We start from the raw sequence: 245,012 nt of genomic DNA on the forward strand, positions 1-245,012 counted from the left end.
CTCCAGTGTTCTTGCCTGGAGAATCCTAGGGACGGGGGAGCCTGGTGGGCTGCCGTCTATGGGGTCACACAGAGTTGGACACGACTGAAGTGACAGCAGCAGTAGCAGCAGCCTGCAACTGTGCATAAATGTTGCATATTTTACAAACCCTCAATGGCATAGTGCAACTTACGCATGTGCATTCCTGCCCCTCATTATTTCAGGACCAGAGGAAAAGATAAAATGCATCAAGTAAGATAGTTATTTTGGAAAACAAAAGGATGCACATGACTAACAGGACTGTAAGCTGGAAATTATGGGGTAAAGTAACCCATGAAAAATAATGACTTAATTTTTTTAAAAGCCAATTCAGTTCAGTTCAGTCGCTCAGTCGTGTCCAACCCTTTGCGACCCCGTGAATCGCAGCACGCCAGGTCTCCCTGTCCATCACCAACTCCCGGAGTTCACTCAGACTCACAGTCCATCAAGTCAGTGATGCCATCCAGCCATCTCATACTCTGTCGCCCCCTTCTCCTCCAATTAAAGGCCAGCAAAACCTGGGAGTAAATTCACAAAACTCTGAGAGTAAATGGGCAGCAGCATAGCGCCACCTGTCAGCTGCCTTAGTCACGGCGCTTCCGCTGGCTTAAGATACTGGGGATACTGACTCACCACAGCCATTTAAATTCATTCTTTTGATTTCACTCTGGAAGGATTAAAACTAGTCCTTTCTTGAACAATTTGCCATTTTCTCTAATAAGTGAAGGCTACAACATAGGTTTTACAATTCAGTCACAAATGTGTGTTTGTATAATCATGCATTAAACAAAGTCAGGTTTAACAGAATGATTCATGCAATGTATAGTTTAAAAAGATCAATCTTACAAAAGAAATTCAATGAAAACTTAGAGAACCTAATCCTAGTTTGATAAGCACTATTTCTAAATCACTGGGAAGCCTTTCGGAAAAAGAAAAAAAAAAAGAAACCCAAATAGTTTAATCTTAGCTCCCATGACATTTTTTCCATCTTTCCCCCAAAAGAATATTTCTAGAGCACAAAACAGATTCATAATTGTTTAATCAGATACAGTTTATATATCCTGAACATAATGGCTGCCATAGAAATAAATATTTTGTACACAAGCTTTATTTACTGTGCCACAGTCATAATGTATCAACTTGAGTCAAGTGCAAACATTTATTACACCCCCTGGTGTGTGAGGAGCTCTGCTCCCACAAATACTTCATTATCTGGATGACAGAGTACTAGATGAGACAAGATGGATAATTAAAACCCAAGGTACTAACAAAATGTACATTCAATCATGATTATAAACTCTTCTCCAGCCAGAGCCATAATCAGAACTAAGCAAAACAGTTGGATCAGCTTCCTCTTTAACTCTGTACCCCCCTAGTGCTCCTTGGGGCAGGACCTAATATAATGCTTAATTAGTGGAATCACTGGAAGTCCTAGGGGCCAGATTAATGAAGAGGAGCACAAGGTTTAGAAAATCGACAACCTGGCATCCTTTGTATGAGAAACTCCTTGATTTCTCTTACCAAAGTACATCTGGTAGTTTTCATGATATGTAATATTAAAATATCTCAAATGAGGTTTGTTTTTACAATTGTCTGGAATTTAAAGTAACCTGTGAAAAGTAATAACTTAATTAAAAAACCCAATAAAATAACAGCAAAATCTCAAAGTAAATTTGCACCCTTGGTAGCAGCATATGGAAGCAAAATAACTGGTTCCTGGTTGGCCTCTGCACATGCTGGTGTGTGCCATTGCTCTTTTCTGTCTAGCCACATCCACAGGACCATCATTAATTATTACTGCTTTCCTTAAAGACCGGCTCAAAAATATGCAGGAGCTTAAATAAATCACAGGGGAGGTATAAAGATATATTAAGTCCTCCTCTATTCTAGACTGTTTTAGGGGGGAAAAGTGCCCCTGAAATGTAAAGGTTTATATCAAATTCTAACAAATAAGTCACGTTTTTATCAAGAATGATCTACTATCTAGTCTATCCTTTTGGTGTTGAAACTAGTCTCAAAAGCCCTCAAATTATGCAGATGAATACAGAGTCTCACAATTCTGCAATTATCAAATAAATAAAAAGTGAGAAAGAAATGGGGATGGGGCCATTACACTGGTGTGAATGTTTGAAGGGAACTGTTGTGAATCAGGTACTACAGAAGCATTATCTAAAACTTGATCACTTGAACTGGAATTCTACTCAGTATATCTGAATCTCAAAAGAGTTACAAAGAATGTGGTGATTTTAATTAATTTGACACTCTTCTCATTCTCATCTTGAAATCCTAGGAAGAGTTTCCGGTTAGGTCTGACCAACATTCACCTATCTGATTTGTACCTTTAACTTATTAGGTAGTAAAGGTCCATCCTCAGAGAAGGCAATGGCACCCCACTCCAGTACTCTTGCCTAGAAAATCCCATGGACGGAGGAGCCTGGTAGGCTGCAGTCCATGGGGTCACTTAGAGTCAGACATGACTGAGCGACTTCACTTTCACTTTTCACTTTCATGCATTGGAGAGGGAAATGGCAACCCACTCCAGTGTTCTTGCCTGGAGAATCCCAGGGATGGGAAGCCTGGTGGGCTGCCGTTGATGGGGTCGCACAGAGTCGGACACGACTGAAGTGATGCAGCAGCAGCAGCTGCAAAGGTCCATCCTACTAGTTATCCTCTTTTTCAAAGCCCATTGCGAGGTACAGCAGTTGCCTTCCTCTTGGGTCATGGGTCCTCATCCAGTCGACTGATTGATATGATCGTTGGTCACCTTGGGTCTTACCTTCCTACTTGTAGTATCTTATTTACAGTACCTTTATTTTGCAGAATTTATCTTTAGGCTAAAATTCGGAGACTCTTCAGGGACATGCTAGTAAATACAGACAAAAACCACTGTAAATAGTATCTAAAATTTTACCAATTAAGGGAGAACAGACTTCTTTGAGGAAGCCCACAAAATTCTAATTAAAATTTAATCAAAGGCATGTATCTCAGGACGCATATAAAAGGATGTCAAGATGAATGGGCAGAAAAAGAATCAATAATAAGGAACATGTTACTGCCATGGGGGAAGCCACCAAAGACTTAAAATAGGAATTAAAGGCATTGAGAAACTGAGGAAGGGTTCTGCTTACATGCTCAGAGCTGGGAGTGTGCTTGATAATGAAACTGCATTCTGAACCAGTGCATGCTGTACATATAAGGTATGAAAGGGAAAGTGAAGTTGCTCAGTCGTGTCTGACTCTTTGCGACCCCGTGGACTATAGCCCACCAGGCTCCTCCGTCCATGGGATTCTCCAGGCAAGAATACTGGAGTGGGTTGCCATTTCCTTCTCCAGGGCATCTTCCTGACCCAGGGATCGAACCCAGGTCTCTCGCATTGCAGGCAGACGCTTTAACCTCTGAGTCACCAGGGTATAGACTCAGATAAAAGGAGGAATGAGTTTCAGATAATTAAAACCTGCTCCACCTAGTGGAGACTTCGGAGTTTTCCCATATGCTCTCAGCAGTCTTGGTTTGATGTAAAATAGCCATAATTAGGAATTCTTAGAGGAAAAGAAACAAAACTAAAATCAACACCTCATAATAAAAAAATCAGTAACCTTTTCACTGCTTAAAATGACACATAAAATCTGATAATAAGAGTCTAAGAATAAAAATTTAACAGAATAAAATACATGTGATTTTATAATTCTCTAGGAAAATCTCTAAAGAGATTTTTAAAAAATATATAAGCATTTATATAATTATCTATATGCAGAAACTCAGAAATACTGATGCAAATTCCTACAAAACTTCTATATATCAGTGGAGGAAAAAAAACAAATTCTGAAATATGCAAAACACATTTCTGCCCCTCATCTCCCTCCTTTTTTGTTGGGATAGATAAATTCCTTAGCTTCAATTTTATATTTTTGCCAATAGCAAGGTAAATGTTTAATCTGTGGCTATGTATCATACAGAAACACTTGATGAAAATATGATATGTGATTTTGCATAGAACTCATTTAAACAATGCAAATAAGCTTCTAGTGTTCTCGCATCCTTTCCCAGTGGAATTCCAACAGTGCCGATGGGTCAGACACAGGATACACGTGGGCTGCCCTGTGCTTCACTCAAAAACAGTTAGACTTAACAGTACTCCGAAGCCCACAGAGAAATTCGATACGCTTTCTGCTATTTCCTTCCAAAGTTTTAACACCAGTGACAAGTGTTCAAATCAAATACGGATGTTGCCAAATAACAGGGCACACTGGGAGCTGAGGTGGAGGAGGGATGGTTTATTAACTGTATGCAGGACAGGAGATGGACGAGCAACGTGAATACAGAGATCTACTTAGCACACCTTTTCCTTCTTGCCCTACAGACATACGATATAGTGACCAATATAGCAAAGTAAAGCACGTGTTGTTTACCTTTTTCAAGCTATTTGAGTTAGTCTCATAATTCTTTTGATCCCATAAAGTGAATCATGCCATGATTCAAAAGATCTGTCCTTCACATAAACCTAGGAACGCACATTTAAAAAAAGGATTTATTGTACATCTTTGCATTTCTTAAGGCATGAACAATGGCGTACAGATGGAACAGGTTCTGAGAAGCATCACATCTCTTTTAAAAAGGCCAGCACAGGTACACCACATCAAATGGACAAGCTCCAAGTCTGAGCTGACCAACTGCCATGGCCCTGGAGCTCCTGCAAGGAGGGGATGGCGCTTATGGTTCGTGTGTCATGTTGCTTTAAACTCTCTGGATCAGCTTTTTAAGCACCAGTTACAGTTTGTTTCTCTTTACAGACTCTTCAGACTTTGGATTTTATATTCTGCTCCTTTTATTCTGCTTTTTGAGGAGGGTGTGGATGTTTTTTAAGGAATATGGTTGCAGCAAAACAGAAAGGATCCGAAAGTGGTTAGAGGCCTTGTCTAATGCACTTCTGAAAGTTCATTATAAAGATGAATAGAAAAGCAAATGGTCGGTTTTCAATAGACCCAGAAACCACGCGGAGCTCTAAGAAACATAATTGTGCATAGTTATTTATTCATTCAGAGCGTGATATGTCGGCTAGCTCTACGTTTCCCGTTTACCAGAGAACAGGGCTATCTACTTTGCTAAAACCAGGGTCCTTTCGCAGCTCCCAGTAGGTGTCGTTAGAAACCCAGGCTTCTCTTTGATTGGCATCAATCACTTTTCTGTGAAAATATACAAATCAACATTAGACGTAAGTCTCATTCACGTGATCTGATAATTGGACCCCCTCCTGTAGATAAGGTGTGTATTAGAATCAGTACTTTGTAAGCCAGTGAACATTCTATCTGCTGGCTGATGATTTGACTATTTTTGACCAGAAATAAACTCATTTTTGTTGTGAAATGGAAGTGGGCAGGGTTCTAGGGAGAGGGGCTAAGAGCGGGGATAAGTCACCTCAAGGCAGGACTAGAAAGTGAAGGGGCCCAAAGCACGTACAAACACCGTAACTAGACCCCAGACCCACAAGAATTTTCTCTGCTTCACTGACGGGGAAGGTACACAGCCTCAGTAGCTGTAATAGCCTCTGCAGGATCCAGGCCCAGTGAAGACACTTTCAACATCTAAAGAGCAGGACTGCAGTTCCGGTCCAGGACAGCCAGGAGAGGGCAGCTAAAAGGGGTAAGAGGTTATTCTGAGCTGATGTGTCCTGATTCTAAAGGGTGGCAGATGGATCTGAAAACCACAGCTTAGTCTGTGTGATGTATTCATAATCCCTCAAATAATCCTGTAATAATCACCATGATCATACCACAGAAGGGTCAAATCTGAATGGACACAAAGCTCTATATGATAGAGGGTGTTAGTGTCAGCCACTCAGCCATGTCCAACTCTTTGCGACCCCATGGACTGTAGCCCGCCAGGCTCCTCTGTCCATGGGATTCTCCAGGCAAGAATACTGGAGTGGGTTGCCATTTCCTTCTCCAGGGGATCTTCCCAAGCCAGGGATCAAACCGGGTCTCTGACATTGCAGGCAGATTGTTTACTGTCTGAGCCACCAGGGAAGCCCCTCCATATGAAAGAAGTAAAATTAAATACTAATGAAGCCAGAATGACCCTGTGGGCAACAGGGTCCCAGCTTATCTCTGGGTGAGGGAGTGGGAACAAGTTTCTACCATTCAAAAGGATATAGCTGGAGGATAAGGAGCCTTTTGGGCAGGACCCTCACTCTTTACTGCTGCCCATGAAAAGAAAAGAGCTGTCCAGCAGAATTTATTTCTGTGGCTACAAACTTCACGAGACCAAAAAATCTGATTCAGTATTTTCACTGCCAAGTACCAGTGACCAAAATCAGTTTAATTTTCTACCTCAAAGTGCCCTGGACATGAAACTATCCCTCATTTTCTTCTTACCCTAAGTTTTTCATTGCTTGTGGCAACCATTTGCAAAACATGAACTTGTTGCGGGAATAAACTGACTTACTTAAAAAATTTTGGTATATGTTCAAGGTTGTTTTCTTCCATGTATCGTCTTCGAGATCTCTGGAGTTCCTCTACTCTTTGCTTCTCTGCTGCTGCAGCTTCTAAGTTTCCTTCTTCCAAAAATCTAAGCAGAAAGCAGTTTATCTTTTAATATATTATCTTCTTTACTGAGGAAAAAATCATCCTATTTGCATAAACTTAAATTCTGGCTACTATGAATATAACACAATGAACAGTAACACTCTGATAACGTCCCCTTGCTTGTGCCACAGTTTCTGTCTGCCATCAGCTAAGATAGTTTCTGTGTGTGTGAAAGACACTCAGTTGTGTCAGACTCTTTGTGACCCCATGGACTGAAGCCTACCAGGCTCCTCAGTCCATGGAATTCTCCAGGCAAGAATACTGGATGGGCTGCCATTCCCTTCTCCCAGGGATCTTCCCAACCCAGGTATATTGAACCTGGGTCTTCTGCATTGCAGGCAGAAGTGAAAGGGAAGTGGTCAGCTTCTCTGTGCTGTCTAGGGTTCCAAAACTTGAGATTTTTCGGGATGACTGGAGAGTCTGAGGTTAGAACATCATCAAGTCCCGGGCTCTGCTCCTTTTCCATGTTATAATGAAGTACTTGTGAAGGGCTCCTGCGTGGAGGATGTGACCTGGCTGCTCTCCAGCTACGTTTAGAACAGATTGAGAGGGAGGAGCTCTCATCTTTTATTGGAAAGAGTAAAACTGATAAAAAAAGAAAAGGTAACAGTTGGGGGAAATTACAAAAGGCCACAGAAAGGAAATAAGTAGTAAATGAAATTCAGAAATGCAATATTGAAATAGAATCGAGAAAGCAGACCCAATGGTGGTTTGCAAATATTTAAATTTCAAAATGAGAGCAAAGAACAGGGATACAATATGATACACAGTGTACAGGAAGCTTATTGATAAGTTTGAATGTCAAACAGTGATACTGCATGTTCTAGAGGAAGAGGGGGGAACATAAGAAAACTGAATACTAGAAAACCCAATACTGGGGACACTTTGGCAGAAGACAGACAAAGCCACAAAGACAGTGGGAACAGAGAATCTTGGATGGAATTTGTATGACATAGAATTTCTGTAAAGAGTAAAATTAATTCTGTAGGAATAGACAACATGAGTATAGGAATATGTAAGAATAATTTTTTAAAAATCAGAAGGTATTAAAGATACTGTATATTGAGTATATCTCACACTCTAGGGGATCGAAAACATGCTGGGAAAACTCCAATTCTTGACTCAAAATATTTCTAGGTATGGGCTTCCCTGGTGGCTCAGTGATAAAGAATCCACTTGCCAATGCAAGAGACATGGGTTTGATCCTTGGGTCAGGAAGATCCCCTGGAGAAGGAAATGGCCACACACTCCAGTATTCTTGCCTAGGAAATCCCATGGACAGAGGAGCCTGGAGGGCTACAGCTCCTGGGGTTGCAAAAGAGTCAGATACAACTTAGCTACTAAACGACAACAATAATGATTTCTAGGTATCCCTGTATCTTCTCCTCTTATTCTTCACTGAAATGGATAAAGGAGATCAACTGTATGATGATGGATAGAAACTAAATTTTTGGTATACGTAAATACACAGATGTAGAAATATAATTTGTACCCATGAAGATTACATATTACTACTATATATGCATGCGTGCTAAGAGGTTTCAGTCATGTCCAACTCTTAGAGACACTATGGCTGGTAGCCCACCAGGCTCCTCTGTCCATGGGACTCTCCAGGCAAGAATGCTGCAGTGGGTTGCTATGCCCTCCTCCAGGGGATCTTCCCAACCCAGAGACTGAGCCCACATCTCTTATGACTCCTACACTGGCAGGCAGGTTCTTTACCACTAGCGCCATCTGGGAAGCCCATTAGTACATACATAATGTTATAATTATATAATGTAACACCAATGTTACTTGAATAAAAAAAGATGCTCCGTGTTAAAAAGTAATAGAAGTACAGAAGTACAAACACTGAGGTGAGGAGTGATTGTGTATTTAGTGGAGAGTTCAATAATTTGCAGACTTTTGGTAAATTGGGGGGCTGCACTTTTTGTTAAAAAACATATATGTTATCTTCTGTGGGGCACTTTTGTTGAGTTAATCTTCTATTATGATCATACTCTGAATACTCTTTTTCTAGGGTTAGAAGGCTCAACTGTTGCTGAGTGAATAAGGGAATGAATGATTCAGTGAATAAGCAAAGGATGGTGATCAAAGTACTGATGACTTCTGCAAGCACAATGCCATGACCTGGTGTTCCTTTTAAACACCACCGCTCTGCTCACCTCTGATCTGGCCGGAACCGGGCATCTGTTGGAGGAAGGAGGTCTTTTAGTACAGGATCTAACTCGTTGAGCTCAATAGCAAACCTTGTGAAGCCATAGTAGAGCTCATAGTTGGTGGGCATGGAACCTGGAATGAAGCCAAGAAACCACTGTGAGAGGCAAAGAAGTGTAGAGAGCATGCAGAGGCTGACTTAACCCGGACGTTTAATTAACACTCACATTAGCATTAAATCTGTAGTCATAAACATTAGATTACAAATTTTAAACAATTTTATTTATGCATTTGGCTGTGCTGGGTCTTAGTTCCAGCATGTGACATCTTCAGTCTTCATTGCGGCATTAGAACACTTAATTGCAGCATGTGGGACTGAGTTCCCTGACTACGATTGAGCCTGGGCCCCCTGTATTGGAAGCACAGTCTTAGCTACTGGATCACAGGGAAGTCCCTAGATTACAAATTTTTAAAGAAATTAAATTGGTTTTATTTTGTAAGATGAAAAACTTTTATGTTGACTATTAGAACTGATAGATTCATATATTTAGTAAAATCTAGCCTTTAAAATACAACTTTGCACATAGAGTAGTCTTCACTGGCTAAACTACACCGTAATTTTTCTCTCAAATATCCAACTGGGTAATTAAATGTTTGAGTGATTAACTATGAGCAGCATTAAGTTATCACCAGAAATAATTTATTTCCATTTAGAAAAGAAAAAGATTCATATTTAATGTTTACTGGCACTTTTAAACTAAATTAGAAGGTAGAGCTGTTGCAGGCTCCGCACATTAATGCACTTCCAAGCTTCCAGAACAGAGCCTGAAGCTTAGTCACTACTCAGTACCTAACTGACAAATAAATGAACTAACCACTCTACTAGCAGGGAATTTATATATTCAATTGAGGTCTCTAAGGAAACTAACAACTAATTTTAAAGTTAGGAATTAACTGACAAAATTCCAATGAAAATAAATATCATGTGGATACTTGCTCCATTTGTACTTGATAGTTATATGCTAGTGTATTACCAGAGCTCTCTTGATGTCTTTTATTAAATGTCAACATATTGTAGCTCTTTGCTGCTCAAGTAAAAAGATCACTTATTCTGGTTAAATAATTAAATTTCTGGATTATGGGTGTTTGCAGGCTTTCCTTTGTTTTACTAAAACAGAGAATAAATAAAAAACATGACTAAGTTTGCATATTTCAATTATTTAAATGCTTTAATAAGTAAACCTAGCTTTGGAAATGTGGGCATTACATTTAGAGAGATTTTACATGAAGCCCAATCTGACTACACATCAGATTTGGTCTCAATTCGACAACTCCTTATTATCAAATATTGTACTTATTAATGGAGAAGGCAATGACAACCCACTCCAGTACTCTTGTCTGGAAAATCCCATGGACGGAGGAGCCTGGTAGGCCGCAGTCCATGGGGTCGCTAAGAGTCAGACACGACTGAGCGACTTTACTTTTACTTTTCACTTTCATGCATTGGAGAAGGAAATGGCGAAATCCCAGGGATGGGGGAGCCTGGTGGGCTGCCGTCTATGGGGTTACACAGAGTCGGACACGACTGAAGTGACTTAGTAGCAGTACTTATTAAGCTTATAGGTTAAGTATAAATGTAACTGTAATTGCCTTAAGCATTTACGTTTATAATCTCACTATTAAAGAAAACATAAGGTGTATCTCAGATGATGGGACCTTCCCAACCTTCAGCCACTCACGGCGCCCCCTAGAGGCAGGACACTCAAGCCAGTCTCACCTGGTCTCCAGATGCACTTAGCAGAAGGGGCCACACCACAGTACAGCCCTTCATGCCATTTCCCAAACAGCCGGTGCACCACCTTCCCCTCCTGATCCATCACAACCCCCTGGACTTCATTCACATTAGAATTCCAGTAATTCACCTGGAAAAACCAAACTCCTGTTAAAACACCACATCTGTTTAATAACACCAATCCCTATAATTTTCATATGGAATATTTCCTTAACCTTGATGTTTCTCAGGCAAGCCATTTCCAGACATCTATCTCAAAATGTTTTGCAAGGAAGGGTGGCTTTCTAAGCATTAGTTGGCTTAACTTTTAAGAAAGGGATGATCCTACTCCCTGCTAGAGTATGACAGCACAGCCCAGAGAAGGCCGAGTTTCTATCTTAACTGAGTATTAATCTATAGATGAGTAATTCTTCCCATCGTCCTATCTTGAATTTTCCTTGGCTCCTGGATTTTAATGATTTTCAATTGGCAACGCTGGAGAAAACTGTAAAATAATTTTCATAGTAGCTGTAAATAGCTGAATTTAACCAGGAAGACCTTGTTCTAGCTCTCTTCCAGCCATACTCCTTCTCAAGGGGTCAGAAGCCTGTGAGAAGTGACCCATTTGGATCCCATGGCCTCATTCTAGATGAGGTCCCAATTTCTATCCAAATGCCCCTAAGCTTATTCCATGGCCTGCACAGGCCTTTCCTTGATTCATCTACTCATAGGCAGATGAAAATGTGAATCATTAGGCCTGAGGGCTGGCCAAGAGTGGCGGTTTGAAGGCGTGTGAACAGAGTCTGGAAGTGTGGGCTGGACTGTCTATATAAATATGTGCGGCTTCTCGCAGTGCGGGGCAGAGATGGGGGTGGGGAGTAAGTGGTGAAGGCTGCGGGCCAGACTGGCTCTCCTGAGCTGCCGGGTTTCCAGCTCAGTGTTCCCAAGGGTCCAACCTAGACTTGCAGATTTTATTTTTACAAAAGTACTTTTGTCAGTATAAACATATTTTAGTTGACAGCTTGTGGGCTTGGTTTACATATTTTAAATATTTACACATACAGAATGTGGACGACCATTTGTACTCTCACCCTGAGCCCTGCAAATATTAGAGGCAGTTTAAACTGAAGTTTAAACTGAAGTTTCTCCTAGACTAGAAACCTAAATACACACAGTTACTGTCATGACCCAGTCAGAGCAAATACTGATTCAGGCTCTTCAGTTCTGAGCCACATAATCAATCTATAAGAAAAAAAGGAAAAAAGAAAAATATCTGACATCTTCTCTTGTTAGGAAAGGTACTGCTTTTTGTTGAACTTATGTAAGATTATATATAATAGTGGCAGAGTTGGATAAGTTTATAGGGACTAGAAGCAGTCATCTCTAAGTATCCGCAGAAAACACAACTGTGATATATTTAGTTCCCTAAAATAGGATCACTTGAATATGTTGTAATCGAGCAGGAATATAAATAGAATATAAACCAGGAGACTTGTTACAGGCAAGAAGTACTCTCTGGAATTTTACTTAATGAACTGACTTGGTGCTTAAAAAGAACATTCTTTAAAAAGAACTCTTTTTTCTGTTTCAAGATGGTGTCCTTTTTGACTTCTACATGGTCAGATGTCCGCATGCCTGGGGCAACTCCACCATCTTGTTCTGCTTTCTTAACTAAATGTCCATAAGGATTAATATTAATTAATCCATAAGGACTGATTCACTTGCTGTTGTTTAAGGTAATTGCTCTATTTCTTTCCTAGGAAGCATTTTATATACCCTTCCTTTGCTATTGTATGGAATTATTTACCTTGACAAATGTGAGTTTGCAAATGCAAACGCTGCTTTTGGTGTTTCTAACGGTCACTTCTCCGTAATGCTCTATCCATCTCCTCCCACTCAGGATGTTGTGTATGCACGTGGTGACCTTGTTCCACACGTAGCAATCTCCATACCTAGTGAGGAATACAATACTGAGTAAAAACAGTGAAGGTCACAAATATATATTAGTGTTTCTACCAATGAGAATATTTTTCACCAAAGCCTCCTTTTCGAACTTCACCTTCCTCTCCTTTCTTTGTTGGAAGTTTCTATGTGGTCAAGGACATTTACCACATGATTCATTCATTTAAGGAATATGTCCGTGCTTTCTATGGGCCAGGTGCTAAAGCTACCAAGTTGAGTAGGGCCTGTCTCTGCTCTCCTGGGTCCAACAGTAAGGCAGGGGTAGATGGACGCTTCTGAGAGAAGGAGGGTCCTTAGATCTGCCTGGCATGTGGGGTGAGCGTCAAGGAAGATTTGCTAGAGGAGGTTGGTTTGGTCTAAGCTAGGAGCAAGGACAGGAAGGTACTACAGGCTGGGAAAGCAGAGACAAAGCCACAGAAGTCAAAAGAGCACAATGCATCTGGGAACCTGTGTGTAGCATGCTATAGGTGAGGGGGTGAGGAGGGGGTAAGGCTGGAAGGTGGGAGGGGGCAGAGCATGGAAGGCCCTGAAAGACACACCAATGAGTCTGGATTTACCCTGCAGGCAATGTGCCATCAAGGGAGGGGTTCAGGGTGGGGAGGGCGAGAGGCACAGCATGGCATGCACTTAAGAAAGGCTACTCTGAGGATAGGGCTTTATGCTCTGAGTTAAGCCAAAATATGTGAATAATTCCTTGGGAAAAGACAGATGAGGATAGATAACAAAAATCTAATGTAATTTCTGGGGAGTAAGGTTATAGAAAGACTGAAGATGAGTTAAAGCAGAAACGATGCCCAATTGTGGTTGTATTTGGTGGTGAAAGTAAAGTCCGATGCTTTAAAGAACAATATTGCATAGGAACATGGAATACTAGGTCCACGAATCAAGGTAAATTGGATGTGCTCAAACAGGAGACGGCAAGAGTGAATAATGATATTTTAGGAATCAGTGAACTAAATGGATGGGAATGGGTGAATTTAATTCAACTCAGTTCAGTTCAGTCGCTCAGTCATGTCCGACTCTTTGTGACCCCATGGACTGCAGCACGCTAGGCCTCCCTGTCCATCACTAACTCCTGGAATTTACTCAAACTCATGTCCACTGAGTTGGTGATCCCATCCAGCCATCTCATCCTCTGTTGTCCCCTTCTCCTCCTGCCTTCAATCTTTCCCAGCATCAGGGTCTTTTCCAATGAGTAAGTTTTTTGCATCAGGTGGCCAAAGTATTGGAACTTCAGTTTCAGCATCAGTTCTTCCAATGAATATTCAGGACTGATTTCCTTTAGGATTGACTGGTTGGATATCCTTGCAGTCCAAGGGACTCTCAAGAGTCTTCTCCAACACCACAGTTCAAAAGCATCAATTCTTTGGTGCTCAGCTTTCTTTATAGTCCAACTCTCATATCCATCCATCAGATGACCCTTATATCTACTGTTGTGAGGAAGAATCTCTTAGAAGGAATGGAATAGCCCTCATAGTCAACAAAAGAGTCCAAAATGCAGTACTTGGGTGCAATCTCAAAAATGACAGGATGAGCTCAGTTCATTTCCAAGGCAAACCATTCAACATCACAGTAATCCAAGTCTATGCCCCAGCCACTAATGTCAAAGATGAAGTTGAACAAATGATTCTGTGAAGATCTACAAGACCTTCTAGAACTAACACCAAAAAAAGATGTCCTTTTCATCATAAGGGACTGGAATGGAAAAGTAGGAAATCAAGAGATACCTGGAGTAACAGGCAAGTTTGGTCTTGGAGTTCAACATGAAGCAGGGCAAAGGCTAACAGAGTTTTGCCAAGAGAATGCACTGGTCATAGCAAACACCCTCTTCCAACAACACAAGAGACGACTCTACACATGGACATCACCAGATGGTCAATACTGAAATCAGATTGATTATGTTCTTTGCAGCCACAGACGGAGAAGCTCTATGCAGTTAGAAAAAAACAAAACCTGGAGCTGACTGTGGCTCAGATCATCAGCTCTTTATTGCAAAATTGAGGCTGAAATTGAAGAAAGTAGGGAAAACAACTAGGCCATCCAGGTATGACCTAAATCAAATCCCTTATGATTATACAGTGGAGGTGATGAATAGATTCAAGGTACTAGATCTTGTAGACAGAATGCTTAACGAACTATGTGCAGGGGTTCATAACACTGTACAGGAGGTGGTGACCAAAACCGTCCCCAAGCAAAAGAAATGCAAGAAGGCAAAATGGTTGTTTGAATAGGCCTTACAAATAGCTGTGAAAAGAGAAGAAGCGAAAGGCAAAGGAGAAAGGGAAAGATATACCCAACTGAATGCAGAGTTCCAGAGAAGAGCAAGGAAAGCCTTCTTAAGTGAACAATGCAAAGAAATAGAGGAAAACAATAGAATTGGAAAGACTAAAGATCTCTTTAAGAAAACCGAAGATACCAAGGGAACATTTCACGCAAAGACAGACACAGTAAGGAACAAAATGGCAACGGCCTAACAGAAGCAGAAGAACTTACATGCAGAGTACGTCATATGACACGCTGGGCTGGTTGACTCACAAGCTGGAATCAAGATGGCCAGGAGAAACATCAGCAACTTCAGATATGCAGATGATATCACTTTAATGGCAGAAAGTGAAGAGGAACTAAAGAATCTCTTGATGAAAGTGAAAGAAGAGAGTGAAAATGCTGGCTTAAAACTCAACATTCAAAAAGCAAAGATCATGGCATCTGGTTCTATCACTTCATGGAAAACAGATAGGAAAAAGTGAAAACAATGTCAGATTTCATATTCTTGGGCTCCAAAATCAATGCAGACTGTGACTGCAGTCACAAAATTAAAAGATGCTTGCTCCTTGGATGGAAAGCTATGATAAACCTAGACAGCATATTAAAAAGCAAAGATATCACTTGGCTGACAAAGGTCCATACAGTCAGTCAAAGGTGTGGTTTTTCCAGTGGTCATGTAGGAATGTGAAAGTTGGACCATAAAAGAAGGCTGAGAGCTGAAGAATTGATACTTTTGAACTGTGTTCCTGGCAAAGACTCTTGAGAGTCCCTTAGAGAGCAAGGAGATCAAACTAGTCAGTCGTAAAGGAAATCAGTCCTAAATATTCACTGGAAGGACTGATGCTGAAGCTGAAGTTCCAATACTTTGGCCACCTGATGCAAAAAACTGACTCATTGGAAAAGACCAGATGCTGGGAAAGATTGAAGGCAAGAGGAGAAGGGGACAACAGAGGATGAGATGGTTGGATGGTATCACCGACTCGATGGACATGAGTTTGAGCAAGCTTCGGGAGTTGGTGATGGACAGGGAAGCCTGAAGTGCTGCAGTCCATGGGGTCACAAAGAGTCAGACACGACTGAACAATTGAACTGAACTTGAAAATGCACATTATTATATATTCAAATAAAATGCTATTTCAATCTAAAATGCTTCTGGATTTCTAGAAAATTTATGAATTGGTATGATGTAGGCACTATGTATACCTGGGAAAACTCTCTTCCTCGTGAGTTTGTAAATACTGAACATTTATTTTGTGGTCCTGAGAACTGCTCCCTTTCCCAACCATCCTCCATATTCAATACACGAGAAAACTCTGTCATTCATATAGACAAAAACAAAACAAAAACAAAATCAATTGAATGAAGAAAGAAAGAAAAACAATCAAACCTTTGGCCTCAATGTAAACTCAATTGAACTTTAAGATGCATAGGCTATATTCAGGCGTTCCCTGGTGGTTCAATGGTAAAGAATTCGCCTGCCAATGCAGGAGATGCAGGTTTGATCCCTGGGGAAGGAAATGGCAACTCACTCCAGTAGTCCTGCCTAGGAAATCCCTAAAGGGCTACAGTCCATGGGGTCGCAAAAGAGTCATGACTTAGTGACTAAACAACAATTAACAACAACAAGGCTATAATTCTCCAGAAAACAACTGTATAAGGATCCCTTCCTTAATAAAGGATCCTTAATAAATATTAAGGATCACTTCCTTAATAAAATAACTTAAACATTAAAAATAGTGCCTGGGGCTAAGATGAACTCAGAAGTGAAAGTATAAATTATATAGAAAATAAATGGCTAAAAAGAGAAACTTTCATATATAATGCAAACAGAGACACAGAGAATAGACCGGTGGTTGCCAAGGGGAGGGAGATGGAAAGGATATGAATAGGAGTTTGGGATTATCAGATGCAAACTAGTATATATAGACTAAATAAACAACAGGGTCATACTGTATAGCCTAGAGAACTATATTCAATATCCTGTGATAAATCATAATGGAAAAGAATATGAAAAAGAATGTATATATATATACATATATATATAAAATGAAGTTACTTTACTGCATAGTAGTAATTAACAAAATATTATAATTCAACTATATGTCAATACAAATAAAATAAAAATAAAATGCAAGTTAACATGGTGATTGGGACAGGGAGGTGCTGATGGTTGAATGGAGGGTATGTAGAGATAAAAAGGAAGCTTTGACACATATGCCAAAATTCTCATTTGCTTTTGAGGGGGTCCAGTCTCAAAACTGGAGAAGGCAATGGCACCCCACTCCAGTACTCTTGCCTGGAAACTCCCATGGACGGAGGAGCCTGGTAGGCTGCAGTCCATGGGGTCGCTAAGAGTCAGACATGACTGAGCAACTTCACTTTCACTTTTCACTTTCCTGCATTGGAGAAGGAAATGGCAACCCACTCCAGTGTTCTTGCCTGGAGAATCCCAGGGACAGTGGAGCTTGGAGGGCTGCCATCTATGGGGTTGCACAGAGTCGGACACGACTGAAGCAACTTAGCAGCAGCAGTATCAAAACTTTGGTGAAAACCAATGCAACATTGTAAAGCAATTACACTCCAATTAAATAAAAAAAAAAAACAACCTTTGATGAAGTTGACAGAAGCCTTAGCCATAAAGGGCAACAGCTCCTTGGCACTATCTAGAGTTTCAAAGAGCTGACTCATTTGAAGAGACCCTGATGCTGGGAAAGATAGAAGGCAGGAGGAGAAGGGGGCGACAGAGGATGAGATGGTTGGATGGCATCACCGACTCAATGGACATGAGTTTGAGCAAGCTGCGGAAGATAGTGAAAGGACAGGGAAGCCTGGTGTGCTGCAATCCATGGGGTCGCAAAGAGGCACGACTGAGCGACTGAACAGTAATAAACAACAAGAGTTTCAAATGCCCATTTATGATTTAGAAACGCAGATAAGAGACCAAAAGGAAGATGAGAGCAACCTACTTTGGAAGCATGACATTCAGGGTTCCCACGGGCAGGATTTCCATTGACTTGCCCCAGAACTTGTTTTTCCATCTGATATCTAAATGACATAAGGCAGAGGACAAAAAGAATTACACTCTATATCTAATCATTTACTCTAGAGAAGTGAACTTTTATAATATACTTTACATTTTACAAAGGACTTTTGTAATCACAATCAATTCTATACTGTTAGTTCTAACACAAGTGCCTGAGGATGGCCCACGGTGAGAAGATTAACTGGGAACCCCCCAAAATATCTGTTTTTCCATAATATATTCTCTATATGTGCTTTCAACAAATAAAACTGAGAAAGACTTGGAATAACCTGTGTGTGCATGTGTGCATATTCATATACACATATACACAGACTCTACTCTGCTTCAATGTCTCCACAAATACGGTTAGAAGATTTAGCTAAATGGTGGAAATATTTTATACATGTGTGTGTATATATATGGTATATAGTAAAAGTAATTGTAGATTGTAGTATGGCACTAACATTGATTTATATACACATATGAAAAGTTACATGACTTGGGAGAACCTGTATAAAAAAAATAAAGCCTCTAACAACAGATGGGTAAGATTTATGAGAAAGTGAGATTAACTTAATGAACGTGTTCCTGTGCTGGTTGTTAAGATACTACTCAGGGCCCAGAATTTTATCTCACATGATGGATTTTTGTTTCGCTTGTGGACACTCGGGTATATCTATGCTTGTGTATTATTGACTGGTCTCGTTTTTGATGAGTTAAGGAAGCTTAGTGTTCTCTCCACAAAATTTCTGACTCTTTGTTATGAACAAGAAATGCCTTACTTTCTTAATCTGCACTAAAGTACAGTCACGGTGCTGCTCTATCATTTCATATCATTTTTAGGTTGAGGAAGTGCATGTGAGAAGAGTCATACAGTGATCATTGAAGTGCCTTTTCCAATGTGAGGGAATTATTCACACTTAATGGTAAACGCACACATTACACATATATGATGGCTCAGATGGTAAATAACTCGCCTGCAATGCAGGAGACCTTGGTTCCATCCTGAGTCAGGAAGATCACCTGGAGAAGGGAATGGCTACCCACTCCAGTATTCCTGCCTGGGAAATCCCATGGACAGAGGAGTCTGGCAGGCTACAATCCACAGGGTCACGAAGAGTCGGCCACAGCTGAATGACTAACACTTTCACTTACATATATATATACTTTTCTTTCTAGAAGGGTTTTGAAACTTTTTATCCTAGGTGAGTTTGCAACATTCTAACTTAACAATGGATATTAATTTAATAGAGACTTCAATTCAAACCCCCAAGCCTCAATGAGTTAAAAAACAGAAATTACTGCTATGTATGTATCTCTCAATAGACTGTGAGCACAGATAATGTATAGCAGAGCTTTCTTTCAGGATTAAGATCTATTTGTACACCTTTAAGAAGCAAGAAGACAGCAGATACACTCTTCATGCTACCGATGCAGACCATGAGGCACAATGAGGTGAAGAGATTGCCCTGACCTGGCACTGTCAGCATAGAGCCCTGCTGTCTCCTAGGGCTGTGCTTCCTGAATAAATAATCCCATCTCCCAGGTGACATGGTTTCATATCTAAATCAAGAAACCTAATCTCTCAAACTGAACTCCATGCCAATTACCAACATTTTCTGAGTTCTAAAAGAAATCTAAACTGAGTACTTTGGAAACTAGAAACTTTCTTATAGGCTTATCAACTGGATTTTGAAGTTATAATTGAAATACAAACCTTGCCAAAACACAAAATTCTTGGATTCACAGTGACAGGCAGAAATGGGTGGGTGATGGCTAACCTGAAAGTTAAAAACAAAAAAAGGGCAATGACATCAGTGTTAAAACTTCCACAAATGATCATTTTTCGCAACATGTATTTGGCTAAATAAAAGTTACTCAACTTATCCATCTCTGTTATTGCATTATTCTCAAGATGTGTAAGTAAATTACCAAATCTTACAACTTCATGCTTAAAAACATTTAGAGGATATAATTACATAGATAAGCTAAGTGAATTTTCTGTTAACTAGTATTGTAACCCATCTCAACCAGATGTTTACAAAAACAAGCTATTTTCATCATCAAACAGCCCTCCTACAGTTTCTACACAGAAACCTGAGTCCAGTGGCACTTACTTGTTCTGAGAAAAATCGGAATCCTTTGTCCTCTCTAATGCATTCATAAGTCTCCCCAAGGACAGGGTTGAATGGCTTACTTCCTGCTCTGAAATAGGTGGAGCAATATCCTGAAACTGCAAATGCAGCAATAAGAACCTGTTAAAACATTTAAGAAAGGAAAATAATATAGGAGAGACTACTTCCAGGCCTGTTTGTCCCTTATTCCTCTAGATTTTATATACCCACATCAGTGGGTGCCGATTTGATGACATCTGCATTTTCTATTACTTGCACAGACTCTTCATATACTCATGGGGAAAAAAAAATAAATGAAAATGCAGTTAAACTCTTTGCATGGGAACCAGCAGGCAACTGAGGCCAAATATTCTTCATTCATCTGTCCATCCAATTTCTTGAGTATTACAGAGTTCAAAGGTTCTGAAAGCCAGGTTATGCCATTTACACAATCTTAGCAGAAAATCCCATGGACAGAGGAGCCTGATAGGCTGCAGTCCATGGGGTTGCTAAGAGTCAGACACGACTGAGCGACTTCACTTTCACGCATTGGAGAAGGAAATGGCAACCCGCTCCAGTGTTCTTGCCTGGAGAATCCCAGGGACGGTGGAGCCTGGTGGGCTGCCGTCTATGGGGTCGCACAGAGTCGGACACGACTGAAGCGACGCAGCAAACAGCAGCAGCAGCAGGGAAGTTGTGACTGCTGGTGCTTTTCAGAGGGCAGGTCAAGTTTTCCAGAGTCACATGGAGTAAAGGCCAGGGCAGGGAACAAACAGGAAGTTACCTTCTCAGACCCAAGGTCCTAAACAAATGGGCTTCCCTGGCATTCAGAAAAAGCTGATAAAAGCAAGGCCAGGCATGTCTTAAACCTATTAAGAAGTGTGATGCCTTTAGATCCTGACTTCAGAACTACTCGTCACAAAGAAGTCACAAAGAGTGTATCTTTCAATAGAGCTATCTAGAGCTTTTTTGTCCCTGCCTGGTTTATGCAAATGGATTTCTCTTACCTATGCAGTTAGAGTATTAGGCAACAAGCAAATACACTACCCTAATGAATCTTCCCTAGCCCAGGTCTAGGGTTGGCAAATCCACAGGGATTTGCTCTGCCATTTATTACCATGCGCTCATAGGGACTGTCAGTTTCCGAAGCCTTGTCCAGGAGCTCACTGTATTCCATTTCCTCGCAGAGATGCTGCAGAGTATTGAGTGGCTCGTTTAGCTCCACAGGCATGGAGACTTTAGACAGGTCTTTACCAATGTTGTTCCTCAATATATTCCACAGGTTAATGTTACTGGTGTCGGGACAGGGAGCTGGCAGGCATGTTCGACGTCCGTTTCGGAAGGCTCCTCCCGTAAGTTCCCCGTTCAAGACTAGAAGAAGGAGAAAGATGAGAATCACAGTGAAAGATATTTTGCTTTTCTGATTTCCCAAAACCTGGGAGGGAAAGAACCCTTTCAAATAATTCTGACTGTGATACATTTCTTAAGCCTTCCTTACACTCTCCCAAGAGTGAACAGAATTATTTCAATACAAGGTTGCTGATAAATGCACAAAACATCAATGTATAGTTCTTTCTGGTGTTGCTTCATGACTCGTGGGATCTTAGTTCCCCAACCAGGGATTGAACTCACACCCCCTGCTTTGGGAGCTCAAAGTCTTAACCACCAGACTGCCAAGGAAATCCTAAACAAGTAAAAATTTTAAAAACTAAATATAAATACATTTAATTACAAAGGACTCAAAATTTTGGTTTGGGCAAGAACTAAACTTTTTATCTTAATCCTCTCCCTAACAAATTTTTCAACCATTTTCACCAGATTATACAAATATAAAATTTATTGAACAATAAGCTACAAAAGGAACAATTAGCCAGGGGGCCAAAATGATTGTTCATTGAATCATTAGCGTTGTATTTGGCATGTAGACAGGACAACCTCGAAACTCAAAGGATGCATACTTTGCCGAGAGATGTTGTCTGCAACACTGGTGTTGTCTTCAGATATATTATCACTCACATCACTGATGTAAGACTCATCATCTGAAGCCTAAGGAAGAGAAGAACAGAGAAAGGATCAGAATTTTCATTTAGTCTTGACATTTCAGAAAAATTAAAGAATTAAAAACAACAGGATATTGCTCAAATGGAAAGCAGAGGTCATCGTGGGAAATATATGTGGTACATGGGCAATGAACACCTTAGAGTGTCCCATGAGCCAGAACATAGGACTGCCGGGAAGCAGCTCTTATCTTTAAGTAGCTTTCTATCTTAAGTTGGGCTGAGAAGTTGGGAGAGGCTAGTACTTAACCAGAAATGTTTCAGTACAACACAGTAAGAATGTGCAAAAAAGGAGACTCTACAAATCCCCATAGAGGAGTCAGGAAAGGTTGCTGGAAGAAATAATATTTTAACTGGGTGTTGGAGGATGCAGAGTTGCCCAGTTGTTAGAAGCAGGGAAAAAGCACAAGAAGGGATGGTGTACAAAAGCCAGGACCGTGAGAAAAACATTTCTTCTAGGAATGTTAAGAAGTCAAGTGGCTGTAACAGAAGATGGGCAAAGATGAAGAGGTCTGACTGCGAAGGGCTTTTCATGTCAAAATAAAGGTTTTCATATAATTGTGCATGTGTGTGTGCTAAGTCACTTCAGTTGTATCTGACTCCCTGTGACCCAATGACTGCAGCCCACGAGGCTCCTCTGTCCATGGGATTCCTCCAAGCAAGAATGCTGGAGTGGGTTGCCATTTCCTTCTTCAGGGGATCTTCCCAAGGGACTGAACCAGTGTTTCTTATGTCTCCTGCATTGGCAGGCAGGTTCTTTACCACTAGCACCATCTGGGAAGCCCTCACATATAATCGAATGAATTATTAAATGCAAGGAAATGAGTCATATTTGGTTCTCAGGAAGACACTCTGCAACTTGTCCTAGGGAGCGCAGATAACAGGATCCTATGTAGATCTGGATAAGAAACACTGGCTGATTTCACTAAGATGCCCACAGTAAGGTTCATTTTGGGCAGTACAGCTGCATTTGGGAACCACATTTAAAGTGTAAGAGACAAAATCTGGCAGATAATTTGGGGGCAGGGAAGAAAGATTTAGGGGTACAGAGAAATTGAGAATTAAGCCATTCTCTACATGAGAAAAATACGGAACTAAAATGAAATCAAGATTCACATAAGAATAAAATTAAGGGCAACATATGTATTAAGGGGATTTAGAGACAGAGCAGATAAGAAAACAGAGTACTGTATAGCCATTCAGAGGAATGGGAAAACCAATGTTTTTACTATAGGCAAGGAAGCTGTTGATACCTATTCACTGTCTTCAAAATGGAAATACGTTATATTTTTTCTGAACACAAAAACAGAACACTCTTATTGTAAAAAATCAGAAATTACATGAAGGTAAACAGATGATATGGAAATCACCCATCCTGTGACCTAAAAGAAATCACTTTCAACATTTTGTAGGTTTTACTCCCAATTTCAAAATGCCTATATAAACACACAGATACATCTATCTTTAGATACTGAAAAAGCAGATGGGTTTACATGCTATTTTATAGTGTTCTGAATATACTCCCATTCTCACGAGAACAGCTCTCCATCTTTACTTAATGGCAGATACTTACATAACACAAAAAATTTAACCAACATTCATGTGGCATCCAATTTTTTATTATTTATAGACAATACTTGGATGAACAACCTTGGAAACATATTTCTGTGAATGTGCCTGGCAATTTCATTAAGATTTATTCCCAGAAGTGAAATTGCTGGGGCAAATGAGTCACTCTTAGGCTTCAGCCCTACGTTGCCAAATTGCTCTCCTGGAAGACTGTACTATATTAGTTTATTCTCAACATCAGCATATGAGAGCACCCATCTCTCCCCCACTTAAACACCACACATTATCAATCTACATTAGGATCTATCTACCTAACACACATAAAAGATCTCTTTCTATGAAGTCTGAACTTCATCTTTAGTGAAACTCTCTTTCACACATTTTTCAGTTCTTCATATAAACTGCATTTTTTTTTCTAGTTTGCAATTTCTTTTCAAATGTTGCTTATGCCATTTTATGGTCAGGTAAAGGTTCTAAAATTTGTATATAATAAAAACAATCAGCCTTTGCCTTTACAATTTCTGAATTTACTGCTGATATTTTTAATAGAATTGGGAAGAGTTGATACACTTAAGGAGATAGAATTATAGGCAGAATGGTTTTATGCATAAATGAATAACTGTAGTTTTGCTTTTGTACTCTGAGAAAGGCCATAAAGATGGCAAATTAAGAATAAAGTCTTTTTCTGACTTGTATTTCCCCACTGCAGCAGGCTTCCATTTTCCCATGACTGCAACAAAATGGAAGGTTAAACCTTCAGGCCCATGAAAGCCACTCTCTGAACCCTGATAGAAATAAAAAGTAAATCAAACTCTTCTATGTGATTACTCTGAAAAAAGCTCATCACATCCAGTGATGTTAGCAGAAATAAATGCCTACCCCAACCTAATTCATATTGCATGTATGTTTACTACATGAACATTTAGAAGCTATTAACAGTCTATCCTCTTCAATGTCTAATGTCACTCAAACTAATACATGACAGAAATGGTCCAATATCCATGTCCACATAGAAAGATCTGTGTAGAATATAAAATAATTCTACAATTACAGTGGGTCTTTAATAAGATCTATATTATCGCATGTGTGAGCAGCAGCTAAGGCTGGGCAGGCTGGCTGTCGTCCACTCATGTTATCCCGTATATAAGGATACAGGATAATACTCTGCAGTATTATAATAAAATGATTAATATAGATTTACTTTCTCTCCCATGGTCAAGAAGTCTTGGAGCCAAATATTTCTATTTAAGGGGTTTGGGATTCAAAAGAATTTAGGAAATTTTTTTTCTAAATGTGACTAGAAAAATGCAACCATTCAGCATTGCAGAAACACATTTAACAGCAGAGACAAAGAAGGAGATCATTCTGGAAATAAGAAAGAGCATTTTTTTAAAAAGAGGTTGTACATTCATTAAATGAAACACATAAAGAATTTTCTCTCAGTCCCAGAAAATGTTAATATAAGACAGCTAAGGCCCAGGTTTCTCAGATTAATCATGTGTGAGGTGTTACGCATTCCTTCCTTCATTCAGTTAGCAAATATTTTCTGAGTTCTGGGCTCACAAGAATGTTCTAGTGCTGAGGACAGAGTGCTGAAATCTCTTCCCTCACTTCAGTGGGAGAGACACAAAATAAACATGAAATATAAATTCTGTTAGATAGTGATAAACACTATGGAAAAAAATCAGAAGGGACCAGGCAAGTGAAAGGTCAGGGGCAAGGAGGAAATGGCAGCTCTGCGGTGTAGCCAGGGCACCCAGGGCAGGCTTCTCGGAAGGGGACTCTTGAGTAGACTGAAGCGAGTGAGCAATCTGACCGCATGGCCCTGGAAGTGTTCCAACCAGGGTGGGTGGCAACACAGAGGCCCAACAGCCTTTGCCAGCTGTCATGTAGAATGTGCAGTTGAGCCCATCCTGCAGCTGCTACTAGATTCTCACGCAAAAAGTGAACCAACCAGGTGGGCTAGCCAAGTCTGTGGTATGGAGACTCGAGGAGCCTTCCGGGGGCATCTCATCACAAGGGAACTCAGAAACCTGGACAGACGGAGTTGCCTCAGGAACAAGTCTCAGCCAAAGGGGAAGAACAACCTTCAGACCACTGAGGTGCCTGTCACTTGGGCTTATCTCCTGGTCCAGCCTCTTCAAATACTTAAGACTGAGTGCTGTGATAAAGGGAAGAGATCTGAGTAAAAAAAACAGGCATTTTATGAAAACCTGTAAGATACAGTTGCAAGGAACACACATATAGTTCAGTTCTTTCCCACGTGGGTTGTAGGAGAGATTTACTCCTCTTGTATCAGCCAGGGACAGGGGGTGTCTGCGGTAAACTGACAACTCCAAGAAGTGCTCCGTTGGCCTCTGGATGGCTCTGAAAGAACAGAGGTTCCAAGCGGCTGCAGCTGAGAACAGATTATGAGTCTCTGTATGGTAGCTAAGGAGTTTAGCGTCATCCTAGGAACACTGGGGAATAGAGACACCATCAGATTTGCATTTTGGAAAGGTTAACCAGGCTGCCCAGTGGAAATGGATTCAAGGCGGAAAGAAAGCGGGCAGCAAAGCTAGTTATGGAGATAGACAGGGTAATATAGGTGGGAGCCAATGCAGGATTGAATGGGAGGAGTGGCAGTGAAACTCTTCTTAGGAAAACATATGTATCTGAGATTATTTAGGTGACAGAATACAGAACCTGATGAGTAAATCAGTGTGGGTGCTGGGTGGTAGGAAGGCAGAGGAGTGAAGGGAAATCCTGAGGAAATTCAGGTATTTGATGTGAACACTTGGGTAGAAAAGTACTTAGAAAGGCAATATGAGAAGCAGAGGTAGGCTTGTGTTTTTTCCCTTGGTGTGTGTGTGTGTGCGTGCGTGTGCACGCACGTGTAAGGGGGTTGTTAATTACTTCATTTGGACATGCTGAATTAGAGATTCTGTGGAGCACCCAGATGGCAATGTCTCACAGGTTAGGTGGATCCCAAGCCAAAGCCTGCTTTCTCTTCAGACCTGCTTTCTTCCTGAGCTGTAGACTTGAATATCCAAAAGGCTGCCGGGTACCTCCGCTGAGAGGTCTGCTAAGTTCACAGTGCCTTAACACGAGTGGATCATCTCCACGCGCCTCTGTCCTCTGCTACCTTGCCCCTCTGTTGGCCAATGGGCTCACTCTTTCCCTGTGGTGGCACCACCACCCTGCTTGGACCCATACAATAACCCACCTCACATCTTCATTTCTGTCTTGCCAGTGGCTGGTGCAAGTGACAACTGGGCACCCAGGCAGATGTGCCCCCAAGAACTTAGACATAGGGCAATTAGGTTGCTCTCAGAAAGGTATGAGGTCATCAGATGGTGGGTCAACGCCTAGATAATGTACAGTCAAGTTTGCTTGAATAAGGACAAGTAATGGGATCCCAGAAAAGGGAGAATCAGAGAAGAAAGAAATACTGGGAACACGTCTCCAGCACTGTGGTCCCTAGGGTGGAGACTGACCCACAGACACTAATTCCCCACCACATGGGACAGCATCCCTGAAATGGAGATGAGAGTTTGGAGCAATTACATCCTGGCCCTCGCAGCCTTCAGCTCACTTCTCCTGCTCCCATTCCTTCCTTGCTCACCAACCTCCTAACCATAATTACGCTTCCTGGGCAGATTTGCCTCCAGGGAAAGAGACATGATTAGCAAACAGGATTATTTTGTCTATTTGATAACATCAATTGTCTATGAATAATTAAACTAGTTTCTGCCTTGTGAATGGGAATATCTGTGAATCTGTTAATCTATGACTTGGAATTGGAGAGGCAGGTGCTTAGTCTGATGTGGTAACAAATTTAGTACCTGATATAACAATTCTATTTTAATTTTTCTCCATATCAAAGTGATATGTGTTCATTATTTCTATTTTCTAAAATCACTCGTAATACCAAATGTCCAAAAGGAACTACTACTGTCAGGATGCTTCCTTCCAATCTATTTTTGATGCATATGGAAATAACATCTATCAGTGATTTCATCTGCTTTTGGACTTTCCTGGTGGCTCAGATGGTAAAGAATCTGCCTGCAATGCAGGGGACCCAGGTTCTATTCCTGGGTCGGGAAGACCCCTTGGAAAAAGGAAAAGCTACCCACTCCAGTATTCTTGCCGGGAAAATTCCATGAACAGAGGAGCCTGGTGGGCTATAGTCCATGAGGTCACAAAGACTCAGACATGACTGAGCAACTAACACTTACTTAATTACTTCATTCCCTTTTTGTAAAAATGCATTACAGATTTCAATCTCAAATGACAAAATTAAAACAATTGCGTAGGAAAGAGTTTTGGCTGCTTCTCTCACGCCAAAAAAGAAAAAATTCAAAGTGTACTTGACTAAATTTCAGTAAAAGAATTTCTGCAACCTGACCAAGACCATGCCAAGATTCATGAGCATGACAAGCAATCCAATAAATCTTTAATGGTAGCCAGTGGCAGTGGTTTAGTCGCTGGGTCGTGTCTGATTCTTGTGACCCCATGGGCTGGAAGCCCACCAGGCTCCTCTATCCATGGGATTTCCCAGGCAACAATACTGGAATGAGTTGCCATTTCTTTCTCCAGGGTATCTTTCCAACCTAGGGATTGAACCCGGGTCTTCTGCATTGCAGGCAGATTCTTTACCAACTAAGCCACCAGGGAAGCCTCATGGTAGCCGTTGGTAACCTCTAGGAGCCATAAGTATTCAACTAGATATATGCTAGATGTTATGCTAGCTAAATTCAAATTCAGTCTCTAGCAAAGATGTGTGTTTGTATGTACAAATAAGAATGGTATTTTTCTTATGCTCTCATTCTTTTTACATTTATTAGCTAGTCTCCTTCTATAAAGAGCTGTTATCACCTATCTGTTTACCCTGAAAAATGAACTGTACAGGTATATCAGAATAAGTCTTGATTCTTTCTTTTTATTCATCAAATTTAAGAGTATTGAGTTGGTGTCCAGAAGGCTAAGGGCTCAGTAAATGGAATCCATACAGTTTGCATGCTTTGGCTTTGCTACTATTTGGACATCTTATTATGATGTTAAAACGAAGTTCTAAAGTCTGACTTTCTTTAACCTAACTCATGGTCAGAAGCAGTCGGGGTTGACGCATCCAGGAACCTTACCTCATTCTCTGATGAGCTTGCAGAGAGGAGCACTTCTTGGGCATCGAAGAACTCAGAGACAGATTCTGACATGGAGAGGCGGCTCTCATTGGCTACTTGCTGTGACAGGGGGAGACTGACGTGGATTTGCTCACCAGCCTACAGGAGAGAAAAGTAGATAGTCTGATCACTTTCTTCCTGCGTATGAATGGCTATTTGTTCAAATTAGGCAATGAAGTACTAGCCAGATCTCTAGAAAAATTCACAGCATATGCTAAAGGACTGGTGAGCACAAGCAATTTTCACTTGCAACTGAGTAATGACCACTGCATAAGTTTCCTTCCAATATGCCTGAAGAATCCAAAAGTGCAGACAAAAGGTGAGCAGATTTTAAATCTATGCTTAATTGACATTTACTGGATTGAATAACAGGTTGAGCCCCCAAAATACCCTGAATTGACTGTGGCGACAAGTTCTTTGCCATATGCTTTGGCCTGTCATTACTAGCCATATTCTAACCAGTATGCTACAACTCAAAAAGTATTTGTAGAAACCACTAGCGATATGCTAAGAAAACATTCTATAAGACTAATTTTTGAGACAGAATATATTGATATAAAAAGTCACTTTCCAATTTGATCATGAATTTTAGCCAATGAAACATATGACTAGAGTAGTGAACCTTATTTCAAACTGTATTTTTATTCATACAGTGATAGCAAATGATATTGCTTTCAAGAAAGCAATTTAAGTTGCAACCAGAAAAATAGGTAAGAGAACTATACATTTTAAACATCTAGTACATTTAGTACACATTTTAAATTGAAAAGAAGATTCAAACTGAGACTGTCAACTAATTTTTAATTGATAAAATTTTAGAAATATTCTAGATTCTGGGCAGTTGAGGGGGCATAAGTGTTATCAGAGATCACAGGACCCATGGAGGTGGATGGACACAGGTTCAGTAACTTACATCCAAGAGAAGCTGTCTGGGGATGGTATTTCTTAAGCAGTTAGATAGCAGAACCCTTACACTTATAGATTTCTAGAAAAATTTATGTTTGGTGCAAATATGGCCTTACCATTAGTTAAAACTCTCACCTGTTACATGTATTACTGTTCAAAGTACAAATTCTCCTGGCTAAAAATAATAATTTTATGAACGTGTTAGTTGCTCAGTCGTGTCTGACTCTTTGAGACTCTTGGACTCTAGCCCACCAGGTTCCTCTGTCCCTGGAATTCTCCAAGCAAGAATATGAGTGGGTTGCCATTCCCTTCCCAGGAGATCTTCCTGATTCAGGTATTAAACCTGGGTCTCCTGCATTGCAGACAGATTCTTTACCGTCTGAGCCACTGGAACTACACACTCACAGTAAGTCCAAATACTGAATGTTCTCCTATCCTCTTACTGTTTTTTCAAAAATTCTTCTGAAAAATGGAATAATAACAGCACCTACATCAGAGAGTTGTTGGGGGTATCAAAAGAGATAACACATGTAAAGTGGGTTAGCAATACCAAGCACATGGTAAGCATTCACTTGACACGTGTTAACCATTCATTATTAGCATCATCACCAGGAGCTGTAGCAGCACTAATAATATTTTCTTAGCAAGGTCAGGTGACTTCTCTCCTTAGACAGAACTTTTAAAACAAACCTTTAGAAAACTTTAATTTAGCACCTTCTCTGCTAAAAGTGTTTGTTTCAACATTTCATGGACCATTAATGATAATGAATATTTCAAATGAAGAGTGACATAAAAGTCACAAGCTGGAGTATACATAAATTAAATAATCAGTAGCATGAGATGAACACAGGAATAAATAAAAATAGACAACCGATCACCAACAATAAATGATGTCAAGCTCATGTATATCCTTCACTCCAAAGAACACTGAACTGTCAGCAACACAAGATTTATGCCGGGAATTGTATTAGTAGTGAAAGAACCTTATGAAAATAAATAAAAATATGCAGTAGGTGTAGATGCTACAAAGTAAGTATTCTATATCTTTTAAAAATGAATCTTACCTCATCAGGGCTAGGAATAATATTTACACTAACAACCTGATCACAAATAATAGATTCTGAATGTATTCTGTTCAACCGGCTCCTTAGTTCAGCATTCTGGTTGAGTGCCTTAAAATAACAAAAACCGCACATGTAATTGCAAGTTATTGAGCAAACATAAAGCAGAACCAGCACACAGGCACACTTTAGACAACAAAGTCTAGGATGCTTTTAGCTGTAACTTTTGGAGCCACCACAGGCCAGATCCCACCAGTAAGAAGGAAAGAAATGGCTCAGAGTTAAGGCATTCATTTTTTGCAATATAAGACTACTACTTAGTAGATTAGTGGGTTGAAAAGAGTTTAAGGATTTCATAAAATTGATTCGTGGAATTTTCTCTCCTTTATAGTCAGGCCCACTATATCCAAGCCCAGTCTACCACCACATACATATAACATTTTATACCCTAGGATAAAAACTATTGATTCTTTTTTTTCCCTTTTTGGTTCCAGTTTCTAAAGTTTGGGCGTTGTTTCAAAGCCAGATGTCTTATAAATTATTTGTAAATGGAATGAACAATGAACTGGCTTTATATTTCATAGAGCTGTATTTTGACCTGGTGAAAGAAAACAGTTGTTGTGTTTCCATTTTCTAGGAGCACATAATTAATACTTGTGACAGTACAGCAGAACTAATTCAAGTGTAGACCAAAGCTGCCTTCCCTGGACAGTGTAGACACTGACAAGCATAATAAAGAGCATACCACAGAAAGGAAACTAAGCTGTCTGCATCTCATGATTCTTAACACACCCTAAATCAGCAGTGAAACACCATCTGCTGTACCCCAGTTTAGCGTGTGTGGTGGAAAGGGAACATATTTACATGAACATGGGCTCCCTATAGGGGCCCTGGGGACAGAGGCTCGTGGATCACATCAGTGCATGGAAATCTGTTCCATATACAGAAGACACATGTAGCTGAATAGATTACACCAAGTAAGAGACCTTTGTGAGGACAAAGCCCAGTGAAAAGCTGGACTGCTCCTTTCCTTCCCATTAAATCTAGCAATGAGAAGATGGAAGTGAATATTTCAGAAAGGAAGATAAATGTCAGGACTTACTGAAGAGTGAAGCTGCCCCAGGGAGTGAGGATTCTGCTTTTCTTCATAAGGAGTCAATGAATACACTAAACTGATACACACACAGATACAACAGCCTAACTCTAAATTTGTACCTATTCAATCACCTGGGATAAATGACAAACTGGCTAAACTTCACACTCGTATTGAGCGGTGCAGAGTTCTTGAGCATGGAGCATAGAACAGTCTCCCCTCTTTCCTTTCTGCTCAGCTGTTTTTTTTTTGGCTACTCTGTCCAGCTTATGGGATTTTAGTTCCCTGCTTAAGGATCAAACCCAGGGCCTTGGGAGTCAGAGTGCTGAGTCCTAACCACTAGACCACCAGGGAATTCCCTTGATTTTCTCTTTTCAAGGAGAAAATTCTTCACTCACAGCTTTCGGCTTTCATTTAAAGTCTTTAGAACCAGTCTGTAAAATACGTGTAAAACAGAATACATTTGGTCTTGTGAGCTGTCAGGTATTGATGGATTAAAGGTGGACACAGATCCTACCGTCATTACATTGCAGACAGGCAATATGTGTCCAGTTCGCTGAGCAAACAGGGATGTGTCAGTGAGAAAAAAGGTGATTACATTTTTAGTAAATAAATCATGTACTTCCCAGTACCTTTACATTCTGCAAAAGTGCTCAGGATCTTTTTCCTGGAACAAAATCTCAAACAGTTGAAATTTGAAAAAAAAGTACTGCCTCACTCCTATTCTTTGCAACTATATATGCTTATTTGTTCTTTCATTGTTTTTCTGTCCACAAGTGTACTGAAAGTCATCTTAGTTACTGATATAATTGGACCCAGATATATTTTGCTGTCTTGGAAGTAGGAGGCCTTGTACATTGTTTGATGGTTTTAATGGCAGAATCACATTCATGACTTCAGAGTTTCACACAAACCTCACCTAAGGGTTCCTCCAAAGTGACAACACCTTCTGCTGCCCTGGAATAAAGTTAACAAAACAACCCCACAAAAACTCATGCGCAAGGACGAGTAATTTTTTTAATTTTTTCCCCCCAGCAGGTGGGAGTTTAAAACACAAGTTTTCCATTTATAAGGACACTTGCAGAATTGCTTGCTCTGGATATTTAAGAAAGTTAAACTCCCATGTAATCTCTCATCTCATCTAGTATTTATGAAATGTGATCCTGCCTACAGGTGTGTGTGAAGGCACCACAAGGTAGCCTCTAGCTGCAAATATCAATAGGACATGAATGTGTTCATCATATATATGCAGTGGTAGAAAAATGCTGTTACACAGCACAAAAAAGCCTGGAAATAAGTATTATTCCAACTCTGGCAACCCCGAGGGTGGAAAGTGTAAGCAGACGCAGAGCATGCAGCAGCCCGTTTGTGTGTGCCTTGCCAGGGCGGCTCCGCCTTTTGCCTCGGTCACACAGACTGCAGTGGGAGGTGGCTACAACCGGGCACCATGAGGACTCAGGACCACTTTGTGACTTCCCCCATTGAAGCTCACTACTGGTGATCGTTAACACAGAGGAGTCCAGGTGATGGCAGGAAGAATACACAGAAAGCAGCCAAGGAGCCTGTACGGTGGGAAGGCGAGGGAAAAGGAGGCAGGTCGCCAGCCACTGGTGCCAGCCCGTGAGCAAGAAAGCCATGGAAACCTGCGAGGAGTGACGCTGCTCTAGGAGGGGCAGATGCGGCCGAGGCCCAGTGGCGGGAAGCAGCCTCGGCTCAGGAACCATGCCTGGATTCCTTAGTAAGTCTCACACCTGCTTTCATGAGCGAGCTCAGGCCGCAGCACAAACTCTCCACAAGGCACGCTCACTTTCCCTAACCTCATACACACTCAAGTGCCATATACCCACGAAACACAGCATTCCTGACCAAGCTATGAAGGAAGTACCATCCTGAAGCTCTGAGGCAGAATGAATTGCCCAAATCCTCACTTCCTTGGCTGTTAACTACCATTTTCCCACCCCGGCAGACAATGGGTGAGAATTTACCTTAGAGTCGGGAGAGTCTGGTGTAGCAAATGCATTCTACTGAACGGAACTGCGGGTTCTGGGAAGATTTACTCTTCAGATAAAAGCAAAACTGGTTCAAAAGGAGTGAGGATGTGAGTATGCCAACTGTCAAAGCTAGAGCTATCAAGAATCAAATCATGGCTAGCTCTCAAAAATCACCTTGTTTTCTATTTTAAAATAAACAAATACTAAGATAGTGTATTTAGAAAATGCAAAAAAGGAGAAAAATATTTCTAAAAATTCATATCTTACTACTCAATCAACTGACTTTTGGTAGCTTGGTATATTTCTTTCTAGTTTTTTTCTTATGTATTTCTCACATTAAAAAATGGGAACCCCAAAAATGGGAACATACTCTACATCCTTCGCTATGTATTCTTGGTATATAGATATTTATTTTATGTTGCAAACTCTTCACAAATGTGACTTTAGTTAGCTGTGGAATAAGTGGTTATTTTCCTACTATCGGGCACTTATGATGTTGTTACTGATTTTTATTAGAACAAATAAAGCTGCCATGAATGTTTATGTGCATAGGTTTTCTACAGTCAGTATTACTCCCTTAGATTACGCATATCAGCCATGAACCAAAGGACCAAAGCATAAAACACTCTGAAGGTTTTAAATAAACATCATCAAATTATGCCCAAAATGACACTGATTTAAAGTTACTGGATAGCTAAAAAAAAAATGTAAAGGATTCTATGAAGAATATCTTCATAAACAAATTTGGCCAACTCTCAGGGAACTGTGAAATTTAGGAACAAATATATTTAAAACATTTACTCTAACATAGAATACTTATTTTGGATGTATAAAATTTTGTAGACAGGAAGGATGGTAAATACTATGCCTTGGATTTTAATTATGCTGCCATGTGCCGTAAGCCAATTTTTTGCTTACATTCCCATACATACTGCATTTCACTGATTCTAAGATGCACAGTTCTCAAAACTAACACCTCTGAAGCACTGGCCACTTTCACTGAAAGTGGTGTTTTCTTTCTTAGTAGTGCACAGAATGATGGCATATTGAATAATGAATGCCATACTGATTTAATGAAATATAACACTTGTAGATGGAGTACAAGAATCATTGTACTGTTCACACTTGTATGAACCCAACACCCAAAGCATTTAGCACAAGTTGTGCACAAACTCTGGGGTCAGAAATCAAACTAGTAACAGTGACAAGTGTAATGCACTGAAGACAGACTCAAGTCACGCTGAGTCTTTTACTACAGTAATCTAGGGTGCTGAGTTTACATAGTCCTATTACGTATTATTTGATTTTGGTGTTTAGTACACAAAATTATAGCTGAAGTGAAATCAAGTCATTTACAAAAGGAGAGATGCCACATAAAATACCGTGTCCTACAGATGTAAATCCAACATCTGTGCTGCCTTTCAGGTGTAAAAGTTTGCTTTTAAAGCTTCATGGGAGTAAAATATCAGAATTATGCATGTCTCTGTATACCTATAGATCAGGGATGAAATATTACTATATAAGAGAAATTCATTACACTGTTCAGCCTTGCAAATCATTACACACTCAAGGCAGGTAACAATTTATGCTGAGCATGTAGTGAAAAATGCTAATTTTATATATTTTATTATGCTATGTGCCTTCTAAAAGGATGATGGAATTTGCCAAGTTGTTATATTTAAAAGCTTTATTGAAAAGCAGCATTTTAACCATTAGACATATATCAAATAGGACTTACGTCAAATAAAAAATAAGTTCCAAAATGTTAGACTAATCTAAGAAGTTATTTAAACAGTCTCTCTCCTTCCCTTTCTAGGAGGAGATTTGGCTTGGAAATCATTCATTTAAAAAAACCTGGGTTCTAACTGATGACATTTGAAAAAGGATCAACGATGTGTCTTTAGGCTACCTGAAATCACACTGTAATGTGAAATTATATTAATATAAAAACATACTCAAAACAGCTGTCTCAATATACTCAAGCTGTTTCAAATCTTGTTCAATCCTAAATCTTATATTTGAAGAGGCACAATGAGAATAATAGAGCTAGCCAACCAGGATGGCTACATCAGTTAATTGTTTCCTATCTTTAATGTCTCCCTATCTGTTAGTTCTTCCCCTTTATGATACAAACAAACTGAGGTGACTGTGAAATTTCAAGGCTGACTTTCAGTCCATATATCATTTACTGCTAAATCAGATCCTGTTAACCTTTTCGTTCTCAAAATTATCAAAACTCTTTCTTCTTGATCTCAGTGGTCATTGCTATGTAAATTAGTCAGTGGTTTCCCCTGGCTTTCCATCAAAGGATTCTCTTTTCTTTTTTCAGCTTGTCCTTTAAATACTAATGTTTACTATGGCAGCACCCCCAACCTCTTTTCTTCTGACTGAAAACACAATTTATCAACAGCTATAAATTCACCAAGATGCTGGGATATCCACATCTTTCTCTCCAGCTTGGGCTTCTCTCCTGAGCCCTAGAGCTCAGGAGAAAATGACCCCACCCAATGGGAAGGTATATACAGACACAAGGATGTAAACACAGCCAAAATGCTGTGCAACACAGAACTGGAAAAATGGAATTCTCTAGTGGATAGGGTATAACTCTCTTTATGCTGCTACTGCTGCTCAGTCGCTTCAGTCATGTCCGACTCTTCATGACCCCATGGACTGTAGCCCACCAGGCTCCTCCGTCCATGGGATTCTCCAGGCCAGAACACTGGAGTGGGTAGCCATTCCTTTCTCCAGGGGATCTTCCTGACCCAGGGATAGAACCCAGGTCTCCCGCACTGCAAGTGGATTCTTAACCAGCTGAGCCACCAGGGAAGCCCATTCTCTGCCTTACCAAGAAGCAAATAAAAAGCAAGCAAGCAAGAAACAAGCACATTTTCTTATTTTTCTTCGTACAAGCTTATTTCATACCACTAAGCCTTCAATCGTTAGTACATCTGAATAAAACACTGCAACATGTAGGGGAACAAAAGTGTATTTGACACGTTTGCAAGATGACATACAAGATGCTTACTAGCCACTATTTTGATCTTTCTGACTTATGATCCTTTTTAGGGTCATGATTCAGTAGATCCATTAAGATGGACAAGGTGTTCAACAGATATATGACAGGAGATCAGGCCAGGGCAGACCATTAAAGTGTGCTTGTGAAGGAAGCCCTCTGCAAACTGGCACCCAGCTGCCGCTTTGAATGCGCAGGCTCTTGAGTTTCCAAGCAGCATATGTGCCTCAACTGACAGTGTTCAATGGCAAACAGCAGAAAGTGTGGCCCAGACAACAGCATTCAGTAACATGAAACTCAACACCGAAAAGAGGCTGACAGTTCAGGTACATAAAACACGGTGAGACGGTTTAGGTCTAATTTGCAGGAACGGAGGGAAACTGTTCAAGCAGGAGCTGACCCACATGGAAAACCACTTACCCAGGATTTGCTCGCTCCTTCGCTCTGATCCAAGGCACCAGGAAGTGAACAACATTTTATGTAATCACTGAGTTCTCACACAAAATCAGTGACAACATTGAAGTCTTAAAGGAAATTCTAAAGGTGCATTTATAGACACAGTGAAGAAAATATTTCAGAGGAAGTGGTCAGTTTTAAGAAAGCAGAAGTGTAGTTTTAAAGGATTTTTAACAGAAATTACAACCTTGAAATAGATAGGGATTTGATTAGTATTAATAAGATCAATATAATATATATTAAGTAATACATATTATAGTGTAAAATATATACTGAAATTTTAGAGTCTAGAACATATTATAGTGTAAAATATATACTGAAATCTTAGAGTCTGGATTCAGGGAACATAGACAGGAAGAAAATCCTAAGAGTGCAAATCAAAAAAGAAAAAAAAAAAGTAATGAGTAGTTTTCAACAGGTTAAAATGCATCATAAGTAGGAAAAATACTAAGTGTGGACGATCTGGTAGATTTTGTCTGACGCTGGATTGGACATAATCTGGAACACAGTTTACATGTGTAGGTAAATCATGTATAAACGCATTAGTTTTTTAAACCAGGGATGGCCTTATAAGACCACAGAGGGGCATTAAAATCAGCCAAAAAAGAATTTATGTTTGCAAGCAAGTTTGGTTGATTGTCACGCTTACCTTGATATCTTTTGGAAGAAAAGTGATATAGTTTAATACTGACACTGCGATGGCTGGGGGGATTTCAGACAGATGTGCCATTCCCATGATGGACTGTCTCCACCCCCATCGCTGGCTTGCAGGGTTAGAAATACGTCCTGAGAATAATACAAACACTCTCATTTACCTGCGACAGTGACTGTCGGAGTCGCGCCATCTGCGTGCTGTGGCCTTTATTGTGATCCTGCTCAGAAACCATCTGCTTCAGCTTCTCCTTCTCTATAGCTATGCTATTAAATGCAGACTTCAAAAGAGAATGCACTGTGTGGGGAGAAAAGTAAGAGACAAGGATCAAATGGATCCAGAAAAATAACAGAATTATAAACTTCTCAGCACTTGTAACTCATTCGTGGATATTTTCTGGAAAGGTTATGTTACAGTCTAATTGAAAGTCAGCCTTAAAATGGAATCTACCAGAATAGCTAAATACAAAACAAATATGGGAATGGTAATTAATCAGGATGAAAGTTTTAGCATTTCGTACCAGATAAGTCAACGAAGACTTGGAAGCAGCATATAAAATACCAATTTTTAAATTTTAATACTTAGAAAGTAACCTATAATTCTTAGAAGGAAAAGGGAACAAGTTTTACTCTGCCACAGTTGATGATAATATTTGAACAATTATGTGTACAATGATGTCTCATGCAAATAATTTAGAACTATCAAATTATCATCCCAAAGTGTGCATCCAAAAAAGGGCATTTTATGAGTCTTGCAAATATAAATCAAACAGCTGTTTTAGAAGTTGGAGCTAGTTCTCTTTGTGGTAGGAAATGATTTGGTCTTTTTTTTTTTAATATTTATCAGAGTATCATTGATTTAAAATGTTGTGTTAGTTTCTGCTGTATAGCGAAGTAAATCAGTTATATAAATAGACATATATCTGCTATTTTTTAGATTCTTTTCCCATATAGGTCAATACTGAGTACTGAGTGGCACCCCTTGTGCTATACAATGTGTCCTGACTAGTTACCTATTTTATATACAATAATGTGGATATGTCAATCTCAATCTCCCAATTTATCCCTTCCCTCTTCCCCCGCTGGTAACCATATCTTTGTTTTCTACATCTGTGACTCTATTTCTGTTTTGTTGAAATGATTTGGTCTTAAGAATAACACTTGCATTACCTTCTCAGCCAAAACCATCATGATGTCAAAAGTGCTTTCAAAGAGTACAAACTACCAGTTATAACATGAATACGTTCTGGGAATCTAATCTGCAGGATGGTTATAGTTAACCGTACCATATTATTTACCTGAATTTGTTAAGAGAGTAGATCTCAAATGTTCTCACCACAAAAACGAAATGGTAATTATGTGACATGTTGGAGATATTAGCTATCCTATGGTAGTAATTATTTTGTAATATATAAGTATGTCAAATCAACATACATACCTTGAACTTATACAATGTTACATGTTCATTTTATCTCAATAAAGCTGGAAATAAAGTAAAACAAAATAAACGCAACTGAAAACAACCTCCACCCTCATTTCTGCATACCTAACAACAGACATTTGTATGTCTGGCAGTCTTTAATTTTGAAACACAAAAATGTTGAATTTCCAACTCTTATCTTTATAGTAACAGCTTCTGCAAAATGTAAAGTCTTCTGAAATAGGGATTTCCTTGTAAGAGAAAGGTTATTTTCAAAAGAAGTGGAAAAATGTAGCAGAAAATAGTGACCAGAATTACACGGGAAAAATAATGGGATCATACAGAATGTACAATTAATTCACTGATTTATGTGCTACGTTCTAGTTGTCATCAATTTTAAGGTAATAACTTGATAGCTGAAATACATTAACCCAACTAGCAGCTCTAAAAGTGGATTCATTCATTTCAAAATCCATAACTTCTCCTAAAGAATTCACTCAATAGTCATCTAAAAGCCACCTTTTCCCCCAAGCACAGCTGAAAAGAAAATACGCTGTTTCAACAAAAGCTTTACAAGTCTGTTGAAACTTGGATTACCTAAAAGCCTCAGGAGTGCAACCAAATACATAAAGCTTTCCTGGGGCTACCTTCAAACTTATCCATCTTCCTTTAGAAGCTGTGCTATATTTAATTCACACATTTGTTGCCTCATTTTACCTGTTCCTACAATCTCGCATTAAAAGCAAAAGTTACTGGCTTCCTGATCATAAATCTACGCTGTTACATAAATAATTTAGCATTGTTCTAGTCTAATGACATGATTAGCATCCGGCTAAGACATGATAAAAATGCTCAAGGAGTAAAACAGGTGAAAGAGAGCTGGCCTTACAGAATCTCAGCTGAAAAATCAGTTGAAAAAAAAGGTGGGTAGGGGGAGAAGATTTACTTTAGCTGCTTCAGGATGGTGGAATTAAAGAACTCTCTGGTAGCACATCCTTGCTGATGGTTTCAGAGTATGCATTTTTGTTGACTTCAGCTTTCTCAGAAACATCCTCAGGGTGCACCTCTACCTTTCCCGAGTCACTGGGCTTTTGAATATTAAGGGGGGTGGTACTTGAGATGTTCCACTTAACACACATTTTCAAGAATATTTTATAACCTATTGCCAGCAGCCCCAGAGGAATAAATGTGAAAAATTCATAATAAGGTGTTAGTGACTGAAAACAACACAATGTCTTTCTCCTAAAGATTACAATTTCAAAAGACAATGACTGGGGAGGCACTATTATAAGGTAGAAAATGAATTTCAGTGGCTGAAATTTAGATACTTTAGCATTAAGGGGAGGGAATTAATTTAGGAGCTGTGGCTCTTCCTAGTGAACACGGTCAAGACTGTCCAGTCCACTTGCTCTCCACTCTCCTGCTCTCTGTGCCTGATGACAGCATTTGAGCTTCTGTAACAGACTTACTGAACATTTAACATCAAAAAAGAGACTCCAAGGTGGGCTGGATGTCCACTCCCCTCTAATCTGGACTAGCAGTGAAGGGATAATGTTCCAGACCCAGAGCTGGCCACTTCCATTGCAATCCACTCCACTTGGAGCCCTGAGCTGCCCTGGAAGGGGAGGGGAGAGGGACAGAGTTGTGTGCAGCCTTCCAGCTGTCCAACCAAAGTGCCAGTGAAGCCCCCTTGAACCATTCAGCCAGGCTTCCAGCTGAATACCACAGATGGAGTCCAGCTGATGCCACGGAGGACAGAGGAACTGCTTAGCTGAGCCCTCTTGATTCCTTACCAACAAACTGTAAAGTAAAATCAGTGAGTGCCATTTAATTAAAAAAAAAAAAAAGGTTTCAAACAGAATCTGCTAACTCACAAGTATGTATGACATGATAAAAAAAGATGCTGAATAGTATTGTGGGCTTGTCTGCCTACCATATCTTATTTTTCTCCCTAAGTGTTTGACTCTGCAAATTCAGAGAATAAGTAGACAATCCCGTTACCCTAATATTCTCTGAGTGAAGAAAAAGCAAATTTTATTTTATGATGACCTAAAACCCTAATGTCAGGCCTGAAGGCAATAGGAGGAACATCATCAAAGATAACACCTTTTTAGTCTTTCTGCCTTTACTCACCCTCAATAATGCTTTCTTTCCTCAGTCAAAACTGAAACCCTATGATGTGCATTTTCCCAGGAAGCAGTCATCATATCCCACTGTGTTTTATCTATAGAACTGCAATAAGTATATGAACCATTTGACCTTGCCACCATGACCACCTAGACAAGGGTAAGAGAATGAATGGCAACTTCCCATCAAGGAAGAGAGCCACTATAAAGGGCACATTACACTTATTGTTACCTTTCTGTGCAATTAGACAAAATTCTTCTTGAAGCTTTGTATAATCCGTTGAACTTTCCAGAGGGTCTGTGAGGTGGCTAGGGGGGGTCTGAAATTCAATATCTGCACAAAGGTTGGGGTTGGAGGAATGCAAGCGAACTGGGGACATGGTGGCACTGAAAGGAACCTGGAAAGGGAGGACACAAATAATTAAAGAGCAGCAGCACACTGTCCCACAATCTCTTACACAGAAAAGATGTATCCTGTTCTCCAAAACAACAGATTCCTCTCTGATGACACACTTGGAGACAGTACTCATCTATTCTGCAGGTGGTTCGGGTGGGAGGGAATCCCAGTTTCCCGTAGTTGATTTAGTACTGCTACTGACTCACTGGCTGTTCACTGTCACGGGGAGAGACGATGACAAAATGACAGGAAGAAGAGGCATAATCCCAGACCAGCTTCAGCTCTGAACCCACTGAAACAATACTGGCAGAAAGCAATCTGAACTGTGACCTTCTCTCACAAAGGCTGGGTATTCAAGTCAGAGGGCTCTTTATGCTGACTTCTTTCTGAGCCTGGAGCAAGAATTCACTGAACAGGTAAGAATTCAAGAGGTGCATATACAGAAAGATTCACTTGCTCCACTGTCATTAGATAAAACATAAGTTTAATACTACATATAATAATGGCTTAAAGAGACCTGCAATTAAACTTGAAATTGATTTATCAAAATACATCTGTAAATGAAATATTATATAAATTACTATAGTTACTTTTGTATATGACACACAACTCTGTTACATACATGAACGTGGCTTATCAACTGGCCAAAAAGCATTAAGTAAAATAAAGTCATACTACTATAGATTTTCCCAAACGGCTAGAGGCTCTCTTGCCCTCGGATTTGGGCTAGGCTTCTGATGGGTGGGGGCAAAATACTCCTCTCTCCTTCTAGAAGCTTCTACCTGACCATTATAAAATGCTGTCAGCCAACCGTTCTTGGAGAATGAGAACGCCAATTCCTTTTGTAAATCAGACCTCCCCTAATTCTTACTACACAGATATGCATTCAATAACCTTCAAGAACCAGACTTAGATGCCTCCATAAGCTGAATTTTGTATAAATTAAAAGCTAATTCACATCCTCTATCTAACAGAAAATACGCTGTAGGAGGAAGGAACCAATATTTCATCTGATGTATAGATATGCTAGAACCTCTTCCTTTCCTCATTTTTTGACTTAGCTGTAAATCTCATGATAGAAAAAGGGAGGCGAAGGGGCAAGAGGGAGCAAGCAAGCATGTGCACAGAAGACATAGAGGATGGAGGGGAGGGAGAGACCCCCAAAAATCTAGCCTGAGCTGCAGTTTGTGGGTCTGGGTGATGGCAGTTGAGACTTAAGAGGGTCCTTAGGATGCAGCTTGGTCCTGGCAAGGAGTTATTTATCTCAAAAGATATTCAGGCTTCCCAGGAAAGAAAGAGGGAATGAAGCTTTTCCTCAGATTCAGCTAAGCTAAGCCTGGTAATCTAGGATATCTGAAGCACTTGTTACCTGGAGACATCAGAGTAACTCTTTCTCATCCTCCATGGGGGTCTTGGCTACACTGGGCTGGGAGGTGTCAACAGCTTGTTTATCTCATTAGGAACTGAATTTCTGACTCTTCCAGAGAATAGATACTAAAGTGCAGATAACCCATTTGAGAAAATGGAGTCCTTGGGTTCAATAATTTGCTGGAATCCTATCCTGGCAACTTTGTGACAATAACGATTGAGGTTTTCTAGGACATCTATAAAGGAATGGGATGATTTATGTAGAAGAATGTTTGAAGATAGATAAAGAAAATTGCTGACCATGACTGTGGTGATGTTAAATCTATTAATAGAAAGAGCAGACAGCCTAGGGCCCTCTAGGAGGGACAGAGAGAGTCCATGGAAATACTGGTGATGAGGAGGTCACGGGTGGAGACTCTGACTTGAGGAAACAGACAAACCAAGGAGTTTGCAGATTTAAGGATGTGGTTTCAGGATACAAGGAACCAGGAGAGCATTTGAGAAAAAGGAATGTAGGTGTTTGATGGTGGAAAATGAAATGTGTTGAGGATCATGTAAAAGGGTTTTATCTGCACTCAGGAACCCTAACACTCCAGGGACTAACACTGTGTAGGAGAGTGCTCTCCTCCCTTGAGTACATAGGGAGAGGCCCGGGTGCAGCGGAGGCCTAGGGAGTCCAGTGAGGACACAGACTTGCTCCTAAGATAAAGGCCTCTCTATTAAAAGTTCAATCAGACGCTGAGAAGAAAAACATGGCAAACAAGGGCGAGAAAGAGAACAGCAGGTATAAGGAAGACACTGAGCATACACAACTCACAGGGCCCACGCAGACAGTCTTCTGCTGCGGTTACTCCGCATCATGTGCACAGGGGTGCCTGTGGGGAGCACCGAGTGCACTGGGACTCCCAGGGTTCCCCCGTGGGGAGGTGCTAGTGTTTCTCTTTTCCATCCCCCTATTCTGATGGGTCTGGCTGATGGCATAAGTGGGCCATCATGGACATGCGTGCTAAGAATCAACAAGAACAAATCTCAGAAACATCTTGGGTGTACTTATCTTTGGGAGCAATCTCAGCTGCCCTAACACATCTGAGTTGGGCAAGGAGAACAAGTGACTGGAGCCTCCTGGGAGAATTCCAGATAAAAAGCACCAGCAGGATAGGATAGACTCAAAACATGTGGGCTAACTTCCAGATGTTCAAGCTGGTTTTAGAAAAGGCAGAGGACCAGAGATCAAATTGCCAACATCCACTGGATCATGGAAAAAGCAAGAGAGTTCCAGAAAAACATCTATTTCTGTTTTACTGACTATGCCAAAGCCTTTGACTGTGTGGATCACAATAAACTGTGGAAAATTCTGAAAGAGATGGGAATACCAGATCACCTGACCTGCCTCTTGAGAAACCTACATGCAGGTCAGGAAGCAACAGTTAGAACTAGACATGGAACAACAGACTGGTTCCAAATAGGAAAAGGAGGACGTCAAGGCTATATATTGTCACCCTGCTTATTTAACTTATATGCAGAGTACATCATGAGAAACGCTGGGCTGGAAGAAGCACAAGCTGGAATCAAGATTGCCAGGAGAAATATCAATAACCTCAGATATGCAGATGACACCACCCTTATGGCAGAAAGTGAAGAAGAACTCAAAAGTCTCTTGATGAAAGTGAAAGAGGAGAGTGAAAAGGTTGGCCTAAAGCTCAACATTCAGAAAACAAAGATCATGGCATCTGGTCCCATCACTTCATGGGAAACAGATGGGGAAGCAGTGGCAACAGTGTCAGACTTTATTTTTTTGGGCTCCAAAATCACTGCAGATGGTGACTGCAGCCATGAAATTAAAAGACGCTTACTCCTTGGAAATAAAGTTATGACCAACCTAGATAGCATATTCAAAAGCAGAGACATTACTTTGCCAACAAAGGTCTGTCTAGTCAAGGCTACGGTTTTTCCCGTGGTCATGTATGGATGTGAGAGTGGACTGTGAAGAAAGCAGAGTGCTGAAGAATTGATGCTTTTGAACTGTGGTGTTGGAGAAGACTCTTGAGAGTCCCTTGGACTGCAAGGAGATCCAACCAGTCCATTCTGAAGGAGATCAGCCCTGGGATTTCTTTGGAAGGAATGATGCTGATGCTGAAACTCCAATCTTTGGCCACCTCACGTGAAGAGCTGACTCACTGGAAAAGATCCTGATGCTGGGAGGGATTGGGGGCAGGAGGAGAAGGGGATGACAGAGGATGAGATGGCTGGATGGCATCACCAACTCGATGGACATGAGTTTGAGTGAACTCCGGGAGTTGGTGATGGACAGGGAGGCCTGGCGTGCTGCAATTCAGGGGGTCTCAAAGGGTCGAACACGATTGAGTGACTGAACTGAACTGAACTGAATTTTAGTTGTGGGAGGAGGAATGACAGGGAGTTAAGGGGAACCACTGCAGTCAAAGGAACAGGAGGGCTGAGTCGCCAATGACAAGTCGCTGAGATGTGGGTCAGGAGGCCGAGGGAGGCAGAAATGATTTTGTTAGATCCTGCTAGATGTTGTTCTGCTCCGGTATGGAATTAAAAGTACAGATCCTAGAAGGTTTACGAGTCCCCATTTTCTCTAATTATTCCTGCATACATGACTAAACGTGCCAGCATTGCTCATTAGTTGCTTTAAGTTATTCTTCACCTCTGTCGTCACCATTTCCCTGGGGGGAAGGTGAGCATTAATTCTTCCATCTTTCAAAATCTTTTTCTCTTGCACTTCCAAATAAAAAAATATAAACCTATTCTAGTCAAATAGGTTCCAATTTCAGTTTTATTATATTCATTATATATTTATCTGCAATTAAAAAATGAACATAGTAGACATACAATCACTTCCCTCATGCCATCTTAGAAATATATTATTTAAGGAAACATTTGTATTTTCATAAAATGACTGACCTTTCCTTTCCATACTGAGATACTGTTCTCTAATAATCAGTTGGATTTCTGAATTTTTAAATAAAAGGTTACATTTAAGAATTTTTAAATTGATTTTACATGTATTTATTGTCAGAATCTGCTACCGTGTCAGTATTAGATACTTTATTCATCTTATTTGAATACATGTGTAAGATAGCCACTAACTGTGAAATCAATTTAAAATATTTCTTTGTTCAAATGTTCACAGAACTGTTTCAGTCACTTCGCTAATAAATTCCAAGTCACTAGTTCATTTCATAATCAAAATCATTTCTGTCTCTCAAACAATCCAGCTAAGTACCCACATATAAATCAAGAGTCAGTCACTAGTTACGAAGCATAAAACCAACAATCCATACACCAATATCCATTCTTCTTGAATGCAACCAAAATCTTTTCATATTTTTCAGCAATTTTAGTCTTAAAATACACCAGCAGCAAGAGCAAGACTATAAATCAAGAAATATTATATAATAGCCAAAAAACTAATGTTTGCTATGAACTCAGAACTCTGTATTTACACAGTTGATAGGATATTATGATTATGATTAAGCACATATTAAGATGTATTTTTATCCAGCATATGGTTCTTGTGTTTACATATTCTATTTCATATTCCATGTGGATAGTTCACTATTCTAAGCAAGCTTTGATTATCTGCCTTATATATCTCAATACTTCATCTATCCGCCTAATATCCATACTATTCTCTCTTAAAAAAAAAAAAAAACAAACAAACCAACATCTAGATGTGAATTAAACACCATTTAACTTTGTGGTTTTCTCCTTTCCACACTATATTTTCTGATTTTCAGCTCAATATTCTTTCCAGGAAACAATTTTCCTTTGCTAAGTGTAAGTTTGCATAGCCACTGAGAGAGAGCATCAAAATTCACCTTTTTGTACCCTCTCATTTCTTTATCCTCACATCCTTTTCAAACAGTCACATTGTGACCAAAACAGCACAACTTATGTCTGTAGTAACTGACTTTTCTTAGAAAAACCGAAATCAGTTAGCAAAGGTTCTAAGATCAGGATGGCAAACAACCACACCAAACAAAAACCAACCCCTCCCAAAACCCACACCATGTAAGAAAATCCCACATACATCCTTGAATTTAAACTGTTTCTAACACTGAGAGTAGGAGTAGAGATCTGGATTACATGATAGTTTTCCATTGCAAACCCAAACGCCTGTGTGCGTGAGAGGCCTGCCACGCAGACAGTCAGAGAACATGTGCGAGCTCTGCCAACCCAGGAGGGCTGTGCTGGATGGTCCCTCGAGCAGCACCGTTAGCGCAGGGGATGGCACCAGTACAGTTTCTCATTCTCTTTAAGCACCCACTGGAGGTTGAAATCCACTCACTGTTGTAGCCACTGCTGCTGCTAGCCTCTGCCGGCGCCGAGTTGTGCTGAACTGGCCCTTCGCAGATGGCCCTTCCTGACAGTGAATGAGAGGAGAGGAGGGAGGAGAAAACACGGGACGGGGGAGGGGGGGATATGGGAGGATGAAAGATAATCAGACAAGGGAGAGGGAGAATTTTTAACTGCAGTTGACTTTTGCTAAATCTTAGCATTGAAAAGAGCTTGAAGGAGCAGTCACGCCATGAGAAAAGTTTATCATGGCAGACCACCCAAACACTTATATCTATTTGCTGAACATAACCCCTACCCCAAAAGGAGATGGAAAGTTATGAAGAGATGAAGAGCTTATGATTTCAAGGTAAAATCAATGTACCTTTTGTTTTATTCATGCAATGCCATGTTATATGAAGCCAAAAGGCATTCAGTAAATGGAAGCAAAGGAAAAAATAAGTTCAGGGGAAGGTGACTAAATAAATAATATACAAAGGCTAAAACAAACAGGTTGTCATGAGAGCCTTCTGTTGGCCAGGAAGAATTGTTTGTTTCTTGCTGGGAGGAAAAAGTAAGGGGAAGGATACTAGGAATATTCAACTCCCCACTTTCTCTCCTCCTATAAAGGTCTCTGGGATTCAGTATTAAGAATGGTATTGGGATTTTCTGACTGAAGAATTTTCCAAGGAGGAAGCCAGTCCCCATAGAATAGGAAGGTAAACCTCAATGTCCTCAGAGTGTTGGGACAACACCTATAAAAATCAGCTATGAAAACCTGAAGGCATATGTTTCATTTAGTGATGCGCCAGTAGAAGACTCTTAGAGCTTTTCTTTCTTTCTTCTCTTTTTGGTGGACAGGATTAAGGGATAATAATATTTCCTTCTAATCAACTCAACTGTGCCTGCATTTGACAGACCCTGACTCTTCAAGGTTGTGAGAATTAATTTCAGTTCCAATTAGCTGAAATGTTTTCAGAGTCACATAACAGTCAGACTGAGGGAAAAAAAAAAAAAAAACCCAGCATGGCTGTGTTAGTCTTTTTGGACAACAGAAAAATATTTTAAATTCTTATATCTCCAATTCTCTTCAAATTTTCCAAATTACATTCACATTTCTCTTCCATCTTCACAAATCCTTTATGTACATATATGTATATGATTATTGAACACAAACACACATACATAATCTGTGTCAGACAAAACATTTCTATACAAAATTTCTTTATGCCTACTGTGGTTAAAAAAAAAATGAGAAAGAATGTAGTTTTACTCTTCAGTGTAATTTGAGCATCTGTGATATCCAGGATGAATGAATGACAACAGATATTTATCTGCTACCCCATACCTCATTCTCTCCAATATCTAGGGACCTAGTATTTAATTCATGCTATTAGCAACACGGGAATCTAGTAGTAATCTCTTCTCCAGCAACCCTTATAAAATAATTCTCTTCTTGCCATCCTCCACTCATTTAAAACACAACCAAACTGTTTTATTGCATAATGATGATACCGAGATTTTTATTAGAACCAGAAATTTGAACTTTGGGACACAGGGAATATTTTTCCTAATAGGTAATTCCACAGAGACTTCTAGGACACCTATTGCCTCCAATGAATTACTCAATGGATTCTTGAGCTAGCTTGCCAGTAGCTTCATGTAGAAATGTGGTCCAAATTTTAACATTCACATTCAAATCAATAGTTTACTTATGTAAGAATAAGCAGTCAGACATCTCGTTTAACATGTTCTTCAGTTTTTACTTTTTTGAGGTCAATTTTTTAAATGATCTATTTTATAATTATCTCTGTGTATTAAAAATTACAACTACAGAATGCTAAAGACCAAGTTCCATAAAACAAGATCCATAACAACAACAGAAATAACAATGACCACCGCCACCAGCACCACAAGATAGTTTAAATTTCCTCCATAAATGGCTGGTGGACTAAACGTTCCAAATGATGGAGAAGATAAAAATCAGCCATTTACAACAAATAGCCTCGCATTCAGAGAAAGTGATGCAAGTAGTGAGACAATTATGAACTAAAAACAAATACTTGGAACCATGAGATGCAGTTCTAATGGTCAAAAAACATTTAAAACAGGAGGAGGAAATATGCATATTAGGGTGGGAGAAAGTGGTGGGTATATTTAATCCATCACAGCAAAAATAAATGCTATGCTGTTCTGTAGGTAAAAAACTGATGAGTAATGACATTCATATCAGTCATAGTCATCGCTGGCTGATTTTTATGGTTCCCCAGTAAGGTATGATGGTGAAGAAACTTCTGGTAACTTCGCAGTGATAGAGAATGAGCATTCTAAGGGGTCTTGGAAGGTCGCTGGTTTGAGTGAGCAGAAAAAGTCTAGGAGTTGTACTAAATTCTGTAGCATTCACCCTACGATCCTTTGTTTTACCAATTCAAGTGGAAGTGAGGTTTTTCTGGGAACAGTTAACAGCTTACCACCACCCCTTCATCTATTTATTTCCACTGGAGTTGGAACTAAATTTCCTACTTTTGAAAGTTTAACACTTTCTTTGAGTATGGGGATGAAATGATTTCAATTCTCCCCCAAATGACTGAACTAGAATCACAAGGGCCATTTTGCCACTCTCTGGCAAAATAGAAACAAGGCAACAGAACATAAATGAAACTTTAAGAACAAACAATCAACCCCAAAATGTGATATAAATATGAAAGAAGAATATTGTCCTGCTTTTTGAACAACTGCTTTTGATGATTAAAAAAAAAAGAAAAACCTTCATCAAACTCTCCACACAGTGAAAAGCACAGCCTGTGAATGGGAGGGTTATTCAGAGTGGCATTCTGTTTCCTTCAGGAAAAAAGACTCAGTGACTGTGGTGGTCCTCGAAACTGTAAGAAGACAGCCAGTGTTACTGTGCTCACTCACTGAGAACCAACCTACTCCAGACCGTACTTGTGAATGGCAAATGTTCAATGGGCTATCTTATAAAACACAGATTGAAATGGTATCTACCCACAACTGTGCATGTTCCTATGATGCTGGCCTTCTCCAGTTTTTCTATTTACAATTAAGGTTCTCTTTCCCTGCCTATGATAACCATAGATACTATGTTTTAAAAATACACACACAAAACTAGACAATCACTTGCTCAAAAATATGGTACTCTGGAAAGCAATTTTAGGCAATTTCCTTGTGAAATCATTTGGCACATTTGTCTCTACAGTATTAATTTTTTGAATAGAAGGGAAAAAACAGAAAAACATACTGAACAAAAGACCACAAAAAATTGTGTTCACACAATGTGGACATTCTAACTAAAAAAAAAAAAAAAAAAAAAACTTTATTGCTTGCAAAAATCTATTTTCAAATTAATCAGATTAGTAAGCAAAGTAACAAAGAATTGGTTATTTACACATTTAGAATTAAAAGAATGTTATCAATAAAGTCAGAATTAAGGAAGAATTATTGTTCTTATTTAAAAGACACTGAAATATTCTAAAAAGCAGTCCTTCTTTGTGTTACAGATTGATTTACAGCATAATAAAAAGAAAAGCAAGATAAGAAGTCTAATTCTGATTGTGCAGGGCAAGAGTCCTTTATAATATTAATATATAGTTAGGACTGGAGTGGTAAAATTTCAAGCTTAAAGATTTCAAAGTAACATGAATTTTGACATGAGAGGTTGTAGGCTTTTACCATATTTTATTATTTACCATATTTATTTATGTCATTGCAATGCAATGACATAAGAGGATCTTACTTTAAAATTTTTCAACTATTCATATAACTTATTTTAAATGAATTTCAAGGAAATTTATTATGAACCATGAAGACGTTAGTTCAAATTTTAAAATTGACTGTTGATGGCCAATAATATCTGTTTTTGTAGAATCACAGAATTTTAGAGTTGAAAGGTAATTCAGAGACGATTAATGCAACTCTATCACTTTACCCAGAAGTTCATGGAAGCCCAGACAATTTAACAGAAATAAATGAGATTATACTGCCAGGAAGTCACAGTGATTAGACTAGAACCCAAGTTTGTTCATTTCTAACCTATTGCAGTCTTCATCTCATGTATTGATAGATAAAACATTGGACAAAGGTCATGTATTGATAGATATAACATTGGACAACACTAACACATACAAGGCTCCTTTAAGATTTAGTATATATAAATGTTCATTACAACCCATTTGATTTGTAGTCTAGATTTTTAAGGTGACTTTTTGTTAAAATATGTTTTAATGGTTCAAAGGCCATAATTGAGAATGAAAATGCCACTTGAAAGCCGTATTACATAATTTTAAGCTTTCTTTTAAATTCTTTTTACTTATGTCAAAATAAGAATAGATTTCTCACTATTTTAGATAATATAACTCAGTTTGAGAAGCACTAGCTTTAAAGCAGTTAAGAGTTGCTTAAACTTTTAAAGTTCTAAGAACTGATATGTAAATACTAATATTTTAAAAAATATCTATAAATATGAATGAAGGAAAAGTAAGGTCTGTACCTGCAGTTGTATTTTTGTATCTTTGCTGACACTTTTTGTTCTCCATCGTCTTGTGACCCGCTTGTCTTTCTTTGAAATATCTACACAGTTAGCCTACATTGCATAAATAGTTAAAAGCAACAAAGCATTATTAAGTTAACACAGATAATACAGGCATAGACAAAGAGAGCACAGCAAGTTAGTAAAGAATCATTGTTAGATACCTAAAGCAAACCAGCCAGGAGATGAAGGTGCATCTGATGCATAAAGGGTATTAAAAGCAGAGACAAAAACAAAACATCTTTTTCTGCTATACAAAATGAAAATAGGATTAGAGATCTTTGGTGTTTTTCTGCTATAATTGGGTACTTACAGTACCCAAATTATACCTTCATAATTATCATTTCTAATGCAACATAAATGTGGAAGAATGATTCAGATATTCACTTCTAGTTAGTCTGTATTCAAATGTACAACATTTTAAAAAAGACATCTTAACACAATGACACCAAGATTCAAAAAGTTATTAAGAATAGCTCCAGAATATAAGCTAATCTGTATTACAGTTACATCCCTTTAAATATTGCCTTATATATTCATATAACAATTCAGTAAAAATTCTGAGTGAATATTTTAAGTTCCTTTGACCAGCAGCTATAATATGTTTACCTGCATGTCAGTAAAGTTAGGTGCTGACTGAGTTCTCTGAAGTATTTCCAAATTTTGCAGGAGTTTGCTAAGTTCCACAAGGTTCGACTGGCAGTGTGCAAGGTCTAAAACAGATCAGAAATAAAAATATGTTACAACTGGGCAGGAAGTGGTGGTGATGATAATAACAGGCAGTCTATCCAAATTATGGCAAATATGATCAGGTAGATTTATGTTTAAGGACGATGATACTGGCAAATGAAAGAAAACAGACCCTTCTCTGGTTTAGAACCATAAAACCACTGATAATTTATTGGATGAGTTCAAAACCCACTCTTACAGATGAACAATTAGTGTAGAAAGCTATTAAAAATCTCAGTGAAATTGGGAGATTCTGCTGAGATGGCCTTTGTCACATTAGAAGCACACTCCAGGGAACTTCAGTGGTGGTTCAGTTTTGCTGTTAGGAACGTGTCTACCTGCTGTGAAGGTCTTCGTGTGTAGGACTCAGAACCCCTGCACACCCTACAGAGAGCAGGGCAGCAGCAATACAATAGGGGCCAGGCCCCACCCAGGCGCCACCTCTCAGCAGCATCTGCCCTAGGCTGGAGTCTGGGTGAGCTGTTCAAGTGCTGCTGTGGCTCTTCCAGGGAACTCTTGGCCATCAGTGGCCTTTAAATTCCTCAAGAGAGGAAATGACCTAACAGAGGCGGCAGAAGAGAGTACCGAGGAGGCCAGGACCCTTCCATCACTCCCTCCTCATTTCAGGGGAGGCAGCACCATTATACTCCTCCCATTTCCCCCATGAAGAAAATAAAACAAGTGGCTTGGATGGGTAGGAAATACAAAAGATAAAGGGAAGGGATGAGAGAGAAAAGCAGTACAAAGAAAGAAGGAAGGGGTTGGAGGGAAGAGGAGAAAGAAGATGGTGAAAAGAGACCTCATTTTAACTTGCCTTAAAACTGCATCCATGAGCATGCTGACAGGGACATAGCCTAATACTACCTATCCAGTAAGCATTCTATTTGCTATTTTACATTCATTCTTCTTTAATAACTGTGATTATTCTATACAAATGGTGTATGTAGGTAGTATAGAGATCTAAAAATGGGGCTTAAAATCCTTTCTAACAGAATGGAAAGAGAATGGATTTGATTGAAGGCAAAAGGATTCAAAACTAAGGGTTGGGAAACATTGATTTATTTTAATTTCTCAGCTGTAGTTTTCTTACCTGTTGAGTGGTAACAGTTAATATTTACTCTCTTACCTTCTTAATGAAAGTAGCAACTGAGAAAATTCTATGAAAACCAGAAACTGTCTTTATGGAATATTAATTGCACTATGTCTAATCATTCTTCTAGAGCCTTAACTTGGAACAAGCCTCACCATTTCTTGACACTTCTATCAGGATGGGGAACACATGTATACCTGTGGTGGATTCATTTTGATATTTGGCAAAACTAATACAATTTGTAAAGTTTAAAAATAAAATAAAATTTAAAAAAAATATGGAAGAAATGAAATCCCTGGCAGAATTTTACTCCTTGCCTAGGTGTCTGATTGTACATAAGGATTATAAAAATTTACCCAAGACAATAAAAATACCTTTTTAAAAAATCTCTGGAATTTCATTAAATCAAGATTAAATCTATTTTTAGAATCTGGGAAAAAGGCAAAATTATGCCAATAAAGGACTGTTGAGATAGTTTATAATAGTAAAAAATTGAAAATTTAAGTATATACCGGTTTACTTATTTTCTCATCATCCCTACTTTGTCCTAAAAAGAACTCTATCCAATATTCTGTAATAACCTATATGGGGAAAAAATCTGAAAGAGTGAATATATGTATATGTATAACTGAATTGCCTTGCTGAAATGAATATAACATTGTAAGTCAACTATACTCCAACATAAAATAAAAAGTTAAATTAAAAAAATAAAAGAAATATGTTATCCAATTGTGCAATAACTAAATTAATTAAGGTTCCCCGATGGCTCAGTAGGTAAAGAATCTGCCTGCAACGCAGGAGAAACGGATTTGATTCCCGGGTCAGGAAGATCCCCTAAGAAGGAAATGGCAGCTCACTCCAATATTCTTGCTGGAAAATCCCACACAAAGAGGAGCCTTGTGGACCACAATCCAAAGGGTGGCAAACAGTCAGACACAACTGATGACTACACACTCAGAGCACATCCAAAGTTATCCATTTACTATTTCATTTGGGTACCGCTGGTTAGGAAGACAGTAGGCAACCAGCACAGGGCTAAGCATAGGGAATATAGCGATAAAGTAAGATTTATGGAATTTACATTCTGGTTTAAAGAAAATATATACAATAAATAATCTGTACCTTAAACTATTATGTACCCATTTTAGTGATGGATATACTGGTACACAAGGAAGGCATATAAAATACTAATTTAACATTTTGCATCTGTGAGAAAAAATGCTCTCCAAGAGCTAAGAAACTCCCTTACATACTTGAGATATGGATTGACAGACATCCAGACCCATGAATAGCTAACCTCTTTAAGTACTGGAACTATAAATGTTATGGGTTCAAGAAGATGTTACATGATGAACTTCTGAACTGCAACCAACCTCAATGATGGGACTCTCTAAAATGATCAGAATAGACCAAAAACAAAGTGCTGTGGTAGTTCAAGAAAGGGATAGTTACTGTGGTTTGAGGTTGTCAGAGTAGATAACACAGTGGAAACTTTTGTGGGTCTGGAGGACTGAGAGAGGATTCAGAAAAACAGGAAGATGGAGAAGGGCAGAGCAGTCACAGCAGGTTGAGAAGAACAGCCTGTGCAAAGGCATGGAGGCAGGAACGTGCAAGGACACTCTGGAGATAGCAAGTTCAATTTGGCCTCTGGAAGGCAAGGTTGAAAGGGTAGGCAGGGCAAGAAAGCTTAAAATTGGATGTGAAATGCTGGGCTAAGTAGTTTGGACTACAGCCCGAGTCCACAGAAAACCACTTGAAGAGATTTTTGCAAAAAGTTATTTTAAGAAATAGAGGTCTTGAGGGACTATATATTTTATGTAGTGAACAAAGATTTGTCTTTGGGATCAGTAAATGTGGGTTGGCTGGAGGCTGTGGGTTGGCTGGAGCCCCAGCCTCTCCATCAGGGCAGTGCATAACTGGGAAGATTCCTTAACCTCCACGCATTTCACTTTCCTCATCTGCAAAGTGGGGGCAGCAGTAATACATATATCTCATAGCCAAGGGCAATGGAATGATGCCCGCTAAGTGCTGGCACCATCTGTGAACACATCCAAGAGCAGCAGCTCCCCAGGAGCCTCTGAGAGCCACGGAGTCACAGAGCAAGAGAGTGAGGTGCGGTACCAGTCAGAGGCCAGTGAGCAAAGACAGAGCATGAGTTAGCTTGGCAGAAATGGAATTCCAGAGGAAGGCAGATGAGGAGGAGAGGTGGGGGCGGGGTGGGTTTCAAAGGAATAACGACCTCAGCCTCCGCGGGATGAACAGGCTGGGAGGGGCAGAGATGACAGAGTTTTCAGGAGTGGTTATGACAGCAGCACTGACAAACACAGGGGAATCCAGGAACTGGGGCGGTTTCCACAGAGGAGACAGAATTGGTTTTTGACAGGCTGAGAAGAGAGTGTGACCAAGTGCATTAATAAAAGTGTCAACAGTGCAGGAAGTGGCTGGGAATGCAGCACAGGCTGCGTACAGAGGTCTGAGATACAGACAGTGTTCAGCCTTTTTGAGGGAAATACGGTACAGTGATGAAGAGCATACGCTCCGGAGTCAGACCATGAGTCTGAATCCCAGCTCCACCGTCACTAGCTGTGTCAACTTGGTTAAAGTGACCTGACTTCTCTGAGCCTATGTTTTCTCACCTGTAAAGCAGCACTGAGAGGATTAAATGAGTCAATGCATATAAAACCCCTAGAACAGCATCTGCTGCACAAGACGTGACCCATCCTATCTACTGCCACCACGACCACTACCATCTTATCATCACTATCGTCATAATAATAGAGACTGCGGCTGGAAGCGTGCCTGTTGTTTCAGAAGCGCTGAGCATAGTCACTGGAATCAAGCTGATCTGGGTTAGCCCTGCACTCTGCCAAGTACTTGCTGTGTAACATGGACAAGTTACTCGACCTCTCTGAGCTGTGGTTTTCCTATTTAGAAAAATGTGGCTCGTAATTCCTGCTTGGTACTATTGTGAAAACGTATAAAAGACCACATATGTAAAGTACTTAACTCCGTGCCCGACCCACATGAGCACTCAATAAACTGTGCTTATTATTACTGAAGCTAAAAGCAGAATACTCAATCTTGACCATCCCTACAACCAAGGCTGACCAGAGTAGAATCCCAGTGAAACAGAGGAGGAACAACTGGAAAAAAAGGGAAAACTTCACAGGACCTAAAAGCGGAGGCCCATTAGACAAGGTCTTGCAGGGCGGGTCAGAGGACGAGGCTTGAAAACACAGCAGAAATCAGATGGCCTCTTGTTGCCAAGAACACTTTTGCCATAGAGTCATAAGGGCCAAGTCAACTTAGGGGAGAGAAGCTGGAGTCTACAAGCAGGAACAAGGGAAGTGGGAAAGACTTAGGTTGTTCCCAAGAGAAGAGATCATTCCTCCGCTAAATCCTGAAGAAGACAATGGCAGGACGAGGACACAGGTGGAGAGGTCAGGATGGGGAGAAAGGAGGGTCACCCCCAAGGCTGGCGAAAGGGCACAGGGATGGACCACAGAGTATTTAGAAGCATGCAGAGAGACAGAGACATCCCCCACCAGTCACGGGCTTCTTGGCATCAAGGCCAATATCTATTTTGGCCACATGAATGCACTTTTGTCCTGGTGGACAGTCTCCATCTTTTCAACAACGCTGGTGGCCAGGTTGAATGCCACAAGCATGTACAAGGAGGCAAAAAGTAGAGGAGAGGCTGACTGTCTGGCACAGCCAAAGAGGCGAGCGAGTCTTCAGTATGTAGGACAGTGAGTTCAGCTTCTTCCCCAACCTGAAGTTCATAAAGGCAAAGTAATATTTGTGTGTTTTGTGTATACAATCAAATAAAACCATTTCAATGGAATGTTAGTTTGACACACTTAATGAATATAACATCCCCCTCAAAGTCATATTTTTCACATAAATATTGAGCTTGGGATGTGGAGAGAACTAATAAAAATGCCGCAGACTTTGACTTCACGCATGTGTAGAGCAAAAAAAAATTTGTTTTGGTCAGGGCATGAACACAGATCACCAAATTTCAATTTTTCTAAGTGAGGTCATAAAATAATGTAACATTTCACCATAACTTTATAAAGGAAAAAATTTAATATTAAAAAAAGAGGCTGAATATCGCCTAAAAATAATTTAAAAATTAAATCAATTTAGATTTATTAAATACCTGTTATTCTTTTTTCTTTTCGTTTTTGAATGTCAAATGAAAGCCGTCTCACAGACTGGAAATGGTCTGCGGATCCAGTTTGAACCAACATGCTCAAGTTCATGACATGGAAGGAAAAAGCTTCTGCAGGTCAAGAGGCTGAGAGATGGTATAGTGAAGGAATTGTGTACTAGTTCAGAGCATTCAGTAACTGATCCAGAGTGGGACACCACCACCAGGTAATGGTGGCTATAAGATGCGGTATAACATGGCTATTTATTGCCGGTAGTTGGGGAACACACACTGTTCTGCAGGCCAGATAGAGCACCAGAGAAGCAGCCGTGTAAGTGACCTAGGGGACTGTCAGGAGAGAGGGCGGGGGGTGCTCCCAAGGCAGCACTCAGCTGGGTGATTGCCCCCAGGTGCAGGGTGTGGGAGGCTAAGGAAGCCAGAGGAAACTGCTAAGGAAAGGAGCTGAGAGGGCTGCAGTGGGTGGGAGTCAGCGTAAGGGTGAAACCAGATTCAGTAGTTCTGAGGGTGCAGGAGAATGGACAGGAGAGAAACCTGAAAGGTGAGGGACCCACGCAATTTGCCCCTTTTGTGTCCGTCTTGTTGGCTCACCCTGAGAGCCCACACCGGGCATGAACTGACCTTCTGCACACCTGTCCATCTCTTCCGAGTCCTGTAGCCAGGCTGCCACCTTGCTCTGGCCGGTTGTGCAGGTTGCAGGGAGGCTGCTGCTACAGGGCAGAGGGGACTGCCATGGAAAGCTGTTTGGCTGCACCTACAGCGAACAGCAAAATGTGTAGGGTTAGGCAGGAATAGTACATGTAAGTGACTAAAAAGAACACTAGCGTCCTCAAAGCGACATTAAACAAGGGGGGAAAAGGGCAAGCTCAAAATATGTAAGAAGCCTCTTGGCTAAATGTGGTACAAGCTCAGGGGAGTCAAAATTCATAGGTGATAACAACACTCGTTAAGCTGCCGTCTCCACCGTACAATGAAGCGGACAGTGCTTAAGAATGTTATACTTGCAAGGACCTGCCAACTCAAATTTTCAATGGTTTTTAATTACCCACTAAGTTATGGTTGATAGTGTCCTTCTTGTAGTCCTCAACTCACGACTGAAGGCCTTTACTTTTTGAAAGCTCTCTGTACCCTTATGACTAACTCATGGTGTTATCAGCCACTTGTGATTCTTAAATACATTATGCACCAGCAAGCATCCTTTCCATCAAAATATTGAAAACTGCATATTCAGCATGACATTGCATACTGAAAACTGTAACATATAAAATGGCAGTCTTGGGAATTCCCTGGCACTCCAGTGGCGAGGACTTGGTGCTTTCACTGACGGGAGCCTGGGTTCTATCCCTGGCCAGCAAAGTAAGATTCTATAAGCCACACAGCATGGTAAAAAAAAGAGGCAGCCTTGGCAAGTTATAGCTGACAGACTTTCTATTAAAGAGATTCTATGTGAAATAAAGTTGTATGAAGTATGTAGATATTAAAGTGAGTGTGAGAAATACTCCAAGAAAAAAGCAGAAACTTATTCCCCTAAACCTCAAAAAATTTTAAAACTCCATACTTGACTTTAATATTCAATTACAACTGATTGTGTCTCTTGTAAATCATTATGAAGTGAAGGATGCGCATGCTTAGCAAACCCAGATTTATTTATCACCCGCACAGGGCCACAAAGCAATTAACATTCTGGAATCTCATTATTTGATGCCTAGAAAGCAAGCAAAGTGATAAAAAGCTCTTTTCACTCTTTATTGCATTTTGATAAATGCAATGGAAATCTTTCACTGAGTTAGATCTTAGAGGTATGTCGTTTGTAATGAGAGCAATACATCTATGAAAACCAGAGCTGAAGCCCTTTCTTATTCCAAGGCAAACAATGGGGAGGATTTGGTTTCAGTTCTCCAGTCTCAGATGTCACCCAAGTTATTTAATACATAACACAAGAGATGAAAATAATGCATCTTTTGTCAACACTCTGTGCCAAAGACACAGGCAGAATCTGGAAGAACCAAATGATTAAATATGTATATATATTTAATATCCATCTAGAATACATTTCTTGTTTAACTTGGACTAACTCTGGGATTCATTCCACTTTGTGATGAGAACACAGGAAGCCCAGAGAATCTTGGGGACTATCTTGAACATCTTGTGTGTGTTACTCAGTAAGTGCCCTGTTCCCTAATAACCCCGATTTACTGATTCATTAGTCCTCTGGAGAAGGAAATGGCAACCCACTCCAGTATTCTTGCCTGAAAAATCCCACAGAGGAGCCTGGCAGGCTACATAGTCCATGGGGTCACAAAAGAGTTGGACATGACTTAGTGACTAACAACAATTGATTCATTTCCTTATATTTCAGAAGTAGTTAGTATTAGGGTTAATCCAACACCCTGTTTCTAGGAGAGGGATTTTCCAGAATGAAATATGTCTGAGAGCCTTGTGAAATACTGGGTTAGTCAAAAAGTTCTTTTGGGTGTTTCTGTAGGATGTTATGGAAAAACCTGAATGAATTGTTGGGTCAACCAAATATGATTAACAGGATTTAACAAAAATTACTTAAGTAATTTCCATCAAAACAGCAATAGCTAAATACAGCTGTATTTAATTTAATCTGATTTGATGAGTCTTCCAGTTACCCCATGAGGTTTTTCAATGCTTTGTAAGGAAACTTGGATATATGTTAGTCCATACATCCCTATGTAGGAAAACAGAGAAAAGCAGAACCTTCACTGAAACGCACTTAAACTCAGTTCCCTGTGGCAGCCAGTTGTTCACAGATGTCTCTATTCTCAATATCAGGTGCCAAGTAAGAAACTGGAAGAATCCTGGGTAGTGCAATGTGGCTATGGTTCAGAAAACCTAATTATTGCAGCAAAGGCAAAAACAGCTCTCTCCCTGTTCCACTGACTTAACCTTGGTTTTTAACAGGCAACACCTCTAGTGTTTCAACACAGAAAAAAACAGCCCAAAGAATAGCTTCAGCCTCCCTTAATCTGGTACAATGGAAAATACACTGATTTTGGAAACAAAGATGAAGAGTCAGATGGAGCTGAGATGAAGACTCAGCTGATAATATCTTCTGGAAAAATTCTTAACTGTCTCTGAGCTTTGGCTATATTAAAGACTAGAGATGAATGAATGTCCAACGCTTAACACAGTGCCTAGTCTCAAATAGGCCACTACTTATATTACTGTCGCAATCTCTAGCCCACTTGCCTTATCATGGGAAAATTCACTGGTCTCTTTCGTGGTCATGTATATATTACAGCTCAAGGCAAAAAAGCAAGTTTCATTCTGAAAACACTGTGGTCTTCTTATTACCACCCAGGAAGACATTGATTTCTAGGTGTTGATTAACCAAATGTTCACTCTACTCTCTAATATGCTTATAAAGCCATGTAAAATTAAGATGTAGTCCATTCATAGGAAAAGTAACTGTTAATTCTCTTGGTGATCCACATTTCCATCTAATCTATTCTATACTTGTAATTAACTTTGATGCTAAATGGCATCAAAGTTGTCTTCTGAGAGTTAGTTTACAAAGCCAACCTTCTCCTCCTGGTTTGTCAAATGAGACTCCGTAAATATGTCTGCATAATCTTCCAAGCAATTTCTGGGCTGACTTTTACATAACGAAGTCATACCTTTCCATCCACAACTGAAACATTAGCAGCTGGTGAGGATTCAGCTGTGGAGGTTGAAGGAAATATGTGAAAACTAGCATCTCGTGGTGATCTCACAATTTCATTCTGCCGATACAATCGATGATGGCGCAGTTTGGAGACCCATGCATCAAACCAGTCCTGGGATTTCACCTACAACAATTGAAAAAGAGGAACAGGTAATGGTGAAGCCAATCTCCTGTCTATCCACTAGTCTAGGCAAATGATTTCCCCAGATATTGGCAGAGAAACCTCGAAAGGCATCTTTACCTTCAAATGATAGATGTGTTCTTCTGTGTCAAGGTCTATTCTCCGAGCTTTCTTTTTAATTGACATGACAGAGAGTCCCACATCGATGCTTCCATGGACCTTCCCTTTTTGGATCTGAAATCAAAAGACTGGTTAAAAGGCTGGAAGGGTATGTGATCTGATGTGTTTCTGTACTGAAGTGAGCTTAATGTAAACTCTCATTTACCTACAGGAGATGGAAGATCACACCTCCTGAACAGAGAGGAAATGGATAAGGTTCTGAAGTTAAGGTCCTCAATTTGAGGACAGCTGAAGTTGCAGTGACTTCATGCCAATTTCAATAAGTAAGACTATTCATCTCATTCTTGTTTTGGTGTAACTATAATGTCAATTCTTTGTAATTCTAGATTACACAGTTTATATCCTAAGATACTTTTTCTGATTCCTAAAATAACTATGGTCCATCTTTGACCTACAACCCCAAACATACCCAAGTAATCAGCTAGCAGACAGCCGCAGGGTAGAAATGGGCAGTTGGGATTGAGTGCACAGAGCAGTCAGCTCATCTTCTGGTTGCCCTCATCTGATCAAGGACACATAGCTGACTCATGAAGGAGCTAGGGTCAGAACTGAAATCTAAGCCCTCTGTTATTTCTCCCACACACAATGATAAGAAGGAGAGCGTTTTCCAGTTTTGCATGCAAACAATAACTTTTGGTATTAAAGAAAAGTAATTTGGAATAATTTTAGAGCTGGGATGCTCAAGATAAAGGAATGTATGAAACAGAAATGAAGTCCATAGATAAATCTTAAAAAAACATCAGTAAGAACACATGCTAAATCTCAGAAAAAGCACATAAAGCATAGTTTATTGAGAAATGCAGGGAAAAAAGTCTACTTGAGTTTTCTAAGACAGAAAGGGTGATTTTTGTTAGTTGGTGACTTTTAGGTTTAAGCTTCTGTTTTTAACAGCATACATTACAACAGTTAAATTTTCATGCGGCAGTTTGAGATTTTATGCTAGTTTGAACATAAGCATAAAACACACCTTCCATGCAACATGGAAGTTTGGTAGGTTGTTAAGTCTTACAGGCACAGAAACACATAGAAAACTATGGCACAATACTTGTACACTGCGGTGCTGACTCACTTCAAGCAGAATTCGAAACAAATCTTTTTGTCTACTTACATCAAGTGGTGCCTTTGAATACTTTAACATTCCATTATCCAGGACAAAAAAACGCTGCAACAACCAAACAGTCCCCAGTTACTATCAGTATTTTTAATTACATAAAACATTCACAAGTGTGGGTCTAATATTGCTTGGTACTTAGTAATCAATACGTTTGACCATTTCCATGTATTTGAATTTAGTGCACCTGGCCACAGCCAGTCACATGAAATGGTAAGGAAATCTGAGCTCGTAGGGTTCTTTTACACATAATCCAATGGGGATGAACTCTTTCACCGCAGTTTTTCTTGTCTTTTCTTTTTGGCTGTACCGCACAGCTTGTGGGGTCTCAGTTCCCTGACCAGGGACTGAACCTGGGCCACAGCACTGAAAGTGCTGAATTCTAACCAGTGGACCACAGGGATCTCCCCCATCACCACGGTTTTTCTTAATGGGGGTGACATCAGAGCCTATATCTAGGACTTTCTGAATAAACTACACTTGGGTGTTTTTCAAAGTAAGAAATGAGAATAAACTGAGTTAGGTCACTGTGATTCCGTGAGGAACTTGACTAACTGTTTACTTTTCCACCTTGGAGGTCAATTCTTGACTTTCCCTAGCTACCACCGATAATTCTGAAAATACCCAGGTCTGTAAATAGAAGCCAGTGGACTGGAGCTATGAATAATGAATTATCTGGAAAGTTTAAAAAGTAGCCTTATCAATATGCTTGCATCTCCACTTAGAAAAGTACTTCCATTTCACTATTAGTAAAGCAGATTAAAAATTATTTCTAAACTCTCTTAAGGGGGAATAAATATATATACGTGGAGTGGTTTCTGTCTCTTCCAAGATACTCCTGGTCCAGTCCAAATGAATCTAGCTATTTTTGATCCACAAACCTCAGGAGCTCTTTGTGGTTTATTTCCTTTCCATGGACAATTGACAGGAGCACAAACAGCTCCCATGACCCAGTCACACAACGGGTCCAGGGTCCGCTAGTCTCCACAGATGCAGGTAAATTACTGTGGCTGGTAAACTACTCGGCTGGGAAGTTTTTATGTGACTTAGGAACTCTAGGCTGCTGAGGTGACAGGCAGTCGGGCCTGCAGACACCCTATACACAACTCACAGAAGGCCAGTGTAACCCCTTTGTTACAGATCTAGGGGGCAACAAGTAAGCACCGCAAGAAAGGATCTCTACAGCTGAAAACTACTTGATTTTTTGATGGCCTATGACTTGGGCAATCAAATGGACTGATGCTTGAATAAATACAGGATCACAGACCAGGAGCAAAGGAGACGCAAGGGAGGACGTACTTCTGCTCATGTAGTAAAATTTTCTAAGGGAAGATCCAGAGACAGCTGCTGCTGAACCACAGCCAATTTTGCTGAAACATGCACTGAGAGTGCTAAATTAAAGTCAGCAATTCAGATAAATGTGTTTCTTTGACCCCTTTCTTCTATTTTTCCATTTCTATCTATCAAAGAATTCTAGCAGAGATAACCTATAGGATGGTCATGGGGAGGAGATAAGCAAGGCCATTGATTTGAGGAACTGCAAAGGGGGAAGGTCGGAATGAAAGGCAAAGGTACTTCCAGGAAGGTGTAAGGCCAGTTGGCCAAAATCCAAGAGAGATCAAGGGTGGAGAGAGCTTCCTGGTACTGGTATAATATTATGGGTTCGAGGAGACTGCCAAGGTTTCTGACAAGTGAGAAAGAAGAAGACTCTTTGATTTGCTTTTATCCCATCCTCAGAGATGGGGAGTTGAGGCAACATTTCCCATCTGTTAATTTTTAAGTCCTTTCCTTAATTTGCAAAAAATACATTTCCTTAAGGACGTTATAATCCATAACCTCCATTTTTGAGCCAATGGGCAGCAACCACCACTCCATTTGCACCCCCAAATCCATCTGCCTTGAGATGAAATCCATCAGCACATGTAGCAAGTAATGAACCTGTTCTTCCAGTGATTCTAGATAGATCCTGGTGGTCTATCCAAAGGCTTGTCTTGAAAACAGAGTACAGCTTGCTTCTCCTAAGTGTCCAGAATTCTTGCTACTCAGGTCATTGCAACAATACAGTGCAAAATATTTTCTTCATAATTAAAACTGGAAGATGGAAAAATTATGTGGAGTTGGGGAGAGAGGAATACACCATATATATTAAAGGGCAGTAGACAAACTTCCAAGACAAGTGATTTTCCATCTTTAGTTTTGCACTGGCAAACAATAATTCTAGGAATTTACTCCAAGAACTTAAATGGAAATTAATGTATAAGAATCTTCATCACAACATCATACAGTAAAAAATCAGACACATGTATACACATGAAAATAGAAATTGGCTCAGTAGTGGTGGGATATATAGCATAAATCCATCTGATGAAATACATGCATGAATTTGAAGCAGCTTAGAATTATAAGAATATTTAATAAGAACATATTTATCCTAATTTAAGTTTAAAAAGCAGAGTACACAACAGTATGTCTAAACTGGATTTTAAATATGTAAAATATTTTTTCTCTGCTTACAGACATTACAGAACTCTGACTTAAATAGATACGATAGGTTGCAGCTTTATGGTTAAAATAAGGCTGTGAAGTGAAGTCACTCAGTTGTGTCCGACTCTTTGCTACCCTATGGACACCAGGCTCCTCTGTCCATGGGATTTTCTAGGCAAGGGTACTGGAATGGGTTGCCATTTCCTTCTCCAGGGAATCTTCCCGACCCAGGGATCGAACCCAGGCCTCCCTCATTGTAGACAGACGCTTTACCATCTGAGCCACCAGGGAAGTAAATAAAGCTGTATAACCACTTAGTGACACCAAGTAAGAGCCTCTCTAATTATGAAGATGATATGAAGATGAAATGAAGATGAATGTGATGAAAATGTTACCTTGTGCCAGCCTTTTAAAGGCCATTTTCTCTTCTTTAGCATAAAACCTTCATGTTTGTCTGGTCTCTGGACATTGGTTTGGCCTATTTTCAGTCCTTCTATAATTTCCCAGCTGTCAGCTTCCTAAGAGAAAAGAAGAAAAACAAATCACATATTTCTCAGTGTTTGACGACACACTTAAAGCAAATTCCTAGGTAGAAGTTGCTTTTGAAACAGCACTCAACCCATCAGAAGTATGAACATCATTCTGGAGCGTTCTGTAACATCACACACAGCTATGCACTTATAACTGAAGTGAGAGCAAGTTCCTGGGTATACCTGGAAGAATGCAGGCCATCAGAAATGAGCTGGACAGAGGTGAAGTCTGGGGTAGAATGGTTTTGATTGCCTGCACTCACAAGATTTAAAATGCACTTTTCCAGGCAGTTCATCTCTGGGGACAGAGGCACATTAAAGTTTTAAAATAAGATCATTTTGATGAAACATGTTCAATTAGCGTGTGGGCCTGGCTTTCTGTAGAAATGAAAAGGCTGCAGCAGCCTAAGTGGCCCACAACCTGTTAGGCTGAAGAGCAGCGCTGTGGGCATCTGTTTCCTCTTGGTGAGGCTGCTGACATTTCCGAGTGAGCATAAAATGCCCCGCTTGCCAAATACCCACCCAGAAGTAAGTGCTTTTGAAGACACACGTTGTGAGAAACACACACCTTTGGGAGCCCGTGGAAAGAACGCCCGACTGCACAGCCAAAAATCTGAGCTTCTAGAGTCCATATTATCACCCTCCTCTGTTAAAAACAGACTCAATCATGGTTTCCTCTTCCATAAGATATGTTCTGTTCATCTATGTTGTTTTTTAAAAAAGCTTTTAAAATGAGTTGTCAGTATTTAAAAATCAGAGGATTTCAGACTTTAAAAATCCAGATTTCTAGTGTTTGTGGAAGCCTAAGATCTGGCAACATTGGTCCTGCCCTGGGGGATGGCAGCCTGCCTTCAGTCTGCCACAGTTCCCCTGGGTCTGCTTCCATGTTGGACAGCTGCTGTGTAGCAACATCTTGGGCTTTAAAATCCCCAGACCAGGTAATTTCCAAGGACCCAGGCAGCTCTATAGTAATTGCTGACCTGGCAAACACTCGTGTTCTAGATCTCAGGCTTGGGGCTCACTCAAGCAGAAGTAGAGGCAGGAACAATGAGGTCACATCGCATGCATGACTGCTGCAATCCTGCCCATGGAGCAGGGAAGCAAAATCTCTCAGCACAACCTGCTTGGCCACCTCAGCTCTGGAAAGCTGGATGCAGCTTCACGGATCAGGGCAGGCCTCTCTGCAGAACAAACTAACCAAAACTGACTCAGGAAGCTGCCTTCTGAGGGGTGTCCTATCAGCAATCTTCTTTAGACTACAGCACAGAGGCTTCAGCAGGAATGGCAAGGGGTTCTATCTTACGGCAGATGGACTTGCCAGCCCAGGGTCTGGGTGGTGGCTGTCCAGAGTCTGCTGAAGGACTGTGAGGCTCTGACAGGACCCAGGGGCCAAGGGCCATAGTCAGTTCCTGACATCAGCCACGGAGATGGGAGGGGAGAGGGCTGCCTATTTACCATCCATGCCTCTTTCTTCTGTCTTCTCCTTTCATCTCAGAAGCTGCTTGCCCTCTGCTGTGTGCTTAGTAGCTCAGTTGTGTCCGACTCTTTGAGACCCTGTGGACTGTAGCCTGCCAGGCTCCTCTGTCTATGCGGATTCTCCAGGCAAGAAAACTGGAGTGGGTTGCCATGCTCTCCTCCAGGGGATCTTTCCACCCCAGGCATCAAATCTAGGTCTCTCATATTGCAGGCAGATTCTGTACCATCTGAGCCACCAGGGAAGCCCACTTGCTCTATGGCTGAGTCAAATCTATGTTTAAGTCCAAATACGTGTAAATGGAGTGGGATTTTCACAGAAAATTGTTTCCAGGAGATGTGGCTGAACATTGCTTCATGCTAACATCATTAAGCCTAGGAGATACTCCTGGCTTCTGAAGCCAGCACCATGCTTCAGCATCTGACTGAAGCCCAAGCCCACAACCACCACCACCCCTGAGAACTAATCCAAGATCACTGCCATTTCTCCATCTTCTTGGTCATCTCTGAGGGCACCTAGTGAATGAACTATTAATACATCCCTCACAGAAATGCAGCTACCGGTCTTTATCTGGTGACATTAAGAACCTTTTAAAGGAGCTGTAAACTTCCCTGTACACAAGAAAACAACCTACAAAGTGATTCTCTACCTAAGTACTGTCAGAAACTGCGATTGATTTGGTCAGAACCGTTAATTAGATATGGTAATTAAAAAAAATATTTCTTTCTAAATAAATCCACTGCCTACCTAAAAAAAAAAAACAAAAAACTTCTGATGAGACAATTTGGCTCTGTATCCTATTTTTAGGACAATAAAAGGCACTGTCATCAGGAGTGCAAAGCACAGTTCTTTGGTATATTCATTTTTAAATACTGAACTGCAATTCAATCCAGGTGAGCACTGCTTATAAATAATGAGAGAATAATAGAAGAAAATAGAAGGTTCTTGTACAAAGTCCAGTTATCTTTGCTTTTCACTCCCATCAGCGAAGCAGATAAAAATGATTGCTTTTTATTCCATAAAATTAATAGATTTCTATACATTTCTTTTAGAAAGCCTTAATGTAATCAAGAAATTAAAAGAATAACTCTCTACATATGTGTACCTATATTCATGAACACTATCTCTGGTCTTAGAGAGATATCAGCTGTATTTAATGATATTTCTATTTTTAGTAGCCCCATCCATGGATAGCATCTCCAGAAGAAGAGCATTTTCATTTTTGGCTAGATTTTATCTTATTTGAAGGCTAGTGTTCATCTTTGTTTATTCTCTCTCCATTTGTGACAAATACTCTGCATTACTTATGAAAATGGAAATCTTTAATAATAAGTACAAATGGTATTTGAATTTTTTCCTAATTAAATTCAGAATGTAGTAATAGCTTATCCCTATGGCACTATGACTACTGATCTCTATCACAGCAGTTTTTTTCTTCTTTGGGAATTTAACTACAGAGGGAAAAAAGGGGTGGGCCTATGTGGATAAGATAGAAAAAGCAAAAAGTTAAAAATGTATTTTGTAAACATACATGCAGCAGTTCTGAGCAGGTAACTGCACTCACTCTGATTCAGCATTACTAAACCCAGCAAAAGAAATTAGGAAGAATCCTAATATAGTTCTTATAGTTAATAAATAAACTGTCAAACAGACAAAAAAGCAAGGGATAATGCCACAGCAAACAACTCTATTTCAATTATAAATACTGATGATAATGTTACAAATAAGGTGTGTAAGAAATGAAAATCCTCTCAGGACTTAGTACAATTCATCTCTATACTCAGTAGACCAGGTCTGTTTTGAGAAAGCTAAAATTGCTTTCTGAAAATTGAATAACTATTCCTAATTTCAATTAATATCAATTTTCTTCTTAAAGTCACCAACTTTCATAGGTTTATGTATATTAGAAACAGAGTCAAAAACCCTAACATAATCAGTACTTGAAACAGATATACAAACACTTTTGCTATTACAGAAGTTTTAAACATCTTTGATCTAGTAACAATACCCCAAAACAGAAAGTAACCTGATAACAGGTTTCCTAGGCTGCTCATTTGGAAACAAAAAAAAAGACATTTCCTTTCTCAAGAGTCTATTCTACAGGCGCACATGTGTAGGTGGTGGATACGTGAAATGCTTTAGGAGGTGAAAGTATCAAACAAAGCATTTGAACAAATCCTGAGACAAGACTATGTGTACTTAAACAGTGTTCTTCCACCAGCAAGCAGTACCCAGACAGCCCATCTTCTCTCAAAGGGGCTGAGGGACGGTGAGATGCTATGGTGTCTGGATTGAACAGGACTCTCTGATTTCATGGGGTCCCAAGAGAGCTGTTACGTATTTGTACAAAAACACAACAAGAATATGAGTCACACGGCAAGATCTAAGTAGGCAGATGCATGGAGACGGAATGAGAAGTGGATGTTGCCAGGGTCCTACCCAGATCCCAAAGTGGGTGCTCAATCAGGGTGGGCCACCTTCTCCATCTCCCCTACATGGAGTTATTCTCTCTGTCCTTTAGCTGTGTCTTAAGAGAGAACTGAGGTTTCAAAGAGATTTCTGGTCATATTGACCAAGTAGACACCCTCTGTTTGCCATTCAAATAGAAATAAGATTGTTTTCATTTCTAAGTTGTTTTTTTTTTAAACAATTTAATAACTCCCTTATTTTAGTTTGGCAACCTGCTCTTATCTGACAGAATAAAGTCTATGGCTTGTAACACCTTCAAAGTATAAAGAGGTACGATATTCTATAATTCAATAGCATAATAGAGCATTCTTTTCACAAAGGATTGTATTTAATGTAGGAAAAGCAACATGGATGAATCAGTTATACATACTTAGTTAACCTTTTGGGAAAATAAAGTGCTATTTTTGTATTTGGATTCAAATTCCCCATGCATTCTATTTTCTGAGTTTCTCAATAGGGGGATCTGAAAATCTCAGGGAATTGAGCAGGGGATGAGAGTAAGTAGGATGGTGTCTCCTTGACTTTTCTTTGTGATTTTTGCATTTTAGGCATAAATTAATTGAGATGTTCCCATAGTCTGAGGAAAACGAAGCCCAAGGAGAGGGAACACCGGCTTCCACGATTCAGAAAAGGTCTGCATCAGTAGTCTTTGTGTTGTCCTCTGAGCTCACTGCTAGGAAGACCAGCTGTAAGGGTGCTGAACTCTGAACATACAGCAGCCCCTCTGGGTAGGGACTCTTTTACCCTGCAGGTGGGGCAGAGTTTAAACGAGTCTAAGTTTGAATCCCTGCCCTGCTACTCAGCAGCTTTTTTGACTCTGGGCAAGTTACTAACTCTTGGTTCCTGTATTTGTAAAATGTTATAAATATCCACACTACATGGAACTGCTCATAAGGATTACAGTAAATGGAATCAAGTCTTAGTATAATACCTGGTACCCAGTGCATGGTACCTGCAGTTGCTGTTGTTGTTACACCTGGGCCCAGTGACTTTTTAAAATTACCTTGATATAGAAATATTAGTTCATCTCTCCAACAGAGAGGGACAATAATTTCTCTTGCCTTTCCCTTAGAACAAAGAGAAAGTGAAAAGAAATGAAAGTGTTAGTCACTCAGTTGTGTCCAACGCTTTGCAACCCCGTGGACTGTAGACCACCAGGCTCCTCTGCCTGTGGAATTCTCCAGGCAAGAATACTGGATTGGAGTATTTCAATTTCAATAGTGGACTGGCGTATTTCAATTTATTTCCTCCTCCAGGGGATCTTCCGCACCCAGCGATCCAACCTGAGTCTCCTGCATTGCAGGCAGATTCTTTACTTTCTCAGCCACCAGGGAAGCCCCAAACAAAGAGAATTCTGGCCATCTGTATGTAACCCTGCAAATCTCAGCAAATACACTTTCATCTCTTCCCTTCTCAGGGCAAGATACCCTACATACTGGGGGTGGAAAGAAGAGATAGAGCAGTTCTACAATGGGCATCATAACTAGTTTAGGGAAGTCAGGCGAAAGAGGTGTCGTTCCACTGGCCCCAGGCCAGGCATCCTGCCACCTGGAGAGCAGCACACTGTCACTGACCTTAGAGAGGGGCACCGGCTCTGGTTCCAGCAGTTGCCGACTTACAGAGGGTTCGGTGCTCGTGGAAGAAGTCCTCTCCAGTATGTGGATGCTCTGAAAATACACGGAAATACAGCTGAGGGTTAGAGAATCCATTCCTCATGTGGATGGACAGGAGGGTGAGATCACACACATCACAGGAGGAGCAGTGGGCTAGGTTAAAGATGACAAGTTCCAGAGGGGAGACCAACAGCAGCAACAACGCTAAGAAAAGTGTCAGGACAGTGTCTTCTTCTCTTATGGATTTGATGGTGAATTTCTGCTACAATACTGATTTTAGTCTTAGAGAAACAGTCAGGGAGCACACAAATTAAAAACAAACAAACAAACATGGAATAAGTCCCAACATTTTAATAACTTTATAAGAACGGTGGTACACCTACTACTTAGATTTGCTCATCTTTCAAATGGCAGGAAACAGAGAAAGATCTACATCAAAAATCCCAGAGCCATAATACTGTTTAGTCTCTAGAGTTTCTTATAATCCTTATAATTAGATATTGTAATAGTATAATTATTATATAGTTACAATACTATAATTCTTAAATGCAGAGAAGAAAACAATTCAACAAGCAGTAGATATCTTTTACAAAGATTATAAAGAGCATTCACAGGTCAGTAAGATGACATTCCAACAGGAAAATAGGCAAAGTTATATGGGCAGGCAACTTGTGCAGAATAATGGAAAAGATGTTCAACTTCAACCACAGAGGTATTTAAAGAAATGAAAACCAAAATAATAATGATTTTTTAAAACCCATTACATTCAAGAATAGATCATGGTTGGGGGAAAAGGAGTATACAATCGGTATACTTTTTAAAGAGGAATTTTGCAATTTTATTAAAAAGCCTTTGGAGAAAAAAGTACTGCCTCATCGGCCCAGCAATCTTATAGCTAAGTCTTTAAGGAAGTAATCAGACTAGTATGGAAAGATATAGGAACAGATACACTTACTAAAGCATTATCTTATTAGAGTAAAAAAATCTAATATATATGAGAATGATACAGATTATTAAGGAAGTATTAATACCATGCAATGATTAAAAATGATAACATGAACTTTGGTCTACTGATATGGAAAAGATTGTCATGGTGTTTGGTTAACTAAATAATCAGGCTATAAAGAATATGTAGAATATGATGCTGCTAAGCTTATAATCAAAATATATTCCAGAATGTTACAGTAGCTGTACAGAGGTGGTAGAATTACAGATGATTTTTAATTTTTTTCCTAACTTTTTTTAGTGCAAAAATATACATTACTTTATATTTGGAAGAAATTAAGCACTTTATACAAAGGGATAAATCTGAAAGACATTAAAGAAATAATCCAACGGAATTAATATTTAAATACAGGCTGAAAATGTAACATTTTTACTCTAGTTCTAACATTTCATTGTTTCAATACACAAAGTTGGATTTTATTTACCTATTAAGGTCTCTATTTTTCCTATCTCATTGGAAAACTGTCAGATTAATGCTTGCTTCTTCATAAAGCAAGTTACACTTTGACCTGAGCCAAATTATTCTAACTTCTATTCAGACTTTTGATTATTTCTGTTATCTTGAAAATTAGAAGCCTGACTGTAAATTTTTAAAATCGTATCTGATTGCTTTTTTAAGTCACTTATTAGAAAGAGAATAACTGAGGTGGAAGATTTATTTTTCCAATTTGTGAGGAAGTAGAAGAAATCAGAACAGATATTTGGTGACCAAACACCTCTGTGGGCAGTGGGCAGCAAGAACTTCTAATCTGGCAGCCAGTGTGCCCACAGGCAATTGAAGCAGTAAATGGGACTCTGCTCTTTCCATTCGTAGGTTCACTGCAATTAGCGGCGAAAAATGATAAACGGGACTGGTATCCACATCTGTGCCTGCGCCTTTTGTGGGCGTCAGAAACAAAGGCAGACCATGAAGAGAAAACAGGCGGTGTGTGTTCAGATCTTTATCAACAATGGGAATAAATGACCTGGGACTTGTATTACTGTCCATGTTAGTACTCTGGATGGGATCCTACTTAAAACATATCAGCTAAATATGAAATTGAAATTTATTCTGAGATCATGCATGTCACAGGAACTAAAATGAGAATTATTGCTGTGGTTGAAGCAAAAATCATATTACCTTCTAGGACGCCCTCACAGCCTTTCATTTTTTGCGTGTGTGTTTAAAAATAATAAAACTAAGATGTGCTCATCATAAAAAATTCAAATACAGAATAGAAATATATAAAAGAAGTCAAAGTTCCCACCCCACTGTTATTCACCCTCCTCATACCTTTAGCTTATGCAGCAGTGGTTGTCAAAAAGTTGTCCATGAACCTTAGAGGTTCCCATGGCCCTTTCAGGGCATATGCAAGTTGAAAACTTCTTATAACCATACCAAAATGTTATTTATCTTTTTTACTCTCATTCTCTCTCTAATGTATAGGGAAGTTTGTCAGAGGTTATATAACATAAGGACGCCTCTCTATTTTCATACATGCAGGTGTCTGAGCAATAAAACACACATACATTGCCTTCGGGTCCCCGTTCCCTACCCCACATAACAAATACACACAGTGAGAAATGCAAAACTTGGAAAGGAACTTGACCTTAACAGCAACGTAGGCAAGACCTAAAGGACTAACTCAGGAACTTAGCCAGGTGAAAGAAACTAAATCACCTAATATTCAATTCAAGCTACAGACACGGAAATCAATTTAGGATATTCAAAGCGTGAAAAAAATGAATTTTGTCTCTATAGAGACCTGGGGATACTTAAAAGGGCAGCTGGGATTCTGTGGGTCAGAAAAGTTAGTGACGAAACAAACCAGAACGGAATCTGTAAAATACCTACCGCAGTACCTGTCACGGAGAACACATTAGTTGTTTTCTCCACTCAATTTTACAAAAGTTTGCATTAGGGAAGAAAAGTAAGAAGTTCATTCATTTCAAACTTGTTATAACAACGAGTCGGACACGACTTAGCGGCTGAACAACACATTCCAACTTAGTGGATAATCCAAACCCAAATTTTGTTGATTTTCCAAGGTACAGAAAATCATAAAAATGTTTACTAAGATAACTCTATCTTAGTAATAAGTGGATATTTTTATTACCACTGTGAGGAAATTGAGGCTTTAAGAGATTAAATTGTGCTATGCTGCTGCTAAGTCACTTCAGTCGTGTCCGACCCTGTGTGACCCCATAGACGGCAGCCCACCAGGCACCCCCGTCCCTGGGATTCTCCAGGCAAGAACACTGGAGTGGGTTGCCATTTCCTTCTCCAATGCATGAAAGTGAAAAGTGAAAGTGAAGATGCTCAGTTGTATCCGACTCAGCGACCCCATGGACTGTAGCCTTCCAGGCTCCTCCATTCATGGGATTTTCCAGGCAAGAGTACTGGAGTGGGGTGCCACTGCCTTCTCCGAGTATACTGTATACTTGTATATTATTCAAACCTATCATCTATCTGATAATAAAAAATTAATCAACTACCTTAAGAATTGGCTTCAAACTCGTGGTTTTTAAATAAAAGTCAAAAATATATCCCTGAAGTTACGTAAGGACACACAATCACTCATTATTTTAATGAGATACCTAAGTAGGTGAATGCTATGTTCTTAATATGGGCAGATATGATGAAGACAGTTTTCAAATCTGTCATACTCAGTCTTGGGCTCGAGTTCAACTGTGTGCTCCATGAAAGTAGGAACAAACTTATCTTCATCTTGGTTTCCCACTTCCTTGACCTCTAGCACAAGGCCCTGCATACTGTAGGCAGGTAATCTCTAGAATTTTTTAGATCTCTTTTATTAAGTTGTAGAGAATGGCCTCTCAGCAATCATTAACACAAGATCAGGTATAAAACTCCCTTCTAGTTTCATCTTGGAATTATAAAAATCACAGCTCCAATAAGACAGAACTTTTGAAAACATTTTAAAATAAGGACTTAACTTTTAAAACGAAAACATCTGGTGAGTTAACATCTGGTGAATTAAGCTCTTGTTTATTAGATTTAAAGCTGTGACTGGTCAATGGAGAACACAAAAAAATGTATTAATAATGTGGCAACATCTTCAGTAACAAAAATTAAATCTTCACGTTTCCTTTAAGATCATAACTTGTGCTATACTTGGTTTTCTTCACAAGCTGCCTATTTTCATATTCTTTCACGGTGACTTGGAAATACATGCCACCTACCCTCAAGGTGTTATACATATTATATAAGAAGGTTAAATAAAGGATTACATATATTTGTTCATTGTTCTTTTAAAATCAAGTTTCCTTTCAAATACTAAAATTACAACTTAATTTCCAGGTCACTGTATTTTTTTAAAGACTTTTTTTTTTTTTTTTTCCCCTAGAACAGTTTTAGCTCCACAACAAAACTGAGAGGAAGGTACAGAGATTTCCATGTGCCCTTGCCCCCACACATGCATTGCTCTCCCCCATTATCAATCCCTCTGAATGGTGTGGTGACATTTGTGACAAAGGATGAACTTAGGTTCTTTCCAGGTCAGCATTTTAAGGAACTTGGAACACACAGAGAAGGTGAAAGTACTCACCCATCCTTTGTTCGCCCAGCTCAGAGAAAACCGATGCACACTTAGCTTAAAACCTGGAGTTGAGTGCATATTTCACTGCCGCTCTTTCAATTGGTAAAACTTAGTCCCCTGGGTAATACCCACTAACCTTAATACCTCCTAGGCAGCAAGCAGAAATCTGTTGACGTGACTACAGTCTGGTTTATGTGGTATCAAAGATGTGGGTAAACAGACATACAAAGAGACATTCAATAACGGCCGAATGGTTTAGTCGCAACTCCTGCAGAGAGAAACACAACTCTCAAAATGAAAGTCCACAGAACTGCTGAATGGGTCTCTTGGCTTGTCTGGCCTGTTGTGTAATTTCATTTTAGAGATGTAAAAGAGCTGCTGGAAAAATGGTAGGTTGTGGCTACCAATTTCTGAATAGACTCACTTTCCATGCAAATTTAAAACAGTATTAAAGAGACCATTGCTCTCTGAATGTTAACTCCACTGAAATTGCTCATCCGATGAGTTTATCTAAGCTATAATATTTTTCTGTTCATGAACTGTATAAACTATTTTCAAAGAAAGATATCCAAAATGATTCATAAACTTCGAAAGTATTTTCTTGTTCAAGCTTCTGATGATTAGGCTTGTCTCTCTTCTAGTTTTTCTAATTTTGACAGAGCAACACTATTCCAGTGAGACCAGTAGCCTTTACAGTGCTGCTGCTGATGACAATCGTGATAGTTCACATTCAGTGCTTTCTATATCCCTGTCTCTTACACGGATTATTTCATCCCATCTTCATCAAAAGCCTTTAAATAATGGCTATTCAATTTATTTTATGGCTGATTGAGCAGACAGAGCCTCAGTGAGGTTAATGACACAGAGTAAGTATTAGAGTTGGAATGGAAATCAAGATTCTCCTCTGGACTCCAAGCTTTTAAATAGTGACCTCTACTAAAATCAAAGCTAGTATTAGATGCCAAGAGTGCTGGGAGAAAGTGGAAGCAATGACAGATTTTATTTTCTTGGGCTCCAAAATCACTGTGGATGGTGGCTGTAGCCATGAAATCAAGACACTTATTCCTTAGAAGGGAAGCTATGACAAACCTAGACAACATATTAAAAAGCTGAGACAACAGGGCTTCCCTGGTGGTCCAGGGGTTAAGAGTCCGCCGTGCAATGCAGGGGACACCAGTTCAATCCATGGTCCCGGAAGACCCCATATGCCGTGGGGCAGCTAAGCCCATGTGCCACAACTACTGAGCCCGAGCTCCGGAAGCCGTGAGCCCCAACTACTGAGCCCGCATGCCATAACAACCACAGCCTGCGCACCCTGGAGCTTGTACTGCTCAACAAGAGAAGCCATGACAGTGAGACGTCCTTGCACCTCAACTACAGGGTGGCCCCCACTCACAAGCAGAGAAGGCCAGCATGCAGCAACGAAGATCCAGCACAGCCAAAAATTTAAACAAACAAACATACAAAAATAGATAATTAAAAAGCAAAACAAAACAGAGACATCACTTGGCAGACAAAGGTTCTACAGTCCAAACTATGGTTTTTACAGTAGTCAGGTATGGATATGAGAGTTGGATCATAAAGAAGGCTCAGCACCGAATACTTGATGCCTTCGAACTGTGGTGCTGGAGAAGACTCTTGAGAGTCCCTTGAACTGCAAGGAGATCAAACCAGTCAATCCTAAAGGAAATTAACCTTGCCTATTCATTGGAAGGACTGAATGTGAAGCTGAAGCTCCAATACTTAGGCCACCTGATGTAAAGAACTGACTCATTGGAAAAGACCCCAATGCTGGGAAAGATGGAAGGCAAAAGGAGAAGCGGGTGATAGAGAATGACATGATTAGATAGCATCACCGACTCAATGGACATGAATTTGAGCAAACTCAGGGAGATGGTGGAGGACAGAGGCATCTGGCATGCTGCAGTCCATGAGGTCGCAAAGAATCGGACATGACTTAGCAACTGAACAACAGCAACAATACAATATTAGCAACAATACAATGACAAAAAACTACAGCAATTTCAAGTAGTCTTTAACCTTAAGACTAACTGAACACATCTACCACAACCTTCCATGGAAACAGAGGGGCAGAAATGAATAAAACAAAAATAAGTTTACAGCATTCTTAAATAGGGTGCAACCATGAGGTTTGCTTCCAAGTTTCCAGAACTAAGCGCAAGTCAGCTAGCTCTACTTCAGGAATGCAGTGTCTGATGAAGAGAAAAGAATGTAGTTTTGCAGTCACATAGACAAGCATACAAACCCCCATGCTGCTATTTATTACGTAAATAAAGAGGGCAAGTCATGAACCTCTCTCAGCCTCAGTGTTTTCTATCTCCAAAATGGAGATGTTAAAGTCTACCTTAGAAGACACTGCAAGTCACTGAGCTGGCATCCAGTGTATGGACGATCCTACCATACACTGGCACACAGCAGGCACTCCATAAATGGCGGCTAACAGCTCAGTTACAAACGATGTAAGAAAAAATGTTTAGGAATCTTGCGCATTCTTATTTCCACAGAAAGATGTGTCCAAATACTCTACAGGTGTACGACACCTGGGTGCCCTTTGGAAGCTGAGAGGCCATATCTGACAAGGCCATCATGTTACCTGGTCAATCTAGCAACTGTATTCAGCACCATCTCATGACTAGAGCACCGGAGCTTACTGAGAAAGCTGACAGAGTGAGTGGAGACAGGTGCCCTTGGATACTTGCAAGTGGGAAAGCAACAGCAGTGGATAGCGATGCACACTGCACATCTTGTGAATGCCTACAGCAAAAGAGGCTCACGGTCTTGCCTGCTGTCTTCTTAATCATGTTCTTAAAGGGACTATTTTTATTATTTTGAAAATAGCATAAAGTACCAAAATCACCAAAGCCAGAAGGCCATGACTGAAGAAGTAGTTAATTCTACTACTTTCTCTATAGTAATGATTATCTTGCTCTCACTGAAAGATGGCAGAATTACATTAATAATAAATCTCCATATAAGCACCACTAAGATGAATGAAAGTAGAAAACTTTAGGCATAGTGGCTGGGAAAATTCCACACGGCACACCTGGGAAACCCTGAGGGAAGAACCAACAGTCATCACATTCTTGACTCTTACTGCATAGAAACACAAGCTTGTTAAGAGCCAACAGCTATGGCCCCACAATGCAGTCGTCTGTTGTTGGAAACCCTGCATTGTAAGAAATACAATCAGGGACCATGGAGTGGTCCATTTATAGCCAAGAGGAGTTCAGCAATCTTGACTATGAAGTGGTAAAAGGCATATGAATAAACAATTCTTTCATTCCCATGGTTGCCTTTCAGTAACACTAGAACCAGAACTTACCTGTGGGCTTGCTCCCTACCTGTACTCACAAACATGCAGCAAAACTACTGAAAACCCAGCAACTACGATCATACCTCATTACGGCACTTACAACCGAACGGCAAATAAAAGGACAAATACGAAGCCCATTTCAAGAGCAAAGGCTCTGGAATGTGCAGAGTTAATAAGAGGCAGGAGAACAGTTCTGGATGACTAGAAAAGGACACTGAGGTCAAGCTAATTTGTACTTTTCTATAAGGCTATTACAATGACCCAGAACAGACAAAGGTTTTCCGTATGATCATCACTCAAGATTTTGTAACAAGCAAAAAAAATCGTATAAACATTTTTATATGTATATTTAAGGCAGAGTTGGTTTGTTTTGATTAACCTTGTAAACTCAGAGCAGATATATCTATGCTTTGCCTATATGTACTCATAAATATTTGCTGAAAGAAGGAACAAATGTTTGCTATAATAATATACAGTGTCCAAGTTCCCACTTTCTGGAAAACATGCTTAAATTTCTATGAGATAAATATAGATAGTTAGAGGGCAAAGAGGGGCACAGGTTTTGCTCATAGCATCTCAAAAATGGTTTTAAAAACTTGCTTTAAGTGTCCCATCTGGTATATACTTCATATTCATTTAATTTTAAATCTTATGGAGTTAAGGCTTACAATTTGATAATTAAAATAGATGACATTTATATTGTATTTACTATATTCCATATACTGTTTTAAACATATATATGTTTTACATACATATGCACATTAACCCATAAAATATAACCTTTAAAAATAAACGTTTTTGACGATAGAAGCTATACACGTCCATTGCAGAAATTTGAGGGGAGGAGAAAAAAAGAAACCACCTACAACCAGCAATAAACTCTTCCAATATCCTGGTATATTTGCTTTCAGCTTTTTAAATGAACATATACTCCTGATTCTTAAAAAAAAATTGGAAATACACTATATTTTCAATGTAATACCTGGGTCTTTTTCATTTAACAATATATAATTTTCTCAGAGCTTTAAACATTTTAAAAACATTTTTAACAGCTGTGCAATATTCCACTGTATGGCTATGAGTCAGGTTATTAAATGAATTCCTTGTTGAATATTAGATTACTTCTAATTTTTTAATACCATAAACATACTTTGAGAAACATCTCTGCACAGAAATCTTTACATGTATCTTTGGTTGTTTCCCTAGAATGCATTTCTTAGAAGCTGAGCTACCAGGTCCTATGGTTTGATTTTTTAAAAGACTTTAGATACATACTGCAAAATTTCCCTCCAGAAAAGCAGAATTAATTAACATGCCCAGCAGTAGTACATGACAGCATCCATTTCCCTGAAACCTCATCAACCTGGCTATTCCCTTTACTACAAAATCTGCTCTTTAACTAGTATTTGAGGTCAAGAAGCCTGACACAACATGCATGGGGCTTTCCTTTACTTTTGTGAAGGTATTTTAATTATAATTGTTAGGTAGTTAGAATAGAAAAACGGAGTCCAGAATGGCAGTGGCTAAAAGACAAGGAAGGGAAAAGCCCACGAAAATAGAACAGAGGAAGGCCCAAGGACTGGAGTGAGGACCTCAGGTAGAACAAACAGGTCTCCTGGCTAGCCCAATTTACATAGGGCAGGCCCAGGGGGAGGAGAAAAAACATATAAAAAGAGGAGCCAAAGGGCCGGGGGTCTCTCTCTCTCTCTCTCTCTCTCTTTCTCTCTCTCTCTCTCGGGTGCATGCTCTCTCTCTCTTCTCCCTCTCTCTCTCTCTTCTCTTCACGTCTTTTGGGACGGCATGCCCTCACACCTCGAGGATGTATTTTCCTTTATTTTCTAAATAAAACTGAGCTGTAACACAGAGCTGTAACACTGATCTGTCCGAGAGCTGTGTGACACACCGAGAGCTTTAACGTCCGTCACTTCAAATTTTTGTTGTGATGAGACAGAACCGAGGAAATTACACACTCCCCTGACACAACCTAGGAGAATTACTAAGACAGAAGGATGGTAATTTTTTCTATGTGTCCAAGTTGAAAGTCAAATAGAGCAGTTTTGTTGATGCTTTGGGATGATGTTTTTATAGTCCTAGTGAAATACCTGAAATGTGTTGTATAGAAGTGATTGTGTCCAGCCTCGGTGAACAACAACCTCCCGAGGAAGCTTCTGCAAACAACAGATTCCCAGACCTCATCAATGACCTACGAATGAGACTCTCCGGGGTTCGTAACTGATTATACTGTGCTTCTCTCCATTTAGTGTTATGCCTAAGAACCCAGCAGGCAGTATTCATCTTGGCTCTGAAGGATGGACAGACTTGCTTCTATAAACAGGCTACCCCAAACCAGACAGAAGGTAATAAAATAATTCCTTAAGTGAGAAATCAAGGCAGGCGGAGAGAACCAAAGTGCTTTGGCAAACACATCAGGGCAAGCAGCAAACAGATTCTTTCTGAGATAACATTGAGTTCTCAATCACTTGTGGGTAATGAGTATCTACGTGCCAGGTGGCAAATTTCCTTCCAGTGGTCTCAGTTTCAGCACATTTGACACGGACTGAACACACGCCGTAAACATCAAGCAGCACTGACAGCAATCTCCAAATGGTGGGGACAGCAAGAAATCTGTGGGGCCGCTCATTTCGTTTCATAGAAAAGGCTAACTGTAGTTTTCGGCAAACAAATAAATGATCGGAACTTCTCACTCCAAAAGCAATACATGTAGTGTAAGTTCAGAAAATTTAACATTCAGGAAAGCACGAACTACAAAAATTCACCTTTAATACCAGGACTTCACAATCATTATTAATATTTTCATCTGTGTACTTTCTGGTCTACTGTTTCCCAGGCCAACGAGGACGTGAAAAATTACTGCTATTGTTGAGGGAAAAAATGAGGAGGTGATATATAACTCAAGGGTAACTGACAAATGCCGTGTTACAAAGTTCACTTAGACAAGTACAGAAGGCCCTTTCCCCAGACATTCCTGCTCATCCAGCCCTACTACGGAGCATACAAGTGGAGTGGTCAAGAACAGGAACTCCAGAATCAGGCTTCCAGGGAGCAAATCCTGACTTAGCTGCTCATTAGTGTGGCCAGAATATTTCACCACTTTATACCAAAGTTTAGTTCTCTGAAATAGTGATATTTCAGCCTTCCATAGTGAGAACTCATGAGAAAGCAGCTGTTGCTGGTATTGTTCTATTATTCATGAACTGTGCCTAATATTTAGACTTCTCAAAATACCCGATTTTAAAAATGCACCTAAATCACAAAAGTTGGTCATAACATGACTTTCTGCAAGCAGATACTATTTTTCCCCATCAACATTGGTCCTAAGTCTTAAAAGCTAGGTTCCTTGGGATGACTGGAATCACCAAAAGACTAACTTGGAAGCAAGTCAGGAATTTAAACTAACCTGGCACCCAGGACTTTATATATCAGTCTCGCTATGGTTAAGACACTGCTTCCCTGATAGCTCAGTTGGTAAAGAATCTGCCTGCAATGCAGGAGACCCAGGTTTGATCCCTGGGTCAGGAAGATCCTCCGAAGAAGGGAAAGGCCATCCACTCCAGCATTCTAGCCTGAAGAATTCCATGGACCATACAGTCCATGGGATCACAGAGTCAGACACGACTGAGTGACTTTCACTTATCACTTTAGTATTTCTCTCTGAACTGAGAGCTGGGTTCCAGGGTTATCTGGCAAATCCCTGGATCCACTGAATTCTAAAATTTTTCCATTTAGATATTGGCAGATTTCAAATTATTCTCCTCCTCACTGATAAGACTGAAGACAATTTAAACTGGAAGTTAGATATAAATCAAGAATGCTTGAATTTTTCTCTCCAGAACTGAGAATATTTTTGTTTGGGGAACATTATATTTTTCACAATCCAAAGATGGAAATAGGTTTCATATTCAGAAAATAAAGATGCTATATTTCAAAGCAGTAACTTGGTTTAGCAAAGCTATTTGAAAAAGATACTTCAGAGATTCAACTGGAAGAAAAATATTCCAAGTCAGTTTCTGTATATGCTGGGGGATATTTTTATCAATCTGTTTGTCCAAGAATAAAACTTGTTATGAAAACCCTGTACACAAAGTATAGTTGTTAATGAAGAACATTTTTACTTTCTGGTTTTCTAGACATCTTCTTCACTAGTAATGAAAGTTGCAAATAGAGCAGACGCTGCTGATATCTGAACTGGGTGGCTATGTGGTGGTAAACCAGACCATGGTTACCTGAGTCCCACTGAATCACTGTTGGGGCAGCCTCCCATGCTACAAGAGGACATTAACTGCATGGGTCATGGTTTGTTAACTGTTATAAATAATGTATAGGAAACTTTTTTTTCTTAGTATTAATACTTTATTCTTTTCTTTTCTGGCTGTGCCGCATGGCATGTGGGATCTTAGTTCCCCAACCAGGGATTGAACCCATGCTCCTGCAATGGAAATGCAGCGTCTTTACCAATGGACCACCAGGGAAGTCCCAGGAAACATTTTTAGATATCCATGTAATTGAAATCTTCTATTAGTTGTAATCACTGACCATAATATTGAATATATATTTTATTAAACACTGGCAAGAAGATTAACTATCAGCCTCTATATGATTTATTAGGAATATCATTTTTTTCCTTAAAAAGTTCTTTATTTTATGATCTCTAAGCTTCTGTAAACTTTAAATCATTATAAGGATAGCTGTTTGTTTTTCTTTGATTTTTCATTAAACAAACAGATTGACTCATATGTGCCTTTCACATCTAACTTGGTAGAGCTATAACAATTCACTCTAGTAATAGACACTGTCACCTGGTAATTGGGCTTTCTTGGTGGCTCAGATGGCAAAGAATCTGCCTGCGATGTGGGATACCCGGGTTCTGTCCTTAGGTTGGGAAGATCCCCTAGAGAAGGGAATGGCTACCCACTCCAGCATTCTTGCCTGGAAAATCCCATGGAGAGAGGAGCCTGACAGACTACAGTCCATGGGATGCAAAGATTTGGACACGACTGAGCAACTAACACTATCTGATAATTATTCATTCCAAATTCCAAGTTCCTGGAGCAACAGTATCTGATCTTCTGAAATGGTTTGATAACAACACAAGTAAAAATAAGCATTGGCTCCAGAGGCTTCACTTTAAAAAATGTAGATGTGGGTTTCCCTGGTTGGCTCAGTGGTAAAGAATCTGCTTGCCAATGCAGGGGACATTCGGTCCCTGATCTGGGAGGATCCCACATGCCTCAGAGAACTAAGCCCATGTGCCACGACTACTGAGCCTTGCTCTAGAGCCTGGGAGCCGTACGTACTGAGCCCATGCGCCACAACTACTGAAGTTCGTGGCCTTTAGTGCCTGTGCTCCATAACAAGAGAAGCCATGGCAATCAGAAGCCTGCACACCGCAACTAGAGAGCAGCCTCCGCTCACCCCAACTAGAGAAAAGCCTCCACAGCAATGAAGACCCAGAACATCCAAAAATAAATACACAAAATTATTTTTTTAAATGGTCCACATTAAAAAAAAAAACTTTTTTAAAATGTAGATCCTTGGCCTGATCCCAAACTACTGAAACTGTCTCAACAGGGTGGTCTCAGTTTTGTATACTGCAAAAAATTCTCTAAAAAATGTAATCATAAGGGTAATTATCAAAACAAACAAACAGAACCCAATTGGCTTGCTATAAGCCAATTACATAGTATTACTGAAAAATAAGTACGATGAGAGACTGGGAAACAACAACTCTTATTTTAGAGTTATCTCCCACCCCACCAATAGTTTTAACATCTGTGCAGAATGCTCCCATTGCTTTGCTTTTGTTTGATATCTCTGCCTACATAAGCCCCAAGTCATTTATTCTACTGTACAGTTGCCATGAGCAGCAAGCAGGAGGCTCTGTGCTCTCCTGGTATCTTCTGCCACTTCTGGACCATCCCTCCTCTACTTTCAAAGCCCACTGTTTTTGGGAGACTCAACTCCTGACTGTACTACTTTCTCTCCTTGCTGTCATCTCCTAATTGCATGATCATTCCCTCACAGCTACCAAGGCCTCTGGAGCCTGGTTCACAATCTTCCTATCCATGCCAATATCTCATTCACTTGCTTATTCAAATATATTCTGAGCCAAATTATATGCCAGGACTGTAGAAGGTGCTGCTGCTGCTAAGTCGCTTCAGTTGTGTCCGACTCTGTGCGACCCCAGAGACGGCAGCCCACCAGGCTCCCCCATCCCTGGGATTCTCCAGGCAAGAATACTGGAATGGGTTGCCACTTCCTTCTCCAATGCATGAAAGTGATAAGTGAAAGAGAAGTCACTCAGTCGAGTCCGACTCTTAGCGACCTCGTGGACTATAGCCTACCAGGCTCCTCCGTCCATGGGATTTTCCAGGCAAGAGTACTGGAGTGGGGTGCTAATGGTACTAGGGAGACATTATTAGACAAAATAAAACTTCTGTTTCCAGGGTGCCTGCACTGCAGTGATAAGGAGCAGAGGAAGGGATACAAATGTAAACAGGTGAATATGTAACATGTCAGATAGTGGTTAATGCTCTGAAGACAAAAGCAGGTAAGTGGACAGTGAGTGATGAGGATACACAGGGGAGGGTGGGGGAAGGCTGCCCAAAGAGGGTACGTTTAGAGAATGAGTCAAGAGTGTGAGCATATCTGGGGATACTCGGAGGAAAAGCAAGCTGGTCAGAGGGGGCCCAGAATGCAAAGTCCCTGAGGTTGGGAGCATGCTTGGCACATCTAAGGAAGATGCTGGGGAGCACTATGTGGAATGTGGTAGGAGATGAGACCAGAAAGGTATATGCAGATCCAGGTTATGAATGACCTTGTAGACAATGGTCAGCAGCTCAAATATTTGGAGAGCGATGGGAAACCATTGGAGGCCTGGGCACAGGTGAGAGGCTTGATTTGACTTAGCTTTAAAGGGACCACTTTGACTACTTTGTGAAAAATGACCTGAAGGTTAGTCAAAGGTAGAAGTAGGGAGACGAGTTAGAAGGATATGGCCATAGTCTGGGTGAGGAATGATGGTGGCTCAGACCAGGGCAGAGGGAGAGGAGGAGGGAAGTAGTGGTCAGATTCAGGACATCCTGAAGGCAGAACCAATGGGATTCACTGAGGGTCTGGACGCGTGGTGTGAAGAAAAGAGAGGAGTCGAGGATGGCTCCTGCAAGATTTTTGGCCTTACCAGTGGAAGGACAGAGTTGCTGTTTACTGAGATAAGGGGGACTGGGAAGGAGTAGATTTGAGAGAGAAATTAAGAGTTCAGTTTTAGACATGTTAAGTTTGAGATGCCTTCTGAGTATCCAAGTGGAGCTCTCCCTTGGTCACTTAAATATTACTGTTGTCAACTAATTGACATCCCGAATCAGGGTTCGTGAATTCAAATGCTTTCAGGGGCCAGGCAGGAAACACAAAATATTGCAATACAATAAGGAGAGGAAGAGACTGTGGCTGATGAGAGAGCAAATGCCTCATCTAAAGGGGAAGCCAACCCTGAGCCCAGTCTAGTGCTGCCATTTGGGATCCGGGCCCAGTGTTCCTTTACCTTCCCATTTCGAAACAGAAAGAAGAATCTGGACTTTCAACAACCGAACATTAGGGAAATAAAAAAGCTCCACAATCTATCACATTCGAGAAGTGCTCAGTTAAATCAAGTTCTGGCTGCAGGATTTATTGGTGTCTTTATTAATTGCAAAAAATGACTGGGTTTAGCATTTCTCTAATCTACCTGACAGCAGAACCCTCTTTTCATGCAACATTTCAAGGGACAAGCATTCCTTGGACCATACTTTGGGAAATGCTGGTTATGCAAAAGTCCTAGACATCTAATCAACCTATTTCCTCTCCTAAAAATTTAGGGAGTGTATTTCTGGCATTTTCAGAACCATAGTTGAACACACAAACACACATATACACAGATACAGCCAATTCTGTTAGCTGTTCTAACATCTGATATCAGTCTTGAACAAAGTGTAAATGGAGCAGTTACTAAAGTCTTCCAAATTGTTAAATACTAAGTGGGACCCTGACCTTTTCATTGGTGAAGAAACATTAGTGAAACCACAGGGGCACCAAATCACTTCATTTCCCATCTCCTCTCCCTCCTTCACTGGTTGGGCTACATAATTCAGTGGCAGGAAGGGCAGCCAATTACTACTATGCAGTTGACAGATGTTCTTTGTTTATACTCATCTATGAGGATAAATAAATCTGGATTGGAAAATCTGTAATAAAAAGACAAGACTAATATTGTTGCAGATCTTTAAAAATATCCTCTAGGATACATTAAAATACTTGAGGTGCAAGGCTTGTCTCTGAAGAATCAGACTGTGAAGTCTGTTTAAAAGAGCTCGCAATATAGTTGAGGAGATCAGTACATAAAAAGATAACAAGGAAGTGTCAAATGTTGTCAAAAAGTTCTATAAAGCTCAGAGAAAGGAAAGGTCAGCATGGGTTAGTGGCCAGTGAGAGTGTCACTTAACTAGTCCTTGAAGCACAAAGGTATTGAGTTGAGAGGAGGGTGGTGGGAATCCATGCAGGAAAGTCAGGAGCAGGGATGGAGATAAGGAAGTTTCGGGAGCCATGAGCAGACAAGACTGTACAGGTTGGGAGGAAAATAAGAGACTGCAGCTGGATCCAATCATGGTGGTCTCTTGATATAAAGTAATCATATATCATGCAGGGAACTGAAAGTCTTTGAAATAATTTGAGCATGAATCTTCCAGATTCAGGAAATTTGAGCTCAGGAGGCCACAAGGAATCAGTGAAGCATGAGTACTCTGCAGGACCCCAGGGTGACGTGATGAGAATCTAGGTTAGGAAATGAGCAGTGAGACTAGAAAGAAAGAATGATATTATGAAGGAGGAAATAATCAGTGGGACTTGTTAACCTACTGAATGTGGGAGAAACAAAGAAGAAAGAAATGACTTTGGCCTTGGGTCTACACGAGAATGATTATCCTGATAGTAAACTGGTTTATACACACTGATTTAGGGTGATAATGACACAATTAAGTAGAAATGCCCAATCAAGTAATTCACGACCTGGAACTAGAAGTTGGGAAGGGCAGGCAAATAATGTGCAGAAAGTCACCACTGTATGGCATGTACTATGTGCTAGAGCCTTTGTGTGTATGATCAGTTTAGGAGAGAAACAGGGATGGACTTTGCAATTTGGCACCATCTACATAGACGTCGAAGAATTGATGCTTTTGAACTGTGGTGTTGGAGAAGACTCTTGAGAGTCCCTTGGACTGCAAGGAGATCCAACCAGTCCATCCTAAAGGAGATCAGTCCTGGGTGTTCATTGGAAGGACTGATGCTGAAGCTGAAACTCCAATACTTTGGCCACCTCATGCGAAGAGTTGACTCATTGGAAAAGACCCTGATGCTGGGAGGGATTGGGGGCAGGAGGAGAAAGGGACGACAGAGGATAAGATGGCTGGATGGCATCACTGACTTGATGGACGTGAGTTTGAGTGAACTCCGGGAGTTGGTGATGGACAGGGAGGCCTGGCGTGCTGCGATGGGGTCGCAAACAGTTGGACACGACTGAGCAACTGAACTGAACTGAACATAGATGTCAGTCAATCAGGAGAATGGTAACATTCAATGAAGACCAATTCATCATTTTCTCTACGTCCTTCACCATGAAAACAGCCATCACAAAAAAAAATAGATGCATTAAAAACTACTACATCATAGTCTGTCACAAGATCACTCACATTTTCTGATTTCCTTAAGCTAATACAAGATTTTAACAAGTGATGAGACATGGAGGGAAAAGAACTGGAATGGTTCTTTATTCCCCTCTCCCTTGAGGCAGATAAACAGATACAAAACAGGAGGCAGGAAGGAACCAGAGGAGAAAGTACTTGGGAGAGTTTCCCCTGCTGAGATAAACAGGAATGAAAGTAAACTCTTTCCTTGAAGAAGAATAACCATTTGAATGTTTCTTATTTTTCTAGAATGCATTATCAGGCATGCTATTTTATTCCCATCATAAAACCTTCTATCCACAAGCCAGCCAGGAGTCACACATTCCACCTCCAAACCTCCTCTGGTGGATCAGAGTCTCAGTTCCGCCCTGTTTTTTTTGCATGCTCACCCCAGAGCTCAGGTAAAACAGGCAGTTCAACTAAGCCTGACAGATGTTTCTGCAACAGTCAGCAGTCTCTTCCATTTGCTATAGTTCTCCAGGGTGAGCAGGGTTGATCCCTTCCTTCCCTCAGCAGCCAGGAGGCCACACTGCTTAAAATTCCTCTCAATTTAAATGCTCAGGGCAAGGGGAAAATAGAGAAGCCATGACAAGAGAGGCCAGAGGCAGGTGAAGGGTAGCATGAAATTGCAAACTTAGAAAGCATCTCCGTGTGCAGTAGTAATTTAATTTAAATGTGTTTTCATTCATAGTACTCTTACTTTTTTTAAACTCTAAAGATGTAATGAACATTATAACTTTGTGTAATCACAGATTCAGCTAATGACATAACTGCTTCTAATGAACAGAACATAGATGTCCTCTTTGAATTCCCCTGCAATTTCTTGCTAGAAATAGGAAAGGGAGTTCGGAGTGGGAATCTGTAGACTGAGGGCTCTCTAAGGAACATCTCCAGAAGTGCATTCCTACCATCTAGAAGAAGGAATTCTCATGTGGAACTGGCATCTCAAGGCCCAAGTCTGTACTACAGAATATCAGATAACTGAGGTATGCACTTCTAGCAAACTAGAAAAATAGCAAACTAAGCAAAATACTCTGAACATATAAAATAGGAGAGAAAAAACTGCACAATAATGTTCGCTAACTGGATGTCCCCCAAAAGGAAAGCTTTTAGAAAAAGTTAACATCTGCTTATTGTGAAAGTCTATCACAAGATAACATTATAATGGCAAATAATATTCAGTTAAGTGCTGGGCAAAAAAATTCACCTGTCTTGACAAAGAAGCGTATTCATATGACTAACCTCCATACAACCTTGTCTGTATAATAGCCACTAAAGTAGTAATAAAGTAAAAACGGCTCAGTAGTGTCTGATTCTTTGCAACCCCATGGACTATGAATTCTCCAGGTCAGAATACTAGAGTGGGTAGCCGTTCCCTTCTCCAGGGGATCTGCCCAACCCAGGGATTGAATCCAGGTCCCCTGCATTGCAGGTGGATTCTTTACCAGCTGAGCCACCAGGGAAGTCCAAAGTAGTAATAAAGTATCCTGTAAACAAAAATAATTTACAGAATGAGCTACATGGAATAATTAAGCAATAATAATTTAATTTCTCTATTGACTTCAATTTCTTGATTCTATAATTATATTTGTAACCTCATTCCTGAATCTGTTACCAGATTCCATGAAACTCCAAACAGAAGTTCATGCACAGCAGACCAATGAGAGACCTGTCGGAAGATGCCAAGTCCCTTTCAACCTCCGCAAGTGAAGAAGAAATAGCAGAACATTCATGTTCCAGAAGCCACCTTCTGCCTCCAGGTACAGACATGGGGAGAACACTGAGGGCTTCACTTAGCCACTCTTCCTGTGGCTTGTACTCTGAAAAAGGATTCTCAATTATAGAAAATCAAGAGCAAGATCTTCATGACATCATCAGGCAGATCTACAGAACACAGTGAGTTTTCCTGGGGAATAAAAATCTTCACAACAAAAGTTTCAGAGTTAATTAGCAATCCCATCATATCCTGATGTTACTACAGTTGCTCCAAAATAACAAAACATACTTTATACTCTTCTCTTACCTGCCTACTGTCCCTCTGGGAGGACGTCGAAGAGGAGGCACTTCTATGGGTGGGGGTGGATGTTTTGTGAGCAGGGGATATGCCCTTCTCGTCTGAACTCATAGCTGCAGTTACAGTCTAGTTGAACGCACTGAAGACCATGCCAATTGTGTTTCAAATTCGCAGACAAAGAAGCAGGTGATTTTTTTCAGCTTTAGTCCATTTCATGAATCAGGTTTCATTAGAAAAGAGGAGACAAATATTGAGGGTGTCCCAAACACCTAAAAATAAAATGAACAAACAAAAAAAACCTCATGTAAATGTTTTAAAAAACATTACATTAAAATCATTTTATTTAGGAAACAAATATGAGAGGAAGAACTCTGACATATTACTAAATATTATTTCTTCTAGATTTTAAGGTAGAGGATAAAAGTGTTAATATGTAACAAACATCTGTTAACATGGAAAACAGGAAGAGACCATATGTTAAAGTGATATTCTTCCACTGTATTCTCATTGTTTTAAAGCAAATTACAATGTTATGTTCTGGATCTTCATGCCAAAGTTCATCAGTTGGTTCCCCTGAAATGCAATTTCCCCTGCTCAAGGGATTATAATGGGAGCACCGTCCATATCTGTTACCAGTTTAGTTCAGTCATTTTATACATGTGACAGTTAAATCCAACACAAAGAAGTCTGTGACAAAAGTGAAAAGAGTTGATGCATTTCGTGCATCATATGATCCAATGTTTGGGAAGGATCAAGGGATACACCAGTCCATCCTAAAGGAAATCAGTCCTGAATGTTCACTGGAAGGACTGATGTTGAAGCTGAAACTCCAATACCTTGACCACCTGATGCAAAGAGCTGACTCATTTGAAAAGACCCTGATGCTGGCAAAGATTGAAGGCAGGAGGAGAAGGGGATGACAGAGGATGAGATGGTTGGATGGCATCACCGACTCAATGGACATGAGTCTGAGTGAACTCCGGGAGTTGGTGATGGACAGGGAGGCCTGGCGTGCTGCAGTCCATGGGGTCACAAAGAGTCAGACACGACTGAGTGACTGCACTGAACTGAACGTAAGGGATACACATGTGCACCATTATCTGTACTTCAAGACCATAGCACACCTACGCATGATTCTCAACACCAACAGGCTCACAAGCATCTGCAGGCTGACAGGCATGTCCTGGGACTGGGGAAATGATGGAGTTGCTCCAGTTATCCACAGCCGAGAACCACGTCATTTTTCATTTGTATTCATATAAGGAAAAGTCTGCACTGTAACTACTATGGCTAAACACTTGTCCCTGTTGTTCAACTGGCAACACGGGTTGCTGGGGAAAAAAGTTTTTTAAGGTAAGCATGATAGTGTAAGATGAAAAGCTTATACAACAATCTGTGTCCCCAAAGACTGACAACTAAAGTGAACTTTGTCCTCTTCTAATCAAGTGGAAGGCCAAGTTCCAGGCCCAATCTAAATACCTTGAAGGAAGCATAGACCCTTGGGTAAGTACTTTAGCACAAATCAGAAACAAACAAACAAAAAAACCTGCTAATGATGAAGAGATATCAATCTTTAGGCTGAAGAAAAGTGAGACCTGAACTTTTCAGTCCAGGGGCAGAGACGGTCAATGCGAAAAATCAAAAAAAGGATGAAGATACATAGGGTATTAGGAGGACACACGGCAAGGGGAACTCACTGGGTCAGGAGGTCAGAGGTATCCCTGTGCAGGGGGGTTTGACCTGAGATCTGAAAGATGACAAGGAGTTAGCCAGGTGTCTGGGTGTCCAACTGGGTGTGATCTAGGAATTCATGCTGGTCAAATACAATCAGAACACATGGAGACAGTGACATGAGGGTCAAAGAAGAGCAGAGTTCAATTCCTGTAGGGCACATTCAGCACTCAGATTTTTATCCTAAGTCTGCTACTGCTACTGCTAAGTCACTGCAGTCGTGTCCGACTCTGTGTGACCTCATAGACGGCAGCCCACCAGGCTCCCCTATCCCTGGGATTCTCCAGGCAAGAACACTGGAGTGGGTTGCCATTTCCTTCTCCAATGCATGAAACCGAAAAGTAAAAGTGAAGTCGCTCAGTCATGTCTGACTCTTAGTGACCCCATGGACTGCAGCCTACCAGGCTCCTCCATCCATGGGATTTTCCAGGCAAGAGTACTGGAGTGGGGTGCCATTGCCTTCTCCATATCCTAAGTCTAAGAGACCATAAAGAGGTGAGGTATAACCAGATTTGTATGCTAAAAAGATCACTTTGGCAGCCATGAGCAGAACCAGAATGGGGAAGTAAAGAAGATAAGGGAAGCCCAATTGGAAAATTTGTATGCAGGTCAGGAAGCAACAGTTAGAACTGGACATGGAACAACAGACTGGCTCCAAATAGGAAAAGGAGGACGTCAAGGCTGTATATTGTCACCCTGTTTATTTAACTTATATGCAGAGTAAATCATGAGAAACGCTGGGCTGGAAGAAACACAAGCTGGAATCAAGATTGCCGGGAGAAACAGCAATAACCTCAGATATGCACATGACACCACCCTTATGGCAGAAAGTGAAGAGGAACTAAAGAGCCTCTTGATGAAAGTGAAAGAGGAGAGTGAAAAAGTTGGCTTAAAGCTCAACATTCAGAAAACGAAGATCATGGCATCCGGTCCCATCACTTCATGGGAAATAGATGAGGAAACAGTGGAAACAGTGTCAGACTTTATTTTTCTGGGCTCCAAAATCACTACAGATGGTGACTGCAGCCATGAAATTAAAAGACGCTTACTCTTTGGAAGGAAAGTTATGACCAACCTAGATAGCATATTCAAAAGCAGAAACATTACTTTGCCAACAAAGGTTCGTCTAGTCAAGGCTATGGTTTTTCCTGTGGTCATGTATGGATGTGAGAGTTGGACTGTGAAGAAGGCTGAGCGCCGAAGAATTGATGCTTTTGAACTGTGGTGTTGGAGAAGACTCTTGAGAGTCCCTTGGACTGAAAGGAGATCCAACCAGTCCATTCTGAAGGAGACTGGCTCTGGGATTTCTTTGGAAGGAATGATGCTAAAGCTGAAACTCCAGTACTTTGGCCACCTCATGCAAAGAGTTGACTCACTGGAAAAGACTCTGATGCTGGGAGGGATTGGGGCCAAGAGGAGAAGGGGACGACAGAGGATGAGATGGCTGGATGGCATCACTGACTCGATGGACGTGAGTCTGAGTGAACTCTGGGAGTTGGTGATGGACAGGGAGGCCTGGTGTGCTGCGATTCATGGGGTCGCAAAGAGTCGGACACAACTGAGCGACTGATCTGATCTAGATGATGAACCAGAGAGGTGGCAGGACCACTCTGCACCTGGTCCTGGCAGTTGTGTCTCGATAAGGGGCAGGAAGGGCTTCCCTGGGACCTCAAACAGTAAAGAATCTACCTGCAGCATGAGACACCTGGGTTCAATCCCTGGGTTGGGAAGATCCCCTGAAGGAGAAAGTGGCAAGCCACTCCAGTATTCTTGCCTGGAGAATTCCATGGACAAAGGAGCCTGGTGGGCTTAATTCATGGGGTCGCAAAAGAGTCAGACACTACTGAGTGACTAACACACACACACACAAGGAGGGGGAAACAGCAGGTCTCAGGATGATTCCCAGGTCTCTGGTATTCCAAGCGAGAGCTGGCCAAAGGCAATCAGGATCGACAGCAGGTCATGAGTATAGTTTCAGGTGCATTAGCAGAGAGGCCCAACAGAGACATTAAATGGAGGCAAACACATGCGTCTGGAGTTCAGAGAAATTCAGGCTGGAGAAGAATGTTTAATAGATTATGTTAACAATAACAAATATATCAAGCAACTTACATATAGATCATGTAAACTCTGCAAGCGCAAATAAATTAAATTTCATAAAGCCTATCATTATATGGTTAAAACCTGCAACATTATGTTAACTGATCATGTGATCTCAAATGTAATCAGGATTTTAATGGTCAGCTGGCTATAGAGAATATTTGAAAGAACAATCCCAATAAGTAAAAGGCAAGTGACTATACACTCGGAAAATCGGACTTGACTTGTGGTCCTTTCACAAGATTTCAATGCCATTCTCACCACAGGAAAAACAAAATCTACTTATCCCCCAAATTGGAAGACTTTCTCTTGAAACAAAACTAGTGTTTGGACTAAGAGACATGTAAAGAGCTGTAGAGCTCGCTCTTTGGCATGAGATCACATTTTGTTCAGTACTGGCAAGAGGCAGTAATAAGTCAACACTTACAAGACAATCAGCTAATCCTTCTCTTTTATGAGGTAGTCTAATAAATGTTCTCAAGCCAAGATCTGGTGCCAGCAAACAGAAAGCAAGAACACTGCTCAAATTCTTGATATGAAGTACTTTGCTTACTGGCCCAAGAAGCTTTACAAGTAGATGCTGATACCCGAGCAAAAAGCATGGAGGCTCTGTGATGTTCTCAAGTGCCCCAAGGGATGATGCTGAGACAACCTAACTCGTTAAACTCTTATCCATTTGGAAGTAAATTTAACCCAACCTACATCAAGGGCCAACATTTCCTCTGATGTACTTTTCTTTTTCCCCTAATAGCATCCAACTGCACTTTCCTCATTAACATCAATGCTAATACTTTGGTTTTTGTTTTAATTTAAAATGATATTTTCAGAGTAACTTGTCTTTGAAGAAAGGGCAGCATTTTTGGTTGAATTATAATTATGAATATATCAAATAATGTCAAGAATGAAGAAAAAGTAAGTAAGAGAATTTAATTCATTCCATGAATTGTTTTTGAGGTTACTGTTGTTTCTGGGCTTCCCTGAGAGTTCAGCCAGTAAAGAATTTGCCTGCAATGCAGGAAACACAGGAGATGGCTGGTTGGATCCCTGGGTTGGGGAGATCCCCTGGAGGAGGAAAATGGCAACCCACCCCAGTACTCTTGCCTGAAAAATCCCATGGACAGAGGATTCTGGTGGACAACAGTTCAAAGGGTCGCAAAGAGTCAGACACAACTGACCAACTAAGCATGCGTGCATTGCTGTTTCTATTATTTTTAAAAATCTTCTTTAAAAAATAGTTTCAAGTACCTAATATAAGGTTGAATGAGATGACCTTTAATGATCATTCCAATTTGATTATAAATCAAGTGTCTGATTAATGCTCAATTTCAAAATGCACTGACAAAAGTAAATGTAAACTCTTTGGTAGGTTGCATCTATTTATTCTTTATTCCTAGAATGTAAGAAATGTTGTGACATTAATACTTATTTCATCTCTGTCAAAGCACATATTTAGAAATCACCTAGACAAAATTCTAGCCCTATTTTAGATCACAGATTTTAAAGTCAACACCAACATAATTCCTATACTCAATGAGAAAAGTATTGTGGCTGAAAATAACAGCAATTCAAGAACCTAACATCTAATTTTCCTGTCTTATTCCTCCCTCACATATCAGTGGGATCACTACAATTGTTTCTAAGTGCTATAACACTTGCATTTACAGTGAGTGACATAAAAAGCAGATTTATGACCTATGGATCTAATGACAGCAAAAGGTGGCAGGGAAGACTTTTAGGACTTGCTGTTTACAGGTATCATACATCATGCGTGTTCAGAAAAACATTTGAAACTGGGGACAACTTACCCCAGGCTAAGTTGTGATGCGGTAACAGAGAACTCCAAAATCTCAAGGGCTTACAAGAAAGGTTTATAAGGTTTATTTCTCACCCATTTACATGTCCATTAGAGGTTGGCTACTCTACATTCTCTTCATCCCAGGCCTAACAACCCCATATGAAGGAGGAAAAGAGCCATGGCAAAACCATTAGACCGAAAGTTCTTAGAGCTTTTGCTTGTAGGCAGGACATGCTACTTAAACTCACAATTTTTTTTGGCCAGAGCAAGTCATATGGACAAACTGAAGTCTATGAGGCATGGAAGTATAATTCTCTCAGTGATTACTTGGACACAGTAATATGATGTATTGTATTTACCATAGGGCTTCCCTGATAGCTCAGTGGTAAAGAACTTGCTTGCCTATGCAGGAGATGTGGGTTCAATCCCTGGATCAGGAAGATCCCCTGGAGAAGAAAATGACAACCCACTCCAGTATTCTTGCCAGGAAAACCCCATGGACAGAGGAGCCTGGCAGGCTGCAGTCCATGAGGTGCAAAGAATCAGATATAACAACTGAGAATGAATGCATAAGGCCACCACACAGATTTAACACAATACAGTCCACCATCCTTCTAGTGGGACATTTAGACTGTATTCAGTCTATTCTGAAACAATGAGATTTATTATAGAAGAGTTCATGATAAGTATATATTTCCACCTTTGATTATTACAAAATCACCCTCTTTGTTTTACTTTATTTGATACCATTTGCTTTTTTTTTTTTTCTGTTTGTAATTAATGAGATTTGTCCATGATTTTAAACTTTCTACACTTTTGTATTATGTGTTCCTGTTAAAAATAATCATGTTGGGTTGTTTAAAAAAAAACAAATTTCAGCTTTCCCCATTTCTATTTACTGTTTCACTAATAGCTCACCTTACCCCTGCCATACCATTTTACGCTAAATTTTTTGGTTTGTCTTTGTTTCCTTTAATGCTTGACAACTTTTCCTATGTAATCTGCCTTTCTTTATACTACTGACTTTTCCATGGTTTTAATTGACTTTTATATTTGTCCTTAATTTGGAAGATTTAATTCTCCCTTTAAAATTCTATTTATTCTATTCTGTTTAAAATTCTATATAAATAGAATTAACTCCTTTAAGTTTTTCTCTCTGTTTTTTTTTTTTTTTTTTTGGCTGCACCATGCAGCTTCCAGGATCTTAGTTCCTTGACCAGGAATCAAACCTATGCCTCTTTCAGTGGAAGTACGGAATCCTAACCACTGGCCCACGAGGGAATCCCCCCTTTCTCCTTTGTACTGTGTACTTAGTCACTCAGTTGTGTCTGACTCCTTGTGACCCCATGGACTGTATAGGCTGCCAGCCTCTGTCCATGGAATTTCTCGGGTAAGAATACTGGAGTGGGTAGCCATTCTCTTCTCCAGGGAATCTTCCCAAACCAGGGATTGAACTTGGGTCTCCTGCATTGCAGGTAGATTCTTTACTGTCCAAGCCACCAGGGAAGCCTCATCCCCGCTTTAAGTCTAAATTATAGTGGAACCTGGGGTCTGTAAGTGACGGAGTCAAGAGTAAAACAGTATCTTTCAAGTCTTCCCTTGCAATATAAGCCTCTCCTCCTGCCGCTACCTTCCCCCCACCCCCCACCCAAAATAAAAAAATTCTCCTCTGAATCCTCATTTCAACTTGGTGATTTAATCTGGAGTGTTGCAGAACTGTATTTAGGATTCTAGAGCAATAGGGAAGAGCTGACAGGACTTTTTCTCTCTGGGGCCAACTGGGAGCTCTAAGTGCGAGGACAGACTGAGTAAAGCAAAGATTTTTCTTCCCTTTGCAAGTCGTCTCCTTCTCCTCAAGACCAGCTGAGGTTCGTCATAATCAGGCCCTGGCTAGACTTTCCTCAATGTCAGATCCCCTAGAACTGGGGTCTAGTCCTCAACATTTTGACATTAGACTCTGTTTTATGTTAGTGTTTGCAATACGGATAGCTTGTCTTTCTGGATTTGCATGACTGTTTATAGAGAATTAGGAGGAGCCTCATTAGGTAATTCTAGACACCAGCCACCTGGGGTAGGACATTCTTATCAACTGACCTTATCAAGGTAAATATCATTGTACTGCTGGGTGGAATAAATTATTTTCTATCAGGATCATCACCATTGCAATGAATGCCCATTGCCATTATATACTGTACTCATTACAATATCATTATATATTACAGCTTTTTTTTTCCTTAAAGAGAAAGGGTAGGAAAGCTTTATTTCTAAGGTCATTAATCTACAGATGAGGAAAAGAAAATCGAGGACTGATTTCAAGAGGGCAAGCTGCAGACTTCCAGGAAAGATGGCAGTGTGAGATCTGATAAGGGTTTTCCTAGAAAATGACTAAAAGGATTAAAGAAGAAAAAGACCATTATTACTCATTCTAGGGAATAGTGGCCACCACATGTGATAAAATCTAAGGAATCATTTAACTCAGGACAAAACCAGAATAGATGAAAACCAACATGTGACTGCCCTTCTCAAGACAGTCAAGTGGTGTCACAGGAAGGAAGTCTGGGAAGCTCCACCAGTTTCCTCCAAGCTGGAGAGGAAGGGGGCAAGAGGCCTAGGGAAAAGGCTGGTCACAGATTACGAGCTTTCGGAGACCATGGAGGCACAGCTCTCCCAGCACAGCAAGGCCATAGGTACTTTGCCCTCTGCTGCCTCCCTTAACCTTGCCTTCTGAGAAGCATCATGGACACGTCCCAGTGCACCCTCAAAATACAGCTTCCAATCCCCAAGCTGGCCTCTCGTGCAGGCATTTACAAAACTAAAAGGAATGAGTACAGAAACAAACTCTCTACTTGTGACCATACAAGACTCTCATCCCTCCCCACACTCTAAAGGCTCTTTACATAATAAATGAATAAGACAAACCTATGTTCTTCCCTGGTGGTTCAGTGGGGACCACCTGCCTGCAATGCAGGAGGTGCAGGAACCACAGGTTCAATCCCTGGGTTGGGAAGATCTCCACGAGAAGAAACTGACAACCCACTCCAGTATACTTGCCTGAGAAATCCCATGGACAGAAGAGCCTGGTGGGCTACAGTCTGTGGGGTCACAAAAGAGCTGGACACGATTTAGCAACCAAACAACAACAGTGTTCTGTGTCACCCAGCCCTTCAAGATAAATATAGGGAAAGTAACTATAATTACTCTTGGATTTATCAGTTTAACCATTTTATTTATTTATATTTCACTTTTAAATAAAGAAAACAGGAACCATAAATATAGAAACAAGGCTATAAAAAGTATATAGCCAAGGGACGGAAGACACTAAATTATGAGATAATTGTTGCAATCTATAATAAACAACTAAAATAATAAGTCAAAGTTATAATATTCTACAATCATCTTGACTTAAAAGGTACGCCATCTACTTAATATATATTTCCAAATATTATGAACTCCTAACAAATACTGGAACACCTGCTTTTATATGTTTGTGTTCTTCTGTACACACACACACACACACACACACAGACTCCAACCCAGTATCAAGCTTAATGGTAAAAGATGATTACCATTTCCATTGATGTCAGCAACAAAATAATGATGCTGGCTATTGTCCTATTGACACTGTGTTTTCAGAGTACTAACTTGTGAAAAATAAAAACATCCAAGTAAAATGAATGAGAGAATCAAATGAAAATCAACCAGGAAAAAAAAAGGTTACAAAATACACATACACACACACACACATATGCATCTTCATTTTTAAGTTAAATAAGCCAATCTGAAAAGAATACATACTGTATAATTTCATTTACATGACATTTTGGAAAAGGCAAAACTATGGAGACAGAAAAAAAGATCACTGGCTGCATGAAGTGGAACACGGAGGATTTTTAGGGCAGTTAAACTCTTCTGTATGACGCTATAATGGTCAACATAAAGCATGTTTGTCAAAACTCATAGACTGCCAAGACCAAGAGCGACCCTACAGTAAACTCTGGACTCGTCAGTATAGGTCCCCTGATTAAACTACTCTAGGGTGGGACACTGATAATGGGCGAGGCTATGTGTTTGTAGGGGTTGGGGGAACTCTGTGCTTTCTGCTCAATTTTGCTGTGAACCTAACCGATATTAAAGAACAGCTTTCAATTTTAAAATTTATTTTAAAAATTTAAAATATATTTTATTTTATATTTTTTATGCCTATAAAGTTGTGGCGCATGAGCTCAGTTGCTCTGAGGCAGGTGGGATCTTCCCAGATCAGGAATGGAACCCATGTCTCCTTCACTGGCAGACAGATTCTTTACCACTGAGCTACCAGGGAAGCCCATGATCTCTATTAAGCTCTAATATAATAATGTCTTTATTTGAGAAATGTAACTTGGGCTGAGGTATTCTCTACTTGGGATACATGTCCCTAGATTTAATAATTATATATTCTTTCTAATCTAGTTTTAATTTTGTACTTGGCACGAAATTTATATTCTAGGAACATGGAAAGTTCTTTCCTCCTATTTTAGGTTTTGTTGAGCTTGGGGCATGATGCATTGAATTGTTCTCAGAACTTCCAAAAATCGTTAATCATAAAGAGATTAGGGAATACTTCCTTATTCTGAAGAACCAAACTACCTTTTATACTCTTTCCCCAAGCAATCCTTCTTCTTTGAACATCTTCTAATTGATAAAACAAACAGCCTTTCAGAAAATTATCAATGAGTAAAAAAAAAATATATATATATATATATATGTGTATATATATATATTATTTGAGGTTGGAGTCCTAAAAAAAAGATCACATACCTCCTTCCCAGCTTTCTCTATCATGTCAGAGGAAAACACCAATAAAAAATATCAGGCTCTTACCACATGCCAAGCCTGCGTGCCAAGCACTTTCCATACATTCTCAGGAACTCTCTTGTTATTCATAGTACACAGATGTGTACACAGTACACAGCTGAGGAAGTTTATTAAACAGAGTCCTCATGGTGGTTTTCGAGTCTATTTGACATCAAAGCCCGTGCAACAAATTCTTTCACCACTGTTTACACGTAAACTGGGCTTCCCGGGTGTTGCCAGGGGTAAAGAACCTGCCTGCCAGGAGACATGAGAGATGGGGGTTTAATCCATGCGTCGGGAAGATCCCCTGGAGAAGGGCACAGCAACCCACCCTGGTATTGCTGCCTGGAGAATCCCAAGGACAGAGGAGCCTGGTGGGCTATGGCCCATAGGGTCTCAAAGAGTTGGACACAGCTGAGCACACATGCACGAGCAACACATCAGCCTGGCGGTACTACTGATGACACAATACACGTTTACAGAGGTTCCTAGCCTGGGTTCATTAAAGGTTTAGTGTATTCTTTAAACCCCAGGAATGATCTGAAAAGTGTGCATTTTATAATACTCAGGAGATAGTCAACAGTTTTCAGTAGATTATCAAACAGCTAAAATAGTACGCCCTTGGGGGTTCATATTTTTAAAAGCATTGTCATTAGTACAGGTTTAAAAAAAAAAACATGGGGTACTTCCCTGGTGGTCCTGTGGTTAAGCATCTGCCCGCCAGTACAGGGGACTTGGGTAGATCCCTGGTGGTGGAGAATTCCACATGTCCAGGAGCAAATACGTCCATGTGCCATAACTACTGAGCCTGTACTCTAGAACCCTCGAACAGCGACTACTGAGCTGCGAGAAGTCCGAGTGCCTAGAGGGTGTGCTTGACAACAAGAGAAGATGCTGCAATGAGAAGTCATGCCCTACAACTAGAAAGGAGGCCCCACTCTCTGCAACTAGAGAAAAGTCCGTGCACTGCAGTGAGGACCCAGCACAGCCAAAAAAGATAAATAAATGAAGAACTTTAAAAAAATGGCACAAAAGGTGTACAACATATTTAATATAATGAGATCACAAGACATTTGATTCTGATGGGAGCATATGCCATGGACATTCCTGACAAGGCCACTTTGATACCATCACTTGATAATTTTACCAGTGCTAAATTTTCAAGAATTTTGCCAGCCACTTTTTCCTTCATTATTTGGTTTCTGACCCTTGCTAATCTGTTTTGAAAGGAAGCTTGGTAATGTCATAATTTATATTTTAATGGAAAAAATAATATTATGAAATGTTTCCCATGACTGCTAATAGGTACTGAGTGAGGGCTTTTTGGTAATAACAGGAAACATCAAAGATGTTTGCCTCTGCTTTGTGACCTTGAATCATCATTCATAAATCCAAGTAAACTCTTGCTGAGGCACCAAATGACATGAGTACTGGGCTCACGTCCCATTCCCTAGAGCAATTTCCTGTCAAAGCAAGTTTCTGTACTGAGTTGAGGTATGCTAAAGAACTGGCTAAAGCAAACAAAATGGCTTAGGTTAAAAATGTTCCTGAATTAACTCTGGTGCATTGCTACTGGGAAGGCAGAACTGGGGTAACTGCCACTGAATGTGGTAGGGTGGCTCCCCAGAAAATTAAAAACAGAATTACCGTATGATTCAATAATTCCAATTCAGGGTATCTGCCCAAAAGAACTGAGAGCAGCAATTGGAATTGAGATATGTATTCTCATATTCGTAACATCATTATTCATAATAGCCAGAAGCTAGAAGCAATTCAAGAGTTCATCAATAAATGGATAAACAATAAATGGATAAAATGTGGTATATTCATACAGGCATAACTCAGAGATACTACAGGATCATGACATGCATGACATCATCTAGACCATGGCCATACAGTGAGTCACATGAATTTTTGGTTTCCCAGTGTATATAAAAATTATGTTTACATTATACTGCAGTCTATTAAGTGTGCAACAGCACTGTGTCTTGGGCTTCCCTATTGGCTCAGCTGGTAAAGAATCTGCCTGCAATGCAGGAGACCCTGGTTTGATTCCTGGGTCAGGAAGAACCCCTGGAAGAAGGCATAGGCTACCCACTCCAGTATTCATGGGCTTCCCTGGTGGCTCAGATGGTGAAGAACCTGACTGCAATGTGGGAGACCTGGGTTCAATCCCTGGGTTGGGAAGATCCCCTGGAGGAGAGCATGGCAACTCACTCCAGTATTCTTCCCTGGATAAGCCCCACGGACAGAGGACCCTGGCGGGCTATAGTCCATGGGGCCACAAAGAATTGGACACAACTGAGCGACTAAGCACAGCACGGCACTATGTCTAAAAGAAAGCGTATCCCTTAATTTAAAAATACAAAATAAAAACCAATTACAATAGTAATATTAAAGATTGTTGATCACAGACCACCATAACAAATCTAATAGTTATGGAAAACTTTGAAACACTGTGAGAATTACCAAGAGGCGACACAGAAACATGAAGTGAGCAAATGCTATTGGAAAAATGGCACCAATAGTCTTGCTCCATGCAGGATTGTCACAAACCTTCAATTTGTAAAAGACACAGTATCTGCAAAGCACAATAAAGTCAAGTGATATAAAGTATTGTGTGTCTGCAGAATGAAATATTATTCAACCTTCAAAAGGAAGGAAATTCTGACACATGCTACAACATGGATGAAACTTGAAGAGGTTATGCTAAGTGATACAAACTGGACACAAAAGGAGCCATATGATATGATTCTATCTAGTAAAGTACTACATGAAATGCTTAGAGTAGTCAAGTGAATAGAGAGAGAAAGCAGAAGGGTGGTTGCCATGGTCTATGAGGCAAGGGAAATGGAGTTAGTGTTTAATAGGTACAGGGTCCCTGTTCGGAAGATCAAAGAGTTCTTGCGATAGAAAATGGTTTGCCTAAGTCCCTTTGGGCTGCTATAACCAAATACTGGGTGGCTTATAACCAAAAGCACTGATTTCTCCCAGTTCTGAAGGCTGGGAAGTCTATGATCGCAGCACTGGAAGATACTCTTCTAGCGCACACTTGGCTCTCTTCTCACTGTGTCCTCAGATGGCAGAAGGAGGCAAGGGATCTCTCTGGGTTTCTTATAAGGGAACTAATTCCATTCATGACTCAATCATCTCTCAAAGGCCCCACCTTCTAATACCATCACCTTAGGGTTTCAACATGGATTTTAGGGAGCACACAAACATCCAGACCTGACATGAGTGTGCTTATCTTCAGACACACTGTGTGCATAATTGATCATACAAGAACATTTTTTATTTTTGTAAAATATACATAAAATAACTTACAGGAGTTTTCTTACAAGGGTTTTTTTTGTTATGTTTGATTCTTTGGGAATCAACAATATATACATAAAATGAATATTTTACATAGTGGGGGTGATGGTTACAGAACAATGTGAATGCATTTAATGCCACTGAAATGCAAGCTTAAAAATGATTAAAATGGTAAATTTTATGTATATTTTGCAACAATAAAAATGTCCTTGTATGATCACTGTGGGGCTTCCCAGATGGTGCTAGTGGTAAAGAACCTGCCTGTTACTACAGGACACATACGAGACACGAGTTCAATCCCTGGGTTGGGAAGATCCTCGGAGAAGGGCAGGGCAACTCACTCCAGTATTCTTGCCTGGAGAATCCCATGGACAGCGGAGTCTGACAGGCTATTGTCCGTAAGGTCACACAGAGTTGGACACAACTGAAGCAACTTAGTATACAAGCACATAATAATAAATACAATCAACTATAATTACTTATATAGTATGCAGGCAATAATTTTACATTATTTTGTGCTCAGGTTTCATTTTCTTTATAAAATTTTTCCTAATCTACTAGAGAAAATTGTCACTTCAATCTAATAGAAATCAATCTAATAGAAATATTATAATATTTCTATACATATGCATATATATTGAACACACACTGCACTATGTGTATTTGTATTGATCCTGCACAATCTTCGAGGGTGGGGACTATGTCACTTTCAAAGTTATAGTCTGATATCACGGGCCACAAAATCCATTCAGATTGTTTACTGGGCTTATCATTATAAAGACTTAAAGCCTCCATTCTACACATTAAGTACAGTCAACTATGCACACAGTCTGCCTGAAGATAATCACCCTCACACCAGTTATTTGATTTTATTATATTTGCCCAAAGATAATTCAAAATAACCCAAGTGATTTGCAGACTGGAGTTCCCTATCTGTTCATCAGTCAGCTAGAGAGAAAGACTGTACAAAGTTCAACATTCCCAAGAGAAAACCTCCTGGTTGTCCTAAAAAAAGACCCATCAGGCTGCTAATGGTGCTCTAGAGGCCTGGAGCATTATTAAGCTCTGTTCTCCCAGGTGAAGAGTTGTACATTAGAAGTAGGAATGGAGGCAGCAGTGTCATTCTTTCAAAGCAACGCCTGATAGGTTAGGTTGCGTACAGTTACTCTACCTGCCACCTACCTAATGTACTACCCATTATCTTCCCAATAACAGATATTTCAGAAGGCTTCAGCAGCATTTTTAAAAACTGGTACCCCTCCAGAATACCATTGTTTATGCAGACCTTTACCCGTATCTCAGATTGCCTATAATTAAATTTTCCTTGCGCTGGGCATTCAGCATGAATGTTGGTTTCAATTACTGCTCATTCATTGTTACAAGAGGGAAGAAACAGCTGGCAGTAACCAAAGATCTACTGCCAGGCCTACCTTCTTCCGCCTTGTGAATGCAATTCCCTGGTGTCGCAATCTCTGCACACATCTAGTGGTTACTGGAGCAGGCTTACCCAGGCTCAGGAGCCAACAGCACACACCTCTCCCCAGCTCGGCCTCCAGAGACATAACCCCTGGAAACCGGGTTCAGCCACGGTGGGAGTATGGATGCCATACAAATCAGTGCCGTTTTTTTTTTTTTTTTTTTAGAGCTGAGTCTTAAACATTTATCTGTACACTGTGGCCCATATCGAGTGGCACTTTTTCCTTTTATGTTTACATTAAAAAATCTCATTGATTGCCTGGGTTAGAGATGAATCCCAACTGTGCTAGTTCCACGCTATGAAACCTCTGACAATTTACTTTAGTTTCTCTGTGCCTCAGTTTCTCCATCTATAAAACACAAGATAATAACATCCTACGTCATGGAATTGTGAGAAGTAAATGCAATAGTCTATGCAAAATGCTTAGGATTATTACACATGCTCTTCTGACCCCCCCTCAGCAGACTCTGTGAGGGGAAAGAGACTGGACGGCACACTGTATCCAAGACCTTTGCCCTCCTCCCAGAGCAGCTTGTTCAGGACGCTTCAGTCTCAAGACTTCCCATTTTGAGACTGATTTGATCCATGACGCTATTTTATCAAAAGTCTCTATGTAAAAGCTTTGCCAATTTTCCATCAAAGGATTAAAAGTATTTGGAAGAAAAATGCTAAATTAATGTAAAAATCCAAAAAATAGAAAACAACATACCGCTATATGCCTTTAAATGGATTTTCTAGCCTATTCTTATTAAAAATAAGCTTACAAATAAATACAAGAGAACAATCAAATAATGTACTTATTAATATTATTTTGGTGTCAAAAATACTTGAGATACTGATATGAAGTAAAGGAATGGGGTCCTGATGGTTTGAGGTCCAGAGAGTGTCAAATTCATGCTATATTATAAATAACAAAGAAATGGATGAAAAAAATACCTGACTTTGAACTTTCCTTTTTTATCAGATCACGTGATCCTACATCTCAGTGTCTTTGCTTCCTCTGCACCGGGAAGATACTTCTGTGCCCAACTTACACTGTGAGATTTTATGAGCATCAGAAGAAAGAATTACTTTAAAATACACATACACATCTTAGAGTAAAGCTGGCAGGTTGAACACAGGATCTATTTCACTTCCAAACACCACTGAAAAGAACAGTAAAGGGACTTTTCAAAGTAGAACTTCGTAACAGTAATGAGGACAGAATGTGGGGACTAGAAAACAGATAAAAGTGGAAAAATTGTATCTGAGTCATTAGTGAATCCAGTTGATAAGACAGTGAGTGGAAGTTTAAGGAATTCAAAAAGAGGCCTAAAATGTCACTTGATACTGAATTGTGATGAAGAAAGGCTACTGTTTCACCAGATTTTAAGTTGGGAAATGCCAGTGCTATCTACAATAGAGGGTTTGAAAGGTGGTGTCAGGAACCTGCCACCTGGGAACTTATTCCAAATTCAGTCTTTTTTTTTTTAATTGACGTACAATTGGTTTACAATATTGCATCAGTTTCAGGTGTACAGCATAGCAATTCAGTACTTTTACAGATGATATTCCATTATGGGCTTCCCTGGTGGTGCTAGTGGTAAAGAAGCTGCCTGCCAATGCAGGAGACATAAGAAATGCAGTTTTGATCCCTGGGTTGGGAAGATCCCCTGGAGGAGGGCATGGCAATCCACTCCAGTATTCTTGTCTGGAGAATCCCAAGGACAGAGGAGCCTGGTGGGCTACAGTCCATACAGTCGCATAGAGTCGAACACGACTGAAGTGACTTAGCACAGCACACATAGGTTATTATAAGATAATGGATATAATTCTCTATTCTATGTAGTAAATCCTTGTTGCTTATCTATTCTATATATAGTAATTTGTATCTGTTAATCCAATAGCATTGGTTTGTCCCTCCCCCTCTTCCCTCTCCCTTTTGGTAACCCAAGTTTGTTTTCCATATCTGTGAGTCTGCTTCTGTTTCATATATGCATGCATTTGTATTATTTCTTAGATTCCACATAGAAGTGATATCATACAGTATTTGTCTTTCTGTATGACTTAACTTCACCAAGCATAATATTCTCTAGGTCCATCTGCTACTGCTGCTAAGCTGCTTCAGTCACGTCTGACTCTGTGCGACCCCATAGATGGCAGCCCACCAGGCTCCCCCGTCCCTAGGATTTTCCAGGCAAGAACACTGGAGTGGGTTGCCATTTCCTTCTCCAATGCATGAAAGTGAAAAGTGAAAGTGAAGTCGCTCAGTCGTGTCCGACTCCTAGCGACCCCTTGGACTGAAGCCTACCAGGCTCCTCCATCCATGGGATTTTCTAGGCAAGAGTACTGGAGTAGGGTGCCACTGCCTTCTCCGTAGGTCCATCTAGATTGCTACAAATGGCAATATTCCATTATTTATGGCTGAGTAATATTCCAGGCGTGCTGCAATTCATGGGGTTGCAAAGAGTCAGACACAACTGAGCGACTGAACTGAATATTCCAGTAGATGCATGCACATGTGCATGCACACACACACACACACACACACACACACACTCTTCTTAATCCAACTGTCTGTTGATGGGCACTTGGGTTGTTTCTATGTCTTGGTTAATTATATGTGTTGGAGTGCATGTCTCAATTTAGTGTTTTTGTTTTTTTCTAGATACCCAGGAATAGAATTTCCAAATGAAATTCTAATGAAATTTTCAATGAAATTCATCCATACCAATGAACCAAATACTCTGAGGCTCAAGACTGTTTTAACAAACCTGTAACTATGCAGCAGGTGTAGACGATTATTAACGGGGCCCTGCTCTTCACAGGGCATAATTATACAGCATTAGACACAGATTCACTCCCAAGGTAAAGACCGAAACCTCAAAAATGAAGGGATTTTAAAGATGTTTCCTGCAAAGTTTAAAAAAATAATAATAATTTTAAATGATAACTAAAGTATATATATTTTAATATTTCTAGAAATGGACTTTATGTTACAAAACTATTTCTGAAAACTTCAGCAAGCTCATGGAAAAATTTTACTACAAAACAGTACCTCCATTTATGAATAAAAAAGAAAATAAAGCAAAAAGCTCTATCATGAACCAACAAGACTTTGTTGTCTACTAATCCTTGGGATTGCAAAATTTCTTGGATTCCAGATTCAGAAACAGAAAGACACAATCCAGTCACTGCCATTGACTAGAACGGAGGTCAGTAAACTTTTTATGTAAGGGTCTGGCATATATACAACCTCTTTGCAGCTATTCAACACTACCATTGTTCAGTAGTTCCCCCTTATGCGTGGTTTTGATTTCTGATATTTCAGTTATCCACGGTCAACCATGATCTGAAAAATATTAAATGGAATATTTCAGAAATAATTCATTTGCCTTAAACTGCATGCCGTTCTGAGCAGTGTGATAACATCTCCTGCCATCCGACTCTTTCCTTCCCAGATCATGCATCATGTCTGTGTCGAGCATATCCCACCTATGAATCACTTAGTAGTTGTCTGGGTTATCAGATCATTGGCTGTAGCATCACAGTCTTTGTGTTCAACCAACCCTTACTTGACTTAATAATGGCCCCAAAATGCAAGAGTAGTGATGCTGGCAATTCAGATCTGCCAAAGAGAAGCCATAACGTCTTGCCTTTAAGTGAAAAGGTGAAAGTCCTTGACCCAATAAGTAAAGGAAAAAACTGTATGTGGAGGTTGATAAGATCTACAGTAAGAATGAATCTTCTATCTGTGAAATTGTAAAGAACAAAAAAGAAATTTGTGCTAGTTTTGCTATTATACCTCGAACTGCAAAAGTTAGGGCCACAGTGCGTAGTGCTTAGTTAGGATGGAAAAGGCATTACATTTGTATAATATTTTGAAAGAGACCACATTCACATAACTTTTATTATAGTCTATTGTTATAATTGTTGTATTTTATTATTATTAATATCTTACTGTGCCTAATTATAAGTAAAACTTTATCACAGGGGCTTACAGGAGTGGGAAAGGAGTCATAGACAATATGTACCTGAATAAGCATAGCTTGTTCCAATAAAACTTTATTTACAAAGCAAGACTGCAAGCTTGTGGGCTATAATTTGCTGACTCCTGAACCAGATTTTGAACAATCAGGAAGCATTCTTGGGACCAGATACTACAGAGTACTTTCAAAGATTATAGATTACCAAGGAGTTTCCCATGGCAGGTCTGTTAATCTGTACTAAAGAATCCACCTGCCAATGCAGGATATGCAACAGACACAGATTCAATCCATGGACTGGAAAGATTCCCTGGAGTAGGAAATGGTACCCAAGTCCAGTATTCTTGCCTAGAGAATCTCAAGGACAGAGGAGCCGGGTGTGCTACAGTCCATGGGGCACAAAGAGTTGGACATGACTGGGCGACTGAATACACACAGTTGGCAAAGTTATTTATAAAGAAGATATTGAATTTACTAGCTTCTTGCCAACTTCAGATTTTTCTATTTCCTCTAACATGTGAAAGTGTGAGTACCTCAGTCACGTCCAACTCTTTGTGACCCTATGGACTGTACCCGCCAGGCTCCCCTGTCCATGGAATTCTCCAGGTGAGAACAGTGGAGTGGGTAGCCGTTCCCTTCTCCAGGGGATCCTCCCGACCTGTTCACTGAACTTGGGTCTCCTGCATTGCTGGCAGATTCTTTACCATCTGAGTTACCACGAATGCCACCAACATGTGAAAAAAAAAGTACTTTATGCCTAGAAACACATGAATTGAAAAACACTAATAAAACAAAGTCTAGAGAAGACTGTTTTGATCAGAGGAAACTTTTACTTCTGATGCCAGTTTTATTAAAAGCCACATGTGAAAAAGATTTGCTAATCTCTACCTGAAGGATAACATCCTAAGTAGTCGACAAATATTTTAAGAAAATGAATAAATTTTTTAACAAAAGGAAAAATGTAAACTAACTCTTTGCAAGGTTTGTTAAGTTTATAAAATTTAAGAAGGTAAAAAGAAACATGAAAAGGGGCAAAATTTGTTTAGTTCAAAAATGAGTGATGAGACAAAAGTCTATACAAGGGCATTCAAGTAACAAATTCTCAGCACCCACCATTCTCCTGCAGACCCCTCCTATATAGGCTGGATTCCTCATCTTTGCCACACTATACTTGATTTAGTATAAATTTTGGTATAAATTTTCACCAGTTTTTCCTTTTAAATGTTTTATTCTAGAATAATTTTAGATTTTTAGAAAAGTTACAAATACAGTACAGAGTTCCCCCAAACCCAGGACTTCCTCCAGTTTTTAAAAGCTGACAAAACAAGAGACCTTCATTTGAAAGTTCAGTTCAACAATTTACAGTGTCAGTTGAAAAAAAAAATTAGATATCTGAAAATAAATTCAAATGCCAAATGTGTAGTTATTGTCTAAATAAATTGTAAAGTACTTTCAAATTTAGTTTTCTTAATATGAAAGTTTAGTCGGCAAATCACCCTCAGTTCTCAGCTTCTGTCACCTCAAATGGGCATACGCCCTGTCACTTTCTGCGTGATACTCTTTTCATTTCCTTCACAGCACTTATCTCACTCAGTAGTTCCAGTATTTGTTTACTGGCTTTTTGTCTATCCCCAGAGACTTCCCCTGTTGTGTTTCCCACTTCTTGTTGTAATCTCTGCACTTAGAACAGTGCCCGTGTACACTGAGTAGAGACACTCAGTAGACTTTGCTGGATGAATGAATACATGAGCAAACACTAGATATGGCAGGGGTGATAAGAGGCATGTGATAAAAGACACATCTATTTAAATTGCCATTGTTTCTGAAACTTCTATCCTTTACCACCAGCCACATACAGCTGAAGTTTTGGAGAGACTGTCTGTCAGTCTACCATCTGTGTAACCACTGCTTTCCGAGACAAAATCTAGAAATGTTACTTCCAATAAATCCTTGTAGTCTGAAAGCCAAAGCTTTCAAAGCAGGTCTGTATTGTTGGTTCACTGCACTCAGGACTTCCTGGCATTATTCATTAGATGTGAAAAGTCAATTTAAAAAAACATTTAGATCACCCTTAGAGTTAGACTAACTAAAGTCTAATTAATCATCTTTCTGTACCTAAAAATATGTTTGGAAAAAAACTCAAAAATACTGGATTCCAACCTTATGGAGGGTTGGAAATGAGATATTTTGAGAAGACAGGTGAAAAAAGACTACTGGTGAGTGGAAAAAAAAAAAACTCTCCTTTTTCCCTCCTACTGTCTATCCCTCAGCTTCAAGTTCAAGGAATCACCTGCTTGTAGGAAAAAGAAAGGAAGGATAGACAGGTGGCAGGAAGGAAGGACAGATGGCAGGAAGGAAGGGAGAGGCAACTATCTAGTCCTGTATTCTCTATGAACACTTACATTTCTCCCAAGATCAAATATTACAAAATGTGTCCCAAAATCAAAGCACTTGATCCCTTTACTGAGCAAGGAAAAAGAAAGTCATTCTAATATAAGCATCCGAAAAATATCCATTTACCAGATAAAAAGAAGCAAGAAGAACAAAACTGCAGAGGCACTTTCAGACTATTTAGAGTATTTATTTTTCTTCTCTTTCTGGACCTGCACTATAATGAAGGGTAGACACTAGTAAGTGCATCAATGCAGCACAAATTGATCCACCGTCCAAAGAGTACAATAATCCCACTGTCACTTCCGGAACCTCTCCTGCTGAAGATGTAATGAGTTGCAAATAACTCAAATTATTCGTGGACTGAAGATTTAATGGACTAAATCTCACTGCCAAGAAACATATCAACATCAATACCAAAAATGGAGGTGAAAGAAATTCAGTTTTTGACCACATACATAAATTTTGGAAGCTCAAATATAATGATAATGATAAAAGATATATAAAATTCTACATTTTTTCTCTCTACAAAAATAGAACAATTATTAGTAGCAATGCTGAGATTACTCATCTGAGAAGAGATACAAATATGAAATCACATAATATTAAACTCCATAAGGTTAACTTGAAAAATTCAGTGTCAACTTATAATTTTTTATTTTAAAAAATATATATTTCTGCCTCTGTTTCCTAAAAAGGCCTGGAAACACTGACAACCGATAAGAATGAATACCCTTAATGCCCAGACTGTAGTTTCTAAATTCCATTTTCTACTAAAAGGAACCAGAGCTCCTTGTAATAACTGATTCTTAGATTGGGCTACAAAGTAAACAAGAGGAGCTTAAAGTATCCCTTTGAACCAAAAAGCAGGGGTCAAAAAACCTAATAGGGCATGGCTGCCTTTGGGATGTTCTTTATCTGGATCTGGGTGCCGATTATATGGGAATACTGAGTTTGTGAAAACTCACTGTGATTCACTTATGATGGATTCTCTTTTCCATATGTATTTACAGGAACCAATCTGAAGGGGTTCCCAAAGAGCAAAGTTTTTATTTGAGCATACTGAGAAAAAGAAAAAGTCACTGCAACTAATCAAAATATACTCTTAAAATCCATGAATTTACAATGATCCTCAAGAAAAAAAAGGAATTCTCCCCCTAAAAGAACAAAGAAATATCTTTGATCACCTTTTAAAGAGAGAAGCCAAGTGGAATGGTATCAATACTGCCAGTTCTCTTTGGATATTCTCTCCATTTCTCCTACCTGAGGGAGAAGTCTTGTGATATTCATAACAGGTAAAAGGGAGCAAACATCAACTGTCTTGCTGTACCAGAACTGAGTACTCTTTCTCTTCTTCCAGTTTCTACCTATGTCATATTTGTTGACTGGTTAGCTGATTTACGGGCTTCCCTTGTGGCTCACCTGGTAAAGAATCCACCTGCAATGAGGGAGACCTGGGTTCGATCCCTGAGTTGGCAAGATCCCCTGGAGAAGGGAAAGGCTACCCATGCCAGTATTCTGGCCTGGAGAATTACATGGACTGTATAGTGCTGAGCGACGGAACTGAGAACTGAGAGACTGCATGTAGTGTGTGGGGTCACAGAGTTGGACATGACCGAGCGACTTTCACTCACTAGCTGATTTACTGGGTTTACCATTTTCACATTCCAACAGATTTTATATGTCAGTAATGACTCTCAAGTACTTTGGTTCCATTCTTCTGGTCCTACTTGTCCTTTCCTCAGGGAGTTAAGGAAAGTGGAATGTGGAACTAATAACAGGAATGCCAAGGAAAAAGAGATAAAGGGACTTTCTGAAAGCATTTATGACCATACATGTTGTTATTGTTCAGTCGCTATGTCCTGTCTGACTCTTTGTGACCCCACAAACTGCAGCACCCCAGGCTTCCCTGTCCTTCACCATCTCCTGGAGTTTGCTCAAACTCATGTCCATTGAGTCGGTGATGCCATCCAACCATCTCATCCTCTGTTGTCCCCTTCTTCTCCTGCCCTCAATCTTCCCCAGCACAAGGGTCTTTTCCAATGAGTTGGCTCTTTGCATCAGGTGGCCAAAGTTTTGGAGCTTCAGTTTCAGCATCAGTCCTTCCAATGAATATCCAGGACTGATTTCCTTTAGGATAGACTGGTTTGATCTTCTTGCTGTAATAGGCACTCTCAAGAGTCTTCTCCAGCACCATAGTTAGTTCGAAAGCATCAACTCTTTGGCACTCAGCCTTCTTTATGGTTTATGGTTTATCCAACTCTTACATCCACACATGACTACTGGAAAGACCATAGCTTTGACTATATGGACCTTTGTTGGCAAAGGGATGTCTCTGGCTTTTTAATATGCTGTATAGGTTTGTCATAGCTTTCCTTCCAAAGAGCAAGCTTCTTTTAATTTCATGGCTGTAGCACTGTCTGCAGTGATTTTCAGTTCAGTTCAGTTCAGTCGCTCAGTCGTGTCCGACTCTTTGCGACCCCATGAATCGCAGCACGCCAGGCCTCCCTGTCCATCACCAATTCCTGGAATTCACTCAAACTCATGTCCATCGAGTTGGTGATGCCATTCAGCCATCTCATCCTCTGTCGTGCCCTTCTCCTCCTGCCTCCAATCCCTTCCAGCATCAGAGTCTTTTCCAATGAGTCAACTCTTCGCATGAGGTGGCCAAAGTACTGGAGTTTCAGCTTTAGCATCATTCCTTCCAAAGAAATCCCAGGACTGATCTCCTTCAGAATGGACTGGTTGGATCTCCTTGCAGTCCAAGGGACTCTCAAGAGTCTTCTCCAACACCACAGTTCAAAAGCATCAATTCTCTGGCGCTCAGCTTTCTTCACAGTCCAACTCTCACATCCATACATGACCACTGGAAAAACCATAGCCTTGACTAGATGGACCTTTGTTGGCAGAGTAATGTCTCTGCTTTTCAATATGCTATCTAGGTTGGTCATAACTTTCCTTCCAAGGAGTAAGCATCTTTTAATTTCATGGCTGCAGTCACCATCTGCCGTGATTTTGGAGCCCAAAAAAATAAAGTCTGCCACTGTTTCCACTGTTTCCCCCATCTACTTGCCATGAAGTGATGGGATGGAATGCCATGATCTTAGTTTTTTGAATGTTAAGTTTTAAGCTGCAGAGTTTTTCACTCTCCTTTTTCACCTTCATCAAAAGGCTCTTTAATTCCTCTTCGCTTTCTATTAGGGTGGTGAGTGTGAAAGTCATTCGGTCATATCTGACTCTTTGTGACCCCATGGACTACACAGTCTATAGAATTCTCCAGGCCAGAATACTGGAATGGGTAGCCTTTCCCTTCTCCCGGGGATCTTCCCAACCCAGGGATTGACCCCAGTCATCTGCATATCTGAGGCTGTTGACTATACATGGATACACACTAACTCCAGAAGAGGAATGGAAACAAACCCCTTTACCTAAGGAAATGAGATGCCACTTACCTGCTTTTTCTTTTTAAGAAGAGTTTAATTTCTTTCTTATGTAGTCAAGTCACAAGTCAAAAATGTGTGGAAACAAATTTCCAGTTACTTTAGTCCCATAAACTTAACCCAACAGTCAAAGGGACTCATGTACATTTCATTTTCATGTATGGTCAAATATCAAGACATACTGGGCAAGACCTAAGACATCCCATGAGATAAAGCAAAAGCAGTGTAGCCAGAGGACAGTAAACTACCAGAAATCAACATCCAGTCCCAGTGGGCTTCTTTCTTGTTTGCTTCAACATTAAAAATGAGTATTTTGAGACCTAAAATCTGCTCTAGTAAGAGGCACTTTGAAAAATGAGGTGCTGGGATAAGAACCACTGTTTTGGGATCAAGTCAGTTTCTCCCATCTGTAAACTATGATCAAATAAGTAATGTTTGCATTTAGCCAATGCAGAAAAAAAAGTACTATGCCCATAAGGGCCCTATAATTTAAAATGTGTTCATGGTTAAGGCTCTTTGCTAAGTCACTTCAGTCGTGTCCGACTCTGTGCGACCCCATAGACGGCAGCCCACCAGGCTCCCCCGTCCCCGGGGTTCTCAAGGCAAGAACACTGGAGTGGGTTGCCATTTCCTTCTCCAATGCATGAAAGTGAAAAGCGAAAGTGAAGTCGCTCAGTCATGCCCGACTCTTCGTGACCCCATGGACTGCAGCCTACTGCCGGGAGCCGGCATATTGCATATTGAGTGCATATTGCATATTGCATATTGAGTGCAGCACTTTCCACAGCATCATCTTTCAGGATCCGGAATAGCTCAGCTGGAATTCTATCACTGCTGGGAGCCAGCGTGAGGAATTCCGCCCATGACAAAGGTCATGAGGAAGGAGGCTTGGCATACGCAAAGGCGGAATCGAGCCTCAGGAGTCCCCCTGGAAATTCTTGAGCATCTACCCCCAAAACCAGAGTCTGCCTACTTTCTGCTTTGTGCTTTCACCTACACCTCTGACTTTACGGGGGGCTGTCCCCCACTACGTCTCTCTGAAAAAAGTTAGCTTACAGCTCCAGTTAATAATTCCTGGGTGTGACAGTGTTTAACCTACAAACTCCTTTGGAAATCCTCTAGCCTGCCTAAATAGGTTTTTCCGGCCACATGTGATTGTTCAGAGCCTCCCAACTGTGAGAGGCAGGAGATGTTCTAAACTGTCTAAACACAGATTCCTTTGAGTAGTTAAAAGACTGATTAGAAATTGTATTGGTGAAGGGTTTTTCACTTATTGGGCCAATGTTTGCTGCTAAGTCTCCATACTCCTTACCTACTGTGTCCTTGGCAGTGTATTGATTGATATAATGGGTGTATAGAAATGTAAGTAGTAGCCTCCATGTTTGTAACCTTGGACCCTTGAGTTAATTCTTTTCTTGATTGAGCCCGCCTCACCTTTGCCCTATAGGAATGCAGCTTTGTCCAATGCTTTTTTGGAGGCTGGTGCCTGACTTTGGAATAATCACCTTTAGAGAAAGATAAGTTTCTTAAAATGTTAACAGGGCTCCTGGCCAGAAGATGATGTAGATCACCTGAACTTTTGCATATGATAAGTTTGAAAGCCTGGCTTAGATTACAGCCAGGAACTGCTGTCCTTGCATGACTCCACCCCTTCCCCTATTATCCTTTATGCATAACTTAAAGTATAAAAACTACTTTGGAAAATAAAGTGCGGGCCTTGTTCACCGAAACTTGGTCTCCCCATGTCGTTCTTTCTCTTACCTTCTGGCTGAATTGTTCAGCCTCTTTTCTTTACTGAGTTTTCCTACTGAGCTATCCTTATTTCAGCCTCTTTTCTCCACTGAATTTCCTCACTGAGCTATCCTTATTCTATTACTCTTTATATCCTTAATTAATGTTTAATTAAGCAGTTGTTTCCTGATCCTCGCCTACGCCGTGTCTCCTTCGAATACCCTGGATCAGCCGGGGCTGGACCCCGGCAGCCTACCAAAAGTTTGATTCAATATCAAATTAAGAGGAACATTACAGCAAGTAATTTAGCCCCCAACAATATACAGTGATCAAAGATGGGGAAAGAGAAATTTGTGATTAACTACAACCCACTGTGCTTGAAGACGTATCTGATTTTGATGGTGAGATTTCTCAGTAGATTTCTCATGTAGATGGCAGAGTATACAGCTCAGTGATTCACTCTGGTGTCCAGAATGAGTAATGGCCTAGATGATGGACTCAAAATCCTATAAGTTAAAGTGTTAGTCACTCAGTCATGTCCAGCTCTTTATAACCCATGGACTGTAGCCTGCAGGGCTCCTCTGTCCATGGAATTCTGCAGGCAAGAATACTGGAGTGGTAGCCATCCTCTTCTCCAGGGGAACTTTCCAACCCAGGGATCAAACCCGGGTCTCCTGCATTGCATGCAGATTCTTTACCATCTGAGCCACCAGGGAAGCCCAAATGCCTATAGACGTCATTCAAAAAAAAGCCAACCCAATGAATCACTTTACCTCCCTGGACCAAAACAGTCAGATCAGGCAATGGAGCCGTAAGGCTGTGACACATCAGACTCTGAGATGACAACCTCGGGGCTGGCAAAAAAGATTCGGACCTTATCACCATGGAAATTAGATTTCCCAGCTAAGAACCATGGGCCATCTGGTTTTGTAAGTTTTCCTCCTTCATAGGCAAGTCTGGCAGGTGTTAGCTTAATCTCAGAAAATCATCATTCTCACAGTGCACAAATTTTATATAAATAATAAAATGCCAAAAGAGAAAGTGAATAAAGACTAAGAGACTGTTATGTGTAAACTACAGGGGAGATGCTTCATGTAAGGAGAGAAGAAAGTGATCTTAAAGCAGAAATCTTACCTCAAAAGCCTTTAGACCAGGCAGGTAACATACAAGGCTGGTTATTTAAGACTTAGGGGAAGGTAAAGACTACCACATTTCAGTCCTTGAAATAGTAAAAAGACCATATTTTTTAATCATCCAAGAGAAGCCAGGTGTGTGTGTGTGTGTGTGTGTGTGTGTGTGTGTGTGTGTGTATCTTATGTCAGGTATCCAGATTGCCCAATGTTGGCAATTAACTCAATTTTTAAAAATAAACTTCTATAGATTAAAAAAATTAAGCCTAAAATTTGGCCAGTAGGCCACCAGTTTGCAAGCTAAGCTTTAGAATTTAACTTTAAATAATATAATAAATAATTAGCAGAAAGCTCCCATCGTACCACCCCCACCACTGCTGCTGCTCTTGTGCCTCCAAGAAAATAAGGGTGTGAGTAGAGGATAAATACTGCAAAAGATCCCCAAGAGCAATGATGGTACATCCTCCCATTCTGGGGGTCTCTGACCTCAGAAAGTAGAAAGTATAACTGGGAGGGATGGGTCCAAACGGTGAAGACCCTGGGCCTAAAATGTCAAATAGCATATTTCAGGTGGCTCTGAAAACAATAACTGCAAATATCAAAGGTGACAAGGGGCCCATAGTGAGCACTGCTGGTGTATTATTCATTTCAGCCTCATGTGCAAAAATAATACAATCAGTTGTCTATTTATTCACTATGAAAGATTATAAAAACTGGATGCATTTTAAGAATGTGTACAGCATGCATATATAATGAAAGCAAGGATAACCTTTCATTTTCAGGATTAGGTCTGCAGGCTCATTACTCAAGAAGGGAAAGGGACCATCTTATTCTCACATGATGCCAGACATCAGACAACAAGAGGTTCAATATTTTGGCATGTTTTTTACTTCCTATCTTTAAGAATATTACTGCAGAACTTTTTATTAAGATGGCTAAACATGACTAGAATGACTATGCCTTATTTTTGGATCTGATAGACACATAAGAAATAGAAAAAAAACATGTTCCTGAGATTTGGTAATATTTTGCTAATCTTTTGCTGTTATTGAGCATTGACTAATCTAATCCTGCTTTTGATTTTTTTTTTTTTTTTTGGATGTGGACCATTTTTAACATCTTTATTAAATTTGTTACAATATTGTTCCTGTTTTATGTTTCGGTTTTTGGCCGTGAAGCATGTAGGATCTTATTTTCCTGACTAGGGATTAAACTTGCACCCCCTGCATTGGAAGGCAAAGTCTTAACCACTGGACAGCCAGGTCCTGCTTCTAATTTTAAACTTGCATTATCCTAACTCACCTTGTAACTGGGGGTCAAAGCCTTCTAGGTTGGCTTTAAGGTAAAAGCTGTTTGAAGCAGTTTATCCTCAGGTGCCCGTAGCTTTGACTGGAGAATTTGGTCTGTCAACTGAGGCTTCTGGGGTTATCTGGTAAATTAGGAGTGGTTTCTCGATTTCTTTTTTCAGGAAGGGGCAGAAGCTGAAAAAGAGAGATACTACAGTTGTATAGCACGTCTCCATAGACCTTTCATGAGCCTCTGTGGCCAACAGAAAATTCTTTCCAATTTATCTTTAGAGGAGAAAGTTCATAAGGGATGGCATTTGAGATTTTACCTCCTTTGTTCAATCTTATGTAATCTCAAAGACGTAACCACTGGGCTCCTCGGCATAATTTATATCTTACCCAGAGTGGGGAATAAGAAAACTCTCAACTTACAGAGCAAGTATTTTCTAAAAGGAAATGAAGCATATTTTCTAGAAACATGTTTACACCTCCAATTAAATGTAAACATCGAAGAGTTTTTTTCATCTTTTAAATCTGTATTGGGTTACAGCTGATTTACAATGCTGTGTTAGTTTCAGGTGTGCAGCAAAGTGAATCTGTTATATATACATACGCCCAGTCATTTTTAGATTCTTTCAGTTTTTTTAAAACAGTCACTATGAAGTGGTTCCACTGCACAAAAATGTACGATCCCAATATCCTGATGAAGACCTATTAATGGTCTCTTATTTGCCCTGGGTAGAATTATTGCCAAATCCCTAGAACAATCCTCTAGCAAAAAGAGCTAACTATACTAGCAAAGCATAGTGTTCAACTTGGCATCATATCTCAGAAGGCAAAGAAACAATATTGAGAAGACAAAAGCATGTTCACTTTAAGTTTTTTTAAAAAAGGAAAATAAATATCTGACCCTGAAATGTGACAACAGTTTTTTCCTTCAAGTCTCAGACCTCTCTCTAGCAGCCTTGTTTATTCACAAGGGAGCTGTAAAAATGACTCCTCAGGTCTGATTATCTCTCAAGCCTATTCTTTCATTCTGCTGTAGTTTTTTCTCATTTTACCTATGGAGAAGAAAAAAAAAAAGCAATACACATATACTAAAAAACTAGGACTTAAAAGTTCAAAAGATTTCTACTTAGTATCTTGTGTATGGTTGCTCTTTAAGTATCATTTTTATACAAAAAGTGTTTGTTCATTTAGAGCTCCTTTAACTCTACCAAAAAAGCTTTTGAAGTCTCTACTGTGTTGTAAGACAATTCTGCGCATCTTACAATTACTAAATAAAATTTAATTAAATTTAAATTTGATTATGATGATGACACAGAAGAACTAGGGTTAGCATCCATCAAGCTTATTTTTGTATGCTCAGCATTATATGTTTATTTTCTGCAAACACTACTCAATCTATGCTTTTTAATCCCATATAATTATAGGCAGACTGAATGTGAATGGTCAGCTATAGAAACTCCCCTATACTGCAGTTCTCTGCATGCACTGCCCTAGTCTTACTCTGCATAACTTCTTACTATCCTGTAATAGCAAACAGGAAGGTAAGGGAGAACAGAGGACCACAGGGTAACAGCAAAGTTTCCTCTCTTTCTCTGTTTCCTCCAATCCAGTGGCAGAGAAGGAGAAGGGCGGTTGAATCTTGCTAACTGTGCCTAAAGAACGCCCTCCCTCCCACATCACACACACTGCGTGCACGTCCTGTGTCTAGCCTGTGTGAACCGCATCTTGGCCTGGGTTCCATTTTTTACTTCACTCATCTCTTTCTGCATAGTCTTGGCTTCAAAATCCAGCTCAAAACCACAACTTCCACCTCTTTCATCGATATTCCCAGCTAGAAAGGAGTTCCTCATCATCACACCTGGTACTTTGGTCAATTCTGACTAATGTGAGTCTGACCTGGTCTTTCATGCTGCTTACACCTCTCATCTTACCAGGCTGTGCTGACTCTGGAAGTAGGGACCAGACCGCAGTTTCTTGTACACTGTAAGTGTGGGAGTTAAAAAGTGAATTTAGAAGTTCTCTATTTATATGTACTTTCCAAAAGGTATTTCTGAGACTATAATTAATGTTTATACAGACGTTATGCATCACTTTCAAAAGGGCAACAAATCACTATATAGTGTAGTGCCTTCTATAACCTTCGGGGGGACTGACTGTTCTACATTAAAAAATTACCAATCTATCAATACATATTTCACATAAAATCAAATGTCCCTGATACCAGAAATATTAGGAATAATCATTTTAATTCATCTTCAAAAACTTCATTAGTACAGAAAGAGTTATATTGTCACATTCAATTTCCAAATTTCTGGGTGACCAATTTATTAAATTTTACTCAAAAACCAGAAAGTTAACCAAGTGGCAAGTAAACTTTAATTAGAAACTATAAAGGATCTTGTTTTACGTTGCACATAAACTGCATACGGGGCAGAAGTTCAAAGGCTCTAAGCTTACAAAGTTCAAGTCTGATTACTCCTTGTGACAGTACACACTGAAGTTTAATTCCTAAAACCCTCATTAAAAATAAACTCAGAGAAGGGAAAATGTAGTTTCTTTTTAAAACTATAGGCAAAATCAATGGTTTAAAAGAAAACATTATATCTGCTTTTTATCAAAATACACTAAAGGAATCATGTTCTAGCTTAATGATAGCCTCTGCAGTTTGACACCCACCTGCTCAGCTCTTAATAAATTAATAGTTGGAAAGGTTGGAAAGGCTGATTTGAACAAAGTCTTTTATGCTAGACAATACTTGAGTAGGTGTCTCTGCAAAATCTCATCAGGGGAGTTGAGTGGTGTGGCAAAGGTTCCTTCTGAATGGCTCATTCAGGAACCAAATGATCCATTATCTTTGCAACAGAATTTTTCCTGTAAATTATGTGACTAATCCTCCTACAGCCTGAATTTTGCCCACCAGACACCATGTTCTTGTCTGGCACAGTCCCCACACAGTCTACTCACGTCTTATTCAAGCCCCTCTACTAAGCACATGATGTATTCTACCAAGGACTAGACTGTCCCTTTAGCACTAAGTCAGTGCAGAGAAAGGAGAGGCAACTCCATCACTCTGTAAAATACTAAAGAAAAGATTCTTAAAACAGTAAAGGCAGTAAAGATGACCAGAATAACCAGAAGAGTATATTTACACAAAGCTAGCAGTCTCCATAGCAAAGTCTATTTTACAACTATTTTCTGTACAACATGTGGCCCATGGTTTTGATTCAATGTGCACATCACTTCCACGAAGGAAGTTTGTTCGTGATATAGGGTTAAAAATCTTAAATTGCTTTCCCAGAAAACCGTAGCCCAAGACACCATGTAAGACCCTTCTTCATTATCTTGCTTACCTTGCCTACTGTCTCCATTAAATACCTTAGTTGGTAAAAGGAATTATTTTGCTTTTCTCTCTGGCAGCAATGTTTAGACAAAAAATTGATGGTTCTCTTTTTACCTGTGATAAAATCTCAATACATTGAGACTTTATACACTGTGTCTAATTGCAGATGGTGATTGCAGCCATGAAATTAAAAGACACTTACCTCTTGGAAGGAAAGTTATGACCAACCTAGATAGCATATTTCAAAAGCAGAGACATTACTTTGCCAACAAAGGTCCGTCTAGTCAAGGCTATGGTTTTTCCTGTGGTCATGTATGGATGTGAGAGTTGGACTGTGAAGAAAGCTGAGTGCCAGAGAATTGATGCTTTTGATCTATGGTGTTGGAGAAGACTCTTGAGAGTCCCTTGGACTGCAAGGAGGTCCAACCAGTCCATTCTAAAGGAGATTAGTCCTGGGTGTTCTTTGGAAGGAATGATGCTAAAGCTGAAGCTCCAGTACTTTGGCAACCTCATGCGAAGAGCTGACTCACTGGAAAAGACTCTGATGCTGGGAGGGATTGGGGGCAGGAGGAGAAGGGGATGACAGAGGATGAGATGGCTGGATGGCATCACTGACTCGATGGATGTGAGTTTAGTGAACTCCGGGAAGTTGGTGATGGACAGGGAGGCCTGGCGTGCTGATTCATGGGGTTGCAAAGAGTCGGACACGACTGAGCGACTGAACTGAATGGAAATCCCAGAGAGTACAGCTTTAGTGCTACAACCCAGCGGAATTTATGGAAACATGTGCTGAGGTAAGTTTCCGAAGAAAACCAAGACTCCAAGCACTTTCACCTAGCAACTATGGTGGCTTTCTTGTCAATAACTGAAGAGCAGACTTTTAAACTGAAAATTTATTTAATCTCATTAATCTTACCATATATCACAGAAATTAAAGGGCATTTCAAACAGTAAGGAAAGCATATGAAAATCAAGCAAAAGGAAAGTACAGACACAGTACTGAGTTTAGAGTACAAAGAAGGACGACGGGGGAAGAAAAGGCAGAGAGTGGGTTTCAAAGGTCTTCTTCAATGCTGATGAAAGACCAGATTTCACTGGGTGGGCTGTAGAGGACTGAAGTGGAGTTTAGAGTAGAGGAGTTATGTGATTATGCTTCAGGGAGGCAGAACCAGGAGGACAAATTGGAGGAGAGAAAACCCAGATGCAAAAGAGAATCTCGGAAGATAAAGCAGCCAAAGAGGGAGGGCAGAGCTGCTGAGGACAACGGGCAGTCAGGAGGGACAAACGAAAAGCTCATATTTGAGAGGGCAGAATGGGTCCCATTTGTCCTCACTTATTTTTTGTTTTTTAACAAAATAATGGAAAATAAAGCATATCTGGAAATACAGCCAATATTTTATAGTAACTATATGCAGAAAATAACCATTAAAAACTGTGAAGTGCTACACTGTACACATGAAACTTATGTAATACTGAATACCAAATATATCTCAATTAAAAAAAGAAAAGAAAGCATTGCCTATTTTTTTCAGAAATGTGATTGCAGTATAAGATATGGTCAATATGCTAACAAACTAAAATAATGTACTCAACACAAAACATATTTTTCTCATTCTGTTACATATCTATGATCTAGGCCAATTTCCCCAAATTTTTTTGGTTTGTATTTAACTTGGCTGAAATTGAGACATATTTCTCTGAGGGTAGGGAAATGTAACATTTCTGCAACTCCCAGAAGCTGAGCACAAGGAAAGGCCTGGCAACTATTGAGAACTCAAAGAACAAAAAATTCTTCCACATTAAACAGCTCTGTTAATACGAACAAAAACTCAGATGACTGATTATACAGGTAAGAATTCTGATTATCGATTACTTAAAGGAGTCTTCAATTTTATTATTCCCTTGACAATTTCTGTTATATATCCAAACAACACATATTACAGAAACCATTCGATGGTTCTATTACATGATTCAAAAATTTTCTTTAATATTTTATTTAAAAGAGAATGTCCTTAACTGTAAAGCTTTGGACAATTCCTAATCTTTGGACAATCCTAATTTTCCAAAAGTCGTATGGTACACAGCAAGAGTCAGCATTTTCTCTGTGAAGGCCCAAATTAGTAAATTAAACATTTTAGGTTATGTGGGCCATGCATTGTACCACTTAATGCAACTATTCAACTCTGCCCTTGTAGCACCGGAAAGCAGTCACAGGTAATATGTAAATGAATGATCATGATGTGTTCCAATAAAACTTTATTTACAAAAATGTAATAGCTCATATTTGGCCCATGGACTTTAGCTTGCTGACCCCAGTCTAGCTAATTATTCCACTGTGGCAACCTGGTATGGTTTCATTGTTCTTATCTAACTGGTGTGCAAAATTCTGATGAAGTAATAATAAAAAAAAAATTACTGGGAAAACAGGCTCCAAGAAAAATCTCCACTGCTGGTGTAGTGATAAAAGGGAAAACAAAACGAAAAGGTTCTAAGGAAGGGATGGATTCAAGGAGATGAGAAGTTTGGGTAAATTAAGAACATAGAGTTGATGATGTCTCAGATCACTGCTAAGAGAGTCCAGCATATATTCTAGGTGGAAAAGGAAAATATGACTCATGAAACCATTTTAGGAAGTACTCCAATTAGTGCCAAACATGCTTATTAATTAGGAGAAAACTTCAGGGAAAATTTGCCCTATTAATTAAAAATATGTTTAAGAAATGCATGAATCTTGACGGAATACTCATGTGAGAAAAAGCCAGGGAATTTGGAAATTTATGCAAGTCTCCTATCATACTTTCTTCATGACTTCTGATGATTATACTATATTAATGATAGAACAGAGGCTAAAATAAGATAATAGTATCATCAAAGCTTACCAATCTCTGTTTAAATCTGTAAAAAAGTTATAACAAAAACTATCTTAAATCAATTACATCAACTTAACGAGGCTACCACTAATTTATCATCGAAAGTGACTTACTAGTTCTACGCAAATTCCTTCTCTGGGCCTCCGGTTCCTCACATGCAAAATGCAGCCGGTTCCTGGAGGTGTTTGAGGATTAGGCAAGCTAATGCCCACAGTGTTCAGAACAGACCCAGCACACAGGAAGTGCTCAAATGCCTCAAGGCTGCTGCTGCTCCCCTGATTCGCCTCCCCAGCCAGCTTTACCAGATACTCCTCCTCTGCCCTTGTCTTCTCATTCTGGGCTCCCCTGGGTGGCCCTGACTCACCCAGAGGGCTTCAATCTACCATTTTCTAGAGCAGCTAAATCTCTCTCTCCAGTGCTGAGTTCTTTTCCAGACTGCATTTCCAGCTGTACAGTAGACATTCCCATTGGTATATATTATGGCACCTGAAACTCAGCAGGCCCAAAAATCAAGCCCCAAATCTTTCTACTCTTGCCCTTTCCTCTCCTTTAGTTTTTGTTAATGACATCACTGTATCAAGTGTATTAAGCCAAGCTAGAAATGACAGTTACTTTTAACTATTTTATGTGAGACTTTCCCATTTAACTCACCCTGGGTCCTCTCTCTCACTTCTGTCTCCTAAACATCTTTCAGAGACATGGTTCTTCTTGCCATCTCAGATAGATCTTTTTGTATCTGCCTCCTGATTTCTCTGCTTCTAATCCTTCTCTCCTCCAAGCCATCTTTCATTGTCATCAGAGTCATCTTTCTTAAAACATATATTGGATCGTGTTATTCTCAATTGCTTGGGGGAAGGGGCCCACAGACCTACACGTGAGCTTCTGGGTACCCGGAAAGCTTCTGAAACTGAATACAAAAATTTGTGAGCCCTTGATTTTTTTTTTAAGGTCTCTGTCAGAGAAAATAATTTTTAAACTATTTAGCAGGGTACAGTCTGTAATCTTAAATTGCACCTTAGTCATTCTCTCCATGTTTTAGATACAGTGAACACCACACGTTCCTACAAACATGCACATCAAATGCCCTTTCGCCTCCCCAAGCCTTTGCATGTTTGTTTGCCCAACCTGTGATGCTCTTCTCTGCCTGAGCGTGAGCACATGAGCATCCTTTAAGTCCTGGCTCAGGCCTCAAATGTTACCTCTGTGAAGCCTTGCCCCACCCGCCCCACCCCCTTGCACAGATAACAAAAGAGATAGATGCTAAATAGATTCTGGGGGTCGGTATAAAATACCTTGACCTGAAACTTCTTCAACTCAAAGCTTCATACTATACAAAATAAATTGCCTTAAATATTTAGACGCGTATTGTGTTTCCTTAAGTGTAGGGACATACTGAGATTTTAACGAGATCAAGAGTGAAGACCCAGGAACCTAAGTGCTAGGTTCAAATCCTGGTTCAGTCAACGACCAGTAATGGCAAGTTACAGAGCTTCTCAATGCCTCAGTTTCAAGATCTGTAAAGATGGAGAGAGTAACAGTACCTATCCTTCAGGATTATTCTGAAGATTAAATGAGGTTATGTGCATAGGACTGTGTAAGTGCTTGTTGTTATTGTAATTATTTTTGAAATCAATGGCCAGGACTAGAGGCTCCAAGAGATAATCAGAGAGCAAAACTAACTGACCTTGCCATATAAGCCTCAAGCTTTAGTCTACTGAATTAATTCACCAGAGAACACTACCAATAAATGGCCCTTTTCACTAACATTTTTATCAGTTGAAAAGCGTTCCAAGTCTGATAAAATTCAGATGCTTTTCTTTGCCTCCAACAGCTAAAAAATATCAGCTCAGAATATTTCCAAGGCACACACAGGTATACTAAAATAATCTGAATAGGACAGAAAAAAAAAAAAAAAAAAACACAGGGCTACTCTTTCCTGGGTAGTAGCCACTCATTGCTTACAAAGTGCCCACTATGAAGGGAAAATGCTAAGTAGGAAATTGAGAAGAAAGATGAAGGACCTTAATGACTCAGCTTTCAAACTAGCTCGTCTGCCAGGCACATGGAGTATTAGGCATTACAGAACAACCCACTGGGTCAAACAAACAAACATACAGCTGGGAATAGAAATCCTAACATCACTGAACCTAGGGAGGAATCAAAATAAGTGCATGTAGTGATGTAGATGACTGATATCTGAGTGATAGGAAATAAGTGCATGTAGTGATGTAGATGACTGATGTCTGAGTGATAGCATTATGTGATATCTTTGGCACCCCCTCTGCAGAAAATTTTCAGCCAAAAAGAGCCATTTGACCCAGACCACACATGTTGCAGTTGTGTAACAGTATTTTTTCGTTCCCAAGCAAACTGCCAAAAGGATGATGGTGCTCATGCATAATCATACCTAATAATCACATCTAAGGTAAACCATTTGAGTTAATATTTGAAACTAAGGAAAGAAAATAAAGCTCAAATTCCTTATTCCAGTATTAAAGGTCTTCCATGATCTAACTCCAACCAACTGTCCAACTTTATCTTCCACGATAGGCTCCTTGAAATCTAACAGACACAACTCCTTGCAATTCCCCCAAATATACCCACTCTTTGCCTATTTTATGTGTTTCCTCTAAAGAAAACAGTCTTCCCCTTACACTTCCAAAGTCTAAAACCCTTTCTACCTTTTCAACCCTGTGCAGGTGACATGGAATTACTTCCTATGGTCAGCTAGAAGTAATTCTTCAGGTTTTAAGTTTTATAATCCTTGCTCAGTACCTCCTGGACTTTCCTCAGTCCATTTTGATCAGTTTTTGACACATGTGTCTTTCATTTCCCAGAATGGATGCATTCTGAGAGCAACATCCACACCTGCTCCATTTCTGTAAGCCCGACTGCACCATGGTACATCTACTATTTTGCTAAAGCATACAAGAAATATGCTAGAATGTGCTAAAGTTCAATGTGACTGATCACAGAAATCAAATGGACAAACATGAACTCAGACAAACTTTGCTGAAAAAAAGGCTACGGTTAAAAAGATACGCAGTAAGATTTGTTTTCTTGTGAAGCAAGTTGAGAGATGAGAATTTCAATGCTACTCCCAGGGCACAGACACTCCCTTTACATTTTCCAACTGGTGATTTGTCAACAACTATTAACAGTGATGCATGAAAAGCTTCCCTCCTAGTCATGTAACTGGTAATACACCTCCCAAGTTAGAGAAGGCATAAGACAGCTGGTCTTGTACTTCCCCTACTACAGACTCGAAACACTACCTGCCTCTGGGCTTTGGATAAAGAGCCCTCGAGACCTGTGCACAGAGTGATAATTGCAATCATCATATCTAATGCACTTTAAACTCTAAATATCCAAGGACCAAAATGCAAAAATTGGAGAATCTGATAAATAACAGAACCCACGTGTGCCAAGAGAGGGAAAGACGAATAAAAGAACCCCTGCTGCTGCTGCTGCTGCTAAGTCACTTGTCATGTCCGACTCTGTACGACCCCATAGACGGCAGCCCACCAGGCTCCTCCGTCCATGGGATTTCCCAGGCAAGAGTACTGGAGTGGGGTGCCATTGCCTTCTCCAAAAGAACCCCTAAACCCTGGCAATCTGCTATAGCTTGGGCAGAAGTTCACTTGTCAGGTCACTTGGGTGGTACTAAGTGAAACACCTATTCGGATCACAAAGGAGAGGCTCACTTCACTCTGGGGTGACACTCTAGGACTGTGCTGATCGCCGTGCTCTTGCCAGGCCACTGAACAGCTGCCCAGCCCAAATCCGGACTGTGGATCTATATTCACAGATGATACTTCTCTCCTATTCAGTTCACAAACTGTCACATTAATGAGTTTTAATACGCACTCCTAAACATAAGTAACTTTCCTAAACTCCAAATCCTGAAAGGATAGAACCCAGAGGAAAGAACATTTTTACAGGGATGTCTGGACTCAGAGTTATGCTCATGGAAAGTTTTGTTGAGTGCTCTACCTGGGATGGTTTTCCTATCAATGACATTTGGAACATCCAGTCTCCAATATCACATTGCTGGTGTCTCTCAGATTACTGGAATCTTAGAGCAACTGAATCCTTTGAGCAGGTAGCTGGAGAGCCTATTTTAACTTACTTTTAAAATAACTATATGTTCTTATATATAACACACATGCCTACCACATGAAAACTGAAGTCAATACAATGCTAAAATCTGTTAACAAATCAGGTATAATAAACTATCAGTGGCATCATTATAAATCATGCAGTGGTCTGAAATGATAAAATAGACCCTATGTGTATGGCTGAGTCCCTTCCCTGTTCACAATATTGTTAACCAGCTATACCCCAATACAAAATGTTTTTGGTGTTAAATAATAATAATAATAATGTAAAAGAAAGATCCTAAACCAAGTATTAGTTTTGTATATGTAATCTGTATTTTTTACCCACACAAGGCTTAACTGAATAACCCTGGCCTCATTTCTCTTTGAGTCAGTCTCTTTTACTTCCTATGCTACTTTGATCGAATTATTTCAAGCTGCCCTATTTCTTAGTCCTCTGGCTGTATCAATGCATCTAGATTTCTGTTTGGTTTCCACAGTGACTTACTTGTTTGTTCATTAGACCACAAAAAAATCCGACAACTGAATCAGGCCTATTAACACTCTTATGACTAAAGCTTCCTGTGTTCAGATACATGATACTGGCAGTAAAAGCAGGATAAATTTTAAAATGCTGAGACAATGAACAATGCCATCTATTACAATTCAAAATTGTTCTTCTGGAAATTTAATTTGATGTCACAGATGGATTTAAAAAAACAGATGAAGAAAGCCAGGTAGACTATGATATCATTCAACAGTAGTTTTCCTTGAAATTGAGGGCTTCCTTTGGCCACAAGTAGAAGTCTGTGATATCCTGGCAAAGAGCATGGGTCTTGAAGTAAAAGACTTACTTCAAATCCTAGCAAAGTTCTCCAGCTATGAAACTGAGCAGGTTACTTAACCTATCTGATCCTCAATTTCCTCATCTGAAAAATGGGGATTGGGGCTCAATAAAACCTAGTTTAAGTTGCTCTGGGGATTTCAGATGATATATATTCAGGATCTAGTACTTCACATACCCCATGACAGGTGTTCAAATGTTAATTATGGGCAGGTTTTTTAACTTATGCATTTTCAGACCTCAGAATTATTGTTTACTTCTCAATTACATACAACACATAATTTATTTAAAAATACACAGACATTACTGAGTAGTATGTATGGCTGCCAATTTACATATCTTCTGACACAGATGAACTAATATTAAAATTTTTTCTTTTTAAAAATTGAGAACTATGGATCATTCTAATCTCTATAGGCCATAGCGTCATCCCTCCTTATCTGTGAGGCATTGAATCCAGGATTCCCACCTACTTACAGTGAACATCAAAATCCAAGGATGCTCAAGTCCTTTATATAAAATGATATATAGTATTTGCATATAACCTATGGAGAAGGCAATGGCACCCCACTCCCGTACCCTTGCCTGGAAAATTCCATGGACGGAGGAGCCTGGTACGCTGCAGTCCATGGGGTCGCTAAGAGTCGGACACAACTGAGCGACTTCACTTTCACTTTTCAGTTTCATGCACTGGAGAAGGAAATGGCAACCCACTCCAGTGTTCCTGCCTGGAGAATCCCAGGGACAGGGGAGCCTGGTCGGCTGCCATCTATGGGGTCACACAGAGTTGGACACGACTGAAGCGACTTAGCAGCATGGACATATTCCTGTACACTTTAAATCATCTCTAGGGTCCTTATAAAACCTAGCACAACGTAAGTGAAAATTGTGACCGACTCTTTGCAACCGCATGAACCACAGCCTGCCAGGCTCCTTTGTCCACAGAATTCTCCAGGCAAGAATACTGGAGTGGGTAGCGATTCCCTTCTCTAGGGGACCTTCCCAACCCAGGGATCAAACCTAGGTCTCCTGCAATGCAGGCAGATTCTTTACCATCTGAGCCACTAGGAAAGACCCAATACAATGTGAATGCTATTTAAATACAAGCATACTTCCCTCCTTTTACTGCTCTTCACTTTACTGCACTTAAAAGATACTGCATTTTTTGGAAATTGAAGGCTGATGGCAACTCTGTGTCAAGTCAGTCTTAGACGCCATTTTTCCAACAGCATTTGCTCACTTTGTAACATTTTGATAACTTTTGCAATATTTCAAACATTTTCATTATTATTATAATTTTTGTCATGGTGATCTGTGATTAGTGATCTTTGATGTTACTATTACAAAAATAATTAGGACTCACTGAAGGCTCTGCAAGGAGATCCAACCAGTCCATTCTAAAGGAGATCAGTCCTGGGTGTTCTCTGGAAGGACTGATGCTAAAGCTGAAACTCCAGTACTTTGGCCACCTCATGAAGAGTTGACTCATTGGAAAAGACTCTGATGCTGGGAGGGATTGGGGGCAGGAGGAGAAGGGGATGACAGAGGAGATGGCTGGATGGCATCACTAACTCAATGGACGTGAGTTTGAGTGAACTCCGGGAGTTGGTGATGGACAGGGAGGCCTGGCGTGCTGCAACTCATGGGGTCGCAAAGAGCCGGACACGACTGAGCGACTGAACTGAGCTGAAGGCTCAGATGAAGGTTATTAATTTTTAGTAATAAAATATTTTTCTTTAAGATTTTTTTTATGTGGACTATTTTTAAAGTCTGGAATTTGTTACAGTATTAGTTCTGTTTTATGTTTTGGTTTTTGGCCACGAGGCATGTGGGATCTTAGCTCCCCAACCAGGGACTGAACTCACACCCCCTGCACTGGAAGCTGAAGCGTTAACCACTGGACCACCAGAGAAGACCCAATACAGTATTTTTATTTTAAGGCACATACATTGCTTTTTAAGACATAATGCTATTGGACACTGAATAGACTACAGTATAGTATAAATATAATTTTTATATGCACTGGGAAGATGAAAAATTCGTATGACTCACTTTGTTGCAATATTCACTTTACACGGTGGTCTGAAGCCAAATCCTCAATACCGCCAGGGTACGCCGGTAGTTGCCGGTACGCCACAAATTCAAGTTTTGCTTCTGAAATTTTCTGAAAATTTTTTTCCCTGAATAGTGTTAATCTGTAGTTGGTCGAATCTGCAGATCCAGAACCTACAGATTTGGAGGGCTGACTATATACTTTCTTCAGACTACAAATCTGCCATCCCAGGGGGAAGTTACACATAAAAATCATTGAAATATTAGTTGTCTAATAGTCAGCTTCTATGAGGCTCATAGAAATAAAGACTATGAACTGAAAGGCTGAAAGTCACAAGTAATAGGTAACTGTAAGTTAGTGGTAAGTTAACTGTAAGTGAACTGCAGTAAGCGGCCAAGAGCCCTGTCTCCAGAACTATCCACATTCAAATTCCTCTCTGCCCCTCTCTAGCCGAGGACCTTGGGAGAGTTCTGTCTTTCCTTTGTTCTTTGGTTTCTTAATCAGTGAAATGGAGTGACTAAGAGTATCTATTTGATAGGGTAGTAATGAGGACTGAACAGGAATAGCTGGTACACAGGAGGTGCCCGATGTCAGCTTTTATTATTATTAAAGCAACTGTGACCAACAGTCACACTGCATATATATCCCGACTCACATAACTCACAGCCATGCTTTTTGCTTTTCCTTGTTCATCCCCACAAAAAGAAAACAAGAGATTTTTCTTGATAAGAGAGCCAAACCGAGGAAGTTACTGGGAAGCATTCATGGCCTAATTCCTATCCTACCTGGTGTAGACCTCACCTGAGCCCAGCCCAACCCCACCACGGGGCCCTGTCAGAGGTTCCTCTTATAGTGCAGCCCACAACCTATCCTGAGGAAGGAGCAGAGGGAAACTTTGGTCACGAACACAGTCCTGCACCAGCCACTGTGTTAGTATGGGCCTTGCTCGACACCCTTAATCTTATTCAGTAGCAATAGTAGGGCAGAGTTTTTGGCACAGCACAGACTCTCAATTAGCACAGACTTTGATTGTGCAATCAATGGCATCATGAAACTGATGATGGGAATCAATAAGTAAAAGACAGAATTAAATAACTGGTTGGCATAATGCTCTGCTCTCATATTTGCCTTCTTTCCTGAACTATGGACGTATCTCAGAATCCACTCAAATATCGACTGAACATCTACATTGTGTCTGGCCATGAGAGTTCAGAATCTGGAAATATAAGCAATATTAATAATATTAGGAAAAACTCATTCCCTCCCTCAAGTTATAATGACCAGAGTCTTTATACATTTTGAATAAAGTTTACTGAAACATACAAAACAATTTAGAATCTGTATTTAAATTCTCTTACACTGCTGGAGGGAATATAAATTGATATAATCACTTCAAAAAAAATGTCGGCTAAAGGTAATAATATTCTATGACACAGAAATTCCACTAATGGATATATGTTCAGGAGAAGTGAGTGTTTATATCCATCAAAAGGCAAATGTGAGAATGTTTACAGCAGCTTTTTTCATAATAGCCTCAAACTTGAAACCCAAATGTCCCATTAAGAACAACAGACAGAAATGGAAAAAAAAAATCAACTATGAATGCAAGCTACTGAAACTACAAAAGCAACAACAGGGGTGAATCTTAAGCCAAAGAGAACCACTGTTCCATTCCATTTACATGAAGTTCAAAGACAGGGTGAATTAAAGTACAGTGACAGCAGTAAGTGTGGTATTGTGTGGCCCAGATTGGGAGAGGCAGGAAAGAACCTTCCAGTGTGCTAGAAATGTTCTGTATCTTCATCTGGAGGTAGTTTTGTGCATAGACATAGATACAGAAACTTGAATCTACATTAAGAATTTGTGTACTCTGCTATATAAGTTATGCCTTTTTAACAAACAAGCAGAAGCACCATTCATTCATTCATTCCAATGAATGCCTACCACTATGCTGAACACTGCAAGTATAGCCCTTGTGGTTACAGAGTTTAGATGCTAGTACAGAAAATCTCATGACTGGTAGTACTAGTCATCTGGCAATAAATCACATACCACCTTCTGATAGCTCATCTGTATTACTTTCCTTCAATTACTTGACATTTAGATTTACAGCTAATCTAACTTAAAATGCAAATTCCTTGAATTCCTTGGTTGTTTTTTAATCTTTCTATGTCCTTAATGGATCACAATAAACTGTGGAAAATTCTGAGAAAGAGATGGGAATACCAGACCACCTGACCTGCCTCTTGAGAAACCTATATGCAGGTCAGGAAGCAACAGTTAGAACTGGACGTGGAACAACAGACTGGCTCCAAATAGGAAAAGGAGTACGTAAAGGCTGTATATTGTCACCCTGCTTATTTAACTTATATGCAGAGCACATCATGAGAAACGCTGGGCTGGAAGAAGCACAAGCTGGAATCAAGATTGCCAGGAGAAATATCAATAACCTCAGATATGCAGATGACACCACTCTTACAGCAGAAAGTGAAGAGGGAACTAAAGAGCCTCTTGAAAGTGAAAGAGGAGAGTGAAAAAGTTGGCTTGAAGCTCAACATTCAGAAAACTAAGATCATGGCATCCAGTCCCATAACTTCATGGCAAATAGATGGGGAAACAGTGGCTGACTTTATTTTTCTGGGCTCCAAAATCACTGCAGATGGTAACTGCAGCCATGAAATTAAAAGACGCTTACTCCTTGGAAGGAAAGTTATGACCAACTTAGACAGCATATTCAAAACCAGAGACATTACTTTGCCAACAAAGGTCCGTCTAGTCAAGGCTATGGTTTTTCCAGTGGTCATGTATGGATGTGAGAGTTGGACTATAAAGAAAGCTGAGTGCAGAACAATTGATGCGTTTGAACTGTGGTGTTGGAAAAGACTCTTGACAGTCCCTTGGACTGCAAGGACATCCAACCAGTCCATCCTAAAGGAGATTAGTCCTGGGTGTTCACTGGAGGGACTGATGTTGAAGCTGAAACTCCAATACTTTGGCCACTGATGCGGAGAGCTGACTCATTTGAAAAGACCCTGATGCTGGGAAAGATTGAGGGCAGGAGAAGGGGACGACAGAGGATGAGATGGTTGCATGGCATCACCAACACAATGGACATGGGTTTGGGTGGACCCTGGGAGTTGGTGATGAACAGGGAGGCCTGGCGTGCTGTGGTTCATAGGGTCGCAAAGAGTCGGACAGGACTGAGTGACCAAACTGACTGACTGATGTCCTTAAATGCCTAGGACAGCATCTTATTCCGAGCATGTGTTTGATAATTTATTAGCCTATCACATCATAGTCCCTCTCTTTGCCTCAGGTTTCCTGGCAAATGTCCTTTTTCTCCAGGTTTTCTCATTTTATGCCACATATGAAGCATGAAAACCCATAAGACACTTAAGATAGTATATAGCTTATACTTATATATACTATATCTACCAGTAGAGTTAGGATGAGGATTCTGTTATTCCAAGTTTTCCTTCACTGATCCTTTTCCAACCTGTAAGAGATTGAAATTCATCCTATATAATTTCATCTCATTATAGAATCTTATAATAAAAATAAATAAAAGGTAAAGTGGGGAAAATACAGACGTAATCAATAAACTCATGTCATCGGGGAGAAAATGATAAACCTTCCTTTGACAGCTTGCGCACCGGCAAAAACAAAAATAGACATGTTTCTCTGGCTTCCCCATCCTAGACCGCTCACGGCCCTGCTGATGCCATATGTATCAACATGTCCAGAAAATACCCTTGAGAATGACATGCTTATTCATTTCCTTAGGATCTTTTCTTATAGGTGACTTTTTGAAGGATCACTAATTTAAAAGACCCAGGAAAAAGCACAAGCCCCACAGCTAAAGGTAGTTAACATAATAACCACTGTTCTCACAAAAAGGGCAAGAACAGCGCATTACCTAAGTTTCATAGTTCTCTTCTCTGTGGCCTTGTTAAATATAGCAGGTCTCACATGATTCTTGAAGCTGACTCTTATCCCCTGATGTCACGAGACTCTGAGGGTTGCACCTGGAAGTCTCGGCATCTCTCTGTTAAGGCTTTCTGTTAACTTTCCCACTGAGCTGCAGCATCCCAGCAACCAAGCACCATCTGTCCATGGTGGTGACCTAGGCCCACCTTAGAGTTGCAGCGAGTTGATCAATCCCAAGTCCTGGGGCTTCCATGATGGAGCATGCTGACCTAACAGAATCAGGTTCTGTTTGGCTCTTTCACTGGTATTCAAAGGGAGAAGCCCCAATGCTGCAGGGCTTCAAGGTCTGTCCTCTTCTAAGATACCTGCCCACTGTAAATCACGAGGTATTGTCCTGGACAATCATTAGATGTCACACTCTAGATTGTGACAGGTCAGTGTTATGTGCTGAATTGTGTCTCCCCGTCCCCCACCTCACCACCACCAATTGATACATTGAAGCTCTAACCCCCAAATGTGACTCTGTTTGGAGATAGGACCTTTAGGACAGTAATTAGAGTTAAATGAGGTCAAAGGGTGAGCTCCAACTTGATAGGACTGGTGTCCTTATAAGAAGAGACACTAGATTTTTTTTAAATTAGTTTATTTTTTATTGAAGGATAATTGCTTTACAGAATTTTGCTATTTTCTGTCAAGCCTCAACACGAATCAGCCATGAAAAGTGAAGTCACTCAGTTGTGTCCGACTCTTTGAGACCCCATGGACTGTAGCCTACCAAGTTCCTCTGTCCATGAGATTTTCCAGGCAATAGTATTGGAGTGGACTGCCATTTCCTTCTCCATGAATCAGCCATAGGTATACATATATCCCCTCCCTTTTGAACCTCCCTCCCATCTCCCTCCCCATCCCACCCTTCTAGGTTGATACAGAGCCCCTGTTTGAGTTTCTTGAGCCATACAGCAAATTCCCATTGGCTATATGTTTTATATTTAGTAATGTAAGTTTCCGTGTCACTCTTTCCATACATCTCACCCTCTCCTCCCTCTCCCCATGTCCATAAGTCTACTCTCTATGTCTGTTTCTCCACTGTTGCCCTGTAAATAAATTCTTCAATACGGTTTTTCTAGATTCTGTATATATGTGTTAGAATATGGTATTTATCTTTCTTTTTCTGACTCACTTCACTCTGTATAATAGGTTCTAGGTTCATCCACCTCATTAGAACTGACTCAAATGTGTTCCTTTTTATAGCTGAGTAATATTCCATTGTGTATATATACCACAACTTTATCCATTCATCTGTTGATGGACATCTAGGTTGCTTCCATGTTCTAGCTATTGTAAATAGTGCTGCAATGAGCAATGGGATACATGTGTCTAAGAAGAGACACTAGATATTGATCTCCCTCGCCCCCACCCCCAGCACATACAGAAGTCATGAAAGGATGCAGTAAGAAGGTAGCCATCTACAAGCCAGGAAGAGTCCTCACAAGAAGGCAACCCCGACGGCATCTTGATGTTGAACTTGAACCTCTAGAACTTTGAGAACATAAGTTTCTGTTTTAAGCCATCTAGTCTGTGGCATTCTGTGATGGCAGCCCCAGTGGGCACATACAGTCAGTAAGGAGCTATGGGGTTAGCACTGTCGCATGAAAATCAGAGAACATACAGTGTATGAATATATATGAACAGTAGCTCATTGGGCTCAATGTGGTCCTTGAATCAATTGGGCACACAAAAGTATTTCATGTTAAGACCCACTCTTAGGATTGAAGCCAGAATTCTGAACGGGCAGACCCTACAAACCTTGGTATGATTTGCCCTTGCCTCACCTCTCAGCTTCCCAGTTGGCGCTAGCGGTAAAGAACCCGCCTGCCAATGCAGGAGACGTAAAAGACTCGGGTTTGATCCCTGGGTCGGGAAGATCCCCTGGAGGACGGCATGGCAACCCACTCCAGTATTCTTGCCTGGAGAATCCCAGTGGACAGAGGAGCCTGCCGGGCTACAGTCCATAGGGTCGCAAAGAGTCGGATATGACCGAGAGAGTCACACACACACACACACACACACACACACCCCTTCAGCAAAACTATCGCTCTTCAACTTAATTCTTTAAGCACATTCTGTTTTCTCTGTCTGGAAAACGCATCTTTCTTTATCATCTAGTTAATCCCAAATCAGCCCAACTGTCAGCTCCCCAAGGAAGTGTTCTCTGATCCCGCAGGCAGGGCTGTATCTGTCATATTCTCACAGCACCCACATTTTTGCTTCAGCACTTATCACAGTTTGTGGTCAGAGATTTCTGTGATTTCTTTTGAAGCACATGTTTCAACCACTAATCTGCAAGCTTCCCAAGGCTACATGCTTAATATCTGTAGAACACAGTGGGGAAGGGAGGAAGGAAAAAAAAAAAAAGAGTCATGAAAAGAGAGGAAAAGAGTAATGGAGGGGAGAAGAGCAAGAAAAGGGAAGAGAAAGGTTTAAAACTATAGAACACTGACCTCGTCCATGGGGCTGGCGTAACAAAATACCAGACAGGGGGACTTAGACAACAAACGTTTCTTTATTCCTCAGGTTCTGAAGGCTGCAAAGGTCAAGATCAAGGTGCAGGCAGATTCTGTGCCTTGTGGGGAAAAAACCATCCTGGTTCATGGGCTACCATCTTCTCCCTGTGTCCTCAAAAGGCTGAAGGGTGAGGGGCCCTTTGGGATTCCTTTTAGAAGGACACTTCACCCTTTTCATATGGGCTCTACCCTCATGAGCTAATCATCTCCCAAAGACCCCACCTGAGGTTAGGGTTTCAACATATGGGTTTCAGGAGGACACATTCAATCTACTGCATACATGCTTCAGTCATGTCAGATTCAGGTCAACGGTAGAGGAGAGCATGCTGATCTCGCTCATACTTGCCACTAAAATGGTGCTATGCTTACAAGAGCCGGCCTACATTTTTTAAGTCAAAATCACCAGAAAAGAGTCAGTGACCTCTAATACAGCTGTGGGACAATTATTCAATCCTGGATGTGGAAAATGGCATGAACTAAAGTACACTGTGTAAAATTTGGGAGCTGTATTTAGTTGTTTAACATATGTACACACACTTTTTAAAAAGAATCAAATAATCAGCACAAAACCCTAAAAAAGTAAAAAAAAAAAAAAAAATACTGGGCTTCCCTGGTGACTTGCTGGTAAAGAACCCGCCTGCCAATGCAGGAAACATGGGTTCAATCTCTGATCTGGGAAGATCCCACATGTCACAGAGCAACTAAGCCCATGCACCACAGCTACTGAGCCTGTGCTCTAGAACCCAGGAGCCACAACTCCTGAGCCCACATGCCGCGACTACGGAAGCCCAAGCACCCTAGAGCCTGTGCTCTGCAACAAGAGAAGCCACTGCAATGAGAAGCCCATGCACCCCAACTGGAGACTGGCCCCCGCTCGCTGCAACTAGAGAAAAAGCCTGGGCTGCAAAGAAGATCCAGCACAGCCAAAAACAAACAAACAAACAAAAAAACCCCCACTGTGCCCCACTGTTAACACTCTTCTTTGAGTTCCACACTCCCTGGAAGTCTACATCAGTGGTTTCCAACCTAAGGCCCAGGAACCCCTTGGAGATTATGCTATTATAAAGATGGGGGGTGGGGAGGTGGAGCTTGCAAATGCACCTATGAGCAAGTACTGCCTGCAGATCGAATACGTTAAAACACAATTATTACCATGTAGAAAGGCATGAGATTCTGTGTGTTTAAAGAATCCTCATATTCCATATAGTTCAAAGTCACGCAGTTTGACAATTACATATAATTAGTCCTGTTTCCCATGGAATCGATGGAAGAAGTTTACCTGTGAAATGTGCCCTTATTACTCTGAGCCAAAACTGTTGCCAATATCCTTACAGAATTCACAAGACATGCAAGGAGGAGTATGGTCAGTACTCATTCATCAAAATTTGTGAATTGCTACAAGGTCTTAAAAGGAGATGATGTCTTATAAATCCACAGAGTTGATGTGATGATCAGTTTAGACATTTATATGACAGAAAGATGCTTTCGATCATGTAATTTCAAGGACTTAATTTACTTTCTTTCATGTTTATAGATTTTACTTTCCCTAGTTAATTTCAAAAACTCAATAATACTGGAAGATATTACTGAAGAAAGCAACTGGCATCCATGAGTTAGGTAAATGCAAGAACCATGTCCCACGCGCAGCCGCACTGTGAGTCATAATGAAAGGAGGCGCCACAGCTGCACTGGAGAGCTCCCTGAACACCACGTTACCACGTCACAGGCCCCCCTTTTTAGTTCTGAACGTGACTTAGTGTGACTCTGGCCAGCAAAAGAGGTAAAAGCTACAACGTCAGAGGCTTCCTAATATCCTGAAGCCAAGTTTACATTCATCATCATCATTTAAGAAGATACTGAGAATTTTCTGTCTCTTCTGAATGATGAATACATACACATATCTATCTCAGTATCTCTGCAAGGCCCTTAAGCTTTCTAACCGAGATGTGGGAGTCCCTCAGTCAGGAAGAGAAAGCATCCCAATACAGCTGAAAACACAGTGATGAGGAGCTGGATGTCTGGGTTCCTAGTCACAGTTCTGCTACTTCAAAGTGCTCCACCTTTTGCAAGTCACTGAGCAGTATCACTGAGCTTGGTTTCTTTATTTATAAACCGAAGACGTGAGGCAACCGGATAACAGCAAAGCTCCTTCCGACTCTGACAGACTACTCTCTGTGTCCTTTCGTCCAGGATCACAGTAACACCTGGGTATTTGGAGAAACCCATTATAGAACTAGCTCTCATTTCAGAACAGATACGGTCCAGCTTTTAAAAAAGAAAAGGTTAGGAAACAAATCTGGGTAAAAAAATGTATCCACTTCCAGTATAAATCTGCAACTATATCTATAAAACACTGAGTCTTGAACCACTAATGAAACAAGGCATAATTAAGTTCCAGGTGTTGGTTATGCTGAGTGTTATATGGGATGTGGAGGTCCTTTCTCCAACTCCGAATCTCAGTGGTATTTGACTATCTAACTTCTATTTTATATTTTTCCAATTTATTAATCCCAAGAAACAGTGAGAGATGCAGAAACCCAAGAATTCTAATTTCTTTGTACCACTTTTTCTAAGACCTTTAAAAAATCAAGACAGTTTTTTTTGAGCAATTTTAGGTTCACAACAAAACTGAGGGAAAAATACAGAGATTTTCTGTATTAGCCCCTACAGCCACAAAGGCACAGCCTCCCTCATTATCCATACCCCCTCCAAACTGGTACCATTGCTACAACTGATGAACTGACACTCCAAAATCACCCGAAGTCCATAGTTTAAATTACGATTCATTCTTATTGCTGTTCATTCCACAGGTTTGGGCAAACATTTGACATTCATCCACCATTATAGTATCTTTTTGCAAAATTAATTTTTATTTGAGTATAGTCACTTTAAAACGTTGTGTTAGTTTTTAATGTACAGCAAAGTGAACCAGCTATATTGTTGGTTGCTAAGTCACGTCCAACTCTTGCAACCCCATGGACTGTAGCCCACAGGCTCCTCTGTCCACGGGATGTCCCAGACAAGAATACTGGAGTGGGATGCCATTTCCTTCTCCAGGGGATCTTCCAGACGCAGGGATCAAACCCTAGTCTCCTGCATTATAGGCAGATTCTTTACTGCTGAGCTACCAAGGAAGCCCCTTGAATCAGCTATAAGTACACATATATCTCCTTTTTTTTTTGGGGGGATTTCCTTCCCCTTTAGGTAGGTCTGGAATAGGAAATAGCAACCCACTCCAGTATTCTTGCCTGGAAAATTCCATGGACAAAGGAGCCTGGCAGGCTCCAGTCCATGGGGCCACAAAGAATAGGACACAGCTGTGCACACACACCCATTTAGGTCACCACAGGGCACTTAATAGAGTCCCCTGAGCTATACTAACATAGCTATACTATATATCTAATGACTGCTGCTGCTGCTGCTGCTGCTGTCACTTCAGTCATGTCCGACTCTGTGCGACCCCATAGACGGCAGCCCACCAGGCTCCCCTGTCCCTGGGATTCTCCAGGCAAGAACACTGGAGTGGGTTGCCATTTCCTTCTCCAATGCATGAAAGTGAAAGTGAAAGTGAAGTTGCTCAGTCATGTCTGACTCTTCGTGATCCCATGGACTGCAGCCTACCAGGGTCCTCCATCCATGGGATTCTCCAGGCAAGAGTACTGGAGTGGGGTGCCATTGCCTTCTCCGAACTAATGACTAGAAGTTATCTATTTTCATTATAGTATCTTACAGAGTATTTTCATCACTCTAAAAATCCTTTGTGTTACCTGTTCAACCCTCTTCATTTTCCAAACCTTGACAACTATTGATCTTTTTACTGTCTTCATAATTTTGCTTTTTCCAGAATGTCATATAGTTAGAATCATACGCTATGTAGCCTTTTCAAATTGGCTTCTTTTGCTTAACAATATGCATCTAAGATTCTTCTGTGTCTTTTCATGACTTGATAGCTCATTTCTTTTTTAGTGCTGAGTGATACTGCATAGTCTGGATAGACCAGTTTATTTATCCATTCACCTACTGAAGGACAGCTTGGTTGCTTCCAAGTGTTGGCAATTATGAACAAAGCTGCAATAAGCATACCAATGCAGGCTTTTGTGTAAACATATGTTTTCAAGTCCTTTGGGTAAATACTAAGGAGTGTGATTGCTGGATTGTATGTTAAGAGTATGTTTACTTTTATAAGAAATTGCCAATCTGTCCTCCAAAGTGGCAGATAACCATTTTTGCATTTCCACCATCAATGAATTAGAGTTTCTGTTGTTCTACATTCTCAGCAATGTTTGGTGTTATCAATGTTTTGGATTTTGGCCCTTCTAGTAGGTGTAAACAGGTATCTCATTGTTTTAATTTGCATTCCCCTGAGGACATACCCATGTGAAGTATATTTATCTTCTTTGATGGAGGTATCTGTTAAGGTCTTTGGCTCCTTTGTTCATCAAGTTGCTCGCTTTCTTACTATTGAGTTTTTAAAGAATTCTTTGCATATTTTGGGTAACAATAATTTATCTTGCACATATTTTCTCCTAATCTGTGATTTGTCTGCTCATCCTCTTGGCATTGTCTTCCACAGAGCTGTGGCTATTGTCTACTCCCTAAGTCGTGTCCCAATTCTTTTGTGACCCCATGCTCCTCTTTTGTAGCCCACCAGGCTCCTCTGTCCATGGGATTTCCCAGACAAGAATATTGGAGTGGGTTGCCATTTCCTTCTCCAGGGGATCTTCCTGACCCAGGGACTGAACCAACATCTCCTGCATTGGCAGGCGGATTCTTTACCACTGTGCCACCCTTAGCTTTTTCCCTTCTAAGGGAAGCCCTTAGAAGTTCTAATTTTAATGAAGGCCAACCTCTTCCGTCTTTAATCCATTGGATCCCATAGCCCTAGAAAGGAGGCTATTAAGCTATTTTTTGTTGAAACATTAAAAAGAAACCCATCCTTAAAACACTGCATTTCACTGCTGTCTACTTCAAAATGTTAACGTTTCCCCTTTGAAAATGAATATTAAGTTTAACGAAACACAATGACACTTCATTTATGTACCTTGATTCATGAAATGCTCCCCTTGGAGACAGATTCTGAATACTAATACTGAAATGGAGTTTTGCTAACATTTTAATACTAACCTTAAAAGCTGATAACATTTGCATTTTTTTCCCATCAAAAACAATTCTCTTTTGCAACATGCATTAAAGAAAATTTAATGCTCAAACAGCTGGGGATATTTATTTCATTTACTGCAGATATTCAATTTGAAAACAGACATACTTTCAAGACTGGCATTCTAAACTTTCAAGACTGGCATTTTAAACACGTATGCGCAGTTTTTGAATCCTCCTATGGAGTAAATAAACTGACTCAAGTTTGCATCTCTATTATGATACCTTGCATACAGGCAATGTTTTGTTTTAGATACTGATTGTGTACATGAATACATATGCCTTCCAGACTGAACTGGGGACGCTAGAGCCCAGGCTTCTTGCCTCCACCCAGTATAATATTAAATATTATACTAAATATTAAATACAAAACACTAATCAAAACGTCCTACACATTGTCTCTCATTAAATAATAACGGCAGCAACAATATTAAACAATATTAAAGTTAAGATCAGTAGGAGAAATCTGATAAAAATGATAAACTAGCACGCTTTTGTCCAAAAAGGAAAATCCAGAACCACCATGTGTGTGAGGGGCTTGTTGGCAACTAACTTTGCCCTGCTTTCCCATACCAAATTTCTCATTGCTAGAGATAAAAGCCTTTCTCCAAGAAAAAGTTCAAACTGAGAAAACAGTTGCAGGAGGGTCAACTAAAGTTGAAATTTGCTCAATACAAAATTTTCTGTTTGAACTGCTGCCATCTGTTTTCTGATCTCTTTAGTTCACACGAATCACTTCACATTGAGGCCTCCAGTCATTTCTGTCCTGCCAAAGCCAGTGACTAATATTTGAGCTTCACCTTCCTGAACCTCTTCTCTACTCAGACAGCTTGAAACTTAGCTTTTATGAACAGGCAAAGGAGTAGGTAGAGAAACAGACCATGCCTATTTTAAGTTCCCTTTGCAGTTCTATTTTCCATAATTTCATTAATCATTTCCTTAGTGCCTTTTACATGATCTTACAGTCATTGTTTATTCACCCCATTATTTTCCACCAATCATCATTTTTTCATAATCTTCAATGTGAATTAGAAGTATTGGTACAAACTCATGAAGCAGTTTACGTAAAGATAAAAATTTCTAAGTTTATCCTCTGAAAAGACCTGTAAATAATGACAAACCAAGTAGCAATCACCACCATGACTGTTTATATTGTGTCCTGAAATACAATTTCTATTAAAAGGAACCAGAGCTCCTTGGAGAAATGGCTAATTTCAGGTCTGGGAACAAAAAATACAATGAGATAGGAACATCTTGCTATCAAAGACTAGTAGAACCATATCATAAGTAAACAGAAAGATAGAAAAATAGATGACATATTGATGCATACACGCATGGACACTTACGTATATCATATACATACAGCTCAGAAGCCAACTGGAGGAGGCTCCCCTAGACAAAAATCAGACAGTTTGATCATCAAATGAAATAATTACTGCAAATGGATTGAAATACATCAAATGCATTTAAATTCCAAAGTTCATTATGATCTTTAAAAAAAAGCATTGGTCACCTTTAGAGGAGGATACCTAACTAATTCATTTTGAAACTGGTAAATAAAGGGGAAGGGTCAGCATTTATCCTGCTTTTCTATTACAAGCTGTACCTTGACACAGAACAGTTTCTCTTTACAGGAACTAGTAATTTATTCCAGCTAGTAACTGAAGAAAAATGTTAGATTACCATTGTAAATCTCCTAATGAATGAATGGGATCTCAGCAATGACCATCAATGGCTGCTAAGATTACTTCAAAAGTTTAATATGGGGAAACAAGTCATCCAGTATTGACTCAAACTTAAACAGCAGAGGGAATAAAGCCAAAGTTATTTTTACTTTTCAGGCTCTCTTCTTTCCAATCATTTTAAGAAACTACAAGTCATTCAGCAACATCAGTGTATAAGCTTTCTTTGAGAAAGAAACCACTGCCAGTCAAAGGAGCCAGAGGCACCTATAAATTAGTTCTTCCTTGAGTTCACTGTTCTACTTATGAAATTTCCTTATATAAATTCTTACACATTTCCTCCTTAAAAGCTAAACGAATCATTCTGCCTTTTTTTTTTTTTTTTTTTGGTCTGTGTTGTTCTTTTCTAACCTAAAATAGAGATAATCGAATTAAAGAATTCAAAGAAAATTCCCTACAGAAGAAAAACACATTTGGATCTAATTCTACTTTTGAATCTTCACTGAATTCTTTTAAATGAAATGAAAAGCAAGATCTGCATATAGTAATGGAACCACTATTTTGATCATTTCTCTTCTACTTAATTAGCAAAACTGAACCATTAAGTAATCTAATTAAAAATGATGAGACAAGTAAATGACTTTCTGGATCTTACAATTATCAGTACTTGACCTTAAAAAATCAGCACAACCTCAAATGGAGTTTGAGCAAGAGGGTGCCAAGAACATGTAAGCAAATACATTAGGAGAAATTGGTTGAGGGCCTAAGGGGTGAGGATGCATGCCTTAATAGCAAATGACTAAGTTGGTAAACTGGAGAAGGCAATGGCACCCCAGTCCAGTACTCTTGCCTGGAAAATCCCATGGATGGAGGAGCCTGGTGGGCTGCAGTCCATGGGGTCGCGAAGAGTCAGACACAACTGAGCGACCTCACTTTCACTTCTTACTTTCATGCATTGGAGAAGGAAATGGCAACCCACTCCAGAATTCTTGCCTGGAGAATCCCAGGGACGGGGGAGCCTGGTGGGCTGCCGTCTATGGGGTTGCACAGAGTCGGACACGACTGAAGCGACTTAGCAGAGCAGTGTATGTAGACCTTACTTTAAAAACTATGAAAACCACTAGCATGTGGGGGTAAGAGCTGGTAAAGGTATAGATGATATAAGATGGCAGTATATTGATCATTGTTGAGGTTGGGTGATGGGTACATGGGGATCCACCATACTATTCTGTTTATCTTGTACATGTTTGAAACATTCCAAGAGAAAAGTCTTTAAAAAAAAAAAAAAAGCTAGAACTTTCATCTCCTCCCACTACTTCGTAGCTATGGGTCTCTGGATTTTTTCTGAACCTCATTTTATTAATCTATAAGCTGGAGATAAGGAGTGGTGCCCACCTCACTCAAAACAACCCTGGAATGTTGCTAAGTATCATGGAAGGCAATGGATATAAAACTTCTAAACTGCAAGTGATATACAAATATATAAAATCAATAATAATGAAGATTTGTAATTACTAATAGAGTACATTCCATCCTGGAATGTCTGAAGAGATCATTAATATATTTCTTTCAGTAGTAACACGAGGTATATCCACTCATTTTTCATTAATTCTTACCTGAAAAAAACCATAATAAAGCTGGTTAAGTATAAAATATGGATAACATAAATATTATTTATGTTATATATGGATAACACAAATGTTATCATATTTGGTCACAGAATATACTATATGACTTATTTTGCATAATAATGCAAAAATTTAGGCCTTTAGGAAAAGTCTGAGTGTCTTGTGTACATATCAACTTGATGGCTGAAAGAAGATGCCTAAAACCAGACGACAGAAGGAAGATGGTTTAGGATTTTAAATGATGGTGATAATTCACATGATCAAAATTGAGAATCTGTTCTTACAAAATCCACTGAAGCTTGGCCATCCAAAACAATGTTCATATAAAAGTCACAACATTAGAGATAAGAAACATTAAATTCTTAAGGCAAATTGATTATACTTTGTAAGCTAAACATCTGGCTCTCCAATCTTAAGGCTCAACTCAAGGAAGCTCAGTGGACATCTGGGCTCCGTTTATTTTATTTATTTATTTAAACCTATTAGGCTAACCTTACAACTATCACAAAATACAACTCAAAGAAAGAGGACAGGGGAGAGAGAGACTGTGTGTGCTTTCCAGGCGTGGTTCTATTCTAACATCCCAGCCTAATCTCCAAAAGTCAGATGTACCCTGAAAGAACAACAGGCTAGCGTGGTGTGCTGTCATGGGGCCAAGTTTCAAATTAAATAAGCATGTCAAAGCAATGTTTTAAATAAGCACATTCTTGTTCAAAATATACTTTAATAAATCACTTGGATAAATTCTTTTGCATTAATCTTATCTTCAAATGATAGCTGTGCATACCAAGTGCCCACTTGTAGTGTGCCCATGTCTTTTAAGATCTGGGTTAGGGGAACATGTTCCTTTTGGTTCAGCTCTTCCTGTGGCCTTTGGTTCTGCATGAATGACCCAGTGCACTCCTCAGATGGCCTCAAATGCCATGGCCATTTTGTCCCTGACATCCCTAAAAAGTGCCAGTCAACCCTGCCAACCTCTGAGTTTTAGGATGGCCCAAGGAAGACCATCTGAACTGCTGCTTATGAACTTACTTAACAAAAGCATGACTGAAACTGTCCGTTTCTTATTCCTTTGTTAAGGTAAAGAACATTACACAATATCTCAGTTAAAGAACTGGTCAATTCAAGAAAAAGCAAAGCTTGAGGCTAAAACCCTCACTCAGGCTATCACCCTGTTAGCAAAACCTTCACATCCTAGTTAGAGTTAGGTTCTAAGTTCATATTTCCTCTTACAGTTTGACACCTCCTATCCGTGAGAGGGATCTTTCCCCTAAGAGGCTATGCTGCTTTCTCTAAACACCGGCATTTTACTTTTTTTTTTCCTCTAAAACATCACAGGGCTGTACAGCTTTTCTGCCAAAGAGAAAAGGTTTCCAAGGTCCACAGAACTATGTAACTGGCCGTGTGGCCCACTGAATCAAGGAGCTTCACTTCTCAACTGTTTATCCCAGATCCTGATTGCCGCCTCCTGTAGCAGAGGAATCACAGACATCAAGGTCAAACCACAGGATGATGTGAACTCCAAAACTTGAATGGATTCATTCCAAGGATTTTAGGCCAGATGACTTCCACAGATGTCATCTTTAACTGAAGTTCTATCATTTAGAAGGAAACACTGACAAGTGGGAAAACAGAGGAATTTAGTGAGAACAGGGTGTTTGAAAGGAAGCTCTACAGGATTTTAGGCTGACCCTTTCCTCTGTTATCTCCCTTCTCCAAATGAGTTCGTTTTATCAAATCTGTCCCCACTTTTCCCCTAAACCCAGGCCCTGATATCACACTGTGAATGAAGGAAATGAAGGTGAGGGCCTGAGTAATTTGGTAAGTAAGCCTCAAGACAACCTCCACAGTAGCAACCACCCAGTAAATGGAGCAAAGCCCTTACAGAGTTTCAGCCAGTGGAGGGTAACGGTGTCAAGACCATAGACAGAGCTACCTCCCTGAAGACTTACGTTCCAGAGAACACCAGTGAGTGAACAGTACAAAATGGCAGCCCCCAAAGCTCTGCAAAATCACCTGGGGACACTGTTAGCAGTATTAATACTTGAACCACATCCCAGTCCTACTTATTCAGACTCTGGTATGGGCCTGGAAACTAGAATCTTTTAATAAGCTCCCGAGGTCGGTGCTGTGCTGCTGCTGCTAAGTCACTTCAGTAGTGTCCAACTCTGTGCGACCCCATAGACGGCCTCCCACCAGGCTCCCCTGTCCCTGGGATTCTCCAGGCAAGAACACTGGAGTGGGTTGCCATTTCCTTCTCCAATGCATGAAAGTGAAAAATGAAAGTGAAGTCGCTCAGTCGTGTCTGACTCTAAGCGACCCCATGGACTGCAGCCTACCAGGCTCCTCCATCCATGGGATTTTCCAGGCAAGAGTACTGGAGTGGGGTGCCATTGCCTTCTCCGGAGGTCGGTGCTAGGATTCGCAAACTGGCCAATTCTGGTAGCTATCACAGCTAGCCTTTCTCAATTTTCATCTTGTGTGCTCTCAGAGTTGCCAAATAAAATATAGGACATCTAGTTAAATTTGAAACAATTAATCATTTAGTGTATCTCAAATACTGCATTTAATATTACACTTTAAAAGAAAAAAGACTGTGTTCTTTTTTTTTTTTTTTTGGCTTCACTGGGTCTTCGTTGTTTGGAAGGGCTTTCTCTAGTTGCGGCGAGTGGGGGCTACTCTTCACTGCGGTGTGCGGGCTTCTCATTATAGAGGCTTATCTTGTTGTGGAGCATGAACTCTAGGCACTCGGGCTTCAGTAGTTGTGGCACACAGGCTCAGCAGATGTGGCTGGAGGGCCCTAGAGTGTGGGGGCCTTGGTTTTGGTCCACAGGCTTAGCTGCTCTGCAGCATATGGAATCTTCTTTGACTAGGGATTGAACCCATGTCCCCTGCGTTGGCAGGCAGATTCTTATACACTGTGCCACCATGGATATCCTAATATTACACCTTTTTAAAATTAATTTTTACTGGCTTATGGTCACTTTACATTGTTAAGTCAGTTTCTATTGTACAGCACAGTGAATAAAAAAAAATACATGTGTGTGTGTGTGTGTGTGTGTGAAGTCGCTCAGTCGTGTCCGACTCTTTGTGACCCCATGGTCTGTAGCCTACCAGGCTCCTCCGTCCACGGGATTTTCCAGACAAGAGTACTGAAGTGGGTTGCTATTTCCTTCTCCAGGGGATCTTCCCAAGCCAGGGATCGAACCCAGGTCTCCCGCATTGCAGGCAGACACTTTACCACCTGAGCCATCAGGGAAGCCCTATATATATGTATATATATATGGATATATATATATCCTCTCTTTTTTGGATTTATATATATATATATAGGGATATATATATATATGCCCTCTTTTTTGGATTTCCTTCCTGTTTAGGTCACCACAGAGCACTGAGTAATAATACTCTACTTTTATATTAAAAAATGATCCCTTGCTTGTCTGAAGTTCAAATTTAACTCAGAGTCCTATATTTCTATTTGCTAAATAATGGCAACTGTCAGGCCCACCTCCACTACAATGATGGATGAAATAAAAATGCACATAAAAAACATAACACTGCTATATCCACTTTTGATTTGCTAACTCAGAATTTATCTCTTCAGAATATATAGCATGTAGACAATACAGAAAATAAGAAAATGAGTATGGTGATATTACTCAGATAGCCTCAATTTCCCCAACTGTGAAATGGAAAGGTTTGGACCAGATTTAAAATTCCTGTAAACCACTGAATTATTAACAAACCTTTACCCTTATCAAATTTAGTTATCAATGTCTGAGATTCTCATGTCTTCTGGAAGAAGTTTCTTTACAAAAGCAAATCACTAACCAACTCAATTTGTCATCCATTTCTACTTTTTCAAAAGAATTTCTGAAATCTATTTTTGCACAGCTCACCAGTGGTAATGTCTCCTCTTATACAGTGATTTCATTGTTCTCTAATATTTGCTACCTTCTACAGATTCTGTCCACAGTCCACATCAGAAATGCTCAGGGGTTACAGAGAAAATAGTGCTCCCTCATACTGATCACATCAGGGGCCATGATCACACATGGTAATCACACAGGATGTACTGCTTACCAAAAACTCATATTATTTTAGTAAAGATCCCAAATTATTCTAAGATAGAGATATGCCATGAACTCTTCAAGTCAGGAAGGAACAAATAGCAGGCATCTAATTCATGCTGACTAAAGGCAGAGGATGAGATGGCTGGATGGCATCACTGACTCGACGGACGTGAGTCTCAGTGAACTCTGGGAGTTGGTGATGGACAGGGAGGCCTGGCGTGCTGCAATTCATGGGGTCGCAAAGAGTCGGACACGACTGAGCGACTGATCTGATCTGATCTGATCTGAAAGGCAGTCTATAGTATTAGCATTAATCATAAGGAGTAAGTAGGAATTAAGGATCTCTGTACATACAAATTTAGTTTTACTCAAATGGCCTTGATCAAGTAACCAATGTTGGTATCTATGATACTGATGGCATCTAACTTGGTCATAGTTGTTTAACAAAGACCCTTGAGCTCCTCCCGAAAGTCTGAGTTTAGGCACTGATCATATGAGAGCAAAAAAGCTCTTATTTTTTGTTTCACTCAAATTATTTCTCCTGCTTTAACTGTTTTGATTTGGGCTGCTGCTGCTGCTAAGTCGTTTCAGTCGTGTCCGACTCTGTGCGACCCCATAGACAGCAGCCCACCAGGCTCCTCTGTCTCTGGGATTCTCCAGGCAAGAATACTGGAGTGGGTTGCCATTTCCCTCTCCAATGCATGCATGCATGCTAAGTCGCTTCAGTCGTGTCCAACTCCATGCAACCCCATGGACAGCAGCCCACCAGGATCCTCTGTCCACAAGATTCTCCAGGCAAGAATACTGGAGTGGGTTGCCATTTCCTTCTCTTTGATTTGGGCAATTATGCTAATTATAGCAGCAGACTATGGTCCATGGGTCAAATCTTGCCCTCTGCTTATTTTGCAATGAAAGTTTTATTGACCTACGGCCATGCCCATGTGTCTGTGTAGTACCTATGGCTGCTTTCACACGACGACAGCAGAGTGGTTGGCAACAGACTGCATGGCTCACGAAATCCTTAATATATACTATCTGCCTCTTCCGTAAACTTTGCCAATCCAGTTGTAAATGACTAACATTAATCCCACATTTAAAAAAGAGAAATGAAGTGACAGTATTCCAGGCTCTACATCTTTTGGGCAACAATTTTCTAAAAATGGATGGTAGCTTTCCAATGCAGGAGTTATTTCCAGCATAATCAAGAACTCAGCCTTTGCAACCTCTCAAGTGCCCAGGGAACGTTTTTGGTGTAGTAGCTCATACAGTTAACTGTAGTTTCAATGGAACACCACTCCTCAGTCTCAGATATTCTTAAGGATCCAAAGGATAAACACACAGGCACAGAAGTATGAGAAAACACATTTCTTCCTGCTCAGAGTCCAGCATTTCAGGAGACGAAATTACACAGTGATAAGCACACGTGTAGGACGGCTGCTGCCACCAGTATCTGTAGTCTGATGAGGGAAATGCAGTCAAATAGGAATACAGAAATTGTCTCCATTTGGCGCTGGCGCCTCTGAGGGTACTGTCACTGTTACAGAGATTTAGAATCTAAATCAACATAGTTCTGTGGTTTCACTGCTTTAGGCAGGAAGAGTGTGTGATCAGAAAGAACAACTATCTTCAAAACCGAGACTACTGGGAGCCTTAAAAGATCTCCACACAGATGCTCTGAAGGACAGACTTGATGGCCAGAGGACATACTATGGTTTTTGAGAGGGCTTCACTGAATGCCACCTCCTCCGCAGTTATCAACCATGAAGGGCCCCTTGCAATCTTCTTTCTGCTCCCACAGAAAGCCCTTGTAAGCAGACATGACACACTCACGGTTACTGAAATTTTATGCCACAGAAAATTAAACACAGATATTCCTCTAGTTGAGAGAAGCAGGAAGAAGAAGAAGAAGAAAAAAAAACCATAGTAACTGTTGCTAAGTTTGGCTTTACGGTATTGACAGAGTAGATGACTTACCAAATAAAAACTTTAAAAACTGGGTCTAATTCAATCCTTCAACCCCTGTGGGGATCAAAAGGGGCTCTCCCACTGGGATGGAAGCAGAGCTGAGGCTCTTTCGCCCTCCTTCAGTTCCGCCTCCTCCATTATGGACCGTCTTTCACTCCCTGAGGCCACCCCTCCCTTCCCCTTGTTGGTCTAAATGTATGTCCTGGGCCTTAAGTCCCTGGGCTCCCCCTGGACAAACAAGAGGAACAAATACACACCCACACCCCTGGAGGGAGAGACACCCAGCTCATCTCACTTCAGGGGTGGCCAGAGCTCAATATGCTTGAAGTGAAGTGTTAGTCGCTCAGTCATGGCCAACCCTTTGAGACCCCATGGACTATAGCCCACCAGGCTCCTCTGTCCATGGAATTCTCCAGGGGACCTTCCCGACCCAGGGGTCAAACCCTGGGTCTCCTGCACTGCAGGCAGACTCGTTACCACCTGAGCCACCAGGGAAGCTCCAATATGCTTCTTTTTTTATTCAAATATTTGAAGAATGTCTCCTATTTGCCAGGATTTGTACTCAGGTTCAAAAGGGAACAAAAACAGCCCAGTCTTCTCAGGGCATTGATAGGTGGAGTGGCACCAGGAGGAAGATAGCAGATAGATAATCCCTCAGAGTCTAAAATTATATTATAAGCGAGTCTAAGACTATGAGGGTATAAACTGTGTTCAGCATTGTGAGGGTGAGGAGCGGGAGTGTGAGAATATAAGGGGGACTCATCATTTTTATCAAGGGATCTGAGAAGGCTTTGGCTCCACTGAAGAACATTTAAACGAAACTAGGAGGAGGAGCAGGAGTTGCTCAGGTGAAGAAGAGAGCTGAGGAGTATTTCCGGCAGAAGGACGAGCAGGTGCAGAAGCCCTAAGGACGAGAAGGTCTGGCTCAGTCAAGAGAGGTGAGAGTGAGGCTGGGAAGAGGAGCAACCCCTTCTAAATCAGAGCAGTGACTTCTACTCCTTCTAAGTACAATGGGAGGCCATGAACAGGGGAGGAAGAGACCATCCATGTGTGAGGACTGGTCCTGAGGGGTAGGAGCAGAGGCCCAGGAGACGATGGAGGTCTGCTTTGGGAAGGGGTGGCGGGGAGGCGTGCAATAGTGTGCAGAACAGAGGCATTAATCAAGGTATATCTGGAAGGCATGATCAACAGGGGATATACTGACAAATGAGGGACAAAGAGGTACCAAGGATGTCTCTTGATTTGCTAGCATGAGCTCCTTGGTAGGTAGCGCACCATTTACCAAGATAAGAAATACTTTTGGAAGATACTGTAGGGTGAAGCGTCAAGAATTCCACTTTGTAAACCACACAGCATATCTGTAAAGAGCACAGTAAGATTTACTGGCTTCTCTGTAAGCTTCTGTGCTTCTTTGTTCATCATCTGTAAAACGGGAATTATGTACCAACTTCATGACGGTTGCAATAAAAAAACTGATGCATATAAAGTGAAACACTTAGCATGGCAAACAATAATCTCAGTAAAAGATTAGCAGCTATGGTTATTATTCTGCGCTTGAAATGTCTTATCGGCAACCTTAGTAAAATGTCCAATAGGCAGGTAGATAGCGGGGCTCTACAGCTCACAACTCTCCTGGTGGGAGATAGTGGAAAGGATCCTGCATGTTCAGGGCTTGGGTATGCTGCTGTGAGATTATGAATCAGGCATCTAGTTCGAGACTTCATAATAGCATTTGAAGATTTACTTATAAATTTGCTAACAGGTCAGCATCTGGGTATCAACAGCATAAAGATGGCACCTGAAGTTGTAGAAAACAGAAGTATTTGATGCAAAAGTGAGTCCAGAGGAAGAAAAACAGAGTCAAGGAATGAGCCTGTAGGGAGTTCCCTAAACTCAAACACAAAACAAAGGTTGAAAAGTTGAAGGAAAGGCAATAGACATAAAAAGGTTCTGTACATTTACCTATTTCTTCAAACCGAAAAACGACAGTCAATCTTACAGGAGAATCAGTAACTCCTTATATATCAGAAATATATACAAAGATATATTTGCCAAAACATTCACTATAATGCTATAAAGATCAAAAAAGACCTAAAACAACCTAAATCAACAATAGCACACCGATTAGGTAAAGTGTGGCACATCTATGTAAGAAAATACATGTACAGCTAGTAAACATCAGGTCATAGATGATTTATTGGGAAAATGTTCACATTTTATTGGTACCTCAAAAAAGTAGGCTACAAACTAGCATGCACAATGTTTTGTTTTTAAAAAAATACATAATAGAAAAAAAAAAAAAAAACCAGCAGGGCAAACAATACCAGAAAAGTAAAGTTAATTCTGGATAGTAAGATTTTAGGTGATTTTTTTCTTTCTTTGTACTTTTTTATTTTTCAGATATAGCATGAGTAGATGCTACTTGTATAGGAAGAACATGAAACAAGCCAGATAATTTTTACTCTTCCTTAAAAATACCTGACACTCTTTGTCTTCAAATCCCCAAACCAAAGCTCAGGAGAAACACTGGGACTGAAGACACAAACATCTCCATTCTCCTCCTTGCAGGAAAAGGAACCAGACACTGTTGCAGGGACAGACAGCAGTACTTCCTGAGCCTTCTTTCATGAAATAGAACCATGCTGTTCTTTTCTAACCATAAAACAACTGACATCAGGGTCATGAATCGGACGATATTCTTTGTTGATCTTTAACAACACACACTGAGAGAAAATCATAGAAAAAGATTCGTTTCATTGTAAAAAGAGAAAGTCACACAAACTTCCAGTTTGTACATATTTACATACCATCACACCCACAACCAAACCTGAAATTTATTTTAAAGAAACGTTAAACATTTTTAGAGGACTTTCACTTCCCTATAGCACTCAAAATGTATCAAGAAAAATTACATAAATAGGCTTCGCAACAGGGGATTAAATGCTTTCTGATAGAAGCAAAAGAGCCAGGTCTCCTTTTCTTCCAGTACATGGTATCCATGCAACCTCGGCTAAGTAATTTCGCTTTTCTTAGTTTTCTTACCTAAATTAAAGGTGAGGAGAATAAAACTTTCCTAGCAGGAACCTTCAGGTTTGGAGGACAATAACAGCTGCATGGACTCAAATCACGCTAACATCCTTCTCGAAAGACCACAGAATCAATAAGAGGGCAAATATCATCATAAGATCCAAACCATTCAGCATTATTAGGAACAGGGAATACCACAAGCTTCAAACTACCTGTGAGTGGAGAAATAAACACCGACTTCCAACTCAGCTCCTGCTGCTGCTACAATCCAGGGCGTGTGAAGAGCAGGGAAGCCCTGTGAACAGGAGAAAAGGGACACGGAGATGAAGTTCAAGCAGAATCACCCCCCAGAAAGGGAAGGACAGTCCTGCACTAACAGCCCACACACCACACTCAGGCCTGAAAGCTGGTAGTTCTCAGCACTTGCTACATGTCAAGAAAGGGCTTAAAGGTGAGAAAGACCCAGGACCCAGAAAATTAGTGCTTCTAGAAGAGAAAGAAGTAAAGCAAGGAGTGGTGCCAGGATGGTGAAGGATCTTAGAAGGAGAAATTGAGGATACTGCACACCCCAGATCCTCTCCATCCACCAGCACCACCATCGACCCTTAAAGAAACTGCACCTCTGACAGAAACGAGCGCTCCTGAACCAGGAAACATTCATGAAATGCCCAGGAACAGAAAAATATCAGCACAAAATCAAACAGCTGCTGAAAATTCTCCCCACCAAAACTCATGAAACAGAAGAAAACCATAACACAACATTCCAAACTGAATTAAATATTCTCACACAAGCACTTGGAGAATTAAAAACACTTAGAATCAGAAATACAAAAATTAACAACAGAAGTAGACAAAGAACAGAAAAGGAAGAGATGCAATGAGAGTTGATTGAAATCAACAAAGACAATAAAAGAAAAAGACAAAGGATGCTTTCTTCAGAACAGAAAAATAACTTACAAGATGCCCAAGAGAAAACAGGTTTGATTGAGTTGAAATGTAATAAGTGGGACAGAAGAATAAAGCCAACAAAAGCAGGAAATAGTCAAGAAGTGGAGACGTTTGGGAAATGGTGAGAAGTCGGATACACAACAGCACAGGGACAAGTTACAGAGAGAGAAAATCGACAGACGAGATTGGAACCAAATTTATTCACTCAACAAATATTTTTGAGTGTCTACTGCATTCAAGGCCCAGTTGCTAGACACTTGAAAGGAACTGGCTCCTGCCCTGTAGGGAAGACAAATAGGAGTCAGGGACCTTTCATCAGGAGAGTGATATAATCAGACTAAATTGAGAGGAAAGTAACTCTAGAAGCAGAATGGAAGACTGTCTGGAGTGGGGCGAGACTGAAAGGGGAGGCTAATTACGAGGCCATAATAAATAATTCTAAGAAAAGAGTATCAGGGTTTCCCGATAACCCCACATAAAGATGCCACCAAGGCTGCTATTTTGGGGAAACGGGGGAAGGATTCCATAATAGATGGAAAGAATTTCTGCTCCATTCTGGGCATCGTGTGGTATGATATGTGGAGATCGGAACCCCAGGAGAGCACAGGAACTGGAGATGCTAGAGATGGTCATCTTTTGGTTGATAGGGGCAGCCGCTGGACGTGAAGAGATGGCTGTGGATAACTCGGTTCTTATGCCTCAGAGGACAACTTGATACCCAGACCTTCAGTGTCAATACTTAAGGGGTAGAGGAGAGGAAGAGCACTGGAAGACAGAGCTGCAGCAGGCGCCCTGAGTTCAAACCGCAAGAGGAGACCCTCAGAAAACGGCGGCTGGCCCACTGAGGCAGTCTCCAGGCAGACCAAAGAGAGGAAGGGCCGAGGACAAGAACGCAGACACCGCTGGAGATCTTACTGATAAGGAACTTTCAGGCTGAAGGGTGAATGGCATTCACACAGGAGATTTAGGACATGCTCTTGCAGTTGGGGGAAGAAGGGAGGCAGAGGATGGTGACAGGAAGGGGAAGCTGGATCAAGAGAAAAACTTGGAGAAGACAGACAGGAGAGAACCAGTGGAAAGGGCAGAACCATTACTGTTGTTCAGTCGCTCGGTCGTGTCTGACTCTTTGCGACCCCATGGACTGCAGCACGCCAGGTTTCCCTGTCCTTCACCATCTCCCGGAGCTTGCCTAAATTCACGTCCATTGAGTCAGTGATGCCATGCAACCATCTCATCCTGTCACCCCCTTCTGGTCAGAACTATAGAAACACCAAAAGAGGACAGAACTGGTAGAGCAAGAGAGGAAGGGGTCAGGGTCTAGACGGAGGCTTTCGAGGTCTCTTCCAAACCTGTGAGAGCAAGGAGGACGGGGTCTGTGCAGGGTGCCCGGGCATATGAACATGTTCCCCTTCTTTGAACTCCTATAGGCCTGTTCTATGGAATTTTAGGCTGGGAGCTTAGAGCCTAAGACACGGCTTTGTGTGCTGGTCCTGCCACTTACCACCTATATACCCACGAACATGTCGTAAATCATCTGAAGCTCAGTTTTGCCATCAGTAAACTAGGCAGAACCCTATGAGTCACACACACTCCCCACCTACTTCATAGGATCGCTTCAAGGCCCCAAAACGCGGCATGTATGCAGATGAACCTTAAAAGACAGAACAGCCCCAGGGATAAATCGTTGGCTTTTATTATTCCATGTATACTTATTTCTCACTAAAGGAGGATTAGTTCAACCTCTGTGCATTCCACACAGGGTTTAACAGAGTATTTTGTACCCAGGTCACCACGCACTGACTTGGACTAACACTAGCCTGCTCCTCACGACAGTGTGAGACTGCGTTGTTTTCCACGTCCCTCAGGGCTACACAGGGACACCACCATCCCTAAACTCAGTTCCCAGCCTGAGTTTTTAGTAAGACTCCTAGCAAACAACAGAAAGTGCTTTGTAACAGCATTTTCAAATTAGCAGAAGTGCAATTATGAAAAGCCTTCCATATGTTACAACGATTTTTTTTTAATTAAGAAGAAAACAGTAAGCAATCATATTCCAAGCATACTCAGCCAATGGATCTAGAAAAGACATCTAGAGAAAATTCAACCACTACCTCCCAGCTGATCAAGGAGACAGGCACTCCTCCACACAGCCCCTCAAGTGGCAGAAACCCACAGGGAGTGGAAGACACGCTCTAGTTCTGCCAAATCACCAAGTAAGAAGTTGCTGCAGTCAAATCCATCATGTCACTTCCCATTTGCATCCCCTTTAGCCCTGAAACGAAGCATACTCTGGAAAAGTACATTTTAATATGGCTTAGGCTAGAGCCTTACCTACCATTCAATCAAAATCTTATTATGGAGATAATACTGGATCTGTTACTTACACTAGGTAGGGGGAAGAAATAACACATGCAGAGAAATAAGTTTTTATTTCACAACCAAAGCAGCAAATTATTTTTGCTGTTCTACGCAGTACAGTAAGGCTCATACATTTTAAACAACCTGGATAAAATTATTTTTTCCATTCGAGGCAAATCTCAGTAGTGATTTAAAATTAAATTGTTAACCAAGTGTCAGGAACCATGAAATAAGCATAAGTGGTAGTCTCTCTTTGAATAGAAATAGCAGGATATTCATAATCACATGAAACTCTAAGAGCATACAGAAGCAGTAGCACCAGCTACTGAATGCCTTTAATTCAAGAGAGCCATCAACTTTCTACCTCTAACTCTAAGGGGGAAATGTTAGCAATGTGAGGTTATTATTATCCTCTTTTTATTGAAGACATTCACTTGGCCACTTATGCAATATATTAAGCCTCTATTACATGCCAGACAATGTTAGGGATCAGGGATATGGTGATACACCAAATAGACCTTTTTCTCATGGACTTATGGTCTGATGGGGGAGAGAGATTAAAAAATTAAACAGCTAAGCATATGATTATAAACATTAAATACTAGAAGGAAAAGATATGGTACTATGAGAAATAAGTAACAGGGACTGAATTCAACTCGAGAGGAGAAGATGGCTTCTTGGAGGAATTAGCAATTTAAGCTAAAAACTGAAGGTCAAAGTGGGAGGGGAAACTCTAGCTAAAAGAACAGCATGTGCAAAGGTTCTGAGGCAAGAAAGAGCTGGGCATACTACAGACCCGAAAAGAGACCAGTGGAGCTTGAGCAGAGTATGCCAGGACAGGAGGGAGTGAAATGAAGTGACGCTCCTAGGTAGGAACCAAATATTCAGAGCCAAACAAAGGATCTGCATTTTGCTTTGTCGTTTTCACTTCCTAGTGCAACAGAAGGCAGTGAAATGCTTCAAACAGGGTACAGACAGAATGGGACTTGTATTTTTAAAAGAATGGATGGAGAAGGATAAGAAATGGGGAAGCTATGGCAATGGAAATGGGAGAAGAAGATGAGCTTGGGATATATTTCGGAGATGAATGGATAGGATTGCTCAATAGGGTGCAGGAGAGCAGTGAGCGATTGAGGCAGCAAACAAGATCCCTGGTTTCTGACTGGAGCAACTAACTGAATGGGGAGCTATCTCACACGAGGACAGAGGCACAGGCTTAGCCAATGAGTAAGGCTGGTTTTGACCAAACTGTTAAAAAGTTAAAGATATCTGTGGTATCTCCAGGTAGAAATGTTAAGTAAATGCTGGGATAATATGAAACAGAAGTGTAACACATGTGGCATTTCATTCTTAAGATCTAGGTTAGTAGCTACATCAGGTAAAGGTTGTCCAGCCTCCTTTGAAGGAGTCATTCCCACCCTTTCACTCACTTCCTGGAGAAGGAAATGGCAACCCATTCCAGTATTCTTGCCTGGAGAATCCCATGGACAAAGGAGCCTGGTAGGTTACAGTCCATGGGGTCACGAAGAGCTGGATACAACTGAGTGACTAACACACACACATGCACACACACACACATGCACACGCACGCACACGCACACACACTCACTTCCAGACACAGTCCATTCCCTGCCAAGGAGCAAACCAAGGAGATGGATACATAGGTCCTCTCTTAAGAACTGTGAACAATGCTCATTCTCCAGTAGAGCAATTTATATCCTGAGAAAGCGAAGAAGTCTTTGAAATGTACCAGCTACACGGGGTAGTAGATTTTATAAATTTTTATGTTATCAATTTTATATAGCTTATAAATTATATACTTATATAGCATTACAAGGGTGCTAAGTCACTTCAGTCATGTTCTACTCCTTGTGACCCCATGGACCAAAGCCTACCAGGCTCCTCTGTCCATGGGATTCTCTAGGCAAGAATACTGGAGTGGGCTGCCATGTCCTTCTGCAAGGGATCTTCCCGACCCAGGGAGTGAACCAGGGTCTCTTATGTCTACCTGCCCTGGGAGGCAGGTTCTTTACTACTAGCACCACCTGGGAAGCCCCATATGTATATTTATATAGTACTAAAATATATAATATTATTTATTATTTATTTATAAATAAATTTTATATCTGAAAATGCAAGTACATTTTTGAAGGCTTTATGTGTCTATATATTGTATATATTGTTTCTCAGCTCTAAGTATAGAAAAACCTTAAAATGATAGGTTTTTTTTTTTTTAATGTTTAAGACAGGGCTTAGATGATTAAGTGAGCTCATGTAACATCTCTTTGATAAAAACTTATGGCATTAACATCCTACTTCCATTGTGGCCAACTAGTAGCATTTTGAAAAACCTCACAAGATGGTACCAATCACTGTTTCCATGAGCCACTGGTTTATGATCTCAGGTTACAGGAACTTCTAATTCATTCAACTCTGACACCTGGGTTGATCTTTGTTTGCTTTTAACTAAATTTCCATGATTCAAATTTTTTGTTCATTCAAAACTTCCACCGATTGAAATAGGAGCAAAAACCGCTAAAGAAGCAGGCTCGTCTCTCTTGACTTCGGGCAGGGCGACATTTAACACCAGCCAGACGGCCGAAGGAAAAAATGACGTCATCCACATCCGCTGATTCCTGGCGAAAGGGAGGAGAAAGGAGAGCAGACAGTGAAGCCAGGAGTGATGTGGGAAGTGAGATTACATTTTACTGGAACGCGGCTGCTGAGCTAGACAGCTGCTCAGGAAAGAAAGAACAGGCAGGTACTTTGTCAAATGAGATTAGAAGAGTCAAATGCTGTTACGCAGGCAAGTAAAACGGGGAGTCTTAGCTGCGGAAGATTAAGACTTAAGCGTTCCCTTTTCTTATAGGGAACGCACATTTTCCATATCTAACCTACTTTAAAAGATAGCTTCTCAATCACTCTTTCATAAGATATATTTTAAAATCATCTGAAAGCTACTCTTATCCAAGGCAATCATGTTAATTTGGCACAATTTTATCAGACATGTTTTTTAAAGGCACAAAATAAAACTTAAAATGACCAATAAACAGTATGAAGTAACAATTTCTGGAGTAAAAAGCCTATCTGTGCTTTATGCGCTTAATTGCCTTAAATATAAACTTCTGCCATGAGTATGTATCCATGCAGAATGTCACTAGTACATTTAAAGTATCAAATCAAAATGGATTAAATATTTAATCACAAGCCATGCCCATGGTCATAGAATTAGGTCCCTAAAGTAAAAAGAAAAAAGTAAGAAGCAAGTGTAATCCATTGCTGTCACATCATTTATTCAATAATTGTTTTCTAAGTGCCTAGTATGTATAAGGAACTATGTGATCAATTATTGAACCAATGGGTAGGGTGATCAATTACTGAATCAAAATTAGGACACTGTTTGAGAAGTATGAATGGGCCTGTGGAAATGATTACCAAGGATAGTGGTACAGAAATAACAATAACTTTTATTATGTGCTTATTATATGATTGGTTCTCAGTTAAGTATTTTTTTTAAGAAATTTATTTATTTTTTATTGAAGGATAATTGCTTTACAGAATTTTGCTGTTTTCTGTCAAACCTCAATGTGAATCAGCCATAAGTATATATACATCTCCTCCCTTTGAAACTCCCTCCCATCTCCCTCCCCACCCCACCCCTCGAGGTTGATACAGAGCCCCTATGTGAGTTTCCTGAGCCATACAGCAAGTTACATTACATTTGGTAATGTAAGTTTCCATGTTACTCTTTTCATACATCTCACCCTCTCCTCCCCTCTCCCCATGTCCATAAGTCTGTTCTCTATGTCTGTTTCTCCACTGTTGCCCTGTAAGTAAATTCTTCAGTTACATTTTTCTAGATACCGTATATATGTGTTAGAACACAGTACTGATCGTTCTCTTTCTGACTCACTTCACTCTGTATAATAGGTTCTAGGTTCATCCACCTCATTAGAACTGACTCAAACGTGTTCCTTTTTATGGCAAATTATTGTTTTTAGTTGTAAAAACATAAAAACATAAAATTTACCTTTTTAAGTGTACACAGCAGGGGCATTCAGGACATTGACACTGTTGTGCAATCATCCACCTCCAGGCTCTTTTTATGCTGCAAAACTGAAACTCTGTACTCTTTTAAATAATAATTCCTGTGCCTTCCTCCCCAGTCCCTGACAACCATCATTCTATTCAAGAATTATGAGTTCATAAATATAGAAGGAAATGGCAACCCACTCTAGCGTTCTTGCCTGGAGAATCCCATGGACAGAGGAGCCTGGTGGGCTACTGTTCGTGGGGCCACAAAGAGTTGGACATGACTGAGTGACTAAGCACAAGTATAGCTAAAATATACTTCTTCTATTTGAATTCACATGTATTTGTAGGATATCTTTTTCAACTAAAACACTAAAATCAACAATCAAAATAAACGGTACTCAAATTTCTATATAACAAGGTATTAAATCTGGATTTTAAAAAATGAAGCATATTAAATTATTAGTAATTTTTAGAGAGAACAAAAATTTTACTATTAAAATTTTAAATATTAATTTCATCTTCCATAATCTTTGTAAAATTTCTATTTCCTAAGTTTTATAAGAATATTATCATACACATATAATATTTATTAACAAGTATCATATTTTGGAAATAACATGCACAAAACTATATACTGTTGCAGTGTGCAAACAAAAACATTTGGGAACCACTGAAATAAAGGACTGTGGGCCCATTAACAGGAATCAGTGAAAGAAGGAAGGGGAAGAAGTTTTACTTACATATTTTCTTCCTATGTTTTGGTCACACCATGTGGCATGCAGGATTTTAGTTCCTCAACCAGGAATCAAACCCATGCCCCCTGCAGCTGAAGTGCAGTGTCCTAACCACTGGACTGCCAGGGAAGTCCCAGGAGTTTGTTGTCAAATACACATATAGTATGTTTTAAAACATACTGTGTTTCATGCGTCATGTAGAAGATCAAGCAGAGATCGCCAAAAGGCAAAAGGACACATAAGCCTAGAGTTCAGCTGAGATGGAATCTATATTTAGAAGTCATCCATGCAGCAGTGACCCGAAGAGACATGAGAAGGGATAAGAACTGTGAAAAAGAACACAGCTGAGGATTACATGGTCGACAGTCCCCGAATTTAGAAAGTATCGGAGAAAGGAGATCGAAAGGAAACAGGGAGACAGGAGTAGACCCAAAAGAATACATAATTCAGTTCAGTTGCTCAGTCGTGTCCAACTCTTTGCGACCCCATGAACCTCAGCACCCCAGGCATCACCAACTCCCAGAGTTCACCCAAACCCATGTCCATTGAGTCGGTGATGCCACCCAACCATCTCATCCTCTGTCGTCCCCTTCTCCTCCCGCCCCCAATCCGTCCCAACATCAGGGTCTTTTCAAATGCTGCTGCTGCTGCTAAGTCGCTTCAGTCGTGTCCGACTCTGTGCGACCCCATAGATGGCAGCCCCACCAGGCTCCCCCGTCCCTGAGATTCTCCAGGCACGAACACTGGAGTGGGTTGCCGTTTCCTTCTCCAGTGCATGAAAGTGGAAAGTGAAAGTGAAGTTGCTCAGTCGTGTCCGACCCTTCGCGACCCCATGGACTGCAGCCTTCCAGGCTCCTCTGTCCATGGATACAATTAAAGATGAGGCTACAGTGTCAAAGCTGCAAAAAACTAAGTAACTGAGCAAAGGCCATTCACTGGATTTGGCTGCCAGAAGAGCAGTGTGGTCCTCTAAGAGTATTTTCAGTAACGGGTGGTGTCAGAAGCCTGATTCATGACCGACTGAATAGTGATAAAATGGAGATAAGGAGTGGTGAGCAGGCTACAAGGGAAACTTGATGATAATGGAAATGAAAAGCAAAGCAGAATGACAGAGCTTTCTCAAGGTCAGGACTGGCCAGATGGATCACTGAAGGACAAGAGGTAAGAAAACTAGGCAGCCGTGCTGAGTTGGCTTACATGATATGCAGGCTATGGTAATGATGCCAAAAGAAGATGAGCTGAGAAGACAGAAAGGAGGCTGGGTGCCACGGGACGGACAGACACCCAGTTGGGTAGGAGGAAGAATGAAGGGAGAAAGAGTGGTAGGAAGCCAAGGTCAAAGATAGTAACTCTTTGGGGTCTCATATGTTGGAGGATAAATTGTTTCAAATTATGATGAGGTCCAAGACAAAGCCATGGCTGTAGACGAATTCTGACATCCAGTAGGGGCAGGAAGGACTGCATCTTACATTGCACCATCCTTAATATATTCCCCCCAGCATCAGTCTTCAGAGATCACTTACTGATCAGTATTATCTCTGTTAAGGTTCACTGATCACAGTGTCACTTGATCTCCTTGTGTATCCCACAGCACACATCAGTGACACGGCCATCTGAAGTTAGTGGAGATTGTGTCGCCAGGGTTAGCTGGCCCACATGGAACTCAAACCTCTCTGACATCAAACTCCCCTGAGAGCTGCACATGCAAGAAGATGGTATCATGATAGAACAGCACTTAATATTCCTTATGACAGGAGGTACATCACCACCACAGTTATCGCTACTCTCTAACATGGTGATGACTGGATCCAGCTCCACAATCAAGGCAACATTAGCTTTAATTTCTTGCCTTCTGGACTCTACCTGTCTGTAGATACAAACATCATTAAGCACTGTTCCCTAAATTTATCATTTTCTTCCAAGATGAAGATACAAGAAACAGTTTCATTTCATCATTTTGGCTGCTGTCTTTTAGCATGAGGCCTGTTCCAGCATGTACTAGCATCTTAAAAGAACAATTTAATTTTTAAGGGACTACAACAGCTAGAAACGTGAGCAATTCATTTAGAAGAAAACACCAAATGAGAATTTCATTAAAAAAATAAAGTAGTCTCTTGAGAAACCTATATGCAGGTCAGGAAGCAACAGTTAGAAGTGGACATGGAACAACAGACTGGTTCCAAATAGGAAACGGAGTATGTCAAGGCTGTACATTGTCACCCTGCTTATTTAACTTCTATGCAGAGTACATCATGAGAAACGCTGGGCTGGAAGAAGCACAAGCTGGAATCAAGACTGCCGGGAGAAATAGCAATTATCTCAGATATGCAGATGACACCACCCTTATGGCAGAAAGTGAAGAAGGACAAAAGAGCCTCTTGATGAAAGTGAAAGAGAAGAGTGAAAAAGTTGGCTTAAATCTCAACATTCAGAAAACTAAGATCATGGCATCTGGTCCCATCACTTCATGGGAAATAGATGGGGAAACAGTGGAAACAGTGGCTAACTTTATTTTTCTGGGCTCCAAAATCACTGCAGATGGTGACTGCAGCCATGAAATTATAAGACGCTTACTCCTTGGAAGGAAAGTTATGACCAACCTAGATAGCACATATTCAAAAGCAGAGACACTACTTTGCCAACAAAGGTCCGTCTAGTCAAGGCTATGGCTTTTCCAGTGGTCATGTATGGATGTGAGAGTTGGACTGTGAAGAAAGCTGAGCGCCGAAGAATTGATGCTTTTGTACTGTGGTGTTGGAGAAGACTCTTGAGAGTCCTTTGGACTGCAAGGAGATCCAATCAATCCATCCTGAAGGAGATCAGTCCTGGGTGTTCTTTGGAAGGACTGATGCTGAAGCTGAAACTCCAATACTTTGGCCACCTCATGTGAAGAGTTGACTCATTGGAAAAGACTCTGATGCTGGGAGGGATTGGGGGCAGGAGGAGAAGGGGACAACACAGGATGAGATGGCTGGATGGCATCACCAACTCAATGGACAAGAGGTTGGGTGAACTCCGGGAGTTGGTGATGGACAGGGAGGCCTAGCGTGCTGCAATTCATGGGGTCGCAAAGAGTCGGACACGACTGAGCAACTGAACTGAACCAGTTTAAATTTTTAAAAACAGCAACCAGACATCTAAATATTACACTGTTAAGCCTCAGGAATACAGATATTCAAGTGATATAAATTTTTCTCCAAATAAAAAGTGCATCAAATTATCTGCTCCAATGAATTGAAGAGAAGGTACAAATCAGTTCAGTTCAGTGGCTCAGTTGTGTTCAACTCTTTGAGACCCCACAGACGGCAGGCAGCACGCCGGATTCCCTGTCCATCACCAACTCCCGGAGCTTGCTCAAACTCATGTTTATCAACTCAGTGATGCTATCCAATCATCTCATCTCCTGGCATCCCCTTCTCCTCCCACTTCAATCCTTCCCAGCATCAGGGTCTTTTCTAATGAGTTGGCTCTTTGCATTAGGTGGCCAAAGTATTGGAGCTTCAGTTTTAGCATTAGTCCTTCCAATAAATAGTCAGGACTGATTTCCTTTATGATTGACTGGTTGGATCTCCTTTAAGTCCAAAGGACTCTCAAGAGTCTTCTCCAACACCACAGTTCAAAAGCATCAAACTCTTCAGAGCTCAGCTTTCTTTATATTCCAACTCTCACGTCCATACATGACTACTAACTAGAAAAACCATAGCTTGACTATACAGACCTTTGTTGGCAAAGTAATGTCTCTGCTTTTTAATATGCTCTCTAGGTTGGTCATAGCTTTTCTTCCAAGGAGCGAGCGTCTTTTAATATCATGGCTGCAGTCACCATCAGCAGTGATTCTGAAGCCTAAGAAAATAAAATCTGTCACTGTTTCCACTGTTTCCCCATCTATTTGCGATAAAGTGATGGGACTGAATGCCATGATCTTCGTTTTTTGAATGTTGAGTTTCAAGCCAGCTTTTTCACTCTCCTCTTTCACTTTCATCTAGAGGCTCTTTAGTTCTTCTTTGCTTTTTACCATAATGGTAGTATCATTTGCATATCTCAATAACCTCAGGTTATTGCTATTTTTCCTGGCTATCTTTATTACAGCTTGTGCTTTATCCAGCCTGGCTTTTCGCATGATGTATTCTGCATATAAGTTAAATAAGCAGGGTGAAAATATACAGCCTTGACGTACTCCTTTCCCAATTTGGAACCAGTCTGTTGTTCCATGTCTGGTTCTATCTATTGCTTCTTGACCTGCATACAGATTTCTCAGGAGGCAGGTCAGGTGGTCTGGTATTCCCATCTCTTTCAGAATTTTCCAGTTTGATGTGATCCACACAGTCAAAGGCTTTGGCGTAATCAATAAAGCAGAAATAGATGTTTTTCTGGAACTCTCTTGCTTTTTTTGATGATTCAACGGATGTTGGCAATTTGACCTCTGGTTCCTCTGACTTTTCTAAAACCAGCTTAAACATCTGGAAGTTCATGGTTCACGTACTGTTGAAGCCTGGCTTGCAGAATTTTAAGCATTACTTTGCTAGCATGTGAGATGAATACATTGTGCAGTAGTTTGAGCATTCTTTGGCATTGCCTTTCTTTGGGATTGGAATGAAAACTGATCTTTTCCAGTCCTGTGGCCATTGCTGAGTTTTCCAAAGTTGCTGGCATATTGAGTGCAGCACTTTCGCAGCATCATCTTTTAGGATTTGAAATAGCTCAATTGCAGTTCATCACCTCCACTAGCGCTCAACTGGAATTCCATCACCTCCACTAGCTTTGTTCATAATGATGCTTCCTAAGGCCCACTTGACCTCACGTTCCAGGATGTCTGGCTCTAGGTGAATGATCACACCATCGTGGTTATCTGGGTCATTAAGATATTTTTTGTTTAGTTCTTCCATGTACTCTTGCCACCTCTTCTTAATATCTTTTGCTTCTGTTAGGCAGATATCCCCAAGACTATATACATATGTGTATGTGTGTGTGTGTGTGTGTGTATGTATAAAAAAATATCCATTTATAGATTTCTATAACTAAACGTCCCCCCCCAAATATTATATAATTAAGTAATTTTAAACACCAAGACCAGTGCCTAGGCTTTTTGACAGACAATCTATAAATAATAATTATAACATTATAATGTGCTCAGTCATGTCTGACTCTTTGTGACGTCATGAACTGTAGCCTACCAGGCTCCTCTGTCCCTGGAATTTTCCAGGCAAGAATACTGGAGTAGACTGCCATTTCCTAGGATGGTTTTTATTCTACTACATCTTACTCACAGCAGCCCACCTATCCAATAATATATTTATTAAAGACTTTCTGTGTACAGTAGCAGAGAGTATCCAGCAAGGCAGCAATTCTGGAGCTCATTAGAGAGGTTGTGCAGAAGTTATCCACACGTATCTGACAATATAAGAGGTAATGGACAACCTATAGACAAGGTAGAGCAAAAAGGAAAAAACCCAAGGCCAAACTCTGAATCAGTGGTTCTCAGGTTTTACGGAGCTTCTTAAATTAAACAGACTACCAGACTCCATTCCTGAGAATCTGATTCAGAGTATTTGGGGTGGGGCCCAAGCAAATGGGCTTTGTGACAAGTCCTTAAGATGATCCCAAAGCAGGTGACGTGCAGATCACCTTTTGAGAAAGGAGCTTCTTAAATTAAACAGACTACCAGACTGCATTCCTGAGAATCTGATTCAGAGTATTTGGGGTGAGGCCCAAGCAGATGGGCTTTGTGACAAGTACTTCAGATGATTCCAAGGCAGGTGACGTGCAGATCACCTTTTGAGAAACCTGACCCTATATTATAAAAAGGAAAAACTGATAAATTGAACATTACCAAAATGAAAAATGTTTGCTCTATAAAAGACCCCTTGAAGAGGATGAAAAGACAAGTTATAGACTGGAAAATTATTAATATTTGCATATATGAATAAACTCTGTGGATTGCCATCAATGTCATTTCCTGGTTTTGCTTTATACTGTAGTCATGTAAGATGGTCCCTAAGGAAACCTGAGAGACAGATACACAGGGCCTCCCTGTACATTTTTAGGCAACTTCCTGTAAATCTATAATTATCTCAAAACAAAAAAATTTTTTAAATGACTACCTGTCTGTCTAGCTATCACACTGATAACATGCTGGTGAGTTATACTTCAACCTGAAATAGTATTTATTTTAAAGAGTTATCATCCAGCAAAGCTTGACAACTCACAACTTATGAAATCTTCAACAATGTTAACCTGAATGGCATAGGGATTCTCTTCATATTAATTCAGATGTTTATTGCTGTGGTCATTATTATTACCATTTCACTTTCTGAAGTTATATTATGACATACATCATAGAAACTGAGTAAATTATATGACTTCAAACATATGCAGTAGTTAACGTTAAGAACTGTTATGAAAATATTTCCATTTTCTCCTATTAATGTAATACTGAACAAATATTAGTTTTTAAGGCTTTATGACTAGTATTATTCAAAAGCTTAATAGAGTTATAGGGAAAAGAAGACTGGCACTAAGGAATTGCCTCAATATATAAAATAGTATGCCAGCATGAGTATTTTCAGTGGCTCAATTATTGTGAATAATAATACTACTTAATTAATAGCAATCATAAGGGAATTACTATGGTGCCAGATACTGTGCTAATAATCTCATCATAAGTGGATCATCTTTCTTAATATATACAACCCATGAGGTAGGTACTGTTATGAAAGATGGGTAAAGAGAGAGATTTACTAGCTAGTCCATGGCCAGAGCTCCTGTGATGTTAGAACTCATGCTATAACTACTGAATATCCAGCTGCCACTGCCCCCACCACATCATCACCACCTTACATTCCCAGATCAGGGATACCCCAGGTCTGCTCTGAAAATGTCAGAGAAATTAGGAGCTCGGGCTTCTGATAAAGTTTTTAATTTGACACCAAACATTCTAACAACCAACTAGAGTATACAATAATGTCCACAGTAATTCCAGTTACTATAGATGGATTAACACTGAAACTCACACCCCACTGAGAAGCCTTGACCAATTCAGAGGAAGCAGCCATGATAAAATAAGGCCAAACAAAACAGATGGGAATGGCTACAAACTTTCAGAGAGCAAGGCCATTTTACAGGAATCCTTGAAGCCAAATCCAGGATTCCTTCTGAGTATTTTCTCTTTATTTTTCTTAAAGGGGAAGCCCTAATTTCAAAAGAAGTATGTCTTGTTATTTTCATGTGTGTGTGCGAAGTCACTTCAGTTGTATCCGACTCTTTGTGACACTATGGACCATAGTCCCTCAGGCTCCTCTGTCCATGGGAATTCTGCAGGCAAGAATACTGGAGGGGTTGCCATGTCCTCCTCCAGAGGATCTTCCCAACCTAGGGATCGAACCCAGGTCTCTTCATGTCTTGCATTGCTAGGCAGGTTCTTTACCACTAGTGCCATGTGGAAATGGCTATAAACTTTCAGAGAGCAAGGCCATTTTACAAGAATTAGAAATTCAATGGAAGTGGTTGTTATCTGATTTCTAAATTTCACTTCTATGGTGTATTTCACTTCTAAGGCTAATTCAAGGATTTTTTTTTTTGAGTATTTTCTCAATTATTTTTCTTAAAGGGAAGACCCTGATTCCAAACTTAAAGATTGAAGAAGTAAGTCTTGTTATTTTTACACTCGGACTATTAAACTGGTTTCTTGAATCAGCTATTTTAGGTTGCTTGAAAAATTATAAAATGTGAAAAATAATCATTTACAATTCCTAATGTTATGAAAATGAACACATCCCAGGCAGTATACCATGACAGTTTCTAGTCAAGTCATTAGGAAATCTTTCTTATATAATGATTTGTTATCCCATGTTAGTTGCAATTAAAAATTATCTGATAGTTAAAAAAAATCAGGAGTGCTGAGTCACTGTGAACCTTCTCACAGCAGCTGAACAAGAAGACCTGCGGCACAGGGGCATGCCCTGCTTCCACTACACTGAACGGAAAGGTTCTAAATAGGGGTGTTGCTGGGCGATTTTTGAAAGACCAGTCTGAAGCTGTTAATCCAGAAAAAAGTATTGGGCTGAGCAGAAACTCAGCGTTCTGGAAATAAAGAACAATGTCCCCATGTGATTTAAGACAATAGAAACAAAAAGCAAACGTAATATGTTATTTAAACTCTGAGAGTAATGAGCTAGGTAACTCAGTTTCCTTCTCTATGAGAAAATAAAATTAGTAGCTAGTAATTGCTTACTGAGCTGTGACAAGGGTACTATTAATCTTCATATTTAACCATCACAACCACCTTATAACATAAATACTATACTCCATTTTACATCTGAGGAAACTGAGGCTCTGATAGATTCAACGACTTTTCCAAGATCATACAGCTGGGAGGGGAAAGCTAGGACTCAAATACAAGTGCTCGGAATCTGGAGCCTTCCCCTGCCCTTAGCCACAGTGCCCTATGCCTCTTGGATTAGAGGTTTCCCAGCTTATCTCTTTGAAGTGAAGATACTCGTGAGAAAGCACCATAAAGTAACGATAAAATAAATCTAAAGGCAATATACATCTTTATGTGATACCAAGTTATCTTAGGGTAGACTCGAGAACAGGCAAACAGTACAACATGGTAAACATTTAAGGAAAACATACAGGAAAAACTTCAAATACAGGAAAGCTGTGCTGTGATTTATTCTGTCTGTGAAGTGAGAACAGTTAACTATTGTTTTACCCAGTTTAAGGCTCTGAACCCCAGAACACCAGTGTCCAGTTCACAGGCGATGGGAGCACAGTTTGAGAAACTCTAAAATGAATGTCAAAGATGTGTAAATTTGAACAAAGAATAACCTCTTATTTGTTTAAATTTATTAAATATGCTTATTCAATTTACAGAGATTTAACAGGATGTTATAGATGGTGAGGAGGTGGGGAAAGGACCACGGATGGATGAACTGTTGTAGGTGGAAATGCACACAAATATTCACTGTGGTGCTAATTATAAAACAGAAAGTACAAGCAATGGAAATATCCCCACAATAGGAAATGATTAACTTACAGGATGCTATGTAGTCTTCAACAATGCACATCTATATTATCGGTACAAAATGTACTCGTGGTATGAGTTAGATGGGAAAGGCAGATTACAAAAGAGCAAGAAAGTATAATTCCATTAAAAATCTTTATAGTCTAGCTAGTGGACACTCCAAAGTGTTAATGGCAATTATCTCTACAGGATGCAATTGGGACAGTTATATATTCATTCTTTGAACAATCATACCTAAGGGTAAGTTTTTCCTTCCACCAGTGTGCCACATCAAGCCTTTTCCGCTTCAAAGGAGGATGGTCAAGGATAATCTTAGTGACTCATATGCTCTCTGGCATCTTTCAAGTTTACACATATTTCATAGCCACTTTATTTTTTAAAAAATTTTTTAATTTGTATTGGGGTATAGCTGATTAGGGGCTTCCCTGATAGCTCCTGCATTGCAGGAGACCCCGGTTCAATTCCTGGGTCAGGAAGATCCCCTGGAGGAGGGATAGGCTACCCATTCCAGTCTTCTTGGGCTTCCCTGGTGGTGCAGATGTTAAAGAATCTGACTGCAATGTGGAAGACCTGGGTTCGAGCCCTAGATCAGGAAGATCCTCTGGAGGAGGGCATGGCAACTCACTCCAGTATTCTTGCCTGGAGAATCCCCATGGAGAGAGGAGCCTGGTGGGCTTACAGTCCATGGGGTCATGAAGAGTAGGACGTGACTGAGCGACTGAGCACAGCACAGCGCATAGTCGATTAACAAACGATGTTGTGACAGTTTCAAGTGAACTGTAAAGAGACTCAGCCATAGATATACATGTATACATTCTCCTTCAAATTCTCCTCCCATCCAGGCTGCCACATAACATTGAGCAGAGTTCCATGTGCTACGTATAGTAGGTCCTTGTTGGTTATCCATTTTTAAAAAAATATATATTTATTTTAATTGGAGGCTAATTACAATATTGTATTGGTTTTGCCATATATCAACATGAATCCACCATGGGTGTACACGTGTTCCCCATCCTGAACCCTCCTCCCACCTCCCTCCCCGTACCATCCCTCTGGGTCATCTCAGTGCACCAGCCCCAAGCATCCAGTATCATGCATCGAACCTGGACTGGTGATTCGTTTCTTATATATTATACATGTTTCAATGCCATTCTCCCAAATCATCCCCCCCCTCCCTCTCCCACAGAGTCCAAAAGACTGTTCTACACATCTGTGTCTCTTTTGCTGTCTCACATGTAGGGTTATTGTTACCATCTTTCTAAATTCCATATATATGCGTTAGTATACTGTATTGGTGTTTTTCTTTCTGGCTTACTTCATTCTGTATAATAGGCTCCAGTTTCATCCACCTCATTAGAACTGATTCAAATGTATTCTTTTTAATGGCTGAGTAATACTCCATTGTGTATATGTACCACAGCTTTCTTATCCATTCATCTGCTGATGAACATCTAGGTTGCTTCTATGTCCTGGCTATTATGAACAGTGCTGTGATGAACATTGGGGTACACATGTCTCTTTCAATTCTGGTTTCCTCGGTGTGTATGCCCAGCAGTGGGATTGCTGGGTCATATATGGCAATATGTCCAGGCCACCATAAGTTCATACTCTAAGTCTCTGACTCTCCTTGCATTTTGTAAGTAAGTTTGTTTGTATCATTTCTTTTTGTGCATGAGTGCCTGGTCGCTTCAGTCATGTCTAACTCTCTGCAACCCTATGGACCATGGCCTGCCAGGCTCATCTGTCCATGGGGTTCTCCAGGCAAGAACACTGGAGTGGGTTGCCATTTCCTTTTCCAATTATTTCTTTTTAGATTCCATTTATAAGGGATATCATACACTACTTCTCCTTCTCTGTCTGACCTACATCACTCAGTTCCATAGCACCTTTAATACTTCCCAAGGCACTGTATGCTTCCATATTTCATCTATTTGACTTTTCCAAGGAATCCACCCAATATGCCAATGAAGTAATAAAACCAAGACTAAGTCCTAGGATGCAAAATCAAACTGTACCCATCTGCTATGAGATTTCAAACCTCCTTCAGTGTCCATTCTCCCCTTCTTTCTTACAGAAACAGAACTCCCTCTACCGCTCCACCTCCACAAATCTCCTCACAGTAGCAGCCAGCCTGTCTACAATTCCCAGCCTCCTTTTCAGCTAGACATGGCATCTCAGCTCTCTCTACTCAATGGAATCTGAGCAGAAGGATGTGTGCAATTAGGCCTTTAAAAAAAGAAATTGCTTGCCCACTCTATTTTCTCTTCCCAGCTCCCAACCTTGCTACAGGTAGGGTGCAAAAGAGGCCCTAATCAGCTAGTTTCTACTCTGTAGATGAAGTTAATACTAAGTGATTTGGAGAACAAGAAGGTATAAAGCGTTGGTCTCTAAATGGCTTGTATACCAGTGGTTTTCAAATTTCAGTGTACATCACAATTACCTGCATGACTTGTTAAGCCCAGAGTGTTGGAAGTGTTAGATATTCAGTCCTGTCCCACACTTTGTGACTATAGCACGCCAGGCTCCTCTGTTCATGGAATTCTCCAGGCAAGAATACCAGAGTGGGTAGCAATTCCCTTTTCCAGGGGATCTTCCCAACCCAGGGATTGAACCCAGGTCTCCTGCACTGCAGGCAGATTCTTTACAGTCTGAGTGTTGGGCCCATCTCCAAGTTCAGATTCACAATTTGCATTTGTAAAAAGTCCTGAGGTGATATTAAGGCTGCTGGTCTATCTAGGGGAGGACATCGTGCTAACGAACGAACTAGAACTGCTCTTTTGTTAGGGTGGCCACTAGCCACATGTGGTTACTGAGCACTTGAAAGGTGGTTAGTGAGACTGAGGAACTGAATCTTTAATAGTATTTAATTTTAATTACCTAAGTACCAATATTTGGTTCAGTTAATGGAAAACTTTTAACTATGTTTAGAATATCTTGGGTATGTGAAACTACTTTTTTCAACTATATATTTTATGAACTCTAAACACTGATCAAGTACTTCTAATGAAAATTTAGTGTCTGAGTTGATATGTGTTACAAGGATAAAATATATATAAGACTTTGAACACTTATTAAGATGAAAATTTAAACTATTTCATTAATAAATCTTATACTGATTATATACTGGAATAATATTTTTATTACATTAAGTAAAATATATTTATGAAACCAATTTCACTTATTTCTTTTTCAACATAGCTACTAGGAACTTTAATATTGTTACATACATGGCTCACACTGCATTTTTACTGAATGGCAATGATCTAGATTAGTATGTGAATGAGAAAGAGAAAGTGGGAGACAGATCTTCTGTCTTGTATGAGCAGTTAGTTTTGTTTGCAGTAGCTATTTAGCCTGAACCCTGTTATCCTCCTATGCAAAATATACAATTTCCAAAGTCCTGGTGACAAATGTACTATGCTGCTATCCCCTTTCCACTCATTTAATCCTTTTTTCCTTTTTTAATTCAACCTCAATTGCACAGAATAGGATTAATCACGATCTTTGATATGGAACACTTTCATATCTCTGGACCACACAGGCTTCCCTCATTCACTCATCCTTCATATCTAATGTTGTAATATGGAACCATGAACCCACCACCCGAATCAAAAATTAGACTGTAACAATAACTTACTAATACCTACTCAATAGCCCTCCCAGTCTCAGCCTCCTGAGATTAACAACCAGCCTGAATCCTATACTCAAGATTCTACTGCTTTCCTTTCTATGTATTATCATCTCATCTACATGTATTCCGAAAAACTATGGTTATGATTTTAGTTGCTTTTAAATTTATAGGAAAGGCAATATATGTAATATTTTTAGAATTTTTCATCTTATATTATTAAAACATCTATGCTGCAACCCTTTCATTATACTTTATTTTGATTATGGCATGTCTCCCATGGGGAGAATATAATACAGTTTACTCATCTACTCTCTTGTCCAGAGACTGGGGTTTTCCCAGGTTTTAATATTGTGTACTGTGCCACCATAAATATTTCTGTATATATGTGCAAGAATTTCTTTTACATATATACGTCTACAAATGCCAAGCACCTGGCTAGATGCTGCGGAGACAAAGACAAATAAAAGGAAGTTCATAATCTGTAGGATTTGAAGTCTAGAGGGGGAAAGACACACCTAAAGAAATAGCAGCAACTGCAGAATATGCACTAGACTCCACGTAGCACCAACAAGGGAGGAGTTAACTGGGGAAAATCTAAGACTGACTGGTGTTCCTTTCCCACTGTCCAGCTCCTATAATTGGCATCCTTTATAAATAACTTCTCTTCCAAATGCTTATGCTCTCAAAGGGTAAAGGCTAGCCTTAGAGAACAGAGATTTGTACACTGTGCTAGTTATTCTCCACTCCCCCACTCTTCCATTATCCAGTCTTTTCTTGCTCTTCTCTGTATTCCAGGAAGCTAACCTCTACAGACTGCATCACAGCTTTCCTGGTGGCTCAGTGGTAAGGAATCCATCTGCAGTGCAGGAGCTGCAGGAGACATGGGTTCAATCCCTGGATTGGGAAGATCCTCTGGAACAGGGCATGGCAGTCCACTCTAGTATTCTTGCCTGGAAAATCCCATGGACAGAGGAGCTCGGTGGGCTACAGTCCATAGGATCGCAAAAGAATTGGACATGACTGAAGTGACTTGGCACACACACACACACAAAGACTGTGTCACCCAAGATCCCTTACCACTACCTTCCAGATGAATTTGGCTACAAAAATACCAGTAGATCAGAGCAGATGAGAGAGGAGAGGAAAGGGGAGTCAAGGTATTTACCTTCACCCCCGTCTCCCTGCCTGTTTCTGTCCTGGCTGTGCTGTTGCACACCTACAGTTTCATGGCCAGAGCTTTCACTCACTGGGTCCCAGAGACACTGCTTTCTCCCTTGTTCCTTCTGACCTAGAGATGGCCATGGTTTCCACTGTTACTGGCTCCAGGGAACCTGGGGGTTCTCTGGACCCTGTCCTCATCTGGAACTACAAAATTCAATCTTGAAAATATCTGAGTAAAACTTCTGTTTACCAAGGGCCTGAAATACTGTCCCTGTTCAACACTGACTGAAGGTATGCCTCGGACAGCACATTTTATCAAGTGCTGGATATGCTAGCTTCAGCTGGAGTAAAATTTGCATCTCTCCTGCACCTGGTTTGACATCTGCAAAAAGGGGGCTCTTAAGAGCAGTTCTGGATATTTCAAGAATGAGTCATGGACTTTTTTAATAGGATGAATTAAGCACCTGACTGAGAATTCTGAGAGTAGAGAACGGTCAACTCACTGGTATCCCCGTCTAGGCTTTCTCCCCAGGACCACACAATGCCTGTTTGCCTGAGCCTGCATTCCGCTTATCCAAGCAGCTAAAACACCACCACCCGTCATAATAACCATCCAGGTATACTGTGCATGTGTTTTGTTTTTTTAAAACCTGCTTTAACTAAACTAGTTTCAAGTCTGTGATGGTTCTGATTCATGAAAGCAGTGAGTAAAACTGTGCCCTATCATTTTGAGCAGCATCATTTTGATTCCAGAAAAATCACTCATGATTTATTCAAGGTACAATGGAGAGTACTGGAAAGAAAACAATATTAGTTCCTAAAGCAGAGTTGACCAATTACATCATATAGGCAAGTCTGTTTCAGTGAAAAAACATTTTTATTATATACTTCCCAGAAGTCTCCACTATTCTTTTTTCTCCCCAGATATTCATTTATGGACCATGTATTTTTTCCCCTAAGAGTAACTTTCTGGTCTTCATTCTCAATTCCTTTCTGCTCAATCTGGGCTATACTGTTTTCTTATGCATGAACCATTTGCTGATATTTATTATCTTGATTTCTGTCACTGACTTCTATGCATGCTTCTTCTTCCAGCCTCTCTTTCTGTCCCTGCTCTCTCAATTCTCTTTTCTTTTCTTCCTTCTCTCCCTCCCCTGAGTTCATGTGAGATCATGGCATAAGCTCACTTCCCCCAACATTAGTGGAATGTCCTAAAACAGACAAATGTATTAATACTTCCGCTCGGTTCCTCCCTTCAGTGGTAGCATTCCCACTGGGACTTGGGGCATTCGATTAGAAGCAAGTGAGGTTGCCCAGGCAACGGCTCCAAATTGTCCTAGGATGCCTGGCAAGAGTGTTTTACACAGCCTGATGTGAAGGTCATACTAGCCAACCCCGTGACAGTTAAAGGCGCAGTCTCTGTGCAGTCAGCCAAGGGCTCAGGGAGCATCCATCAAGATGATCTCAATAACATTTGCATAATCATAAAACTGTCAGACTCCCAAAGCCATGAGGACCCATACGAACAGACTATTTCAGAGAGCCAAAGATACTAGCTTAGAGAAGGAACAATAGGTGAGTGTGCTAAAATCATCAAAATGAACACTTAAAAAACCAACCAGATGGAATTCGATCACTTAGCTGGTGAAAACACTTTAGCTACTTGGGTTTTCTCAAATGATTTAGGAACAGTTCTACCCCGAGGCAAGGCAATAAATGGAAGGGTCTGAAAAAAGTAACTCTGTACCTTTTACTTTTTATAATTTCCTGAGATCAGAAGTATTTAAAACATTATTCTCAAATACCAAGACACAACATTGAAAAACATGCTCATATCCACCAAATTAATGTTACATTTGACTAAATCACAATCAAAATTCCAATCAAGTGGAGCGAATGCAGAGAAGAAATCCATATCCCTAATATGTGAAGTGCTCTCAAAATAATAAGCCAAAAACAGGAATACTCCTATAGAAAATGGATAAAGCAAACTAGTCAATTGACCACAAAATTCAAATGGCCAATACAATACTGAGAAACACTCAGCTTGAAAAACAAAGATGAAATTTAAAACAATAAGAAACCACTTTTCACATGACAGATTACTAATGAAGCAGAATAAACTTTTAGGAAAGTAATCTAGTAACAAGTCTCCTAAGCCTTCAATGTAGGCTCTGCTTTGATCTAATAAATTCTGTATTTAAGAGTTTATCTTCAGTATATAATCAAGCAAGCGCCCAATCATGTATACAAAGATGTTCATCATGGGATTGCTTATAACAGCAAAAAATCAGGACACAACCTACATCCAGCAAATCTTCACAGCCATTCTAAGTGATGATGTAAATATAGTCACCAGTATGGAACAGCAGTTCAAATATTTTCTCTGGTTGGAGCAAGGGGTAAGGAAAGGGTTTACAAAGTACCATGTGTCTATTTTTTTAAATAAATAAATAATATAGGAATATAAATCTTAGGGAAGAAAATATGGGTATTTAAACATCAAATGTTATCTGAGTATTTAACGCCAAGTTTGGACAGTGGGATTATGAGTGATTTTTATTTCTTGGGGGAGAGTCTATCTTAAATTATTTTTCTGGCATGAAAAATACTACCTCCCATAACATTTAGTTTTAAAATGTCAAAATGAATTGTAATTACCTTACAAGCATATCAAGATTTTTTTTTCAGCAAACTTGCTTTAGGCCAAGATTATTAAATCTCTTTGTAATGTGTGAGTCTCTACAAATTAGAATATAGAAGATCCTTAGACATCTATGGATTTTAGGTAAATGGATGGACAAGAGATTAAAATGACATCACCAGCATCAATTCCTAGAAGTCAAGATAGTATCTGATAAAGCTGCAGCTTAGGGTTGCTCCCTGACATAATCACAGAATCAGAACTTCGTGGGGAACATGCTACAAACCATCACTCATTATAGGCTCCAAGAGGGTGATTTCCTCAGTAGATATCTTGCCTCTTTCCCCTCCGATTCAATGTACACCATAGAAAAAAAAAAAACAGAAAAAAAAGCCAACACCTACAGAGAACATGGGATCTGAGAGTGGGATCTAATAAGAGGATTTTTCACACACAGGGCCCCATGGTGGTTTACTCTAATGCGGACAGTCTAAATGCTGTGCCCGTGAGAGGTCACTGGACAAGACAGGTCTGAGCCCAGGAAAGCAAAATCATTCATTTTTACCTGTTCTGCCAAGTAAAAGTATCTCAAGCTTGGTACTTCATATATCCCCAGTTGTGAAACCAGCTCTCTTCTACCCCACAAAACATGACTGGTTGACTGCATCAATTATCCTGTGAGCATCATTCACTAATCAAACCCACATCTTTGAAAATTCAACCCACATCTCTGTAAGAATACATTGCACTTGACTGATGAACAGCGTTCACTTTTATCCTTAAACTAAAGATCAGCTATTGTCATTGTGGGACTGTTTAGAAGTTTATTACCTGGTGAAAATTTCATAACACAAACACACACTTCTGTGCATAACCAACAAATAGGTTTAGGACTACATAATCTTAGAACTTACTTTTCCAAAACAGCATGCTCACAGCCTCATCTACCCACACAGGGTGCCTTCCATCAGGTTCATTCAATAATGACAGACTCACTTATTAAGAGGTTATGTATTCACTTTACAATGCAGTTCCTTCAAGTAGCACCTAATATGCTTATAATAAGCTTATTAGGTGTGCTTATTAGGTATTTCCGAGTGATGCTTCTACCCAACACTAAAATAGCTGGCAATACCCCAGGCCCACCTAAATTTCACCAATGCTGCTCAAGTTCTTTATTTTTATTTTTGTTCAGGTTTATATTTCCTCTTCTTTTCTTTTTTCTCTTGATTTTTAGGCATTTGATAAGTGGCAATCTCTTGGCTGTGCACAAGTGGGCCTTCCAGAGGCTTGTTTTATGGTGGTTAGAATTTACAGTCGATGTGAATAGTCTAGTAGAAACAACCAAGCCCCAGAATGCAGGGGAGACAAAGAGGTTCTTTACCACAGGGAGTCCTTGACTTGCCTCAGGGGGCTCAAGAGTCAATTACCTCTGAGCTAAGCCCATAACAGAACCAGCATTCTGGGGGCAAGAACTTGGCTTAATGGACACAATCCAGTGATCCCACAAGAGCAATCTTTTCAGATGCTTTCACTGCTCAGCCGCACACTAGCAACTTCCTGTAACTGCATTTTCCCATGGAGTGTCTAGGCAACATGCAAAAAATCCAAAATCGACAGGAAAATCCCATTTCAGGAGACAATCCTGATGTCAGCAACAGAAGCCGAACTACAAGAGACAGTCCGGCTGTGTATGCAACTCAACTGATGATGCTTCTGCGACATCACATTTTACTTCTAAAAATACGGTTTCATTTCTTTTCTCTATAAAATAAGAATATGAAATATATTTTAGAAACAGATATCAAATTCCAGTTAGAAGTTGACTCATTTTCCAACTTACATACTTCCCATTAATCTGAGATAGTCAATTAGCACAACAGAACTTAGTTCTTAAGTCCTGGCCAAGCCTGTTGTCACATTCTGGCTTCTGATTCTGTGTATTCCCAGATTTCCTCAGCACACAGTGGGCATTCCATTGAAGGTGCATAGGAGTAGTGCCCCCGTGATCTGCTTGCAGACCATACTGCACGACTTCATCCTCTGTCCAAGATCTCTGTCCCCTTTTCTAAGCATTCAAAATCTGAAAACTTTCAGAATTAACTATATTCTCACATTTTTGGAATCTTCGTGACACTAGTTAGGAGAATGTCCTGCATTTGTGGCCTTGAAAAGGCACTGCTCTGATGCACTAGGGTGATGGTGGAGGTAGTTATTTAATTCCATCCATCCTGCTAGGATTTATTGACCACAGTTCAGCATATTGAAGAGGACATGTCACAAGGTCACTAATTGCTCCTGACATATGAGGTTTACCACTGGAACCTCTGAATATGAAATGGGTCTCAGATTTAATACTGCATAATCAGTTCCTGTTTCAGGAGACTCTTGCTGGAAAGGGGTCTGACGGGATGGCTTTCAGCAGCAACACGCGCTGATCATAAATAATTACTCGCTAAGAACCAGCCGTTCAGATGCTGACATAAAATTCAGTTTCCCTCCCCTCACCACTAGTGTTATAAGCAACATAAGATTCGCTGTCTGTGGCTCCTTAGTGATACTCCTCTAAACGTCACCCTTGGACTGTAAGGTACTATCTGCAGAACCCAACTGTCATGGAACTAACAACCCCCATGGGCTTTACAGCAGGACTGAGGCACCGCAAGTTTATAAATTTACCTTGGATTTTGAAACTGGGCTTTGCCACTTACTATTTTCGGTTTTGGGTAAACTGTTCAACATCTGCACTTCAATTTTCTATTCTATAATACGAGGATAAAAACATCTGCTCCAAAATATTGTGAAGATTCAAGGTGAACATGGATTCGGGCTTTGTATTCCTGGCAAAAAAAAAAACCTTAAAATGATGCCATGCTGTTCTCAGCGCATCACATCAGGAGGCAAAGGATGTCAGATCATCCCATCATCGATGGTGTTAACCTTGATCACCTGCACAAGTTGGTGTCTGCCAGACGTTGCATCTAGTCTCCATTTCCCTCTTTGTAATTAATGAGTATTTTGTGGAAAATACTGAGACTATGCCAGTATCCACTGTTCATCAAATCTCTACCCACACACAGACAACTCCTGGCTTTATCAATCATCATTGTGTTGTTTGCCAAATGATGACTTTCCTATTTTTTACCCTACATTTTTTGGTGGGCATTCTCCTGTTAGAACTTATTCTCCCCCATTCCCATTCATTTATTGATCAACATAGATTCATTAAATCTTATTTCAGTTCATGCTTTATAATACATTACTACATTATTTATTTAATAAATAAGTAAATTTTCCAGTTTTTCCAGATCTGATCTGTGAGAGCCCCTTGCGCTTATGTTTTTGGAAAGCAGATTCAGTGAATACAATTTTGTGTACCCAGAGGTATGTTCAGTGCCAAAAAAACCTCTCCTTTTTCAGTGTGCTTTGCGAGTAGTAAGACAACACAGAAATCATTCACAAATCCTAGTTGTTTTTTTTTTTCTTTTCCAGTAATCTCCTAGTTGACATTCATCTTTAATTATAAACAGATCTCCTCTTAGAATCAACTGTCAGATAGCTTTCAAAAGGGAGTGCCTATATTAGCCTTTAAAAAAAACAGGCCGTAAAAAAGAATTTTCAGCACCAAGCATCTTCCTCAAGTATATCCCTTGGTTCAGGACACTCCTTAGTGATCTCACACTGGCTACAGGTCACAATGGCATCTCAAACAACATGAGATAATGGGTATAACTCACCAGACTGAGTACAGATGCTCAGTTAGTGGCAACTAACTTAGAGAAGGAAATGGCAACCCACTCCAGTATTCTTGCCTGGAGAATCCCATGGACGGAGGAGCCTGGTGAGCTACAGTCCACAGAGTCGCAAAGAGTTGGACACGACAGAGCGACTTCACTTCACTTCACTTAGTGGCAACTCTTAACGTTTGTCTTTTTACCCACCCCAGAAATAAACATCCATTCCTCCTCTGGTACCATCTACCTCCATCTACCTAATCTTATCAGATACCCCATCTTTTGACCGATAAACCACAAAGTCATCTTCAAATCTTCTCTCTCCCTCCCTCGGCTGATAAAACTCTGCTAGTGCTACAATCTAGCTTCTAGTTCAGGCTCCTGCCCTCAACATTCTCTCCTTCCCTCACCTTATCCTCCACACCACGCTCCTCTTCCTAACTAATATGAACATGCCCCTCCTCAACTGGGAGGATCCAGTCGAATAAGGCAGGATCCCCATGATTGGCGCGTGGCACCAAACCACGTCTCCCTAGCCTTCCATGCTGCAACCTCACTGAACTCCAGGCCTGCAATTATTTGATTACCTATTTGTCTCAAGAAGGCCTCCAAATACAGGGTGGTATTCTGCCTCTTCTTGTATCTCCACTGCCCAGCTCTGTACTCAGTAATATTGTCTGTGTTAATAAATAAAAAGGTACCAGAGACTGAGACACAGTCATCCACTTGTTAGAAGCACTGCACACAAACAGCCAATTTTCCTAGAATTTTATTATTGATTCACACAAAGTAAAACAAATGTGTTTTGGATAGCAGAGTAATGAGGTCATTTGGAATAAGCAGAACAGGTAAAAATCTCTTTAAAACAGGCATTAATTACATAGTAAGAAGCCCAGTGAATAAATATTTAATTACCATTCTCTATCCCGGAAGTGCCAAGTTTGGTTTGTTTGGGTTTTTTTCAGTTAGTTATGTTTTTAAACTGGTGCTTTGTATTGAAGTTTTCTTTGAGAGTCAGCTTGATGTATCAAGTTGGCTTCAGGCTACAGTTTCCAGTTATTCAATCCAATCTAGGTATTACTATGAAGGTATTTTGTAAGTGCAATTGAAGTCCATAATCAGCTGACTTTTAAGTATGGGGGATAATCCTAAATAATCTAGGTGGCCCTGCTCCAGTCACTTGGAAGACCTGAAGGCTGGAGCTGGGGCTTCCCTGAAGAAGAAATTCTGCCTGTGAACAGCAGCGTTCATATGCCCTAAGCCCAAGAATTCCAGCCTGCCTTTCCTGATCTCCTGCCTTACAGATGTACTTGCCTAGGTGGCCCCTTCAATCACGAGAGAAGGCTGATTCCTGCAATAAATCTTTTCTCTCCTACTGGTTCTGTTTCTCTGATAGAACCCTGACAGATATACAGACAGACTACTTCGAGAATAGAGGGAGAAAGCGTACGTAATAGCTGAACAGTTAACAAGATCTAAATCAGCTTTCACAGTATTGCTTCATGATGGAGTGGGAAGTGTTTGAGTCCTAGAACATCAGATACCCCATATTCCAACAAATACACATAACATATGCCATGGCTTCTGTCCAGCCATATTCATTATACATTCATTTGACAAATATTTGTAATGAGAGGCACTGCGGAGTGAATGGTGAGCCAGACAGGCATGGTCCCTGCTCTCAGGGAGTTTACAGGCTAGTAAGAGAATCAGGCATCAAAACAGTAATTATACAAATGCTCATTTAATTATAATTATGATGAATGCTAGGAAATAAGATGCTGTTGGCATATTTAGTAGGGGAATCTAACCAACTGGGGAGGACTTTTGGGACTGTCACTGAGAAATGACACTGCAGCTAGGATTAGAAGGTCAATAGGCTGTAGCCACTGGCTTCCTAGGTGGCTCAGTGGTAAAGAATCCGCCTGCCAACACAGGAGATGAGGGTTCAATCTCTGGATAGGGAAGATCCCCTGGAGGAGGGCAAGGCATCCCACTCCAGTATTCTTGCCTGGGAAATCACATGGACAGAGGAGCTTGGTGGCTACAGTCCATGGGGTCGCAAAAGAGTTGGACATGACTCAACAACTAAAACAGCAATCAACAACAATCGCTGCACACTTTGAAGCAGATCCTGACCTGATCAGATCTGTGCTTTAATATTTTTCTAGCAGCTGTGTATAAATTGAAAGGAGGAAAACCGATTTGGGAAGAGTGGTTACACGATTTTCGCTACTGCAAAGAAAAAGACAATGAGGGCATGGACTAGGGCAAGGTGATGGGGATGGAGAGAGATGGCTGAAAGAAATCCACAGGATGTGGGGTGGCAATGGATCATTTCCCAGCTTGAGCAGCCAGGGCAAGAGGAGTGCGGAGAGGGAAGATTTGGGAGAGAAGATCTGTTCTGGGCACACACAAGTTTGCAATTCTTGTAAGATATCCACGTGGATATACGCATCCCGAATCCAGAAGATACCTGGCCCAGATAAATGCATGTGGAACTTGCTAGCATGGAATCAAAACTTGATGAGGTCAAACAGGGAAGGAGTATAGGGAGGGAATAAGACCTAAGACAGGATGCTGGGAGCACAGATATTTTAAGTGGATGGAAGAGCCTTAAGAGGAGCAATGGAGAAGATTTACATTCCAAAGGGTGCACATTTTTCACTGAAAAGGACCTAGTAACCAAGTATAAAGGTAACAACTTAGGGAAAACCCAATTTAAACTGACATGAATAATTTCCAGCTAAGGTGTTTTCTACAATGAATACCACCTCACTGATTACTATTTGCAATAGTTATTCAGTCTTTGGGTCAAACTGTACTTTCCGAAGTCACTTCTTATTAACACTAATGACTCGGTCCTTTATGTATAATTAGTTGAGGCAATTAGTTACAGGGCTCACATTAGAACACATTGCTTTAATCTTTTGAAAATCACTATGTGCCACATAATTCTAAGAGTGCTTCACTTGAAAGAAAATACTGAACCAATAGGAAGTACTAATTTTAAAAAGCTGTAAGAAGAGTGCCCCGGCCCCGAGAGAATCACACAAATTAGTGCAGGCTCAGTGACTAAAAGAACTTAGGCTCCAGGAAAAAACACATTTAAATTGAAATTGCACTTTCTCAGACTAGGAACACTTCTTGCCTGAATCCTCCCCATTAATACAATACAAGATATGTCAGAGAAAGCTGTACAGTGCGTTGAAGTTCAGAGGGCAATTTGTAAGGCAGCCTTATTATGGCTTATAAAAACAGGCCCAGCAGAGGCCCACAGATCCAGCAGTCACGACAGCATGGTGCTCAAGTGGGAACTTAATGAATATTTGACGATGACATTTTTCCTCCTTTGCATGCTGTTACAAGGCAGCCCCCATCTTATCAATGGGACTGGGGCCAAGTCTATGACATGAACCTGAAACACATTTTTCCTTAAAAGTTCTGTTATAAATGGTGGAGCCCAGGCCATACGTTAAACCCAAGAGTTTAACTAGAGCTTCTGACCACCATTTATAACAATGCTTTTGTGAAGAAAATACATCAGGCATAACTTAGTATTCCAAGGATGTATCTTTCCTTAGCAGCAGTCCCAGAATGGACAAAGATACCACTTTTCCGAAGCAGTGGGAAAAGGACTCATCTGGCTCCAGGCCAGGAATGTGGGCAGAAGAGTAAAGATAGGACAGGAGTTGGGAGTAGGGGCCAGTGGCTGCCATTGACAGACCAAAGCCCAAAGGTGAGGATGCGGAGGGTAAGTGAGGGTGGGGCAGGACAAAGACACAAGCCCTAGCAGGGCTGTAGGGATACAGGAGGGTTAGGGATTCCTTACCCAAATGACTGAGGCTGTGGTCAGTAGTATGCCCAAGTGCTGGGAACGACTATGTGCTAACAGGAGCCCTAAGGGGAAAAGCGGGCCAGGGACAACCTGAGAGGTGAGTCCTAGACAAGGTTAGATATTAATCTTAAGACTGAAAGCCCCTGTCCCTTCAGGACAGACTTATCCGAAGTCTCTGAAACCATATCAAAAGTCATGCAGCTATTCCTCTATTTGTACACAGAAAGGTTCTCTGCCTGGCCTTCCCAGGATTTTCTAGGTGATTCAAGACTTCCCTGACATTATATCCATGTAGTCACGCCCCATTTAGACCTGGTGGCTTGGTTCTATCTTCACCCCAGTCCTTGTCTGAGCCTCTGTTCCATCCCAGGAGAGAGTGGTTATTTACATATCCAATGTACAAAAGGCATATTGTGTCTATATTGGTCTTCCAAAATTGATATCTAAACCCAAAAAACCATCAAGTATTTAAAAGTGAAAGTTGCTCAGTTGTGTCCGACTCTTTGCGACCCCATGGACTATACAGTCCATGGAATTCTCCAGGCCAGAATACTGGAGTGGATAGCCTTTCCCTTCTCCAGGGGATCTTCCCAACCCAGGGATTGAACCCAGGTCTCCCACATTGCAGGCAGATTCTTTACCAGCTGAGCCACAAGGGAAGCCCAAAAATACTAGAGTGGGTAGCCTATCCCTTCTCCAGCAGATCTTTCCAATCCAGGAATTGAACTGGGGTCTCCTGCATTGCAGGTGGATTCTTTACCAACTGAGCTATCAGGGAAGCCAAATATTCAAAAGGTAGCCATCAAATTGGTTAAATCATCTAATAGTAAAGTACTAGTCTGTCCTAATTGCAGAGGAAGATGAATTTTAAAGTCTTTGCTGACTTAAAAAACTTTTAATGTACCTACAACTTTTATTTTTAATATAGTCTTATTTTTTTCAGAATATACAGCAATAATATGGACAAAAGAGATAAAAGGCATTGTCTTTAAAAGCCTTTTAAGTCACTTAGTAGGTAAGAAAAACAGCAGCCAGGTCTGTAGCCTTCAAGAGGAAGCTTGCTCTTTGTGAAATCTTCCCTGACTGACTGAAAAAAACCTAAAGATATTACTGTGGCAGTGAGGGTGGGCTTCCCCTCATGAAACTAGCTCTGTCCGAAAAACCCTCAGCTCAGAAGCCCCCCTGAGTGCTGGGAGCTTGCCAGTCAGGTCCCTGGTGACTAACTCTTAAAGAAAAGTAAACAGTCAAGGATCACAGACTTCTAAGGAACAGCTCTAACACAAAAGACAGACTAAAATAAGCAAACAGAAGAGAAGCGTCATGGAGGAAACAGAGACTGTACAGGGAATAGAAAACATTAATATCCTTAAAGGAGTAAGAAAAGACACTGCATCCATAAAACAAGAAATCCTTAAAAAAAAAAAAAAAAAGGAAATTCAGACATGAAAAAATCAAAAGAAGGCTGTGAAATAAGGCTAAGGATACTTCTCAAAAAGTCAGGCAAAAAAGATTAAAAATGAAGAAATATGAGAAAAGATAAGAAAAATCAGTGAATTCTAGAAGTCTATTACTCAAATAAAAAGATCCCAGAAAAAAGAATAAAGAGGAGAAAATCATCAATAAAACTAAAGAAGATGTTTCAGATCTTAAGAACCTGAATTTTCCAGTCTGAACTGGCTCACCATATACCCAGAGAAAAACTGGATTTAAAAATAGAAAATATTAACTACTAGACTGAATGCAAACTTGAAATCATATTCAAAAGGTGAGGTTTTAGAATAACTTTGCTCTTTTTAACAGACACTGGAAGCTAGGGGATAACAACTTAAATATCCCGAAGGAAAATTATTTCCAACCTAGAATTTTATGCCCAGTCAAGCTATCAATGAAGAATGAGAATAACGTAAAAATATTTACAGATATGTAAGGTCTTAAAGCTCAACATTCAGAAAACGAAGATCATGGCATCCGATCCCATCACTTCATGGGAAATAGATGGGGAAACAGTGGAAACAGTGTCAGACTTTATTTTTGGGGGCTCCAAAATCACTGCAGATGGTGATTGCAGCCATGAAATTAAAAGACGCTTACTCCTTGGTAGGAAAGTTATGACCAACCTAGATAGCATATTGAAAAGCAGAGACATTACTTTGCCAACAAAGGTTCGTCTAGTCAAGGCTATGGTTTTTCCTGTGGTCATGTATGGATGTGAGAGTTGGACTGTGAAGAAGGCTGAGCGCCGAAGAATTGATGCTTTTGAACTGTAGTGTTGGAGAAGACTCTTGAGAGTCCTTTGGACTGCAAGGAGATCCAACCAGTCCATTCTGAAGATCAGCCCTGGGATTTCTTTGGAAGGAATGATACTAAAGCTGAAACTCCAGTACTTTGGCCACCTCATGTGAAGAGTTGACTCATTGGAAAAGACTCTGATGCTGGGAGGGATTGGGGGCAGGAGGAGAAGGGGACGACAGAGGATGAGATGGCTGGATGGCATCACTGACTCGATGGACATGAGTGAGTGAACTCCTGGAGTTGGTGATGGACAGGGAGGCCTGGCGTGCTGCGATTCATGGGGTCGCACAGAGTCGGACACGACTGAGCGACTGAACTGAACTGAACTCACGGTCTTAAAATGAAAAAAGACATAGAAATTGATTTAATCCTAGATATACCACTAATCACCTTAAATGTAAATGGGATTAAACATTCAAACAAATACATAAAGGCTTCCAAACTAACACTATGCCTTTTACAAGAGACAATTTAAATAAAGAAAGGCTGAAAGTGAAAGCCTGGGTTAAGGAAGATGGCTTAGCTAGAGTAATATCACATAATACAGACTTTAAGACAAAATCATTAACAGATATTTTTAAAGCATTTACTACTGATAAAGGGGTCATCCACCAAAAAGACAGCACAATCAGACATAGTGTACACCTAACAGGGCTTCCCAGGTGGCTCTAGTGGTAAAGAACCCACCTTACAATGCAGCAGTTGTGGGTTTGATTCCTGGGTGGGGAAGATCCCCTGGAGAAAAGAATGGCAACCCACTCCAGTATTCTTGCCTGGAGAATTCCATGGACAGAGAAGCCTGGTGGGTTACAGTCCATGGGGTTGCAAAGAGTCAGACATGACTGAAGCAACTTGGCACAAGCACACATACACCTAACAAAGTCATTTTTAAATTAATAAAGAAAAAATTGATAGAACTAGGAGGAGAAACTGACAAATCCAGAAGCACAGTGGGAGACTTTAATACAGCTGTCAGTGACAAAAAGCAGACTGATTTACTAAAAATATATATCTGCACAATACAATTAAGAAATTTGTATCCTTTTAGCACCAGATTTGACTATCCTATCATTTAAAGTTTTAACAGTTTTTCATACTGTACATCTTAAATCTTTTGGAAGGGAAAAAAATGGTGGGAGGAAGGAGAGGGAAAGAGATCTAGAGTCTGGTTAACAGTATTATACCAAGGTTATTTTCATAGACATGCTATAGTTATATAAGAGGATGACATCAGAGAAACAGATGAAGGAGGACCAGGAATTCTTTGTTGTACATTTAACTTTTCTGTAAGTCTAAAGCTATTTGAAAATACAAAATTAAAACCATAAACAAACAAACAAAAAAAACAACACTTTGTACAGCACAGTGCAAACACTGAAAACTGGGGCACATGGGCCAAATCTGACCACTGCCTAGTTTTGTGAATCAAATTTTACTGAACACCACCACATTCATTCATTTACCTGTTATTAATACCTATGGCTGTTTTACTACTGCAACAGCAAAGCTGAGTGGCTACAACAGACTTCATGGCCTGCAAAGCCTAAAGTCATTACCATTCTACTCTAAATAAAAAGCCTGCCAAACCCTGACAAACAAGAGTATAAACTCTGAGTTCAAATCCTGGTAATACACTATTAACTGCATGACCACGAGCAAGTTACTTAACTTCTCAACGTCTTAGTTTCTTTACAGATGAGTCTGTAAGGAGATCATATTCATCTCCTACAGTTATTATGAATTTTTAAATGTAGATAAACAAACAGGAATAAAGTGCAATAAATATAAAGCTAATTAATCATGTTAATAGTGCTTAGAACAATTTTTAAAGTGCTTGAAGATTTTTTAAAGAGTGTGATAAAAACAAAAAGGGATAAGGCCAAATAATGAGCAATAATACTGAAAGCATTCCACTGGACAATGTTTCATCTCTAATAAAATTGTGCTAATCATCACTTTGATATATACAAAGTCTCCAAACTCAATCTCCATAATTCTATTACTTGTTAATCATCAAATAGATTAAAGAAAAAAATATCCTCAATATTAGCTGAAAGCCATGACTATCTCAAACTATTTACTACTTGGCTTTAGAAAGGTCTCTGAACATTTGGTATCTTTCCTCAACATCCTTTCAAAATACTCACTCCACCTCCATCTCTCTCCCTCCTCACACACCCAGAGGCTGTAACTCCAGCCCACCATACCTGGGTTTCTTACAGGTGACTTCCCCTGCATGCTCATGGCATCCAGATGTTCACTAATGTGCCTCTACAGGCATCTCCTGATGGCAGGTGTACTCACAGCTGGAAAAACCAACTGTGGTAAGCTGAAAAATGCCCACCCGAAGACACATTCACTTCCTAATCCCCAGAACTTGTGAATGTTGCCTTATATGGCCAAAGAAAAACTCCTGTCTTATATATAAGGCAAAAATAAATAAATAAAACATATGACTAAGTTAAAGATCTTAAGAAGAAATGCTTATCCTGGATTATCTGTGTGGGTGGTCACTCAGTCATGTCCGACTCTTTGCAACCCCGTGGACTAGGCTTCTCTGTCCATGGAACTTTCCAGGCAAGAATACTGGAGTGAGCTTCCTTTTCCTTCTCCAAGGGATCTTCTTGACCCAATGATCAAACTCGAGTCTCTTGTGTCTCCTGCATTGGCAGGTGGATTCTTCACCACTGTGCCAAGAGGGCCCTAAATGCAATTAAATGTAACCTTACAAGAGAGAGGCAGAGAGAGTTCTGACACAAACAGAAAAGACAGACACAGAAGAAAGAGCAGTGTAGAGATAAAACAGATTTGGAGAGATGAGGCCACAACCCAAGGAACATCAGAGAATGCTGGCAGACTGGAAGCTGGAAGAGATAAGCAATGGATTCTCCCCTGGGGCTTCCGGAGGGGCAGTGGTAGTACCGACCCCATGATTTCAGCCCGAACTGCTGGTCTACAGAACTATGAGAGAATAAATTCGTGTTGTTTCAAGCTGAGAAGTTGGCGGTGATTTGTTATAGCACCCATAGGCAACTAATACACCACCTCAGTATAACTCCCACACACACAGGCACCTACGCAGCACCACCTTTATAAGTAGGAGCCTACCAGTCAGACCAGTGGTCCTCCAACCTTTTCGGCACCAGGGATCAATTTTTTGGAAGACAATTTTTCCATGGACCGAGGGTAGGGGGATGAGGATGGTTTCAGAATGATTCAAGTGCATGACATTTATTGTACACTTTATTTTTATTATTATGACATCAGCTCCACCTCAGATCATCAGGTATTAGATCCCAGAGGTAGGTTGGGGACCCCTGAGTTACAGCATATTCTCATTTAAAAACCCAACTCCTAAAAGAGAGGGTTGGTAAAGAGGTACTAAAGCCTTTGATGACTAAATTAAATCCTTTTGAGAGTGACTCAACATGAATCAAATTTTCTAACTCTTTCCTCACCTTGAAAACAGAGGAGAAACAACAGCATCACTAAGTATACAGGCTGTACTACTGTGGTCTCATGGTTTTATGCTCTTTGTGTCCCTTTGGTCTACCATAAAACTGTCAAGCCGTGACAATGATTTTCACAGGCAGCTTTGGACCCGGTCTCTTTGCAACATCTTACTTGGTAATTTCTGACCACTGAATATCACACAGTCCGTGAGTTCTAACATTCCTTTGTGTTGACAAAATGTGCAATAGCTTTTTAACCTATATAAGAATACAAGAATCCTCAATCCTCTTTTGTCTCATTCTACCTATTGGAAAACACTATGGGCTTCCCTGGTGGCTCAAAGGGTAAAGAATCTGCCTGCAATGCAGGAGACCTGTGTTCAATCTTCCTGGTTAGGAAGATCCCCTGGAGAAGGAAATGGCAACCCACTCTAGTACTCTTGCCTGGAGAATTCCATGGATAGAAGAGCATGGTGGGCTACCGTTCATGGGATCGCAAAGAGTAGGACATGACTGAGCTACTAACTTTAATTCTTACATAGAACAAAAAATAGATGCTGATTTCCTTAAAAAGGTCAATAAAGAAAGCCTAATCGCCTGACTTTCATATATTATATTGTGGAAAAATTAGATGCATAACCTAATTAACCAGCATATTGAATAGACTTGTACAGTTGAACATTATAGACTGACTCAATTGTGACCAACTTTAACAGTTTGAAATGTAACCTTAAAAGATGGCAGAATTAATACTTCTTTGACCAGTCTTGATACTTCTATAGCCAAGAGCCAAATGCTTCTAAAGTGTGACAAATGATCATTCTAATTAAAACTAATCAAACACTTAGCTGGGCTGCTTAGTGGTATAATGCCCTTAAGAGGATTAGACAAACAATTCTGGAAATATACAAAGCCATGGTGTTTGTTAATGAATTTCTGATAGAAAGAATAAAACATTTAGTGTTTCAGTAAACGACGACACGTAACTTCTCGTTCGTCCAAGTAACACTGACCAAAAAAGGATTTGGATATATGTACTGGAAATATTCTCTACTCTGTTGTCTGCTATTTTGCTCTCTGCCAGAGTTTTCAATGAAAACAACTTTAATACATTACCCCTTGATGATGAACACTCTTTATGTTTTATTTTAAAAAATCTTCGCTCACTTTTTCTAGGACATTTTTGTTTCACCTTTCTCAGGTCTATGATCTACCTGGAACTGTTACCAGAGAGCCAGGATTCACTAGAAGATCAGGTAAAATTCTGGGGACCTTCCTTCGCCAACATTACTTTCATTGTCATCATCCAAGACTAAGTACATGCTCCCTTATTTCTTTAAGGCCATCACAGCCATTGTCAAACCATAGAAACCTTAAGGCTTCTGCAACATTTTTTTCTCCCCATCCCATCAACCTTCATCTCTGACTCCCTCCTTACTTGATCTAGTTAATCACAGGCTATCCCTTCAACTTCTCTCTTTCTAACACTCTCATCTCCCCAGTCACTGATTCAACAGAACTCGCAATCTCAGTAAGAAGAAAGTATTTTGGACCAATTGGTTCTTAAGCACTTTTCAATGCAATATTACCATCTGAGTTACATATTTAAACTAAAACCTGGGAGCAGACATATGAGTTAATTTGTCAGGGGTAACTTTCTACCACCATCCTCAAAAAGAAATGACTAATTTCCTGTTTTAGTACAGTCATCACACCCATGCCTGAGAAGAAGAAATGAAGAAAGTTATCTCATGATTTGTGGGTAGTTGTTAAAGCGTTTGAAGAAAAGAACCTTGCTTGTATTTAACTTATAAGCTATTGCTCTGAAGAGAAATGTCAAATGGCGTGTTTAAAACCAAAAAGAATCAACTAAAAAGCACTAGGATCTCCAACTTAAGGAAATGCATTTTAGCTTTTGTTTACTTTATTCCTGGCTTTGAAAAATGTAATCTCTAAACTGTTATTTCACATTATGTTATTTCACATTATCCTGCTCATAAAGAATAATTGGGCATTCTTCTCAAGGTATTTTTAAAAAATACTTCTTAAATAGTGAAACAAATAATTGCCAGTTACCTAACCCATAATAGACACTTAAGAATAGAAGTACAGCAGTGCTCTATCCAAATATGTGTTTGCTCTTAAAGTTTAAAGGAAAAACTACAGATCTTTTCTTCAGTGCTTTGAAATAATTGAGTATAAATACAAACTAAATAAACTTACAATGAGCATGTATAATAGCAAACAATGTACAGTGTCATTTTATATGAATCAATTAGCAAAAAATTACATATTCAACAACTTACTGAATGCCCACTATGTACAAGACAATGTGATGTGAGAGTTAAAAGGAATACTAGATTGAGCTTTTAGTTCTATGAAAGGCCCTTTAGTAGCATTAATTTGGGAGATTTAACAAGTGAAAATAAAAAACTACCCTAAGAGTTATCAGTCCCATCAAGGCTCACCACAACATCTGACAAGTCACTCAAAGACTAAAGGTTGAAGACACAATATCTCTGCAAGCCAGGGAACCATAGGATGGAGCCCCAAATTTTGGCAGTAAAATTAGTTTGGCCTCTACCCAGAGAAACTTAGCAGCAAATATATAAGCATCCTCAGGAGCAAATTAACAGTGAGATTAAGTGTGTGGATAGGGTAATGGTTGGGGCTTGGGGGAAACAGCAGAGAGGAGGGAAAAGAATGTTGATTTGTCTAGTGAAGGCTATGGTTTTTCCAGTGGTCACGTATGGATGTGAGAGTTGGACTGTGAAGAAAGCTGAGTGCTGAAGAATTGATGCTTTTGAACTGTGGTGTTGGAGAAGACTCTTGAGAGTCCTTTGGACTGCAAGGAGATCCAACCAGTCCATCCTAAAGGAGATCAGTCCTGGGTGTTCATTGGAAGGACTGATGTTGAAGCTGAAACTCCAATACTTTGGCCACCTCATGCGAAGAGTTGACTCATTGGAAAAGACCCTGATGGTGGGAGGGATTATGGGCAGGAGGAGAAGGAGACGACAGAGGATCAGATGGTTGGATGGCATCACCGACTTGATGGACATGAGTTTGGGTAAACTCCGGGAGTTGGTGATGGATAGGGAGGCCTGGCGTGCTGCAGTCCGTGGGGTCGCAAAGAGTCGGACACGACTGAGCCACTGAACTGAACTGAACTGAAAGCAGAATTTCCCTTGCTGTTTAGTTGCTCAGTTGTGTCCAACTCTTTGTGACCCCATGGACTGCAGCATACCACACTTCCCTGTCCTTCACAAACTTCCAGGAGTTTGCTCAAACTCATGTTCATTGAGTTAATGATGCCATCCAACCATCTCATCCTCTCTTGTCCCCTTCTCCTATGTCCTCAATCTTTCTCAGCATCAGGGTCTTCTCCAATGAGTCGGCTCTTCTCCAAAGAGTTGGCTCTTCACATCAGGGGGCCAAAGTATTGGAGCTTCAGCTTCAGCATCAGTCCTTACAATGAATATTCAAGGACTGATTTCCTTTAGGATTGACTGGTTTGATCTCCTTGCTGTCCAAGAGACTCTAAGAGTCTTTTCCAGCACCACAGTTCGAAAGCATCAATTTTTCCATCTCAGCCTTCTTTATGGTCCATCTCTCACATCCATACATGACTACTGGAAAAACCATAGCTTTGACCACACAGACCTTTGTTGGCAAAGTGATGTCTCTACTTTTTAGTATGCTGTCTAGGTTTGCCATAGCTTAAAAGGGCAAGCCTCTTTTAATTTCATAGTCACTGTCCACAGTGATTTTGGAGCCCAAGAAAATAAAGTCTGTCACTATTTCCATTTTTTCCCCCATTTATGTGCCATGAAGTGATAGGACTGGATTCCATGATCTTAGTTTTTGAATGCTGAGTTTTAAGTCAGTTTTTTTCACTTTCCTCTTTCAAAAGCCTCTTCATCAAAAGGCTTTTTAGTTCCTCTTCACTTAGGGTGGTGTCAGCTACATATCAGGTTATTGATATTTCTCCTAGCAATCTTGATTCCAGCTTGTGATTCTTCCAGCCTAGCATTTCCACAGTAAAGTCAAAAACTGAAATGCTGCCTTTACATCCTGACACATGGAGGCTTCCCTTTGAGTTTAGGAAACTGGGTTTTATGCTAATGCTTCTTTTAATCATCAATCAGGATTACTAATTTTAGTCATATTTTTCTATGTGCTAGATAGTATTTATACACTGAAGACAACCAAACCAGTATTAAGAATCCAAAGCATCCAATATACATATGCAACAGCCAATTTCCTCTCAGAAAATAAAAAAAAATTCATAAGCTATCACTCAATAGTAGTTACACACAACACAAACACCAATGATACAGTAAATGTTGAGTTATTTAGACAAAGCTGAATTTGAAAGAAACTTCTGTTTGAATATTTATTGAAATACTAAGAGCTAATATATTCTCTATGATCATTTTAGTTGTCATGTCTTTGATCATCACTTCTATAACAGGGATGATTCCGTAACACTACTGGTGACAATCAGTTAGTTTTCCTATGGGCCAGAAGAGCACAGAACACTCAACACAACTTAAAACTTAGCTCTCAATCAGTTCAGTTCAGTTCAGTTGCTCAGTCATGTCTGACTCTCTGCGACCCCATGAACCGCAGCACACCAGGCCTCCCTGTCCATCACCAGCTCCTGGAGTCCACCCAAACCCATGTCCATTGAGTCAGTGATGCCATCCAACCATCTCATCCTCTGTTGTCCCCTTCTCCTCCTGCCCTCAATCTTTCCCAGCATGAGGGTCTTTTCCAATGAGTCAACTCTTCCCGTCAGGTGGCCAAAGTATTGGAGTTTCAGCTTCAGCATCAGTCCTTCCAATGAACACCCAGGACTGATCTCCTTTAGGATGGACTGGTTGGATCTCCTTGCAGTCCAAGGGACTCTCAAGAGTCTTATCCAACACCACAGTTCAAAAGCATCAATTCTTCAGCACTCAGCTTTCTTCACAGTCAACTCTCACATCCATACATGACCACTGAAAAAACCATAGCTTCAATAGTATCCCTATATTATAATTAAGGAAATCACTTGGGCAAATTTCTTAACCTTTTGCACCTCATTTTTCTCAGCTCTAAAATGGAGCTAATATTAGTACTCATAATAGCACTTACTGTGAATACTAAATGAGTTAATTCAAATAAAGTGCTTAAAACAACACCTGTCACACATAAACTGCATATATATCAGCCATTATTATTGTGTCTACATTTTCACCATGCTTAGACAATTTTTTTGCTAAGCCTTCCCATACATTCTTAGCAAAAAATGGTTTTTAAAAACAATCTGAAGGGCTAGACTGTCAGGGGATATGTAACAAATGCCTTAAAAGGTTTATTTACCTTAATCTAGCCACTCTAGGAAATAACTGGAGTTGTACACAAAGATCTCTACACAAGGCCATTCATCAAGTTATTTATAATACCTCACTGCCTAGCTAGTATTAAGTATGGCATGTGCATAAAATGGAATATTCTGCATGTATTAAAAATTAAATTTAGCTAGGGAGGCTGTAAAAAGATTAGTGGTTGCCAGGGGTTGGGGGGAGGGAGGGATGAATAGGCAGAGCACAGATGACTTTTAAGGCAGAAAAAGTACTCTGTACAATACTACAATGGTGCGTACACGTTATTATCTATTTATCAAAACCTGCGGAATGTACAACACCAAGGGCGAACCATAATGTAAATTATGGACTTTGGGTGATGATGATGTGTCAATCAATACAGGCATGTCGACTGTAACAAATGCACCATTCTGGTGGCAGGAGGTGGGTGTTGATGGTGGGGGCTTGGCTTGCTTGGAGAAAGGGGGAACACAGGAAATCTGTGTGCTTTCTGGTCAATTTTGCCCTGAACCTAAAACTGCTCTAAAAATGAAATTCTATTTTAAAAATGAAGTTTAGGAGAATACTGAATGACACAAGAAATAAGAAAGCAATTTGTAAAGAATTAAAGGAATATACCTGAATATTAAAATTTACCTTCAGGTAAAATATACTGAGTTTACAATATACTTTTCTGAGTTTGCAAGCTGTCCTACAATGAGGTTGTATCACTTTCAACATATAAAATCTTTTTAGGACTTTTCTTTAAAATATCACCCAGTTTTCAATTCAAAGTTATTGAAAGAATGATAACCCTGTATGCGAGACAGCAAAAGAGACACAGATGTATAGAACAGTCTTTTGGACTCTGTGGGAGAGGGAGGAGGGATGATTTGGGAGAATGGCATTGAAACATGTATAATATCATATAAGAAACGAACTGCCAGTCCAGGTTTGATGCAGGATACAGGATGCTTGGGGCTGGTGCACTGGGATGACCCAGAGGGATGATACGGGGAGGGAGGTGGGAGGGGGATTCAGGATGGGGAACACGTGTACACCCGTGGCGGATTCATGTTGATGTGTGGCAAAACAATACAATATTGTAAAGTAATTAGCCTCTAATTAAAATAAATTAAAAAAAAAGAAAGAAGGCATGTAGTTAAACAGAAAAGAAATAATCATTGACATTAACTGATACTTCTAACATCTCCATAAACCAAAAACATCTCACCAATTACTTAAAATCCTGTAGCTTTGAGATATTATGCATTTATTCATTCCACAAATATTTATTGAAATATGAACTGGGGCCTGGAAATAGAGCAGCACCTAAGCTAGACACTGAATATTAGGAGGCAAACAATAGCAAGTAAACACCCAAGGAGGGAGCTGTTCTCAGACTAGGATGCACCACAGGTGATGGGCGTCTTTCACCAGAGTGCTGGGGAAGGCGCCTCTGCCATTAGAGCTGAAAGGTGAGGAGGAGCTGTCAGGCAAAGAGGTGGAGAGTTCTAAAGAAAGAAAAGAATGAGTGCACAGGCCCACAATTGGGAATAACCCAGCTTTATTTAAAGAACAGCAAGGAGGCCAATGTGGCTGGTCACCAGTAAATGTTGGTCTTAACTCTCCATCAAAATGCCTTGAGATTACTAAACAATTATTAGCTAAAACTGGTGAAGTGTTCAGGCTTTAGGGCCAGGCAGGCTGTGTTTGATTTCAGGTTGGTCGCTTATCACAGATGAAAGGACTGTGAGCTGGTCACCTCCTCTTTAGACCATGGCTTGCATATCTGTAAAATGGGAGTAATAATACCTGCTGCAAAAGCAGCTGAAAGGCTTTAAACGAGAGGATGACTATCTTGAATATTTCAGACAATGTACGGCAGACCCCCCCCAAAAAAATGCTAAATGAATGGTAGGTAGTCTTAAAAGTGTTCTTTAAGGAGTTAGAAATTAGAACCTCCCAGAAATTTCACAATGTTTGAATCACATCAAACAAACTATACCTTAACTGATGTGATGTTTTTTCAGTTATATGTCATGTCCTAGAAATTCTGCTATTTCATGCTATTTTGTCAAGAAAAGCCAATGAATCCCCAACAAAGTCTCTCTGGCCCCAAGGAAGATGAGGAGGGAATGTTTTTCATGATTTTTCTTCAATTTTCATTCTCCTTAAATACATTTTCTATAGTATTTGTGACAGCCCATTTCTCTTCCTAGAAATTCTTTCCTCTCTTGACTTAGGGACATGAGTCTTGGTCTTCTGCCTACTTATCAAACTATTCCTTCTCTACCTCAGATTTCTCCTGTTCTTCCCATCCCTTAATGATGTCATCATTCCCACATTTTTGTCCATGCTCCTCTTATCCATAATACCTCCTCAGATGCTTCCCAGCCTCCAGAGATACTCATAGTACGAAATCACATTCTCAGCATGACACTTAACTCATTACATTTCATGTTACACTAAATTATGTCTTATCTCCCCCATTGGATAGGCAGGTTCTTGAAAGTAGGATCAACAGCTTAATCATCTTTCCTTCTCCCTTAAGACCTAACAAAGTCTCTTGAACATAGTCATTGCTATAAGTAACTAAATGAGTAAGCATATAAAATACTTTTAACATTATTAACATTTTAACAGAGCCTTGAAAATTCTGTTGACAATTTTCTTCTCTCTCTCAAATTAACTTTTGATGTCTAAGAAGGCATAAGAGACACTGATTGTATTTACATTTTATACAATGAGTTTTCTAATTAATGAATATTAATATATCTAATTTTCAATTAACATGCTAAAAATAATAACAGCTACCACTTACACAGCACTTATATGTGCCCTTTCTAGGAAATGTATATGCATTAATTGTACCCTCTCAATAATGCTTTGAGTTAGGTATTATTTTTAAATTTCTCCTTCTACAAGTGAGTTAACTAGGGCAGAGAAGGGTTAAATGACTTATTCAAAATTGCATGATTTATTCAAAGTTACACAGCTGCACAAAACAAAGTCGGGATTTAAACCCAGGTTGTCTTCACTCCAGTCTAGACTTGTAATCCTGAACTTTATCTAAATAGTCATTCACCATAAAAATCTAATTTTACATAAGCATTTTAAAACTCATTTAGAACTTTTTATAGAAACTTGTTATCCATAAGTAATATATTTTTCCTGTAATATAAACAAATACATCTGTATTAACTACACCAAGTGAAGAGTCTTTAGTTGCTCAGTCATGTCTGACTCTTTGCAACCCCATGGATTGCATCCCACCAGGCTCCTCTGTTCCAGGGATTTTCCAGGCAAGAATACTAGAGGGGGTTGCCATTCCCTTCTCCAGGGGATCTTCCTGACCTAGGGATTGAACCCAGGTCTCCTGCTTTGCAGGCGGATTCTTTACTATCTGAGCCACCAGGGAAGCCCCAGTTTTGGCTAAAAGTACACATATACAATGTACTGATACACACTTCATAATGTCAACTCTGCATTAAATATTACAATATTTTAAGTTACTTTATCCTACTTTTGAATGCTTAACGGTATTATCAACCCATGTGGAATTTTCTTGAGTGTCTTGGGAAATTTACATTTCCATATAGATTTTTCTAGATTCTGTATCTATTTTTAAGTTCAACAAAAACTAAGAATTTTCATAAATATGTACCAAAAATCACACTAATGCTACTTAGCATAGGTGGCACATAGGACAACCACAATAATGTTACAATCTTGCTGAATATAACAATTTAATTTATGATGTCAGGTTTTTAGAGAATCTTTAGCCTTAATTAATTTCCTACCACTAGAAAATAATCTCCACTATCACAAAGTCTGCTTAATTCTCAGATGTTGCAATACTTAAAGCTTTTAGGTTAATAAACTCAAATATTGTAATGGAGAATTATACTATTAAAATGCAAAGTGAACTTCTAATCAACAAAATTCTTAATATGTGATTAGCTACTGCTGGAAGGCCTGATTTCTCAGCAGTTAATTTTTTTTTAAGAAAAACTGTTTCAGTCTTTGCCTGACCAAAAGTAAAAATATCCAAAAGTGCTCAAAAGCAAAATTCCTTTGTCTTAAAAGTAACCGCCCCAAACCAGACGTTTTTTTGCTCCTTTAGGAGTATAAAACCTAATGTACATACCTTCCACTCCAACAGGCTCACTCTCCAGGTCCTTGCACTCGCCGTTCCCTCTACTAGGAAAGGATCTGCCCTAGCCTTTCCCACAGTCTGACCCTTCCCATCATTCAGGCTTAGCTCAAATGTTACCACCTAGCAAGGCTTTGCTTGGTCAGTCCACCCAAGGATGCCACTCTTTAGGGCTGAATCGTCTCCCCAAAAGAATTACACTGAAGTCCTAACCCCCCAAAACCTAAGAAAGTGACCTTAATTGTTAAAAGGGTTGTAGAAAGGTAGTTAATTGAGATGAGGTCTTACCAGTGTAGGAGTGACTCCTAATCAATTATGACTGGTGTCCTTATATAAAGGAGAGACAGACAGAGACACAAAGAAAGCCATGTAATGAAGGAGGCAGAGACTGGTTATACTTAGTAAGCAAGGAATGCTTACTAACACAAACCAAGGAGTGCCTGGGGCTGCCAGAAGGTGGAAGAGGCAAGGAAGGAGCCATCTTGATTCTGGACTTTTAGCCTCCAGCACTGAGAAAAAGTACCTCTATTGTTTTAAAGCAGCCAATTAATGGTACTTTGTTATGGCAGTCCTAGGAAACTAATACACCCACCACCACCACCATCACCACCAAATGCTCTTGCCCCATTCAGTTCAGTTCAGTCGCTCAGTCATGTCCGACTCTTTGCAACCCCATGAATCGCAGCACGCCAGGACCCCTGTCCATCACCAACTCCCGGAGTTCACCCAGACTCATGTCCATCGAGTCAGTGATGCCATCCAGCCATCTCATCCTCTGTCATCCCCTTCTCCTCCTGCCCCTAATCCCTCCCAGCATTAGAGTCTTTTCCAATGAGTCAACTCTTCACATGAGGTGGCCAAAGTACTGGAGTTTCAGCTTTAGCATCATTCCTTCCAAAGAAACCCCAGGGCTAATCTCCTTCACAATGGACTGGTTGGATCTCCTTGCAGTCCAAGGGACTCTCAAAAGTCTTCTCCAACACCACAGTTCAAAAGCATCAATTCTTTGGTGCTCAGCCTTCTTCACAGTCCAACTCTCACATCCATACATGACCACTGGAAAAACCATAGCCTTGACTAGACGGACCTTTGTTGGCCAAGTAATGTCTCTGCTTTTGAATATGCTATCTAGGTTGGTCATAACTTTCCTTCCAAGGAGTAAGCGTCTTTTAATTTCACGGCTGCAGTCACCATCTGCCGTGATTTTGGAGCCGCAAAAAATAAAGTCTGACACTGTTTCCCCATCTATTTCCCATGAAGTGATGAGACTGGATGCCATGATCTTCGTTTTCTGAATGTTGAGCTTTAAGCCAACGTTTTCACTCTCCTCTTTCACTTTCATCAAGAGGCTTTTTAGTTCCTATTCAATTTCTGCCATAAGGGTGGTGTCATCTCCATATCTGAGGTTATTAATATTTCTCCCGGCAATCTTGATTCCAGCTTGTGCTTCTTCCAGTCCAGCGTTTCTCATGATATACTCTGCATGTAAGTTAAATAAGCAGGGTGACAACATACAGCCTTGACGTACTCCTTTTCCTATTTGGAACCAGTCTGTTGCTCCATGTCCAGTTCTAACTGTTTTTTCCTGACCTGCATACAAATTTCTCAAGAGGCAGATCAGATGGTCTGGTATTCCCATCTCTTTCAGAATTTTCCACAGTTTATTGTGATTCCTGTCCTTATAGTTCTTAATGCCATTTAAAACAGCAATGTACTTTTACTGACTGTGTGTATTATCATGTCAGTTCTAGGAGAGCAGGGACCTTTTCTGATTTCTAAGCACAAATATTTTGTCAAATAAATTAACCATCCTGTTAAGATTAGAGAAGGTGAGAATGATAACTCATTGCCAATATTCACAGCAACTGTAAACAAAGTCTAATATCCAGATCTAACCAGCACTAACTAGACTTCATGCCATCTTAACTATTTTGCTCTATCTGTAAAATGAACCCCTGAGCTAAAGAAAAACAACTTCGGAAAAATAAGGGGTAAAAAACATTCCCTACTTACTACTTCAAAGATGTGGCTGAAAAAAAAAAATTACTTCAGTATTTCCCATATGTCAGAAGATAGACTCACCTCCTGGAAGGGCAGCACACACAGGTATCAGAAAGCTGACTCTTAATGGAAGGAGAAAACAAAGATCTGGGGAGGAGTGGAGGCAGTCAGTTAAAAGTCAAAGAAGAAGAAGATTTCTAGGGTTATTTGGTAAAGGAGCAATTCATGCAGCCCCACAGCCAAAGTCTTCTGTATTAAAGAGGAGAACAAGAACGTACACTTGTAGGGAGGACTTCCCTGGTGGTCCAGTGGTTAAGAATCTGCCTGCCAGTGCAGGACATGCAGGTTCAATCTCTGGTCCAGGAAGACTCCACACGTCCCTGAGCCAACTAAGCCCATGCACACAACTACTTGAGCCCTCTTTCCTAGAGCCCTGTTATTCAACAAGAGAAGCCACTGCAACGTGAAGCCTGCACCCCACAGCTACAGAAAAGCCTTCGCAGCATCGAAGACCCAGCACAGCCAAAACAAAAACAAAAAAATTTTAAACGTACACTCAGTCCAGAGTTACTACTGTCATTTTATTGGACTCTGTTGTTGGTTGTTGGGGGGGGGGTCTCCATGTGCAATTTTTTTAATGTGAAGTATAGAAAACATTCTAGAGAGATTTCTATTCTTAAAAAAGAAATGAGGCTTAAAGTTAGGAGAAGAGTTCATAATTAACAGGGGTGTCACTTTTTGGAAACGCTTCTTTCCTTGATAATGTTAGAAAAACACAGAGTTGCGAAGCAGGGAAGTGCGAAGCAACCACAGAGTGGACACCTAAGGAGCTCTGAAAACAGAAAGGAATGAGAAAGAGCTCTGGCCCTAAAAAAGGGGTGCCCTTCTAACTTGGGAAAGCAAATCTTACAAGAAAGCAACCAAATGCAGTCGCACAGTGAACCTGGGAGAGAAGGATAAGCCGCTGGGCTGCAAGGAACTCTGACTGCCATGCGGGGTTCAAAAAGGGAAGAGAGCATCCCAGGCAAAATGGCTGCACGACGGAGGCTGCGAGGGAACAAAAGGCCTCTGTTGGGAAGGGGCAGAGCTGCACCCTGGCAAGGAGCCAGAGGTGGGCTGACCTTGTGACTGATGACTGCTTTACCTCGGACTGGTCAGAAATTGGGATTTTTCTACTTTGACTTTCCACATATAATCAACTAATTTTCAAAGAATCAGTTAAAAAAAAAAAAACCTGCTGAATATAACTGCAGCTGGTATTTGATTTCCAAGTCACCTCTGAATTTACAGGGACACAGGGAAGGTTGGCATTAAATCAGTTATCACTGGACAAGTCTAGGGAAAAACTGTAGTTATTTTGGTCTTCTGGCTATTTGGATTTTAGGCAAATGGGAAATTAAGGCATGATTAATACCTGTACTTTCTGTCTTCATAAGACTTAATAGTTCTCCAAGTGTTTTCATGTACTAATTGGAAATACGGTCACTCCAATAACCACTGTTTTGCTGTCATTTATCAGATGAAGCTCCCAGGTGTTACTGGCCCAGGGTCAGATGCTTAACAAGCAGAGAAGCTGGGAACAGAACTTGGGTATCCATGATATTAATACCTCCTCCAGGGCTCTTCCTGTCAAACGATACTGCTTCTCCAAAGTGGGTTCTGTGATAAAAATCACCAGAAGATAGCAGGCCATTTTCAAAGAGCGATACAGTAAAGGGGGGAAGAAAAAGTTGCACGTCTGGCAAGAAGAAGCACAATACCATGTTTACGTGTATTTTATTTAACATATGCTACTGAGTCTCTTATAGAAATGTAAACGTTCATTCATGTCAAACTAAACCTGCTCCTAAACTCCCACTGGGAACCAGACACATTAGATACACAGGTTAAGGATCAAATGCATCCTGAAATTTCAAAAGCCAAGGAAAGTTATGTAAGGAATCTTCTAGATACTGACACACATGCCCCAAAGAGCTAGCCAGTGCCTCCTCTTCTGTGATAAAGAGTTTCTCTGACCTCTCTCCACTTACCTCTATCATTCTCTGCTCTTCAAATCACCCTACTCTGACAGCCAACTCTTCTCATGGTACACTACTAGAAGGCTGCTGCCTATTCCTCCTAGTTTCTAAACAAACTTGAAAAAGACCATAGATACTAAACTATCAGAACTTCCAAAGAGAAAAGTAATGCATGTATTTAGTTGATTCATTTATCAGGATACATATTTAATTCTCGGAGAAGGTGATGGCAACCCACTCCAGTACTCTTGCCTGGAAAATCCCATGGACAGAGGTGCCTGGTGGGCTGCAGTCCATGGGGTCACTAAGAATCAGACATGACTGAGCGACTTCACTTTCACTTATTTAATTCTAACTTCTAAAGGTTAAAAGAAAGAGACTGATGTAACATTTCCCCACTGTATATTTGGTGAGTGTCATTCCTGATTTAAAATGACCAATTCCAAATGAAGGCTATGTCTATTAACTTCGCATAAATATGTATTAATGATGATAATTAAAACTATTTTTATTTCTTTTAAGGAAAATTATTTTGCAGTACAATACCTCTGGTAGTTACCAAGTTTTTCCTTTTCTTTAGTATAACTCATAGTTATTCACATTACTGCTTTTAAAAGCCATATCAGCACATAATTACTCTTCCCAAAGTTATGACCCACTAACCATTCAACTGTTTCCTTAGCTTTCTCCTTCTTACTATTCTATAACTTAGTATTAGATACCCTTTGTGGGCATTAGGGGGGTAAAGACAAGATGAAACCATCACCCTATGAATGCATGAGTTTAAGAGTAGAATATCATAAATGGTTTCAGAAGTCATTAGAAAAATATTCCATGAAATGGTTTTTTCAAGGGATGAAGGGAATCGTCTTAGCTATAAAACAAGGAAGGTGGAAGAGACAGTGATTCCCAGAATGGGCACTTTTAAAAAATGCACATTCCTGGACACCATACCAAACCTCAAGGGTAGCAGAGGACCTCAAGCCTGTGGCCTATAAAATGACTTTCCACTTTATCATGTCAGCTGCATCTTATGAAGTTAGGCTGCCATGACTACCATCTTTCTTTCTGTGTTCTACCAGCCTCAGGCTTCTGCCACCACCTTCTTTGATGTCTGTTCCCCCTGAACTCTCATCTGCACCCTGATCCTAACCAACTCCCTTGAGTCTCCTTTCCAGGAAGACCTGTTAGCTAGGGCACAGTGGCAAGGGCAGGGCAACTGCAGAGAACCAACGTCGTGCCAACTCTGTCCCCAAGGGCAACCGCTGCCAGTTTCCCTCCTCTTTGAACTTTAGCCTGTCAGGGTGGCAGTGAGGGTGAGTCTTTATGACAACTATATCATGTTCCTCTATCAACATAGAACAGGACCCAACGTTGCAAAGGAACGCTATTGGTTACAACTACTCAACATTCTCGATCAACACAAGGGATCCTCAAGAAATTTAAAAACTATCTCGGCTTGAATACATAATATGTTCAGATATTTAAGAGTTCAAATAGTAGTGGAGGTATACTTAAACAGTATGCTAAATAAGTGTCCTTCTCATTCCCACCCCAAAAACCCAGTTCTCTTCCTCGGAGCTAATCACTGTTACTAGTTCATTGTGTCACCTTCAAGAGATAGTCTCCAGAGTCACAAACATAAGCACATATTTAACATCAATGACCACAAACTGCTCTGCACCTAGATTTGTTCCCTTCTTACATCTTAGAGATCATTCCACGTCAGCAAATACAGAACCACTCCACAAATATAGATCATTCCACATCAGCTTTATAACAGCTACCTAGTCTTGTTTCTGCTCCCTATTTAACCAATCTCGTATTGATGGATCTCTTGCTCTCTAAATCTTTGTTGTTATAGACAATGCCACAGTGGATGTCTTGGTGAAATTCATTTTGCAATGTACAAATACATCTGTAGCAAAATTTCTTAGATTTCCTGGGATGAGAAGACAGGTGGCTTCTTAATTTTGGCAATATTGCCAAATTGCTATCCACAGATGCTGTGCCATTTTGTACCCCTACTAACCTGGGATTTCTTTGGAAGGAATGATGCTAAAGCTGAAACTCCAGAACTTTGGCTACCTCATGTGAAGAGTTGACTCATTGGAAAAGACCCTGATCTGGGAGGGATTGGGGGCAGGAGGAGAAGGGGACAACAAAGGATGAGATGGCTGGATGGCATCACTGACTCGATGGACGTGAGTCTGAGTGAACTCCGGGAGTTGGTGATGGACAGGGAGGCCTGGCGTGCTGCGATTCATGGGGTCGCAAAGAGTTGGACACGACTGAGCGACTGAACTGAACTGAACTGAACAATGTATGCGCCCTTCAGTTTCTGTGAAGCCCTGCCACCCCAAGGAATTAACAAACATTAAGATCTTTGCCAATTTAACAGGTTAAATAGTTTCAAATTGCATTTCTTTATGAGTTGAGCATAATTATATATTTTTAAGTGCCACTAGTAATTCCTTTTCTGTGAACTGTTTCTTCATTTCCTTTGCCCCTTTTCTAGTAGATTAACAGTCATTTTTCTCATTGATACATAGGAGTTCTTTGGATATTAAGAAGTAAACCCTAGTCTATGACACATTAAAAATAGTTTCTTCCTGGTGTGATGATGTTTTCTTTCCTCTTACACATACATACTGCTGCTGCTGCTGCTAAGTCACTTCAGTCGTGTCCGACTCTGTGCAACCCCATAGACAGCCTCCTACCAGGCTCCTCTGTCCCTGGGATTCTCCAGGCAAGAACACTGGAGTGGGTTGCCATTTCCTTCTCTGATGCATGGAAGTGAAAAGTGAAAGTCAAGTCGCTCAGTCGTGTCCAACTCTTAGCGATCCCATGGACTGCAGCCTACCAGGCTCCTCCGTCCATGGGATTTTCCAGGCAAGAGTACTAGAGTGGGGTGCCATTGCCTTCTCCCTTATACATACTACCTTTTCTTAAATGAAATTAATTTATCAATTTCCATCTTATGCCTTCCTTTTTTTCTTTAAGGTGTTTAAAAACTTTTTTTTAAGTGTAGAAATATACATCTTCTACAATGAAGTGAAGTGAAGTGAAAGTCACTCAGTTGTATCTGACTCTTTGCGACCCCATAGACTATATAGTCCATGGAATTCTCCGGGCCAGAATACTGGAGTGGGTACCTTTCCCTTCTCCAGGAGATCTTCCCAACCAGAATACTGGAGTGGGTAGCCTTTCCCTTCTTCAGGGGATCTTCCCAACCCAGGGATTGAACCGAGGTCTCCCGCATTGCAGGCAGATTCTCTACCAACTGAGCGATCAGGGAAGCCCATCATCTACAGACCATCTCTTTAGATTTACATGTTTATTTCTTCTGTTGGCATTTTTTGAAATAAAACTGGAAGACAAGCTGGGATATAATATATCCATCTACTTCCTTCCATGACCTTCCTGTTCCATTTTACTGAGTTTCTATAGAATTTGAACTCTTCTTTTCCCCGCTTTCTTCCTAAAGTTTCCTACATTTGCTTGACCTACCTTGGAGATCACACTCTTTTTATAGTTCTTGCTCAATTTGAAGTTTATTGAGATCAAAAAGAATTTCATTAATGGCTTTCATAATCAACATGCCATTCAAACTGCACTACTTTTTCTATTTTAGGGAAATTATACCACAAAAACTGTTCAGATTGTTGCCTGATGGGGTGTGAATATGCAAAAGCTTGTCTAGCTGCTAGAGACAAACAAAAAGCAAAAATGTTACCTTAATTTCAAATAAATCAGACTTTCCTCTTTATCTCCAGAGATGACATGTAACAAAAATGTTTTAATTGCAATGTTCCTTTAGATACTTTATTCTTTAAACTTTAGTAGTATGTTACTGGTAGCAACACTGTATTATGTATAAAAATATACCAAGGTAACTTCAAATTTATGATAAAACTTAAGCACTGGTTTAGGAGCTGTGAAATAAAGCTATTGCTGGAAATTGAGGCCACGTTTATTTTAGATTTGACTTTTGAAAAAAAAAGATTCTAAAAATATACTGCTGTTGTTCTCCCTTCTACTTCCACACTTTTCAAAAGGTGGATAGGTCTGTCTCAAGAGTTATAGTAAGAATTGCCTCAATAAGATACAAGGTAAAAAAGTAAGAGCTGATGTCCTGTTCCTGAGGACTCCCTCTACACTTCAATTTTGTCTCATATTAGCTTATGGAAAGAACGACAGTTTCTTTTACTGATTTCAAAACAAAACAAAAGAAAAAATAATAAAAAAGTTGTGCCTGAAATGAATCTTGTTTTTTTTATAAGTAGCCGCCTGGTTCCTGTGTCCTGTAAAAACAGGCACTTGACCCTTGGTGTAGCTTCTGTTCGACTTTTTATCACGGGAACGGATTGGTCTGATTTCTTGGCCCTCGTCTTGAATTGGCCATATACAAGGTCCCTGGCCAGTGGACTGAAGGCTTTGTCTAAGATGACATGGGTCAGCTCAGAGGATGTGGGGGAGGGTGTTTTATCTTCCCCGTTGTCGTTTGAGGTTTTGATCTTCTCTGGGTAAAGAGGCCATTTATCTTTGTAAACACATAACATTTTGCTTTCTCCAGTTTTCTGTTAATGGCGAAAGAATGGAAGCGAATAAAGTTTTACTGATTTTTGAGACACTAAAAAAAAAAAAGAATGACAAAGAAAAAGAGAGAAGCACAAGGTAATTTAATTTCCCCTATCCTTTCCCATCCATTGAGTTAAAAGGCAAAGCTATGGGTATCAAAATAGCAAACATCAAAAAATTTTAAATAATGATATTTATTTAATCCCTCATCACACCCTCAAAAATGAAGACTTTTCTCTAAAAATCTAAGAAAAACTTCAGAATAAATGTTCAATTTCACTTCCTATACTAACCACTCAAAGAAAATGACAGAAAGCAAGCTTAAAACCCACTGAAGATGTTGCTATTGATTCATCTTGTTATTCACCTACCCATAATTTAGGGTTCCTGTTACCACCAACAGAAGTAAATTATCTGGCACACTATCTTCTAAAGGAGCTGGCACCTCACTGGGCAAGTCTCAGGGCCTCAGTTTTTCCACTTGTAAAATGGGAGAGGTTGGAATTGGAATAAAAGATTTTTTTTAAGCCCTTCTCTCTTCATGGCAAATAGATGGGGAAACAGCGGCAGACTTTATTTTGGAGGGCTCCAAAATCACTGCAGATGGTGACTGCAGCCATGAAATTAAAAGACGCTTACTCCTCAGAGGGAAAGTTATGACCAACCTAGACAGCGTATTCAAAAGCAGAGACATTACTTTGCCAACAAAGGTCCATCTAGTCAAGGCTATGGTTTTTCCAGTGGTCATGTATGGATGTGAGAGTTGGACTATAAAGAAAGCTAAGCACTGAAGAATTGATGCTTTTGAACTGTGGTGTTGGTGAAGACTCTTGAGAGTCCCTTGGACTGCAAGGAGATCCAACCAGTCCATCCTAAAGAAATCAGTCCTGAATATTCATTGGAAGAACTGATGTTGAAGCTGAAACTCTAATACTTTGGCCACCTGATGCGAAGAGCTGACTCATTTGAGAAGACCCTGACGCTGGGAAAGATTGAGGGTGGGAGAAGGGGACGACAGAGGATGAGATGGTTGGATGGCATTACCGACTCAATGGACATGAGTTTGAGTAAACTCCGGGAGTTGGTGAAGGACGGAGAAGGCAATGGCACCCCACTCCAATACTCTTGCCTGGAAAATCCCATGGATGGAGGAGTCTGGTAGGCTGCAGTCCATGGGGTCGCTAAGAGTCGGGCACGACTGAGCGACTTCACTTTTACTTTTCACTTTCATGCATTGGAGAAGGAAATGGCAGCCCACTCCAGTGTTCTTGCCTGGAGAATCCCAGGGACGGCAGAGCCTGGTGGGTTGCCGTCTATGGGGTCACACAGAGTCGGACACAACTGAAGCGACTTAGCAGCAGCAGCAGCAGCAGGGAGGCTTGGCGTGTTGCAGTCCATGCGGTCACAAAGAGTCGGACACGACTGAGCAACTGGACTGAACTGAACACCTCTAACACCGTGTGTGTGTGTGTGTGTGTGTGTGTGTGTGTGTGTGTGTGTGTGTGTTGCTCAATCGTGTCTGACTCTTTGCAACCCTATGGACCGTAGCCCGTGAGGCTCCTCTGTCCATGGGATTTCCCAGGCAAGAATACTGGAGTGGGTTGCCATTTCCTTCTCCAGGGGATCTTCCTGACCCAGGGATCGAACCCAGGTCTCCGGCATTGCAGGCAAATTTTTACCATCTGAGTCAACAGGGAAGCCTTCTAACACCTTATCTAATATAAACGTCATTCAAGAATCAGCACATCAAGGAAATATAAGTATTTTCAGTGTCTGGGTACCTTCTTCATATATTTTATGAATTGACCTCTAGGTTTTATTGAATAGAAAAATATACAATCCATCATCTCTAAAGGAGAAGATAACTTTTGTATATTAATCATGAATTCTTTGTACTCAGTCTCATAATCCTGGTGATATTAAATATTATATTAAATGATAATCTGCCAATATTTTACTTAATTATTTTTACCTATTTAAAATTATTTTTATGTACTTAAGCTTATTTTTTAATTTACTTAAGCTTATTTTACAGGTTAAATAACATACTTAATGTTCTCTCTAGCCTAGTTATCCCTTAGATAGTCTTGGATATCAAACTATCCAAGACTATAGTGGCCTTGGAGTGGCCTCCTTGGAGTAGCTCTGTTTGTCAACTTACTATATAGATTTTCTGAGACATTGGCCCTATCCATTGGAATTCTCTCACCTGGAGTAGTTTTTATTTTCAAGTAATCTGCAAAACCACTGCAAGAAAGAGTCTTCAGACATTTCTGCTTCTCGTAATTCATCACTCTATTTACATTATCCTTTTACAGATATTTAGCATTTGTTTTATACTATATTTTAAGAAAAACTACATTTATACAAACACAATGTAAGTGAATACCCACTTATAAGAAAACATTTCACATAATCCACCAGGAACTTCGTCTTGAAACCATCAAGATTTCATATGCTCTTGAGATTCCTGTAATACCCAAGTTGGACCTCTTAATAACCATTCATCTTTGTCTATTTTCTATTTTTCTCTTTAAAAATCAATTCAACACTGTCATGTTCCATTCCCAGCAAATCTGAACTCAACCATCCAACTATCCCTTCCCTGATCTCTGTCTTTCTCCTACTTGACAACATGTGTCTTCATGACAATAGGACTTAACCATGAATAAGTCCTTTTACAGCTTCTGTTACATAAATCTGGAAAAAGTTTAGGGAACAAAAGAAAAAATAGACACTTCATGCAAATTCTAAAACCAAAGCCAGATCCACCCCACACACATGCATACATATTCAACAGTGATTTGTTTTTGGTAGATGCTGTTTTGAGTAGATTCTTAAGGGCAGGCATGTTTTTGACCCAGCATCTAACAAGGCATCTGGCACATACTAGGTGTTCAGTAAACGCAGGCTGAACAAAGAAGAACATGCAATATCACTGCCACATGAGACCCACAGGAGTGACCAGCCAAGGGTTTGGTAATCAAATGGATGGACATAGTGTGCGTGTGTGCTAAGTAGCTTCAGTCATATCCAGCTCTTTGTGAACCTATGAACCACAGTCTGCCAGGCTCCTCTGTCCAAGGGATTCTCCAGGCAAGAATACTGGAGTAGGTTGCCATGCCCTCCTCCTGGAGATCTTCCCTACCCAGGAACTGAACCCGCATCTCTTGGGTTCCCTACACTGGCAGACAGGTTCTTTACCACTAGTACCAGCTGGGAAGCCCAGGAATGGATACAGAACTACTTCCAAAGTTCATGGAGACTCAGAACAACACTAGAAGGGCAGACCACCAAGTTCAGTAACTGACATGTCAGTATCAGAAAACATATGTCAGTTATCCCTAAAATTAACTTTAGTTCATATTCTTTATCAAAGCTACTAAGTTCACTCTGAATTTCAAATCATTGAATATATCTATTCAGGGGATGTAAGGAATGTATAGCTGAAGCAGGGGATGTGGATAATCATCCCTGAATAATAAAGGTTTATAGTCCTTTATTCTCTTATGAGCTTCTTTTTTGATAACTTCTGACTTTAGTGGTAAACAACAAGGTTTTTTTCTTGGGAGGTCTTTCTTTCTTCTCTCTTTCTGTCTTAAAGATGTTGCCACATTGTCATTCAACTGCTTTTGGAACTACCAGCAAGATGTTCTCCAAATCACTATGCCAAGGGAAAGCAATTTAACACACACATACACGTATGCTTGTTTGTATTTGATTATTTGTGTTTGCTTGTTTCCCTGGCTTCTGTAAGTTAGTACAATTTTGGAAAATAATTTGGCAATTTCTAGAAGTTGAATATTCACATATCCTACACAATCAACAATTCTATACCTTGGTATTCACCCAAGGGAACACCTGCCCGTGTACCCCAGGAAATATGAATGAGCAAAGCAGCATTCTGCAATCTTCTTAAAAATGAAAAAAAAAAGGGTTATTGGTAGGAGAGCAGGGAAACATTTTGTTACAGATACATGATGGAATATTGTACAGCAGTGTAAGTCAATGGACTTACAACATAGACGAATCATAGTGACATAATGTTGAGTGGGGAAAAAAAGTTTCACACATCAACAGATAGTATATGAGACCTTTTCTCAAAATCAAAAACAAACTAAAAAAAGGTATTATAATTATTACTTAAGCTCTGCAGTTAAACAACAACAACAACAACAAAAATCCTCTTTTGAGAATTCGTGCTTTATCCTTCCATAGAGGATCACAAACTTCTATCTACTTATGCATTAACCTAATTCTACAATTATAGAATTACGTATAATTCTATACAATTCTTCAACAATGCTACAGATATTCAACAACAAATATTTCATCTTGGAAGGACTTTACCTTTCTTCTTGGAATAAAGTTAACTAACACAAGGTTAAAGCAATCTAAGGACAAGAAAACTTATTTTAAGCAATTCAGTAAAAGTCTAATAGAATCACATTTTACTATAGCCAAGGGACAACTGATAAATCATCATAATCTGAAACTAAGATATCCCAAAAGGAATTCATCCACTGATTGTATAATTGAGCTATCAACATCAAAACTGAAAATATGGGCAAACCCTGGATTTTTTAGGCTTTCTAAAAGCAAAGATTTTAATTTCAAAATGCTGTGTTTCTACTTGGAGAAAAAAAAAACATTATTTTTAGGGGGAAACACATGACATTCCGCGTAAAAGAATGATAGGAATAATAGTCCACCTATCAGGGCCTTCCTTATAACCCAAGGAGGGCTATGCATACATATTCTCTATAGGTGATTATAGCCCAGTTACACTGCAGCTTCCCTTCGACCTTGGGAACTCTGCTCATTCTGAGTTACTGCGAGGTCTTCTGTTTCATTTATTATTAGTCTTTGTATCTGCAATGCTGTAGCACTGGATAGGAATATCAACATTGTGAGGTCGCAGTACCTAAAACTGTAGAAATGCTTCCAAAAAACCAAAAAAGGAAGGAGGGAGGGGGGAAAAATACTACCAAGAGGAAAATAAAGTTAATGATATTAAGATGGCCTATTAAATTTTTTACTTTTGGAGAGAGACCATATTTGCTAATCATCTCTGTGAAATACAACTATCCGTTAGCATACAATTTTTAAATTTAAGAAAAGACAGTCAAGAAAAAAAATTGGTATGGGGAGGGGGGAAATCACAATTTACTAAAACTAGTCCAGCGATTTAAAAATGGAAATTCGTATAGAGAAAAATCCTCTAGGACTTTACATCTGGGAGAAAGAAATAATCTGGCACCCCTGTGGGTTCACTTAGTTTCGTGTCAATTGCTTCACGTCCATTATGTAATGCTTTCCCCAGCTTTAAGTCTCTATGTTTAAGCTACCTTCAGGTATATAACAGAACTGCTACAAAATCAGTATCTGGCCATAACTTTCAAAAACAGCTCGAAAGATGTCATGCAGATATATCTGTATTCAGCAGAGGTTTTTTTTAAAAAAAATGTGCTGGTGTCATTACTTCTCCCCGGCTTCCTCCCCAGGTCTCCCATCCCTTCCTCCCCAGTATCTCCGGCCACACGTTTTGCGGGCAGCTCCCGGCTGGATGCAGGGGAAGCACGTCTTGACTGCAATGCAAACCCTGTCCCGGTCTGAACCAGGGAAGGCAGGCTCGGGCCCGGCCGGGGGTGTGAACGAAGGCTGCAGAGAAGGCTGCAGGGGAGCCAGCAGCGGGTGGGCAGGGGTGCCCCGAGAGGGCAGTCCGCAGTGCACGCGCACAATAAAACCCAATGCACAACTTCCCAGCCGCTCCTCTCGGCTCCCCAGCTTCCCAGAAAGGTGCGGCGTAGGCGTTAGCTGGAGCAGGCGCGGGCGCGCGGGTTCGGTTCTCCGCCGATAATTACATCAGTCCCTGTCCCTGCCCCAGCTTCCAACCCAGCAGCCGGGGCGCGGGGAGCGCGGGGGGGATGCGGGCGGGAGAGCCGGGCGCCCGGAATTCCCTACCACGAGGGGGAGGGGAGGGCGGGGAGCGGGCACCATGACCCAGACGCCCCCTCCCACCACGGCCGCGGGGCGGGATTGTCACCGCCACCTCCCGCTGTCCAGCCAGGGGAACCCCTGGAAGGCTACGACGCCTCGGGGGCCCAAAGCGGGACTGCCCGGCCGCGCGTCCCTGAGGGTCCTCGGCCCTCCGGCCGCGCACAATGCCCCCGGGCCGCGGTGCGGGCACCGTAGTGTGGTTCCGGGTGTCCCCTCCGCAGCTAGGACACCTACCGGGAAGACGAGCAACGGTGCAGCCGATGGTGTGGTGGCAGCGACGGGAGGCGGGAGACGGCCCCGGCGGACGGGCGCGCGGGCCGGCCGGGGAGCCGAGGCGCGGGCGCCGCCTGCGTGGAGCCGCGGTCTCCGGCACCCACAGCGGCGGCGGCGGCGGCGGCGGCGGCGGCGGCGCTGCGCCTCCAGTGGTCCGCGGCGCCGCAGCCCCTCCTCTCCCACGGGCGGGGCGCGCTGGCGGGGCGGTGCTCCCGGCTCCCCGCCCCCGGCTCCCGCTGGCTGGCGGAGCCGGAGTGGAACCGCTGGCTCGCCGGACCTGCTGGACACCTTCTCTGAGCCTCCGGGAGAGCCGCGGGCTGGGCGCGCCGAGCCTCGGGACTCGCGGGGGTCTCACTGCCTGGGCTCACCCCCGGCCGGCCCTGGTGGGAACACCCCTGCTGTCCAGAGACCACAGCCGTGGAGCCCCTTACCCGGCAAACCCGGGCCTGAGCGCCGTAGAAACGACCCGGTTCGCCCTAGCTCCAGCCAGCGGAGGTGGACCAGCCCTGGCTCGCACGGGTTAGCCCAGATGGTCCCAGCGCTCGGGGCCCGGAGAGCAGCCGCTCGAACACCGTGGGAGAGCGGATTCGGAAGAGAACAGCAGCCCGGTCACCTCCCCGGGGACGATGCCCAGCCCCCGTCTCGGGCCTTCATTCAGGTGATCAGTAAACAGACAGGACTGCGTTTGCCTGCTCCCAGCCGTCCCTGACACTCGCGAGCAAAAAGTTCTCAGGCCCGGAAAAAACACCTCACTAGGACCCTTCCCACCCTTTTACATTCTTCTGCTCTTAAACCGTTCCCAGCCTGTGCCAGGGCTGGTTAACCTAAAGGCAAATATGCTAGGAAGGACGGGGTGATTTCTTCTGTAGATGGATGACTGAGGAAATATCGTAAGTATCTCAAGACATTTCTGTCATCACCATCTTCAGGAGAAAAAAATCCCGAGAACACGGATTGTCACAGGAGCTACTACAGATGCAGCGCTGGAGTGCTTTGTGGGCTCTCTGGGGTTCCAGACTGGATGAAGGAGGGTAGCGATGCCTTTAAAAATTTAAGATATTGCTACTCTCAGAGGCAGTTCTGATGGCAATTCACCGTTCTCTGTACTGATAAAAAAAAAAAAACAACAACCTTGTTTTGCTATGAAACATAATCATATATACTCATTCTCGCACAATTTCTCTTGACTCTCCAATCTCACTTTTTGGTTTAGCAACTTCCAGCCTAACATCATTCTTATATCCTCCTATCAAAAAATAATAGATGCTGGACCCTGTGACGTGTCGGTTTCACCTTAACTCCTTCCCTATGAAGAAATTCTCCTCAAGGGGACAACTGGGGTGCTGACCTTCACTTGACCATCACCACATTTTCACCCCTTTCATCTGGATTTTATTGATAGAAACTCTACTGAAACGGCTCTCTCTCTCTCTTGAGAAAAAAAAGGTAAATCCCACATATAAGAAAATACAAGTGTGAAGGAGATGAGAGGGCACACACAGAGTAGTTAACCTAAAGAAATGCTCAAATATTTTAAGGGAACCTCTAGTAGCAGAGAACTATTAGGGAGGGTAAAGGGACTATCACACCCTAAATCTCATGTTTTACCTTAAGCACACTTGTATGCTTTCAATTTATTCCATAGTATCTGTGTTGTATTATTTATTTAGTTAGTTATTGGCAGGTGCGCAGCTTGTGGGATCTTAGTTCCTGGACCCTCGGCAGTGAAAATGCAGAGTCCTAACCACTGAACTGTCAGGGAATTTCTTGTTTTATTATTTAAAAATAGGGGGCAAGTCTCCTACGCGTCTTATTGATTAATGATCAAATAAGCTGTGAGGGCACTATACCCATCCATTTGGGGATGTGGGTGAAATGGAGAGAGCTGACATGGAATAATATAAAGGCAGGTTTTCCAGTCTGTGTATCCCAATATTTTGAAAACTTAGACTGGCATATATATGTGAATATGAATAATAGGCTTTTCACTGCTTTCTGAGCTATGACAGGGTTACTGCTCAGAAGTTGCCAGAAAGCAATGTTTTCATTAAGTGTGCTCTTGTTGAGAGATTAGGTCACAAGTCATATGTTGGCAAAAAGGATCTCTGCCTCCTGATTCAGTCCTTCAGTTTGTCTCAGAAATACTTGTTCATTTTCAATGAAAGAAGATAAAGATATTCTTAAATACTACTATTAATGCCATAATTTCAGGATATGGAAATAAACTGGAATCATAGCCCCCACCATCAATTCTTTTCATATCACTCTCACACTTTATTTTCATTGCAATTTTTCTACGTGTATAATTTTAGCTGGGATTTCTTAGGCATACTGAAAAGCTAGGGCTTCAGTGAAAGATGCAATCCCAGGGCATCAAGAGTGAGGAAAAAAACATGTGCAGCAAGGAAGAAGGGAGCAAATGCATGGAGGTGTATTGCCAACCTGGTCTGTGCTTCATGACCCTGAGGAGATGCAGCCAGTTCCTTGGCCACGTGATGTGTCTATGAACACTTGAGTTCAGTTCAGGTGCTCAGTCATGTCCGCCTCTTTGCAACTCCATGGACTGCAGCATACCAGGACTCCCTGTCTGTCACCAGCTCCCGGAGCTTCCTCAAACTCATGTCCATCGAGTAGATAATGCCACCCAACCATCTCATCTTCTGTTGTCCCCTTCTCTTCCTGCCTTCAATCTTTTCCAGCATCAGGGTCTTTCCCAGGGGGTCAGTTCTTCCTATCAGGTGGCCAAAGCAGGCTCTATAGAAAACGTGTGGAAGCTGTCTGTTAAAGCAAGGACCAAAAAAGAAATTTACCTGCAAGCTCCCTGCCAGTTCCTTTCCCCCACTGGTCAAAAGTTATCCGGCTGGTGGTTAATCCTCCCAGCTTCCAAGTTGAGTCATCTGATCCATTTGGTAAAAAGAAACAAACCCCATCCTCTGCAGCCATGGTATGGTATTTCTGCAGGAGTGTTCTATAGGTAAATTGGTTATTCTGGAAACTGTTTTCCAGAATCCCCTTGTAGGTTTGTGTTTGTCTGGGTGGAGAAAGCTGAAGTTGCCTGAGGTTTGAGTTTCATTTAAACAGAAGTGAAGCAGCAGCCATTCAACTCTGAAGGTTGTAATTGGTTAGATGTGGCAAAAGACAAACGTCTGGATGTAAGAAAGTTCTTGTTCTCACTCTTTTCTGTCCTGTGTTCTCCTTGGCCAAACAACTGTGACCACAGTCAGGCTAATGGACTCTTCGCAGAGACTCAGAGGTGGGAATCACAAAGACCCCACCACTTTTCCATAGACATCTGTACTGGTCGTCCATGTGGTCCTGCCACAGCAGCTGAACGTGCCTAGCTTCCAGATTTCCCTACAAGCTCAGATTTCCCTTTGCTTATGTCAGGGCTGGTCTCTGATCTTTCAACAACCACTTTTCAGTCTCTTAATTACCCACCTCCTCCCACAAGTGTGGAAGTCTAATTCTTCAACATTCTCAGAGGGCTTCTGCTTCCCTGATCGAACCATATTGTTGAGGGCTTAAACCCGTGGCTGCTCTGCTCCATGAGTCACTGTGGAGGGGTGGGCAGTTGAGGCATATCTCGGAGACCCGGAGAAATGTGAGGCCAAGAGAAGCTGGGGAGGTACTCTAGCCGTGTCCAATATAAGCAACACTAATATTTATAATTTGCTTAGTGTTTGTTCCTGCAGTCCATGGGGTCGATGAGGGTCGGAAGCGACTGAGCAACTTTACTTTCACTTTTCACTTTCATGCATTGGAGAAGGAAATGGCAACCCACTCCAGTGTTCTTGCCTGGAGAATCCCAGGGACAGGGGAGCCTATTGGGCTACCGTCTATGGGGTCACACAGAGTAAGACACGACTGAAGTGACTTAGCATAGCATAGCATAGTGTTTGTTCATTAAGAGTGTTCTGCCTTGAAAATATTTTTAGTATTGCTAAATTATTCACTACTTTTATAATAAATTAACCTAATTTAGTGAATCACTCCCCCGTTATCAAAATGAACAATGGCTCATTTTACCTTTGTTAAAACATCATTTTGGTTCCTTGAATGGAAAACAATAAATCAAATCTCAGTTAGAAAATTGTGACTAGTATCTTTCCCCAGCTATGGAAGCATCCTCTCCATGTATAAAGTTGAGCATAAAGATGAGCAATCCCTTTGTAATTTACTCTTTGTAGAGTAAGGGGTTTTTTGTTTGTTTTGTGTTTTTTTTTACAAATTTACCATTTTACAATACAAAAAGAACATAGTGAGAAAATCAAAAGGCAAACTCTTTGAAATAATGAATTCTTGCAGAAAGGGTCCAATGTTACCTAGTGCTTCTAGGGTGAGGGGCTTTGATCTATCCTTACCTGAAGTTTGTTTATTTGTCTGTCAGACTTGGTGCTGCTTTTGAATATGTGCATACACTTGCCCACACCTTCAGTTTCTACAATGCTTCATAAAAATCAATGCATTGTTGAAACTTTATTAGTAAGAATATTGCTATCAAGAACTCCTTTGTGGAATATAGTGAATATTTTATAATAATTACAAATGCAGTATAACCTTTAAAAATTGTGAATCATTATATTGTCCATCTGTAACATATATTATTGTATATCAACTATACTTCAGTTAACAAAAAGAACTGCTGTGTAAACATCTGACAAATTCAGAAGCTTAACCCCCATGTCCCAAACTCCATTTAGTTCCATACCCTCCTTCCCTACATTGTTGTGATCTGCTCAGATGACTTGCTGATCCAGACCACAGAATACTATCTCCATTTCAGAGTGAACCATTCATTCGGAGTGCTTATTAGATGCCTAAAAAGGATTGAGAATTGGATTTTGTTGAGATTATAAGTTGTAGGGGTTGAGGTGGTTTTGGTACCGGCTTCATTCATTTAATTTAATAAGTATTTATTGAGTGTCTGCTGTTTGTTAGCCATTATTTTCGGTGCTTGAGATATGAGTGAGCAAAATGTAGAGCCTGCCCTCATACAGCTTACATTCCAGAGGAGCCTACCAGAGTCCTCCCTCCATGGGATTTTCCAGGCAAGAGTACTGGAGTGCGTTGCCATTTCCTTCTCCAGGGGATCTTCCCGACCCAGGGATTGAACCCAGGTCTCCCGCATTGTAGGCAGGCACTTTACCGTCTGAGCCACCAGGGAAGTCTAGAGGAGGGAGACAGACAATCAACTATAGAGCAAATAGATTAGTAAATTGCATGATGTGTTAGGAAGCCATCAAGTGATATGAGCACATTAAGACAGATGGAGGTGGGCAGCCAAGTTGCTGTACAGTAAGCTCCCCACATAGGAACCCTCACGTTGAGAATTTTCAAACATGCAAACGTGCTACTACCAAGACATCACTGAATCATTTTTTTTCCCCCAAGAGGGTACGTAGAATTGAATCCAGCAAGTACCAGAACCATGCCATCTGCGTCAGGCATGAGTGAAACTGCAGCTTGCCCTGCCTCCTGCTGCTGAAGTCCTTTAGCTCTATCATCTCCTACTTCCTCTCCCTCCTCCAGGCTGTAACCTCTTTCATGTTTCCTTGATGCCAGCCCTTGTATGCCAGCTGTTGCACTGTACTACTGTACTTTTCAAAGTACAGTACTGTAGGATAAAAAATGTTTTCCTTATTTTTTGTTTGTTTTTTTTTAATGTATTATTTGTGTGGAAAGTATTATAAGCCTATTACACTACAGTACTATGTAGCTGACTGTGTTAATTGGGTACCTAGGCTAACTTTATTGGACTTATGAACACACTCCTGGAAGGAGATTCATTCATATGTAAGTGACTTATTAAAGAAAGTGGTCAATCTAGGTCTCATCGAGTAGATGGCATTTGAGGAAAGACTTGAAGGGGATGAGGAAGTTAATCTCGCAGATGTATGGGCATGGGAGGTTCCCATCCCATTCAGAGAGACCAGCCACTACAAAACCTTGGGAGTGGGTATGCCTGCTATGTTCCAGAAAGGACAAGGAGGCCAGAGTGCCTGGAACAGAATGAGCATGGGAATATGAGGAGAGAGAGGTAATGGGGCCCAAATCATAGAGGGTCTGTAGGCCACTGTGAGCACTTTGGTTTTATTCTGAGTGAGATGGTTGCCAATCACAGGTGTATGCAGTGGAGTGAAATGATTTGACTTGTTTTAAGAGCTGCTCTGACTGCTGTGTCAAGAATAGGTGGTAGGGGGCAAGGTTGTAAGCAGGGGGGAAAGCTGTGCCATCATCCAAGTGAACGATAAAGTGGATCAGGCCAGAAGGTAAGAAGGGGTTGAATTTAATCTGCATTTTAAAGGTAGAGCTGACTGGATATTTTGATGGATTGGATTGTACTTACTGATAAGTGTTTGCATGAGTTATGATTGACTTATTTCCATTGTACTCTTTACTTGTTGGTGAGGCTGTGGGAGGAAACATGGGGTCCTGCTGTCTCCGGATATTTGGACCTGCTGATCACTGGCTAAGATCTTAATGCTTGAGAGTGACCGTTACCAGTGCTCATACCACTTCCTGCCCAGCAGCACAGCAGTGCTCCATTCGCTGGGCTTTCATAAAACACACACACAAACACAGACGCTCAAAACAGACTGTCGGGCATAAACACGACAGACCCGTTAGGAGCACAAAAATTTAAAATGAAGTCTCCCTCCAAAATTGTTGAATAAAATCAGCAAAAGGGAATCCACTTTGCTTCATAGCCGAGGGCCTAATTTGAAAAATAAGACTTTCCTGTAATTGAACTCAGACCCAGAACATACTTTCTCAGCCCACAGGCCCTTTGGGAAGACTCGATCCTAATAAAAGTGTCCCTGTTATTATTTGAGGGCTCCTTCCTCTCCAGAGGGGCAAAGGGAACTAACTCGACTTTCCTAATGGATACAGAAGGAAGTTCTGCTAGGAAGTTGAAAGTTCCCTGAGGATAATTAGCATAGTGATGGATGCTGCTAAATGGAGGCACTAGGTATCCTTCCAGTTCTCTGAGAGGGTCATTTCTCAGTGTTTATCTCTAGATTTTCTTCTATTACAAAGAATAGGGCATGTGCCAAAAGTGTGGTGAGATAATTTAGGCAGTGCCCAGACATGTATTTTAAAGCAATTGAATTACAGAGTTAGTATTGCTTTTTTCTCTCGTTCTTTTTTTTTGGAGGATTTGCCTCAAGAAGCAAGACTCAGTTTGGTGCTATTATGTTTTTAATATCTCCCTGTAACACTTTAAAAATGTCCGATTTTAACAAAGAGCAAGCAGACCCCAGGCTCAGAGCCTTTGATCCTAGTAGGATGGTTCCAGAATTTAATGACATTTTATGTTTGTTGATTTGCACTACACTTAATTTTAGAGTTATATTCTGTTTGTAGCTTGTGATATAAAGTTTGTTCATAAAATGCATTCATTTAAGAATATTTTTAAAAGAAAGTCTATTTAAAACATACTGGATAACAAATACTGTAGATGGTACATCAGTATGCCTCTCCCAAGAGTCAGAAAAGTAGTAAGATAACAACTGAAAATTGAGCAAAAAAAACAAAAACAAACAGTAAATTGGAAAGAGAAAAGTCAGAAAGGCTGAGATTCTAAGCCCAATCTTTCCTAGCTTTCTGACTTTGAACATGTTTCTGAACCTCTAAGTCTCAGGTTCGTTTTTTTATAAAAACATTTCCCAAACCTAGTAAGGTTGTTGTAAGGATTATTACAGTAACATTTTACAAGAGCTTCCTATATAGAAGGCTCTAGGCAAATATTAGTTGGGTTATCTCTGTTTTCCAAAAATCTTCCTTGGAGATGAATCACAATGTCATGATTTTCATGAAACTTTTGCTGATCCCCGCTAGATTTGAAAGTGATCGTAATCTCCACCCAGTGCTTCCTGTGTTCCTCCTACATTCAGCTGGGCTTGCCTTGTTCCCTGTATCTTCAACCACTCGGAGGCCTTGGACTTACGGGTGCACAGCCTGAGAATCTGTATGCACAGAAGGTATTGTCCCTAAACAGAATCACAACCTCACACATAATACGTATGTATGTGGATGCTCTTGTGGTTAATAAAACAGAATTCATTTAAAAGTACGACTAAGACCATATAGGTTTTAGTTATGATGGTTTTCTTCTCAATGAATAGTATACTAATTAGCCCACGACTTTTTGTTCGCTTGCTTTTACAACAATACTGAGTCTTTGCACTGAAAGTAGTAGGAAACACTAGATTAAATGGTCATCAAAAGCATTATCTGCCCTTGGCTTATGCTGTCAAAGCTGGTGTCAAGATAGGTTTACATTGGTAAGATTCTTAAGATTGTACCATAATATCAAACCAGCTCATGAGATGTAAGTATGTCTTATCTGATATACAATACAGAAAAAAGAGCTATGTAGTAGTGTTAGGTATAAGGGCAATACCAAAAGCAGTAGTGGTATGTATTGCTACACAGATTACGTGGCATTATTCAGATATAATATTTCATTTTCTCATTACATGGCCACTTTGTGAAATACACAGGTAAGATTTTGATTTGACATAACAGGAAACTGAGGCACTGAGAGACTGTGGCTTGCCCACTGTCACATTGATTAATGGAAGCTCTAGAACTCTGTTCTTGGCCTTGAGCATCTTTCCATTCCCTGGGCGAGGTACACTGTCCTAGAGACCTGGGAAGGTATACAAATGGAGGCCTGACGCCGTATGTATTAATAGAAATAATCAAAGGTTGTAAATCAAACAAACAGTTTAGTGAAATATTTTCTGGTCTACCTTGACAACTGTTTTGTTGTGACTACCTGGAAGGTATTCAGAATTTTCAAATTCCTTGTAGTTCTAACCAGATGACTTGGCAGTGCATGAAGGTACACCCAGGCTGGCACCCGTGTCCTGCTCCTCTTCTCTCCATGCTTCCAGCTCTCACCCATTCTGAGAGGGTCTTCATGCTCCTGCAGGAGGACAGTCCAGCCGCCACATCTAAGCTCTGTCCTTACTTTTCTCAAGCAGCTGCTCCTTGGCACCAGGGTCCTGATAATTCAGAGTGTAGTGTAGAAGAGGGGCAAAGGCTCTGGTGGGCCTGCCAGCTGGGTCCTGCACATCCCGTGCCTCAAGGGGAGCATGTGGCTGAAGGAGGATCACAAAGGACCTCTAAAGTACGAGGTCCACAGCTACGGCTCCCTCAGCTAACACAAGGACACTTCTGAAGTGTACATATATTTACTGTTTAACCGTTAAGCATTTCCTGGCAAGAAAAACCCGTCCAGTCAGTTCCTCATAGATATGAAACCTCACAATCTTCTTAGTTGATTCTTAAGCTCTATTCCATAATCATAAGATTGTAAAAATAATCAAGTCAGTATATATGTCTTATCTTCCAAAACAAAAACTATTGTTTTATATTGGTTTGGAGATATTAATAAGCAGTGGTAGTCAAATTCATCAACATAGAGGAAATCAACATTTACAGAGAGGAAATTAGAAGTAATTCATAAGATTTAGATTTCTTTTTTCAAAACCTAAGTCACAAACTAAACAGATGGAGACCAATTTCCCTTTAGGGACAGGAGCCTTGACATCTGAAGACTAAGTATGTAGATGAGTGAAACAATATACCCTACTGCCCAGGCTTTTATTGAAGAGGCTGAGAACTAGGAGTCAAGATTGGGGGGAGAACCTGGGTCTGTCTCACAGAGATACTTCTCTAGTTCAGTTCAGTCACTCCGTCATGTCCAACTCTTTGCGACCCCATGGACTGCAGCACGCCAGGTCTCCCTGTCCATCACCAGCTCCTGGGGTGTTTTCATTTGAATTCCCTTGACTTATCCACACCTGACTCCCAGGAATTCTGGCCCAAATACAACATTCTCTTCTTTGGTTCCATTCAGCAGAGCTGTCACCTACTGACATTTCCAAAATATCTTCACTAGACAGTAAGGGCAAAGTAAATGGAAATAACTAGACAAAATTATGAATAACTTAAATATGGCCTTACTTCTAGGATAAGGTTTCTGGTTCTGAATTAATGAACTATATTTTAACACCATAGCTTATCATTTTCCAGGTAGCTTTCTGCAAGGACTTCCTGTCTCCCTCTTGACTATGGTAGGGGGTAGGGGTGGGAGTTCTGCCACCATTTGACCTTCCCAGCTCACCAGGAACAATTTAATCATCCATTTGTTTCTGTCCTGTGGATGAGCATCACATACACAGAGCATATTCATACATTCCTCTGGATTCCCTCACAGAGGCCCTGATTTCAGCTGGAAAGAAGTTTCTTGAAAAATTGACGCTTTTGTTGATTTATTAATAGATAAACTTTAGTGCTCAGCTCTCTATGCAGAGAAAGAACTCAGAAGAGACCCTTTTCCCTTCCCCAATAGCAGGGCAATGAACTCATCCATTATCAGCTCTCAGGAGGATACACTGACCACAGAACAATGTGTGAGCATTGGCAGAAACATAGTGTAGCCCAAATGAGTGTTGCCTTAAAATAGAAGAAAAGGGAATTCTCTCAATCACTGCAGCCGGGGAAGACATTTAATATTATTATGAAGAAAGTGTTATCAGTTGAGTTCAGAACAGTCGCTCAGTCATGTCCGATTCTTTGTGACCCCATGAATCACAGCACGCCAGGCCTCCCTGTCCATCACCAACTCCCGGAATTCACTCAAACTCATGTCCATTGAGTTGGTGATGCCATCCAGCCATCTCATCCTCTGTCATCGCCTTCTCCTCCTGGCCCCAATCCTTCCCAGCATCAGGGTCTTTTCCAATGAGTCAACTCTTCGCATGAGGTGGCCAAAGTACTGGAGTTTCAGCTTTAGCATCATTTCTTCCAAAGAACACCCAGGACTGATCTCCTTTAGAATGGACTGGTTGGATCTCCTTGCAGTCCAAGGGACTCTCAAGAGTCTTCTCCAACACCACAGTTCAAAAGCATCAATTCTTTGGTGCTCAGCTTTCTTCACAGTCCAACTCTCACATCCATGCATGACCACTGGAAAAACCATAGCCTTGACTAGATGGACCCTTGTTGGCAAAGTAATGTCTCTTCTTTTGAATATGCTATCTAGGTTGGTCATAACTTTGCTTCCAAGGAGTAAGCACCTTTTAATTTCATGGCTGCAATCACCATCTGCAGTGATTTTGGAGCCCAAAAAAATAAAGTCTGACACTATTTCCACTGTTTCCCCATCTATTTGCCATGAAGTGATGGGACCAGATGCCATGATCTTCATTTTCTGAATGTTGAGCTTTAAGCCAACTTTTTCACTCTCCTCTTTCACTTTCATCAAGAGGCTTTTGAGTTCCTCTTGACTTTCTGCCATAAGGGTGGTGTCATCTGCATATCTGAGGTTATTGCTATTTCTCCCGGCAATCTTGATTCCAGCTTGTGCTTCTTCCAGCCCAGCGTTTCTCATGATGTATTCTGCATATAAGTTAAATAAGCAGGGTGACAATATACAGCCTTGATGTACTCCTTTTCCTATTTGGAACCAGTCTGTTGTTCCACGTCCAGTTCTAACTGTTGCTTCTTGATCTGCATATAAGTGTCTCAGGAGGCAGGTCAGGTGATCTGGTATTCCCATCTCTTTCAGAATTTTCTACAGTTTATTGTGATCCACACAGTCAAAGGCTTTGGCATAGCCAATAAAGCAGAAATAGATGTTTTTCTGGAACTCTCTTGCTTTTTCCATGATCCAGCAGATGTTGGCAATTTGATCTCTGGTTCCTCTGCCTGTTCTAAAACCAACTTGAACATCTGGAAGTTCACGGTTCACATATTGCTGAACCCTGGCTTGGAGAATTTTGAGTATTATTTTACTAGCGTGTGAGATGAGTGCAATTGTGTGGTAGTTTGAGCATTCTTTGGCATTGCCTTTCTTTGGGATTGGAATGAAAACTGACCTTTTCCAGTCCTGTGGCCACTGCTGAGTTTTCCAAATTTGCTGGCATATTGAGTGCAGCACTTTCACAGCATCATCTTTCAGGATTTGAGATAGCTCAACTGGAATTCCATCACCTCCACTAGCTTTGTTCGTAGTGATGCTTTCTAAGGCCCACTTGACTTCACATTCCAGGATGTCTGGCTCTAGGTCAGTGATCACACCATCATGATTATCTTGGTTGTGAAGATCTTTTTTGTACCGTTCTTCTGTGTATTCTTGCCACCTCTTCTTAATATCTTCTGCTTCTGTTAAGTCCATACCATTTCTGTCCTTTATTGAGCCCATCTTTGCATGAAATGTTCCTTTGGTATATCTCATTTTCTTGAAGAGATCTCTAGTCTTTCCCATTCTGTTGTTTTCCTCTATTTCTTTGCATTGGTCGCTGAGGAAGGCTTTTTTATCTCTTCTTGCTATTCTTTGGAACTCTGCATTCAGATGCTTATATCTTTCCTTTTCTCCTTTGCTTTTCACTTCTCTTCTTTTCACAGCTATTTGTAAGGCCTCCTCAGACAGCCATTTTGCTTTTTTGCATTTCTTTTCCATGGGGATGGTCTTGATCCCTGTCTCCTGTACAATGTCACGAACCTCCATCCATAGTTCATCAGGCACTCTGTCTATCAGATCTAGTCCCTTAAATCTATTTCTCACTTCCACTGTATAATCATAAGGGATTTGACTTAGGTCATACCTGAATGGTCTAGTGGTTTTCCCTACTTTCTTCAATTTAAGTCTGAATTTGGCAATAAGGAGTTCATGATCTGAGCCACAGTCTGCTCCTGATCTTGTTTTTGCTGACTGTATAGAGCTTCTCCATCTTTGACTGCAAAGAATATAATCAGTCTGATTTCAGGTTAGGTCCATGAATCAAGCAAATTGGAAGTGGTCAAACAGGAGATGGCAAGAGTGAACGTCGACATTCTAGGAATCAGCAAACTAAAATGGACTGGAATGGGTGAATTTAACCTAGATGACCATTATATCTACTACTGCGGACAGGAATCCCTCAGAAGAAATAGAGTAGCCATCATGGTCAATAAAAGAGTCTGAAAGGCAGTACTTGGATGCAATCTCAAAAATGACAGTATGATCTCTTTTCGTTTCCAAGGCAAACCATTCAATATCATGGTAATCCAAGTCTATGCCCCAACCAGTAACGTTGAAGAAGCTGAAGTTGAACCATTCTATGAAGACCTACAAGACCTTTTAGAACTAACACCCCCCCAAAAAAATGTCCTTTTCATTATAGGGGACTGGAATGCAAAAGTAGGAAGTCAAGAAACACCTGGAGTAACAGGCAAATTTGGCCTTGGAATACAGAATGAATCAGGGCAAAGGCTAATAGAGTTTTGCCAAGAGAACGCACTGGTCATAGCAAACAGCCTCTTCCAACAACACAAGAGAAGACTCTACACATGGACATCACCAGATGGTCAACACCTAAATCAGATTAATTATATTCTTTGCTTTTGATGCTACCTGCCTCTAATTATTTTCTTTTAATTCACATTACCTTTAAATATATATTATCTATGTTGTATGGTTCAGGTATATAAGATTTCATTAATTCATTCATCTTTCTCAAGGTTTCTGTCTTAGAAATTGATTCTTTTGAGGACCAGCTATCACTAGGCATATTTTGGTTGCTCTTAAACCATTTATTTGGGCTTCCCTGCTGGCTCAGTAGTAAAGAATATGCATGTAATGCAGGAGACCCAGGTTTGATCCCTGGGTCAGGAAGATCTCCTGGAGAAGGAAATGGCAACCCATTCCAATATTCTTTCTTGGGAAATCCCCTGGACAGAAGTCTAGCAGACTACAGTCCATGGGGTTCCCAAGAGTCAGACAAGACTTGGTGACTAAACAACTACAAACCATTCATTTCCTATGTATTTGATAAGCCTGTTGCTATGGGATGATCAGGCACAAGTCTGCTCCAGAACTAGACCGCTCTTGATGAAGGACCCAGAATTTGATTACGTGTGAGAAGCAGAAGAGTGTATATTTTCTTTTCTTAAATAATGAAATAAAAAATTATACATAGATATGTATGTGTGTGCTTAATCACTTTAGTTGTGTCCAACTCTTTGTGACCCCATGGACTATAACCAGCCAGGCTCCTCTCATGGGATTCGCCAGGCAAGAATACTGGAGTGGGTTGCTGTGCCCTCCTCCAGGAGATCTTCCAGACCCAGGGATCGAACTGCATCTCCTGCGTCTCCTGCATTGCAGGAGCATTCTTTACTGCTGAGCCACCAGGGAAGCCCATATACATAGACACATGCTGTGCTGTGCTTAGTCGCTCAGTTGTGTCCCACTCTTTGCGACCCCATAGACTGTAGCCCACCAGGCTACTCTGTCTGTGGGGATTTTCCAGGCAAGAATACTGGACATACATGTACACAATTAATTTTGAAGCCACCCCCACTCCATGATGTAGCAAGGTTTATAATGAATTTTGAATGTTCATGTGACTTCCTTCCTTAGTTATAGATAGAATTCAACAGAACTATTTTAGGCCACTTCCTTCTCCAGGGAATCTTCCCAACCCAGGAATTGAACCCAGGTCTCCTGCATTGCAGGCAGATTCTTTACTGACTAAGCTACAAGGGAAGCCCATTCTCGGCCTACAGTGAAGTGAAAATATTGTACAAAGTTTAGTTTATAGCAGCCTAGCTGTCAAAGGGAGATAAGCAGAGTTTAAGAGAAGAAAACAACAAATGTGTGCCTAATTGCTGGTGGAGGACAGCCAACACAAGCTACCATTTCCATCCACCCCACCACTTTCTCACTATTCATTAGTGCCCTCCTGCTCTTCATGTCTCTTTTTGTCCAGTCTGATTCCAGGGAACACAATGATAATTCCCCAGTAAAATACTGGTAACTTCCATTTCTGCACTGCTTTTTCTGATGGGCTAAATTCCAACCTTGTAAGAACCAAACTACTGTATTTTCTCTTGTCCTGCATCTGAGCAGCTAAACACTGATGAAGAAAATGACACATTGGCCTCACTTTATCTTTGGAATCTTAGTCCTCAAAAGTGCTCTTTATACAACACAGCCATCACACTACTTTCCTGATAGCTCTCTTTCTGTGGCTGTTTAAAATACTATTTCATGCTTTCTTCTCCCTGCTCAAATCTGCTACCTCATGCCACTTCCAAACTTTCCGCTGACAATCTTAAAACAGTCTTTGTTGAGAATATAGACATCATTGAACAGAAGCTTTGTGCTTTCCATCTTCAGCTTTCAACAAATGTGGATTACTACCCCCTCCCACCCCCATCAATGCCAAAACATGCTCTCTGGATCCCAGCTGCTCTAGAAACCTCAAGGACTTTGCTCCTTGACTTACCCACTCTATCTTCCAAGTTATCAACCACTCCTTCTCCCTGGGATCATTTCCAACAATATAAAAACATGCCCTAATGTCCATTCTAAAAAGCTTCCCTTGATCTTATCATCATCTCTCCAGCTACTGTACATTTCTCTATTAACTTTCATAGCAAAATGTCTCCACCTCTTCACTTCCTCTTCCCTCCACAGGACTCTTCAGTCTGGCTTCAGCCCAGCAGTCCACCCAAACTGCTCTTCCTAAATAACATAGGTTGTTCTTAGTGACTTCCATGTGGTGAAATCCAATGCACACCTTTCTATCAACCCCTTACTGGACCTTTTAACTGCACTTTTCTCAACTTTCTCATGGTTTCCTTGTCTACCAACTTCTAAATGTTGGGGTTCTCTGAGCTTTCATCCAGGGCCCCAGGTGCTTCTCTTCTCTAGGTAATTCCTCCAGTCTAAATCTGTTCTCTAAGTTCTTACTAAAACCTTTCCATTTAATGTTTCACAGGCATTTCAAGCTTAACATGTGTAAGACTAAACTCAATGATTTTTGTCCTATCAAACCTCTAGGGTTTTCCTTGTTGGTGAATGATACCACATTCCACTTAATTGCTCAAGTTAGAAACCTCACTTCTCATATCTAATTAATCATCAAATCCTGTTTCTACCTTCAAAATACACATAAGAAGTTAATGTGAGGTTGCCATTTCTCTCTTCTCTCACTGGAAATCATGCAAAAGCAACAAGAAGAAATAAAGGAGAAAAGAAAAAAGGAAGGAAGGAAGAAGGGAAGAAAGGAGAGAGGAAGAAAAGAAAAGAGAAAGAGGAAAAGGAAGGAGAAAAAAGGAAAGCTAGAAAAAACTCACCAGCCGTATTTCCCATTATACTAAGGAAATAGCTGAAATCCAAAACCACACACACACAAAAGGAGGAATAGTTCTCCCAAAGCAACAGAGATCAGGCAGGGGTGCACTTAGAGAAAGCAGAGAGGAGGTCTATGAATTTAAGTCTTAGAGGCGGCAAGGCACATCTCTTAAAGGTGACAGGTACATCTTCATTTCCCAAATTGGAAATCCTTGTTTATAATAGGAAAGACAAAGTACACATGTTGGTCATGGAAGTTCAAGGATCTGTTTGGTTATGAGTAGCAGTGCAAGAGCATCTAAACAAGGAAATATTGTGACAAGCTATATTTACAGGAAGCAGTCTGTCTCTATGGCACAGCAGAAAAATGCATGGTGAAAATCCGCTGCCTGAGTCCCCTGGCTGAGCAAAAGCAAAAGTTAAACAAAATTACACAAAATTAAGGTTATAAAGACATTTAAGCTAGCCTATGACTGGCCCCACTGTTTCTACTACATGAACCTCTTGCAAATAGTGGCATAGGAAAAATTCAGCTGTTGCAGAGATAAGTAGTCAAGAAGGAATATTCATAGTATCCATACATAGATACTACACAAAGAAAAAAAAGAGGGTTAATAAAGCACACTTACCAGAAAAATTTTCCACAGAGCTGCTGAAAATTATGATCAAGCATTTTACTGTGAATCTTAAGAAAAGAATAAATGAATCTCCTCTATAAGTAAAAACCATAAAGCAGAGATAGAAGAGCTCATGAAACAGATATTAACACAACAGGGAGAAATGAGATGTGAACTGATAGGGTACATAGAAGAGTGGGGGAAAAAAAAGTATCCATTGTGAAAGCAAAAGGTGAAGACTACCTGGGCCAATAGATCCTGGTGAAAATACAGAGAAGGACAAATTGGACAGAAATGAGGATGTAAGCAACATGAAATGGAAATGAAAAAAAAATTTTTTTAAAGGATTAGAAAGTAATGGTAGATCAACTGTATAGCACAAGGAACTCTATTCAATACTCTGTAATGACCTATCTGGAAAAGCAATCTAAAAAAAGTGTGGCTATATGTATGTGTCTAACTGACTCACTTTGCTGTGCAGCAGAAACTAACACAACATTGTAAATCAACTATACTTCAATAAAAACTTTTAAAAAGAGTGTAATGGCAGATATAAAAGGCAAGCAAAGGAGAGCCAGATGTGTCACTGATGTGGGAGGAAAACAAACAAAAGTAATGAAATAGTAATTAAAGATATAATAATGGAAAATTTTCCTAAAATAAAATAATACTTGAAACTATATCTTGAAAGGATCCAATATGTTCAAGGAGAAACTCACCCAAACATAGCCTACTAAAGTTGCTCAATTTCAAAGATCAGTAAAAAATAAAATGAGCTAGCTACAGACTTCTCCATAGCAATATAAATGCTAGAAAATCTTTAAGGAAAAAAAGATGTAAGCCAAAGATGCTACCCTATTGTTGCTCAAGTGTAAAAATATAAAGCCAAGTTTCGAGCATGCATATTGTTCCCTTGAGCCCTACTTAATGATTCAATCTGATGACAGGTTAAACAAGAGATGACCTGAGAAACTGTTACAGAGGGTTGGCAGGGAGCAATGGATGTATTTATCTAAGAATAAAACAGTGCAGGGATCAGGGTGACAGAACAAAATGTAAAGCTTATATGCCTGACAATGCAAAAGTGAAAAACTAATAAGGGTTACAAAAGGCAAGGGGGAAGAAAGTAAATTGCACATAAATATGTTAATTTCCTTATTTTTAATAGCTGAAAGTCAATTATAAATAAAATTTTTAAAATATGCAGTAGAAAAGGAGTAGGAGGTGGAAGAGAAAATATTAATTTAATCAGTGCTTACAGTAGGAAAATAGTAGATATGTCTGATAAGTAGAGGATTGGGGCATCCTATAAAGTTGTAGCTGAGAAGAGAACAGCTAGAGCAATATCGACTTTCTATTCAGCATAAGAAATACACGAGGAAAAAAGTCAAAGAACACTGACTACTAGTTATATCATCTTAAAAATATAAAACAATTACAAAACAACATGAAAAAACTGAAACCAAATGTCTATCCAGTCAGTGAATATACGTGGGTTAAACTCACCTGTTTTAAAAACATATATTTTGTTTGTATCACAAAGTGAATTCAGTGCTGAATTCAAGAGATACACCTAAAACAAAGTAATTCAGTAAGGGTTAAAAAAAAAAGATGAGCCAAAGTAAATTGGGCAAATACAAAGAAAAAGAAAGCAGAGATTGTGATCTTATACCAGACGAGGTTGGATTCAGGGGAAAATCTAGTAAAAGAAAAAAGTAGGGCTCTTTATAGCATTCAAGAGTACAATTCACTAGAAAATATGAATAATTTATATCTATTATTAAATAAAATAGCATTAACATTCATAAAGCAAAAATCCAAGGTGATGCAATAATAGAAATGCATTAATGAAGGGAAATTAATCACTTCAGCCCACAATAGATCATGAAGACAAAAAATACGTAAAATTTAATAAATAATATAGTGAATAAGACAGTCCTTATTGTTAAAGCAGAGAATATATCTTCAAGTTTCCAAAGGAAATTTATAAAAACTGACCGTGGATTAAGCCATAAAGAACATTTCTACAAATTGTGGAAAGGAAAAATGTGAACAATATTCTCCAATCACAATACAGTAAGAGTAGAAATTAATAGCAAAACCAGATTACATCAAGTTTCTACCATTATTACCTAGAAACTTGAAAAGCACTCTCAACTCTTGGGTGATACATGAAATTCAAACTAAAATTGGAGAATATATAGGAAATAAGGACAATGAAAACTAGAACCAACGAGTTACAGGTAAAGTACTGCAGAGAGGATCTTATAGGACTTCTAGTAAAAAGGAAAGAATAAGTATATATGAGTTCATAGGTTATAAAGTAAATCACAAATTAGTCTTAAGGAAAGAGAAAAAATTAATGGAGGTAAAACAGAAATCAATAACTTAGAAAATTTAAAAGTAGTGAAACTAATGCTGCTAAGTCACTTCAGTCGTGTCCGACTCTGTGCGACCCCATAGACGGCAGCCCACCAGGCTCCCCCATCCCTGGGATTCCCAGGCAAGAACACTGGAGTGGGTTGCCATTTCCTTCTCCAAGGCATAAAAGTGAAAAATGAAAGTGAAAAGTGAAAGTGAAGTCGCTCAGTCGTGTCTGACCCTCAGCGACCCCATGGACTGCAGCCTTCCAGGCTCCTCCGTCCATGGGATTTTCCAGGCAAGAGTACTGGAGTGGGGTGCCATTGCCTTCTCCGAGTGAAACTAATAAATACATACAAAACTACCTTTTAAGAAAAACACACTAACAATATAGCATAAACTTAAATAATCACAACAACAAAGAAATGTAGAAAGCACAAGTACACAGAATAAGAAACAAAAAGGGAGAAATAATCACTTAGGCAAAGGAAATAAAAAGAATCATGAGACTGTGCTTAATCCTGTCATAGATAATTGTTACTGAATATAAAGTTGGACACAGGGATGCAGAAATGAACAGACACTTGAAAATAGCTATAGGCTTCCTTTTAATAATACCTTATTTATGGCATTATTTAGGTGTACTATAATGAGGTATATATAATTGCCCCAAATTGACTCCAGAAGAGATACAAAATCTGAATAGATCTATCACAGAAGGAAAATGTTGTGTAAAACCTAATCTGTTTTCCTTTCTCTTGATGAAAAACATCAGGCCCAGAAGTTTCACATGAAACGCATAGGGGAACAGATAATTCTAATGTTATTTAAAGTGCTTCAGAGCATATTAAAAGAAGAAAACCCCTTAAATTATTTTAATGAACCCTAATAACAGTGTTTAAAAAAAAGTGCAAACCAAATTCACTTATGACTATGACTGTAAAATTCCCTTAAAAAATTGTAAGAAGAATTCAGTATCACACTGAGACTACAATATACCAAAGTAAAATTTAATCTAAAAAGTATAAGGATAATGTGATATTAGGAAATTTAATGTACAATAATTTATTATATCAATAGATCTAATGAGAAAATAAATTTTATATATGCTATTAAGATATTTGATAATGTTCAGTATTTATTATTGGTTTAAGAAAATAAACCTCCCAACCACATAGGATTAGGAGAAAACTTGCTTGACATGATAAGATACTCATACCTAAATTCTAAAAACTAGCACTATGCTGAATGCATAAACATTGGAAACATCCTAGTTAAAGTCAGGAACAAGTCAAGGATGTTCTAGAAGTTAAAACTAAACATTTAACACTTTTTTGAGGTACTAGCTAATACAGTTAGAAAAAAGGGGATAAAATGGGTATAATTATTATAATTTACACATGATATGATTGTATCTTTGAAAACCCCCCAAAAATTGGAAAAATGATGTGATTACATATTTGGAAAATCCAAGGAAATCTTACAAAAACTGTAAGAGAATACAGTAAAGTTGTTAGTTACAAAGTTAGTATACAGCAATGAATACATAAACCACTCTTCCTAAACCAATCAAAGTGGCCAAAGGATGGAGTTATGGGCCAGTCAGGTCCAAAGACCTGGGGTTAGGGTTGAGGTAAATCCCATTCAAACAGAAGGGGTAATTTTCCCAAAAGAAAATAAATGCAGTTGGAAAGGAGAAGGAGGAATGAATGCTGGGTAAGCAATAAATAAATGTCTACCTAACCAAAGTAACCAAAGGAGGATTACATATATTAGTTCTTAACATTAGTAGCTGTTGCTAATCTCCTCTCACAAACTGGGACAATAACAAATAGTATTGTGGTTACTAAACAATGCTTAATAAGAAGTTAGCAAAAATGCTAATAGTGCTAGGTATATTATTTTCTTCAGCAGCATTTAAAATGAAATAATGGTGTCTCAAATCTTGATAAATCATAAAATGCAGTGTTACCCCTTACATCTTCCTGCCTCCCCCTCCTGTAAATTCTTTTCTTTTTTGGCGCATAAAATTATCCAGATGAGCTGTCTAAGAAGGGGACATTAATTTATCTGGGCATATGTGTATTAAGGGCTTCTGGTACATGCTGTTATATGAAGAATGCTGGATATTTGTATGCTAGAATCCATGTATGAGGTCAACAATTTTAAAATATACATCACATGGTTTATTGTAGATTCAGTTCAGTTCAGTTCAGTTGCTTAGTTGTGTCCAACTCTGAGACCCCATGAACCCCAGCACACCAGGCCTCCCTGTCCATCAGGAGTTCACCCAGACTCACATCCATCAAGTCAGTGATGCCATCCAGCCATTTCATCCTCTGTCATCCCCTTCTCCTCCTGCCCTCCATCTTTCCCAGCATCAGGGTCTTTTCAAATGAGTCAGCGCTTTGCATCAGGTGGCCAAAGGATTGGAATTTCAGCTTCAACATCAGTCCCTCAAATGAACACCCAGGACTGATCTCCTTTAGGATGGACTGGTTGGATCTCCTTGCAGTCCAAGGGACTCTCAAGAGTCTTCTCCAACACCGCAGTTCAAAAGCATCAATTCTTGGGTGTTCAGCTTTCTTTATAGTCCAACTCTCACGTCCGTACATGACCACTGGAAAAACCATAGCCTTGACTAGACGGACCTTTGTTGACAAAGTAATGTCTCTGCTTTTTAATATGCTAAGTTGGTCATAACTTTCCCTCCAAGGAGTAAGCGTCTTTTAATTTCTTGGCTGCAATCACCATCTGCAGTGATTTTGGAGCCCAGAAAAATAAAGTCAGCCACTGTTTCCACTGTTTCCCCATCTATTTGCCATGAAGTGATGGGACCAGATGCCATGATCTTAGTATTCTGAATGTCGAGCTCTAAGCCAACTTTTTCACTCTCCTCTTTCACTTTCATACTGGGTACCAAATGCCTTACTCACTAACAGAATACTCAGATATTTCAATTACTCTCATTTTCTTTGGATAGTTTAAAAGAATTTTTGTGCCTAACTAAGCTATCTCTTGTCTTTTTACCCCAAACAGAAGGCTTTTACAATAATAGTAATTATGTTGAATTGACCATATATTCATGATTTTAAATATAAAAATGTCATCTTTGCCTTTAGAAGTATACATTGGAGAAGACTTTAAAAAAGTTACTTTGGGTGTGTGAGAGATGATTGGGAATGCCTTTTTCAGAATGAATTATTTTTCACTAGATTAAATTTCATTAACTGTTCAAATTAGACTAAAAAATAGAACATTCATGATTCACAACCAATTTGACTGAATTACAGTAACACAGCTATGGAATGATGACAGGTATCATTTGTGTGTGTGAAGAACATGGCAGCATGTTTTGATGGATTTCACTGTGACATTTGTCTCTAGCAAGTATTACTGGAGCTGGGATGAAAATCCTAAAAGTTCTCCCCCGCCTACCCCTCAGTTCGCTTTATTGAGATATATTAGACATATAACAGTGTGTAAATTTAAGGTGTATGATGTGACAATTTCATATATATATATATATATATGTAAATGATTGCCACAATAAGGTTAGTTAACACATCTATCATCTCACACAGTTACAATTTTTGTGTGAATGAGAACTTTTAAGATCCATTCTCTTGGCACCTTTCAAATACATGATACAGCATTGTTGACTATAGTTACCATTCAGAAGTCTATTAAGCATTTTTCAAACATAAAAGGGCTAAAAGTAATCTTGCATTAACAATAATTAGAGAAGTGAAATAAACACATTAAGAATTTGTGAAAGCATATAATGTAAATGTTGTTTGCATTTTAATGACTCAAACTTTAAATTACAAATATGTAAGTTTCATAGAAAATGCATTTGTATCATATATTTATAATGCAGCTAATGTATATACCAATTGAAAAATTAAAATGATTATAATAGTTTCAAATGCAGAATATAAAAAATATTGCATACCATAACACATACTGATACGATTGAAACTCAGATTAAATAGTTGGAGACCCAGGTAAGAGTTGATGCTGTAGATCACTTGCAAAGGCCATCAGGCTGGCGATCAGGGCTGCTATGCAGCTGAATTTCAAGTCCAAAAGCCATCTACTGATAAAATTCCTTCCCATATGAGGTAGTCTTTTGTTACATTCATGTCTTTAGTGATTGGATGAGGCTTACCCACATTATGAAGGACAATCTGCTTTTTCAAAGTCCACTGATTTAATGTTAATCTTATCAAAAAACATGATCAAAGAAACATCCAGAATAATGTTTAACTAAATACCTGGGCACTATGGCCCAGGCAAACTGACATATAAAATGAACTGTATCACAGTTCCTTGCTGCTGCTGCTGCTGCTGCTGCTGCTGCTACTAAGTTGCTTCAGTCGTGTCTGACTCTGTGCGACCCCAGAGACGGCAGCCCACCAGGCTCCCCCATCCCTGGGATTCTCCAGGCAAGAACACTGGAGTGGGTTGCCATTTCCTTCTCCAAAGCATGAAAGTGAAAAGTGAAAGTGAAGTCTCTCAGTCAAGTCTGACTCTTAGTGATCCCATGGACTGCAGCCTTCCAGGTTCCTCCATCCATGGGATTTTCCAGGCAAGAGTACTGGAGTGGGGTGCCATTGCCTTCCCCTATCACAGTTCCTTAATGATGACTATTTAGTTTGTTTTTTTTGGCTAGCATGTGTTCTAGTATATAAATTATTTCACAGACATGCAAATATATCTATAAAATAAATTCCCATAGTGGAATTGCTGTCTATAAGTATATATGTTTTTAAATTTTTGATAAAATTGCCTAATTGTCTTCCAAAGTGTTTGTACGAATTTGTATTCACAAAGGATGAGAGTGTTTGTTTCCCAAGCTCTTTACAACACAATTTGTTAGGGAACTTTTTGATTTTTGCTTTTTGGATAGATCTGATATGAATCAGATAACTAATGAGAAACCATTGCATGCATCTTAGTGAGGATGGCATTCCCCATCACGTACACAGATTCAGGATGGACTTGGTAGTAGTGTTATCACAATAATGATAAAATGGAAATGTAGAATACACTTTATTTTGGTACTTGAATTAATGCTAAGAGCTTGGAAATGGACCTTAATCCTGCATTTATTATTAAGACTCTGATGAAAGTGGAAGTGAAAGTCATTTAGTCCTGCCTGACCCTTTGCGACCCCATGGACTTTACAGTCCATGGAATTCTCCAGGCCAGAATACTGGAGTGGGTAGACTTTCCCTTCTCCAGCGGATCTTCCCAACCCAGGGATTGAACCCAGATCTCCCACATTGCAGGCGGATTCTTTACCAGCTGAGCCACAAGACTCCGATAGGGGCACTTAAAAATTTCAGTTATATGTTATGGGAGAATCTATTAATACCTACTTGAGAAGTACTTATAAATTTGGAGATTCAGTAAAGTTTTCAGGATATTATGTCCTGTTTTAACATCAGAGACCCGAGATTAGAATTGAAAGAGGTGTGATAGGCACTCGGAAACAAAATTCAACAGTGAATGATGATATTTGGAGGTGATGGTTGGTGTCCGGGGGAGGAATTGAGAATGGCACCCTCCTTTCTCTCTTTTCTGGCTTTGAAAACCCTTGAGAATTCAATGTACAAAGCAGTCATTTCAAAGAAAGACCAAGAGGTGGACAGGTTGAGACTCCTCAGCTTGTCCTGTCTGTAGTTATTTACAAAGCTCTCTTCAGTGGAGATGTAGGAGGTCCCAGCAGGAGGATCGTGGTGCCTTCTGGTATCTGGTCCTCTAGAATTCCCCTTTCCCCTGCTTCCAGGTCTTAGGGACTCTGATGCACTTTCTCTAATCAAGTGACATTAGACCCACAATGAAACTGAAAACAAAAAGTTTAAAATCTTCCTCCCCTCTCTCACCTCCCTCCCCACTTTTCTGTTCTCTCTTCCCGTATTTTTCACTCCTTTTAATTTTTTT

At 40.3% G+C, this 245,012-nt stretch overlaps 1 protein-coding gene and 1 non-coding gene across 21 annotated transcripts; both read right to left on the minus strand.

Moving 5' to 3' along the window:
* Positions 1 to 1,040: 1,040 nt before the first annotated feature.
* Positions 1,041 to 220,060, minus strand: OSBPL6 (oxysterol binding protein like 6). Of its 20 annotated transcripts, XM_024979916.2 has the most exons (30): positions 219,912 to 220,060; positions 184,966 to 185,094; positions 157,934 to 158,016; positions 146,690 to 146,735; positions 120,499 to 120,677; positions 91,301 to 91,560; positions 71,633 to 71,725; positions 65,981 to 66,103; positions 63,099 to 63,152; positions 61,931 to 62,044; positions 61,643 to 61,813; positions 58,620 to 58,752; positions 52,618 to 52,721; positions 51,970 to 52,062; positions 47,476 to 47,550; positions 41,628 to 41,793; positions 38,014 to 38,147; positions 37,163 to 37,186; positions 30,649 to 30,756; positions 28,640 to 28,777; positions 21,849 to 21,936; positions 21,008 to 21,261; positions 19,894 to 20,031; positions 19,494 to 19,557; positions 17,721 to 17,799; positions 12,335 to 12,479; positions 10,534 to 10,678; positions 8,765 to 8,891; positions 6,460 to 6,582; positions 1,041 to 5,201 (listed from the first exon to the last, which is right to left on the minus strand). In XM_024979916.2, the coding sequence occupies exons 6-30, from the start codon at positions 91,400 to 91,402 to the stop codon at positions 5,093 to 5,095; spliced, it is 2,904 nt and encodes a 967-aa protein (XP_024835684.1). In that variant the 5' UTR covers positions 91,403 to 91,560; positions 120,499 to 120,677; positions 146,690 to 146,735; positions 157,934 to 158,016; positions 184,966 to 185,094; positions 219,912 to 220,060; the 3' UTR covers positions 1,041 to 5,092. The 20 variants fall into 20 exon arrangements, with proteins under 20 accessions (XP_024835684.1, XP_015330220.1, XP_010800173.1 ...); XM_015474734.3 differs by lacking the exon at positions 184,966 to 185,094; XM_010801871.4 differs by lacking the exons at positions 157,934 to 158,016; positions 184,966 to 185,094.
* On the minus strand, positions 41,223 to 41,365 carry LOC112443667 (small nucleolar RNA SNORA79). The gene has a single exon (XR_003032077.1). It is a non-coding gene; the product is annotated as a small nucleolar RNA SNORA79 (small nucleolar RNA).
* Positions 220,061 to 245,012: the final 24,952 nt, after the last annotated feature.

The sequence above is a fragment of the Bos taurus genome, chromosome 2 (assembly GCF_002263795.3).
Source record: "Bos taurus isolate L1 Dominette 01449 registration number 42190680 breed Hereford chromosome 2, ARS-UCD2.0, whole genome shotgun sequence".
NCBI classification, from domain to species: domain Eukaryota; kingdom Metazoa; phylum Chordata; class Mammalia; order Artiodactyla; family Bovidae; genus Bos; species Bos taurus.

Coding starts and splice junctions, on each gene's coding strand:
- OSBPL6 (XM_002685263.6), bottom strand. CDS start 91,402: ATGAGTTCAGACGAGAAGGGCATATCCCCTGCTCACAAAACATCCACC. Junction 63,153..65,980: donor CTTTAAAAGGCTGGCACAAG/GTAACATTTTCA, acceptor TGGTTGTTGCAG/CGTTTTTTTGTCCTGGATAA. Junction 21,937..28,639: donor CAAGCTCATCAGAGAATGAG/GTAAGGTTCCTG, acceptor TCTCTTCCTTAG/GCTTCAGATGATGAGTCTTA.